This window comes from Mustela putorius, unplaced genomic scaffold, assembly GCF_011764305.1.
Source record: "Mustela putorius furo isolate JIRA1106 unplaced genomic scaffold, ASM1176430v1.1 tig00537350_pilon_pilon_pilon, whole genome shotgun sequence".
Taxonomy (NCBI): domain Eukaryota; kingdom Metazoa; phylum Chordata; class Mammalia; order Carnivora; family Mustelidae; genus Mustela; species Mustela putorius.
Genome location: NW_025422471.1, coordinates 26,506,500 through 26,794,857, shown reverse-complemented (window position 1 = coordinate 26,794,857; position 288,358 = coordinate 26,506,500). Strand labels below are relative to the sequence as shown.

The 288,358-nt window shown below is 40.9% G+C and overlaps 6 protein-coding genes across 13 annotated transcripts; 3 read left to right on the top strand and 3 right to left on the bottom strand.

The window, feature by feature from the left end:
* Positions 1-35,584: 35,584 nt before the first annotated feature.
* On the bottom strand, positions 35,585-48,524 carry ENC1 (ectodermal-neural cortex 1). The gene is made up of 3 exons (XM_004766864.2): positions 47,990-48,524; positions 42,324-44,139; positions 35,585-38,157 (listed from the first exon to the last, which is right to left on the bottom strand). The coding sequence occupies exon 2, from the start codon at positions 44,124-44,126 to the stop codon at positions 42,357-42,359; it is 1,770 nt and encodes a 589-aa protein (XP_004766921.1). The 5' UTR covers positions 44,127-44,139; positions 47,990-48,524; the 3' UTR covers positions 35,585-38,157; positions 42,324-42,356.
* A 40,699-nt stretch (positions 48,525-89,223) lies between these two features.
* HEXB (hexosaminidase subunit beta) lies at positions 89,224-114,955 on the top strand. Its single transcript, XM_004766861.2, has 14 exons — positions 89,224-89,547; positions 92,714-92,859; positions 97,847-97,912; positions 100,423-100,469; positions 100,702-100,812; positions 106,523-106,624; positions 108,619-108,748; positions 110,174-110,354; positions 110,846-110,932; positions 112,116-112,188; positions 113,153-113,327; positions 114,310-114,400; positions 114,518-114,622; positions 114,763-114,955. Exons 1-14 carry the CDS (start codon positions 89,327-89,329, stop codon positions 114,809-114,811), a joined length of 1,584 nt encoding a protein of 527 aa, XP_004766918.1. The 5' UTR covers positions 89,224-89,326; the 3' UTR covers positions 114,812-114,955.
* On the bottom strand, positions 103,445-189,489 carry GFM2 (GTP dependent ribosome recycling factor mitochondrial 2). 8 transcript variants are annotated; one of them, XR_006605025.1, is made up of 23 exons: positions 189,286-189,488; positions 183,063-183,149; positions 181,541-181,625; positions 179,131-179,188; positions 178,609-178,706; positions 155,099-155,224; positions 154,332-154,420; positions 149,846-149,934; positions 148,600-148,660; positions 147,977-148,156; positions 143,398-143,478; positions 139,302-139,450; positions 137,605-137,745; positions 137,422-137,521; positions 134,541-134,730; positions 130,580-130,656; positions 127,128-127,266; positions 121,185-121,364; positions 119,317-119,432; positions 115,879-116,061; positions 115,157-115,337; positions 107,310-107,435; positions 103,445-104,461 (listed from the first exon to the last, which is right to left on the bottom strand). XR_006605025.1 is itself a non-coding variant. In XM_045074501.1 (22 exons), the coding sequence occupies exons 2-21, from the start codon at positions 183,123-183,125 to the stop codon at positions 115,200-115,202; spliced, it is 2,343 nt and encodes a 780-aa protein (XP_044930436.1). In that variant the 5' UTR covers positions 183,126-183,149; positions 189,286-189,488; the 3' UTR covers positions 103,445-104,461; positions 115,157-115,199. The 8 variants fall into 8 exon arrangements, 6 of the variants coding, with proteins under 6 accessions (XP_044930436.1, XP_044930437.1, XP_044930438.1 ...); XR_006605026.1 differs by having other exon boundaries at positions 103,445-104,456; XM_045074501.1 differs by lacking the exon at positions 107,310-107,435.
* Positions 189,490-189,539: 50 nt separating this feature from the next.
* NSA2 (NSA2 ribosome biogenesis factor) lies at positions 189,540-197,890 on the top strand. Its single transcript, XM_004766863.3, has 6 exons — positions 189,540-189,696; positions 191,180-191,367; positions 191,459-191,609; positions 193,230-193,409; positions 195,690-195,882; positions 197,647-197,890. Exons 1-6 carry the CDS (start codon positions 189,694-189,696, stop codon positions 197,712-197,714), a joined length of 783 nt encoding a protein of 260 aa, XP_004766920.1. The 5' UTR covers positions 189,540-189,693; the 3' UTR covers positions 197,715-197,890.
* A 2,786-nt stretch (positions 197,891-200,676) lies between these two features.
* FAM169A (family with sequence similarity 169 member A) lies at positions 200,677-266,029 on the bottom strand. The gene is made up of 13 exons (XM_045074432.1): positions 265,481-266,029; positions 248,102-248,236; positions 246,427-246,526; positions 245,850-245,935; positions 243,650-243,821; positions 225,747-225,926; positions 214,882-215,010; positions 214,249-214,361; positions 211,183-211,222; positions 210,537-210,690; positions 206,963-207,119; positions 203,738-203,941; positions 200,677-202,840 (listed from the first exon to the last, which is right to left on the bottom strand). Exons 2-13 carry the CDS (start codon positions 248,231-248,233, stop codon positions 202,292-202,294), a joined length of 2,016 nt encoding a protein of 671 aa, XP_044930367.1. The 5' UTR covers positions 248,234-248,236; positions 265,481-266,029; the 3' UTR covers positions 200,677-202,291.
* LOC123390416 (small nuclear ribonucleoprotein G-like) lies at positions 247,405-247,593 on the top strand. The gene has a single exon (XM_045074431.1). It carries the CDS (start codon positions 247,405-247,407, stop codon positions 247,591-247,593), a length of 189 nt encoding a protein of 62 aa, XP_044930366.1.
* Positions 266,030-288,358: the final 22,329 nt, after the last annotated feature.

Below are 288,358 nucleotides of genomic sequence, written 5' to 3'. Positions count from 1 at the left end.
ACTCACAGAGCAATGGATTTGGTGGCCCACACGTTTTAGGAAAAGCAACATTATGATTACCCAACTCAGGCACCAGCCATCTGCGAGAATCTTCTCAGGGACCTGTGCTGAGGAGAGAAAGCCTTGACCATCCCCTTCTGGCCCTGCACAGATGGCTTAAACGACAGTCCTCGGAAACTTTCACTTTCATGCAATTGATCAAGTTCTTACAAAACACGTACTCTGTCTCCAGCATGTGCTAGGTACTATGAGAAATGGGGCATTTCCCAAAAATGTGTAAGGTGCGGTTCCTAACCTCAAATACATTAAAATCTCCTTAGAGACCACAAAACAAATACTTACCATTTTCTGAGAGAGAGAGAGAAGGAGAAGGAAGAAAGTAAAAGAGAAAGAGTGGGGCTGAGGCAGGGAGAGAGAGAAACCATGTGATCAAATGTTTGTCAGAGTCTAAGTGCAGAATATTTTATAAAGGGCAGTGTGCTCCCTGAACTAAGATCTCATAGGGCATAAAAACTCTTCCAGGAAAAAGTGGGGTTTCAACCAGATTTTTTTTATGTGTCCCTGTAACTACTGTTCTCCTCAAAATAGACTTTCTTCTACCCACCTCCACCTTAATTCACTAGAATCCACCTCTCAAATATTTTCTTAGCAACCAGCTTACTGATTAACACTAATAAACTCAATAGGCCAGCATAAATACTGACACTGAAACTTAGACCTCTGGCTCTGAGCTGTTTTTATACCATTACAGAATTCGAAGGGAAAAAAGGCACTGTAGAGGTCACCTAGTCCAAACTCTCTTCTGTTGCTTAGGAAAGACACATCTGGAGACACGTTCTCCAAACTTCACACAGAGTAAACCTGGTAGCTGTAGAAGTCTGGCCAAAAAAGTTACCCTTGTATCCATGAAGAAGCAGGAGATGTTCAGACACAAAGCACATCTGAACAACCTCACCAGCATGAGCAGAAAGCAATCACCTCCAAGATTCAGGCCACCATAGTTCGAAATTGTGTAAATATGGCCACGCATTGAATTAGCCCTTCAAACAACCAAAGGTCACCAGACCAGCTAGTCAGCAAGCCTAAATTTCAAAGTCAGTACAGAGTTCTGGTAGTTCGTACCCAAACTAGTTCTAGCCCAACTAAAAACTCTGTGAGGGTAAGGATTGAGACTCACTCATTTGGGCATGTCTAGGCCCAGTATAATGCCTCACCCTCAGTGGACAGCTCAGCATGGTTTTAGTGAACTGAACTGAAATGCACAAACTAAATCGTACGGAATAATACAGAAAGCGTTATCATGAGTAAGAGCAATATCACATGCAGAAAATGTGACCATGGGCCACCTGAATGGCTCAGTTGGTGGAGTGTGTGACTCTTGACTTGGGGTTTGTAAATTTGAGCCCCACGTTGGATACAGAGATTACTTAAACATAAAAAACATGTATTTTTAAAATAAATAAATAACATGACATTATTGCAAAGAAATCATGAGTAAATCACCTGCCCTCCTCAACTCCCCAAGCACCTTGGGATCTCTCAATCCAGAGAGAAATTTTCATTTCAAGTATGATGAGCTAGGGGTTCCTGGGTGGCTCAGTCATCAAGCGTCTGCCTTTGGCTCAGGTCATGATCTCAGGGTCCTGGGATCAAACCCCACTTTGGGCTCCCTGCTCAGCAGGAAGCTGCTTCTCCTTCTCCCACTCCCACTCCCCTTGCCTGAGTTCCCTCTCTTGCTGTCTCTCTCTCTCTGTCAAATAAATAAATAAAATTTTTAAAAATTTTTTTTAAAGTATGATGAACTAAAGATACTGGTTCCTTCTGGTAATAATATTAGAATAATAATATTAATAAAGAATAATAATAGAATAGGGGCACCGGATGGCTCAGCTCAGGTCATGATCCCAGGGTCCTGGAATCGAGTCCGGCATTAGGTTCCCTGTTCATCAGGGAACCTGCTTCTCCTTCTGCCTGCTGTTCCCCCTGCTTGTGTTCCCTATCTCTTTCTGTCTCTCTGGCAAATAAAAAAATAAAATCTTAATTATTCTATTCTTCTTTTTTTGATCAATGTATAGAATGATCGATAAGTATAGAAATTGGATTGGATTTACTTGGAAGAAGTAAAAATTGAGCTGGGTTTCAAAGGATAAGCAAGATTTTCTATCACTATTTGGGCAGAAAAAAAAAGAAATGTGAGAAGATACCATCCAGAGGGTATGAAGAGAACAAGGACAGAGTGATATCAAAGCAGCAAGGAGGATGTAGGGCTTCAGAGAGGGAATTAGAAGAGTTTTGATGGCAACAGATGCAGGCAATTAGACAAGGACTGACCTTTCCATTGAATGTAGCAATTAGGAGGCCAGAGTTGACCTTAGCAGGAGCAATAAGAACAGCGAGGATGGAAGCCAGATTGCAGCGACCAAAACAGCAATAACAGTCACAGGCCCGAAGAGGAGACCTGCTTTTAGGTCAGTTGGTGAAAGTAGCCCGAGTGGGCGCAGAGCAGAATTAAGGAGGGTTCTGTACAATAAGAGAAACTCCAGCTTCTTCATAGGTGAAGTGGCAGGAGCCCGGGAAGTGGGAGAGGTTGGGAATCCAAGAGAAAGAGGAACAGTATGGATGGAGGGGGATTTGCCTTAGAAAGAGGAAAGAATGGGGCACCTGGGTGGCTCAGTTGGTTAAACATCTGCCTTTGGTTTGGGCCATGATCCCAGGGTCCTGGGATCAAGCCCACATTGGGTTCTCTGCTCATTGAGGAGTCTGCCTCTCTCTGCTTGCTGCTCCCCCTGCTTGTGCTGTCTCTTTCTCTCTCTGTCAAACAAATAAATAAAATCTTAAAAAAAAAAAAAAAGGAAGGGGTGCCTGGGTGGCTCGGTAGGTTAAAGCCTCTGCCTCCGGCTCAGGTCATGATCTCGGGGTCCTGGGATCAAGTCCCACATCGGGCTCTCTGCTCAGCAGGGAGCCTGCTTCCTCCTCTCTCTCTCTCTGCCTGCCTCTCTGCCTGCTGGTGATCTCTGTTTGTCAAATAAATAAATAAAATCTTTTAAAAAAATAAAATTTAAAAAAAGGAAAAACATGTACACAAAACATCCTGCATGTTGACAACAACCCTCTTCCCATAGCCTATGCACAGATTTTTCAAGAAAAAATTAGTTTTGTATTTTTGCCTTTTAAAAAAAAATAGCAAGGCAACAAAACTCATAGTGAGAGAGTACATATTCTGTGTCAGACTTTGTGCTGGTTAATCTGACACTGGAAAGTCTCAGATGCTCAGATGGCTTTGGAGGTGAGATGCCAGCCGGGTGACATCTGGTCACAGTTCTGTGAGACTGGAGTTCAGAGCATTAAATGCTTGTGCGGCCGGGCCCTGGAAGAGCTGCCAGCCCTGGCCATCTGCACACTGACCATTCCAGGATGGCGAAGAAGAGAATGACGAAGTCCCTGGCATTCCCCCAGTGACCTCCTTCTCTGTAAGTCAACTTCCAAGTCGGCCAACTCAATCACAAAATATCATCTTCCTTTTTTTCATCTTGTGGAGGAGCCTAAAATACCCTCAGGTATTCACTGGACACTTACAAAGCACCTGTTACAGGCCAGGCTGCATCAGGTCGCTTTTGTCGTATAACAACAACCCCCAAAACAGCAAACATGTATTCTCCTGACCTGCATAGCCCAGGTAAAAATCGGGGACTCTGAGGAAGGGATAGTACTGTTACAAAGGTAAGAGTGGCAATTTCTGATCAGGGAGTTAAGGGAAGGCTCTGAGAAGAGAAGTACTCTGTGGAGGTCTCAGGCCTCAGACATAGGGTACAAGTTCATCTGGCAAAGAGGGAAATGGGGGGCACATTTGAAGGAGCAGAAACAGCTGGTAAAGTGCGAGCAATGGAAACACCAAGCAAGTTGGGGGAACTATCCAAAAATGTGTGAGAAACACGCAGGGTGATAGATGACGTAGAAGTTAGGGCAGTCCCATCTTGAGAGATGGTAAACAAAGCAAAAGTTGTCTTTGCTGAACTAAGGGAAAAATGGTGGAGAAGAGGAGACATTTGTGAGAACTGTTTTGAAGTAGACCTGATAGTTGGTTGCAGAAGGTGAGTGGGGGGAAGGGTAACGAATCCCAGGTTTTGGTCCGTGTTCATGGATGGACGGTAGTATTTAGTCAGGAGAGAAATACAGGAAGAGGAGAACAAGAGTAACAGTGATGAATTTGTGGTACCTCGGGGACGTCCTGGAACAGCTGTTCAGTGGGCAGTTGTGTACACAGGTTCAGAGTTCAGAAAGAAAGTTCTGGGCTGAGAATTTAATTTGCAAGCTGTCAGTATATGTAGTGCTTTAGAGCTGTTAAAAAGAATGGAGATCTTAATCGTGGATCACCCCAGCTGGCAAAAAATTTAAAAAAAGAAGAAGAAGAAGGAAGAAGGATAAGAAGAATAGGAGAAGAAGAAAGTAATTTCTTTTTTAAAAATGAACAATCATTTTCAAATTCTTTTCTCCCCCAACAAAGGACTTAGCCACGGGTCTGTTTCAAGACCAAACAAAAAAAGGGGAAGCGATCATCTTTCTCCTGAACGCAATGGGTAATTCATGAGGCTCTGAAAAATACAGCTGCAGTTTTGCCAATAATTTCCTGTGCCTGTGTAAACAGTACCATATTCTCTGAAGCTTTCTCCTCCCTCAAAAAGGTAAACTTTGCTCTGCCAGTAAGGAGAGGCGGAACAATGTACTGGGTCTCCAGATTCCTTTAGAAGAGTCTTCAGCTATTAAATGCGGTCCTACTTTGGTTACTTCTTCCCTGGAGAACAGGGTTAGGAACACGTTCAGTGAAAGTGGCCAGATGTCGTTGGCTGTCCTTCCTGGGTAGCTGATGACGAGTGAGAAGGGGGAGGAGGGTGAATCCCAACAGCACCCTCCTCCCCCCACCCCCCCAGCCTCCCACCTCCAAGCATTTCCCTGCCTTGTAGTAACTGTTTGCTACTGTTCGGGGAATATCTGCACCAAAAAGAAAAACAGAAACAGTTAAACAGTTTGCCATCAAGGACGTCTCGGGAATACTGGACACTAAATCCTCTCAGAAAATCACAAAAGTGAAGAAACTTGTTTAGCTTTAAGTCAGTGTTTCCCCACATTTAACTGACCCGGGAAACTTCATTTCGCCAAGCACTAATGAGGATGGTAGGGTCTTAACGAAACACCAACACACAGTTTGGGAAACCCTGTCTCCAGGGCATTCCGCCACGGGCTCTGGCCCGTCAGATACCCTCGCTTCCCGCCTGGCATTTCTGTCAGGCAGACCCGGGTTTGCAAAACGAGGCGCACATTTCCCTCATCTCCACAGACCTGGGGACTGTATCTCAGCTCTGGGCGGTCTCTCCCAATTTAAATTCTGAATCCGAAGGGCCAGCGCAGCTGCCTCCCCTCCCCCAAACCTGCCCTGCTCTGGGAGGGATTCCTATTGAAGAGGAAATCCACCATTTCCTGCCCCAGCCGCTCCTCTGCTCAAGTGGGCCTTTGACCTGCTGAATTGGGGGTCTGTCCCTGGGATTTTTCCAGGACAGAGGAAAAAAACTCCTCTTAGAAAAGATTCTTTGTCCTTGAGCAGCGCACCTCTAGGGGAAAATGAAAAACGAACACAGTCAGATTTTTGTAGCCTTATTTTCTATTTAATTCCATGTATTAGGTCCATTAGAAGTACTCTAAGGAAAAAAAAAAAAGCAAAATCCAGTTCAGGAAAAGTAAAAATGTTTATGACAGCTTTTCTTCCTTTTAGATATTCTATTCTATTTTACATCCGGAAATGCACCATCTCCATCTGTTCTTAAGGATTCTCTTTTTTTATGTCCCCATCACCACAGATTTTCTTTTTTGGCTAAAATGTCAGACACTATAAACTCGCATGTACCTCCTAACCAACTCTGCGTAAGAGGAGACCAATGGAGCTGAGGAAAAGTGCTTTTAAAAAAGTGGGAAGGTGGAAGGAACTGAGAAGGGGGGATGTAGATTGGTATCAAAGCTCAGCCACGAAGAATAAACACATAAATAAATAAGCAAAGCAGCCACTGCTCTGACTCCATTAGGGCACTCCAGGTGCTGGCAAAGTAGGAAGAGAAAAACGGAGTGAATCAGAGAACAGGCCTGTGGTGAGGGGAGTGGGGGGGCAGGGGGGACCTGCAAATAGGGTATGAAGCTCTGACTTTTCACTCTCACTCATGTCGTGCAAAATCACTAGAGTGCAGCCTTCTTTGTGCATCACTTCCCCATGTGTGTAGTGGAGGCTGGGAAGTCACCTTTAGTTGAAGGCTTGTTCCTTCAACCCACACTCTATCATCCACTCTGTACTCGGGCCCAAATGCTACCTTCCAAGCTCACACAGATGTTCCAACCCATAGGAGACTCCCATGCCACAGTAGAGGAGGGAAGGTTGACTGAGTCAATCAACTTAGGAAGAACCTTTCTCAAGTCACCTATAAGTGTATGTGTTTTATTTGGATTGGTTAGGATTGCACTCAGCTTTTTTTTTTTTTTCTTTAAAGATTATTTATTTATTTATTTGACAGACAGAGATCACAAGTAGGTAGAGAGAGAGGGGGAAGCAGGCTCCCTGCTGAGCAGAGAGCCCGATGCGGGGCTCCATCTCAGGACCCTGGGATCATGACCTGAACTGAAGGCAGAGGCTTAACCCACTGAGCCACCCAGGCGCCCCTGCACTCAGCTTTAAGTAAACAATTAAGTGGATTAAATACAAAGAAATCTAGAGGGAGGCAACTGCTGGTTTTGGTCCTGTATCTTAACAAAATCCATCTGATGTCTGTAATTCTTATAGATTTTCTCTTATGGTCACAAAATGATTACCTCCATTGTAGACATCACATCTGCATTCAGTCTTTTTGAGTCTAAGAAAGAAAAGGAAGTAGGTCCAGTAGGTCCTATCTTTCCCTTTTATTGGGAAAGAAAATTTCCCAGAAGCCCTCAGTAAGTTTTGACTTAGAGTTCATTGGCTAAAACCGTATGACATAGACATGCCTAGCTTCAGGGGGCTGGAAAAGAGGATTTTGAGTCTCCCCAGCCTCTACAGTAGGGACAAGAAGAAGATTGGGTGGGTCTGTTGGCTTAGTCAATTGTCCACTAATTTTACTACTGCTGGATGCTCATTCCTAAAATCAGATCAAGGGGCTCAGGCTGAAGCTAATAAGGCCACATAAGCACATCACTTCACTTGACCACTGATAGTGGAGCTATGATATGAGTGAGCTAATAACTTTGTTCCCATTTAAAATAAGAGCTTTTAAAGTGGTTTAATTTTTTTCAGGACCCCTCATGTCTTCCCAAAAGCCTCAAATGTCTTTGGTTTACATCAAAGTCCTATCTAATTTTCTCCCAAGAGGAAACTTCCCACAATAGTAAAGTTGTATATTTCCACAGGGATTTTCCCTAAACTGTTAATGAGTTGTGACTTCCTTATATGTACATGCAGACGAGACTGGTGCACTCCAAGCAGGTAGACAGAATTCGAACCAGATGGTTCAAGGAAAGGAAACTGGATTAGCAGATCATTTCAAACACCTCCATGTGTTGACTGAAATCCATAAGGGGAATGACAAAACATGTACCTTATTTTCTCAACAAACTGTGCACCATATTGAATGTTAAACATTATATTGAGGGAGGTGTGGAGCAAGCTCTGGGTTTTCTTTCCTTGTCACTGGAACCATAAGCCCAGTGTTGCCTAATTAACGTATATGGAGGGGAAAAAAGAAAAAAAAGAAACGCATGGCTGCTTCATGAACTCATACCACTGAGGGACCCTCTGGTAATCCTATAGCAATGGCATTTGACTAAATTGGAGCTGGCAAGGGTGTGTCTAATTTCCATGAGTTCCTGCATGGAAAGCAAATCCCATTTTACTTGATTTTCCAGTTTAAACAATAAACCATAAGAGTGTCTCATCCCTACCCTTAAACCAACTTCATTGAAACTGGGCCTGATGCAAATTAAGGCGATTTCCAGTATTCAGGCCTCCAATCCTTCCCTCTCCCCCAGTTTAATTAAAGCCCAATTTGGTTGAGGAGTAAACTGGTATTTACAAATCAGGAGAAAATCTGGTTCCAGTAATTAAAGGGATTTTCTAAATCTTGTCCTCCGTGTTAGAACACCCGTTTTAATAGTTAATTAAAGACTCCTTAACCATCCTTTGAAGGAAATTCGAAAAAGAACCATTAGGGACCTGCTACAAAGACATTACTGACAATGGGGACTGAAATTCTTTGTTAGGCCCTTTAGGGAAAACCAAGGTCTTCATTTACCTAAAACACTTTGGGTATGCAAACTTTTTTTTTTCTTTTAACAAAAAGAGATACTTATTTGCCTTTGTAAATAAGTATAATTTGAGAGTAGCCCTGCAAATTTTATAGCTCTTCCACAGATAGAAGCCTGCTTGCCATCCCCCTCCTCCACCACCATTACAATTAGGGTAGGACGAGAGCACAGATGTCTTGTTCCCTTGCTTTCCGAAGCTACAGCTGGTGTGTCAAAGTGTCAAACTCCTTAGGCCAGGGGACTCTCCAAGTACGGGGAAGAGCAGCATTCCTTCCTGGAGATTCTGTGTGCTTCTCTTATTCGAAATGGGCTTAAACTATGGAGGTTGATCATTTGACCAACACTGAGCCAGCCCTGTGCTAGGTGCTGGAAGGAATACAGTTGAGTACAGTCTGGTCCCGGCTGCGCAGGGTCTTGACCCTGCTTAAGAAGGCAAGCACTTGTCCAGGCAATGCTAATGCAAGACGTACAGACACAGAAGATACGGGGGAGACCCAAACAAAGGACAATGTGAGAATGGGGGAAGGGAGAGAAACTGAACCAGTGGCCCTCGCGAAGGCATGAGTTAAGCTCCTTTTAATTTTTTTTTTTTAAAAGATTTTATTTATTTATTTGTCAGAGAGAGAGCGAGCGAGAGCGAGCACAGGCAGACAGAGTGGAAGGCAGAGTCAGAGGGAGAAGCAGGCTCCCCGCGGAGCAAGGAGCCCGATGCGGGACTCAATCCCAGGACGCTGGGATCATGACCTGAGCTGAAGGCAGCTGCTTAACCAACTGAGCCACCCAGGCGTCCCTTAATTTTTTTTTTAACTCTTCATTTTCATTTTTATTTGTTTTATTTATTTTTCATTTCATTTTATTTTATTTCTCTTCAGTGTTCCAAGATTCATTGTTTATGCACCATACCCAGTGCTCTATGCAATACGTGCCTGCCACAATCCCCAGCACCAGGCTCATGCACCTCCCATCCCTCTCCCCTCCAAAACTCTCAGTTTGTTTCTCAGAGGAGCTATCTGGAGAATAACACTCCCTGACAAGGAGAACAAGGAAACAGAGGCAGGAGAGGGCGATGCACATTCCGGAAAGAGTCTGGAGGTCCCTGGGGTGGGATCTCGAGGTTCTTGGAGCCTGGGGCTGGGAGCAGGGAAAGAAAGCACGAGGTCAGCTCAGACCATATTGTGGAGGGGCTTTCCCGTCTGGCAAGAAATTTGTTTCATTCTGTGGACAAAAAAAGGTTTTGGGGGGAGGGAAGTAACTGGGGGGAGGAGGGGACATAAAGAGACAGGTAAGAGAACAGTTCAGGTGTTCTGCTCAATGCTGGGGGCAGCACCCAAAAGTGTGGGCTAAGGCAAGAGCTCTTCAATTAGTCGTACTGGTACCCTTGGGATCCACAGATTTTCCAGGGGGTACAGAAGCTAAAGAAAACATTTGAAGGGAATCACTTTCTAGATCCTCAAATCCTATATGTCCTATATGTATTCCATGTCCTTTTCTAAAACTGCCTGATAACCCAAATCACACTTGAAAAAGAAAGACCTGACCCTCTCCTAAGCCAAATCTTTCTGCATTGGGCTGATCATTCATCAAGGCCCCTGAGAAGTCTGGGCTCCCTGTCTTGCCCTGTCATCTCAGTTCCCTCTGTTAAGAAGGAAACTTGAGGGGCGCCTGGGTGGCTCAGTGGGTTAAGCCGCTGCCTTCGGCTCAGGTCATGATCTCAGGGTCCTGGGATCGAGTCCCGCATCGGGCTCTCTGCTCAGCAGGGAGCCTGCTTCCTCCTCTCTCTCTCTGTCCGCCTCTCTGCCTACTTGTGATCTCTGTCAAATAAATAAATAAAATCTTTAAAAAAAAAAAAAAGAAGGAAACTTGACCTTTGAGGGAGGTTCTGAATTCTGAATTCAGAATCTATACTTCAATACAGTATAGATTAGGGATGTTGATCATTCAAATGTTCTTAGAATGTTTCCTAGAATTACCAGCTTTTTAAAGACAAAGCCCGTAAGTAAAGATTCTATTCATATTCTTTCTGATTCAAACAGAATTTCAGGAAGTCACCCAAAAATCTATTTTATCAAATCTGTCAAAAAGTATTTCTTTTAATTAGAGTGAGTTCTCATCTTATTTCAAATTATAACTTGTTTCATGTTTTCTACCTCCTATTTACAGTGTACTTCTTTAAACCCAGGACGAAACATTTTCCGTGTTAATTAACCAAGGAGCACGTAGAATTTTTTTTCTTTTTTTTTTTTTGTTTTGTTTTATTTTAAGTAGGCATCACCCCTAGCACAGAACCCAGGGCAGGACTTGAACTCATGGCCGTAAGACTGAGACCTGAGCCCAGATCAAGAGTCAAACACTTAACCCACCAAGTCACCCAGGCGCCCCGAGAGTATGCAGTTTTTGAAAAAACTTAAGCCCAAGCAAATGAGTTTTTTAAAAACCAGTTTCTGTGAGATGTCGTTATGAGTTGGGAGGGCAAACAAAGTGAGGGGAGGTGGGTTTCTATGGTAAGTTAAGCTTCAGAAATGCTGACTTGGGGCTCCTGGGTGGCTCAATGGGTTAAGCCTCTGCCTTCAGCTCAGCTCATGATCTCAGGGTCCTGGGACCTAGCCCCACAATGGGCTCTCTGCTCAGTGGGGAGCCTGCTTCCGCTTCTCTCTCTCTGCCTGCCTCTCTGCCTACTTGTGTTCTCTATCTGTCAAATAAGTAAATAAAATCTTAAAATAAAAAAGAAAAGAAAAAGAAATGCTGACTTGAAGTGGAACAGGCCCCAGATCCTTCTAATTCGCTGATGAGGTTAGGGTTCTCTGAGAGCTATACTCTTCAATTTCTCCCAAGTTTGGATCAGAGGAGAGAGTCAGCCCCAGGGGGTAACTTGAGAGCACCTCAAGAATCTTGGTCTCTATAACCTCCCCCAGCCACCACGCCCGAAACATAAACCAAGTACACACTGTATGAGTGCTATGACCCTGAGCTTCAGGTAGCTGGAGCTAGGGCACGTACAAACGGGCTCCCACCAACGATTTAGGCATAACCAGCAAACACAATGTCCTCTGAGAAGAAGGTTCTGGAGCAGTACTTCAAATCAATCCTGATCACACTAATGTCATGCAGGAGAAGCCCACAATTAAAGCAAATGTGAGGAAAATGCTAGACCCCTAAAATACCTATGTATTTCCCTTATAATATCCAGAGGAGCAAATTGGATATTTTTCCTCTTGAGTTATCTGGAGTTGAGTTATCTTGAGTTCTTAAAATAATTTTGTATGAATTCTTGCAACTTCTGTTCATAGGTCACTTAGGTCATTCCTGATTTGGGCCTTATTCGTGACATAGTCTTCACCCCCTGAAGTGTGTAGAAAAAGTAAGTTAGCTAGAGACATGGACCAGAAGTAGAGACAAACTCCATGACAAAGAATTCCTTCATGTCTCATCACTTAGTACTACAGATCAGATCCTATCACCGATGTCTGTTTCACCCGGTATGGATTTCCAGCATAATCCAGAATGTGTACAAGTATTGTCTTCACCCCTCTTGAAGGAGATTCTAAAAGTTCACTTGGTTGTCTGAAAAATGCATCCAAACACCTCCAATTTAGTTAATTCTCTGAATAAGAAGATGTCTTTTCAATTCCAAAACTAACAAAATTTCTTGTTCGATATCAATTTAACAAGATAAACTATGGATTGACTGACTCTTTGACGTCTCAACGGAGTATTTTGTGTCTGATAATGACATACGTCACTGTGCAGAGCAGAAAAGCCATGTGGTGAAAGCTAGATAAGGAAGAATGCTGTCTTCTTACAGCTCTCTTGCTCAATACTGAGCTGGGCTGAATGCTGTAAAAATGAGTTTCCCCAATGAGAAATGTCCTTCAGATGCCAGCTTCGTATTTCCCTTTCCCACTTGTGGTGTCTCTGCAGCAGAGACGTGTGATTCTGACCTAGCCTACCCCTACCTCAGAGTCCAAAAGAGCAATGTGAAGGATTTGGCTAATTCTCAATGCAGGGTAAGCAACATATAATTTCAGAAATGAAATGGAAGCCCCTTTGTAAAGGACAGCATGATCATCTATGAACTTTCTTTTATTATAACACATCATCACATTATTTTGTAAATATGTGTTTTCCAAGCCATCTGTTTTGTCTGCTCAACCGAGAGCTCCTCAAGGACCTGGGTGGCATGGGTCTTATTTATCTTCATATCCTGAACAGCCAGCCCAGAGACTGACCCAAAGTGTACACTCGATAAATATTTGTTAAATGAACAAGTGGAAAATAGAATGAATGAATAATGAAGGAAGGAAGGAATTCAAGACTTGAGTCTCCTTCTTCTGGACAAAGCCGTCTGATAAATCTAAGAACCGTGTATGACCCTACGACCTTGTCTGCACCACAGCGGGGCAGGCAACCACCGACATTTCTAGGTCTTAGAAATGTGCAGTGCCCTATGTTCTCTGAACAGTGGGACTAACATTCGTAGCCCATTCAGTACTGAGCTATCTTGGGCATAGTTGCACTTTTTGTACTTTGATATTTAACCTCCTTTTTTCCTCCAGACACCATTTTATTTCTGATAACGAGGATCTTGCTTAAATGTGCATTTCTCCCCACTTACCTTCTTTGTCAACTTTTTTTTTTCTCTTTTCTCCCCCTTTTTTCCTCTGTCACGTTTAAGACATGCCAATATTTTCTATCTTTACTACCCATATATTCTGTATGTTGTCCTTTAGAAAAAAATACGTATCTCCTCTTTGTTTCTTTTCTTTCTTTTCTGTAATTCATTCCCAAGTCCTCGGGTCTAAAAGCTGAGCCCTGAACTTGCCCTGAGTTCCCACGACACTTCCTCAGCGAGGCTGCCTGACACTATCTCTAGGACATTCCTAGAATTGCTCCTTGCTGAGATCGAAGCTCATGTGCACACCTTAATCTCGATTTCTCTGGAGGGTTCTAATTCTTCCATATATGGCCCACATACCACCCTATTGTCTAAAGACCCTGCATCTCTTCCACCCCCAAGAAGTCCCCGTATCTCTTCCTCAGTTGTCCTCATCTTCCCTGACATTTGGGGACTTTGCTCGGCTAGCTTCCATCCTCAGACCTGATACTGTTCAAGTTATTTCATGACAGCCAAGGATCACATGTGGAGACTTGAATTTTGTTTTTCCCTGGTTCTGCTACTGACATGATAAAAAGCTGGAGACAAGGTATTGAACCTGACTCTCTCAGCGAGGATAAAGCAGGGATTTAAAAATACTTGGCAATCATCCTACTTAGGAGTGTAACTCTGAGGCTGAATGAGGCTATAAGCATAGTAAAGAATTTATTATTATGGATCTCTATTAGCAGGACTATAATTTTACTGGTGATTGTAATGGAGCTCATAATAATATAAAGAAATAAATTAGCAGTCATGGAAGCTTAGAAAAGCTCTATTGTCATTGTTTTAAAGAATTATCTAACCACTGTGCTCCCTTCCTTCTCTAAACCCTACTGGATTTTTTTTAGCAGGCATAAAACTGCCCCGCAATTAATTTTTACCTTACCTTATTCTGTTGGACGAGTTTTGTCCTGAAGAGATCACAAAACCTTTGGAAATCAGGCTTGTGCTTGATCCTGTCCTAAACCTCTGCTCTACCAGCTCCACAACAGGTCATGTATGTTCTCACTAATAGTTTTTTTTTTTAAGATTTATTTATTTATTTGAGAGAGAGAGAGAGCACGCATGCAAGCGGGGGATGGGGCAGAGGGAGAGCATCTCTAGCAGACTCAGTGCAGAGCTCAGTGCAGAGCCCCAACACAGGACAGGACTTGATCCCACGTCCCCGAGATTGTGACCTGAGCTGAAATCAAGAGTCGGGGGCTTAACCGACTGAGACACCCAGGTGCCCTCAATTCATACTTTTTTATTAGCAATATAACCTCATCCTAATGACTCCCTTTATCATAGTGAATAAAGGATGGCTTATGACTTCTAATGAGATCAAAAAGTTGAAAAATTACTAAGTGTGATACCTTTTTTTTTTTTCCTGTTTTGGGAAAAGATATTGCTGCAAACCCTCTCAAAGTCCCAAACAAGGTCCCGACAATCCCTGAGTACATAACAAATTCCCCCAAGAGATCTCCCTGCTCCCCCAGTTCCCCCAGGGGCTGAGGCTGAGGAGGAACTGTCTCCTTTGAACTCACCCCCATTTTCCTGGCCACATTCCTCTCCAGCCTCCTCGCTGTCATAGGTCAACCCCTGAAAACGCCACATTTACCAGAGACAAGAGAGCTGATTAGCATAACAACTTATACACACACACACATACACACACATCTCCGCATACTGCTGCACTGACTTCTGGTCTTACTCCTCTCATCTGCTGCTAAAGGGAGAGAGGGATTTGAACTGACTGAGCACCTGCTCTGGGTAAGGGACTCCTCTCCTGATTGCCTTACAATGTGTGTGTGTATGTGTGTGTGTGTGTGTGTGTGTGTGTGTGTCTCACCTCAAATCTATCACCTCCCTCTCTTCTCTCTCCCAGAGGTAGGTTTGGGAAAGTATTGGCTGATTAATGCATAGCAGCCAGTTTGATGGAGGGAGCCCTGGTTTGTAGCATTAGCAACCGTCATTGTGTAAGGAGCCGCCCCCCTAGCTGATCACACGTCATGAATGTGACCTGAACATGGAGGTGAAAATAGCTCACAAAGTCAGCTCCAGAGAGCAGGATGGAGCAGACCCTGGTTTGGGGTTAGAGTAGGTAGCTCTGCAACTCAGATCTCTCTTTTCCCAAGTTTCTTCAGAACCAGCTCAAAGATGGAGCATAAATTTGGCTCCCCCCCCCTTTTTTTTTGACATCTCACTTTTAAAATTTGACTCAGTTCCCATGTTATATACGAAGGTCCAACTATTTACCCCCAAGGGCAGCAGAAAGACTCTGCTACTACAAAATATGCCACCCTCTGCTTGAATTTCCTGATGGCATTAGGGCTGCCTTCACTTGCAAAAGGCATTTTTCTCTAGTTTCTTCAATACAGAACATGCAGGGCAGCTTTAATGAAAGGCACTTCATAAAAGAAAGACATACTACCTTAAGACCACTCATGCATATGACTTCCTGACATTGCCAGAAGTGCCAGCTAGCCCATGAGCTAATTATCCCGTAAATTTCCTTTTCTTTCCCAGTGTGGAGGTGAGATCTAATTTGAAAGATTAAAATCTTTGCGTGATTACAGTATATGGTAATTGTTAAGCTCTGTAGTTACATGCTCAGTAACTACTAAGTGCAAAGAATTACAGGTGATTTGGGCTTGTAAGGTAAATCCCAAGAATTCTGCTTCCACAAAAGGCAAGGAAGAAGTGGAGGTGGCCAATAACACAAGTGCTAAATGGAACAAATCCTCGTAAACTTCAGGAAAGAGGGGCTGAGGGGTCTCTGGATTCACAACACGTCTCCTCGTGCATGTCTTCAGTTGTGCTAAACTTGATTTACTTAAAAACGCTGCTCCAGTGGGTCAAGTTATTTAAGGAGGATGTAGCTTAACTTTTGGAGGAGTGCCAAATGTCTGCTCTTCTCACAGCAGAGGAACCAAGCAAACTGTCTCCACGGCTTTCAAAGCCAAAAAGCCAAGTCCGACTTTCTTGAATTCAATATTAGAGCCATGATACGGCATTATTTATATATACGTGTATATTTGCTTAAGAAAAAAATAAGAAGGCTTTCCGTATTTATGCTTCCAACTCCACCACTATTTGGCTTTGTGCCAACCATTCTTTCCCTACCTTCATAGACCACACCGGAAAGTGCCTTCATTAAACTAATATTTATTCAGCACCCAGTGCATACCAGGCTCCTGTTCTTGGCACTGGGGACATGATGATAAATAAAAGAGATAAGGTTTCTGCTCTCAGAGACTCAGAGTCCAGCAGGAAAGGAAGGTGACTAAGACTTGCAAGGACTACTTCTGAGTCCTAGGAAAGAGAAGAGTAGTGCTCTAGGGACAGTCCAGTGTCTGCCCCAGTTTAGGCACCAAGGAAAGCTTCTATGAAGAAATGATGCTTAATTTGAGACCTTAAGGATGAGGTAGTATGATTAGCTGAGAAGAAGGGGAAAGAGCAAAGCCAGTCTTTTTTTCCGGGCAAGCAATGCAAAAAGAGTTTCCAAAGCTATTAATGCTTTTCTTTTACTGTCTCTCTCACTCCAAACCATGAAGATCCCCAGAGCAGCTGGCCTGCTGTAACTAAGATACCTTTTATTTTTCTAGTTCTAACTCCTGGCGTTACTGGTAGCTCAGGCATAATTCTAAGAGAATGAGAAATATCAGACCTAATGAAACTGGGCCTTTATGTAGATGGGCAAGAATGACTCACTAGAAATTAGAACTCAGAATGGCCTAGGAGAGGCTTGTTCTAGCATCCATTCTGGGGAGGTGTCCGGGAGTCTGGCTTCCCTAGGAAAGAGAAGGGGACACAGGAGCAAGCCAAAGAAGGAGGGGCTGGTGGACAGGACAGAGTCAGACTGAGCTCACACAGCGCAGGATAAATGGGGGTTCCCAGAACCATTCCAGTTGACCATAAAGGGTAATTCGGAATGAACTCCTTCCTTGGAAGTTCATATATGCAAAGGATAACTAGATAATCATCACTCTCATGTATCATGTTTTATAGTAATGACACAGCTTAAACCTCGTCGACATCGAGAATTTTTGGAAAATTCACCCATCTGACACCAGAATAGGAGCCTCACCATTTCCTTATCTTAATGTGTGATTATAACATGCTTTAATAATTTTTATATTTGTAGTTTTTGAAGTAGGTTTTGTTTTATAAAGCAAATTAGAAAAGTAGGGGAAAAGGAAACACGTGACACATGGGTTGTCTCATCATCTAAATAAAACCAGAGTTTATATTTGGGGGTTTTTTTTTCAGCCATTTTTTCTTATTCATCATTTTTAGGTTTTATTTTTCTTCCTCCTCTTCCCCCTCCCCCTCCCCCTCTCCTTCCTCCTCCTCCTCCTCTCTCTCCTCCCCCCTTATTCTTCTGAGAGACAGAGAGGGCGCAAGGAACAGAGGGAGAGAGAAAATTTTAAGCAGGCTCCATGCCTAGTGTGGAGCCCAATGCGGGACTCCATCTCACGACCCTGAGATCATGACCAGAGCTGAAATTAAGTCAGATGCTTAACTGACTGAGCTGCCCAAGGCACCCCTTTTCTTCCTCTTAATATAACTAATCTAATACTCCATGTATGATTCTGAGAGCTGTTTTATTTTTGTTTCATTGAAGTGTAGTTGACACACAATGTTACATTAGTCTCAGGTATACAACGTAGTGCTTCCACATCTCTGTACCATGCCTTGCTCACCCTCGTGGAACCACCATCCATCACCACATATGATCATAGGACCAGTAACCATACTCCCTACGCTGTACCTCTCATCTCCAGGAGAGCTGTTTTATTTTTCTTTAACATTCTAACAGGAATCTTCTTCTGTTATGACATAACTTTTGGAAACACGACATTTAATGGCTACACAATGTTCCATCAAGTTGATACACCATGCTCACTGTCCACAAGTCTTTCACTGGACCATTAGGGCCTGATGAGCATTGATTTTAACGCAAATCTTTTATCACCAATGAGGATTACTTTTGAGGTGCCCAGATGTCTCAGTCGGTTGAGTGTCCCAACACTTGGTTTCTGCTCGGTTTGTGATCTTGGGGTTGTGGGATTGAACCCTGCATCAGGCTCCACACTTGGTATGGAGTCTACTTGACATTCTCTCTCTCCTTCCCTCTGCGCCTCCTCCTGCTCTTTCTCTTGCTAAAAGTGAATAAATAAATCTTTTTTAAAATGATAATGAGGATTACTTCCATAGTAAAGACTCTTAAATGTGACATAACTGGGTCAAAGGTATCAACATTTAAGGACTTGTAAAATTTGTAGTCTAGATTATGTCTTACATAAGTATTAGTTGTGTCAACTAATACTCCCATTGACAATGTATAAAAGCACTTGTCCTATCACACCTTTGTCAGTTCTATCTCGTTCCCTTTCTCTGTGTCTTACTTTTTACTAATTTGTTGGGGGGAGTAGAAAGATGTTTTAATTTGCATTCATGTGTGACTGATCTTCTTCCCATATTTTTTATTTGTTTTATTTTATCCTTGATATGCTGTCTATTCATGTTCTTTGTCCATTTTCAGGTAGTCCTCTTTTATGCTTTTGAGGAAAAAAATCACTCAATTTTTGCCCTAAAATTTTTTAACATATAAAATCGTCTCTTTTTTTTTTGCTGTTAATTCTATCCCATGACACATAATATAACTTCCATTTGAAATGGTATTTTTTTAAAGATTTTATTTATTTATTTATTTGACAGAGAGACACAGAGAGAGCAGGAACACAAGCAGGGGCAGTGGAAAAGGGAAAACAGGCTTCCCACTGAGCCCCCATGTGGGGCTCAATCCCAGGACCCTAGGATCATGACCTGGGCCAAAGGCAGCCATTTAATGACCAAGCCACCCAGCTGCCCTTGAGGTGTTGTTTAAATGCAGCTCCTTTTGGGGGATGTCTGGGTGGCTCAGTTGGTTAAGTGTCTGCCTTTAGCTCAGGTCATGATCCCAGGGTCCTTAGATTAACTCCCCGGCATCAGGCTGCTTTCTCAGCAAGGAGTCTGCTTCTCCCTCTGTCTGCTCTGCCTGTGGCTCCCCCTGCTTGTGCTCACTCGCTCTCTTTCCCTCCCTCTGACAAATAAATACTCTTTTTTAAAAAATAAATGCAGCTCCTTTATGTTTCAAATAAACTCAACTACTCTGAGACAGACTCTATGATGTCTCTTTCTTTTTTTTTTTTTTAAGATTTTATTTATTTATTTGACAGAGAGAAATCACAAGTAGATGGAGAGGCAGGCAGAGAGAGAGAGAGAGAGAGAAGCAGGCTCCCTGCTGAGCAGAGAGCCCAATGCAGGGCTCGATCCCAGGACCCTGAGATCATGACCTGAGCCGAAGGCAGTGGCTTAACCCACTGAACCACCCAGGCGCCCCTATGATGTCTCTTTCTACTAGACTTACATTTTTTCTTATATTCTTATAGCTTGCCTCCTTATCTTAAAAAGATACATATGGTGCTTGTGTGTTTGTATATTTTATACTCACATACAATGTGTGAGTGGAGACAAAAAGAGGCGATAAAAGTTCATTTTCTTTCTTTTGTTTTAGTCACCAATTCAATAAAATATCCGGTTAAGTTATGGGTATCAATTATGTATGATATCCTTGTCCTTAGAAGCAGAGGAAGCTGATAATTGAACATAAAATAACAATAGTAAGAAATGAGAATTTTTTTTAAAAAGGCAAGCACATAATTTTAAAAATATTTAGAAAGCTATGTGTTAATTTCACTGAAACTATCCTTTTAGAATCTTCATTTGTATTTGCCTTCAGAATTAGTTTGAGTCTCCTTCATTTTACCACAAATGGTATCACCCAGGCTGATTAAAATGCTTATTCAGCTGTTTTGATTTAACCTACTTTGCGAGGGTTCCAATGGTAAAGTTTCCATCATCTCAAGGACTAGAGGATTGTCATGGTGCATCTGTCCATTTCAGTCCATATTCCCAAGAATCTAAGTGCAAATCAAGGACCAAAATACAGAGGGGGTTTTGGGTAACAGAACATCCTTGTAACAAGCATGTGGCATCTGGACCAAGTCCAGGTTCATCTACAGATACCGGTTCCACTAGAGATCGCCATGAGCAGGGACTCGGTATGCAACCAGTACCACCATAGGTCATGGCCTTGCTTCTCGAATGGGCATTTGAATAGTCCATTTTGAGTCTAATGTGAAGCTCGGAAACTCAGAATTGCCTTTATTATGTTTTAAAAAACTACGAAAAGTTGCATAAAATCAAGATAAAACAGACTAGGCTGCATCATGTCAGTTTTAACAAGGTTTTGTTACAATTAACTGTGATCCATTCTGAGCACTACTTTTTCTAATGAAATGGAACAAGTCAAGTCCACAAAGGTGTAATGCCATCATTTCAAAAAATATCACACTGCAGTCCTTTGAGTAGAGAATGGCACTTAGGTCAAAATGCACTTGTTCAGAAATTCCTGAGATGCTCATATTTTGAGGTAGAATCCACAGTGTGATTGATTTTTCATTTAAAAAACACTCTTGGCCTCCCAGCAACAATGAACTAATGTCTTTAAGAAGATCAATAATTTTTCTCTCTAATCACAAAAAGAAACCTAGTGCATCAGAGAAGTTATTGGCAAAATTATAAAAAGATACATGCCAGCTGTTTCCGGCAGCCTGCAGAAGATGGGACAGAACAAAACAGCAAGAAATGTTTGCCATATGTTGAGAGATGAGTGGTAATGGAAAATATTCATAAACGAATGACTAACACTTGTCTGTATGTTATTCAGGTGCACAGATAAAACACGTCCGTCTCCTTCGCATCCACTCTCCCAGATACAAATTACTGTAAGGCTCCAGCAGTCATTTCCAGAGCCTTGTAATTCTTTATACAGGCTGAACCATCACTGGTATCAGCAGTTTTGCTGCATAAGCACTTTACAATTAAGTCTTAACATCTGAATTAGCATAAAGCAGTCTGCATAAAATAATTCATATTAAAGTTTTCCCTTTTCAATTTCCCAGTTGGTGCTGCTGTTGTCTTATATTTCAAATCAGCCTGGAAATCTTTCTTCTCTCTTTTTTTATTCCTTAGAGAGAGAGCGTACTGGTGTGTGAGCAGGGGGAGGGTCAGGGCAGAAGGAGAGAAGATCTCAAGCAGGCTCCGCACCCAGCGCAGAGCCCAACATGGGGCTGGCTCTCATGACCCTGAGATCAGGACTTGAGCTGAAATCAAGAGTCACTGATTAATTCACTGAGCCACACAGGCACCCCTCTCCTTATCTTTAATTCCATTCCCATGGTCCTTGTCCTGACATTCCTCATCCTTTCCCTTAGGCTACTTCGGTGAGTTTGCAAGGGGGCCAACTGTTTGATGTAGGAGGAAAGGAATACACAGAGCCTGCCCCACTAAGGGCCAAATCAGGCTTCTGAGAAAACAACCATTTCCCTTGCTTGTATAGAAGCAGGTATGACAGATTACTTACTCCCATGAATCCACTGTCTTCTCCTGAAATTCAGCTTTGCCAAGGCAAGAAGTGATGGAGGAACAAGGGGTGGGCAGTAAAAAATCCTCCTAAGTGAAGGAAACCCAAGAGGCCCACAATCCTTCCTGACTGCTATTAAGTCAGTCAGTTATAGATGAACTAGACTGTGGCTTTGACGATCTGGTTGGGGTTCAAACACTTGAGGGTGACATCCCAAGGCTGATGGGAGAGCTAGGGGGCAAGTACTCCAGGCTGTGGGATCCCAGGTGTGCCCAGAGCTGTACAATCTCTTTAATTTGGACTGCTTTGTGGAAATAGGGACTTAACAGAGTTCTCAGATCTCTTGCTTTAAAACACCTTGAGAAGGGAAAGCAGTTCTGTTTAGGCTAGAAGCAGAGGACTAATCAAGTTCCTCTGAGACTCCTTGGGGAAGCATGGAAATTTGCATTTTTGATTAGAAGCACTACTAGCATTTAGTGGGTGGGGCTAGACGTGGTACCCTAGAAAGTGTGGGGTATGGTCCCCATGACAAAGAATTTTCCCATATCCATCACTAAGTTCAAATAAATGTCTCATCAAACTTGATAAAATGATCTGAGCCTCATAGCTACTCCATTTAGCATATAAATACAAAATATATTTTTCATAGCTTTGATATACATTGAATTTTCCAAGAATGCAACCACTGTATATAAATACTTGTTTTGTTGGGAACTCTACCAAGAACTGATCACCTTTTCAGTCACCTTCCAAGGACAACATATCAGTCTGCATACGTAATTGTCACCATTCAAGTATAGATACATATATACTCACCTAGCCCTTATTTCCAAGTTCCAGATATAAAGAGAAAGTGCTGGCCGTATTCAGTTGAGTATGGTCTTCTCTTAAGCCCAAACAAATTCATTATAAACAGTTGCAATTATTGGAACACTTCACAACATCTTTTAGTTACCTCATGTGAGAAATACATATGCTTTTTTTTTTAAGATTTTATTTATTTATTTGACAGACAGAGATCACAAGTAGGCAGAGAGGCAGGCAGAGAAAGAGAGAGAGAGGGAAGCAGGCTTCCTGCGGAGCAGAGAGCCCAATGCGGGGCTCGATCCCAGGACCCTGAGATCATGACCCGAGCCGAAGGCAGCAGCCCAAACCACTGAGCCACCCAGGCACCCCGAAATACATATGCTTTTATTAGGAATTACTTTCCTATTGTTTTTCCTTTCTATTACAGTTTGTGCTAGACCCTGGGGGCTCCCTCTAGGTCTCTGCTTCAGGGCTTCCACAGCTCCTAGAATGTTGACTGCGGGCAGCCCATAGCTGAGTATCTCTACCCCTTCCCAGTGGCTCTGGTCTCCAGGGGGCTGACTCCTCTCTAGAAGCTACCTGCATCCATTGACCATCACTGGGGTGGGGGGGGACAGGGGTGTTAGGAAGGCTTTGGTTGGGCACAATTCATCAGGATCACCCCAAGTCCAGAGCTCCCTGTAGGATCTACTGTGTCATTTGTTAGATTGCCTTCAGGCACAGGCCCACCTCTCCCTCAGCCCCATCCTGCTTCTTTCTCTCTACTACATGTGTCGATCCTGGGAGTGTATGGCATATACTTCTCCTGCCTTCAGATGCCATCTCAGCTTCTGTTTCCTGGGGAAGCTGATACAGAGCATTACCATGGTTTTTGGACATTGGGCGCTATATTGGGTGGCAATTTTAATTTAGGGTAGTAAAGAGAAAAATTATAAAATATTTGTAGTGAGGGCCCCTGAGTGGCTCAGTTGGTTAAGCAACCGCTTTGGACTCAGGTTATGATCGTGGAGTCCTGGGATCAAGTCCCTCATCAGGCTCCCTGCTCAGCAGGGAGTCTGCTTCTCCCTCTGATCTCTCCCCTCTCATGCTCTCTTTCTCCCAAATAAATAAATAAAATCTTTAAAAAAAATATTTGGGGCACCTGGGTGGCTCAGTGGGTTAAGCCTCTGCCTTCAATTCAGGTCATGGTCTCAGGGTCTGGGGATCAAGCCCCGCGTCGGGCTCTCTGCTCAGCAGGGAGCCTGCTTCCTCCTCTCTCTCTCTCTGCCTGCCTCTCTGCCTACTTGTGATCTCTCTGTCAAATAAATAAATAAAATATTTTTAAAAAATAATAATAACTCTGTCTGATTGGCATGAGAACCTCTGGGCTAGGTGATCTCTTTAGGGTTTCTCCACCTTAAGACCCTGTCCTACCCGGCAGGAACACTGCCTGCCTGACCCAAAGAAACTGCAAGTACCAGACACTCAATGGGACATCTGACTGACTGCTTCTCATACATAATGAATAGAAGAGTGGTCCCATGTAGTATTATGGCACTTCAGTACTTTCTGCCATATTGTCCTCCCACCATACCACATGTCCCTCACTAAGTACCTGCTAAATATGAGACGCAGACACAACCCAGCAGGGCCTGACCTTCCGACTCTCCTGCTGCCTCCACATCCAGAGCCCATGTGCCTCTTGAGCTCTGAGAGATGTCGGCTGCCCAGGAAGAAAATAAGCTGGTTCAGTAGCACCAGGCACTCTGTCCTCTGAGGTGTTTGTTAGGTGAAATATGATTTTAATTTAATTCTTAATATCATAGAATTGTGGTCCTCCTTTAATTGTCAACTGAAAAAGACCCACACAGCCAGAGCAGAGCTGGAGGGTATGTGTGTGTGTGCCGGGGGGGGGGGGGGGGGGGGGAGGGAGAGCTCTCGAGTGAGGTTTTGCTGGCCTAAGGGACTACAGAGAACAGTTCAAAAGCAAGACCAGTGAGCAATCATTTGGTCTAACTTTCCGACCAAGCTTTCCCAAACCGGTGACTCCAAATCCACTGAAGCTACTTAGTGTTCCCTTGTACATGGAGAGTGTTCTTTTTGGGTCAGTAAAGCCAGAATGAGGATTATGTACCCAGTTCTTGACTCCATTCAAATCCATTGTTGATGTATTACCTCAGCATGCCTCAGGCTCATCAGCTATCTTACTCACTGGACAGTCAACACAGAAACACAGAGTAGGACCTATAAGTCTGAACCCAGCGCCTCCGAGTCGGCACGCTTGCTGCCTCCAGGCCTCAGAGGCTGTCTGTCTAGTCACTCGGTAGCCCTTCCTTTTAACTCCTTCCCCTGTAATACTGGGATGCTGGTCAGAGTTTCTACCTCTGGTTCCTCCTAGGGGTGTGGTGATAATTAAAGCAATAATGTTTCTCAAGTCCAGAGATATTCCGGATTAAAGACACTGCATAATTGAACCCATTCTGCAGCTAGTGACAGAGGTTGATGTAATTGCAAGCTAGGAAAATCAGATGAAGCCAGGTGTCCCTGTTATAGCACAGGGTTTGCTTGCCTTCCTCTCGTGACTTAGAGACTTCCTGTCACAATAAAAAAAAAAAAAAAAAAAAAAAAAAAGCCTTAGACCCCAAGAAAGACAGAAGTTTAAGAAAGAAATGCTTTTATCCACTCAACTTTCGTTCTATCAGGAAACAAATGGGTACATTTTTATTTAATTCAAAACTAAAAATAGAGTTAAAAAAAAACGGCTCATCTCTTTGTTCATCAGGTCATTTGTACTTCAGAGAAAACTTTTATAAAAATATCCGTGTTGCTGTTAAAAGCAGGAAGACTCCCCCCAGTCTACCAGTTAACCAAGGCAAAGACTCTGCACGTTGATTTCCTTCTGTCCTGGGTACCACTGGCATATATCTTACATCCACAGAGATCCTAGCACATCCCTGGGAGAGGCTGAGCGGCACTGAGGCTCCACACCACAATGGTGGCATCAAATGTGTTGCAAAGGTGTCAAGTAGAGTGGTTTGGAGGTCTGAGCACTTTACCAACAGACTCTTCTGTAAAATAAAGCTTATGAGAGTTTGTATTAAGAAGTTCTGTCTGGGGATGCCTGGGTGGTGCAGTCGATTTAGCGTCAGACTTTTGGTTTCAGCTCAGGTCCTCGGATAGAGCAGAGCCTCACGTCAGGCTCCTCGCTCGGCACAGAGTCTGCTTGGGATTCTTTCTCTCCCTCTCCCTCTGCCCCTCCCCGCTGTGTGCTCACTCACACGCTCTCTTTCTCTCTCAAATAAATAAATCTGTGTGTGTGTGTGTGTGTGTGTGTGTGTGTATAAAGTTCTGTCCATTGCCAAGCCACTGAGAATATATTTGCTGATTGCATCCATTCAAATATGTTTGGAACCTGGATCTAAACTGGCAAAGGATCCAATCGAGGCAGTTAGAAGTAAAGTGCAAGAGTTTACAAGGCAGCTGGGATTGAGGAGGCTTATTCCTAATGTCCCAACGTCCAATCCCCTTTCAAGAAGAGAGAACTAGATTCTGAATCAGAATGTCAGAGAATATCATCTGTGATATTCACAGGGAAAGAACCGAATGGCATATTAAGAGAAAAATGCAAGTTGCAGGTTAACAAGTGTAGTATGATCGACCCTGCACCACATTCATCAGAAGCCAAGCTTGTATGGGATTAGGATCAACTACATTTCCATCACACAGTTTTAGAGGCCAGCACAAAAACTGCACCCATCAAGGTGAACTCCCCCTCTAGGGTCTCAAATTTCAAACAATTCTAGCTTATCAGCTTTTAAATGTAAGTCATTCCTAAAGGCTTTCAAAAATTTGTAACATAATAAATGGTTTAAAGGAGGAATCTGGTTGTTCAAAAGCTGGGTGGTTACTTCCTAGTGACAACCTTCTTTTTTCCTCTGGGCCTTGAGTGTATTTCTGCAGACCCTCCCATCATGGGTGCCCCACAGAGACCTAAACCTCACCTCAAAAAATGATTCTTCAAATTCCCTGGAAAATATTCCCATCTGGAATTAGGATCAGCCAGTTAAATAACAATGGAGTGTTTATTACTACTTAAATAAATATAGTTTTATGCACTGTGGCATAAAGGGAATAGCCTGAGTTATTTAGATATTTTAATTTTGGTTTAAAAAAAAAAGTTTGGAAATATTTTTATCAAGTTGAAACATGAAAACTCTCCAGTCAACTTTTTCTGCATTTAAAAAACTTCTTCATCAGCTGTCATTTCTCCTTCAGTTCGATGCTAAGGATGAATTTGCAGCAAGGCCTGTGGCTGTCAGAGAATGGATTTTCGCTCCTCAGTAACACTTCAAGTGGGTGACGGACAGCACTCTGAGTAGGTTTAACTTGTCTCCTGCTGTTAACATTTCAACAGAAGGGGCTCTTAGTGGGATCATTTAATAACTCTCAAGTTACAAATAACTTTATGACATAAAAAGGGAGGCCCCCAAAAGTTTCTTCTATTTTTTTTCCTGTGACTAATTTGGTTTCTTCTCCTTCCTTCAGACATTAAAGTGAATCACAGAGATGAGCTCAAGGCTGAAAACGATGTGTCAGCTTTTTAATGAGCTTTCATTGTCACCACAGAAAATTTAAGCACAGGCCCAGAGTCAAGATTCAAGATCAACTACCAGTCCCAGACTGATGATCAGCTCTGATCCCATGATATTATGAGAGTTTTGTCTCAGCGTAAAGAACCAGTTCAGAGAAAACCAGCATAGAGTGCTAAGAAGGAACTTTTTAGCCAACTTTTTGGTTGGGCCCCAGCTCAGATGACTTTCCGTCACTTCCTGCCCTGTCGACTCTGGCCAAAGAACGCTAAAGCAGCCCGCCGTGAAGGCTAGCAGGGTCTTTTCTGTCCTGGCCAACAGTGCCAGGATAGTGGCATCAGTTGCTGTCTTCTCCAAGTCACTGTCCTTTGGTCCTCCTCTAAAACTGTATACTGGAAACAGAGAGCTGACCTTGAAGAAGGACATGTGGTGTGGGGTCAGGATACATAATAAACTGAAGATGACCAACCTGGGCTTCCTACCGCTTCTAAAGCAGGGAGATGCTCGCAGATGCATTCAAACAGCATACTTTTCCTGAGGAACATTATAGCCATCTGGAGGAAAATAGGAAGAAAAATAACTGTGGAGCTCAGTATACTTGGTACCTATTGAGTAACAGTCCTCAAAGGTCTCCATTGGAAAATCTTGAATAGATACAATAGTCATGCTTTTTAAAATGATCAGAGAGTGGGGCGCCTGGGTGGCTCGGTGGGTTAAGCCTCTGCCTTTGGCTCAGGTCATGATCTCAGGGTCCTAGGATGGAGCCCTGCATTGGGCTCTCTGCTCAGCGGGGAGCCTGTATTTCCCCCTGCCTCTGCCTGCCACTTTGCCAGCTTGTGCTCGCTGACAAAGAAACAAAAAAAGTTTTAAAAAATAATAAAAATGATAGAGAGTGCTAGGCTGGTACAGAACCACATTATTTTAAAATCCACATTAAATGGCTCCCAAATAATTTTGCTCAAAATTTCCAGATTAAAAAAAAAAAAGTTTCTACTAAGAAAACACTACTTCCTCCTCAGAGAATAAGCTTTTAGAGCTGGTAAGACACTACCAAATCACCCATCTGAGCTACGAAGAAAAATAATGGTTTTGTTTTGCTAGCACGGAGAAGTGCCATTAGCTTTAAGGCTTCGTTATAGATGGCTCAGGGACGATTGCTACTGCTACTAACCGGAGTGTTCTAATTGGGGATGAGCTCATTTACAGGCCAGAGTGAGGAAGTTTTTGCCCAGGTGACTTGTAACAAAATGAAATAAGCAGATGTTATGCAGCCTGAAATCACTGCCAAGTTTTCTCGAGCTGTTAAATGCTGAGATGCTCTGCAAATTCTGCCTAAAATTGCAGCTTAGTTGTGAACAGAGCAATCCTAGCACTATGCTCAGGCAGATCATTGCCAAATGCTGAGACATTTTCAAACACGTTTCATCATCTCCCCACATATAAAAAAGAAAGTGAAGAAACCGGCCCTTTGCAAGGAAGATGTTAAAAGCCGGGCCACTGGGGCCTTCGAATCTCTTCCAAAAAAATCTATCACTTGCCCTGAACGTGTCCTGTCCCCAGGAAATCACAGGGCCGACAGGCAGGGTGATAGGTGGGCAGCATTTTCCATCTTAGTCTTCAACTGTAAGCCTCTTGGATTGGTTTGGAAATCTAAGGGCTGATGTCAGGATAAGGATAGATCAGCAAGAGATGTCTAGAAAGACTGTGGCAAATAAGGAGAGGGCCAGAGAAGCCAGGGAGACAGCTCAGACCACACGGACCTGTGTGACGTGATGAAGGAAGGACACGGAGTGCTCTTCTGAATGCTGCCGTTGCCCCTTGGTGGTGGCGCTTCCATGCTGGGCACGTATGAGCTGCTCCATCTGTCCACTCTCTTACCTGCCTTGCGGGTTCTGTTCTGTCCCACAGCTTATAGATTCTAATGCTACGTCCATCATAGACTCCCTCATGCCTTTCTGTGCCCTGTGAACGGGACACAAACCAGGGCATAAACCAACCTGGAAAGAGCAGAGATGACTAGATCTCTCTCTCTCTCTCTCAATTTCTCTCGCTTTTGCTTCCCATTGAGGGCTAACGCCTGGCCCCAGGTTTCCAGGTACAACTGTAGCAGCCCCTCCCTGCCTCAAAGGTAGCTCCTTTCCTCCCTGTTTTGGAGAGCTCCTACACTCCCAATGATGAAGAGAAAGGAGGCATGCCCATCCCTTGTCCTCAGAGGTTAGACAAGATCTACTAATGAGGGGCACCTGGGTGGCTCAGTGGGTTAAAGCCTCTGCTTTCGGCTCAGGTCATGATCCCAGGGTCCTGGGATCGAGCCCCGCATCGGGCTCTCTGCTCAGCAGAGAGCCTGCTTCCTCCTCTCTCTCTCTGCCTGCCTCTCTGCCTACTTGTGATCTCTGTCTGTCAAATGAATAAATAAAATCTTAAAAAAAAAAAAAAAAAGATCTACTAATGACAGCTATCACCCTGAGGAACACACTGAATGCCACATGTCTGAGCACAAGCAAAGCCAACCAAGACACTTAGGACTCCATGGTTCTCTGCCTTTATCATGATACTTAGAGGGCAAGAGAAGCTATGAGTGCCTTTTGGTGATTGCAAAGACAGTCACTGTCTTACATAAATTCCTCCTCACAACCTTCTTTCCAGTTTGCAGGAAAAGAAGGACAGCCACCCCATCCACTGTGCCTACACAGCCCACCACACTTCTCTACCCTTAGGGATACTGAGGCCGAAAGGTGCCTCTTCACAGAATGTTCAGGGAGGTCTGCCCTAGCACTGGCCATCAAGGCCAACCTACTAACATCCAAGAGAAACATTCTGTTTCCCTCTGAACCATCTATAATCAGCTCTGGTAAAACTTTTTGAAACACCCATGTTTCTTCCTGAATAAGGTTTGGTTTATCTCTCTGAACATTTCCGCACTTCCACAAATGGAATTAATTTTTTTCCCAGCGAATAAACCAATGAATGAGGAAATGAATTTCTCATCAACACGTGGGCATCTGTACACCCATTCAGCCATTTCCAAAATTAGTTTTCTGCTCCAGACAAATACCTGAAAAGGGAAATTTAAAATATATTACAGTAATTAAATTTTGAACGCTAAGTATTGTGGAGGGAAAATGTTGGCAGAAATAGAGTCTCAGAGTCAGCATTTACACTGTGAGTACAGACATTCATGTATAGGTATTGGTCAAAACATAGACCGGCATTAAGTGATGAGTGAGTTGGCTCCGACAGTGTGAGTTGTAAGTTGGTAGTTCAGAGCAAGGGACACGTACCCTCGTGGCGATGTACATCCTGTGAGGTTTGACAAACATATAATGACAGGTACCCACCTTCATAGCATCATACAGAATAGTTCCACGGCCTTAAGATTTTTCTGTGCTCTTCTTATTCGTCCCCCCCAACCATAATATTTTGGGCATAAAATGTTGCCTCTCTCACTCTTCTCCCACCTACTTCTACTACACCTACAGGCTTCCTAACTCCTGAGGTTCTCCTGGGTGTGTCTCAGTGTCTGAGTCCCAGTCAGGCGAGGCCCCGCCCGGGGTTCCCTGACACAGTTTGTCAGCACTCCCGACCTACGCCCACCCTTCAGACTGGCCCTCTTCATATAAACCTGTAAATGACTAACAGCCCCCCAAAAGGGGCCGAGGTGTTTGCATATTGAAAGAGGGTGTTGGTTAACCCCCACCCGTGTGCTCAGCACGTGCACTCTCAGGAAGTCCCTGAAAGAGATGTGAAGTGGCCCACCGCCCACCAGACACGTCCCCCTGAGGGTGTCCTCCACCTTCTTCCTCTCTCTCCCTTCCTTTCCTTCACAGTGTACAAATGATTTCAAAATTCCAAGATTCATTCTTTCAAAATGGTTCTCCTGGCAGCGATGCCTCTGCCAGAATGTACGTGGGTGGCTGAGAGGGACAGGGGTATTTGGAATGTAGAGCTTGTGTATGGATTAGTTAGAACCTCAGAGACAGAGACAGAGTTTTTTGTTGTTGTTTCTTGTTTTGTTTTGAAGTAATCTCTGAGCCCAACATGGGGCTTGAACTCATAACCTGAGGATCAAACTTCACAGCCAGGTGCCCCAAGAGACATTTTAGTTCTCACTTTGCAGGTGCCTAGTTTGTGTCCACCAAGAGGCTGATTTCATCTTCTTTGTGGTTACAGTGTTACGTGGAAACACTCTCTCAGCCCTTCCAGGATATCCAGTAAACAACCCTCCAGTGCCATCTAAAAGGTGGGTGTAAAATAACTTCTTGTAACAAAACAAATCATTTGATAAGGCAGGAGAAAGATTAGTGAGAGGCTTTGCTGAAATTCCAACTGCCTTTCCTCGATGCAGACCCCCATCTTTCATCAGATAAAGATTAGGTTGCCAAGGAAACAGGACCAGAGAGGGAGAGAGAGATGAGAGAGAGAGAGAAACTTTGTCTCCTTTGGTTCCCCTGGAGTCACAAAGCAAGCTGGGCTGAAAACGGAGCTGGACAAGATTATGGTAGATTTATAATTTACTTAGTCAAATTACTTTTAATTCATAGTCATGCCTCGGCATACATTTTTTTCCCTCTGCAAGTTAGGTCTTAAACTTAGTAGTCCCATGTCTGACAAATAACAGAGTTTTAAAATTCATTGTCTATGATTAAACTCAAATGCAGGACAGATGGTTTGTCTGAATACGTGTCAGACAGGCGAAGCACTTAAGATTTGTGACAGGCACGACCAGGAATTAACTGCTAAATTTTTGCATTTATTCATACATCCATGTGCACCGTGAATATGGCTGTAAAAGTTACTTAAGTGTTCTCACTTTATTCAAAATATTCCCAAACAAAGCAACTGCTCTCCTTGTGGCAAACCAGATGCCCTAATCTCAACCCCATTAACTCAAAATTCCTCTTTCTCCTACTCTACGTATTGTGCACATTTCATTCTATTCCAACATTCAGGATAAAAACCGCTTGCCTCTGAACACCCAGTTTATCCAGAACCCACAGTATTGGTCCCCACTTCATTTTTATGAACCTTTTCATTGAAATATTTAATTATTTTACTGAACAAACACTTGTCTGTGGATGTAAACAAAGACCAGCCACATGAGAGCAGGCAAAGGCTATTTATTCAGAGCTCACTCTAGCAAGAGTCAGCCACTGGCAGTGTGTTTTGGCAGGTACTCAAAGGGCACACTAAGGAGTGGGGAGAAAAGGGAAGGCTTCAGAGATGCCCGGACTGGAGGCTGGTAGTGTGGGGAAGCTGTCGGTGGGCTACTTGAAAGTAGAGCATCCTATGTGATGGTTAGAGGGGCACACTGGATGGTCTCTGGATGGTCCTCGGTTGGAAGCAAGGACAAATATTAGGGAAGGTTTCCATTATCAGCCAAAATCCTGGCCATTTTGAGCCAATTATTACATGGATCGTTGTTTGGCTGAATCAGTTGCTAGAGAGAGCGGTCTGACTCCCACAGGTCTGACTAGTCATGGCAGGCCCGCCACCATAGATTTTGGTCTCCTGGACTGGTTGCTGCAGATCACGGTTCAGAGTTCTCTTCCTGTTACGCTCTGGCTATTGTCCATCGTATATTCAGTCTTTCAGTAAAGAAAAGCTGTACAAGTAGAAGAGTACACATAGCATAAGCCTGTGCAGTTCAGTGAACTATCAAATGTAATGACCACTGGGGGAGGCGGGGGCATTTATTTTTAAATTCTCCATAGTCTTATCTTCAGAACACATCGTCAAGGAACATTTTGAGTCACATGTAGAGTCCTTCCAATGTGCTTCTTTAGTTCTCAGGTCTGAGGGCAGGACTCTCCAGCTGCAGAGTCCTTGGCTCTTCTAAAGTCAAGGCTTCCTGGACATGGTGGACACAAAGAGCCCTGGGTTGGCCACAGCCAGCCTCAGCCCTGTGAGTCACTTCTCCTCCACATTCCTGGTTGGAGAGGAGCAGGTTGGAGAGCATGCCTTAAAACCCAGGCTCCACCACTCCCTTGGGCAAGTTAGATAATCTCTCAAAACCTGTTTCTTCATCTATAAAACGAGGGTAATAGCAGTGCCTACCATCAAGGTTGCTATGAAGACGGAATTACGTGATGGGCATCCAGACCTTGAACACAAACCCTTACATGGAACAGACACTCAGATTTAGCAGAGGTTATTTCTCCCAGTAGTATTGAAAAAACCGATGGCTGAAAACCAGTGAAAACCTACTATGTGCCAGGCACAGATCTTAGTGCTTTCTCTTAAATTTATGGTATTATTAAGTCTTCCTATTAGAGAATATGAATCTGGATTTTATAAATGAAGGAGCTGAGGCTTGGAGATATTAAGAAAGCTCTGCATTGGGGCACCTGGTGACTCAATTGGTTGAGCCCCTGCTTTCAGCTCAGGTCAAGATCCCAGGGTCCTGGGATCGAGCCCCGAGTGGGGCTCCCTGATCAGCAGGAAACCTGCTTCTCCCTCAGCCTCTGCCTGCTGCTCCCCCTGCTTGTGCAGGCTCTTCCTCTTGCTCTCTCGCTCTCTCTCCTGTGTCTGTGTGTCAAAAAACAAAACAAAACAAAACAAAACAAAAAACTCTGCATTTACCAACTTCTGTTGTGAGGACTAAGAAATGATTGTGAAGCATGTCCTTAGCATAGTCCCAGCACATCGTAATCACTCAATCTGATTATCCACCAGAACAGATGCTGTGCAGTTTCCAATCCATCCACCCTGCCTTTCATCCTCACTAACAAAATCACATTTCTGTGTGGGGTGACAATGTGTCCCAACGAAAATAGCCCTCTCCTCAGTATCCCTTAGTTCCATGGAAGGTCACATGACCCGGTCGTGGCCAACCATAGGTAAGTGTAAATCTCCTAGGTGGGCCTTTCAGGAGAACTATTACTGTCCCAAGAGAAGGGAAGAGCTTCATCTGACACATACTTATTCCCCTTTAAGTCTGTCCCCATTTCAGCTGTCCTGAGAGCCATGAAAGCAGACATGAGAACCAAAGACCATATCCAGGATGGCAAAGCGGGCACAGCCCCGGACCTCCATGGCCTCGTGGGGGAGCCGTGCCACCACTGACTGGCAGCTTCCCAGCAGTTTCATCATGGTGGTTAAACCCCTGTCGTTGCCAGATTCCCCTTACATGCAACCCAAGGCAATCCAAACCAATACCTCCATCATTTAGGGCAATTGGAATGTAGGAATGAAATGAAATTTCCAGATTAACGAAAATTAAGGATTTGAAGTAATTTCCTTACCCCAATCTGTCTCCATGTTCCAAGTGAGATGATAAAAAGAACTCCAGGGATTGAAAGGCAGATTTCCAATCATCTCTCTAGGAAATATTTCCAACCCTTCTTTTTTTTAAGAGTTTTGGTTGAAAGTCTTTTTTTTTTTTAAAGATTTTTTATTTTATTTATTTGACAGAGAGAGATCACAAGTAGGCAGAGAGGCAGGCAGAGAGAGAGAGGAGGAAAACAGGCTCCCTGCTGAGCAGAGAGCCCCATGTGGGACTCGATCCCAGGACCCTGAGATCATGACCTGAGCCGAAGGCAGTGGCTTAACCCACTGAGCCACCCAGGCGCCCGCCCTCCAACCCTTCTTAAGATTAGTATCAGGGCTTTTTTTTCTTTTTTTTTTTAAAGACTTTTATTTATTTATTTATTTGATAGACAGAGAGAGATCACAAGCAGGCAGAAGGCAGGCAGAGAGAGAGGGGGAAGCAGGCTCCCTGCCAAGCAGAGAGCCCGATGCGGGACTCGATCCCAGGACCCTGAGATCATGACCCGAGCCGAAGACAGAGGCTTAAACCACTGAGCCACCCAGGGCCCCAGTATCAGGGCTTTTTTGAACATCCGAATCCCATGTGTCAACTCTAACTTTCTAACTCTAACCTAGCTGCTAACTTTCCCTTCTTCCCGGTCCTATGGTGCTGTATACGGTGTCATCAGTGGGGTTTCCATGGGGCATCAGCACTGTGCCTATGGGATCTGAAGACTCCCAAGTGCTTGGCACTCAACCAGACTCACCCAGCACAGAACTGGATGATCTTTCTATAAAACCTGAGGCATCTGCTCTGGCATTTTGGTCAAAGTCCAAAGGCCCTAATTGCATTCTGTCTGCTTGTGGGCTCTCCTAGAGTTCTAATTAGGTTGTATTTATTTTCAATCCAAAAAAAAGACTACGCCTGACATTGCTCTACACATTAAAAAAGAGCAAGGGGCCCAACCCAAGCGATAAAGGAGCATCTTCTTGTGACAGGAAGTGATCATATTTACCCTGGGCCAGCCAGGACGGTGGCTTTCACCTTGGAAGGAGCTATGTGTATCAGAGGGGTTAAACTTGGGGTTTTCTATGCCGTGACAGGGAAAATATATGCATAGATTCCCACGTATTTCAATGATTGCTAAGGCATGTCAGATGAAAAGGGGATTGCACTCCTGCCCCTCCCCTCCTCTCGCAGCTTCCCTCTCAAAATATAACCCACACAAGGACGCTAAAAACTAAATTCCTTCCGTATACTACCTGTGCTGTCTTACCATCACATGGTAGGTGATTTTTTATATTCCAAGCTATGAATAACTCAGAACTAAGGTGTTCCACACTGCTTCAGGAAACCTCCTACACAGCCAAAAATTTTAATTATTCAACAGGCAAAACCGCTTTCCTGAATGTATGTGACTAGAAGGGGAGATAAACACGTTCAGAAAATATCTGCAATGATCCTCATGTTCATTAAACTACAGAAGGCACCAGTTTTCGGCAGATTAAATGATGTCGTATAAAAATAAAGACTCACACACACAATGAAGAGAAAATCTCTAATAATTTATTTGACCTTCAGTTTCACATTGTGAAAAAAAAAATAACAGTTTTACAAAACCTCAAAAATGTAGTAGTAGCAAACAAGCACATATGAACATGAACACTTTACTTCAACTTACACAGAGTTTTGTACGTGAACCACATATTCAATAGCCAAGAGAGGGATATTATTCAGCTCTAATCACTCTTATTCAGACAGGTGTCAAGCCCAGAGAAAAGGGGGCTACACAATTATACCAGAAGTGGAAGGCTGCCCTTTGTTATCGGTTTCCACAGCAACCAGCCCACAGAATAAGAAGAACCTTCTCTGTCTTATGCCAAGGTTTTTGTGTGCACTGTGCTGTGAATTGTATTTGCTTCAAAGTGGGGGACGTTTCACAGGGTGAGAATGGTCAAGTAGTGAGCCCAAATGCCTACATCAATTCAAAGAGCGGGAGTCCAGAAAGTTCCCTGCAGGCTGGGGGCCCACCCTGACCACGGCTCCCTCTGGCTCGCACACAATAATTAATAGAGGATCCAAGGACAGACCACAACTTTGAAACAGCTGCAGAAAATTCACCCTGCTTTCAGAAGTCACGCAGTGACACACACACACATCTCGGCAGATTTGCATTATAAACTAGAGAGCCATAGCTTTGCTACAATATAACGCCATCGCGATGCCGCCGGGGTACAATCAGACATTTGCATTGCTTAGAACACATCTAGGAGAGAGGGACTGACTGCTGGAAAAGTATTGTGATGCTATTATTCCAACGGCTCATTTATTTTGGTCCAGCTATAGCCCACTTACTCATGGCACGAATGGGTATGTACAATTAGTCTAAAGTATTCAGGTAAAGAGAAATGTTAAGGATTTATCTGTCACTAGACAATGCAAACACACTCACAATGTAAAAGGTTGTTATCGGTCTTAAGCTCTATTTTCTAAACTACGGTAATGTGAGAAACATCGATGAAAGCGGTGTTTGAGTTGCAAACTCTGGTCTTCCCCAGACACCTCTGAGCAAACAGATAACTGAGTCTAGCACTAATACCTATCACGGCACACGGTTAGGAAACAAGCGCTCAAACTAGCAAAGAATGTATTCACAACAGATTCCCAACGATCCCGGAACACCTCTCAACAGGGGCCACTGCTCATCATTCTTTGGTGTTTCCTGGCCAAATGGGCCACTTTGGCGCACCAAAGAGTTCTTTCTTAGAGACTTACCCAAGGGGGAGCACTGAAGGTATACACTGTCCCAACGTGAATATGGTCTTGGAGAACTCCTAATACTTGCTAAATCGTGCATCAAGAAGAGAGAACAATGAATCCACCGGGTTCAAGCAAATCTGGTGAGTGAATTCATTGACGTCTGTGACAACTCAGCTTTTTCCTGTTAGCTGCGGGTATGGCGAAGCATTCTCACAGGGTAATAAATAAATAAATAAACTTTGGACACTGCCTTTAACCTGTGCCCTATATACAGAACTATTCCATAGAATTTTCCAGGATTTCAGGATATTACACAAAGAAAAGAACTGCAAAGCGACTTGGTCCTTTCCAAATTTCAGTAGCTGAGATTGAAGCGTGTGACTCAGACAGGAACAGGGCAGTGAAGCTTTCCCTCACCCCATGAGCCATCAGCATACCAGACCCCATGAAACCCCATTACAAGTTAGTGAGTCCAAGAAAAGCGACCTCCACGCTTTCTCTACGTCTAGGATGTAATCTGTTTCTGTCTTGTACTCCCTTCCCAACCCACCCTCCAGTTATGCTCCAAATTGTAACACCCAAGTTTTCATTTTTGTGCAGCAAAGCACTTCACAACAGCCACAAAATTGTGCAAAACATACAACCATTCACACACCCATACAGGTGAAGACAATCGTAAGCATCGTTTCAGCATGCAGGCGTCAAACAATAAATAGCTAAATCTACGACAAATTTCTTAACAGCCAAGGGAAAGTTTAAAGTCACTTATAAATAGAAAAGAACATCTACCAAACGCCTACCAACAACGTCCCCATTGTTCAGAACCTTCCTGGGGAGCTCAACCCCTCAGAGATTAGCGGAGAGTCCAGCAGTCCTCACTCTGTGGCCAGCCAAGCCAGCTTCCCGCCTGGCCCCACAGTTGGGCTTTCAATCTCCAACAGCAGCTGGTGTGGAGGCTTCGGGCTTGCTCCTCAGAGAGGTGACAACCATTTCAAATTTTACACATAAATGGTGGAGCCCATGGAAATCAAATGCTGAATATGGTACAGCAAGGGAAAAGAGCCGGCTTTTCTCTCCCTTTGAGGGGCTGATTAACGCTGACATTAATCCACAATTACAAGACAAGGACTAGATCACAGGTTCGTTCATTCATATTTAAACCATGTGCTACTTGCACTGAAAATCCCGCCCCTCCCCCACCCCCTCCTTCATGTCCAGTTAGAGAATTTACAAGGTGCAATGCATTGTATCAGGAGTCTTGTAGCAACTTCTTTTCCTTCTTCTTTTCTCTCTCTTCATTAAATTCGGCCTCTCCAAAGTAGAAAGCTCATTTTGTCTCACCAAGTGATGGAGCGAGCTAAAACAGAAGGAAAAAAAAGACTCATTAATAGCCTTGAAATTTAAAAAAAGAAAATTAAAATCAGGACAGAGCTGGTCAATAATGCTTCTAAAAATCTTAATTACACGTTCAGTAGCAAGTGTGCAAAAATTAAGGGCATCCATGTGCGTGTACAGATAGAGAGGATTGGCTCCACAGAAATGGTGTCCAAAGAAAAAATCTTCATTGCTCTACTAAACCTTCAATCTCTCTCTCTCTTTATATATATATATATATACACATATATATACATATACATATATGCATGCAAATGCAAACTTCTACGTCTAGGTGCTGCTAGGAGTTGTCACCTTCTGCTGCCAACATTCATCCTTCATTGTGGTTAAACAACCACTGGGAAGCAATCACTGGAGGGTCAAAACAAGATTCCTGTGCAAAACCTCTTTGGCCCATTTACCATAAAGGACTCCAAAGTCAATTTATTCACCATATAGAAGGCAGACATATTAATCCTCTTATCGAAATGCATCTCTACTATTCATTATGGCAGAAATCAGTCTCGCTTCCTTTCACACGACAACATTGCAGGCCTCCACGGCCCAAGGCTGGAGAGTTTATTCTCCAAGTTCATCAGTCCGTACTTGGGAGACACCAGCTATGGTACGCAGTTATTATCTGCAGAATCCGCCGACACCACGCATGAATAGAAATTCAAGGTGCTCTAACCACAAAGCCTGCACATTTCACGAGAGTGGGTGTTTCCCCACGCGACCCACCTTTCTCTTCTGTGGGTCTATTTTTGATACAGGGAAATTCTGCAGAGAGCCTGTCTCTCCAGCATTCACCCTATCTGTTCCTAGAGCACATTTCCAGCCCTAGTGTAGGAATCTCATCCCTGCTGCTAACTCTAAGTGGAGACAAAGGGAATTCAGGAGGGGCCGCTTGTTACTTGCATTGAATTCTTCTCGCTTTTGTGTGTCCAGAAGTCTGATTCATTTCATTAGTTGTTTCTTTTGGCAGTTTCTGAACCGTGATTCAAGCTTGCAAGGCATTCCTTAGACTACAGTGTCACTCTCCCACCCCCAACCTCCCAGGAACCTATATATCAACATTAGGCCAAAAGAATGCATTTTGTAATTGTAAGAATATGAAATTTCGTGATGGTACATACACAAACAGGAAAAAGAAAGAAAGACAGACAGACTCTAGGGGAAGAAACAGGCACATCCAAGATCCAAATGCTGTCAAGTTGGGGCCACACAGCGCCATGAAAATGGGAGAGTAATCAAAAGTAATTTCCTTTCTGTCCTTCCCACCCACTGACAGAGCAGCAGGAGACAGTTAAAATCCCCCTGGTGAATGAGCTTTTAGAACTTAAGGAAACTTCTTGTTAACACCATATTAATTCGGTTAGCACCTACATTTCAGATCAAAGAGACATCCCCGGAAGGTTCCGCAGCTTAGGGCCAATACCCGCACAGCTCCTCTTTTAAAGTCACTCTATCCCGCTGAAGTGTTTTAACACTCTCTTGTGTGCAGAAAACTCTGGAAACTTAAACCAACACGCTCCCTATCAGAAACCGCAAGACAGGCTTTGGTCAGAACCACCCCACCCTTTGTGAAAGCGAACCGGCTGAATTCCGTTGCTCTGTGTTCCACTGGCTGGCAGCACCCAGGGCGGGGAGGTGGTGTTTCCCATGTGACCTAACACTTTATTTGCTCGGTTCCCAGGGACCGGAAGTGTGCGATTAGGTTCAAACACCCAGGACAGGGCGAATTCAAGTGTTTGCCAACATCCTCTGGCCTGCCAAAGGAGGCACCAACAATGAAGAACGAAGATAACAAGCAGATGATAATCAAAGAAGCCTCACTTTCCTGCCACACACAGAGCTAATTCCATGGCTGGCTGGGGTCTCCAATGGAGGAGGAAAGAAACCTCAGAGCAAGGTACTTTTCTCCCCCTTTCTCCCCTCATCTATCAATTCTCCCAAGTCCGAACCAGGACTGAGCTCGGAGAAGCCAGATTTAAATCAGTCATTGGACAAAGGACAGAGCTGAAGTCCAGGATGGTCCAGAGTCCAGTTTCGAACCCCGAACCAGAATGCACATGCGGTCGCTTCCTGCCTCTGCTTCCTTACCTTGCTCCAAAGGGGCCAGCCCATCTGCCAGTGACCATTCTGAGGTACCACCACCATCACTGGCAATTTTTCAGGCTCTCCTATGCAAATACAGTCAGTTCTGGGCTAAGACCGAATTCAGTGTGCTCTTAATTGATGCTTTTGCCCAGAAGGTTCTTTAAACCTGCTTTAGAGGTGAGTCACACATCATATCGCAGATGAAATAACAACGTTCAGAACATTTGTTTACTCAGGATTACTGAGATGCCAGCAAGGCTGCAAAAACCAGTTTGGTGTGGGACGCTGTCAGCCCGGTCGCTCCCCACAGGAGGTTTCTGACTGTTCCAGCATCTTTGAGGGAGTTTCATTCCAAGGTTACATTCTATTACCAAGAACCGTACTAACTGTTAGAGGCTAGAGGAGACAACTGAACCAATGAAAAAACCAGAAAGATGAATCATAACAGTGAGGCCAACTTTAGCGGTGTTTGAAAAGGAGCTGTAAGAAAGGTGGAAAGACAAGACAAATGTGTCAAAACCCCTCTTTGCTTAGTTCCCAAAGACCCCTAGATTTCCTTTTTTCCCCTCTGAAAATCCTCTCCCAGAATGTGAAATGTACTAAGTGAAATGTACTAAGTCAAAGTCTCCAGGTAATGAGCAAGTTTTCATATTACTTCCTCCAAAACCCAAGTTTTCATTTTATTCTCTTATTATTAGTAATAAGCCCATGCATTACCAACCAAAACAAACCAACACATTCCACGTCCCGTGTGCTACACTCAGAAATGCTTAAGTGGTTCCTGGGGCCAATACTAAAAATGCTTAAGGGCAGCAAAGCACCATTAGCTTCGCGAACACTGAACTGTGTGGGCCTATTAATTATTTGAGCCAAGAGTATTATATACTCGTAAGTACACAAGGCGACCATTATGGACTCAGATATATGACACAGAAAGACAACTTTTGTTAGCCCTGACAATAGGGTCAGCCTGTCTGATTAACTCTGAAAGGCTGCAGTGGAAGGCCGTCTAGAGGTCTCAGCATGCCACGCATCTGACAAATTTATACAATGCAGGTGCAACTTTTACAAGGAAAGACCTTGATTTCCCTCTGAGGTTGGTTAGTCAATGTCCGAAAAGGGGCCTACCCCCCCGCCCCAGGAAAAAAATCTTTAAATATGCAATAAAGAATCTGGGAAGGAACAAACCAGGGATAAACTTAAGCTTTCAGTTTTTGTTTTTGTTTTTTTAATTTGACAGGCAGAGATCACAAGTAGGCAGAGAGAGAGGAGGAAGAAGGCTCCCGTCGAGCAGAGAGCCCAATGCGGCGCTCGATCCCAGGACCCTGGGATCGTGACCTGAGGCGAAGGCAAGGCTTTAACCCACTGAGCCACCCAGGCACCCCAAGCTTTCAGTTTTTTACACCCTACTTCATTCCAGAAAGGGTTGGAGGGATCTAAATTTGAATATCAATAAATTATCTCCTGGGCTGAGATGGATATGAGGCTCTCTGGTTTCTTAAGGAGCAGTTCAACCCGAAGCTCCAGTGCCTAGGTTGATTTCTTGACCAACTCTTTCACCTCCAAAGCACCATGACTTGGGCAACTGACTTAACCTCTGTATGCATCAGTTGTTTTCATCTATAAAATGCTCTAGTAATGATATCTCACGAGGCTGTTGTCAGGATCACATGAAATGATCCGTGTGAGACATGTGGCCTGGCTCCAGGCAGGCAGGGAGGGCTCCGTCAACATTAGCTGGCATTATTAACCCCAGGTAGGGGTTCTCCACTCGGCTGTCCTATCTGAATCACTAGAAAGCTTCCTAAACATACTGATATGCCTGGGACCCACCTGGACCAAATGAAATCAAATCTCTGGGATGGGCCACCCTTTTCTGAGGGGTGGGGGGTTGCAGCTGTGGGCAACACAAGTGTGCTCAGTTCTGGGGTGCAAATTCTCTTAAAGATTCTGTGGACCTACTTCTATGGGCTGAGTTACAATGATCACATCTCGGTCTCCACAGGTAGCTTAATGACACGCCTATTTCCAGCCACACGGACTTCTTACCTCACACTCCTCTTCTCGACAAGGTACGGCCGTCTAAGAAGGCAGATGCTTCCAGGTGCTGACAAATGCGGTAGGAATCAGCGAGTATGGGACTGTGGTGATGCTGTTCCACACGTCTAATGTCGGGTCGTAACAGTCCAAAGTTTTGCAGCGCTGAATGCCGAAGTACCCGCCCACCACATAGAGCTTGTTTCCGGACGCCACAGCGTGACAGCTCATGCGCTTGGCTGTCACATCTCCCACCTTGGTCCACTGGTAAGTCTCACTGTTGAATTTGTAAGCAGAGCAGGCAGAGAACTCCGTGTCTCCCCCCATAATAAAAATCTGGTTCCCCAGCACCGCTGCCGCTGTGTAACGCCAGGGCTGGGGACAGGTGGCTGGGACTGTCCACCTGTTCTCGCACTGATCATAACACTGAACCTTAGGGAGCTTGTCATGACTGACGCTGGTACCTCCGAAAGCAAACAGCTTGAGCTTGGCGCTCACCACAGCCGCATTGCTAACGCCTTCTCTGAGGGGGGCCACCATGGTCCATTTGTTGGTCGTGGGGTCATAGTGTTCTACTTGCTTTAGGGAGACTGAGGGGGAGGCTGGGAGACAGCCCGTTGCAGCTGTGTGCCCCCCAACCACATACAGGCAGTGCTTCAGTTCAGCAGAGCCGTGGCCGAACCTGGCCACCAGCATGGGGGCAGCTTTGGACCACTCTTCATGCAGGGTATCATAAACCCAGACATCTTTTGAGACTCCGTTTTCAGACCCCCGCCCCCCGGTAATGTACACTTTGCAGCCAATTGCACATGCACTGAACTCTTTTCTTGGGCTGGGGATGTCAGCCTTGGGAATGATCTCTTTGGCCTTCTGGTCTACCAGATACAGCTTGTCGCACATGAAGGTCTGCCCACCCAAGAGGAAGAGAGCATGGCCAGTCTTCCGAGGCCGGGCACAGAGGCTGGTTACCACGCCGTCATTCTGCAGGATTTTTAGTTTGCACCTGATGGCCTCTTCCACGATCTCCTTGCTCTTTCTCTGCTTGGTAATGAGTTCCTCCATGGCCACGTTCTCCATGAGATAAATGGCTGGCAGGAGAGCCAGCCTCACTGTCTGCAACAGCTCTGGGAGGTAGCAATAGCGCTTCTTCAGGTCGTAGCTGATCCAGTTAATTGCAGACTCGTACACAAGCCTTTCATCTTCTGTCTCCAGCTCTTCACTGGACAAGAGTTGCACTACCATGTCCTGGGGCAGCTGGAGGAAATCTTCGTTCTTCCTGATGGTCTGGAAATTGCTGAGACACATTCTCCAGGACAGCTCGTACAGCTTCGTGCACTGGTGTGCGTCGGAGAGCAGCAGCATGCCCAGGCAGTTGGTGGGATGCAGATTCTTTTCCAGGAACTCAGCGCACGCATCCCGGATGTCCTGAAACTCCAGCATGTCGCCAGCTTCCAGAAGCGATTCTGCGTTTTCTTCATTGATGATGACCCGGGAGGAGTACGCATAGTCGAGCAGCAGCTCCAGAACTTCGGGGTGGATGGAGTTGTCGAAGTTGACCTCACTGTCCTGGCTCTCTTTCAGACCGCCGCTGAACATGGCTTCAAAGTAGCGGCTACATGCAGCCAACACTGCCCGGTGACAGGGGAAGGTCCTGTTCCCAGCATGGAGAAGGACATCCGTGAAGAGGCGCTGCTGGCGTAAAAGGTTCAAGTGTGTGAGGACACTGTCCGCGTAGGAAGACTTGTGAAACAGGTAGATGTTAATGGAGCCACTGCTGGCCCTGGACTTGCGGTTCTCATGCACACTGACTGACATTTTGTTTCCACTCCTGAAACAAAAACAAAACAAACCAAACCATTGAACTGATACTCCTGATGTTCAGAACGGCAGAACAAAGCCAAACAAATTTCTGTGAACAGAAAAAACAGAACACTTTGCCGCCTACCGCTCGGAATAATGGATAGCCGGGCCTGTACAAAGTCAGAGACAAGCACCTATAAGGAAAGGCATTCACTGTAACACTGCTGAGCTATTTGAACACGTTTTAAAAAAAAAAAAAAGAAAAGAAAAGAAATCGCTGCTTGCAAGCAGGTTCATCTTGGAAAACCTGACTGCCGACTTCCAGGATATTGAAGTCCTTGAGAATGTAAACCAGCATATCCCAAGAGGAGGGAGGTCTCACTCTCACAGCTCCCTGCCCTTGTCCAGCTGATTCACTGTGGGCCACTTAAAATGCTGGGCTTCCAGGTCTCGTAACGCCAGGCCGGGCACCAGCTTTTATGTCCCATGCAACATAAAGCCATGTGTAAAACAAATACCTACTAATTAATTCCATTAAGAATTCCTTTAGTAAGATCCACTCTCCCTGTGTATCACAGTAAATGGGCAATGGAACCTTAAAATCATAGGCTTAGGCCATCTTCTTCCATAATCAGGTCTTTACTGAAATGTCACAAATGACTTGTAACCAGAAAATTCTACCACGCCAGAGTCCTCAAAAGGCACTAGTATGAACATTACCATATATTGATCAGCAGGCTTTTATGGAAACACAGAACAGATTCTGGTCGTAGTCACCACCTATCTTTCTTGCTCTGGACAGCTTCCAAAACGAGGATTTGCACACATAAAAGGAAGACTATTTTGAGTAGCATAGTCATCACTGCTGTTTTTCTGTTCTTCCTGCTTTATATCAATTCTTGGAAAACTGGTTGCAAGAACAAAGGATCTATCCATCCCTCTCTTTCGCTTCTACAGTGCAGGACCAGGACCATTCTTGTGTACCTGCAAACACTGGCACGTGCATAGAAGGAGTTCAAAATGCAAACCCTGCTTTATGTAAATCAAAAGCACTCACACCTATGTGCATATGTGCGTGCGTGTGTGTGTGTGTGTGTGTGTGTGTGTGTTGCCAGCCACTGTAAATTTAGGGCCACCCTGGAATTTATTTGCTGACTAAAGTACTTTTGAAATTATAGCAAAATCTAATGCTGTCTTGGGCTTTCTTTGGTAAATAAACCACAGGTTAAAAACATAGGACATACCTATCACCTATCTTCAAAAACTGGATCACATGCTTTTCTTTTTTCTTTGTTAACCCTATCCTTCTGTTACTTCAAAAGACTAAAGCCTCTAAGAACCTGCCTGTCAAAGGATTCCTAAGGAAGCTGTTTAGGCCAGGAGGGTAAACAACTGTGTAAGTTACAGTATCTGTTTCAAAACACAGAACAGCTAGTTTTTACAGGCAGCTGAAACCTACCGCTGCCTTGTTTCCTTCCATCCTTCAGACATATATTTTTTTAGGTTATAGTGCAGTAATTGCTAATAGACTCAAAGGAGCGATTTTACATGGATTCCGGGGCTAGCTACCAAGCAGCCCTTCCTGACCAGCTGTGGCACAGCACAGCTCACAACAAAGGCAGGTGCCAACTGGGCCCCAGACACATGGGCCACAGAGCATTAGGTGATGCAACTTGTTTTTTTTCTTTTGGAATGTAACTTTTCACTAGCGTAAACAGGGCTTAGTGGAAGACCGTAACAATGTTCTAGGGCTCTAATGTTAGGAAGACAGCTTTAGTGTCCATAGCAACTTGAAGACAGGACAAACAGTAAGGTGCCCCCCCATCACCCTTACCTCAAGCAAAGCCAGTCTAGTCCACCTGAACCATGAACCATGCCCAGTGCTCCGGAGAACCACCAACTCCACCTATGTGAATGCACCAGGTCCCCAAATGCTTAGAACACAGATCAGCATCCCTGATGCTGAAGTATTTTGAGGAAGGTTTTAAGCTTAAACCTCAAAAGATGCTGTGAACACTGTGATACCTCATATAGAAACTTGCCAACATTCCAAATGAGTAGTTCTGCTTTCTTTTTTAAGCTAATGCTTCCAAAGCACCCTTAAAGGCTGCCTTGTCTCAGGCTAAGAGTGAACGCACCTCTAGCTGAAGAATGAGGCTCCCTGCACCAGGTACAGGACACCACAGTGCCTGCACACTGAATCACACTGGGACCCAGAACATGTTTCCCTGTGCCTTAGATGCCAGACAGGGTAAAACAACATTCACAACAAGGCTTACATGTAAGGAAACAGTTTTTTTTGAAGACCTGAGGATATAGGACCTGCATCCCTATGCCTCCTGTGTTTATGCTTCTTCGTTTTTCCAGCCTGGCCCACAAAACCAGAAGGAAGATGCTAGCCTGTCATCCTAGATACCACCCAGATGGAGAAGCGTGTCACAGGCAAAACCCAAATTCCTACAGCAGTACTTGCTTAAAATAAAAGGTAAACCTAAAGACCCAAGGGAAACGACTTGCTTTCTTGTTTAAAACTATGCAAACATCAAAATATCAGCAGAAGCTATTTATACAGTCACTAAACACACCTTCTAAAATGAATCACCCGGGGCACCTGGGTGGCTCAGTTGGTTAAGCAACTGCCTTCGGCTCAGGTCATGGTCCCAGAGTCCTGGGATCAAGTCCCACATTGGGCTCCCAGCTCCATGGGGAGTCTGCTTCACCCTCTGACCTCCCCTCTCATGCTCTCTCTCACTTTGTGTGTGTGTCTCTCTCTCAAAATAAATAAATAAAAATCTTAAAAAAAAATAAAATAAAATGAATCACCCTTCTGGCATTTTTTAAGCCCCCACAGAAATATCTGCATGCCAAGTAAGTAGCCAAAAAAGAAAAGAAAAGGAAAGAAAAAAAAAAGCACATGTATACTTAACCTGTGTGTATGAAGAGAAGAAGATGGAGAAAGGGCTGCTATTACCGTGAACATCAAACCGGCTTCTCGCTACAGTAACTTCAGTTCACTTAATGCTCCTTACTCAAGCCCTGCTGCCAATACTTTGCTTCCCGTCACATCTTAACGTTTTCAACCTGGTCTCAACGCACTCAACGGAGAAACGAGGCAGACTTTCTGGGGAACTTACCTTACTGATAACAATGTAAGGACATTAGAAAGGCACTGTTAACAAGAAAACCAACTAACCACACAGCCCTCTGTAACACTTGCAACGCTCTTCAACACGCTGGCTCTTCAACACGCTGGCCGTACGTGTGCGGGCAACACGAAATTACAAGCCCAACAAGTTTCAAGTTTCAAGGTTCGTCTCCACCACGCCCACCCATTCCTGTCCTTTGAAACTCATAGTGTCACACTAAAGGCCAAATACTTGCACGAGAAGAAACTGATTTTTCATAGTTTTCATTCATTCCCCACAGACATTCCGCCGTCGTGAACGTGCCCTCACGAAGCGTGTGTGCTCGGGGCTCCGGCGCGCCCCTGTGCCGGGTGGGGTGCAACGTGGGCCGACAATCCCGGGCGCCCGGCCTTGGGGGCTGCGAAGTGCGAGGCAGAGCGACAGCCACCCGCAGTGAAGCGCCGCTTTGGGCGGGGGACGGAGACTGATCCCTCCCCAGCTCGGCTCCCTGAATCCCCAAAGCCTGCCCGGGAGCCGGCAAGCCGGACGAGAGGGGATCCCTCTGGCGACCGCCAGCGTCTGCACGATGCGGGAGAGCAGCGGCGGCCACCGAGGTCTCCGCCCGGAGAACAGTTCTCCGACCTCCGCCCAAGTCGGAGTTCCGGACTCCGGGGCGAACACACCCCCGCAGGCCGAGCGGCCGGGGTAAGCCACGGCGGCCGCAACAGGTCCGGGGCAGCGGGGGAAACTTACTGCGGCGTCGACCGGCGTCAGGCACGACCAGCTGCGTTCTCGCCTAGGTCACCGCGCGGGAGGCGATAAGGCGGACGTCTCAGCCCCGGAGAGCGGCGGCGACTGCCTGGGCGAAAGGAGCGCGCATGGGGCGCCCGCCGGGGAGAGGACAGCGCCTCGCGACCCCCACGCCGCGGACTCCGCTCGCTACCCGAGGAGCGTCTCCCGGAACGCGTCTCGGGTAAAGAAAGCGAGCCTTTGGCCGCCGGCGCCGCGCAAGGAGGCGGGCCGGGCACTCCGGGGAGGGAGCTAGAAAGCGCTCGTGCGCGCCGGCGGCCGCCTGGCGTCTGGACTCGGTCTCCGCAGCGCCACCGCCGCGCCGCCTCCTCTTTGGCTGCCCAAGCAGTCTGCGCCCAGCGGCCGCGGGCCGGGCTATAAGCGGCGCGGCGCGGCGGGAGGGGAGGGGGGAGGAGACGGTGCGGATGCAGAGTGACACCCGGGGAAGGAGGGAGGAAGCGCATGAATGCCGCCCGCCGAGGAGGAGGAGGAGAAGGAGGAGGAGGAGGCGGCGACGGGGAAGAGCTGGAGAGGAGCGTGTCGGGGGAGTTAATCGAGAGAGGAAGCGGGGGAGGGGGGCTGCGGAGAGTGGAAAGAGACAAAGCGGACACCGTGCTTAAGCCACTAGCAGCTGCAGTCTTCAGGGACCGCGAGTAGAGCAAGTTTGACCAGGTCCGAGTGCCTGCGCCTCTCCGGCCCAGCACGGTTAAAGGACAGTCCCGGAGCTCAGAGACCCTCGGCACTGGAGGCGCCCGGCGCGCGCTACGCGGTACCGGAGTCCGCGAGATGCTTAGGATAGGGGAGCGAGGGGCGAGCTGGGGGTCCGCCGCACGCGCCCTGGGCGCAACACCTGGAGCGAGGAGAGGGGCAGGGGCACGAATTTGGTCACTGCGGGGACACTGCAGGTTGGGCAGAGCCAGGCCCTCGGTCTTCTCGCCGGCGGGGCAGAGAGACTCGAGCCCCTGACGTTTCCCCTGCGTCCTGCCTCCCCGCCCCAGCGGGTGCGGCACCCGCGGCCGGACTCTGCCCCACCGCGCGGGGAGCAAGCAGCCGCGCGGCGCTGTCCCGCGGGGCGCACACCACGTGCTTCGCAGCCAATCGCGGCCCGCGCTTGATTCAAAGCGAGCTCCTCAAAGGAGCGGCCCCGCCGCCCCCTCTCCCTAGCGACAGAGCTCAGTCATCCTCTGGACTGGGCCCTTCCTGTCTTTATCGCTCTGTCGTGTTAGTTTGGAGTTCAGCAAAGCAATGGCCCAGCACATGGGTCTGAAGCGTCGCGTGCCTGGGGAAAGGAGGGCGATCCGAAAAATCATCTTGCACGGCGATCACTCTTGACCAAAGCCATTTTTGATCTTTGCACTGAGAGCTGTATCTCTCCTGGGACCTAAAACGCCTGTTTGGTTTTTCTTAGATATTTGGAATAAAATCTATGAAGGAACGGTAGAGATGACACCCTCCCCCCGCTGCCATCTCCTTTTGCACGTTAGGAAACCGAGGCCCAGGGAGATGTGAATTGTCACACGGCCCCTTAGCAGAGGCTCTGTTCTGCAAGCACCTCAAGTAGGGATGCACCGAAGAGTTTTCTCCCTGCCCCAACACTCTCACCTCCTAGCTTTCCTCTAAACACTAGATGGATAAATGATTCAAACCGGCTGAGGAGCCTCCACCTAGCGCTCACCTTGTCCAGACACTGCCAAGACTCTTCTTTATTCTAAGCTCACTCCACACCACCCCCCCCGCCCCCGCCTTCCCTCCTGGTGTGCGCTGAGAAATTTCGCTCCTTGAAAGCAAAGAAAGACAGTGCCCTCTGAAGTCCTTTGTTAGCATTAACTCGTCCGCCTCACCGTGAGCCTTTACAAATCTGTTTCGTATTTTAATTTTTGATGCAAACTCTTGGCCCCAGACTGCTTAACAAGCCAGAGACAGTTGGATCGGTTCACGGTGAGAATCACGTGCAGCGAATCTGGGGATTGGCCAGGTGAAGAGAGGAGCTAGGCAAGTCCACCCCCTTCCTGAAGGAGGTGTGGATAAAAGGAGCCAAGAAGAGGAAAGGTAGAGCAAGCGCTGTAGATTCCAGAGATGGGTGCTGAAAAGAAGGGAGGTGGGAATGTGGAGCTAGGGCACATCTGTCTTTAAAAAAAAAAAGCCTGTTTCTGTAGCCTGTGGCAAGGTGGGGGAAGAAGCCCATCAGGGCAGGGCCTCCTAGAAGGGCTTTGTCTGTGTTGTGGGCTCAAACTAACCCAGGTGCTTTGGAAGACTAGATGCCAGGGTCTTCCTCTGGGGGAAATGCTCTGTTTAAACGAAGAGATCAACACGTTTTCTCACTAAGGAGAAGTAGTTCTCTCTTACTTCGTCACCTAGCAAATCGACGTGGAACTGTAGGTAGATGATGCTGAGAAATAAAACATGTACACAGCTCAGTTGGTTGGCTCGGGACTTTGTCATAGGAGGCCGCTGAGTTAGGAACAGGCAATCTGGTTCTGTTGCATCTTCACCACTTGGAAACTGCTGCGTCCTTAACTCTGGTGACAGTAACGTTTGTTTCTCCTTGCTGGGGACTCTGCTAAGGGATGGGGGGGGGGTTTCCTCTGGACATTGGCTTTTGCCATTTTCCTCCTCTGTTCTGTGCTTCAAGAAAGAGGAGGGGGAAAAAAGCTGTAGCTTTGGGAAATCTTGAATTGCATTCAGTGACCGCAGACATTGGCTTCATCTGCCTCAGGGAGATAAGCAACATGAGGCAGAGGGAAAAATGAGCTTCCGGAGGGTATAAAAGTGGAAAACATTTTCCTGCTGAGAGATAGAGGAACTAAACTTGCATTTTGGGGAAAATGTGTGTGCTTGCAGTGACCTTCTACAAACCGCACTGGTCCGCTTGAACCACAGGCCTGTGTGCGGTTTCTAATGTTTATTTCACAGCTGAAAGTGATTTGCAAGTTAGCCTATTTCTGATCCCAGTAACTCAAACTGCTATTACCCCAGCATCTCTCAGGCAAGCCTAAAGGTAATTCTTACACTCTCCTCACAGGATGAGAAGGTGAGCAAGTCATGGATGTGTATAGGGAGGCCTCTCTAGACAGACCTGTGACCCAGCTGGACAAGCATCCGTATAGTCGATGTCTCAGTCATAAACAAGTCAGGAAATGCTATGGGTCTGTGTGGGACAGTGACCACCACCGACTCAAGATGTTAACCCATTCCCATAGGCCCCCGGGAGCTGGTCTTTGCCTCTGCCTTGTGACACCAAACCAAGGTCTCATTTTTAATGCTATTAAGAAGCTGTGCCCAAGGCTTTGGCCTTGTTATCTCCCTTAACAACGTTATTTTGTTAGGCTGCAAAATAAGCAGCATGGGGTTAAATGTATTAGCTGCCTTCAAACCTAATTTATCTTCATTCCTTCCTAATTTACACTCGGGCTGAATTAATGAGAATGATTTAATTAACACAGTGCGACCATGGTACCAGGGACAGGACAGCTCAGGGGATTAGAACAAACAGTGGGCTAAGCAGCTGCCATCCTGCCTCCTGTGGTTCCCCCAAAGCCCTCCCCTGAATTTCAGACGTGTTCCCTGCCAGTCTTCCAAGTGTCTTCTTTGTTCTTTGATCCACTTCCTGAATCAGTGTGAGGAAAATGGCACTGCTTTCCTTCCTCGCCTCATTTCTAAGAGGGGCTTCAAGGCTGTGGTCTGTCGAGTCAGTGTGGCCAAGGGCCCCAATGCCCACGAAAGACGTATGCTCTTCCTCCCCCAGGGTCAAGTTTGTGCTGGGAAATGGACAGACACTGCACTTGTCTTGAGATCAACACCTGTGCCAGGAAACAGAGGGAAGCAGGATGGGCAAAGGGAGTTTAGCCGGGATGTGTTCTCAGCTGAGGACTTAGATGGCCCCATGGGAATCCTGGGAGTAGAAATGACCCTGCAGAGTTGTCCCCAGTCCAAGCAAGAAGGCCAGGTTTTATATGGCTGCATCAACTAGTTGCAACACCACCCAGGAAAGGGACCAGGCCTCAGTCAAGGCAGCACTCTTCCCCAGAGTTCTCAGTTCTAAGGAGGGGAGGTGGCAGAGCGCCTTCTGCAGCCAGCATCCCATCAGCTGGGAGAAGTCCTTCAGTCTCACGGGAGGAGTCAGGGGACTCAGCAGAGTGTCCACGTCCACACTTCCTCCTAACAGAGCTACAAACCTAGAGAAATGAGACCTCAGCTCCTACCAGCAAGCCACTTACTTTCAAAAAGAGAGGACTTTAAAGTCTGGCTACTTATTAAAAAGACAAGGAAAAATAAAGAGTAAGGTAGTCCGTATCAGAAGCTAACAGTTGTTTTTCTCTGGGAATGAACAAGAAGTCTGAGCTGATAGTTTCCTAAATTTTGATTTGCTGCCTCTGCATTTATGTCTTTTCAACCGTATTTGTGTTAAACATTTGTTATGATAAACCTTGAGAATATTAATAAAATTGTATCCAAATTGACAGGGTCATATCTTAAAATTTCAGTTGCTTCCTACATCCGGCATATGTGTGTTACACGTATTTTGTGAATTATGTTGGACTATAGTATTACTTTTTAATTTCAAATTCCAATTGTTCATGGTTGATCTATACAAATAGTGGACTTTTGTGTTATGCCTCTTTTATTTTTTAAAGATCTAATTATTTATTAGAGAGAGAGAGTGAGAGCAAGTGAGCATGGGTACACCTATGCAAGCACCTGCACGTTGGGGAGGTGCAGAGGGAGAGAGACGCTCTAGCAGCAGCCTCCACGCTGAGCTAGGCTCCATCCCACCACCCTGAGATCGTGACCTGAACCGAAACCAAGAGTCAGTCACTCAACCGACTGAGCCACCCAGAGGTGCCCCTGTATTATGACTTTTACTAGAAAGTCATGTGTGAACGTGAATTTGTGTCCATTCAAAGCTTTGCAGGGCATCCGGTTGAACTCCATTCGGAACTGTTACAGGGGGAAATTCACTCTTCCTTTGAGACACTGCCCATCCTCTCCCAGGGCCCCGGGTGACATTGCACGGAGTAGACCGATTGTTGACAGCTTACAGGACTGCAGAGGGATACATCTGAGTGACTTTTACTTGGTGTTACTTAGCGAAGGGAGCAACGAGGGATGTGTCTACTCCTGGGCCCTTCAGCATAGTGATCTTCAAGGTGATCGATTTGAGGGTCAGAATTTTAAAGCATCATTTATTATTTTTGCTCTCATTATAAAAACAATATGTGGTAGAAATTGGGGGGGAGGGCAGAAAGGTAAACGAAAATTAACTGTAAACCCACCATTTGGAGGTAATGCCATTTAGCATTCCGGGTCCAGTCTTTCTAGATCCACATAGTATCTGATTTTTAGCAGTTAAATGGTTAAGGGCAGAGACTAGAATCAAGCTGGAATTTCTGCTCCTCCGCGCCCTAGCTGGATGCTTGAGGGGCAAGTATTGTAGTATCTTGGTGCCTTAGTTTCCCAGTTTGCCTACTGAGGTCCTCTGAGCACCTAGCTCAAAGCATTGTTTTGCTGATTAAATAAACTAGCATATGTAAAGCACAGAGAACAGTGGCCGGCTTGTGGAGAAGGCTGCGTAATACCTGCTTTTCTGATTCCTTCCTAAGCTGTTTAAGGAGAATGGTATTCCTACAACCCCATAGTTTGTTCTCGTAACCCTTCCCAATAAAAGTGACTTGTATCAAGTGACTTGACTCTATCAAAGTTTCAGTTTCTACATTTCCCCAGTGGCAGTGGCTTAAGGGGCACTTTCTGTCTTGAATGAAATTACAGACTCTCTTTGAAGTCTGTATTTGAGGCTCTGCTCTTCTTGCACACCCAGGAACCTGACAGCTCGTGCACTAAAAGCTCTAGTTCATTGGATATGCCTTTGTGCCTCCTTGTATCTCTTACTGGTACACTCTTCATGTTTTATACGGGGTCTGTCAAATAACTCCTTACTCTCCACTACCTTAAGAAACGAAGCTGCTGCAAAGGGAAACGTATGGAAGAAGTCACTCATTATAAAAGGAAGCAGCTAGCTATATTTAGAAGATCACCTGGCCAACATCAAGCATGGATAGAACACAGGCTCCTACTTTTTCCTGCCCTGAAGATCTTGTGGGGTATACTTGGTAAACCCTCTCTCACATGTATCAGATCACACCAGGCTGTGTGGGGTGTGGCTTTTTACAACCCAGGAACACCTGAAACCATTCCCCACTCCCCTATTTTCCATAATCTTTGAGTGCCCCAAGGCTCCTGGATCTAAACTCTTAATTTGTACTAAGTAATTACATTCAAGAATTGACCCGTTGTTTCAAGCAGTGAAAATGAGGGTTTTGTTTGGCCTATATGCCTTGCTTCCAGGGCAGGAAGCCAAGTCCCTGAGCATGCCTGGGCATGAAGAAGGGACCAGAAGAAGGGACCTTTGTGGTCCAAGAGCTTGTACCTTCAAATGAATATTAAAAGGGTTTTATGGCCCTTTGTGAGCACAGAATTTACTCACTGCACAGAGTTCAGCTGGGACAGGAGTCTGGAAGAAAAAAAACAACAACAAAAAACAAGAAGCCGTAAGTTAACATTACCAGTACGAAGAAAACAGAGAACTGCTGTTGAGTGTGCTTTGAAAATACAGCTGAGCAAGAATATACACTCACATACACACATGTACACAAATTTCCTTTACCCTCATGAGTAATTTTGGAAAGCATTCACTATAAAATCCGAAGTAAAGTTGAAAGACTTGCTATTCCCTTATCTGAGGATACCTGAAAATATTTAAGTATCAGGTAGAAATGGTGACTCTTTTTAAAAAATCATGTACATTCAAATAGTTATAAATCAGTTGTCATACTCACAATTATCTTCAGAAGTCAGTGGTTTCATTGGGCCAATCAATCATTCACCCGGCAAATATTGATTTATAGGCATCATATTAATACTTGGTGCTGGGGATATTCTCCAGTTCCACTAGATTTTTTTTTTCAGCCTAAACTGTGATTTTACACTGTTGTAGGCTTGGCTTGCCATCAGCATACTTGAATTTGCATTTCAAATGTCTCTTGTTCCAACTCTGAAGCCATGGAAAGAAATCACATATACAGAAACATGAGAGGAGTAGGGGGAAAAGAACATAAACATAGGCCAAAGCAGAGCTCAATTTCTGTCACCCTTATTAGACTGCTAGTCTGGAAGAGAACCACGAGAATGCAGACCGCCTGGGTTGTGAAATGGTCTTCTTCAATTGCCATTTTTCACCCAAGGATTATAAATAAAGCCATTATTGCCTCATAAAAAACCGGCCTGTTAAAAATGGTAAAGTGGTTCATAATGGCATTATTCGCCAAGAAAGGAAAAGGCAGACTTCATAGGCAGAAGTAGGGGGTGAGTGTCAACACTGCGCCCTCCTTGCTCTTAACAAAGACTTCTATTTTCAGATTATGAATTTTGCCACAGTAGGAGGAAACATCCCAGAGTTTCCCAAAACTGTCAGTCAGTTTCTTCTGTCTTTTCCGGGTCCCTAATGACGCCAAAAATGAGCAGAAACACCAAATTGCACTCTAATTTTTCAGACAGTGGTTGCAGAAAGTTGAAACCTTAATCAGTTTCAAAGAACGCATTTTCTCAGTTGCACTTGTGCATTTTTTTAAATCCCATACACAATTTTGCATGATTTCAAAAATTATTAAAGTTCATCAAGTATCAAGTTTTTATATATGTCCAGCTACAGACAAGAGGTGGTTTTGTTTTGTTTTGTTTTGTTTTGTTTATTTCCCTGCTGGGCACCTATGAAATGAAATTCCACCCCCAACAAAGCCAGGAATGAGACACTGTAGCACAGGACACAGATGCAACTCCCTGCAGGCCACAGTGCAGAATTTGGGTAAAGCAACAGTGCCCTCTTCTGGCTACAATAAAGAACTAATTACAGAAGAGTGATGAAATTGAAGGTGAATAACTCCTGGAGACCTACTGTAGGCACAGTAGCCATAGTTAACACCACTGTATTGTGTTGTACCAAGAAGGTAGGTCTTATGTGAAGTGTTATCATTACAATAACAATAAATAAGGAAGGTGGGAGGAAACTTTTGGAGGTGATGGATATGTTAATGACCTAGGTGTGGTGATGATTCCACCGGTGTATATTTATCCCCAGACTGATGAAGTTGTTGTATGCATGAAGTACATACAGCTTTTGTATGTCAATCACACTTGAATAGAGCAGGTTTTGTTTTGTTTTTAAGTAGAGAAGTGTATTTTTTTTTAAGCCCCAACATATTGAAAAAGAAAAGGTGAACACAGGGGTGCCTGGGTGGCTTAGTCGTTAAGCATCTGCCTTCAGCTTGGGTCATGATCCCGGGGTCCTGGGACTGAGCCCCGCATCATCAGGCTCTCTGCTCAGCAGGAGTCTGCTTCTCCCTATCCCTCTGCCTGTTGTTCCCCCTGCTTATACTCTCTCTCTGTCAAATAAATAAATAACATATTAAATTTAAAAAGAAAGAAAAGGTGAACACGGTATGGAAACTCCTTGCAGAAACTGAGCAGCCGCATAGCCATAAAGGTTGTGCCTCAAATGAGCAATACCAAGTGTAATACGATGTCTAGCCAATCCAAAACAATGCAGCGCTACTCCGGCGCCCTACAAACTGGCAAGCCGAGGGCACCACTGTGCAATCTGTCTCCTCAGCACAGGCTAGGCAATCCCAGTGCCATTGCCCCTTCTGCATACGATCCTAACGGAAGTTGTACTCAAGGCTGCTGGGCAGGGACCCATACGTCCACCGGGCTGGTCTTGGAGCTAATACAAATGACTAGAAACCCTCACATTTATTTAGTCTTAGAGGATACTATGCGCTATATACCCATCTCATTTAATCCCCGTGGTAACCCTAAAGGACTGAAGGTCTTATGGTTGAAGCCAGAACCCAAAGTGGTTTTTACCCCACCTGAGTTGAGTTCATAACCACTGACTGACACTGCCTCCTCTATTTTCCTGATTAACTGGGGCCTCTGGACTGCCAGCCTCATACACCTGGCACATATGTGGTAAACTAACAAGAGAAGAAGAAATGAATTGTTCCGGTTGTTTTGCTTTGTGCTGACAGGACTGATAAAGGTGTGACAAATGAGAAGCTGAAATCAACTGATTAAAATTACGTGTTGTCGGGGTGCCTGGGTGGCTCAATGGGTTAAGCCATTGCCTTCGGCTCAGGTCATGATCTCCATCTGTCTCACCAGATCATTCTTTCATTTTGACACTCTATACCCACTCGAGTTTGCTACATCAACTCACAAGCAAAATAATGTCCTAATCAAGTTTTCTCTGTTAAATTCAGTTCAGACATCATTTCTTTTTTTTTTTTTTAAGATTTTATTTATTTATTTGACAGAGATCACAGTAGGCAGAGAGGCAGGCAGAGAGAGAGAGAGGAGGAAGCAGACACCCTGCTGAGCAGAGAGCCCGATGCGGGACTCCATCCCAGGACCCTGAGATCATGACCTGAGCCAAAGGCAGCGGCTTAACCCAGTGAGCCACCCAGGCGCCCAAGACATCATTTCTTAATTATGAAATGAAACACTGTTTCCCCAGCGATGATGAAACTCCAAATATTAACGGTCTCGTCTTCTACCCCCTGCAATGTCTGCAGCGCAAATGTCTGGGGAAGCTCTGAGCATCCTCCTGGAAGGATCTGGAGAAAATACAATGGAAAATAAAGGAAGCATTTCATCTCTCGGCTCTATCCACCAACTGTGACATTATGGTTAAAAACCCAAGATACACAGATTATGCTAAAGTTTGAAATCTTCATACAGCACAAGCGTTCACAGATGGGACAGGTATTGTCAATGGGCAGGCGTGGTGCCTCCTTGAGCATGGGATGGTGGTTTTCGGTCCTTTAAGAGGCTAGCGCAATAAAACCTCAGTTGTGTGGGAGCCAGCTCACTGGAATGATAAATAAAACATTTTCCTTATACTGAACTTTTAGAAGAAAGAGACTAACCACAAGAAAAGATGTCCCTGTTGGAGCTTTCTTTTAAAAGTAAATGGTGTCTGGGCTCCTGGATGGCTCAGTCGGTTAAGTGTCTTCCTTCAGCTCAGGTCATGATCCCGGGATCACAGGATCGAGCCCACAAATTAGGCCCTCTGCTCAGCGGGGAGCCTGCTTCTCCCTCTCCCACTCCCGCTTCTCTTGCTTGTATTCCCTCTCTCTCTGTCAAATAAATAAATAAAATCTTTAAAAATATATTTTTTAAAGTCAATGACAAAGATAAAAGAAAAACGTAAAAACCTTTTAAAGGGACACCCATGTAGGATCTCACTGTGGGTCCCCAGCAAAGAGTGGCTCAACGGGGTCCTCTGCTCAGGGCCTCCCAAAGCTGAAATCTGGGTTGGGCCAGCCTGGGGTCTTCCCTAGAGACTCTGCAGAAGATCCCATTTACAAGCTCATTTCAGGCTGTTGACGGAATTCAGTTCCTTGAGGTTAGAGCACGGTCATCCCCAGTTTCTTGACACCTGACCCCCTTTGTCTTCAAGCCGACGAGCGTACATGGGACTCTCTCGTGGTCGGCATCTTCCATCTTTGTCTTTTGCTGCATCTCTCTGATCTCCTCTTCTGGCTTCCTTTTCTGCTTTTCAGGGCTCATGTGATTACTTTCAGCCCACCTGGATAATATCAGATAATCTCCCTATCTTAAGGCCAGCTGCTTAGTGACCTTGACTGTATCTGCAACATCCCCTTTTCCAATTAATATAACAAGCATGACAAGCATGACATCAGAGGGCAGAGACAATGCGGGCCAAAATTCTTGCTGCCACATCAGCTCAAATAGGAAGAAAAAATCAACAGTTATTGGAAATGGATTGAAGGGACAGTGATTCTTCCTTGAAGACGGATTCAAGTGGAGAGAAGTTACAGCCCAATTTTAGTGGACAGGCTACTGTTACTGTCAGCTAGTGTCATCCTATGTAGGTAAGGGACACAATCTGAGCGATAAGACTTGGTCAGAGGAGCAGGACTGACTGAGCTCTAGTCCCAGCTCTCTGTGTTGTTAAAAACAAGACAGTGGGCCCAGAATGAAGGCGCTGATTCTAAACCCCAGGTCACTGAGTCCAGAGTTAACTTTCTTAGAGTTTCAACTCTCCCAGAAATGGAGTCTGATACCAGTCAGTCAGGAGTCTCCTGACGAGCCCTAGTTAGGTGATCTGCCTGAGGGACCCCTTCCATCCGCTAAAGGAAAATAACTAGACAGTAACCAACCTGCTTTTTGCTTAATATAATTCCCTTGTTCCTGCTCCCCTCAGTCTATAAAAGTCTTTCATTTTTCATTCAACGTCGTGCAGCTGGCTCTTTTCCTATCGGCTAGATTGGATGCTGCCCAATTTGAATCAACTTGCTCAAATAAACTCTCGAAATGTTTAATATGCCTCAGTTTATCTGTTAACAGAATCAGTTGAGCAGGTCAGCCCACCTCTCGAGGACTTGGTTTTCTAATTTGTGAAAGGAAGGAACTGAAGCAGATAGTCTTTGCCTCAAAATGTTATTATTAATACAATATAGAGTCCACATAGAAATGACTTCATCCCTTAAACTGATATAATGGTTTGGGCCATTTAGAATGATTTTCCTAAAGCAAGACAAGATTCTCAGTCATCAAATAACAGGACCATTCATAGAGAACTGCAGTTTTTAAGTGTTTTATGCTTTATAATCCTCAAATGTCGTTGGCAAGCTAAATATTAGAGATCTTGGGCCCCATTTTCCTGGTAAGAAATTGAGTCAGAGAGAAGGAAGACCTTGCCTGGGATCACATGGTTGTTCGGGGGCGGTATTGTGGTCTGAACACAGTTCTGTTGGCTTCCATTAGACCGTTAGACTACCCATCTTTTGACCGCCATGTGGTGGGCCCCCAGCCCAGAGCTCCCTATTAATGTAATAGGTATTTGTTAGAAAGAATAAATGCATAGTTTAACAAATGAATGAATGACTCTTTCAACTTTCTGACAAAGAAACAGCCAAAGTACACTCACTGCCCTATACTTGTGAAGACAAGAAAGTCCAAGAAAGCAATTAAAATAGATTGTCAACTTGGGCTAAACCCAGATGACTGCCTACCTTATCTGGAAAACCCTATTTCCACAATATTTTGCATAATCAAAGTTTCCCTGGATTCCTTAAGAAATAGGATCACATTCAGAGCGATGAATTGGAAGAAACTTCCCCTAAACCTCCGAACAGGAATGTCATCAATCTACAATGAATGCCTCTTTGCAATAACTTGGGTCTCCTTGGAAGCATGAACCATTTCCACTGTGAACCAACCAGCCCCACTGTGCTTTTCCTCTAGAGGTAAGACGTGCTAAATCACCCAAACAGCAAATCACCTAAAGGTGAGGTAATTTATTTTTACTCCTTGGTGATTAACTGGTCTGTATTCTTTGATGCTAGAAATGATAAGACTTGGATAATGGAAAACCAGAGCACACCTTCCAGTGCAAGAGCTTTGCGGCAAGTAGTGGGTTGTTGATTGGAATGTGCGCAAATCCTCTTGTGGGCCCTGTGGTCTGGTAGGTAGCTCTCCACCAGCTCTGTGTAACATTACCCTAAGTGACCACACTAAAGGACATGACAGAGGAGTCAGTCACATGCGAGCGCAGAATCATTGTGAGCTTGTGTCTCCAAATGTGAGCTGAAACCAGGAAGCCTGGGTGGTTCAGTAGGTTAAGCATCTGCTTCCAGCTCAGGTCCCAGACTTGTGTGGAGACAGAATTATTTCTGTTAAAGTGGTGGCATCGTACGCAGAGCTGACTGGAGAGGTGTGAGAAGGCACAACACAGTCACTGAAGCCCAAATCCAACCATAAACACTGACGGAGCACCCACCGTCCGTCTGGTTACAGCAGCCAATAGGACACCTTTAGGGAATGCAGAGACTCACAGGATGTGCTCTGGTCCAAGTCTGAACCAGCACGAGGCCACCTCATGCCAAACACCTCAATTTCCTATGCAAGAAAAGATGGAGCTGTCCTGCAGACACCAGCCCAGGGGACTGTGGGACTTCGGACTGGGACCGAAGCTGCCTTCGCTCTCCTTGCTCCCTTTGCGCCCCACCCCTTTCCCCAGGCCTCTGCTGGTAGAACCGGTGCCACTTCACGCCAGTGCCCGGAACTGAGTGCCAAGAAGCCAATCCCTTTCTAGAATCTAGTCCGTCTCAAGCACTGCTCCCCAGGAGCCACCAGGCATTTTATGCTTTCCATTTAAAGTATTGACCTGAATAATCCTTACACCAGTGCCTCTCAGACTTTTAGCGTGCAACCAAATTCCTTGGGGATCTTGTTTAACTACAGATTCTTATCCAGAAGGTCTGGAGTAGGAACAGAAAGGGCGCGGTTCTAACCAGCTCTCGAGAGATGTCCGTGTTGCTGGGCGGCAGGCCACACCCGAGGAGCGAAGTCTTACAAGACACGGTGTCCAGGCAGCCATCTGTCAACACGGGATTCCACAGTGACAGCCCCACGAGTCCGATGAATGGCTCTTCTGTCCCATAATACTGTGGGTCCTCGGAGATGAGGTTAGCTTCCTTCCTTAGTAAGGGGATCAGACATGTGGTATATTGCATAGCATGGAAGAGAATGACAGACTCCCTACAGAGGCCAGGGAAGGCTTCCAGAAGGAGGGGATTTCTGAGCTGGGCCTATAAAGACAGACAGAAATTCAGCGGGTGGAGAGGAAGAGCTAGCACAGAGGGGTGAGTCCCTACAAGGCACCCACCACTACACTGAAAGGTTAAACTGGAGGATGTGTGTTGTGATGTATTTTCGTGTCATCTAACATGTACTCTAGTGCACTCTGCGCGCTGGGCAGCCAGTCCGCCAGGGAAGAGGGAGGCGAGGACTACGGCGGCTAGCTCTAATGCGACAGACAGCAAGGGCCTGGACTAAGATGAAGAAAGCAGGGAAGCAGGATCCCAACAGCCAGCAGCTGTGGCACCTGGTGCCTTTGTGGGGTGGGCTGGGGAAGTGGGAAGACAGTGCGTGCAGCTGCCAGGAGGGGGGTTACAAGGACAGGAGGCGCATGGGGGCAAGCCGAAGCTGGCGTGTGACCTAGAGGATGGACCTTGATCCCACAGGCCCATGGGGGCAATGGCGGGGCGATGGGGAGGAGTCCTCCCAGGGAGGGCAGAGGTGTGCTGAGCACCCCCTCCTTCCAGGGGAAAGCTTCCCTAAGGGGTTCATCTGGCTGTGGGTGGCCTTTTCCATCAGCTGCAGCACTGACAACACCCATTAAGATAAGGGGAAGAACGGCATGACTGTTTCTGCCAGGCACTGAGACAGGCTGTGACAACATCAAGCTTTCAAGAATGTTCTAAGCAACATTCAGATAAGCACTGACATACTGTTACAGTGTTGAACTTCCTTTTTTTAACTTTGAATAGAGTCTCAGACTATTGACCATTGATCTCTCAGAGTCTACCAAACCCTGCGCTCATTACTGTGTGGCAAAACCAGTTAGAACTAGTCAGCAATCAGCCTTTGTGCTAATCCACACAATTATCTGCCCTGGTATTATTAAATGCAAATGACTTGAAGTGATGAGAAAAACTCAGAGTTCACTATTTTTAAGGGAGCCAGATCTCCTTTTTGTGACAAAGCCAGTTTTGTACTAATGATTATTCTTTTTTTTTTTTTAAGATTTTATTTATTTATTTGACAGAGAGAAATCACAAGTAGTCGGAGAGGCAGGCAGAGAGATAGAGAGAGGAGGAAGCAGGCTCCCTGCTGAGCAGAGAGCCCCATGCGGGACTCGATCCCAGGACCCTGAGATCATGACCTGAGCCAAAGGCAGTGGCTTAACCCACTGAGCCACCCAGGCACCCACTAATGATTATTCTTGCTGCTTTCTGTGTTATTTTCCAGAACTTCTACCTAATAGATCTATAGAATCTACAGATTCTATAATACATGTATATATATAACCGGTGTTTATTTCTAAGTTGCAATTTCAATAATCATTATAATCATTTTAAATCATTATAATGATTTATAAATTATAGTTATGTAAGTTATGTATAACTTATATATAAGTTATAGTTTGGGAGAATTATTTCTATTATTAGTAAGGGAAATTAATTCTCAGGATTGCATACTCTGAAATATAAAAGAGAAGCAACATTTGCTCTTTTTTGACTCATTTAGGATAAGAAAGAGATTCCAGCAATTCGATAAAACTCACTGCACTCTGATGGACACATTTTGTCTCCTCTGGTCAAATGAATCTATACATCCATTTTAATTATTAAATTTATTCCACAGGGTGCGCCTGGGTGGCTCAGTGGGTTAAGCCACTGCCTTCGGCTCAGGTCATGATCTCAGGGTCCTGGGATCGAGTCCCGCATCGGGCTCTCTGCTCTGCAGGGAGCCTGCTTCCTCCTCTCCCTCTCTCTGCCTGCCTGTCTGCCTGCTTGTGATCTCTGTCTGTCAAATAAATAAATAAAATCTTAAAAAAAAAATTTATTCCACATATATTTAGTGTGCACATGTTAATGTCCAAATTGGTCATTTAAAAATAGTAATCAGTTAAAATAGTGGCTGCCGTTTGCAAATGATACAGGCAGAATACCATTTCATTCTTGAGATTCTGTATAGAAATTTTTAAGAAATTACCTCCACTTACAGATAAGACTCCTGGAGCCTAAAAAGTCAGGTGACTTACCTGAGATAACACGGCTGTAAATAGGAGATTTGAGATCCAGCTGAGGTTACCTGCTGTGTAAAGACAGGTGAAATATTCTGAAGTGAAACAGAGGGGTTTTTTTGTTTTGTTTTTTTAATTGCTTAAGGGAAAAGAAAATATTTTGAGTTGATAAGAAAAGGCTATAAAACAGCTAGTCAATCACTTCAGGGGCACTGTCCATAGAAATGAAACCTGAGTAAAGCCGGGGCACCTCAGAGCTGGTCTCAACAGAATGTTGCATGTAGAAGAAACACAAATCCAACTCCAAAAAAAGCCTTGCAGCTTCATGTAAGAAATCTCTTAGAGAAGCTGCAAAGAGGGAACCATGGTGGACAACACACAGTAGAATATTCTGTGAATTTTCATTTCCCTCGTCATGGTAGCTGCTTCCCTTAAAATTGTGCTTCCCCGAAAGAATGCTCTCGGTAGCCCCCTCTCTGCCCCTTGCTACCCCTTTGTTGACCACTCAACCTTCCAGATTTCAAATCTTTCCATGGGCACTCCACATCCTTTCTAATACGCATCAGTTTAGCCTATCAGCTGCCTACAAGACTCTTCCACAGTTAGCCCTGCTCAAGATGATGATGGAACCAGGAGTCTGTACAGAACCCGGTCAGTGAGGTGGTTGTGTGTGTGCGTACCCAAACTTTTGTTGTCTCTGTCATATAAACTTACATGGACATCTTCCAGTTGCTTCCATCTCCTTTCTACAACCACATGGTGATGTTTATCTGGCTTTATCTCCACTCTAGCCATATTGGCTGCTTGTTCATCCCCAACCACGGCAAGCATTCCCCAACCTCAGGACCTTTGCACTTACTGACCTACCTAGAAAATTTTTCCGTAGATATCCACATGACCAGGTTCCTCCTTTTATTGAAATCTCTACTCCTATATCTCCCGGTGAGTGAAACTGTCCCTGAGCTCCTGGTCTAAGATAACATGCACCTCTCTCCCTCTCTCCATTCCTGCCTCCTGCTTATTTTTTCTTCAGCACACTTACCACCACCTCATACAGTATGTTTATTTATTATTTATATCTCCCATTAGGGGAGGGATTTTGTCAGTTTTGCTCTTTGCTTGAATCCTCAACACTTAGAACATTGCACAATACCTGGTAAATGTTCAATAAATATTTGCTAAACTGACATAATAATTCTTCAAATTTTTATTAGAAGGTTAATAATTCCTTCTCTTAGTGAAGAAGTATTTTCCTTTTGAAGCTTGACACGGAGTATTTGTGTAGTCATGTGTCTTCCAATGAATCTCCATGTTCTGTCTGCTCCATGGCTGCTTCTGTGACTCAGTCTGTAGGTCACACACAGTGGGGCGTCTCCCATCCTCAGCCTACCTTTCCTATCCGTTTCATATAAAGTTCAGGGTTTATTGCCCAGTTTCCAACTCCAGCTGCTCGATCTCTTTGAATCTGCTAAGTCTTTGCTTCCACAAATCTCCAGATCAGCTGTTCACAGACTCTGACCTAGTAGATGGCGGCGGCCTCGAGGATGGCCCCCATGCCTCTCTCACTGTGCACTTTCCTGGGTGCACAATTCGCATCCTGTAAGAACCCAAGCATCCTACACAGGAAAGACTTTGCCCCGAAAGAGGTCTGGCCCTTGGGCTCAGCTTCTGGGATGTAATCTGGGTCATTCCTGACAGAAGTGTCTGTTTAGGGCAGGCTAAACAGATCTTAGGGTGGGGTTAGTCACACCTGATCATTTTAGGGTGAGAACTGGCCATGCCGGAAAGACCAGCCACTTGACTTAGGCAGGGAATTTTGGCTGGAGGCTGCGATCAGCCAGTGGACGATCAGTCACTCAATCATATCAAGGTAATGAGACCCCAAAAACTTCTGAACATCAGGGCCTCAGGTGAGCTTCCCTGATGGGTAATATTTCATGTGTTTTGCCACACATCGATGCGAGGGTGGTCAGAAGCTTTGCACTGGGAACCCGCACACACTCTACTCCATGTGTCTCTTCCTTCGACTGATTTTATTCTGTATTCTTTTCCTGTGGTTCAGCATAGCTGTGGGTGTCATAGCTTTCAGCAGGTTCTGTAAGACTTCCCTCTAGTGAATTCTCAACACTGAGGGTGGTTTTGTGAGCTCACTTCCCCAGCCTTGCAGTGGTGTCAGAAGTGAAGACAGTCCCGGGAACTGTGCCTTCAAACCTTGTAGTCTGGCTGACCCTGGGGACATCCCCACACATGAGAAGACTAGGGCCTCTGATCTAAGGTCTGATACCGTATCCATGTTTCCTTTCTCCATTCATTCATACATTTAAAGATTTTATTTATTTATTTATTAGAGAGAGAGTGTGCACACTCAGAGGGAAGGTACGGAGGGAGAGGGAGAGAGAGAATCTCAAGCAGACTCCCTGCTGACCACAGACCCCGATGCAGGGTTCGATCTCACAGTCCCAGTTCACAACCTGAGCCAAAGAGTTGGACACTTAACCGACTGAGCCACCTAGGCGCCCCCCACCTTTCTCCCCTGAACTTTATCTTTTAATATTTCTCTGTGTAATATTTTAAAACTGTCAAAAAGGAAACAGACTTTTAAAACAGAAGAAAAATATGTCGTTGATAGCTATGTAATATTTGTGTCATTAAGTCCCAAGAGACTTTAAGAATATTGAATTTCAGGGGCGCCTGAGTGGCCCAGTGGGTTAAAGCCTCTACCTTTGGCTCAGATCATGATCCCAGAGTCCTGGGATCAAGCCCCACATTGGGCTCTCTGCTCAGTGGGGAGCCTGTTTCCCTTCCTCTCTCTCTGCCTGCCTCTCTGCCTACTTGTGATCTCTGTCAAATAAATAAAATCTTAAAAAAAAAAAAAAAGAATATTGAATTTCAAAATTATTTCCCGGCACAGTATTAATTTTGCAGCATAATTAAGTCACCTGCCTAAGACCTCACAAGGCTTATAGCAAATCTGAGAAAAGAACGCACTGTGCCTGACTTCTCCTTGCCTGACAGACCGTGGTCAGGGCTGGAGATGCGCTATTAACTTTAAAACACGGGAGAAAACGCAGGATAACCAGGAAGGAGCAGGTGAAGTGGCTGAGGCAGGAGGAGACAAGGGAACTTGTGTGCCGCAGGAAAATTACAGAAACAATGAAGGGGGAGCCACAGGCCGTGCTGACGTTTCACAGGGTGAAATATGAGGTCCCAGCCAGCAGGAGACAAGAAAACAAAAAGAAAGAAGGAGGAGTAAAGAAAGCCACAGAGGGGAGTGCGGATAGCCTAGAGAAGAGGGGGAAGCATGGCCAGCTGCGGTCCAAGTCCGGCTCTCCCCTCTCCAGGAAAAACCCAGAGTTCTGTTCAATTCCTTCCCTCTTATCTTGTCAGCGAGCCAGCACTTAACCCTAGGGGCCTTTAGCAAAAATCAGCCTTGCTTTGCTGTCAGCTGAGCAGGAGTGTTTCTCTCTCAACCCAGGAAATTGCAGTTGGGTGAGAATAAATGGAATTTGAACCTTGAAGGTTTGATAAACAGCTGGGATTTAGTGTTATAGCTCTGAAGTCAACTTAAAAATAATGACCTTTACCTCGAATGAATGGCCTTAGAAATAAAGACCTTTTCCACCCTGATGGTGGAGGTGGAGGGGGTAGTGACCGACACCAGTCTGTCCATCACTGATGGAGCGGAGAAGTAGGTGAGGATCTCAAAGGCAGGAGGAAATCACCACAGGAACAGAGCAAGAAGCAGAAGGAGAGGAAACAAGGAAACATAGGTCACTCCGGGAGGGAAGCAAGAGGGCAGGGCACGTGTGGGGCAGAGGCCCTCAAGCTGCGTGTCCCATGCCTCATGCCCAACAGCCACCCCAAACCGTGATCTTATTTCACAAACGGCGTCTAGCCCTCCCTACTGAGCGGCGACTGGTTCAAGCCCATCGTGGCAACCCTGTGCCCTTTCCCCGCCAGTGGATTTCTAGGCCCCACCTCTTAGCCAGGACAGCTGTGTGACTCATGTGGTGCTGGTGAAATGTAAAAGGAGGCCTGCTAGGAGGTTTCTGGAAAATGCTTCACTTTTCAGTTAGAAACGATCAATGAGGCCGATGCCTCCTCTCTCCCTCTTCATCCTGCCTCTGACACAGATCACGATGCCTGAAGCTGCAGCAACCAACTTGCAGCTCCAAGGGACCAGACAGGAGACGCGCAGCGACACCAGCCCTCACATCATTAAAGCCCTGAGCTCAGCCAGCAGCTAGCTGCCCGCTGCCAGACCTGGTGGTTGGTGAGCCGCCCTGGCCGTGTCTGCCCTTCCTTGCAGTGGCTGAGTGCAGCCACAGTACAAAAGTCTTATCCTAAGAAAATGTCTTTCAGTTTGGGATTATTGCCTTTATAACCGGTAAAGTGATATTTTAGATTATCACTAGAGAAACCCACTACATTTTCTTGAAGATTTATTTATTTATTTGAGACAGAGCAGGAGCAGGAGCCAGGGGACAGGGGGATGTTTAGAGCGGGGAGGGGCAGAGGGAAGAGGGAGAGAGAATCTTAAGCAGACTCTCCCCTCTGAGCGCAGAGCCTGACTTGAGGCTTGACCTCACAACCCTAAGACCATGACCTGAGCTGAAATCAAGAGTCAGACGCTCGACCAACTAAGCTACCCAGACTCCCCTAAATTTTTTTTTTTTTTTTTTTTTTTATATTTTTTTTTTTTTTTAAAGATTTTATTTATTTATTTGACAGAGAGAGATCACAAGTAGGCAGAGAGGCAGGCAGAGAGAGAGAGAGAGAGGGAAGCAGGCTTCCTGCCGAGCAGAGAGCCCGATGCGGGACTCGATCCCAGGATCCTGAGATCATGACCTGAGCCGAAGGCAGCGGCCTAACCCACTGAGCCACCCAGGCGCCCTTTTTTTATTTTTTTTTTTTATTTTTTTTTTTTTTTTAAAGATTTTCCAGACTCCCCTAAATTTTTAAAAATTGTCTTAGAACTCATGGATCCCATCAAAGACGTCTCTAATCCTCTGGCTCTACAAGCTTCATTTGAGAACGGAGCTCAGCCAGAGATAAAATTACACTGAAAGTAAGACAGATAAGGTGTTGAACTTGAGGGGAGGGACAGAGTAATTTAAGTAAGAATGTGGGGACTGGAACATGGGAACACCCAGCATCCCTCTGACAGAGGGAGAAGGGTGACAAGAAATTTGTTTCTGCTCAGCCTTCACCCTTGATGCCAGACCACAGCAGACTAAGCCCCAGGGAGCCATGTCTCTTGGTGCCGTGATGGGGGCATCACTCAGCCATTGGTCCCTCTCTGGCTCCCAGCGGGACCAGCCCAGGGCTTTAAAAGAGGCCAGTTACACTTGTAAGAAACACTCATTAGATCCCCACAGCATTCTGGAAGCTGAACATGAAGTCCACAGTCCTTGGCTGAATGAGAAGGAGGATAGCGGAAAATTAACAGGATGCCCAGAGGTTTAAAGCGATGTTGGTGGAAAAGGAGCCCGTGCCAGTCAAAGGAGTCATGTCTTCCTCCGCCTTAGGAAGTCTTTCCTCTTGCAGTTCCGGATTTTGAAACTGAGTTCTCCTTAAGGGGAATTCAACAAGTAAAAACCTGAACCTATAAAACACATTAGAAGACGATCACTCACATTCCGGATGGAGCGTTTATTTTACAAAGTGCAGGGTTTCTTCGTAAAATGAGCTATCCTGGGACCTGTACCTCAAGATGGGAATTCAGCAGAATTCTGTAGCAGTAGGTCCGTGTGTAATCCTAACCCCATGACATGCCTGCGAAGAGCTTCCAACTTCAGACATGTCCACACCCCGTTTGTCTTCATGACAACTCTATCTAACGCTTATGACAATGCAGTGATTCTGAGAGGAATAGGTACTACTTTCAAAATCACGTGTCTTTGTTCAAAGAGCCAATAATCATTTGAAAAATAGGCTTATTTTTAGCGAATTGTAAAATTTATCTGTGTTCACTGCAGAAAATAAGAGTACATAGAAGAGTAGAAAAAAAAGGGACAAAAATCCTCCACACCCTAAAGAAAACCACCATGATTTTAAGTTTTTAAAATAATTTTAATTGGAATGTAGTTGACATATAACATTATATTAGTTTCCAGTGTACAACATGATTTGATATTTGTATATATTGCAAAACACTCACTGTAGTAAATCTTGTTAACACCTGTCTCCACACATAGTTACACGTTTTTCTTTCTTGTGATGAACACTTTAAAGGTCTATTCTCAGCATCTTCCAAATATGCACTACAGTAGTCACCATGCTGGGCATTATGTCCCCATAAAGTTTCTTTTTCTTTTTTTAAGATTTTATTTATTTGTCGAGAGAGAGAGCCCAAGCAGACAGAGGGAGAAGCAGGGTCCCTGCTGAGCAAGTAGCCCCATGTGGGGCTCGATCTCAGGATCCTGGGATCACGACCTGAGGCCAAGGCAGACGCTTAATGGACTGAACTACCTAGGCATCCCATCACGTAAGTTTTTTTTTTTTAGTATTTGTACTGCCCAGGTTATTTTTACTCAGGCATTATACTGGTTAAACAATTTATTTTCTACTTTTTTTTTTTTTTAAGCCTAACACCATAACATGCCTATTTTCTCAGGATATTGTTACTCTTACTGTCATTTAAAGGTTGCACACTGTAATTGACTTAATTATTACCAATAGTGAAATACTTTACCCATTTTGTTTCGGATTACCTTGTGAGGGTCATTTAAGCAAAAATCTAAAAGAATTTTGCCATTATAAAATCTACCAGGCTAATTACTCTTCCTTCCATGAGTTTTCCTTGTATCATTCATTGTCTCAGGAACATCCTCACATATACATGTTTTTCTACATCTGTGGCAGACTTTTCCAGGCTAAATTATCAGAGGTGGAACTGCTGCTCCCAAAGAAAGAAATGTTTGAGGTGCTTGACCACAACATTGCCTCCCCAAGCGTGGTCCATCCTACATTCCCAAAGTGCCTGTGTAATCACACCCTCACAGCAGAGGGTTTTAAAAAATAGTGTGTGTTTTAAAAAATAGTTATTGGGGGGTGCCTGGGTGGCTCAGTTGGTTAAGTGTCTGCTTCGGCTCAGGTCATGATCCCAGGGGCATGGGATCGAGTCCCACATCAGGTTCCTTGCTCAGCGAGGAGTCTGCTTCTCCCTCTGCCTGCCGCTCTCACATGTGCTTTCTCTGACAAATTAATAAAATCTTTTAAAAAATAAAAAAATAAATATGTATATTTATTGGTAAAAAATTATGTCTCATTACTAGATTAATTGACATATCTTGGATGACCACTGAGGTTGGTGCACCTTTCCAAAAATGTATTAACCAGCTATATTTCATCTTTTATGAAGAATTCAGTCCTAGGCCTGAGGCAAACCTCATTTTACTGCTGAGGGGAAAAAAAGCCAGCAGAAGTGAAACTATTTCCCCAAGGCCACATGATTATTAAAATAGCTAAACTGAGGAACCCAGCTCAGGGTTTCTGAGGCCTACTTAAGTAATTTCCTACCTCCCCCCTCCTTTTTTCTTTTAATATTTTATTTATTTATCTGACAGAGATCACAAGTAGGCAGAGAGGCAGGTAGAGAGAGGGAGGGGGAAACAGGCTCCCCGCTGAGCAGAGAGCCTGGGGCCCTGAGATCATGACCTGAGCTGAAGGCAGAGGCTTTAACTCACTGAGCCACCCAGGTGCCCCACCCCCACCTATGGTTTTTAATTCCTCAATCCTACCTGTAAAATCTAACAAAAGAAGCACTTTTTAAAGGACATACAGCAAGCTCCTTGCTTCTCTGTCAGCTTACGAATGAGCGGACTGCAGCCCACAGACTGCTGTGGGCATCTGTAACAGACTTAGAATCAATCATCCAACCTCAGATGACCTGTTTCTGATTGTGTGCTATCTGGCTTCTCTTAAGGTTAAGGCTTTCGAGGCTCACAGCACAGAGGTAGTTTGTGTCGAAACTTCCTGGGCAACCTAAGAGACACACCGAGAAGACTCGTGTCCAAAGCTGTTGAGAGTGAAGGGTTTCAAAGTCAGGAGGAGTTGTGGTTTACAATCAGTGAAAATAGATAAATTCTACTTTCAGGGGAGACAGATTGACAAGGGGAAACTCAAACATCACTGAATCGTCTGTGAGAGCACACCCATTTTTAAAAGACTCAGAGAACTAACACAACCTCTGCTTTTCATTCTTAAAAGATGGATTATTTTACAATGGAATATTGAATGCAGGGTACTAATACAAGCCATTAACTTTTTGGAAAAGAATAAATCAGGTCCCTAACTTCAGGTGCTACACCAAAATCAGTTCTGTTTAGATTGGTGTGCAGTCTAAAAATGAAACCACTAAAGAACTAGAAAAGCACCAATTTAAGAAAAGCCTACATCCAGAATTTCATTTCAAGCTGGCAAAGTCCTAAAAGCCAAAAAAAGGGGAAGATTCCACAAAGAAAAAGATAGAAAAGAAGGAAATTTAAAGCATCTAAACAAGAGAGGAGCAAAGGAAGGGAACCTGGCCAAACAAAATTTTCCAGCTTATCATCCATGTTAAAAGACAAGTATCGAACCAGAAAATGCTGGCAACTCAAGGAGTGGGCAGAGATGGCCACAGTCACTGGGAAACCGTTACTAACGGGAGGACGTGGCATGCAAACTGGCCACTCGTGCCCCACGGCAGGCAGGTGTGGCAGACATCACTGCACCCTTTCTGCAGAACACTTGGAACAACAGGTATTAAAATACAGTTTGTTTTTTTAAGGATTTTATTTATTTATTTGACGGAGAGAAAGAGATCATAAGTAGGCAGAGAGGCAGGCAGAGAGAGAGAGAGGGGAAGCAGGCTCCCTGCTGAGCAGGGCTTGATCCCAGAACCCTGAGACCATGACCTGAGGTGAAGGCAGAGGCTTAACCCACTGAGCCACCCAGGTGCCCCTAAAATACAGTCTTAAAAAACTCCTACACTTTGCTCCAGTAATTCTACTTCCAGGAAAGAATCAGAGATCTGTAAAAAGATTTTTACCTCAAGGTGTTTATCACCAATTATTTATGGAAGTGAAAATTTCTGAAAAATATAAATGTCCCCAAATGAACTAAAAATGTTCTATTCAACAAGACTCATATTTTGAAGGGATATTTAATAAAAAAGGAAAATGTTTGTGGTGTTTAAAGTAACAAAACACTGGAGAGAGCATGATTATAATTCTATAGCATACATATATTAACAGTGGTAATCACTGGATATAGTTACAGATAGTTTTGTTTGTTTGTTTTCGTCTTGTACTTTTCTGTGTTTTCCAGACTTTCTCAAATAATAATAATGTAAGTATGTTTGGTGGTGTGGTGTCCATTTGGGGAGATTTGTGGAATAGTAGCCCAGGGGACAGCGTTCTAGATAGTTCCGTGCCCCTCCCACACCCACACACATGTTTAAAACATCTTGTTGGAACCCCACAAAGGACTCTAAAATTGAGACTACACAGGTGGGTTACCAGCTAAGCTATCTTAATCAGAAATTGGGCAGCGTGAATAGCAAATTTGATGAAATCATTTCTTCATAAAGCTGTAAATATTACAGAAGACACATAAGAACATAAGCGACTGCAAGATCAAAGACTCTGCAAAACAAACCCACTAGGAGTGAAGAAAAATTTATAGACCGGATTCTTTTTCTTCAGCCAGTTCCCTGTGAGTGTCCAGTTTAATGACTGCTTAAATTATATCTGCAATTTTCTGAGCCATTCCCTTACTTTTCAAGTTTGTAAACCAACACATCAACAATTCCCAATCAATGGGATAGCATTTCTCCAGGGAGCTATGAAAATATACCTTCCATTTTAAATGTAATAAAAAGCATGGCTAAACATGCCTCTGTTCTTCATAACATAGAAGTACAACATCTGGTCATTAAAAAAAAAATGCATTATACAGAGTTGTAAGGATGCCAGATCTTTATTACAGAGAACTGTTTTATCCATTTAGCCCAATTTTCCAGATGTTTTATTGCTTGGAGACAGGAGAATTGTTGAAACTAGTGATTGAAGCCCGTGTATTTCAGGGGGCTCGTCTGCAAGCCATAGGAAGCATTTCAGGGACAAGTAATTTATGACAGGCCACAAGGCAACTCTTGAGGATGGCTGTCATCTCATCTGTCACAAGTAATCCCAACAAAGGGCAAAAGACCCTATTTTGGAAACACCAGCTCCATTTGCAAAAATTGCCTCTTAGGCAAGCACTTAGTTGTCATTTCACATGCAAATGTTGTGCTCCTAATTGGAGCAATTTCCATAATAGTAGGTCCAGTTGGCAGTGACAATGAAAATGGCCCAGGTTGGCTGGGATCAGAGGCCCGGTTCTCATTGTCTACTAGCAGCAAAATTCTCACTTGGACCAGTAGGAAGTCTAGTCCTCATAAGGACAACAGGATCAGGCTCAGCAGGAGCAGGTGTCACTTCCCCCATCTTTTCAGCAACACGACTCCACCTCTTAAACACACACACACACACACACACACACACAAATTAAAGCTTGCAGAGCAGTAGCCTTGGGGCATTACTGGAGTTGGCCCTAGCAGCCATAGTCTTAACAGTTAATTAGAAGGTACCAAACTGTGGTCCAACCTCTCTACCTGTCAATCCACGTAGACCTAATGGGAAGTGGAATCTGTTTTATCTTCACATCTCTGAAGTTAGCATCCCTGCTTTTGCTTCACACTCAAAGGTGGGGAAAAGCTCTCGGGGCATCTTGGAGGTGTATTCTCAGGCTAAAAGGGCCACCACAGTTGCATACTGATCAATGTGTCTACAAGCGTCAGGTGATCTATTTGTTGTTGCTGTTGTTATTCTCCTAAATGCTGGGAGCCTCTGGTATTAGATACAGTGAGGCATATCCTCTCCCTGCCAACTTTGCTACCATGTGTTTTATTACTGTGAAAGAGTCTGAGACCACATTTGGCCCCAGGTGCCAGTGTTGATTACAGGCAGGTATAAAAGTGATCAGATGGTCCATTCTGGTGAGGTGGGGAACCATCCCATCTCTCCCCAGGCATTCCAGTGAGCTCTTTGCGTGAGAGGTTCACTCTGGGAAGGAACAATATTTTTATACCAGGATTAGCCAGATTTCTAGTTGGGCCAGGAAACGGAGGCCATGGCAACCCGGCAGAACGCAGTCAGGTGCTGCTGCGGAGGTTTCGGGCTGGGCTTGCTGGGGTGGACTGGACTTGCTTGGGTGAGGGCAATAGGGCAGGTACAGTCATTCTAGTGAGCCACGAATTTCAGTTCTGTATATGACCAGTGGGAAGCCATTCCAGTCATTCCTGAGGCTCATCAACCGAACTTCTGTTGTTCAATTTCAAAAACAATGATCCAGTGTGTAGTCATGGAGTGTGCCTTCTTGATCAGGGAGGGTCCTTCAGGGGCTCGCTTATCCTCCCTGAAGCATGGATTTCTGATTAGGGGTCCTCAAATGCTGATTCCACAGGCATCACCCTGTTTATACTCGGTAATATTAAACTTAATTATCCCCAGTTATATGACATCCTCTCTCCACAAAGGGCAGATTTTTAAAGGACAAAGGTTCTCAGAGGACAGACACACCTGTCATGTTGTTCCACAGAGGGGTGGAGCCTGGTTTTTGATATCCCACCATAAAATGGTGCTGGACCCAGCACCCCGGGCTTACCTAATGGAGACAAGGATCAGTTTGGGGGGGATCTGGGGAGGGGGTGAGTGGTCTCAAAAGAGAGAGCCTTGTGTCTCTCCCAGCAGCTACTTTGGTTTTGTCTTCTCTGCATACTTCTTGCACACTTTGTTCTTTGATTTTGAATTCTGCTTTTCAGTTCCCAGTCCTCATTTTGTTTCTTCTTCATAACTTCTTGTTCATCTTCCTTCCAGATTGGGGGTTACAGAGGCAGGGAGGAAGCAGTTCTTCTAGATACAGGCTTCAACTGCGGAACCGCTTCAATTGCCACCTTCTTTACTTGCTAAGAGCAACTTATTTTTTAAGTTTACTTATTTGTTTAAGTAATGTCTAAACTCAGTGTAGGGCTTGAACTCATGACTGATATCAGGAGTCACATGCTCTAATGACTGAGCCAGCCCTACTGTTGCCCTACTGGTTAAGAGCATTTTAGAGAGACAGCCTACCCCAGTGAGAAAAGACAGAGGGGGCACCTGGGTTAAAGCCTCCGCCTTTGGCTCAGGTCATGATCCCAGGGTCCTGGAGTCCGGCTCCAGAAAAAAGGAAGAAAAGACAGAGAATGTGTGGTTAGGCCAGATGGAGTTCAAATCCTAGCCCTCAAACTTCCTAGCAGTGACTCTCTGAGCCTCTCTTTCCAGATGTGAAAAATGAGCTTAACCCTCCGTACCTTGAAAGGTTGTCATAAGGGTTTGAGAGATGGTAGAAAGATTCCGGTAAAACAGGGCTTTTTTTTTTTTTTTTAAAGATTTTATTTATTTATTTGACAGACAGAGATCACAAGTAGGCAGAGAGGCAGGCAGACAGAGAGGAGGAAGCAGGCTCCCCGCCAAGCAGAAAGCCCGATGCGGGGCTCAATTCCAGGACCTGAGATCATGACCAGAGCTGAAGGCAGAGGCTTTAACCCACTGAGCCACCCAGGTGCCCTTAAAACAGGGCTTTTAAAACATTGGCTTCTTAGCCCCCAGGAGCCTCTAGCTGTGAGCACACAGAGACACAAATACACAAATTCACCCAGAGACACAGATACACAAGTCATGATGGGGCAGGGGTAACTGAAGCGTAATTCATTCAATATTCTAATTGTCTTTAATCTTGAGTAATTGAATCTACAAGGGATTGTACCTCCTTTCATTCTGTTTTGAATGGCACACATATTTGAGTACAGCAAATAAAGTTGAACATTTGTCCATATGTTCATTAACCAACAGCTTTTCCTTATTTGGACATATGTCCTCTGGCTATTTTCCTATAGAACAGGTATTGCTCTGTGTTGTGCCGTTAGAAGCTACATTTGCCACAATATCTTTTAAAATTCAAAGAGCACATTTTATTTTGGATTGCTTTTTCGACATGCAGAAGTTTAATAGATTTTTTAAACTACTGATTGTTTTTTCCTTCATGAGCATTGCCCTTATCTCCCATCCAAGTACGAACCAGGCCCGACCCTGCTTAGCTTCCGAGATCAGATGAGATCGCGCGCGTTCAGGGTGGTATGGCCGTAGACGTAGACGTATCGCCCTTATCTAAGCTAAGAGAAAGATAGTCCTCCCTCTCCAAAGATTTAATAAATATTCACTGTCAATTTCTTCTAGGTTTTTAAAAACTTACTTCATCAATATATCTGGAATTAATTTGGGGAAGGCTGAAATAATTACCTGAATTGATTTTTCCCCACAAGAAGCTCATCAATTGTTCCTATGCCATGTATTGACAACCTTTCTCCTGCTAATCTGTGATGCCTCTCCAGCATATTTTAAATTCTTACATCTAATATATCAAGGCCATCGATTCTGTGTTATCGACCTGTTTGCCTCTGCCTAGAGCAGCATGATGCTAACTGTGGAATGTTGATAAGCCGAGCTGGGGGTAGAGCGTACACCGAGTGGGTGGGCAGGGAAATGAGGGAAGAATTTCCAGGGTAGATGGCGCCATCTGGGCATAAATAGGGCAAAAGGGAAGGTCGAGTCCTCATCAAGGGATGAAAAATAAATATCCGAGTTTGGCTGGGGATGAGGGAAATAAGGGACTGGCGAGAAGAATGGGAAAGTAGCAGAGGATGCAAAGTGTGATAGACTGGAGCCCCAGGTCAACAAGAGATGACTTGACGCAGTGCTGTAGGGATGTGGAATCGTGGAAGACATCTAACCGCTGTGCTTAAGGACTAAGGCAGCACACAGTGACACTGATGACAAAATGGCAGCTGTAAGAAGGACCAACAGTGCCCCAAGAACATCCCCAACAAAGTGCTTCAAGGCCCGCAGAAAGATTGTCTTCTCATTCATTCTACCCAGATGTGACCGCCCCTCTGGAGCATGTCTGGAGGACTAGAAACCACCCAAATGTCGATCACCTGGTAAAGGGAAAAACCCAACTGTGGTATACTCCTACAAGGGAGTATGACTCAGCAGCGCATCGAAGTGAACATGGACACATGCTACATGAATCTCAGAATAATTCTGCAGAGCAAAACACAAGATCAAAGAAGAGAATATACAGTATGATTTTATTTCTATAGAATCCTAGACGATTCAAACGAATCTGTGGTGATAGAAAGCGACCAGCCAGTGTCTGGAAGGGAGATGAGGTCTGGGTGCAGAGTGGGGAGGGCAGGGGAGGAGGAAGGGACTGCAAAAGAGCCAGGGGAAATATTTATGGGGGTGATGGATGCACAATGCAATTGTGAACCCCTGGATATCTGAGCTCCTTCCTGGTTCTCAGACTCTGTTCTTCGGAATTGGTGGGGGGGGGGGGTTCCTTGGTGGAAACTAGGCAAGTATTTTCTTGCTTGTGTGGAGTCCGGTTCTTGGAAAGTCCAGGGAGCGGCCACTCCTTTACTGCTGGTAATCTGTGCCTGCCCTTCCCTGGCCCTTGGGGCTGATGAGGTCTGTGTGGTGTGCTCTTGGGGAGATTCTTATCTGATCTGTTTCTGCTGTCCCGGTGGATGGGATGCTTCCTCTCAGGCCATTTGCCCACCCTCACCCCCTCTGGCATCATGATGAGGTAAACTGTCAGCGGGGGTGGCCTTGTCTTCCTCATCTCTCTGCCTGAGGTATACCTGCCAGCCATTTAGGCTGCATGCCCCCTTGCAGCTCTCCAGGGCAGCCCACGGCTCCCTCATCTAAGCAGCGCATCTTTAACAGAAGGAAACACGTCCTGTTCACTGTTTGCCCTGGAGGCCCCTGGCTGAGCTTTCTGATCCTTCACGCACCAACCCCACACCGTGCTTCATGCCCACACTGCCCAGAGCACTTCTGTGAGTGCAGCTGCCTGCAAGTCCCAGTGAGAGGTGAACCCTCATTCTAGGCCCCTGGGTCGTCGGCCTCACACGTCCTGGGGGATTCTTCTGGGGCCGCCCAGCCTCTGAAGCAATAGACCAGAATGAATGCCGATCCCTAACCCTCAAGAACTTAGCTCTCCCCAGGAGGACAAACTCTGTCCCCCTCTCTCTGACCTCCTCACATTGGGAGGACAGGGAGGGTGGCCATGTGACCTCCCAGCGCAGCCTCACCTGGTAGCTACTGCCATGTCTTCTTCCCTAAGCCATTGTCCTCTCAGGCCACCAGCTCATTGACATGGAGCCGATGAGGTCCATTTCCCATTGCTCCATCATGACATCTCACATCCCATGACGAACTGTGGAGGCCGGGAGGAGGCAAAGCACGGGTGTTTTTAGGAAGACTGGGACACATGCCGGCAACCTGACCCTTGCCCTCCATCTGGAGGCTGGTTTTACAAGCCTTAGGTTAGCTTCTCACTAACCTAAGCGTTTTGTGGCATCACAGCAGCCTGTGGTCACCATGTGTTTCCAGATGGACTCGGGATTTTGTTTGTTTAGCGTCTTGGCAGTTGGTCTGCATCGACAGATTAAACGAACAGCCAATTTGTATAAACGTTGCTCATTGACAGAGGAAGGGGAAGGCGGAGTGCTGGAGGAGAGAGCGAGCGCGGGTTCCCACCAGGGGGCGCTGTGTCGAGGGCGGGGCGTGAGAGCCTGGATTCCGCCGCTCGGCTTAGCCCGACGGGAAGAAGTGCTGGCCAGTTGCAGACGGAACTCAAACAGCCTCCTGCCCTTCTGGGAGAGGCCGGCTTAACACTGCAGGCCCCATGGAGCTCAGTCTTGGTTTTCATGATTGCAGTGACGGAATTCCCACCTGTTTCAGGATGGTGTAAGGATGTGCCTTGAGAGCAGAGAACTGTAGTCAGAGGGGAGATCCCCGTCCAGCATCAGGAGCTTGCTCAACGCTTTGCCCACCTGGGTGCCCACGTCCTGGGCGGTCTGTCCCTCTCAATGAATTGTCTCACCTCCTATGAGGCCGCTTAATTCTCTCACCCAGCACCCATCTTTCAACCTCCTTCCATAACGCCATAGGTGTTTCCTGCTCTCCAAAAGTAGAGAATTCCTATGAAATGGCATCAAGAAGCAACGACCATTAACTTAAACGAAAAAAAGTCTGAGCTTTCCCAGGCCCCCAAAATAACCTCTTTTGGCTTTTCTGATGCCCTAGGACCCATTTTGCTAATGATGCTCAAAATAAAACGAAATCAAGCACAGATGCTCCCAGACACCGTTCAAAACTGTGGCGCCCCAAGCTCAGATGCTGAGTGCAATTGCCAGGGAAGGAGCTGGGGGGCGCCACTCTAGCTGCTGGGGGTGCTTTGGCGTCTCTGTAATGCTTGGGGCAAAACAACACTGAACGCTTTTTATTTATTTATTTTTTTAAGATTTTATTTATTTGACAAAGCGAGATCACAAGTAGGCAGAGAGGCAGGCAGAGAGTGGGGGAAGCAGGCTCCCTGCTGAGCAGAGAGCCTGACGTGGGGCTCGATCCCAGGACCCTGAGATCATGACCTGAGCCCAAGGCAGAGGCTTAAACCACTGAGCCACCCAAGCGCCCTGCACACTATTTTTGCTATTTGCCTTTTTTCATAAAAGTGAAAAATCCTCTTTGACTTTCTTCCAGTTAGTAAAAACAGGTCCTAATGTAACACTTTTATAACAGTGAGGTGTCCCAATGTGAACTTTCAAAAAGCGGGAACACCTGTATTATGGAAGCTGGAAACTCCTTTCTTTGGTTTCCATGTTCTTTAGTTTCTGCCAGCTCCATGCATTCACTGAGAGTTGAATTCAGAAGGGAGTTAACTGCAGACAGAGACAGTGCATGAAGTATCCCTTTTACTGGTGCAGATTGGAACTGAACTGGTATGATTCTAGAATTACAGCTGTAGTAAAGGCTTCTCCATCTAGCATTTGGCTTTCTAGTCACAAGGGAGCAGTTGCTCAAGGAATTCCAGCCAAGAGTCAAGTTACTGTGCTCTCACAAGATTCTATGAGCCACTGTACCTGCAGTTAATATCCTGTGCTCTGATAGCCTCTAGTTAATGAATTTCTGCTAAAACTAGCTGGAGTGGATTCTGTTCCCCACAAAATAATCCTTAACTGACTAATAAATTGTCCGCCCACAGGCCTGAGCTAGGAAGAGAAATTTCCTGAATGCCTCTTTCCCCCCTTATTCCCAATTGATCCACAAGTATGATCTAAATAAATTTTTTTATTTTTTTTAAAGATTTTATTTATTTATTTGACAGACAGAGATCACAAGTAGGCAGAGAGAGAGGAAAGGAAGCAGGCTCCCTGCCGAGCCCGATGTGGGACTCCATCCCAGGACCCTGGGATCATGACCTGAGCTGAAGGCAGAGGCTTTAACCCACTGAGCCACCCAGGTGCCCCAATAAGTTTGTTTTAAATAAAGAATTATTCTGGGGGCGCCTGGGTGGCTCAGTGGGTTAAGCTGCTGCCTTCGGCTCAGGTCATGATCTCAGGGTCCTGGGATCGAGTCCCACGTCGGGCTCTCTGCTCAGCAGGGAGCCTGCTTCCCTCTCTCTCTCTCTCCATCTACTTGTGATCTCTCTGTCAAATATATAAATAAATAAATAATTATTCTGGCCCTTGTTACAACAGTAAAGAAGACTTTATTTAAGACTATGTGATACGTGTCAAGACTACCAAGAGAGGGGCTCCTGGCTGGGTCAGTCAGTAGAGCATGCAACTCTTGATCTCATGGTGGTTGAGCTCAAGCCCCATATGGAGTCTACTTAAAAATTCAAAAAAAAAAAAAAGGAAAAGAAAGAAGAAGGGGAAGAGGAAGGAGAAGGAGGAGGAGGAGGAGGAGAAGGAGAAGAAGAAAAAGAAAAGACTACCAAGAGAGATTGGAATCAACTCTGAATACCACAAAATCACCTGGAGGTTTATGGCCAATGAGCGGAGTACAGGACAGGGGTGTCAGTGGATGGAAAATTACTAAAAGGAAACATCAGCAATAGGGTTGATTTTTGCTAAACTGACCTAAGAGGGTTGTTGCTGAAAGAGGCCAGGGTAATGGGATAGTGTAACTGGTGGGGATTCTTGATGAACAGACTTAAGATTGTTGCTACAACTGGGTTCTGTTTGTCAAGAAGAGAGGGTGCCTGGGTGGCTCAGTGGGTTAAAGCCTGTGTCTTTGGCTCAGGTCATGATCCCAGGGTCCTGGGATGGGCTCTCTGCTCAGCAGGGAACCTGCTTCCTCCTCTCTCTCTGCCTGCCTCTCTGCCTACTTGCGATCTTTGTCTGTCAAATAAATAAATAAAATCTTTTAAAAAATGTTAAATAGAATGAAGTCTTAACTTTAAAAAAGAAGAAGAAGAAGAAGAAGAGGGCTCAGAAAGGCCAGACCAAAGGTGAGTCAAAGAGCATCTTTTTGTCAGGCAATGGATGCAGACATGCTCAGAGCAGCACAAGAGGCCATGCCAGTTTCTCTTCCCCATTTTGCTAATGTCTTAGGTCAGGCTGGGAGGGAGGCGAAAGCTCAGGGACTGGAAGTACCCAAAGAGTGCCTGAAGCAGGGTCATCAAAGGAGGAAGTGCTGTGATCAGAATGCTGGTCAGAAAGATTCTGTGCCACTGTGTGAATCATGGGGAGGAACTTGTGTTTGATTCTATAGGTAGTGGGAAACAAGCCATTGAAATGTGTTGAGAAAGGAAGTGACATGACCTAGTTTACCTTTTATGAAAGAGATTTTGGCAACCATTTCCACTCTGGTTAAGGTAGGAATGAAGCTGGTGGAAACATCTTTCCAGGCCAATGCCTAAAGCTCTACTTCATTCTTTTGTCATTTCTGGGGTGGAGGAGGGGAAGGATTTCTAGTAACATAAGCAACAAAAGAATGAAAGGTCTAGGAGCATGGCTAAGAAATAAGAAAGCCCATGTAAAGTTGTCGATGACACTTCAGTGATAAGCATAAAACAATTTTATAAATTAAGAGAAATTATTTCTATGTAGGAAGACTCAGAGATGTGAGTTCTCTCCTAACTCATCTACAAAATCAATGCCATTGAAGTAATGTTTGACAACTTTTCTGAACATTGGCAATCGAGTCTTTATATGGAATGATATATGATTAAAATTGCCCAGAAATTTTTAGAAATAAGGACACTGTATTGTATGCCCTTCAAAGTAACAAAGTATAACTCAAAATTACAGTGATTTATATATAACATTGACAGCATAGCACTTAGCCCAGGAAAAGGTATTTAGACTAACAGAACAGGGATCCCCAAACAGAATTACGCATCTTTATGAAAATTTAGTATAAAGTATAGGAAGTGTTTTAAATCAGTGAAGAAAGAGTGGCCTAGTCAATAAGTGACATTTTGACAGCTGGCTATCCTTATGGGTGGGGAAAAAGTTAGAGCCTTACCTCAGCTATGCACCAAAGTAAACAACAGCTGGAGTACCTACTTCAAAATGAAAGCATTAAAAGAAAATAGGACAATTTTTATCATCTTTGAATTCTAATCAAGACAAGTCCTGAAGCCGTAAAAGGAAAACTGACAAATTAGAGCTCAAAAAAAGTTAAAAACATTTGGGGTGCCTGGGTGGCTCAGTGGGTTAGGCCACTGCCTTCGGCTCAGGTCATGATCTCAGCGTCCTGGGATCAAGCCCCGCATCGGGCTCTCTGCTCCGCAGGGAGCCTGCTTCCCTTTCTCTCTCTCTCTGCCTGCCTCTCTGCCTACTTGTGATCTCTGTCTGTCAAATAAATAAATAAAATCTTTAAAAAAAAAAAAAGTTAAAAACACTTGAAGATAAAATACCACATAAAGATAAAAGGAAATGGAGGGACTGGGAGAAAATATTTGCAATATACAGTAGAGTTTATTATCCATAATTTTTAAAAAACTCATCTACATCATTAAAGAAAACCCAAAGCGTATGAAAAAACTCTTATCAGAAGACTATATAGGGACATCTGGGTGGCTCGGGCGTTAAGTATCTGCCTTTGGCTCAGGTTGTGAACCCAGGGTCCTGGGATGGAGCCCTGCGTCAGGCTCCCCGCTCAGTGGGAAGCCTGCTTCTCACTGCTGTCTCTCTCCTGCTCTTGCTGTCTCTCTCCCTGTCAGATAAAATCTTAGTGTATATATATATATGTGTGTGTGTGTGTATGTGTGTGTGTGTGTGTGATTTTATTCAACCTCACAAGTAATCAAGGAAACAAACTAGAAGAGGTTTTAAAATTGAAAAAGATTTGTAATATTGTGATATGAGTTTGTGGGGAAATGGATATTCTCCTACACTGTTAATCTATTTTGAAGAGAAATTTTGTACCATCTATCAAAATTTTATTAGTACCCATCTTTTAAATGTTGTTCATTTGTCACACAGCAATAGATTACAAAAATCATTTTGATCCCTGGAAGTGGGGCACTGACATTTGAGTACCTAAAATGTGTACTTGCCTTTGGACTCAGGAAGTGGATAGAAGCTGGAATGATTTTGAAGATAGGGTTAGTGACAGCATAAAGGCTGTTAGAAGGATACAGACCTCAAGAAGCTCGCTTAAAGGAGAGCAAGGAAAATCTTGCGGAAGCTGGAGGAAATCTGATCCTTGTTACTACCTTGGCAGAAAGATCAGCAACACAATGAACTACAGGAAGTGGAAGATGGGCTTACTAATTATATCCTGTCTTTGAATCCTAATCAAGGAACTACCAAAAGTGGCCTGCCTGGATTTGGGGATTGCTTTACCCCTTGGTGCTTCTCATTTTCCCTCTTTTGAACAGAACTATTTATACTGGTTATCCTAGGTCTGTCTCACCATTATATTTTATGTATATACGGTGCAAATAACTGTCCAACTAGAATATTCAGGGTGCCTCCTAGCTTCATCTTTCTGCTGTACAAAATGTGAAAGAAGGTAAAGGAAAGGAAGGACTGTTAAACACAAAGCCACCAAGACTTAATTGTTGTTTTTTTTTAAATTTCTAAATTTTCTAGACAGCCAATGAAAATGAAGACTTGGCTTCCCAGCGAAGATCAAGCCCAGGTGCTCTCAGGGAAACAGGTCTAAACACAAAACCAAGGTTGTGAATATAAAATCCCTAAAGACCTCAGAAAGTCTCAGAGTATCTGTCATTGAGACAAAAGGTCATCTAAGGGGCGCCTGGGTGGCTCAGTGGGTTAAGCCGCTGCCTTCGGCTCAGGTCATGATCTCAGGGTCCTGGGATTGAGCCCCCCATCAAGCTCTCTGCTCAGCAGGGAGCCACCTCCTCTCTCTCTGCCTACTTGTGATCTCTTTCTGTCAAATAAATAAGTAAAATCTTTTTAAAAAAGGTCATCTAAATATTTTCAAGGGTATGCCTGACAGATCCTCTCAATCAGACATGAGAGTTTCCAATGATGCTGTTCCCAGTAGAAGCCCAAGGTAGGGAAGGGCATATCTTGAAGAGATTGGTGGGCATAGCTTTTATCTAATGGCATGAACCTCAGTGAGATTCACAGGGAATCAACAGTTTTTAACAGAAATGTATTACAGAAATGCCGCCCATTTAAACTGAGCAACAGGGACAGCAACAGAGAAATTTACTCAGCCTGAAACATGCTATTTTCCGTGAACAAGGAAACAGGACTCAGAAGGCAGAATCCAAAGCCAGAGAGTGGAGTCAAGAGTCACAGAGAATTATATCCTGTCTTTGAATCTTAATCAAGGAACTACCAAAAGTGGCCTGCCTGGATTTGGGGATTGCTTTACCCCTTGGTGCTTCTCATTTTCCCTCTTTCGAACAGAACTATTTATACTGGTTATCCTAGGTCTGTCTCACCATTATATTTTATGTATATACGGTGCAAATAACTTGTCTCTGGTTCACAGTTCTATAGATTAAGAGAAATTGTACTTAAGGACTTTAAGGATACATTTAGGAGCCTCATCCATACTTAGCACTAATAGATGCCAGCATTCTGGATTTCAAGCTAATTTTCTAAAAGGATGAGACTTTGGGAGTTCTTGGGAGTAAGGAAATATATTTTACATATTGGAGGAATATAAATAATTTGTGGTCAGAGAGTAGACCTCTCCCTTTTGTAAGGGCCTATTTAGCCTGAGTGATGCCATCTGGTTAAACAGTGATTTTGTTGTTTATGCAGTAAAACTTAAACTGTCCTTGTCCCCTTTCCCCCCAGGGGACTTACTTAAAAATAAGTCCGGGAAACCAGTCCCAGGTAACAAAGCCCAAATACAAGGGTGCGTCAGGCCAGGTGGAGGTATTCAATCAGTGGGGGGCACATACTGTCTCCCTAGCTACCAAGGAGTATGGGCCCTGCCCTTTGGGTGCCTTTTGGGTGCCAAATCTGACCAAGGTGATAGGCTAGTTCAGATATCTACTATAGGGTAAATTGTAATTCAATTGGTCACTTATGTGTGACCTAGCATGACTGTGCAGCTTTCTCTGTGTTACAATCTCATTGGCCACCTGTGCATGGCCAGGCCCAACCACTTGGCCTTTGCCCTTAAAAGCTAGTCTGTAAGGCAGAGAGAGGTCGCCTCTTTGCAAGAGACAGCCCTGGCCGGTCAGTTTGATTCTTGATGCTTGACGCGAAATAAAGCTTTGCTTGACCTTAGCTTTGTATCAGTCTCGCTCCTTTGACCATGGACCCAACACTTTAAAAGGTGTAGCCCAATTTCTCTCCCTGTAGATGTAACTACAGTTAATAACTCACTTTAAGGGCTATTGAATGTGATGGAAATGTCACTTACAAGATGAAGCCATGGTTGGTACACCTGGGTGGTTCAGTGAGTTAAGCCTCTGCTTTCGGCTCAGGTCATGATCTCAGGGTCCTGGGATCAAGCCGCGCATCAGGCTCTCTGCTTGGTGGGAGCCTGCTGCCCCCCACCCCCCGCCAGCCTCCTGCCTCTCTGCCTACTTGTGATCTCTGTCTGTCAAATAAATAAACAAAATCTTAAAAACAAAAACAAAAAGAAGATGAAGCCATGGAAAGGTGTCCTAGCCTTGTCTTTGCTTTTGCTGTCTCTTGGATCACTTGGTCTGGGGGAAGCCAGCTGCCATATTGTGAATATGCACATAAAACCCTAGGGAAACCCTCTTGTGGCAAGTAACTGAGGTGTTCAGCCAATAGCCAACAAGGAACTCAGGTCTCTTGCCAATAGCCATGCCAGCTAGCCCAGAATCACATCTTCCAGCAGTAGCAAAGCCTTTAGAAAAATGTCTTCAGATGACTGCAGCCTCATGAGAGACTCTGAAACAGTTACCCAGCAAAGAGTCCTGAATTCCTGAATCACAGAAACTGTGAGATATTATATTATCATTTACCGCTTGTTGTTTTAAGTTCCTGTGTTTTGCAGTAATTTGTTACACAGCAATAGATAACTAAGACACAAGGTGAAGTTGTCATTAAACTTGTGGTAATTTCAACAATATGAACTAGAGATGGAATCTTGGGAAAATTACACTGTTAGCCCTCAATTAACAGTGAAAAGTGGCAGTGAAGGTGGATACTGCAAATTACTCTTATATATTCATTATAAAATGGAAGAATAGTGTGGCATTGATGCTTGCTTTTATGGAAGAATTGTATTTTAAGCATGTCACATGAAATTTCTTTGAAGTCTTCTAGCTCTTCGCCTAAATTTTCAGAATACTTTCTGTAGTAGATAGGTGGTTTTGGTTTGCCTAGGATCCCTTTCTCCTTCTCCTGGCAACAGAACACCTTGTTAAAAAACAAAGTTCAACTGGATCGATTTTAAGATCTAACTAGCTTTATTAAGTGATTCATGAATCAGGCAGCATTCCCATCTAGCAAGTAGAAGGGAATGCTGCTGAGCTAAACAAGAGAAACATATTTAAAAGCAAGAGAGGGCAGGGGCATCTGGGTGGCTCAGTGGGTTAAGCCTCTGCCTTCAGCTCAGGTTGTGGTCTCAGGGTCTTGGGATGGAGCCCAATATCAGGCTCTCTGCTCAGTGGGGAGCCTATCCCCGCCCCCCCCCCCCCCCCCTGCCCATCTGCCTACCTGTGATCTCTGCGGGGGGTGGGACACTTAAAAAAAAAAAAAAAAGCTAGAGAGGGCATTTATAAAAAAGGATAGAATGTATTAGCAAGGAATACATTGTTTAGGCAGGGTTGCCCTCCTTAGGAGAGTGCATAGGGTCCATCAGTAAATTTCCTAGTACTGACCAGGAGTATTCCATGTTGACTGGCTATAGGTTATATTCCTGGGGGGTTGGAATTATATTTACATTGGGTATTAAGTCTTGGTTTGGTGACTTGGGGCTCTAACCTAAGTGATGCCATTTTGGGGCTGTAGTTTTATTTTCGATAACCTATTCTTGGAGGAACATCAGCATCTTCCATTCCACATTGGTCATTTAACTTAACTCGATTTCCCTTAGGGGTGGGTGTGAAATCAAGCTTTTTCAATTGGAATCCTTTATCAGGACTGCTAGGAAGGAATGAGTGGGGGACCTAAGCTACCTTGAGGCATTGTTCTTGCCACCCAAGATCTAGAGAGCTATCATGAAGAGCCTGTCTGAGAATGAAGCCAATGCGGAGAAAAACTGAGTTGGAAAATAGAGGAGAGGGGGAAGAGGAGGGCTAAGGTGGGGGAGAAGGAGAGAGAGGACATTTGAATTCCCACCACATAGATTTTAATGACATTGTGTCTGCTTGCTTCTAGATCCGCTTTTTAATCTCCAAATATATAGAGAGGCCTGCCACAATGAATATTTAAGTTGCTCTTAGCAGTTCATTATAAATGGAATTTCCTTCTTTCTTTTTTTTTTTTTTTTTTTTTTTAATGAGGATGGGAGTTTCCAGGTTACTTTGGGCTGAGTCATTGATTGCAGCACATTTCCCAATTTTAAAACTATCAATCTTCTTCTAACGCTGCTTTATTAAATTGTCTTTCAACCAGACTTATTTAATCATGGCGAATAAGGTATTTGACACATTTGTATTCTATTTTGTAATTGTCATGTTTGTAGTTTTTTCGAAAATTATAGTCTGGCAATATTAACCCCTCGCTAAAATACATTGCCTCTTTGTATCATCTGCCTACTTAACTGGGTCCACGGTGTCCTTCCGAAGTGTCCAGGAGTCCTGCGCCGAGACACTCTCTCTGCAGAATCTGCAGAATCTCTAACCTCCCACCTGTTCCAAACCCTGCCCCGGGGATTTCTGACGCGAGGCTTCAGTTCAAGCTGAACTACCGTCCGAGGACGGCCTGGGCTTGGGAGTAAGCCAACAAAATCCCCGCGTCAGGCGCCCTCGCCGGCGGCTCCCTGAGCTGTGTTTCCAGCGTTTCCCCCGGCCTCCCCTCGGGTCGCCGCCGTATGGGGTCTCCGCGGAGGGCTCGCAGCGGCCAGAGTGGGGCGTGGCGTGGCCTGGCGTGAAGGGTAGCGGGGGCGTGGCTTGGAGGGTGGCGGGGGCGTGGCGTGGAGGCGACGCGGGCGGGCCCAGCAGCCCCGAGGCGGGCTCGGGCGGGGCGCGCGGTCAGCTGACACCCCACCCCCGCGCTCCGCACTTCCTCCTCCCAGTCTGCGGGGAGGCCAGGTGGGCATCCTCCCGCTCGCGCACACCCGGGCGGAGCGAACAACCGGGCGGCCATGGAGCAGCGCGGGCTGGGGCTCCCGGCGCTGCTGGCGCTGCTGGCAGCGCTGGCCCCACGCTCCTTCGCCGCGCCGGGCCCGACCCTGTGGCCTATGCCGCTCTCGGTGAAGCTGTCTCCGCGCCTGCTGGTCGTCTCCCGCGAGAACTTCTCCTTCTCCTACGACCCCTCGTCCACCGCCGGCCCCTCTTGCTCCCTCCTGCAGGAAGCGTTCCGGCGGTAAGCGCTCCCCGCGCGCGGCCGGGTGGAGCCCCGGGGGGCTGTGCGGGCGCAGGGGGCGAAGTCGGGGGCGCGCTCTTATCCTGGTTTCCCCGATGAGGAGACAGCCCCGACCGGCCAAGGACCTGACCAGAGTGGCAGGTCTAGAAGGTGGGAGAGCCGGCTCGGACACAGGTGCTGAAACCCAAGCTCTTCCCCTCCCCCTCCTGCCTCCCAAGGGAGGTTCTGGGCGCTCGAGAGCCCTGTTTGCGTGCGGGGTACTGAGGGGAGAGGGTAGGTTGTTCGGAATCCGTGGCCGTGTTCGCCTTGGAGCGGGGAGGACTGCGGATGGAGAGGGTTGGTGGTGGCAGTTTCCTTTTTGAAGGAAATTCCAGGGAAGGGCTGAGTGCTTTAAGCTTGGGACCAGGATTCCCGGGTGGGTTGCCATTTAAAGGCCACCTCCCCACCGCACTCGCCAAATCTGGTAACATTTCAGAAGGTGCTCAGGCTGGAGCGTTGCCTAAACTCCCCCCATCTGTTTCATACGAAGTGTTCGCCGTTTTCATGTAATTACTTAGATGTGATCCCTGTGCCGCAGTATCTGCTTTGCATTTCGCGGCGGGCAGGTCACGTGCTGGCCCCGGCAGCTTCCCGTTTAGTCCCGGAGCACCCCACATTTCCACGTCTGGAAAGCCTTTGGCCACAGACAGGGTGAATTCCGTAACGCGGAGGCAGCCCACAGCCTGGCTTTGCTGACCACACCAAATATGAGGCAGATTGTTCTTGGGAAGGTGTTTCGGCTTGCCTGTGGCGTCGCCGCTCTGTGAGACCCCTGTCTGCTGGACTCTCCTGAAGGCCTGTAGTGCTGGAGACCAGTGTCGTTTGGTGCTGGCTGCACTGCCGTTTTATTCCCCCAGATGTTTGTCTGTCTGTGTCCGGTGGGCGTCATAGCTTAATTTTGCCTGCAGAACAGCAGACACCTGGTGGTGGGGGGGATGTCTGTGTGCAAAACGAGCTTAACACCTACTGGCCCCAGATGGACCTGGAGCATAAGCTAAAGAGTCCCAGGGGTGGCTTCTTTCTCTCCTTCACTTTCCTGCAACTGAGTGGATAGCATTACCCTCATTTTAGATGTATACTCTACTCAGCCTTTGGTACTGAATCTGCTAAACTGGTCAGAATGGCTAGAGTCAGTGTGAGGGAATAAAGCCAAGGTGGTTGGTTGCTTTGGGATATTGAGGAGGAAGAAGTACATGAAGGTCATCTTAAAGGAAAATCATGGCTAGGAAATCTTTGCTTTGGGACTCCGTTGGTAAAACTATTTTTCTTCTGTGCCATACTGTTAGTAGAAAAGGACTTGGTAATAGGCTTGAAAGGACTGATAAGAGTATGGCAAGCAAGCAGGGAAGATGAGTTGGTGGTAGTTGGATAACCAGGACTTGAGCCAGGTGTGAGATGGTTTCAAAACAAGGCTAGGCATTTTGAGACAGTGCAGGTGATTATCTGGAGTTGGCCTAACCAATTCATGCCTGGTATGTGAGGCAGCTGTTGTTAATTATACCCTACCTTGTTAGGAAGCAGGTTATAAAACATTAGCCCTATGGCTAAGACTTGAAGGCATGCAGGTGAGCGTTCTAGGAACCTGCAAGGGTATTTATTTCAGAGTAAAAGTGCAGTGTGGTTGGCAGAACGTAGAGATGATGGGGATGTTCCAAAGGTGCTAGGTGGTCGGGAGCACACACAGTGTAGGCCCTAGGTTGTTGAGAACCACCGGTCCTGTCTTTGAAGTGCCCAGCTTATATGGTAAACCTTGCGTTGAAATAGTATGCATTTTGGAAGCAGAGAGCTTGGTCAGGTGTGACGACTTCCTCAACTTGTAGAATGAGGTCCATCATGTGCTAGTCACTCATTTGTTTTCTCTGAACAAAAAGCTGCATGCTCTTGGTTCCTGAAAGGCAAAATTAACCCTTGGACACCACTGCTTTAGAACCCTTTGAGTTTTCTGTTGGAGTTTCAGTGTCCAGAACCAAGTTTTTCCGTATTTGTGGCAAGCCAGCACCTAACTCAGATCTCAGAGCTGCTGGCAATTTTAATTTCCTTTTAAAAAATTTATTTAAGAGTGGTAAAATACACATAAAATTAAATTGGCCATCTTAACCATTTCTAAGTTTACAATTCATTGATCTTAATTTGCTTCTGAATCTACTGAGGTTTTCCCATGGAGGGGGCTCTCAGCACCTTCATCCATTCCACTCTCTGACTCGTTAACTTCCACATGCTTCCAAACTTACCGGATCTTAACTAGCTCTCCTTAATTTTCTGGAAGCACACCAGATGTTCTTACACTTAAGTAGCATACACAACCTCTGGCTTACCAAACTCTAAAATATTAACTGCTTTGAAGTCTGCCTGTTCCTTGAACACCTTTAAATGTTGTTTTAATATCCCATTTCTCTGGTACTTGGGTATCAGCAGAAGGTAAATTTTCAAGGCCCTGTCAAGAATTCAGTGACCCTTTTTTCTGGGAGGGGAGTGTGCAATAGCTAGGATACTCTTGTTGGATGAGGAACTCTGACTCAGTCAAGCTCAAGCAATAATAACACCTATTATCTCACACTTGAGGAAGTCCAAAATCAGGGAGGATTCTAGTTGACTAAGGCAGTCAACAGTATCATTAGGGAATCCCTACTCTTTCTATTTCTGCCACCTTTAGTGGCTGCATCTAGAGTGCAACTAGTCCAGGTGTCCCATACTGAGAAATGGGACTCTTGTCGCATACTTAGTGTCAGAAACTTCCTGCTACCACCACCCCTGATGCCCACCTCCATTGCTGGTTCTAATTAATTGGCTTGCATACGGAAGAGTGATGGGATTACCATTATTGGTTTGATTACTAGTTCTTAACAGCAATTTCCTATGAGGCACTTGGAAGTTGGGGGTCATAACTTCCAAAGTTTCTGTGCCTGTATCCTACTCACAGAGATTCTAATTCTGATGGTCTGGACATCAGTATTTCCAAAACGCTCCCCCAGAAATTGTAATGTGCAGCTTGGGGTGAGAGCCTCTCGTTGGACCAGTCCTGGGTAGCATGGATGGGAGGAGTCAGCTGCGATGTCCATGGCCACATGCGTATCTAAAACTTGGCTGCAGTGCTTTAAAAATTTGTTTGCATTTATTTCTCACACAGATACCATGACTATATTTTTGATCTCAAAACGTCACAGCTCGGACCTCCTAAACGTAATAGTGCAGTGGAGTTAAAGCAACTTCTCATCTCAGTTGTCCTGGAATCGGAGTGTGATCTTTACCCCAATATCACTTCAGATGAGTCCTGTGAGTACCTGTGTAATGTGAGTGTATCATGTTCTAAGCTGCTCGTGAGGGGCTTATGTACCACAAATAGGTTCCATGCCATGAACTATTTTGAGTTCTTGGTGAGTTTATAAGTTTGATTTTTAAAATTATCACTAAAGACTGATGATTAAAGTAATACATAACGTGCCTGGGTGGCTCAGTGGGTTAAGCCTCTGCCTTCGGCTCAGGTCATGGTCTCAGGGTCCTGGGATCAAGCCCCACATCCGGCTCTCTGCTCAGTGGGGAGCCTGCTTCCCCCTCTCTCTCTGCCTGCCTCTCTGCCTAGTTGTGATCTTTTGCTCTCTGTCAAATAAATAAAACCTTAAATAATTCATAGTCATTCTGGAAAATCTATACATACAGTAAGTGAAGAGGAGGAAAGAAATCATCTTAACCCCAGCACTCAGTCAATCACTATTATTTCGGATGTGTTGTATTTTTAGAGTTAAACATTGAAATATACATGGATATAAGTATAAACATATAAAAATGACATGAAAATGGTGTAATACTGTCCATATGGCTTTTGTAGTCTGCTTTTTGGCCCCACATTATAAACATGTATTAAGTACTTTCTGGAGCAATAATGTACTTTGCTAATGTACAACATTATAAACATGTATTAAGTACTTTCTGGAGCAATAATGTACTTTGCTAATGTACTTTTTTTTTTGGACATCTTGGTAATTTCTTAACTTTTATTTTGAGACTTAATCTCTCCTTATATTCATGATCTCTATTTATAATCTAGTTTGACACGGAGATACTGCAGAACTGGGAGTGGGGTGGAGTTGTTTCATTTTACAGTGCAGTCACTATTTAGCTATATATTTTTGTTGCCTAAAATGTTTGGGCTTTCCCCCGATTGTTTTGGAAGGAAGCAATTGGGCAGGCTGTTTTCATAGGGCATAATGACTGGGAAGATTGTGGAATTACAGCAAGGAACCAAGGGGAGCAATGTGAGGACGTAGATGCTAGGGTAGGTGCAGACAGAGCAGACGGGGAGTGGAGTGTAAGGATAGAGGGGCTACCCCATATCTAAGAGAAGAGTGACCCTTTTGTCCTCAGACGGCTTTATAGTCAGGTTCATCGCTTCATTCTCTGAGTGTAGATCAGATTCCTTCCTTTCTTTCCTCCCTTCCTTCTTTCCTTTCTTCGACAGAGGGAGACACAGCAAGAGAGGGAACACAAGCAGGGGAAGCAGGAGAGGGAGAAGCAGGCTTCCTGTCGAGCAGGGAGCCTGATGTGGGGCTTGATCCCAGGACCCTGGGATCATGACCCGAGCCGAAGGTAGATGCTTATCTAATGAGCCACCCGGGTGTCCCTAGATCAGATAGATCTCTTCTGCATCTCTGGGAAGTAAGTTCATTTCTCTTCAGTTCTCTAGCTGTTCTTAGAAGATAAACAGGATTATCTGTGACTGTCAGACATGTGATTTCAGTCAACAGCACTTATACACTTCATGAATTAGGTTTTGCAATATGAATTGAGATGGAAGTGGTCGTTAACTTGCCAAGGAATCTTTGCTGTCTGTTAGCAATACTGATGACATATCGTAAATTCCAGAAAATGGCTGTGTTTTGAGACTGGAGAGGTATAGTTTGTCATCCATTCAGCTTTGCAAACCTTTATTCTGAAGGGGAGGCTTCTTAGGACAAGCTGACTGTGAAATTTTCTGGTTGAAGGAGAAACTAGTCTTCAGTTTTGAATTTGTTGAAGATGATGATGAGAAAATGAATCAGCTGTTGTAATGATGGAAATGATATCGACTGTTGTCCTGGAGTGTGAGAAAATGTTGAAGTGACAAGTGCCACAGTATTATGTATTAAAAGGGAAAATATATATGCCCTTGAACTGGAAGTGAACTAGTGTCTACTGTAGAGAATTAATTACATATAACAAGGCTGTTTGATGCAGCTTGCCTGTCTTAGTGAAGAGTTATAAACAAAACCACATGTTCATCAGTACAAGAATGACTGCGTGTATCTTGTCCGTGGGCACTGAAGAATGCTGTACTAGAGGGAAGAATAAAGAGGCCGAGTGAGCGAACAGCCTGGAGAGCTTGCTGAGATAAACTGTGGAGATGGGCATAGGGCATATGAGAAGTAGGGTAATGTTTGTGTATCAGGACATACGCAGGAACACATATATGGCAGGACAACATTTGTTATACATACGTGTATGTAAATGCCCAGGAGAAGGTCTGGTAAGTGTGTTTTTTCTGACCAAAATAGAGGGAATTGAATGGGCATCTCAAAAGTGAGATTTTATTTATTTATTTGTCAGAGAGAGAGATAGAGGAGGGGGGAGCACACTAGTAGGCAGAGAGAGAAGCAGGCTCCCCGCTGAGCAAGGAGCCGGATTCGAGACTTGATCCCAGAACCTTGGGACCATGACCTGAGCCAAAGGTAGTGGCCCAACCGACTGAGCCCCCCAAGCATCCCCCAATCTGTTTTATTTTTTAAAGAATCATTTATTGATGTTATCTGTATGTACACTCTTGAAGACAAAGTAGTTACAGTGCAAAAAGCAGAAAGGGATAACTGAGAAGTGCAAGATGCCACTCTGATGCCACATCAGGGAGGGTAATTGCTGTTAACACCAGTAGTTCCGTTTGGAATTAAAAATTGGAATTCTGGGGCACCTGGGTGGCTCAGTGGGGTAAGCCTCTGCCTTCAGCTCAGGTCATGATCCCAGGGTCTATGGATCGAGCACTGCATCGGGCTCCCTGCTCTACGAGGAGCCTGCTTCTCCCTCTCTCTCTGCCCGGCCCTCCCCTCGCTTGTGCTTTCCCTCTCTCTGTTAAATCAATTAAAAAAAAAAATCCTTAAAAAAAAAAATTTGAAAAAACCATAAGTGACTCTTAATCTCACAAAACAAACTAAGGGTTGCCGGGGGGAGGGGGTTTGGGAGAAGGGGTTGGGATTATGGACATTGGGGAGGGCATGTGATTTGGTGAGTGCTGTGAAGTGTGTAAACCTGGTGATTCACAGACCTGTACCCCTGGGGATAAAAATATATGTTTATAAAAAATAAAAAAATTAAAAAAAAAAATTGAAATTCTACAGCTTAGGAGTCCATACGTTTAGAAACAAAATCTCCTTTTAACTGCTTTCTTTTCATGGGTTTTGCATTGAGTGGAGTCTAAGTCCTTCTTAAGATCAGCAGCTCCTGGAAAATAATGAGTGTTGAGTCCATGCAATGTATTGATGTGTTTAGGTGACTTTTTTGTGTTTAAAACTATTTACTGGAGCTCTGAAAACTATGATGCATTAAAAAATGTTTTTAGCATGCCTGGGTGGCTCAACAGCTTAAGCATCTGCCTTAGGCTCAGGTCATGATCCGAGGGTCCTTGGGATGTACATACAGATAACATCAATAACTGATTCTTTAAAAAATAAAACAGATTGGGGGATGCTTGGGGGGCTCAGTCGGTTGGGCCACTACCTTTGGCTCAGGTCATGGTCCCAAGGTTCTGGGATCAAGTCTCGAATCCGGCTCCCTGCTCAGCAGGGAGTCCGCTTTTCACTCTGCCTCTAGCTCCCCCTGCTTCTGTGCTTGTGTGCGTGCACTCCGTCAAATTGGTGAATAAAATCTTAAAAAAAAAAAAGTTTTAAACAGCAGCCAGTGAGTCTGGTGGCTAAGAACTTAATAGAGCTGAAGAGGAAACACGATTAGATTGTACTCAAAACAGTAGTCTCTGGCTTAGCCTGGCCTTTTGCTAACTCAGCACTGCAGTCTTCTTGTGGAAAGGGCTGCCTAGTCAGAAGACTGTCACCTGAGAAGGTTACGTGATTCTTGGCTATTGCTAGAGCTCCTTCCCCTACCTGCAGCCTGCTCTTGGGTGCCAGTGTGGGCAATGGTGGTGGAGGGCGATGGTGTGGTCCAGATAGGCCACGGGCCATTAACCTGCCCCCTGAGTGTCTGTACTGCAGCAGAGCCCAGGTCTGGCATGCCCTTTAGCTTCCAGTCTCTGTAATGTCTGGTGCTTTACTTTATCTGTGGTTGTCTCCACTCTAAACCTCTCCAAAAGTCTACAAGGACTGTTGGTGCAGCCTTAGGGAGAGTATGATTTAGAAGATTGAAAAATCAGTGTCCCCCCTTGGCCCAGAAGCAGCCACCTGGAGCTGGGTATGAACCTTTTAATGAGTGGGGTACAGCTCAGTTTAGCTAAAGTGAGTTAGGAGGTGAGTCTTTTTTTTTTTTTTTAATATTTTTATTTATTTATTTGACAGAGATCACAAGTAGGCAGAGAGGCAGGCAGAGAGAGAGGAGGAAGCAGGCTCCCCGCTAAGCAGGGAGCCCGACGGGGGCTCAATCCCAGGACTCCGGGATCATGACCTGAGCTGAAGGCAGAGACTTTAACCCACTGAGCCACCCAGGTGCCCAGTAGGTGAATCTTAAGGGAGATTTAGGAGAATAGTGGGGAAAGGTGGGTATAAGGCAAGTAGAGGAGCGTAGAAGTAGAAGATAAAGAGTAGAAATAACACTTGGCCTTAGGTGGAGTGGAAGATTTAAATGCTCCTTGAGGCTTCACAAGGAATTACAGAACTGAGGAATTTAAAATTTAAAATCATTGCCGAAGTAGGAACTTATTCTGTTGAGGGGGCAGTGGAGACAATAATGCATCTGAAGGAAAATGAGGAATTGTGGAGATGACACCCAGATTCTTGACTTGAGCATCTTTCCTGGTGGGAGGGCACTGCTGTACCCCACAGAGATGAGGCACAGTGGGGACAGGCAGGGACAGCGGGCAGCAGGAAGGAGGGCTTCCTGGCTTTGGGCTTGTGGGGTTGTAGGAATCCACAGGATATCTCTGTGAAAATGTACAGGAGGAGTTGGAGAAATAAGCCTGGAGCTCAGGAGAAAGGAATGCTCCAGAAATATCAATTATATGTTTAAGGAATACTTTGTTGTGTGACCGAGGGATTAACAAACTTCTCTCCCCCTCCTCCCCCCAATGCAGATACGTTAGCTGTGGCAGGACCAGTGGCTTTTCTCAAGGCCAACAGAGTTTGGGGAGTATTACGAGGTAAGTTATATGTAGTTTGATTGTTATTTTCTAATAAAGAAATATCTCCATTTGGTGCTTTGGGAAATCAAGCACAGCAAAAGTTTGTTTCCTTGGGCCCTTCACAGATGGTTTGTCAGGTATTTCCAAAATTATTTCTATCACACATGTACACTTAAAGCATGCGAGAAAGATCGTTTGACTTTTGGAAAAATGCTTGAACGTTACCATATGTATGCATGAATGTAATTCGTTCATGCTCTTGGGACTGTAATGTGGATGGAGCTATAAATGCCTCGGCCTGCTCGAAGAAGGGCATTTCTTCCCAGTCTGTTTCACTGTCATTTCTTGTCACCTTCAGTAGCAAGTATCTCTCTCCCCTTGTTTAATAAATGTATTTACTTACAAGCAAAATGTCTCAGATTTATTGCTAAACCTGATAATGCAGAAGCATAGAAACAAAGAGAAAAATAACTTTCTCAATAAAACATATCCTCCAGCTAGTGGTGAAGTTTTCAGCTTAATACAGTGAGACCCTAGTGATCTCCATACAGTGTAAATAACTGGGCCATCTCATCTCCTGTGTGACTCTTGGTTCTTTTCCGGTGTCTCCTTTTGGGATTGTTTCTGATTTTATTACCAGTTTTCATCTGAACCCACTAGGGAGAACGGGGTGATTCTGCTTTTGTTTTTTGGCCAGGAATCACTTGATCATGAAAGTCTTGGTGGGGCACAGTCAACCACATACACGCTAACAGTGGGAAGAGGGAGCGGGCCCTTCTACCATTTTAAATTTCTGTAGATTCAGAAACATAACCACGTTTACAGGAACAGTGTTAAATAAATACATACCTAGAGGGGTTAGAGGCGATAGGCAGAGAGAAACTCTAAAAGCTTTTTCTGAATTTCAGAGTTGGAACAAAGTTTGGGTATTGGGACATTTATTTTTCCCGTTCAGAAGCTTCTTTTACTTCCTCTAATTTGATGAGATACTGTTCTACTGACTTCCAAATAGTAGGGTTTTTAAAAAATTATTTTTTAAGTGTGAGCTAACTGGTTACAGTAATTAAAAATAAAGAAGGCCTTGGATTTGATTCAGGTTGAGTGTTAACCCAGGTGCCCTGCCATCTTTGTTGAGGATTTTTGTATTCATGTTCATCAGGGATATTGGGCAGTAATTTTCTTACCTGTTTCTGGTATTGGGGTAATGCCAGCCTTGTAAAATGAGTTTGAAAGTATTGCCTCCTCTTTTTTTTTTTTTTTTAAAGTTTGAGAAGAATTGGTGTTAATTTTTCTTTGAATGTTTAGTAGAATTCAACTCTGAAGCCTGGTCCTGGACTTTTGTCTGTCAAAATTTGTCTGTCTGGATTAATGATTCAGTCTCCTTACTAGTAAGCAGTCTTTTCAGTTTTTTTTATTTCTTTGTGATTCAGTTTTAGTAGGATATATGTTTCTTGGAATTAACCCATTTCTTCTAGGTTGTCAAATCTTCTGGCTTACAATTTTACATGGTTGTTTCTGATGATCCTTTTTACTTTCATGGCATCAGTTGTGTCTCCTTTTTTCCTTTCTGGCTTTGGACTATTAGGTTGAAATTTTCACTGTCATCTAGAATGATGAATTAGGGTAAAGTCGTGTGCCTGGCTGGCTCAGTCAGTGGAGCATGTGACTCTTGATTTTTGGGGTTGTGGGTTTGAGATCCATGTTGGGTGTAGAGATCCATTAAAAATTAAAAGCTTTTAAGAAAAAAATTAATGGTAAAGTCAAGGGCAGCTAAAGGAATTCGCTTTTAATATAGTATATTAAGGAAACAGTCCATTTCAGTGAAAATGTTCAGGAGATAGTCTTTACAGCTATGAGTAAAATTATTTTAAGTTTTAACTTGGGCCCTTACTTAATATAGGTTAATGGTGGTTTCGAACCTTTTCCCCTCTCTGTTAACTTTATGTACCTTCTAAAGTTACTATATTTTATCATAAAAATTCTTCTTTATTTTGCTATTAATTTATTAAGTGACTAGTATTATGTTGTATTAAACCACCATTCATTTTTGTGTTCTTGTTCAGACAAAACTCAGTGTGTGGGTACAGTGAAGTAAAGCTTTGAATGAGATGGCAACAGGGATTTTTTTTTTTTAACTGAGTTTTGGGGGTGCCTGGATGGCTCAGTTGGTTAAGCATCTGCCATCAGCTAAGCTCATGATCCCAGGGTCCTGAGATCAAGTCCTACATTAGGCTTCCTGGTCAGCAGGGAATCTGCTTCTCCCTCTCCCTCTGCCTGCCACTCTCCCTGTTTGTACTCTCTCTTTCTCTCTGTCAAATAAGTAAATAAAATCTTTTTAAAAAAACAATTAAAAATAATAAAAACTGAGCTTTGATTTTAGAAAATATGTTAGAGGGTATAGGTGTGACATTGTATTTAGTTTTATTTGCCTTTTCTGGTTATGGGTGTACGTTTGCATAATATGACTTTTATTCACTCAATCTGTTACATAAATTAATGCAATAAATTATAAATTTTATTCTTCCTAGGTTTAGAGACTTTTAGCCAATTAATTTATCAAGATTCTTATGGGACTGTAAGTATGATTATTATGTTACTAAAAATTGTTGGATTACTACAAGAAAAATATAAAGTTTTTAGCTACTTACTTGGTTCTTGAATGTTCTTTCCAAATGTTTAGCTTCTCTGGTAAAAATTTCACACTTTTTTCTAAATCTTTTATGCAGTACTTGCATAGATACAGTCTTCACTTATCTCAAGTCAAGAGAAAATTTCTAAAAATAAAGCACTTCTATTTTGTTTTCTAGTTCACCATCAATGAGGCTAATATTATTGATTCTCCACGGTTTCCACACAGAGGAATTTTAATTGATACAGCTAGACACTTCCTGCCCATTAAGAGTATACTTAAAACTCTGGTAGGTAATTATTTTGTTTTCCCCATTGTCTCTGCTGAAGCTGTGTCCTTTTATGGTGTTACTTTACACGGGTTCTTGGCTCCATTTTATAAGTTGGAACATGGCGGGGAGGGGTGGTTTTGTCATATAGTAAAGCACTGAGCATTCTTTTCCTGCCTCCCTTGGAAAATCTCTTCCATAGTCGAGAAAGTTAGTTTCTTTTAACATTGTGATCTCCATTTAATTTGCTTAAAATGGCATAGAAAGGAGGCTGGAAGCTGCTTTATCCCTAGGGAGATGTTTCAAAGGAATATATGACTTCAGATGGTGGGAGCTGGGGTAGAGGTTGATAGGAACCGTTTTTTCCTGTCCACTTATTGGTTCATCCCCACAGTGACCACCAGTTTGTAGGGGAATGGAGGTTTTCCTCCTATGTTTTTCTGCACCTTCACTTGATCATTATGCAGTGTCTTATTAAAAAGTAGTTTTTGCATTTGCACTAATACCCTGAATTTTTTTCTTCAAAAGACATTATTATCACTTTCATGAAAGAAAGGAATGCTTAGTGTAAGAAGTTGGAATGTAGCTGTGCAGAGGTGGTAATCCCATATTTGTGTTTACCAAAGGTTGATATCAATTTCTATGTCCCATTTATCTCATTTTACTCTTAAAAATGAAAGTATTAACACATATGACATAACACACATGGAGGGCACCTGGGTAGCCCAGTTGGTTAAGCAACTGCCTTTGGCTCAGGTCATTATCTCAGGGTCCTGGGATCAAGCCCCATGTTGCTCAGTGGGAAGTCTCCTCCCTCTCCCTCTGTCCAGTCCAGCTTCCCCTCTCCCTCTCCCCTACTTAGGCCCTCTCTCTCTCTAATAAATAAATAAAATCTTTTTTAAAAAACTTATATAGAATTGCACTTTTGCTACCTCAGAAAATCTTGTGGACATCTTTTTAATGAAGGAATTATAAGGTCTGGGGGTGCCTGGGTGGCTCAGCCATTTAGCCTCTGCCTTCAGCTGAGGTCATGTACTCAGGGTCCTGGGATCGAGCCCAACATCAGGCTCCCTGCTTATCGGGGATCCTGCTTCTTCCCCTGCTTGTGCACTTTCTGTCAAATAAGTAAAGTCATTAAAAAAAAAAGAAAAAAGAATTATGAGGTCCATACCATCTTTTTAAGGAGTTGAATATTACATACTATATACCATGATGCATGATGTGAGTCTGTTCTCATGCTGATGGACATCTAGGTTAACTTAACCACAAACAGTACTGTAGAGTAAGTTGGTTTTTTTTTTTTTTTTTTTAAAGATTTTATTTATTTGACAGAGATCACAAGTAGGCAGAGAGGCAGGCAGAGAGAGAGGGGCGGAAGCAGGTTCCTTGCTGAGCAAAGAGGCCAATGTGGGGCTCAATCCCAGGACCCTGAGATCATGACCGGACCCGAAGGCAGAGGCTTGACCCACTGAGCCACCCAGGTGTCCCTGAAGTAAGTATTCTTATATTTGTACACTCGTCAGGATTATTTCCTGAGTATAAATTCTTGCAAGTCATTTTCTGGGCTTAAAGGATACATTTTATCTTGGCAGATATCGTAAGTTAGTTCTTAGTGTCAGATGGCCTTTTAGAGGGGACATATGAGTGAATGTGTGGCCACCAGCAGGGAACTTCTGTGATTTTTTTAGTGAATAGAAGCCTCTTTTACTGGGCGCCTGGGTGGCTCAGTGGGTTAAGCCGCTGCCTTCGGCTCAGGTCATGATCTCAGGGTCCTGGGATCGAGTCCCGCGTCGGTCTCTCTGCTCAGCAGGGAGCCTGCTTCCTCCTCTCTCTCTCTGCCTGCCTCTCTGCCTAATTGTGATCTGTCTCTGTCAAATAAATAAATAAAATCTTTAAAAAAAAAAAAAAAGCCTCTTTTACTTATTAGCTATTTGTATTTTTTATATTGCAAGCGGCAAGTTTATTTTCAGTGTCTGTTTTATCTTCGGAATATAGATTCCTTGTTGACTTAAGAGCTCTTCGGTGTTAATTTGTTTGTATGTGTGTCAGTGGTACTTTGGTATTTGCTTGTTTTTATATGCTTACCCATTCTGTATTGTAGTGAAGTTTTCTAGATGTGTTTTTTAAACTAGTATCTTTTTCTGTAGAAGTATAAAGTTTTATATGTAGTATAATATTTTTCTATCTAATCCTTTATTATTTTTTGGCCTTGGAAAGTGAGCTGAGAAGACTCCAGAACAATGATTTAAATATGAAAATCACCTATCAGATTTTCTCTTAATATACTCTTTCAGGGCATCTGGCTGGCTCATTTGGTAGAGCGTGTGACTTTTATCTCAGGGTTGTGGGTTCAAGCTCTATGTTGGCTATAGAGATTACTTTAAAAAATAAAATGTTTAAAAGATATACTCTAGGTGTGCCTCAGTGGCTCAGTGGGTTAGGCATCTGCCTTCTGCTTAGGTCAGGATCCCAGTGTCCTGGCATTGAGCCCTGAATTGGACTCCCTGCTCGGTCAAAAGCCTATTTCTCCTTCTGCCTCTGCTGCTTTCCCTGGTTGTGTGCTTGCGTGGTTTTTCTCTAACAAATAAATAAAATTGTAAAAAAATTTCTACCTTTTCCTACAAAATTCTTGATTCAGTTAGAATTTACTTCATTGTGTTCTGGATGATACTTTATTTTCCAAATGGTTAGCCTGTAGTCTCAGCATCATTTTTGAGCGATCTGTAATTTCTCCACTGCTCCCAGTGCCATGAGTAGCAAAAACTAACTCCCTGCAAATACATGAGTCCCTTTCTGAATTCTCAGTCTATCAATTTGTCTTCTCGGGCCAATACAGATGGTTTTCATTTCTCTAACATTAGAAGTTTTTTAATTTTATTTTGAAGTAATTTCCAACCTAAAGAAAAGCTCTTGAGTCCCGAGAACTCCCATAGACTGTTTACCCAGACATCCCAGTTTCAAAATTGAACATTTGCCTTATTCTCCCCCTCTATTTTTAAGGATGTGTTCCTTAAACATAAGCAAGTTGCATGTATGACGCCTCACACCCCTTGAGATTTCCCTTTTCACTTCCTACAACTGCTTACGTCAGTAACCACAGTACAGCCATCAAAACTCAGGAAATCGACATCATGTGAACACCTGCTCTGCAGACCTCATTCATCTTACATCAGTTGTTTCCATCAGCATCCAGTCCGGGATCAGGTGTGGGATTTATTGGTCATGTCTCTTTAGCCACCTTTAATTTCATACCAATTTTTTTTCTTTGTCAAAACCATGACATTTTGGAAGAGTATGGCTCCATTACTTTGTAGAATACATCTCTGCCTGTTTTCTACATGATTGGATTTCAGGTCACGAGCTTTGGGCAGGAATAGGATAGAAGGGAGCCCATGTTCTTCTCCATGCTTGTCAGGTGGCACGGTTGTTCTTCTCCATGCTTGTCAGGTGGCACGGTGACTCACTCCAGTACTGGTAATGTTAACTGCCAGGATGTTGACAGACGTTGTCTGCTAGATTTCTGCATTGCAGGTGTGCTGGTAGATGGAGTTCTCCCCCTCTCCACATAGGAGTCACTTTGGAGGGACACTTGCCAAGTCCAGTGGGTTAAATGGGGCAGGGTTTGTGGTCTAGCAAGATGGGTGAAGTGTTAGGTGTTCAGGGATCTGGGCTGGGGGAAAAGAGAAATAAGAGAAATAAATGGTGACTGCCAGCGTTTTGATTCTTAGGAAGCCTCCTAAAGATCTCTCCCCTTCTAGTGCAAGTTCTGAGATTAGGAAATAAATCTTTTGTATACCCTAGGCTTTTTTCAAACTGCTGCTTTGTTGGTGTGTCTTTTGGTTTATTATGCTTGCTTCTTAAGAGCAAACTTCGTTTCCTGTTGCCCTCTGGGCCCGGGGTGGGGGGTGGGGCTGGTGTAGAGGAGTGCCTGGTGGCTCAGTGGGCTAAAAGTCCAACTGGTTTTCAAAGCCAGATGTTAATAGACTCATCCTCCCTGTGCAGGTCCCCTGTACCTGGGGTGCCTGGTGTGGGGTCTCACTTCTCTGTGCAGCTGAGTCCCTCCTTCTTGGATTAGGTCTCGTCACGGCTTTAGTTCCCAACCGTATCTCCACTGTTGTTTCCGTGGTCATCTCTCTGTGATGGACCTTGGAAGGTCTATGCTGCCTTAAGTGTTAGTTGTCTACATGTAACTATTACCTTGGTGTGTCAGTGGGACAAGATGAACCTGCAATTTTCCTACCCTATCTTCTTCATGACCCTCACATCATTATCTAATTCTGTATCTTATCAGTATTAAAGGTGCTCGCTTTGGCAGCACATATACTAAAATTATCAGTATCAAGGTTTGGGGAAATTAGAGCCCGAGGGCCAAATCCACTTTGTCATCTGTCTTTGCTAATGAAGTTCTCCTGGACTACAGCCATGTCCATTTGTTTCCATTTTGTGTGGCTCTGTGACAACAGGATCAATGGTGATAGAAACTGTGGAACTCATGAAACCAAGATATTTACTTTTGGGCCCTTTATGAAAAAAGTTTGCAAGCCCCTGGTCTCTACTGAGAAACTCCTTCCTCTGATGGTAAAAATCTTGCCATTATCCACTAAAAAACTTGGACCTCTTTGCATAATTCCCATGTTAGGTAAGCTGTTTCCCAAATGCATCAGCAAATCTTTTCAGTCCTGATGGAGAAGGGAAGCTTCTTTAAGTTTTAGTTATCTGGTATGGCAAATCAGTCTCCCTCTCTTACTGTTTTTTTAATCTTTGTCAAATAGTCAGCTTATGTTTTGTGTATTACATTGTTTATTCCTCCAGAATGTACATAAAATTGATACCAATTTCCCCTAGAATTTGAGAGTGCTGTACTCTTATCAGGTTTCTTTCATTTCTAAAGGAAGGGATGGCACTCAAATCTCAGAATTGTGGTTTTTTTTTTTTTTTTTTTTTTGGAGATTTTATTTTTTGACTGCGAAAAGAGGAAACACAAGCAGGGGGAGCAGGCTTCTTGCTGAGCAAAGACCCCGATGTGGGGCTCAATCCCAGGACCCTGGGATCATGACCTGAGCTGAAAGCAGATGCCCAATGACTGAGCCACACACGTACCCCTCAGATCTCAGAATTGTGTTAAATTCTGTAAATGACTTTTTCTCTGGGGATTATAAATCCTGGTACTTATATACCCCCATTGTTTCTAAGAACTCTTTTCCATTCTTGCCCAACTATGTTTATAAATACTTGGAATTTAGAAGATTGTTACATTCTCAGAGAACAAAGTTCTAGCTCTTTGTTTAGAATAAACACAAACGCCGAATAGGGCTTTTTGAAAAGTGACATGCCAAATGAAGTGTGATTTTTATTTATTTATTTATTTATTTAAGATTTTTTAAATTTGACAAAGACAGGGAGAGAGGGAAAACAAGCAGGAGGAGTGGGAGAGGGAGAAGCAGGCTGCCTGCTGTGCAAGGAGCCCCACCCAGGGTTTGATCACAGAACCCTGGGATCATAACCTGAGCCAAAGACAGACGTTAAACAACTGAGCCTTCCAGGTGCCACCCACATGAAGTATATAAGATAAATGATTTATACTTCTTCTGCATTCCTGCTTTGCTGAAAAAAAATTTAAAAGGAAGTAGACATGTTGGAAAAGATCCTGAATATAGCTAATTGGATTGTGTATGTATTGTATCTGTATATCTGTATATTACATGTAATGTTTTAACATGTTTGCTTGCAGGATGCCATGGCTTTTAATAAGTTTAATGTTCTCCACTGGCACATTGTTGATGACCAGTCTTTCCCTTACCAGAGTGTTGCTTTTCCTGAGTTAAGCAACAAAGTGAGTAATTAATATTACTGTAGTCTGTCTTCAAATATGTGTGTATGGTTTCATCATAAGTTTTCAGCTTAAATGTTTCTTACGGATAGAATTAAAGTATAAAAGTTAGATGTTCATGGTTTAAAAACTTTAATAGGCTGTAGCTTAGCAACGTAGGTCCATAAAACTGTTCTTATAATTGTTATTGTAAATGTAAATAATCTCTAGTAGTTACACAAAATTTAAGAAGCTTAATATAGGAGACCTGTAGCACTCACAACTAATAAAACGTTGAGTATTTTTATCATGTAGCCTAGAATTGTATTGGATTCTGTAAATGACTTTTTCTCTGAAAAACTATATAGAGAATTTTATAGATGAGAGCTCCTTAAAAAATAAATGGTTGTCTCAGCAGTGTTCAGATTAACTGTATTATGAAACAGTGGAGGTGGGAGCAAGCCTCATGTCATCTTTTTTAATCCCCCTATAAATACAGAGGCAGTTACTGACCTCATTCCAAATTGGAGTTAAGAAGGGACAAAACCAGGACTCTAAATGTTTTCCTTTGTCCACACTCTCAAGCTTTATCCAATGTTATGATGTAGTGCAGGTTGAAATGTTAGTGGCACTCCGTTTTTGCTTGCTTTTGCTTTACTTTTTACTATATAAAATCTCAAACACATGCAGAAGTAGAATAATGACTTACATGTCCTTGTCATCCGGCTTCAGTAATCAGTACTTGGCCAGTCTTGAATCACCTGCGCTCACCCACCCTTGGCACCATTATTTCTTATGAAAATCCCGGACAGCATTATCTTATTGGTAAAAAGTTCTGTTTTTGTTAAAACAAAACAAAAAGCCCATAATATATTATTGCAGCTGAAAAATTAACCATCCAGCTAGCCAGTCATTACATTTTCCCAAGTGCCTTTACCTTTTCTTAAAGAAAAAAATCTTACCTGCAATGAGATTCATATGAGTTCCATACGTAGTGGTCAGTTAGTGTGTCCATTCCTTGTCTTTTGATATATAGGTGGCCATCACAGGCCATTTACTTTTTTCTTTTTTTTGTAATTTCTTTGTTAAAACTAAGTCATTTTAATAGTTCCCAAAGTCTGGGTTTTGCTGTTTGCATCCTCCTACTATCAATTAGTATGTTCTTTTGTCTTCTAAATTATAATTGAGTAGTTAGATCTGATCTTGCGTATAAATTTGATGGGGATCATGGGATCAGACATTTTAGGTTATATTTACATACAAAATTAGATACAGCTTATAATTTCCATGTAATATTTATCTATTTATACCTTAAGAAATATGCTACAGTAACACCTTTAACTGACACCTTTGTCTGTAGTTACAACCCATACTTTTTAAGTGACCTATAAAGGGATTGAGGGTAATCTTTAAAAAAAAAATTACCACAGCATGTCTGGGGATATTTTTAAAGCTGATAGTAATTAAAATGACTTTGAAAGGTGACAGCTCAGCTTTGTAATAGTATTTTAATTTTTATTCTAAAACTGACAAGAAGCGTATACTCAAGAGTTTCCACAAGTTTGACTTTGGAGTCAAACATTTTATTTCTGTTTTGTTGTATGGTTACCTGATGGTAGATGTTCCTGAAACAAGAGGAGCTAGTTGAGATAGAGCTAGTCATAAATCTGGAATTAATGCACAGTGTGCTGAGGGTTTACTGATAAGATACAGTAAATAAGTAATTGAAATGAGTCCTCCAGGGGCGCCTAGTTGGCTCAGTCAGTAGAGCATGCAACTCTTGATGTTGGGGTTGTGAGTTCAGGCCCCACATAGGCTGCGGAGTTTACTAAGGAATGAATGAAAAATAAAATGGGATCAAAGAAAAATTTTAAAAAGTCCTCCAGGATCACACAGGACTATTTAATACATTGTGGTACTAGAAAAATTAGCTATCCAATACCAGTGTACAAACAGAACTGTTAAAAGTGTCATAGACAAATACATTCCATACATTTTATTAAATATGGCTCTTATAGGGAAGCTATTCTTTGTCTCACGTGTATACACCAAATGATGTCCGTGCGGTGATAGAATATGCCCGATTACGAGGCATTCGAGTCCTACCAGAATTTGATAGTCCTGGACATACACAGTCTTGGGGAAAAGGTAAGGAGTGTCTTTTTTTTAAGTTGCAGAGAGTGAGTACCTGAGTTCCTCCATCTTTTATGACCTGGTGTTAATTCATTTTGTTCTTAACTGTGGTTTGCACAAAGGTAACACTGTTGACAGATGGTATTGAGTAATTGTTGTGAGCAAGATACTATGCCAGGCGCTGCCCAAAGTATGAAAACAAGGGCTAAAAAAAAATTACAAGTAGAGCATGCTAAATCAATTTAAGAAATGGTTTCTTGGATGAGAAGAACACTGAAAGTACTTTTGAGAGCTCAAAAAATATATTCCTGTTTCTGATAAAGGGAATAACATGAAGGGCATTAGGTGACCGAGTATAGTGCAGCCAAGAGCAGTAAGCACTATAGGGTGGGTAAGAACTGGCCGTGGAGCCACACTACTTGGGTTTGCATCCTCTTTTTGACTTTTTTAAACTGAGTGACCTTGAACGAGTCTAGAGTGTCTCATCTTAGGTTCCCCATCTCTAAAATGTAACTATCATGTAATTTTGTTGAGGGTTAAATAATGAATATAGAACACAAAGCACAGCAGCTCGCATTTAGAATTGTTCAGTATTACCAGGGAGGACTCGGAGAATATTGGGAAATCTGGTGAAGTACAATGTAGGGGGCCTTGGATGAGGATTGTGGGCTCCATCAGGACACATGGAAACCACTGAAAGTTACAGGAAAGAAGCATCACATGAGGAGGACCACACTTCAGGGAAACCTGAAGAAGTGACAGACTGGAAGGAGAAAGGAACAAGTCCTATGCCAGAATGGTAACAATGAGAATGGAAAATAATGTAGAGAGCTGAGACACGTTCTGGGTATACGATCCATAGACCTTGTCAACTGATCAACTCTGAAGAAGGAAAAGTTATAGAGGGGAAGAGTAGTAGTGCCCTTCCTGGAAATTGTGTTGAACAGGAAATTTGAAATACAGACCGAAGATCAAGAAAAAGGGTCTGGGTGAGCCAAAGATTTGGGAGTTACTAATATTTGAAATATCTGAAATAGAATAGTGGAAAGGGAAAAAAGAGGTACAGGGAATAGGATTCAAGAAAAGAATTCCTGGGCGCCTGGATGGCTCAGTGGGTTAAGCTGCTGCCTTCCGCTCAGGTCATGATCTCAGGGTCCTGGGATCGAGTCCCACATCGGGCTCTCTGCTCAGTAGGGAGCCTGCTTCCCTCTCTCTCTCTCTGCCTGCCTCTCTGTCTACTTGTGATCTCTGTCTGTCAAATAAACAAATAAAATCTTAAAAAAAAAAAAAAAAGAAAAGAAAAGAATTCCTCATCTTATTTGGAAGGAGTTGCCATTGTAACTCTTAGCAGATGTGCTTACCTTTTTTAGAGCTTCAACAAAAGTAGTATAATCACCTCCAAACCCATGTCTGTCTTTGTGATTAAAATACTTCTTCCAGGTCAGAAAAACCTCCTGACTCCATGTTACAATGGACCTGAGCAGTCTGGGACCTTTGGACCTATAAACCCTATTCTGAATTCAACTTACTGCTTCCTGGCTCAGTTTTTCAAAGAAGTTGGTACAGTGTTTCCAGATCACTTCGTTCACTTGGGAGGAGATGAAGTGGACTTTACATGTTGGTATGACCATTCTTTAAAATCCTTTTTTAGAGGTCTCCATGTGAAAAGGGAAGATTGGGGGACAGATCTCTGTTTGTAGGGTTTTAAGTCAGCAACATAACTCAAGAGTGGCAGCCTTGAGGAAGGAGAATCAAGATGTGCAAGACAGTGGAGATTGAAAAGACTATGGTGAAGAAGAACAGCTTTGGGGAAAGGCCAACAATTAAGTGAGGGAGATTTTTTTCCAAGTAAAAATCCTCTGTGCCAATAGCCTTAGAGGGGAGAGGCATGAGACTGGGAAAGCCATTTCCACCAGAAACTGGCTTCCGGAAAAAAAATGATCTGCAGTGGAAAACTAGGATAACTCATGATAAAGTTTTTTTGGCTCATTTTATCCCTACAAAGTTTAATAGCTTTAAATCTGCACAAATGAAGTTAGGGCTATAAGCTGCTTTAAAGACCTTGGGTTTATCAAACTTTCAATGCAATTTTAATTATTGTTTCTGTTTAAGGGAGTCCAACCCAGAAGTCCTAGATTTCATGAAGCGGAAGGGCTTTGGCAGAGATTTTCAAAGACTGGAATCTTTCTATATTCAAAAGTAAGTTACCTGTAAGCCTACTTCATTTGTACCTTTTGTAAAAGGTTTAGCTATTTAGTACTTTTAGTTTTCTCTCCACTCCATGTCAAATGCAGATATTGTATACTTTATCGTTCAAAGTGTCAGAAGGAAGCCATATCTGCTGCTTTCCTTAAAGCAATGAAGTGATGACTAAGACTTGTAACAAATGTTGAAGGTCAGCATTCACCTGCTCAAAGGATTCAGTTCAAAGCGCCTGGCTTCCCTGTGAAGCTTTTATTACTGTCCAGCCTGTGAATTTCACTTCCTTTGGTCAACTCCAGGAACATTTACTTGGTTTCTGTGATGTCCAGTATGATAGCCACAGCTGCATGTGGATGTATTTGAATTAAAAGGAAGAAAACTGTAAATTCAGTTCCTTAGTCACATCAGCCATGTTTCAAGTATTCAATACCAGGATGAGGATAGTGGCTACCATTTGGAAAACACATAGATAGGCTGTTTCCATCACTGCAGAAACTTGGAAATGAATGGTACTGTTGTATACAAGTAAGCTATTTTTTTTAAATGGCCAGATATTAAATATTTTAGGTTTCATGGGACCCATGGTTGCATAGTACTGTTTTTTAAACAATATTTACAAGTGTGAAAACCATTCTTAGCTAATGAGCCATACAAAAACAGGCTGTAGGCTATAGTTTGCCAACTCCTGAATTAGGGAAGGTCAGATTCTAGCCTTTTCCTGTTTTCCTTTTGTGTGGTACATTCTAATTTTCTAAACCTGCAGCATACCTGGCATTGTCTAAATACAAGGAAATATTTGTGGACTATGTATTAGCAATTGTTGAACACTATGTAGTTGATAACACAGGCTAAATTACAGTTTATTCTAAGCTAGCCATGCCACCACCAGAGATTGTGGTTTGTATTCTACCCTGTGAATTGCCATGTCTTCCCCACTTTGGGGAACACACTTAGCATGTTCATTCAGGAAATGACTTTTAACCCATGTGACATGCTGAAGCATGTGCTGGAAAGAAGGAACCACACTGGGTCGGACCCGACTGTATCAAGTTCTGCTATAAAGCTGTGCTGTAGTGAAAAGCAGCTCCCAACACTGCAGTCCTTTATAGAAAACTGTTAATGCTTTAAACACATGTTAAGCTTATGCTCTGAAATAACTTTTTCTTCCCCCTAACGGTAGGCTTTTGTATATTGTTTCAACTATAAACAAGGGAGCCATAGTCTGGCAAGAGGTTTTTGATGATCATGTTAAGGTAAGTATGAGGACTGCATCTGATTCTGTTAATATGAGACTTACTATTATAACATGTTGGAAGGAAGGAACCCTCATAATGTTGTTGCCAACATGACAGGGAAATAAGCTTACCTCCGAATTTAAACTTTGGGCAGAAACTGTAGACTGAGACTAGTACCACCTTTCCATCTCTCCCTCCCACCCGCCACTACCCCATTATTTGTCACATATTAGAGTACTCTGAAGTTCTTTTTTCATAAGAGCAGAACAAACAAGAATGAATGAGTCTTTATTGGTATAAAGGTAGTTTTAAATTGTCAATTTAGGGGGCGCCTGGGTGGCTCAGTGGGTTAAGCCTCTGCCTTCAGCTCAGGTCATGATCCCAGGGTCCTGGGATCGAGCCCCACATTGGGCTCTCTGCTCGGCAGGGAGCCTGCTTCCTCCTCTCTCTCTGCCTGCCTCTCTGCGTACTTGTGATCTCTCTCCCTCTGTCAAATAAATAAATAAAATCTTTTAAAAAAATAAATAAATAAATAAATAAATAAATTGTCAATTTAGGGTGCCTGGGTGGCTCAGTTGGTTGAACGACTGCCTTCGGCTCAGGTCATGATCCCGACTTCCAGGATCGAGTCCCTCATCAGGCTCCAGCTCCTTGGGGAGTCTGCTTCTCCCTCTGACCTTCTCCTCTCTCATGTCCTCTTTCACTCATTCTCCCTCAAATAAATAAAAAGCATATAAATTGACAATTACAATTTTTTTTTAAAAGATTTTATTTTCCATCAGTTAAATGACAATTTCAAATCCAGTATTATCTTTCCAGAAGGGCTAGTAACCAGTAACATTTAGTACTAAATCTGAAGAGGAAAAATGTGTGTTTTTTGAAGAATCTTAGGGAATTGTTTTCCTAACTATAATGGCTTCAACTTTTAATGTCATTTTTAATTGTTGGATCTCATTATACATACTGTTTTTAACTTTAATAGCTTAAGCCAGGCACAGTTGTTCAAGTATGGAAACAGGAAATGTATCCTGAAAAACAAGCTCAAGTCACAGCAGCTGGCTTCCCTATGATCCTTTCTGCTCCTTGGTACTTAGATTGGATTAGTTACGGACAAGATTGGAGAAAGTTCTATAAAGTGGACCCTCTTGATTTTGATGGTAAGTGAAGCACCTGTCATTACCTTGGTTTGTTCCTTTTCTTGTCTAATCTCCCACCAGGATATTACTGATTCACTATCCTCACTTTTGTTTACTTAAAAAGAAAGGCCCCAGTACATTTTAAACTTCATGAAAGAAACCACAACTTCAAAAGTAGATTTCTTTGGGTTTTTTCTGTTTCCACTGGTGATGAGCACTGTTCCTCACCCTACATTTTAAAGACTCTTGATTGCATTAACTTTATTTTATTATTTTTTTTTTTTAAGATTTTATTTATTTGACAGAGAAAGAGATCACAAGTAGGCAGAGAGAGGGGGAAGCAGGCTCACTGCTGAGCAGAGAGCCTGATGCAGGGCCCGATCCCAGGACCCTGAGATCATGACCTGAGCCAAAGGCAGAGGCTTAACCCACTGAGCCACCCAGGCGCCCCATCCTTGTTTCCTCTTTTGATGGGCCTTTCCATTGTAAGGCACAAGGAAAACTATAGTCCAGTTGGTCCTTGGGTCTGCATCCATGGGGTGGGGGTGGTAGGAGGAATGGTCGAGCTTTAGGCTCTCAGACCTTCTTCCTGAAGAATAGTTCTTCTTTTTCCAGCTTTATTATATACCAGATTTTACAAAATTTCCTTTAAGACAAAGGATGTTAGTGTTAAAAAGTATTTCAAAACTGGAGGTCTATTGGGAAGGGACAGTCACTAGTATTCCAACTTGTATTCCCCTGGCACACTGTTCACTGGCAAGCAGAGGGAAAAGTGGTTCTGGAACCCAAGTAAGTTTTTGTAAAACTAAAAGTCAAAATAGGCGAACAAGCACCTTGGGAATAAAGTTGGCACTTTGGTGCCAAAAGCAAGAGTATCTCCCAAGGCTCTGCTGACCACAACAGAAATGTTGCCCCACAGTAAAGGTGGAATGAGAAACCAGTCATTGCCTCTGTGTAAAAGTTTTGAGCAACTACTTCATTTACATCAATGATTTTAATGTAGGTTCTCAAGAACAGAAAGAACTGGTCATTGGTGGAGAAGCTTGTCTATGGGGAGAATTTGTGGATGCAACTAACCTCACTCCAAGATTATGGTATGGAATTTAAGTGGTAACATTTGAATTTTTTTAGAAATTTTCCCAAGTATAAACTTTAGATACAAGAAAATGTGAATTTAAACCACATGTTCACCAGAGCAATTTAATTTTCAGGCCTCGGGCAAGTGCCATTGGTGAGAGACTCTGGAGTCCAAAGAACATCAAAGATCTAGAAGATGCCTACAACAGACTAACCGTTCACCGCTGCCGGATGACCAGGTAAGAGCTTTTTAAAGCTAGGACACTAAGTCCAAGTGACCTTTAACAGTTTCCAATTAAGTCACTGATTTTTATAGGAAAGGTGTATATAAAAATGCACCAAATTTTGATCTAACTTTTAAATCCACTTTGTTCTATAGACGGGGAATAGCTGCAGAACCTCTTTTTACTGGATATTGTGAATACTGAGTACAAAACCAAAAATGAGCTTAAAGAAGAAAACAGGAGGAGACAAAGCCCACAGCAATCTGTTCCACACTCAACTTGATTTTGAAATCATGGAAATTGAGATTTCATATTGTTTTTAAATAAAGTATCTTTTTGAAGACTGAACCTCTACTTTATAGAATACTTGCTTGTGTAAGAAGCTCAAAAAACCCAGAAAACCTTATGATAACACAGTGTATCCCACAGCAGTAACTTTACAGGTCCACAATACAGTTCACATACATAACTTCATATAGAGCAGAACAGGCCGCTCCAGGGCCACTGTCCGTTTATCTAGTTCAGTAAAACAATAAAAATTCTTCTTACTGAAAATGCAGTTGTAGGTGCCCATGAGGTTGTCTCCAAAGACCTACAGCACTTGGTTCAAGCCACTTCTCCGGCCCAGCAGTGTCGCCTGGTCTTGAGGGTTCATGGCTTGATAGTTACAGAGTTCTAAGGCAAAAGTAGCTGAGCCAGAGGTAAGCGTTCGAAGCACAGTTGAATAACCCTAATCAAAATAATTCACATTAGCAAATTTAAGCCTCCCGTTCCTGTTGCTTATCATTTCACCATTTTCAGGATATGTAATCAGATACAGTCCCTGGACTCCACATTCAGTAAGTGCTTGGAAGGGAAAAAACTGGCCATTAAGGCTGGTGCCGCAGTGTGGTACGGCACCTCAGCCTTTGTGAAGGATGGACGTGATCCACATCCCCTAGATATCTGTAAGTTTAAATCCGAAGACCTAACAGCTCAAACTTAACATGCGTCCTCTAAAAATCAAAGCCCTGATTGTCTGCTTTGCTTCAGCATAAATATCCCCAGTATTTAAAAAAAATAGATTACTTTTCAGGGCATCTAGCTGGCTCAGTCTGTTAAGCACCTGCTTTCAGCTCAGGTCATGATCTCAGGTCCTGGGATCCCACCCTACATTGGGGTCTCTGCTCAGTGGAGAATCTGCTTCCCCCTCCCCAGCCAGCTCCTGTTCACTTGCTCTCAAATAAATAATCTTATTAAAGAAAGGTACTTTTCAGTTAGTAAGTACCTACCATAATTTCTGCTAAAGGAACAAATCCAATAACAATTTTGTTTTCCTGACGAGTCTGGATTTCCTGAATGGTTCCTCTTCTTTGTGCCAGATCTGCCAGGACAGGGCTGAGGTAATCTCCCATCACTGTCACCTCGAGATTCATCAGGGGCTCTAAAACTTGCTTATCAGCTTTCTTCAGAGCCTAAAGAAATTAAATAATGTTAACCCCCTTCCTTAAATTAGAAATAAAATTTCCATTAAAAATTCATAAAAAATATTCCCTGTCCTTGTAAGCCTAGAGCTCTAGCAAAAAAAGATATAACAAGGCTGCTTTAATGGTCTATAAAGCTAAAATAAGAACTCAGGTACACAGTACGGGGGTACTTAGTAAAGCTTGGTTACAGAGAGGACCTAGATACAATGAAATAGACAGAGATACAATGAAATAAAATAAATAGTTTTCTCCTTTCAATCAAAGTTTCTTCCTTGCTGAAACAATGTGTTTTGTGCCTACTATAGATAGAGTCCACATGAGGGCAAATCAAGGAATGTACTACAATAAGGTAGCACAAGCACAACAAAAGGCAAGAAGACCAAGCACATAAACAACATGCAAACTGAAAAAAGCCAGTGCAGCACCTGGGGCAAGTGAATAGGGGACGAAGTGAACTGGAGTCGCCATCAGACACAGTGTTTCAGACCATCACTACATCAGACAAATAGGTTAATGGGTTTTAGAGGGCATATGCAAACACTCTAAGCACCAGTGGGTTTGATTTTAAAAGCTATCTTGCTGGAGCCCTGTCAGAGTTTTAAAGTAACAAAACCATTTCCTATAAATGTTAATAAGCCTCTGGTTATTAGGTGGGATTTACTAAACAGACCTAGCAATGGAAACCACCAAAGTAAGAGAGCTGGGGCTCCGGAATGTGCCCTCACCCTTACTGTGAGTTGTTCATTGTTCTGTTCCCACTCTATCACCACTCACTTCTCATTATTACTGAGGCCTTAGAAAGTGGGCATTATAACTGTCTGTATTTGGTAAAAGTTCTGGACCCTAAATCCTTTTGTCCTTGATCAGTCACTACCTCCCCTACCTCTTCTCTTGCCCCTCACCAGCACAATCATGAAAAATGGCCACATTTCTAAAACCAAGAGTATATTCTCATTATCATTAAAATTTCAAAATACAGCACACATACATAGTAAACAATCAGTTCTTCATAGCTTTAAAATCTAACTGAAATGACTCACCTACAGAAAATACATCTAACAGTCCTTTAATTAAGATACTACTAAAAATAATGACCATCAGTAGCGAACAACTATGTATCTTTTTTTCCAATTCTTATGCAGAGTTCACATAATGTCTTTCAGGACAAAATAAATGAGTGGGAGAAGATAAAAATTAAAAAGAAAAACGCTATAAGCAAAGAAAGGACTGAATGCTATATATAACTAAGATACACAGCATCTGTCCTCAGTGTTCTTTCCACCTAATTCAGAGTTTCAAAAACAACGATGTAGTTTCCTCAAACTTCTATACTTCACACAGACTATGGTCTGAGTGTTGCAGCCTATACCCTACTAGCCTGCTTTAAGACAGTGTCCAAATACCCAGCAATCCCAGATGATCTCATCATTTCCTTTCACAAATATTCCTGTGTGCTTACTCTTATATCTGTTGATGGCTTCATAATCTTTCTTAGACATATATTTAATCGTCTTATAAATCTTAAGGTCCTCTGGGTTAAGACAAACATCCCATTTTTGTCTATGTCAGTGCACTGTAAGCTCCACAAAGATGGCTCAATAAATACAGGAAGCATCATTTTAATAAGCAGAGAGTAGCTTCTCTACTAGGTGAAACTGAACAAGGGCTGCAGTCTGTCTATTGGGAGTACTTCATTTAATGTATTAAAACTAAAGAGTAAATGTCAGCCCCCAAGAAGTTAATGATCTCAATAAATATACTACCCAATTAAGATACACTTACAGATTTTGCTTTTAGAAGGCATATGAAGCTTTGAAGGACTCATCAGTATAATGGGGCTTGGGGTTATTTTAGAAATATGACATCTTTCAGGTTACTGTTACTGACTAAAACCATTTTCAGGAGAAACTTTAAAAATTTTTATAAAGATTCTCAACATTTTAATCATGATTAATTTATAGGTATTATTTCTAACTATAGGTTAAGCAAACAGTATTTACAGAATGTTTTTTGATGTATAGCTTTTTTAAAATAAAAAAAACTAAGAAGTATGAACCTGAGGGATGCCTGGGTGGCTCACTCAGTTAAGTGTTAGACTGGGTCTCAGCTCAGATCTTGATCCCAGGGTCATGAGTTCAAGCACTGCAGTAGGCTCCCAACTGGCAGAGAGCTACTTTAAGAAAAAAAGTATGAACTTGAACTCACATAAACAAGACATTGAGTTCCACTTGCCTAAGTCAGGGACTTAGGTATTCACATTAACTTCATAATTTTGGATTTAAAGGAGCTGTAGAAAATCAAGTCTCAAACACAGTCCCAAATGTTAGAAAATTGTTTTAAACAGTAAGGTTTTTTTTTTTTTTTTTTTAAGATTTTATTTATTTGTCAGAGAGAGAGAGAGAAAGCACAGGCAGACAGAATGGCAGGCAGAGGCAGAGGGAGAAGCAGGCTCCCCGCTGAGCAAGGAGCCCGATGTGGGACTTGATCCCAGGACGCTGGGATCATGACCTGAGCTGAAGGCAGCTGCTTAACCAACTGAGCCACCCAGGTGTCCCTAAACAGTAAGTGTTTTAATGCAAATCAGTCAGCTACAAAAACTACACTGAGAGGAATGCACATAGTCAGCATTTAGCACACTAAAATCCCATGAGTTAATTCAACTCTAGTAGCTTACTGAGGCAAGACACTCAGGGATATCCAGAGAGGTAACCATGCCAAGAAAATCAGATTGCTTAATACTTTTTGTAAGGTTAGGTGCTTATCTTGAAACTTTTTCTCAGTGTGACTTCTCTGATTTCAATGATCTTTGATTAAGTAATCTTACTCAGATAAACAGGAACTCCAAAATTGGAACTAATAAGATAATAGTCCATCTTGGGCCCAGGTGACCCTCAAAATGTCCCCTACTCAAACTACCAAGCTTCCCGCTAATAGTTATGTGTCTGGGATGGGGAACTCAGAAATGCCAGTTAAGGAAACCTACCTCCCTGCCAAAAATCAAAGAATATTTCCTGGTCATCATGCTGAACAATAATTTCCTAGGTCCTCTATCAAATATAACTGTGGTGATTAAGAACACACAGATTCTCCAAGGTAAAAACCCTTCCTGACTATAAGGCTGAGAAGGCAACATTAACAGTCTGAGGCACTCGCTGCCAAGCACAGCTGCCTATAGAGCAACGGTACACTACTGTCAGGAGAGTCACCTTAAAGCAAAAAGGGTAACACAGGATAGTTCTATACCTTTTGGATACATCTCGAGACACAGGCAGAAATCATCGTTGTGGAGGTACCAGGATGAATTATCAGGGAATGTAAAGTAATCGCCACATCCTGAATTGGGGATCCAAGCAATGGTCCTAGGCAAGGGGAAGAAAACAACTGTGTTAGCACTCAATATATACAATGAGGAGTACATACAGGGAGAGGACTTCTAATTCCAATTCAGGTAGGCAGCTTATAAATTGTCACTCTGTCCCAGCAAGTAAAAAGCAGAACAGAATGAAAAATCAGCAGCTCTTCTCGGATCCTTAAGAAAGAAGACAAAGAACAAAACCACTGGCCCCAAACCTCGGGAGACAGTGAATACTGGGAGTCACAGCTTCCTAGAGCAGAGGTTCACCAGCCCAGGAACCACTGCCAGGGTAGGAAAAGTCAACTTTAATTGATGAACTGCTGGAGGCTCAGTGTGGGCAAGTCTGGGAGTTAAGAAACTCCAGAGGGATCCAGTCATAAATCATAAGGAAGACACCCCCCGCCCCCACCGCCACCGGCCAATTTTGTGAGGTTTACCTCTAGGAGCTCAAGCAGATTCTTACCATACATATCAGAGAAAATTTTCCTTATGCTTCTGACAGAAGGGTAAAGAAACCATTCTGTAATATTCCAGAACACACTGATCTTACAAAGGCCTGCTGTCAGGGGAAACTAGCTAACTAGAGCCTAACCCACAGGGGCATTAGCAGGACCTAACCAACTTGGGTGAAGTATCAAACCCCAGTCTACTCTAACCATCCTGTCCAACCAACCTGAGGCCAGTGGGGGGGAAAAAAAAAAAAAGAAACATGGGTACAGTTCCTGGTCCAGAGGCATGGGCTCACCTAAGCCTGAGTCCTAATCCTAGGATTAGAGAATACTTCCTTTGCCCTCTCACCTGACCTCCACATACTAAAGATGCGTTTATAGTCGTTCCTTTTACCAGCACACTGTGTTTGGCCATCAAGAAAAAATTACAAGGCATATCAAAAAACGAAAGCACAATCTGAATACAGAACAAGCACAGAACCAGACATGGTAAGGATGTTGTAATAATCCAATCACATAATTGATACACTAAGGACTCTGATAAAGTAGACCACATGCAAGAAGAGGCAGATGGACAATTAAAGCAGAGAGAAGTCAAAAAAAAAAAAAATCCCCCAAACAAATGCCAGAAATCAAAACCACAGTAAAGGGGTGCCTGGGTGGCTCAGTGGTTTAAAGCCTCTGCCTTTGGCTCAGGTCATGATCCCAGGGTCCTGGGATCGAGCCCCGCATCAAGCTCTCCCCTTGGCAGGGAGCCTGCTTCCTCTTCTCTCTCTGCCTGCCTTTCCACCTACTTGTGATCTCTGTCAAATAAATAAATAAAATCTTAAAAAAAAAAAAAACACACACAGTAGAATAAATGAAGAATGTCTTTGATGGGCTTGTAGGTACACTGGACATGGCTGAAGAAAGTGCCGAGTTAGAAATTGTATCCATTGCCCCATACTGGGCTCCTTGCTCAGAAAGAAGCCTGCTTCTCCCTCTGCCTGCTGCTGCTTGTGCTCTCTTTCTCTCTGACAAATAAAATTAAAAAAAAAAAAAAAAAAAGACAGAAATTGTATCCATAGAGACCTCTAAAACTGTGAAAAGCAAAGTGAAGACTGGGGGATAAAAACAACAAAAAAACCCACCTAGAACAGAATATCCAAGGACTGTGGGACAATGCAAAAAGGTATAACATACACATAATCAGAAGACACAGTAAGAAAACACTACCAAAGCTAGAAAAAAAGATGGAAATAATCCATGATATTAGGAGTGATTAAGTGGGTCATTGTGATACTAAAGCTTACTCTTGAGTACCTTACCTTGGAGGCATGCACTGTGAATTCCATTTTCAATGGCCTCTTGAGAGACCTTTGGAAGGTCCTCACTAACACTTGGAGCATACTTGATAATTGGCGTAACAGAGGGTGTTTCAGTTGGTTTTACTTCCAGATCTACAGTCACAAGATGCCGTTTGTCTCCTAAAGTTCTATCTAAGGTATCTATAAACAAATTGATAACAATATCTCAGAGATTTGTTCCAGAAAGATGTCAAGATGCCGCAAATACAATATTACAGTCAACAAGTTCGAAGTCTCATAGAAGATAAAGTGGGAAAAAAGATTACAATGACACTAAATACAATATAAACACGACGGAGTAAAAAGTTCTACAAAGAAAGCATCTGCTTCTGCGTTTACTGATGTTACAAGCCAGGTGTGAATCACTGATTAATACTGCTTCAGTGCTGAGATGTGTTAAGGCAGATGATGCTATAAGTTTTGACATACAGATGACACATTTAAACTTTTCAAAATACCTTATGTGACTAAAATTCTAATTGCAAAACTTTTATTTGACTGTAAACATCTGGAGTATAAAAGGTTATCTAATGAAAATTAAAAGGCTTTTTAAATTCTGTTTACCCAAGCTGCTAAATTCTACATTCTTCCCGTGATGTTTTACATATTTATGATTTTTCTCAAACTTGTGACTTAAAGATTGAAAACAGTATCTCTCATTTTCTGACAACCTACATCTGTCATCAATCTCCAGTATTTTACTAAAACAAAACAATGCTATATTTACCTGAGTGGACCATGTAACAGAGTAACATACAGCTCAAACTAAATCTAAGAATTATAGCCTACAATTCCTCTTTATGATTCCTTTTTAAAAAAAATTTTTAATGATTCCTTTTTAAGCTAATTTTTATATTATGAAATATGTTTTATTTAAGGGAGCATTTATGAGACCTAAAACTACTTAGAAATAAACCATTACCAGTTACCTACAAGCCTTCCGAAGTAACCACTACCATGATATATTCAGTCATTCCTGCGATTTTCCTTAGTCATATTACATATGCATGTATCCCTAAACAACACAGTTCACTCTACTGTGTTTTGAATTTGTTATTCTATTATGTACCCTGCTATTTGTTTCTTTTGCTTCACATTTTTTCTAAGATTTTTAAAATTTATTTGAGGGAGAGAGAATGAGCAGGGGAGAGGGGTAGAGGGAGAGGAAGAAGCAGGCTCCCTGCTGAGGAGGGAGCCTGATGTGGAGCTCAATCCCAGGACACTGGGATCACAACCTTAGCTCAAGGCAGATGCTCAACCGACTGAGCCACTCAGATGCCTCCTGCTTCACATCTGTAGGTCCTCTGGATGATGCATATTGAAGCAGCTCACTCTTTTTCACAAGTGTATAATATGCTATGGTATGACCACAGTACAACTTATACATTCCTCGTCCATAAATAGTTGGACTTTTTTTTCCACGTACAGGTTTTTTATTACAGTGCTACTATGAAAATTCTTCAATCTATCTCTGAGTGCACATGTGTTAAGAGTTTCCCTAGACATCTACCCAAGAGAAGAACTGCTGAGTGGTAAAGTCTGTACACAGTTAACTTCATTAGGAAGTGGCTATATAATTTACAATCCCACCAGAAGTTTTTAGGACTTTCCATTGCTCAACATTTCACCAACACCTGTCACTGTCTGATTTAATTCCTGCCAACTGTACTGGTGTAAAATAGTATGTCATATATTGCATCATCCTAATCCTTACTGATACTAAGAATCTCTTAATATGTTCATCAGCCTTCTGGGTATCTTTTGTGTGAAACACCTGTTGAATCTTTTTTGCTCACATTTCTACTTGGTTGTCATGTTTTTAGGGATCTTTAAACTTTGTTTATATATTCTGGATATTAATGTTTTGTCACTTTTTATATGATGCACATGTCTTTCCTCAACTTTTTTTTTTTTTAAAGATTTTATTTATTTATTTGACAGAGAGAAATCACAAGTAGATGGAGAGGCAGGCAGAGAGAGAGAGAGAGGGAAGCAGGCTCCCTTGCTGAGCAGAGAGCCCGATGCGGGACTCGATCCCAGGACCCTGAGATCATGACCTGAGCCGAAGGCAGCGGCTTAACCCACTGAGCCACCCAGGCGCGCTTTCCTCAACTTTTGATGTATCTTTTTGCTTTCTTTATAGTGTATTCTAGCAAAGAAATTCTTCATTTTAATAACATCAAATTTATCAATATTTTAGTTTATACTTTCAACTTTTGGTATTCTGTAAGTCCTACCCTATCTGTCCTGGTTAGTAAGATAATTCTGAATTTTCTTTCAAAATCTGAAGGTTTGCCTTTCATAAAGTTTTGGGGTTGTTTTCATATCCTAGCATTTATTTTCTTTATACTTCTATACTACAAGGAAAATTTTGCATCTCTTCTTTCATGTATAGGGTTTTTTTTTTTTTTTTTAAAGTTTTTGGGTGTTTTTTTTTTTTTCATTTGACAGAGAGAGAGATCACAAGCAGGCAGAAAGGCAGGAAGAGAGAGGGGGAAGCAGGCTCCCCGCTGAGCAGAGAGCCTGACTTGGGGCTTGATCCCAGGACTCCGAGACCATGACCTGAGCCAAAGGCAGAGGCTTAACCCACTGAGTCACCCAGGCGTCTCCCCCCACCCTTTTCTTTTAAAGATTCTGTCTTTTATTATTTATTTTTTATTTTTTTTAAAGATTTTATTTATTTATTTGACAGAGAGAAATCACAAGCAGATGGAGAGGCAGGCAGAGAGAGAGAGAGAGAGAGGGAAGCAGGCTCCCTGCTGAGCAGAGAGCCCGACGCGGGGCTCGATCCCAGGACCCTGAGATCAAGACCTGAGCCGAAGGCAGCGGCTTAACCCACTGAGCCACCCAGGCGTCCCAAAGATTCTGTCTTTTAAGTAGTCCCTACACCCAATGCAGGGCTTGAACTCAATTCTGAGATCAAGAGTCACATGCTTTACAGGCAGAGACAGCCAGGCACCCCCATGTTTAAGTTTTCTGGTTCAGTTGGAAGTGATTTTTGTGTATGGCATGAGTCAGGAATCTAACTAAATCTCTTTCCACATGGATAATTATCACAGGCCCATTTATAGAATAGTCGATCCATCCTTGGCCACTGAACTTCAATAATACTGATATAAATCGAATTTCCATATATGTACAAGTCTGCTTCTAGGTTTTCTGGTTTGTTCTACTGGTCGGTCTGTTTCGAGCTTCATTAGTATCAGAACCACAATGTGGCTTTATAATACATATTCAAGTCTGATACACTTCTTTGGGTTATTCCTCATATTATTACAGCTCCTACTTACTTACTAGTTTTTTACCTTGCAACTTATAAGCAGTCTGTGCAGAAAGCCTTTAAAGACTATGCAAATATGCTGTTCCTTAAGATACCCAATATTTAGCAATCACAATAGTTGCAAAATGACTATTTTCCTACTGAAACCCTTCTCCTCAGCATCTAACAGTCAACAGTTGGCATTCCACTCTAAGGAAGAATTTCCTCTTCTTCCCCATCTGTTTAGTAAAGACTCGTGAATCCCTACTTTGTCTCAATGGCCTATAATTCCTAGACTTAAGAGCTATTCCAGTTCATTCAGATATGGCCAATAGAGCCTCTTCAAGTTAGTTCCTGTGTCCTTATGATAGTCCCCCATAAACATAAAGACTGAACATTTCCTTCCTTTCTAATATACCATAATGTTCTACTGCCTGCTTATTCTGTTTTTTTTTTTTCTTAAGATTTTATTAATTTGACAGAGAGAGAGAGATCACAAGTAGGCAGAGAGGCAGACAGAGAGAGAGGGAGGAGGAAGTGGAGGAGGAAGCAGGTTCCCTGCCCCAGCAGAGAGCTCGATGTGGGGCTCGATCCCAGAGCCCTGTGATCACGACCTGAGCTGAAGGCAGAGGCTTAACCCACCGAGCCACCCAGGTGCCCCTGCCTGCTTATTCTTAATGGTCTCTTGGTCCTTACTAATACTTTGTATGTCCTTTTATTCTTTAGAAATAAATATACTTCTTTAATATTCTGCATCCAGTAATTCCAGTGTCAGAAGTCTTTGCTGTTCTGACTGATACTGTTTAAACTGCCTCTTTCCTCATTGTGCCTTTCTTATCTCACGATTTTGTAACTTGAAAATATTTTTTGAACTCTGATTTAACACTCCCTTATCTATAGGATTTTCTTTGAGGAATGGGTTAAAGACACATTTTATCTAGAGTCCCTGTTTGTTTTTTTCCAGGATCCTTGGAATATTATCAATTCATGAGCATGTTATACTAAATTCTTTTTTGTTTGGAGTTTTTTCTCCAAAAAAAGTGGCTCTTATGAATTTAGGCTAAAAACCCTATCAGAAGCCAATGGTTACAAATTCTTACAAATTTTGCCCCAAGTTTCCTTGTCTTTTTATGGAGAAGACTTTCCAGTTAATTATTCCCATGAGCATGTGACCCTCAAGTACTAGGTTAGAGATAACTACTACAGATTTTTCCTCCAGAATAGCTAGCAGTTTTGGTGCTGACTTTTTCCCCGAGATTCCTGCTCCAGTTTCCTTTCGTGTTCTAAGCAGCTCAGACATTAATTTAAAAGATACTATTTAGGGGTGCCTACGTGTCTCAGCAGGTTAAGCCTCTGACTCTTGATTTCAAGTCAGGTTGTGATCTCAGGGTCATGAGATCGAGTCCCATGTTGGCTTTTGCATGGAGTCTGGAACCTGCTTAAGATTCTTTCCCTCTCCCATGCCCAAACCCCGGCTTGCACAGTCTCTCTAAAAACATAAAAATAAAAATAAAAATAAAGACTTATATTTTCCCAGCATTTTCCAGATAAAAAGTCCAAGAATAAAAATCGTCATATCACTTGCTCCTACATTCTCCTTGTATAATTTTTCAAGTTTTACTGAAAAGTAACTACCTGGCCTTTTCATAAATTACTGAGTTACATCTGGTTATCCTTAACATGTTTTCTCTGTGACTCTTTTCAGAAATCATTCCATGTTTTTACTTCTTGTGGAAGAGCAGTGATTATCATAGTCCTATACTTAAGAAAAGCAAACTGAAACTATAAAACAAACAACATGAATTCTTAAATTTGGGGACAGAAATATAAAAACCTGTACTTTCTCAAGAACATCATCAGCATAGCATTACCATATTATTAAACAAATGAAATTATTTTCCACTCACTTTGTAGAGTAAAAATAATACATTGGAGCACCTGGGTGGCTCAGTGGGTTAAAGCCTCTCCCTTCAGCTCAGGTCATGATCTCAGGGTCCTGGGATGGAGCCCCATATAGGGCTCTGCTCAGCAGGGAGCCTGCTTTCCTTCCTCTCTCTCTGCCTGCCTCTCTGCCTACTTGTGATCTCTGTCAAATAAATAAATAAAATCTTTAAAAAAAAAAAAAGCATGAACTTCAAATTCTTACACTCATTCTGGTAGTGAGGATGAGTGTAAGCCACCCTACACCAAGGGCTTATTCTACCCCATGAACACCACTGAAAAGCATACTTGTTTGATGTAATGAGTGGTAAAATAAGAGATGGGTTAAAACTAAACAGAACAAAATTCTAAAAAAACCCAAGAAAACCCACACATAAAGCCTATGCGTGGGGTGCCTGAATGGCTCAGTCAGTTTAGCATCTGCCTTTGGCTTAGGTCAAGATCCCAGAGTCCTAGGATGGAGCCCGAGGGCCACCCACTGCCCTCCAGTTAGGTTCCCTGCTCAGTGGGGAGCCTGCTTCTCCCTCTCCTTCTGTGATTCCCTCCCTGCTTGTGCTTGCTCTGTCAAATAAATAAATAAAATCTTTAAAAATAAAAACACCCTATGCCCACTGATGTAAGATACTAGTGACTATCAACCCTGCTTTCAGAAAACAGATCCTAGAGAAACAAAAATAGCAAATTTAAAATGTTTTATGTTTTACCTGTGGCACGAACTGCATTTAGGATGGTCTCTCGGTATGCCACCTGGAGAGGCCCTAGGTAGGTTTCCAGTCCATATTCCCTCTTGATTCGGTCATGAATAATCTCAATATGTAACTCCCCCATACCACAGAGAACAGTCTGGTTAAAAGAAGAATAAAATAAAAACAAGATCAAAGGAAAAAGTTATATTTATCACAAAATACTATATAAATGTATGTTATCAATGTTATGTTTCATTCATAACAAACCAAGTTTTTGGCAAATTTTTTTTTTTTTTTGTACTTCCTCAAAACAGTTTTTAACTTTTCTGAGTGGATAAGTCAATTAAAAGTGAATTGCTGGGGGGCGCCTGGGTGGCTCAGTGGGTTAATCCGCTGCCTTCGGCTCAGGTCATGATCCCAGCGTCCTGGGATCAAGTCCCACATCGGGCTCCTTGCTCAGCAGGGAGCCTGCTTCTCCCTCTGTCTCTGCCTGTCATTCTGTCTGCCTGTGCTCTCTCTCGCTCCCTCTCTCTCTCTGACAAATAAATAATATCTTAAAAAAAAAAAAAAAAAAAGTGAATTGCTGGATGTGCTATGGTGAGTGCTGTGAAGTGCGTAAACTTGGCGATTCACAGACCTGTACCCCTGGGGATAAAAAATAAAAAAATTTAAAAATTTAATTAATTTTTTTAAAAAAGTGAATTGCTGGGGCATCTGGGTGGCTTAGGTTTAGGTCACGATCTCAGGATCTCAGGATCCTGAGACCAAGACCTGTATCAGGCTCACAGCCTGAGGGAGTCTGCTTCTCCCTCTCCCTACCCCCTATTTGAGCACTCTTTTTCTCTCTCTCAAATGAATATATTAAAAAAAATAAAATAAATTTTTAAAAAATCAGGAAAAAAAAAGTGAATTGCTGGGGCTCATGGCTGCCTTAGTAGAGCATGCAACTCTTGATCTCAGTGTTGTGAGTTCAAGCCCTACACTGTACATAAAGCTCAATTAAAAAAAAATTTAATTTACAAAATGATTGCTAGGCTACTGTGCTTTTTACAAGACAGTTTAATCAGGCAGGCAGCATCTAGAAGTACCATACTTCCCAGCCATACAGTTTAGTTCTGGTCAATGCAACAGGGTTGTAAATGATGCTGGCAACTTCTAGGTTATACCTTTAAAGAAAGGATAAAGCCCTTCTCTTACTGAAGATGCAGGAAACTGTCTTGAAACATGCAGATGAGAACAACATCTTGTTAACTAGGGGAATGAAGAGGATAACCTTTCCCCCCAAACATTCCCAACCACATTGGTATCTACCAATCATCCTGGGCACCACCTTACAGTTTTTTGAGTAGTCAAATCTTTCAGACTGGTTTGGGTCTTTGTTTAATAAATAAACGGACGTTTATCTTTCATGAACCAGTGTTACTTAGAGCTTTTGTTAGAACAAGCCAAATTTGTATCAAAACTAAGCCAGACAGGCTTTTTATTTTCATTTTTTAAAGCATTTTATTTATTTGAGAGAGAGAACATGAGGAGAGGGAAGAGGCAGAAGCAGAGGGAGGATAATACAAGGGCAGGGGGCCCTCAATCCCAGGACCCTGGGATCATGACCTGAGCTGAAGGCAGATATTAACTAACTGAGGCACCCAAGGCATGCCTTTTAGAAAATTTCTGTAAAACAATGGTTATTCCTTAAGAAGGTCTTTGTGTATGAGAAAGTATAATGCAAGCAAACCATATTTGCTCAATCTTATTCATATGCCATCTATATAGTGAAGAATTAACCTCACCCAAAGAGAGATACGGCCCTTGCCCTCAGCTACTGGTATGTTATCTTTACGGCAGGATGCTGCCTGGCAGAAGTGTCTGCTTGTCTGGGGGCTTTGTCCACCAGATTGTGTAATGATGTGATTTATGATGTGGGCTTTGGAATAGCCTTATCAGTTCCAACCTGGAGAGTAAAGGTGGTAACCTCAACTTATAGGAGGTACTAGAAACTAAAGGTCAACCACAAAAGCAGAATCTGATCCAGTCTTAATAAAAACTCTGAACTGGGTGAGCCTCCTTGGTTGGTAGTACTCTTGATGAAGGAAGATATGCATTCAGAACTCTCCCAGATTCTGCCTCTTTGACTCTTCCTTTGGTTGGCTCAAATTTTATCTTTTCACTATAACAGAACTACAAATATAAGGAACAACAACAACAAAAAGGATTATTTTGTGTACAATTTAATATAATTTAATTGTATACAATTAAATATAACAAGTGGATTATTTGGGAAAAACAAGCTGTAGAATAATACAACTAGGATGACTTGTTATAATCTATATCTGTACATATATATATGGATAATATCCATATATATATATATGGAAAAAATATACTGTGCTTTATTTATAACATAACACAGCAGAAGATATTTGGTAGTATGAAACATTATTCACCATTTCAATTGTTACCTGTGTAAAATAGAATGAACAAAAGGGGAAACTTTAATTTTGTACTTTGTGGGGCGCCTGGGTGGCTCAGTAGGTTAAGCGTCTGCCTTCGGCTCAGGTCATGATCCCAGCGTCCTGGGACTGAGCCCCGCATCCTCCTTTCTCACCCACCCCACTCATGCTCACTCTCTTGGATTCTGTCTCTCAAATAAATACATAAAATCTTGAAAAAAAATTTTTTTTGTACTTTGTACCCTTGTGTGTTATTTGCTATTTAAAAAAGAAAAACATGTATTGTCATTTTTTAAAATAAGGTTTTTTTCAAGAAAGTTTAACTGCTTGTTGTATCCTCCAGCATTAATTAAATAATTAAATTAATTACTACCTCATTTAGCTAGTGTTTGGGAAATAAAATACTCCCTGTTTTAAAGATTAACTAAATCAGTTTATCCTTAAAAACAACTTTATAATCTTTTAAAGCAACTTTTTCTAAAATCTTGGATAAACTTTACCTGTTTTCCTAAAAGGAAGACAAAGACTGGAACACGTGTTCTTCTACTGTAATGTAATATACACAAACTTCTTACGCCTACTTTAGCTCTACTTCCTCCCACTGTGTTAGGATGTTAAGCAGTCACTTCTCCCCCATCTTAGGTGAGTTAGTGACATTAAAAGAACCTTTACACCCTCCCTTTAGTATGCTGTTTATAAAACTTAGCTTTAGAGGGTTAAGACCTTGTCAGGGTTGAACCTGATTTCAAAACTGTACAAAAGACTGTCTTCTGGAAAGCTGAAATGATAAACAGTGGTTTAGGTATGCGAGGTATAATTAATTATACGGAGAAACTAACAGCTTGATAGTCAACACAAAAATCAGAAATTTCTATTACGAGAGAACCAAAAGAGAAAGTTTTTTCTTTCAGGGACCATGAGCCAATCATATTTTAGATATATCCATTTAAATCACACACACACACACACACACACAAATGCTATTATTGAAAGATTTCTGGAATATATTAATATAATGCATACCTGTCCAGAATCAGGATCCTGCTTTACTTTCAAACTGGGATCTTCACGCTGAAGGCATTTCAGTGCATAATCCAAATCTAAGGGATAAACAGTAACTGTTATCTTTATATTTCATAATGTGACTTATGTTAAAGTGGGGGAGAAAATGAACAAGCAAACAAATTTTGAAAAAGAACATTTCATCGGGAGGGAGACAAACCATAAGAGGCTCTTAATCTCACAAAACAAACTGAGGGTTGCTGGGGGTAGGGGGGTAGGGAGAGGGTGGTGGGGCTATGGACTTTGGGGAAGGTATGTGCTATGTGGTGAGTGCTGTGAAGCGTGTAAACCTGGCGATTCACAGACCTGTACCCCTGGGGCAAATAATACATTATATGTTAATAAAAATAATTAAAAAAAAAGAGAACATTTCAAACTGCTATAAATAGTTTGCAGAGAATAAAAGAAGATGGTAAGACAGTGATAGGAGGTTATCTGAGACTGAATGATTTGGAAAGGCCTCTCCAAGATAATTTAGAGGAAGACACAGAAAAGAATGGCCATGTATGCAAAATCCTGAAGAAAAGGAATTCCAGAAACAGCAAATGGCGGTGCAAGGAACGGTTTTGCCAGTGGAAAAGTAACAATATGGCCAGGGTAGCTGGATATTAGTGGGTAAAAGGGAAAGTAGCATTAGATTATGAGGGGAAGGTTATGGCAGAAATCACATCATGTGAAGTTTTTTTAAGCCAGGGTGAAGCGTTTGGATCTCCACTGGGAAGCCAATAAAGGGTTTTAACTGGGACAGCTAACCACCTGATTATTTCGCAAAGATCAATCTAGGAGCTGACAAAAAAAGCAAAATGCCTTCAGAAACAGAAGCGATAATGAAAAACTTGCCAAAGGAAACTAAATGACATCTTGAATAAAGAGATGCTAAAATGGTCACTCTAGGATGTATTATCACACACAAAGAGGAAGAATCTATTCCTTATGTTAAATATGGCATCTTAAGACAAGTGATACTTTAATACAATCAATTAACTGTCAAGTATATTCTCCCTCTCTACAAAAGATGTTAGAAGTTTCACAGACATAGGCCGCCTGGGTGGCTCAGTCATTGTGTCTGCCTTCGGCTCAGGTGGTGACTCCAGGGTCCTGGGATTGAGCCCCACAATGGGCTCCCTCAATGGGCAGGAGAAGCCTGCCTTTCCCTCTGCCTCTCCCCTTGCTTGTGTTCCTGCTCTTGCTGTCTCTCTCCATCAAATAAATTAATTAAAAAAAAGTTTCATAGACATTAAGTATGGCTCAAGAAAAGAGCTGAGCAACGGATTAATGAACCAACCTTATCAGTTACACATTTAAAGTGGTCTTCAGGGGCGCCTGGGTGGCTCAGTGGGTTAAGCCGCTGCCTTCAGCTCAGGTCATGATCTCAGGGTCCTGGGATGGAGCCCCGCATTGGGCTCTCTGCTCGGTGGGGAGTCTGCTTCCCCCTCTCTATCTGCCTGCCTCTCTGCCTAATTGTGAATCCCCCTCCTCTGTCAAATAAATAAATAAAAATCTTAAAAAAAAGTAAAGTGGTCTTCAGGATATAAACTTCTAGACATGCACGATCCAGGTAGTAGTCATGAGCCATCTTATTAGAATATTACTAGTCTCAACGGACATGTGCTCTAAGTATAAAATACATACTAGGTTCCAAAAACTTAATATGAAAAAAAAGTATCTCATTAATTTTTTTATATTAATTATACACTGAAATGGTACTGTTTTTGATAAACTGGGTTAAGTAAAACGTACCGTTAAAATTAATTTTGCCAGTTTATTTATTTTTTTTAACGTGGCTCTAATTTTAGGTTTAAAAAGGTAGTAAAGGGGCGCCTGGGTAACTCAGTGGGTTAAAGCCTCTGCCTTCGGCTCGGGTCACGATCTCAGAGTCCTGGGATCGAACCCCGCATCGGGCTCTCTGCTCAGCAGGGAGCCTGCTTCCTCCTTTCTCTCTCTCTCTCTGCCTCTCTGCCTCCTTGTGATCTCTCTCTGTCAAGTAAATAAATAAAATCTTAAAAAAAAAAAAAAAAAAAAAGGTAGTAAAGTAGATATTGTATTTCTATTGCACAGTGCTCTTCTAGACTCCTGACATCCCAAAGTCGGGTTCAAGGATAAGCAACACTGGCAACAACTAGAGCCTGTTAGAGAAAGTCTTACGTTCCAGACTGAATCAGAGTTGCACTTAACAAGAATTCCAAGAGATGTATTATATACACTGAGGTTATTTAGATAATATCTTATCTTCAGATTTTCAAAGAAAGAAATAATACTTATGACACTGGGGCTTTTGGAATGAAAACACAGTAATGTTACTGTAAATAAACAAATTCATTCAAAAACATTTATAAAGTATATTTATAAATCTGGGGTGCCTGGATGGCTTAGTTGTTGAGCGTCTACCTTTGGCTCAGGTCATGGTCCCAAGGTCCTGGGATTGAGCCCCGTGTTGGGATCCCTGCTCAGCAGGAAGCTTGCTTCTCTCTCTCCTGCTCCCCCTGCTTGTGTTCCCTCTCTTGCTGTCTCTCTCTGTCAAACATGTAAGTAAAATCTTCCAAAAAAAAAAAAAAAACATTATTAAAAGAAACAGCATTGCAAAAAGAGCATGGTATCTTCAGGAAATTGGAACTAGTTTATTGTGTAAGTATAAGATGAGAGTATTCCGGGGCACCTGGGTGGCTCAGTGGGTTAAAGCCTCTGCCTTCGGCTCAGGTCATGATCCCAGGGTCCTGGGATCGAGCCCCACATAGAGCTCTCTGCTCATCAGGGAGCCTGCTTCCTCCTCTCTCTCTGCCTATTTCTCTGCCTACTTGTGATCTCCATCTGTCAAATAAATAAATAAAAAATCTTCGGAAAAAAAAAAAAAAGGTGAGAGTATTCTATTTTTGTTTAGTGAAAGAAGAGGGTTCAGAATGAAGGAGGAAGTTTCAAGAAATGAGGCCAGGCAAGAAGACTGGTATGAGAGGCTGCTAGTAGTCTTCCACTCTATTCTGCTGCTGTCCAGCTAAAAGACTGCATTTACCAGATTCCCTTGCAACTGAGCGGCCATATGTCTAAGTGACAGCCCATGACATAGAAGAAATCTTTAAAAGGAAAAGGACACATCTTCTTCCTCCTTACTCCATTCCTCTGTCAGGAACTCTACTGTGATGCCAAAGGCCCTAGCAGCCATCATGATATAACTAAGGATAGAAACTATGCATTCAGAGAATCAGGGCAGAACAGCTGGAGGCTGGGTGCCTGATGACATTGTAGAGCCAACCTCTAAACCCTGGACCACCAACTCAAGGCACATTTTACAAGGGAGAGAAATAAACTTTTGTCATTAAAGGAACTGTTATTTGAGGGGGTTTCTGTAATATGTAACCAAAGCTAAATGGAGAAAATACACTTGAAATCATGATATTTATACAGCATATTAAGGAGTGGGTTTGTGCTCTAAGTAATGAGAAGCCACTACCGATTTCTGAGTAAACAGGCTAGAGAACGAAGCACAGAACAGTCAAAAAGGTCAAATAACATTAACTATAGTATATAAATATCTTCACGGAGTTCTAAAGTTTGAGCTAGAAAACAAGGAGCATTTTATAAATGGTGATGAGAAAATGAATGAGTTAGGAATCGGTAACTGTCTAATCAATTACTGTAACTGGAAGGGCAGTCCTGATGCCAGTTACTCAGAATGCCACAGAAAGCACCACAAGTAAGGAAGACTATGATATGCAAAAAGTGGCCAACATCTAAGAAAAGAGTAAGTAAAAGGAATTTGTAAAAACCAAAACACCTTATATAAAAAACTAGACTAACCACAAGTAATACCCATAAATTCTGGTAAAACTGATCTCAGATCACATAAATCTTTTGAGAATGTAACATAACTATTTCTATTTACATTATCGGAGCACTAATTAGTTAATACACTCAAAACTATCTGTACCTGGCTGCCTAGCCACTGAAGGGGGCTCTATGGTACAGAAGAAAACAGGTTCTGGAATCTCCACTCCAGCCAGTAAAAGTCTCTCTGCTTCATTGTTTTGTCTGTGCTGCTTTTCCCCCTCCCTTCCGGCTCGACGAGCTGCAGCTAATGCACTGGACTTGGACGAGGCAATGGTGTCCCCAGTGGCCGTCTGTAAGCAAAAAAGATACTTGGGAACAAAACAAGCTCTTGGCAAGCACTCAGCTTCTACCAAGATTCACGAATAGGAAAAAATTTCATGAGACACTTCCAAAAGAACTTAAAACAGAGACAAATGCATAAAGCTCATTATAACTTTGCAGAGGTAAATCTAACTTGTGTAAGACTCTATCCAGGGGCACCTGGGTGGCTCAGTGGGTTAAAGTCTCTGCCTTCGGCTCAGGTCATGATCTCAGAGTCCTGGGATCGAGCCCCTGCTTCCTCCTCTCTCTCTGCCTGCCTCTCTGCCTACTTGTAATCTCTGTCAAATAAATAAATAAAATCTTAAAAAAAAAATTCTATCCAAAATACTGCTATAAAATCCTAACAATATACACACACACACACTCTCTCTCTCTCTCTCTCACACACACTACACATCCAAAATTCATGTGGTGAAACAAATGTACCTTCCTACATTTCATTTATTTATTTTTTTAAAGATTTTTATTTATTTGACAGAGATCACAAGTAGGCAGAGAGGCAGGCAGAGAGAGAGGGAAGCAGGCTCCCCGCTGAGCAGAGAGCCCAATGTGGGGCTCGATCCCAGGACTCTGAGACCATGACCTGAGCTGAAGGCTAAGGCTTAACCCTCTGAGCCACCCAGGTGCCCCTAAATTTTTTTAAAAGACTTTATGTATTTATTTGACAGAAAGAGCAAGAGAGCACAAGCAGAGGGAACAGCAGAAGAGGGAGAAGCAGGCTCCCCTCCAAGCAGGGAGCCCCATGGGGTCTTGATCCCACTGGGATCATGACTGAGCCAAAGGCAGACGCCTAACCATCTGAGCCACTCAGGTGACCCAGTACCTTCCTAAATTTTCAATCATGTCAAAATAGGTTAGTTCTAGAAGTCCTTATAGAGTTTTACCACCAGTGGAAATTTATTACTGTTTTACAAAAAAATCCTCTATTAACAGGTGCCTGGGTGGTTCAGTGGGTTAAGCCGCTGCCTTCGGCTCAGGTCATGATCTCAGGGTCCTGGGATCGAGTCCTGTATCAGGCTCTCTGCTCAGCAGAGAGCCTGCTTCCTCCTCTCTCTCTCTGCCTGCCTCTCTGCCTACTTGTGATCTCTCTCTCTGTCAAATAAATAAATAAAATCTTTAAAAGAAAATCCTCTATTAACTAAAATAAGCAATTAACTAGCATTCTCCAGACTATGTAAAATTGATAGCTTCCTTATAGACTCTAATTAATAACTACAGTATCACTTTTGAACTTCAATACTACAAAGTTCTGTGCTAGCTTCCTTCTCTGTAAAGATATTCCTACGGAAGCAGTATTTCAAACATATTTCTGTAACTCCCTCAAATATGTATGTGGAGCTCCTGCCTTAGGGTAGACAGAGGACATTTTCAATGCTAGAAGTCCGCTATTTGGACTGTGGAAATTTTTATTATTTTTAAAAACGATTTCATTTATTTGAGAATGAGAGAGAGAGCATGAGTAGTGAGGAGAGGCAGAGGGAGAAGCAGACTCCCCGCTGAGGAGGGAGTCCAATGTGGAGGTCGATCCCAGACCAGAACCAAAGGCAGACACTTAACCAAATGAGCCACTCAGGTGCTCTGGACTGTGGAAATTTTATACTAACGGATCCTGAATCCTGCAATTATCCATAAAGACATTTAAAAATGTTCAAAATAACAATGATTATCCTAAATGCCAAATATACCAAAGTTTAATGAGAAAATGTATTCAATTTAATCTATATGTAAATGAAATGTCCTTACAGTTTTAACCTAGCAAAAACACATACAGAAGGGTGCCTGGGTGGCTCAGTGGGTTAAGTCTCTGTCTTCGGCTCAGGTCATCATCCCCCGGGGTCCTGGGATCAAGCCCCACATCGGGCTCTCTGCTCAGCGGTAAGCCTGCTTCCCCCTCTCTTTGCCTGCCTCTCTGCCTACCTGTGATCTCTCTCTGACAAATAAAAAAGCAAAAAACAAGAAACAAAAATACATACAACATCAACTATTTTCTTCCATTCAACTGACAAAGGTTATGAATTGCCTACTATGTGTGATACACTGATCTAGGGACTAAAGAGAGAACAAAAGAAACAAAATCCTTGGAGACTTCGCTGGCAAAATATCTTCAGTTACTATCTGGATTAGTTATAAGGTTAAACTGTCAGCAGCGATCAAGACAGGAAGAAAACTCAGTAAAAAAATATTTATTAAACCTTGGGGTGCCTCGGTGGTTCAGTGGGTTAAGCCGTTGCCTTCGGCTCAGGTCATGATCTCAAGGTCCTGGGATCGAGCCCCGCATTGGGCTCTCTGCTTACCGGGGAGCCTGCTTCCTCCTCTCTCTCTCTGCCTGCCTCTCTGCCTACTTGTGATCTTTGTCAAATAAATAAATAAAATCTTAAAAAAAATATTTACTAAACTTAAAACACAAGTGTGTATCCAGGAATAGTGTATTTTTTTACTTGAATTTGAACTTTATACAAATATAATCCATACCGCTCACCGTCTTCTGTAATTTTCTTTCTATTATGAGATTCAACCATGTTGATGAATATGCTACAAAATTCTTTATCCTGCTATTTATAGCTATTTGGATTGTTTGTGGGTTTTTGCTACTGCAAATCACCTGCTTTTAAATAAACTTTTAAACTATCATTTCCTAGAGAAACCATCTGGTCACTTACATGTTTAAGGCCGACAGTCAAAGCAATGTTACCAGCAGTCAGTGAAGGGATTTCTATATGTTGGTCAGCAAATGGCAGAAGAAGACGACTTACTCTCTCCCTGTGAAAATCATGATTTGTATTAGTAAAAGAATTTCTAAAGAAATGAGTGCAGTTTTGAAAATAACCTAAGCTTCTACTTACGTGCAGTTTCCATTAATATTATAGATGGCTGACTGGGGTTTTATCATGCCTGAGTAAATGCGCATAAACACCAGTGGTCCCCGCTGCTTGTCATGAAGAACTTTAAATGCCAGGGCACATAAGTCACCCTTATACCACTGCCTACAAAATGAGACATTCCAGAAAATCCTTTAAGATACACTTCCCATGTATCTATGCAGATCAGATCAGTGTACAAACTTAACCTTAATGTACTCCCTTATTATCTTCTAGTTAAGCTACTCAGACTAATTAAATCATTTCAGTACTAATTACCTCCCTTCCTCCACTTGGCTGAACTATTTAATGGAGATCTTATCATTAATTCTTCAAAACTAAAAATAATGGATTCTCTCCCAAATATTACTTCTACTTGCAAGTAATTCTACTGCATGAAGTTCATTCCTCAGAAATACACGTAAGGACATCTTACCAGTTCTCACAAAACCCTGTACAGGGTATACATACAGGGAGATGCTTTCCAATTATTACTTTTAACTCCCTCCCACTTTCTCTCCAATTGCATAATCATAGAAACCTACACTATAAACTTGAACTTGTTTACAAAGCCAACATTCTTACAGACTGATGTCCTTAGTGTGCACTGTTAAGTTTCAGAAAGCCTGAATCCCTCTGAAATTGCCAAGCTTTATATGTAGGCACATATACATAAGTAGGCACAAACTTTATATGTAGGCACACCATGTTCTCATTAATTTCAAAGGAGCCCATGACTCAAAGCAGGTAAGCCACTCTATTATAGAACTTCTCCAATCTTATCCCTATTCTCTCCAACTTTTAACTTTAGTAAGTACGTAGAGTCTACCATACAATAGACACTGTTCCATATGCTTTAGGTCCTATTCTCTGCATTTTACAGGTGAGAGAATACTAACTTGGAAGAGCTGGGATTTAAATCTAGGCAGTACACAATCCATGTTCATAATCATTTCACCATTAATGCATCTCCAATTGAGAGATACAAAAAGTAATTAATGTCCTACTTAAAGGATTCAAGTCCATTCCTGCCTGCCATTTTACACAATGCTCACTGGTATTTTAGAGGATTTATTATTAAGTACAAAGTTGGTAGTGCCAAGAGAAGTAAAATGATGACCTTTCTTTACAGCCATAAAGTATTTTTGAGCTTATTAAAAATCTTAAAATCTAGGGCGCCTGGATGGCTCAGTGTGTTAAGCCGCTGCCTTTGGCTCAGGTCATGATCGCGGGGTCCTGGGATCAAGTCCTGCATTGGGCTCTCTGCTCAGCAGGGAGCTTGCTTCCCTCTCTCTCTCTCTGCCTACCTATCTACTTGTGATCTCTGTCAAATAAATAAACAAAATCTTTAAAAAAAAATGGTAAAATCTAGTATAAACATATTTACAGAAAATTTATCAAACATCCCCACTATACTGCCTTTTTTTTTTAAACTAAGACAACATGTTAAACACTTATACTTTCATACAGCAAAAAAGACACACTGTTCTACCTTCATCTGTAAATACAGCACGTCACAAAAATAATAACAAATGCCCCTTTCAAATAAAACTCTATATTGTTTACAAATATATTCGTCAATGTTATTTTAAAAATGGTGATTTAACTACTTTTTTGAAACAAGACCTCTCTGCCTGTTTTCTCAAGGCTGTAAGATTTTAATTTATTACTTGCATACTCACAGAAATTCATACTTGCGCTCTTCAGGTGAAGGCAAGTACATAGTAATAGCATCTAACAAGGGCTGAACCCCTTTGTTTTTCAGGGCACTTCCACAAAGCACAGGAACTGCTGTCTGAGCCAGTGTTACTCTGTGTATTGCAGCCTGTAGCTATAAAGCAGAGATATTAAGTACTCCGTGTGCAGTATACTGGCCACCATTTTTTTTAAAATTTTTTGTTTTTTTTATAAACATATAATGTGTTTTTATCCCCAGGGGTACAGGTCTGTGAATCGCCAGGTTTACACACTTCACAGCACTCACCATAGCACATACCCTCCCCAATGTCCATAACCCCACCACCCTTTCCAGACCCCCCTTCCCCCAGCAACCCTCAGTTTGTTTGGTGAGATTAAGAGTCACTTATGGTTTGTCTCCCTCCCAATCCCATCTTGTTTCATTTATTCTTCTCCTACCCCCTAAACCCCCCATGTTGCATCTCCACTTCCTCATATCAGGGAGATCGTATGATAGTGGTCTTTCTCTGATTGACTTATGATACCCTCTAGTTCCATCCCCATCGTCGCAAATGGCAAGATTTCATTTCTTTTGATGGCTGCATAGTATTCCATTGTGTATATATACCACATCTTCTTTATCCATTTATCTGTTGATGGACATCTAGGTTCTTTCCATAGTTTGGCTATTGTAGACATTGCTGCTATAAACATTCGGGTGTGGGACGCCTGGGTGGCTCAGTTGGTTGAGGGGCTGCCTTCGGCTCAGGTCATGATCCCAGCGTCCTGGGATCGAGTCCCACATCGGGCTCCTTGCTCGGCAGGGAGCCTGCTTCTCCCTCTGCCTCTAGCCTGCCACTCTTTCTGCCTGTGCTTGCACTCTGTATCTCTAACAAATAAATAAAAATCTTTAAAAAAATAAAAAATTAAAAAAATAAACATTCGGGTGCACGTGCCCCTTCGGATCACTACGTTTGTATCTTTAGGGTAAATACCCAGTAGGGCAATCGCTGGGTCATAGCGTAGTTCTATTTTCAACTTTTTGAGGAATCTCCATGCTGTTTTCCAGAGTGGTTGCACCAGCTTTCACTCCCACCAACAGTGTAGGAGGGTTCCCCTTTCTCCGCATCCTTGCCAGCATCTGTCATTTCCTGACTTGTTAATTTTAGCCATTCTGACTGGTGTGAAGTGGTATCTCATTGTGGTTTTGATTTGTATTTCCCTGATGCCAAGTGATGTGGAGTACTTTTTCATGTATCTGTTGGCCATCTGGATGTCTTCTTTGCAGAAATGTCTGCTCATGTCCTCTGCCCATTTCTTGATTGGATTATTTGTTCTTTGGGTGTTGAGTTTGCTAAGTTCTTTACAGATTTTGGACACTAGTCCTTTATCTGATATGTCGTTTGCAAATATGTTCTCCCATTCTGTCAGTTGTCTTTTGGTTTTGTTGACTGTTTCCTTTGCTGTGCAAAAGCTTTTGATCTTGATGAAATCCCAATAGTTCATTTTTGCCCTTGCTTCCCTTGCCTTTGGCGATGTCAAACTATCATTCTTTGCAGATAATATGATACTATATGTGGAAAACCCAAAAGACCCACTCCAAAACTGCTAGAACTTGTACAGGAATTTAGTAAAGTGTCAGGATATAAAATCAATGCACAGAAATCAGTTGCATTTCTCTACACCAACAACAAGACAGAAGAAAGAGAAATTAAGGAGTCAATCCCATTTACAATTACACCCAAAACTATAAGATACCTAGCAATAAACCTAACCAAAGAGGCTAAGAATCTATACTCAGAAAACTATAAAGTACTCATGAAAGAAATTGAGGAAGACACAAAGAAATGGAAAAATGTTCCATGCTCCTAGATTGGAAGAACAAATATTGTGAAAATGTCTATGCTACCTAAAGCAATCTACACATTTAATGCAAACCCTATCAAAATCCCACCCATTTTTTTCAAAGAAATGGAACAAAGAATCCTAAAATTTATATGGAACCAGAAAAGACCTCAAATAGCCAAAGGAATATTGAAAAATAAAGCCAAAGTAGGTGGCATCACGATTCCAGACTTCAAGCTCTATTACAAAGCTGTCATCATCAAGACAGTATGCTACTGGCACAAAAACAGACACATAGATCAATGGAACAGAATAGAGAGCCCAGAAAGAGACCCTCAACTCTATGGTCAACTAATCTTCGACAAAGCGGGAAAGAATGTCCAATGGAAAAAAGACAGCCTCTTCAATAAATGGTGTTGGGAAAATTTGACAGCCACATGCAGAAAAATGAAATTGGACCATTTCCTTACATCACACACGAAAACAGACTCAAAATGGATGAAGGACCTCAATGTGAGAAAGGAATCCATCAAAATCCTTGAGGAGAACACAGGCAGCAACCTCTTCAACCTCAGCCATAGCAACTTCTTCCTGGCCATCATTTTTTAAGGCCTTCTCATTCTTTTTTTTTTTTAAATAACATTAATCACTACTTAGTATCTTGCATATATATTTAATGGTTTATTGTCTGTCTCTCCACCCACCAGAATACAAAATCCATATAAGCATTATAACAAATCCCATAAAAACACTGCTGGATCCCCAGAAACTTGAAATGTCCTTAAAATTAGGTATCTTAAAAATAAGTCTTGGGGCACCTGGGTGGCTTAGTGGGTTAGGCCTCTGCCTTCGGCTCGGGTCATGATCTCAGAATCCTGGGATCGAGCCCCACATCGGGCTCTCGGCTCAGCAGGGAGCCTGCTTCCTCCTCTCTCTCTGCCTGCCTCTCTGCCTACTTGTGATCTTTGTCAAATAAATAAATAAAATCTTAAAAAAAAAAGACTATAAAAATAAGTCTTGAATAAATGAATATACTTCTAATTTAACCTTAACAGAGGAACTGACCAGAAATTAAAAACATAAATATAAATTATAATTTTTCAAAGAAATTAGACCCACATCAAATCAAATCCAAAGAAAATCAGAAATCAAAGTAGAAATCAAATTTGAAAGAACTCAAAAGCCAGGAAAAGGTTGGATGTGCTTGTAAGCTACTGAAAAAGACATGATGGGTCAATTTTAACTCAGATTATAAGCTCTTTGAAAACAGAAATCATGTGACTATAAGGCACAATAAACATCACATCTAACTTTCAAATGTTAAACAAAAATTTTCAGTAATAAGGACATTTCATTCAAAATAAAAATACCTTTTTCCATTTCTAACCCCAAAGGTTTCCAAATTAATCCAACCCCAAATTAATCTAGAGACTCGTGTTTTTCCTACTTTTTTTGTGAAAAATAACTAGGTAAATTTGCTGGGCTCATTCTGGATCCCATTATACATACTTCCATCTAAAAACACTTTACTTGGGGTGGCAGGGGGCAGGCTCCTGGGTGGCTCAACTGGTGGAGCATTCAACTCCTGACCTCAGGTTCCTAAATTCAAGCCCTATGTTGGGCATAGAGCTTACTTAAAAACAAATAAACAAAAAAACAGCTTTACTTGGTAACTCTTGTTTCATAAAGAAAACTAAAGATGGGAGAAGGTCTCTGGTAGAAAATAATGGAAATGCTTTGAAGAAATCTGTCCTAATTCAATTACTATCACCATTTAAAACATGCCTATTCTCTGGCTTAATGTATTTGAAAAGAAAACAAAAAAATAAACACCTATAATGAGCTTCTGAGAAAAATTAAATCACATTCAGAAAAAATGTGAGAAAAATAATCATTGCAGCAGTCTACAAAACCAATAAATTTTCAATACAAAATTTCTATATATAATTTCCCTAAACTGCTGAGAAAAATGATCACAATGAAAATGCTGCAAAGAAGGAATAATTAACTTATGCTGATTCAAAGTAGTAAAAAGGATACAATCTCTGATTTTACAAAGCCCATTGCGACAACAGTAAATCAATACCATTATTTAAGTACTTGTATTAATAGTGACTTTACCCTACTGTTCTCCCAATTAAGTCAGCCTTTTCTAATGCTATGCAAAGTTGAAAAAAATAAAACGCCGGAGACAGAAAAATCAAACCATATCCAATTAATAAAACTTTATCAAAGTAAGTGAATAATAAAATTTACCTTTTCAGTTGGAAGCAAATCAAAATTTTCACTGAATTCTCCTAAAACCAAGTCAGCAAATTCATCATCCAAATCTGCAATCTATAAAGAAAGATTTTAGTTCTATAACTTGCTTTTATTATCACGGCTGTTAAGTCCAAATACCATAAATGTACATTATTCAGATGTTTCAAGACAGCTACATGATCTATCTTATTCAGGTCAAGGAACTCTCCACATCTTCTCAAGAGATAAATAGTGTTTCTTTCAAAGGAAAGGAGAAGGGATTGAAAACTGAAGATTGGCAATTATGAGTTCTTATAGTCATGGGAAGCAATAGCCAGATAAAGTATCTCAATGAAGTGCTATCTACTCAGAGTGCTCAAAAGAAGTAAGATACACAATTTAGAGCCACTGACAATATATATAAGGGATTACTATTTTCAGATAAATTTGTAAGTCTTAGTTCATAAAAAAAAAAAGCTTCCCTTGGTATTCCTTGAACATTATGAATGTTTACCAGATCTCCTAAGACACTCCAACTAAAGTAACTCATCTTACAGTAATCCTGCACTGAGGGAACAGAACTTAAGATTTAAGTTCAGCAATAAAAATGCAATTATCTAATTCACATTCTTTTCTTAATCATCTGCCTGTATGAAACAATTCAGCTGACAATAAATTTAACAAATATTTCAAAAGCGGGCACCTGGGTGGCTCAATTGGTTAAGTGTCTCCTTCGGCTCAGGTCATGATCCCACGGTCCTGGGATCGAGTCCCAAGTCAAGCTCCCTGCTGAATGGGGAGTCTGCTTCTCCCTCTTTCCCCTACCCCCACTCATGATCTCTCGCTAATAAATAAATTAAAAAAAATGTTTTTAAAAGGTTTCAAAAGTTTATGACAGTACAACAGAGCAAAACATTCCAACCAACCTGGGAAGAAAAATACACTCCTACCCGCTAACTATTATAGAAACATACCTAACCATTCCTCTGAAAAGAAGTATATATGACTCCATCTTCTGGAGCCAAACTGCCTGGAAATTGCTCCACTACTAACTAACTTGTTCAAAATTTTAGGTCAAGTTACATCACCTCTTTTACCTTGGTTACTCATGGAGATAATAATATTACCTACTTCACAGGGGGAGGATTAAATAACCAATTCAAAACATGCTTCTAGGGGCACCTGGGTGGCTCAGTGGGTCAAGCCTCTGCCTTCGGCTCAGGTCGATCCCAGGGTCCTGGGATCGAGCCCCACATCAGGCTCTTTGCTCTGCGGAGAGCCTGCTTCCTCCTCTCTCTCTGCCTGCCTCTCTGCCTACTTGTGATCTGTCAAATAAAATATTTAAAAAAAAAAAAAAAAACATGCTTCTAGGACATACAGTAAGTACACAGTAAGTGTAATGATCACTATTCACCTCAGAACACAGGAAGTTGATTCTAGTCCACACTAATCTTATTCTCTTAAAAAAAATTTAATTGTGGGGCGCCTGGGTGGCTCAGTGGGTTAAGCCGCTGCCTTTGGCTCAGGTCATGATCTCAGGGTCCTGGGATCGAGTCCCGCATCGGGCTCTCTGCTCGGCTCTCTGCTTCCCTCTCTCTCTCTCTCTCTGCCTGCCTCTATGCCTACTTGTGATCTCTCTCTGTCAAATAAATAAATAAAATCTTTTAAAAAAAATTTAATTGTGATAAAATATAACATAAACATAACATTTACCATCTTTACCATTTCTAACTGAACAACTGGGTAGTGTTAAGTATTTTCATACTGTTGTAAAACTAATCTCCAGAACTTTCCCAATCTCACAAAACCAAAAATCTATACCATGGAACAAACCTCCTCACTCTCCACTCTCTCAGCCTTTGGCAACTATGATTCTTTCTATCCCTACAAACGTGACTACTCTAAATACCTCATGTAAGTGGAATCAGTAAAGTATTTGTTTTTGTGACTGGCTTATTTCAATTAGCATGTCCTCAAGTTTCATCCACATTGTAGCATGTGTCAGATGTCCTTCCTTTTTAAGGCTCAATTGTATGTATACACCATATTTTATTTACTTATCTTATAGATGAACACTTGGGTAGCTCCCACCTTTCGGCCATTATGGATAATGCTGCTAGAATAAGGATATGCAATTATCTCTCAATACCCTGCTTTCAGTTCTTTTGGATATACATCCAGAAGCAGAATTGCTAGATGATATGGTAATTCTATTTTCAGTTTTCTGAGGAACCACCACACTGTTTCCCATAGTGGCTGCATCATTTTCATTCCTACCAATAGTATACAATGGTTGCAGTTTCTCCACATCTCTGTCAATACTTGTTTTTTGGTTGGCGGCGGGGTGGGGGTGTTGTGGGGTTTTGTTTGATAGTAGTTATCCTAACGGGTATGATGTGATCTTATTCTCTAATGAAAATAAAGAAAATGTGAGACCATCTGGACAAAATAATAAACTGTTAATTATAAGGAATATATATTCCTTGAGGAATATTCCTTATAATTATATATATTCCTTATAAATATATATATTCTTTGTAATTGGCACTTAATATTTTATACATATAGTCTCAAATTTTCTTAATTTTCATTATAGACCATTATGTCCTAAGACATGCATAAGACAACCTAAAAACCTCAAAGGGGAACCAAATATTTACCCAATTATTGATTAATAAATGTCAATTCCACTTATATTCTGCTTAGGGCCTCCCAAATTAGAGAAGCGGTATAGTGAAGTGGTTAAGAGCTCTACCTCCAAATGAAGACAGACCTGGGTTCAGATTCCAGCTCTACTACTTATTAGCTATGTAACAACTTATTTAAGAATTCTAAGCTTCAGGGCGACTGGGTGGCTCAGTGGGTTAAAGCCTCTGCCTTCGGCTCAGGTCATGATCCCAGGGTTCCGGGATGGAGCCTCGAGTCAGGTTCTCTGCTCAGCGGGGAGCCTGCTTCCCCCGCCCCCTCCCTCTCTGCCTGCATGTGATCTCTGTCAAACAAATAAATAAAATAAAAAAAAAAAAAAAAAAAAAAAAAAAAAAAAGAATTCTAAGCTGTTGTTTCCCCCCTAGTGAAACAAGGATACAAGGATAATATAAGTTGTGATGATCGAATAATATACGTAAAGCACTTAAACCAGATCATTGTAGGTCCTCAGTAACTGTTACCCAATAATAAAAATAATCATCAACATTCTGGTAATGATAAAGATGATTGGTATGGGGGCGTCTGGTGGCTCAGTGGGTTAAGCCTCTGCCTTCAGCTCAGGTCATGATCCCAGCATCCTGGATTGAGCCCCGTATCAGGCTCCCTGCTCAGCGGGAAGCCTGTTTCTCCCTCTCCTTATTCCCCCTGCTTATATTCCCTCTCTCGCTGTGTCTCTCTCTGTCAAATTAAAAAAAAAAAAAAAAAGATTAGTATGTGATATAATGGGAAATAATTACTTCAAAAATAAATTCAAAGATGAATGAAAAAAATTAATGATTAGAGGATCTATTTTGAATAGTTTAATTTAGAAGAAAAAAAGTCAAAGGGTTTGGAAGCAAATGTTTCTCTCTACCATAAGATTCAGAGGTTATTTAAGGCATTACTTATTAGTCTATATATGAACAGTACTACGTAAGTATTATAAATATTAACAATCTTACTATTTTCCATTAAAAGTTTGGGGGTGGGGATGCCTGGGTGGCTCAGTTCGTTAAGCATTTGCCTTTGGCTCAGGTCATGATCCCAGGGTCTGGGATCAAGACCCAAGACAGATAACCTGCTCAGCAGGAAGTCTGCTTCTCCCTCTCCCTTCTGCCACCTCCCCCTCCTCAGACTCACTCTCTCTCTGTTTCTTTCTCTCTCTCTCATAAATAAAATCTTAAAAAAAAAAAAAAAACCCACCAACTTTGAGGATGGAAGAGGTCCAGAGTTCTCTTTTAACTATAAAATTAATGGTTTTAAAATTTCTAAGTTAATGTGTCATTTGATCAGTAAAAGATGGACATATCCTTTGACCCAGCAATTTCATTTCCAAGTGTAACCCTAAACAAATTCTTACACATACACACAAGGAGATACAAACAAAGATGTTCACATCAACACTGTTCCTAACAACAAAAAAGATTAAAACCTCAAAGTGCATCCACAGAAAAAGAGACAATAAATCGTGGTATAATACAGAAATACTAAAAATGAAGCATAACCACACGTAACAGGGTGAATCTGCAATAAAATGTTATAAAATACAATTATCATTCCACTTAGGTAAAGTGCAAAAACATGGGAAATGAAGTCCTTCATGAATCCATACATTTGCAACAAACTATAAAGCAAAGCAAATGCAAGAAAAACACTACAGTCAGGATAATGGTGATGGGAGGTATAAATGATCAGTGGAAAAGAGAGATATAAACAGTAAATGGCACACAGATTCAAGAGATTTGCTAATATTCTAGTTCTTAATGTGAGTGATGCAAACATTAGTGTTCATTCTATTATTTATTACACTTTACATATTCCATAATTTTATAAAAATTTCATAATATATAAAATATTTTTAAAGTTTCTAAATACTTATGCAAATGTAAACTCCAAGTATTTAGTTTACCTGTTCAATTAAGTCATTCCTTGCTTCAGTTGTCTCCTTCAGCAACTCAGCATCACTCGTTTCCAAAAGGGATTTCCTCTCAAAGTCTTTTCCATCCTCTGATGGACGATTCCAAAGAAGTTTTTCTTTACTTACAACATCCACAACTCCTTTGAAAGCTTTGCCTTCACCAAGTGGTAACTTCAAGTCAGAGTGAAATTAACTTTGTTACATGACCACTCAGTTACAATCGATTTGGTGATAAAGTTTATCTTCCCCTACTTTCCCCCAAATGTATATTATTATTATTACCACAGTCTGTATTTATATTTATATGCCAACTTTTTCAAAAAAGATTTGAGATAGTTTTAGAAAAATACAAGTCACAATAAAATAAACTGATGAGGAAATCTGAAGTTGTTGCCTTTTTTTTTTTTTAAACAGAGCTAGAAATAGAGCAAGTGAACACAGGCATATGCCAGCACAGAGCAAGGGGCAGAAGGAGAGGGAGAGAATCTTCAGCAGGGTCCCCCACAATCCCACAACCCTAAGATCACGACCCGACCCAACATCAAGAGTCGCACTGACTAAACCACCCAGGTTCCCTGGAGTTGTTGCTATTAATCAACCAAGTATCAACCAACCTGTAGAAGCAAAGGCTTTGCCTTCAATTTCTCTCTGATGCTTTCAACTGCATATTTAAAACTGCAGAAAGCAAAATAGCTAGAGTTAAAAATGTTAAGATTCTTAAAACAGGTTTAAGAATTAAAATTACATCCCTTTTTACTGTCTCCAATGTTCACCATTTAACAGTTTTCCTTAGGACAATATGTTGATTAAACTTTCAATGTCAATTTCAGATAACAGTGCTGGACTATCTACCATAATCTGCTGCACAGGTATCTAGGGTATTATTATAAACTTCACTTACCTACAGTTTGAAATTAAGATTAGATAAACTGATCAAGGTCACTGATAATAAATTACAGTTATGAGATTAAAATGCATGCTTTGTGATTATGAGTCAAGGATTCTTTCTTCTATCAATTATATTTGCTATTACACATAATTCCCACTCTTCCCCAAAAGGCAGCCTTAATTTTTCTGTATCTTTATCACACGCATTCTTAGTATCCTGTTATCAGCTTTAGAATTACTGCAGAAAATTACATAAACAGAAATAATACTGTGTTTTAGGAGAGGGACAGTTTAGGTTTTGTTTTTGTCATTCTCACACCACATACCAGGATCTCTCTATCACATTACCCCAAAATCCTTTATATTCTTGATTCTCTGAATTTTGTTCTCAAATCCATGTATTTATTTTGGATTATCATTCTGTGAGTCTTTGAGCATTACCACCACATCTTAGTATTAACTTTTTTGCCCTCTATGCAGGTCTTAAAACATCTACATTCTCTCCCAGTTCCCTTTTAGTGAGAGCATATTAGCCAGTAGCTAAAGAAAATCAGGGGACAGAAAATAATCATCTACCTTCTACCGTTAGTAATGATGGGGAGCACCACAGTCTTTAGCAATACAGGGATTATTTCACACTGCTCTAGACAGAACCAGTGGAATCATTCAGACATCACTCTGTCAAGATTCTAGAAAACAGAATATAGCCTCTCTGCATTAGAATCATGATGATTCAACACCTATCACTTCTCTATTAATCCCACATTGTTATTCAACCTATGAACTACCTGCTATGAAACCTTTTAATGGAGGGAAAAAAAAGAAATTTTTTAATGGGACTGAATTGAGATTCCATAGAATATTTATACTCTATGGGGAACAGTTGTTTGTAAATTTAAGTTATAGTCCATTAAAATCTCAAACTGTATTTCTACTTTAACATGTGAAAAAAAAAAAAAACCTTAAAAATACCTTGCTCCAGTTTTGTCCATTTTGTTTAAAAAGCAGATTCGAGGTATCTTGTGTTTATCAGCTTGCCTCCATACTGTGAGAGTTTGTGCCTAAGGCAAAGACAAAGGGAAAAAAAAACTCATATTAAACAAAAATAACTATGTTACTACATACAGAACAAACAGATCTAAGAAGCTATTATAATGGAATTGGGCCCTGTTCTAGCACAGAATTAGCACTGCAGCATTGACACTTCCAGAGTCACTTTTCTGCTAGTAGGTTAACACAGTTAAGACGTAATTAAGGGTGATGAACAGTGTGCTTCAAACTGAGACTACTACTTTGGGTGATTTACGTTGCCACACAAAGAGAACAAACACCTGGAAGGTAACTGAGAGTCATGTAAAAAAGACTTCACTGGGGCACCTGGGTGGCTCAGTTGTTTGGGCAACTGCCTTTGGTCATGATCCTGGAGTTCCACATTGGGCTCCCTGTTCAGCAGGGAGTCTGCTTCTCCCTCTGATCCTCTCCTCTTCTCATACTCTCTCTCATTCTCTCTCTCTCTCTCACATAAATAAAATAAAATTAAATTTAAAAAAAGACTTCATCAAGAATTAGAAGACGTGGGACACCTGAGTGGCTCAGATGGTTAAGCATCTGCCTTCGGCTCAGGTCACGATCCTAGAGTCCTGGGATCAAGCCCCACATCAGGCTCCCACCTCAGTGGGGAGCCTCCTTCTCCCTCTTCCTCTGCCCTTCACCCCGCTCATGTTCTCTCTTTTTTTTTTTTAAGATTTTATTTATTTATTTGACAGAGATCACAAGTAGGCAGAAAGGCAGGCAGAGAGAGCAGGCTGAGCAGAGAGCCCGATTCGGGGCTCAATCCAGGACCCTGGGATCATGACCTGAGCTGAAGGCAGAGGCTTAACCCACTGAGCCACCCAGCCGCCCCTCTTGCTTTCTTTCAAATAAATAAAATCTCTTAAAAAAAAAAGTTTTAAAAAGAGAAAGAATTAGAAGATGTAACTTTTTGTCAAGTTTCACTTTACCTAATACAGTTTACACAATACTGAACTCCTAAGTTTGCTGACCTGTGAAATATGGACTTTGGCCTTAATTCATATAGTTATTGTGATGTTAAAAAACCAAACAGGACTGCACTATCGAAATGCTACTGTGATAAAAATTTTTATTATGAATATTTAGATGCTGATGTAAAATGAAAAAATGATTAAAAGGAGAAAAAAAAGCCAGCAGCTGTATTTCTAAGTAGCAACTCTCATGTGCTTTTCTATTTGATTTCTTTTAATTCTACTTTTTATACATATTTCGATAGTTCCACTCTGTTATAGTATCTGTGCCTACTGGAGTTCCGAAGCCCTGAAGAAGAACATAAAAAGTCTAATGTAATGGCATTACCTAAAACAGAAGCCACTTTATAATTCTATTAAGTAAAATTTATATAGAATAAAAAACACTCAAGTGTACAGTGAGTCTGATAAGTACATACACTTGCATATATCCCCCATCCTCCAAAAAAACCTGTTCTCATATCTGTCACCAAAGATTCATTCTGCTTATTTTTGAATCTCATATTAATAGCATGGCTTCTTTCACTCAGTGTAAAGTTTCTGACATTCATTCGTGTTGTTAGGTATACTGGTTCTTCCTCTCCTCCCTCCGTCCCTTCCTCTCGCTCTCTTTCTTTCTTTTGCTAAGCTCCTTTGTATAAATGTGCCAGCTGGCTTTTCTACCCACCTGTGGATGAACACTTCAATTATTTCTAGTTTAGGTCTATTATGAATTTAGCTGCTATAAACAAGTCTTGTTCAAATAGTTGCTCCACATTCACAAACAATATTTCCATCATTCTTCTTTAGCCATTCTTGTGGGTATGAAACAGTCTCTCTTTGTAATTTTAATCTGCATTTCCCTGATAACCAGTGAGACTGGCCATCTTTTCATGTGCTCATTGGGCCATTCATATATCTTAGTGAAGTATCCACTCAAGTCCTTCGTCCACTTTTTTACTGGGTTGTTAGTTTTTATTATTGATTTGTAGTTCCTTAGATATTCTGGATATAAGTCCTTGATCATACACATGTACTGTGAAAATTTCAGCACATACTTCCTAAAACAATGTTATTTTCCTGCATTATCAATAGTGTTTAATGCACTCTGGAAACTTAACATTCATGCAATATCTTATCTAATGTAACAAATTATATATATATATGTTATCCTCCCCCAACAACTTGTCATTCAGAAAAATCTCGAATCTATTAAAAAACAAAAAAGGCTGACGAATAGTACAATGAAAATCTATGTACCCTTCACCTAGATTCACCAAATATGAACACTTTGCCACACTTGCCTTTTTTTCTTCAACATGTGCATATGCACACATTATACGTGTGGCTCTGCAAACGTGCCATTGGGATCTACTATTTAGAGAATAATTAACTGACAGCCCCAACTACTGTTCGTCTTGTCTACCGCCATAGTCTCTCAAGGCCAAGCTAATGGCTGAATACAGCAGGAATACTAATGTAGGTTGTTCTTCTAAGACCTGTGGAACTTCTCCAACAGGTGAATTTGGACTCCCCCATCAGCTTCGTTGAACCTCTTTCAGAACTATGCTGTAGTCTGAGACTCTTCCTACCCAATCCTCCTTCTTTTACCCTCTCTCTGATAGTTATCAGACCTACCCTGTGGTTTAACTGTACTCTCCCACTGCTCTCTTTTCTTCTCTGTTCTTCACAGGCATTTCTCCCATCTTGGCATCTACTCGTCAAAGTACGCAAACTAACAACATATGTTTATGTGTGGGTAGAATATGAAGCACTAGAGCAAGATGTACATATCATGACACTTCAACCCTAAATACTTCAGCCTGTATTTCCTAAACATACAAACATTTTCCTACATAACTATTTTCAATCATCATTCAGAAAAATTTAAGCTGACACATACTTTTTCCTAATATAGTCTGTATTAAAAATTTTCTGTTTTTCAAAAATATATATATATGTATTTTTTCTGTTTTTCCTGAAGATGTTCTTTGTAACTGTTTTTAGATCCAGAACCCTGAAGATCATATTAAATTTTCTTGTATCTTTGGAATTGTTTAAACTAAAATAGTACCTCAATTTTTTACTTGTAATCACTCATTTCCCTTACATTTACATTTTTTTTTCAACTTCTGAAAGCCCCAGGCAGTTGTTTTGCAGTATGTCTTTCAAATTACATTCATCTGACTGTCTTCTCATTATTAGATTGGGGCCAAACATTCTGTCAGGAATAAAACATTGATAATGTTGTGTCTTTCTTAATGCATCATATCAGGAAGCCCATGCTGTCATTTGTACCATTTGAAGCATGTTAATTTTGATCACTTAATTAAGGTATCACTTTTAGTAAAATTTTAAGATTAGAAGAACTGAAGATGATTCTTTATTCAATACAGCCCATCTTGAGATTATAAGACAAATGGGGATATCAATTAAGGAATGCATAACTATAATTTATTATAAATCCATTTTAAAAATTTATTCAAGAACTCAGGGGCACCTGGGTGGCTCAGTGGGTTAAAGCCTCTGCCTTCAGCTCGGGTCATGATATCAGAGTCCTGGGATCGAGCCCCGCGACGGGCTCTCTGCTCAGCAGAGAGCCTGGTCCTCCTCTCTCTCTGCCTGCCTCTCTGCCTACTTGTGATCTCTGTCTGTCAAATAAATAAATAAATCTTTAAAAAAAAAATATTTATTCAAGAATTCAATATATATTAGCTGTTGGAAGATAATTCCTCATGGGTCCTTTACCTCTCTACATATTTTGTTAGGAGAGGCAGTGACTGCATTTGTTCTGGACTATGTTTTCAAAGATGCTGATATAATCATCAGCTTGGAAAGACAGAGACAGTGTCTCCCTCTGGATCAAAAGATAGGTAGGTTTGCCTATAACCCTGAAAGATAGTAACTCTCTTCAGAGCAAACAGCAAGCATGTCTACTGCCCATTATAAAACATATGCGTTTTCTAAGCAGCAGATGGTACCCCTGCATGGGCAGCTGTCACCTGCCTCCCTTTAGGTTGTCCTGTGAGAACTGGGTCTTGAGGAAACAACGCAAGATAATACTAACACCCTGGCTTTTGCTGTTTCTGTGACTATAAAGTTCTTTGTCCCTGACTCAAGAGTCTTGTGTCTTCTGCCAGCATGCCATAAAGCTGTGGCAGACTAACCAGTTAGCTTGAAAGTAAGGTAGAATCTCAAGGCCTTCATAGTTCTCAAACACCAACTTCCATATTTCCTACAGAAAAGCAAACTACTTTCCTTTTACAATGAAATATCTGGTATCACATATAGATCACACAGCAATATCAAATCTAATTTCCTTTCATAATTTGACTTATATGAATTTATATATGGTTATAGGTAACTAAAGGTGATACATTCTACTTTAAAAAAAAAATCGTGCTATTGTAGCTTGTTCACTGTGGCAGTATTTTTACCTCTACACCAGCAGAGGCATCAAACACAGCTACTGCACCATCCAACACTCTAAGGCAGCGCTCAACCTCCAACGTAAAGTCCACATGACCTAAGAAAAAGATAAGAAACATAACAATCTTTTAAAAAAAAAAAGGAGCCAGCATAGCCAGCATATACCTACTTTTGGGTATATATTCACAAGAACTGAAAGAAGAGTCAAGACATATCTGCAGGCCATGTTCATAGCAACACTCTTCACAGTAGCCAAGAGGTGGAAACAACTCAAATGGCCATCAATGGATGAATGGCATATAAAGTTCTGCATATATACAAAATATGCCATATATGTACAATGGAATATTTTACAGCCTTAAAAATGAAGGAAATCTTGTCACATTATTACAATATAGATGAAGTCTGAAGGACTTTATGCTCAGCAAAATAAGCCAGTCACAAAAGGACAAATACATTAGGATTCTACTTCTAGGAAGTATCTAAAGTAGTTAATCTCCTAGATAAACAAGGTAGAATGGTAGTTATTGGTGATAGGAGGAGGGCACAAGGTTGAGTAGTTGTATAATAGATATGTAGTTTCAGTTCTGAAAGATGAGGTACTTCTGGAGAATCTCACAACAATGTAAATATACTTAACTCCTGGTTAGAATGGTAAATTTTATAATGCATATATATATATATATACTTTTTACTACAATTTAAAAGAAAACACATCCACAAACTAAAACCTCCAATGATGCAGCATCTCTGCAGTGCTAGAATAGTACCATACCTGGCGTATCAATTAGATTGACTCTATATCCCTTCCAGTCGAATGTAACAGCAGCAGACTGAATAGTAATGCCTCTTTCTCGCTCTTGAGCCATGAAATCTGTCACCGTGTCTCCATCATCAACATCTAACAAAGAAAAGAATACATAGTTAGGTTGATACCAAGCACACTTCATTGTGATAGGGTGTTTACTTGACAGTTTATTTTTTAGAAAAAGAGTGTGTGCACATGCAAGTGGGGGTAAGGGGAGAGGCAGAGGGAGAGAGAGAATCCCAAGCAGGCTCTGCACTGAGTGAAGCTCAATCCCAGGAACCTGAGATCATGACCTGAGCAGAAATCAAGAGTGGTTTGCTTAACCAACTGAGCCTCCCAGGCGACCCCTCTACTCGACAGCTTACTTTGCTTCAAAACTGTTTGTAAAATATTTTGTTTAATATTCAGAGCCCTTAATCTTTCTCTAAATAAGCCCTTGTTCTAGAAAAAGCTTTTCCAGCAAAATTAGTAATTTTTCCATACAAATAATTTTCTGTAACAACTAAGATAGAATTGGTTCAAATATTTTATTTTTATTGAACTTGATATTCCTTTCATTTTTTTCCCCAAGTTTAACTTTCATTATCTCTTCTTTACTTACATTCCTCATGCCTGATCCCTGGACAGGAGGCAGGGTACTGCAATGAATGAGCCCAGACAGACCTAGATTTAAGTACCACCTTTACCATGACTATTCTGTTAACTTTAAGCGAGTTACCTAACCTAGTCTGTAAAATAAGGTTAATAAAGGCAATCCTATGGGGTTGTTAAAAGAATGAAATGAGACTATATAAAGTACCTAGCTCAGTAAATGTTAAGTAAACGGTAGCTACATAAAACAAGGTAGAGAAAAAATTCCTCCAAAGTTAAATTCTCCTTTCCAAACCTTTTTCATTACTAAATTTTTCCCAAAAAGGGCATTTATTTGTACTAATGAAAATGAACTCTTGGTAGAATTTCTACAGTACAAAGTCATGGATAGAGTTCATCCTGACAGCCAAAAAGGTCAAATTATTCTGCATTAAAATTCTTGAATTATGCACTGAATTCTGATTAAATTTACTATTCAAAATTCAAAAACACAGGTTATTATGACCTTATACTACCACTACTTAGGTCAGCATTGAATCTCTGAATTGCTAGCCAGGTTCCCCACTGTTTGTATATGTATACGTGTGTATATGTGGGTATATGTATATGTGGGTATATGTTTATTTGTGTATATATACATAACCAATAGAAGGAGAAATAGCAAGAAAATATATTTGTCAGGAACTCCAAATATCTGTGTTATAGAATTAGTGTTGTTATTTGCAACATAAACATTAATGAGACAATAACCAAAGAGCTAACCAAAAGTTCCAAATGAAGCCATTTGTAAAACATGTCTTAGGCGGGGGAGGGGTGCAAGACAATGGAGTAGGAAGACCCTAACCTCACTCTGTCCCACATTTACAACTAGGTATCACTCACATCTGAGTCAATAAATTGTAGTGCATTCTGAAGACTGGCAGAACAAACTCCATAGCCAAATGCAGAGAAGCAGCCAGCACTGGAGAGGTTAGGAAAGGCAGAAAGGTGGTGGAGAGTCGCCAGTAGGAGGAAGGGAGCTATGGTGCACAAAAGGGAAAGTACCAAGGAGTCCACATAGGTAAAGTAAATCCCTGTAACATCTAGTCTTGAAAACCAGAAGCGTTGAGTTCCATGAGTTTGTATAACCACAGACTTGGGAGTCTAGAGCTTTGACAGTCAGCTAACTCAGCAGTAGAGGAGCCAGGAGGGTGTGTGATAGCCAGGTCCCCGCCCTTAAAGAGTTAACAGCCTGAGTTAAGAAGCAACCTAAAAGCAACAGTTTGCACTAGAGGAAGGAGATCTGTTTGTATAGATTTCAGAGCAAGCTGAGGAACTTCCCTGGGAACAGAGGAACTGGCTGCATAAATAGAGAGACACCTGCTGGATGCAGTACTGCACGGACACTTGCTACTAACCTGCTAGCAGTGCACCAAGCCTGAGGACTCATGAACTCCAAGACTGCTGGTGCTGAGCTCAGGGCAAATTTTGTTAACACTGTGCATGCCCCACCCAGCCAATACCTCTGTCCGCTGTGCTGCTGTGGCCACTGCACTTTGGGGGATGTGACCAAGTCTAGCTGCTCAGTGCAGATTTTGCTAAGTCATGTGTGTGCCCTGCCCAGCTGCTATAGGCCCCCAGGCACTGTGTACACAAACTTACGCACCCCTTGTTGCTACCTCAGACCACATGCCTTGCACTAGGCTGCAAAGAGATGCTGTGTGACTGGCTACCACCACCTCAGTTTAGGAGATCTGACCTATTCCTAATAACCCTACAAATTTTGCAAACACTCCTGCATCACCTCTGAGCCTTCCTATGGTCACGTCCCCTCAGGGAAAGCAGCCTGGGTCTCATTAATACCACAGAGAGCAAGCACAGCTCACAACAGGCAGAGTCTATGCATGAGATGGGACTGATAGGGAAAGCACAATAACAGGACACAAGAAACACACATAGGAAACTCTGCTCAGGACACTACAAAACCTCTTCACAAGGCTACTACTTTCTTTTCTTTTCTTTCTTTTTTTTTTTTTTTAAAGATTAATTTTTTATTTATTTGACAGAGAGAGAGAGAGAGATCAGAAGTAGGCAGAGAGGCAGGCAGAGAGAGAGAGAGAGGCGGAAGCAGGCTCCCTGCTGAGCAGAAAGCCCGATGTGGGGCTCGATCCCAGGACCCTGAGATCATGACCTGAACCGAAGGCAGAGGCTTAACCCACTGAGCCACTCAGGTGCCCCAAGGCTACTACTTTCAAGAGCAGAAGACAGAGCTGACTTTCCTAAGACACAGAAACAGACAAAGAGAAGTAAACCAAAAAAAACAAAAGCAAAAGAAGAAGAATGAGGAGACAAAGGAGGAACTTGACGAAACCACAACTGGAGAGCTATGTGAAACAGAAATTAGTATACGTGACAAAGAATTTTAAGTAATGATAACTAAAAAAAATAAATAATAAAGTAATGATCATAAAGATATTCACTGAACTGGAGAAAAAAGTGGACATTATCAGTGTGACCCTTAGCAAAGAGAGAAAAAAATAACATTACCAGACATGAAGAACTTAATAAATGAAATTAAAAATACGACAGAATATTAACAGTAGGCTACAAAAAGCAGAGAAACATATCAGTGACCTGGAGGACAAAGTAATGTAAAGCAAACAAGCTGAAGAGATCCAAGACAAATACACCGTAATAGGAAAATAGACTTAGAGATCTCAGTGACTCAATCAAGTATTAACATTCGCATTATAGCGATCCAAGAAAAAGGGAGAAAAAGGAGGGCAGAAAAATGTATCTGAAGGAAAAACAGCTGAAAATATCCTAAATTCAAGGAGGGAAAACAAAGATCCAGATTTAGGAGACACAGAGATCCCCAACAAATTCAACCCAAGGAGGTTCTCACCAAGACAGAGAATTAGAATGGAAAAAATAGTGATAAAGAATTTTAAAGGCTGCAAGAGAAAAGAAGACAGTTACCTACAAAGAAAATCCCACGAGGCTATCAGTGGCTTTTTCAGCAGAAACTCTGCAGGCCAGCAGAAAGTGGCATATTATATTTAAAGTGCTAAAATGAAAAAAATCCTGCACCCAAGAATACTCTGCCCAGCAAGGCTATCATTTGGAAGGAGAGAGAAAGAGTTTCTCAGCCTAAAAAAATTAAAGGAGCTCAGGACCATTAAACCAGCCCTAAAAGAAATATTAAAGGGGACTCTTTGAGTGAAAAGCAAAGACCATAAATAAAAGTATAAAAGGTAAAAAAAAAAAATTAAGTATTTCTGTAAAAATCAGTCAAAAGATTCATAAAATATAAGGATATAAAGTATAACATCATATACCTAAGACATGGAGGGGAAAGGAGTAAAGAATGGGCTTACACTTATGCAATCATCAACTTAATATAGACTACTCTATGCAGAAGATGTTATATATACATATATAGTAACCAAAATTAAATATATATGCATATATATGTACCATATATATACACCATATGTGTGTGTACCATATATATACATATATACACACATATATACCATATATAACACATATATACATATATACCATATGTATACACATATATATACACCATATATATATATAGTAACCAAAATTAAAATTAAAAAACCAGTAATACACATGCAAAGAATAGAGTAAGGAACCCAAGTAGATCACTAAAAAAAGCCAACAAACCATGAAAAGAAGGATGAGAAAAAAGCTACAAAAACCACAAAACAAGTAACAAAATGGCAATAAACACATCTACCAATAATTACTTTGAATGTAAATGGACTAAGCACTCCAATAAAAAAACAGATGACAGTGAATAAAAAACAAGACCCATCTAAATGCTACCTACAAGAAACTCATTTCAGACCCAAAGACATCTGCAGACTGAACGTGATGAGATGGAGAAACATTTATCAAGCAAATGGATGTCAAAAGATAGCTGGAGTAGCAAAAGATAGCTGGAGTAGCAATACTTGTATTAGACAAAACAAACTTTAAAACAAAATGTTTAACAAGAAACAAAGAACAACACTATATAATAATGAGTACATGCCAGCAAGAGAATATAACAACTCTAAGTATTTATGCACCCAATATGGGAGCATCCAAAATACATAAAACCCTTAACAACAAAATTAAAGGAACTAACTTATAATAACACAGTAATAACAGAGGTTTGTAATACTCCATTTGCATCAACAGATCATCCAAACAGAAAATAAAGAAACAATGGCTTTGAATGACACACTGGACCAGATGGATTTAACAAATATGTTCAGAACATTCCATCCTAAAGTAGCAGAATACATTCTTTGCAAGGGCACACAAAACACTGTTCAGAGAAGATCACATATTAGGCCACAAAACAAGTCTCAACAAATTATAAAAATCAAAGTCATACCATGAATCTTTCCTGACCATACTATGAACTAGAAATTAACTATAAGAAAAAATCTGGAGAGACCACAGATACATAAAGGTTAAATAACATGCTACTAAACAGTGAGTGGGTCAACCAAGAAATCAAAGAAATAAAAAATTACATGGAAACAAATGAAAATGAAAACATAACAGCCCCAAATCTTTGGGATGCATCAAAAGTGGTTCTAAGCATAAAGTTTCAAAAATACACGTCTACCTTAACAAGCAAGAAAAATCTCAGGGTGCCTGAGTGGCTCAGTCAGTTAAGTGTCTACCTTCGGCTCAGGTCATGATCCTGAAGTTCTGAGATCAAACCCCACATCAGATTCCCTGCTTGGCAGGGAGTCTGCTTCTCCCTCTGCCTGCTGCTCCCCATGCTTGTGCGCACACTCTCTCTCTCACTCTCATTCTATCTCAAATAAATAAATAAAATCTTAAAAAAGAAAGAAGCAAGAAAATTCTCAAATAAACAACCTAACCTTACACATAAAGGAGTTAGAAAAAAAACAAATAAAACCCAAACCCAGCAAAAGGAAGGAAACAACACAGATTAGAGCAAAAAATAAATGATATGTAAACTAAAAAAACAATAGAACAGACCAATGAAACCAGGAGCTGGTTCTCTGAAAAGTTCAACAAAATTGAAAAACCTCTAGCAAGACTCATTTATACAACAACAACAACAAAAGAGGACCCAAATAAAATCACTAATGAAAGAGAAGAAATAACAACCAATACCACAGAAACATGAACAACTATTACAGAACATTATGAAAACCTATACACCAACAAATTGGACAACTTAAAAGAAATGGATGGATTCCTAGTAACATCCCAAAACTAGAGCAGGAAGGAATAGAAAATTTGAACAGACCAAATACCCACAATGACATTGAATCAATCACCAAAAACTAGGACTAGATAGCTTGACAGGTAAACTCCAACAAATGCTGAGAAAATTAATACATAACATATTCTTCTCAAACTATTCCAAAAAAATACAAGAGGAAGAAAAACTTCCTATTTATTCTACAAAGCCAGTGCCACCCTGACCAAAATCAGTAAAGGACACTACCAAAAAAAGAGAACTATAGGCCATTACCTCTCATGAACATAAATGCAAAATCCTCAACAAAATACTAGCAAGCCAAATCCAACAGTACATTAAAAAAATCATATACCACAATCAAGTCAGATTTATTCCAGGGATGCACAGGTGACTCACTATCCACAAAGCAATCAACAGGATACATCTTATCAGTAAGATAAACAATAAAAACTAAAATGCAGAAAAAGCATTTGACAAAGTACAGCATCCATTCATTATAAAAACCCTCAACAACGTAGGTCTAGAGGAAACATAGCTCAAATAATAAAGGCCTTATATGAAAAACCCACAGCCAACATCTTGGTGGAAAAACTTGGGAGCTTTCCCCCTAAGGTCAGGAATGAGACTATCACCCCTTTTATTGAACATAGTACTAGAACTCCTAGTCACAGGAATCAGACAACATAAAAAAACAAAATGTATCCAAACTGGTATGGAGAAGTAAAACTCTCATTATTTGCAGATGAGATGACACTATATACAGAAAACCCTGAAGAGTCTACTATAAAACTACTACAAACTGATTAATGAAGTGAGTAAAATCGTAGGATAAAAAAAATCAATGTTCAAGTTGCATTCCTATATGCTAATAGTAAACAAGCAGAAATCAAGAAAATAATCCCAGGGGCGCCTGGGTGGCTCAGTGGATTAAGCCGCTGCCTTCGGCTCAGGTCATGATCTCAGTGTCCTGGGATCGAGCCCCACATCGGGCTCTTTGCTCAACGGGAGCCTGCTTCCTCCAATTTCTCTGCCTGACTCTCCGCCTACTTGTGATCTTTCTCTCTGTCAAATAAATTAATAAAATCTTTAAAAAAAAAAAAAGAAAGAAAGAAAATAATCCCATTCACAACTGCATCAAAACCAGTAAAATACCTTGGAATAAACTTAGCCAAAGACATGAAAGACCAGTACTCTAAAAACACTAAAACACTGATAAAATTCAAGACAACACAAAGAAATGGAAAGACATCCCATGCCTAAGAATAAATATTGTTAAAATGTCCAAACCGCCTAAAGCAATTTATATATTTAATGCAGTTCCTATCAAAATATCAACAGCATTTTCCACAGAACTAGAACAAATTAGCCTTATATTTGTATGGGACCACAAAAGACCCTAAACAGCCAAAGCAATCTTGATGAAGAAAAACAAAACTGGAGGGATCACACAATTCCAGATTTTTTTTCTTTTTAAGACTTTCTTTGACAGACAGAGAGAGCGAGCCTGCATGAGCACAAGTGGGGGAAGGGCAGTAGGAAGGGGAGAGGGAGAAGCAGACTCCCTGCTGAGCAGGGAGCCTGATGTGGGGCTTGATCCTGGGAATCCAGGATCAAGACTTGAGCAGAAAGAAGATGCTTAACTGACTGAGCCCCCCAGTCACCCCCAGATTTCAAGTTTTATTACAATGCTGCAGTAATTTTAAAAATATATATGGTACTTGACATAAAAATGGACACATAGATCAATGGACTAGGAAAAAAACCCACAATACCTGGCCAATTAGTATTCCACAAAGGAGAAATGAATATCCAATAGGAAAAAGTCTCTTCAATGAATGGTGTTGGAAAAACTGGGCAACCACACACAAAGAAGGAAACTGAACCACTTTCTATCACCATACACAAAAATAATCTTACATGGAATAAAGACCTACATGTTGAGAACTGAAACCATAAAAATCCTAAAAGAGAACATAGGAGGAAATTTCTCTTACATCAGTTTTAGCAACATGGTTCTAGATATGTCTTCTGAGGAAAGGAAAATAAAAGCAGTTAAGAAACTACTGGGACTACACTGAAATAAGTTTCTGTGCAGCAAAGGAAACAACAAAACTAAAAGACATCCTACTGAATGGCAGAAGATATTTGCAAATGATATACCTGATAAAGGGTTAATATCACTGCAGCATTAACAACTGCCAAGATATGGAAGCAATCTAAGAGTCCATCTACAAGAATGGATAAAGAAGAGGTGATAAACACACACACACACACACACACACACACACACACACACACACACACAAAATACCACTCAGCTACAAAGAATAATGAGATCTTGCCACATGAACAACACAGATGGAAGTAGAGGGTAGCAAGCTAAGTGAAATATAAAACAAACAAAAAGCAGAAGCAGACCCATAAATACAATGAGAATGGACGGTTGCCAGAGGGAAGGAAGATGGGGGGATGGGTGTATGAGTAAAGGGGAGAGGGAGACTTCTAGTTATGGGATGAATAAGTGACAATGATAAAAGGAACAGTATAGGGAACACAGTTGATGACATTGTAATAACAGTCACTGTCTGATGTCAGATGGTAGCTATACTAGTGGTGAGCACAGTGTAATTTATAGAGTAGTCAGAGAGAGAGTTGTAGAGACAAATCTTGAGGACATGTGGCTATGTATTAAATAAGCCGCAAAAAGATAAATACTCTATGATCCCACTTACATGAGGTATCAAAGGTGTAGAAAAAGTGGAATGGCACTTTCCAAAAGCTAGGCAGCGGGGAAAAAGGTGGTTATTACTAATGGGTTTAGTGGGTGTTATACAAGATTAAAAAGTGCTAAAGATTGGTTACCATCAGCATAAATATACACAAAACAACCCAAATGTGCACTTGGAAATGGTTAATATGGTAAATGTAACATTATGTCTTTTTTACCACAATTTAAAAAAAGGTAACTTGAACATTGCTTCTGTCACCTCACCTGGGCCCTTGCATCAGGGATACAAACTGGGGATGTGAGAGAAGAATTAAGAACATATTTGTAGGAGGACCAAGATGATGTAGGAGTAGGAGACCTAAATTTTGTCTCGTCCCAGGAATTCAGCTAGATAGTTATCAAACCATTCTGAATACCTCCAAACTCAACAGGAGATTGAAGAAAACAACAGCACAATTCTATGAACAAAAAAGTGACCACATGTGGAGAAATGAATCCAAGGCAGAATTTGGGAAGACAGACCACAGCGGGTGGGGGCCTCCATCACCCAGCTACTGGCAAGTGAAAGGAGCAGAACACAAAATCAGAACTTTTAGGAGTCTGCTCCATGGAGGGACATCGCTCCAGTGGCTAAGCAGGGGGTGAAATTCTCACTGGGACAGTGTGGTCTCAGGCTCCTTGGAGTCACAGAAAGACTGGGGGTGCCTAAGTGTGGGAAAGCTCCCAGGTATCAGAGTAGGGAAGCCGGCTGCAAAGACAGGGCCGAGTGGGCTCTCAGCTCAGGGCTGCCATAAACTGTGACCCGCAGCATAGTCAGACCACTATGCTTTGAGCAGAGACACCACAACTGGCAGATCCAGGGAGACCCTCCCCCACTTCCTCCAACAAGAGGTGTGGCGTGGGAGTGCGCCACAGGAATCTGCTAGGTTTGGAGACTCCAAACGGGGTCATGCACCGGAGACAATAATGCTCAGTCAAAGGACCAGTGAGCACAGAGCGCGGCCAGAGACCAGGGAGACCAGAATGATTGACTGCTTTTCTCTGAGGGCCCACTGAGGAGTGGGCCCTGAGCTCCCAGCTCCTCTGAGGCCGGAGACTGGGAGGCCACCATTTTCATTCTTGTTCTCCAAAACTGTCTAGAAAGCATTCAGGGAACAAAAGCTACCAAACAAACCCAAGCAGATTACTTAGCCTGGCCCCTGGCCAGGGCGGTGCAATTCTACCTCAGGCAAAGACATTTGAGACTCACTGCAGAAGGCCCCTTTCCCATAAGACTAGCAAGAACATGCAGCCAAGACCAAGTTTAATGATGAACGAGAACTGCAAAACACCAGTGCTAGGGGAATACAGAAAATAGAATTCATGGCTTTTTCCCCATGATTCCTTAGTCTTTCAAAGTTAAATTTTTTTTAATTTTATTTTTGTTTTTTAAAAATTTTTCCTCTTTCCTATTTTATCTTATCAACACCTTGTAAAAAATCTACTTTAATTTTCATTTTTACAGTCCTATTCTGCCCTTCATTGTATTAAACCTTATTTTTGGATATATAGGCTTTCCTTTGAAATTTTGGGATACAGTATCTTCTAAGAGACCAAAATATACCCTAAATCTAGTGTATGGCTTTGTTCTAATCTCCCACCTGATCACGGTTCTCTCCCTTTTTTCTTTATTTTTTTCCCTTTTTTCAACCAACTTATCAATTCCTTTTTTAAAACTTTTGATTTTCATCTTACAATTATATTCCATCCCATCCCCTCACTGTATTTACCCTTATTTTTGTGTATGTAAGTTTTTCATTCTTTAAAATTCTGGGAGGCAGATTCTCGTAACAGAATAAAATACACCCAAAATCAAGTGCGTGGCTTTGTTCTATTCACTAACCTGATCATATATATGTTTTTTTCTTCCTTTCTTTTCCTCCCAATTTGTTTAGTGTCTCTTCTGATTTGTTTAGTGTATATTTTCCTGGGGTGGTTGTTAACCACTCCAGCATTTTGTTCTCTCATTCATCTATTCTTCTCTGGACAAAATGATGAATCGAAAAAACCCACCTCAAAAAAAAAAAAACAAGAGGCAGTACTGACTGCTAGGAACCTAATCAATACAGATATTAGTAAGACATCAGAACTAGAGTTTACAAAGTTACTAGCTGGGCTTGAAAAAAGCATAGAAGATAGTAGAGAATCCTTTTCTGGAGAAATAAAAGAACTAAAATCTAACCAAGTTGAAATTTAAAAAGCTATTAATGAGGTACAATAAAAAATGGAGTTTCTTACTGCTAGGATAAATGAGGCAGAAGAGAGAATTGGTGATACAAAAGATCAAATGATACATAATAAAGAAGCTGAGAAAAAGAGAGATAAAGAACTACTTGATCAAGAGGGGAGAATTTGAGAGATAAGTGATACCATAAGACAAAACAGTATTAGAGTAATTGGGATCCCAGAAGAAGAGTTGGGGGCAGAAGGTATATTGGAGCAAGTTAAAGCAGAGAACTTCCCTAATTTGGGGAAGGAAACAGCATCAAAATCCAGGAAGCACAGAGAATCTCTCCCTCAAAATCAATAAAAATAGGTCAACACTCCTTCATCTAACAGTAAAACTTACAAGTCTCAGAGACAAAGCAAAAATCCTGCAGCGCAGGACAGTCTGTAACCTACTATGGTAGAAATATTAGATTGGCAGCAGACCTATTCACAGAGACCTGGCAGGTCAGGAAGGGCTGGCATGATATATTCAGAGCACTTAACAACAAAAATATGCAGCCAAAAATACTATATCCAGCTAGGCTGTCACTGAAAATAGGTGGAAAAAAAAAGCTTCAGGAGAAACAAAAACTTAAAGAATTTGTAAACCCCAAACTAGCCATACAGGAAATATTGAAAGGGGTACCCTAGGCAGAGAGAGAACCTAAAACTAACATGGAACAGAGACAATATACAGTAACAGTCACCTCACAGGCAATATAATGGCACTAAATTCATATCTTTCAGTAGTTACCCTGAATGTAAATGGGCTAAATTCCCCAATCAAAAGACACAGGGTCTATCAGAATAGATTAAAAAACAACAACAACAAAAAACAAGGCCCATCAATATAGTGTCTGCAAGAGACCATTTTAGATTCAAAGACACCTCCAGATTTAAAGTGAGAGGGTGGAAAACAATTTACTGTGCTAACGGACATCAAAAGAAACCTGGGGTTGTAATCTTTATAACAGATAAAATAGATTTCAAACCAAAGACTATAATAAGAGATGAGGAAGGACACTATAACATACTTCAAGGGTCTATACAACAAGAAGATCTAACAATTTTAAATATCTATGCCCCTAACATGGGAGTAGCCAATTATATAAACCAATTAATAACAAAATCAAAGAAACATATCAACAATAATACAATAATAGTAGTGGACTGTAACACCCTCCTCACAGAAATGGACAGATCATCTAAGCTAAAGATCAACAAGGAAATAAAGGCTTTAAATGACACACTGGAACAAACAGACATCACAGATAGATTCAGAACATTCCATCCCAAAACAGAATACACATTCTTCTCTAGTGCACATGGAACATTCTCCAGAATAGATCACATCCCTGGTCACAAATTAGACACAAAAGATTGGGATCATTCCCTGCATATTTTCAGATCACAATGCTTTGAAACTAGAGCTCAACCACAAGAGGAAAGTAGGAAAGTACTCAAATACATGGAGCCTAAATAGCATCCTACTGAAGAATGAATGGGTCAACCAGGAAATTAAAGAAGAATTTAAAAAATTCATGGAAGCAAATGGAAATGAAAACGTGACTATTCAAAACCTTTGGGATGCAGCAAAGGTGGTCCTAAGAGGAAAGTATATAGCAATACAAGACTTTCTCAAGAAAAAAGAAAGGTCTCAAATATACAACCTAACTCTACACCTAAAGAAGTTGGAGAAAGAACAGCAAATAAACCCTAAACCCAGTAGAAGAGAAATAATAAAAATTAGAGCAGAAATCAATGAAACAGAAACCAAAAGAACAGCAGAACAGCTCAATGAAACTAGGAGCTGGTTCTTTGAAAGAATAAGACTGATAAACCCTTGGCCAGACTTATCAAAAGAAAAGAGAAAGGACCCAAATTAATAAAATCATGAATGAAAGAGGAGAGATCACAACCAACACCAAAGAAACACAAACAATTATAGGAACATATTATGACCAACTATACACCAGCAAATCAGACAATCTGGAAGAAATGGATACATTCCTAGAGACATATAAACTACCACAACTGAACCAGAAGAAATAGAAAACCTGAATGGACCCATAACCGGTAAGGAAATAGAAGCAGTAATAAAAAAAATCTCCCACAAACAGGAGTCCAGGGCCAGATGGCTTTTCAGGGGATTCTACCAAACATTTAATGAAGAATTAATACCTATTTTCCTGAAACTCTTCCAAAAAATAGAAGTGGAAAGAAAACTTCCAAACTCATTTTATGAGGCCAGCATTACCCTCATCCTAAAACCAGAAGACCCCATCAAAAAGGAGAATTATCCTCAAAAGGGAGAATAATATCAGATGATATCTGATTTGATAATATCAGACCAATATCCCTGATGAACATGGATGCAAAAACTATCACCAAAATACTAGTCAATAGGATCCAACAGTACATTAAAAGGATGATTCACGATATCGAGGGAGGAGTCAAGATGGCGGAGAAGTAGCAAGCTGAGACTGCTTCAGCTAGCCGGAGATCAGCTAGATAGCTTATCTAAAGATTGCAAACACCTGAAAATCCATCGGCAGATCGAAGAGAAGAAGAACAGCAATTCTGGAAACAGAAAATCAGCCACTTTCTGAAAGGTAGGACCGGCGGAGAAGTGAATCCAAAGCGACGGGAAGATAGACCCCGGGGGGAGGGGCCGGCTCCCGGCAAGCGGCGGAGCAACCGCGCACAAAATCAGGACTTTTAAAAGTCTGTTCCGCTGAGGGACATCGCTCCAGAGGCTAAACCGGGGCGAAGCCCACGCGGGGTCAGCGTGGCCTCAGGTCCCGCAGGGTCACAGAAGGATCGGGGGTGTCTGAGTGTCGCAGAGCTTGCGGGTATTGGAACGGGAAAGCCGGCTACAGAGACAGAGCCGACAGTAATCTCGCAGCTCGGTGTTACCTTGAACCGGTCGCAGGCTCGGTGAGCTCGGAGCGCGCGGCCGGAGGACAGGCAGACGGGAGTAACTGGGCGCTGTTCTCTGAGGGCGCACTGAGGAGTGGGGCCCTGGGCTCTCGGCTCCTCCGGGCCGGAGACCAGGAGGCCGCCATTTGTATTCCCGTCCTCTGGAACTCTACGGAAAGCGCTCAGGGAACAAAAGCTCCTGAAAGCAAACCCGAGCGGATTACTCACCCCGGCCCCGGGTAAGGGCGGTGTAATTCCGCCTGGGGCAAAGACACTTGAGAATCACTACAACAGGCCCCTCCCCCAGAAGATCAACAAGAAATCCAGCCGAGACCAAGTTCACCTACCAAGGAGTGCGGTTTCAATACCAAGGAGAGCAGCAGAATTCCAGAGGAGGAGAAAGCCAAGCACGGAACTCATGACTTTTTTCCTGTGATTTTTTTTAGTCTTGCAGTTAATTTAATTTTTTCTTTTTCATTTTTTTTTTTTCTCGCCTTCGGGTAAAATTTTTTTTTTTTTTTTTAACTGTTACCTTTTTCTTTTTTAACGATTTTTTACTAGTTTATCTAATATATATATATATATTTTTTACATTTTTCTTAGGTGTTTTCTTTTTTAAAAATTCTTTTCTTTTCTTTTCTTTTTTTTTTTTTTTTTTTCTTTTTCTTTTTTCTCTCTTCCTTTTTGAACCTCTTTTTATCCCCTTTCTCCCCACTCACGATTTTGGATCTCTTCTAATTTGGTTAAAGCATATTTTCCTGGGGTTGTTGCCACCCTTTTAGTATTTTACTTGCCCCTTCATTTACTCTTATCTGGACAAAAATGACAAGACGTAAAAATTCAACACAAAAAAAAAGAACAAGAGGCAGTACCGAAGGCTAGGGACCTAATCAATACAGACATCGGTAATATGTCAGATCTAGAGTTCAGAATGACAATTCTCAAGGTTCTAGCCGGGCTCGAAAAAGGCATGGAAGATATTAGAGAAACCCTCTCGAGAGATATAAAAGCCCTCTCTGGAGAAATAAAAGAACTAAAATCTAACCAAGTTGAAATCAAAAAAGCTATTAATGAGGTGCAATCAAAAATGGAGGCTCTCGCTGCTAGGATAAATGAGGCAGAAGAAAGAATTAGTGATATAGAAGACCAAATGACAGAGAATAAAGAAGCTGATCAAAAGAGGGACAAACAGCTACTGGACCACGAGGGGAGAATTCGAGAGATAAGTGACACCATAAGACGAAACAACATTAGAATAATTGGGATTCCAGAAGAAGAAGAAAGTGAGAGGGGAGCAGAAGGTATACTGGAGAGAATTATTGGGGAGAATTTCCCCAATATGGCAAAGGGAACGAGCATCAAAATTCAGGAGGTTCAGAGAATGCCCCTCAAAATCAATAAGAATAGGCCCACACCCCGTCACCTAATAGTAAAATTTACAAGTCTCAATGACAAAGAGAAAATCCTGAAAGCAGCCCGGGAAAAGAAGTCTGTAACATACAATGGTAAAAATATTAGATTGGCAGCTGACTTATCCACAGAGACCTGGCAGGCCAGAAAGAGCTGGCATGATATTTTCAGAGCACTAAACGAGAAAAACATGCAGCCAAGAATACTATATCCAGCTAGGCTATCATTGAAAATAGAAGGAGAGATTAAAAGCTTCCAGGACAAACAACAACTGAAAGAATTTGCAAATACCAAACCAGCTCTACAGGAAATCTTGAAAGGGGTCCTCTAAGCAAAGAGAGAGCCTACAAGTGGTAGATCAGAAAGGAACAGAGACCATATACAGTAACAGTCACCTTACAGGCAATACAATGGCACTAAATTCATATCTCTCAATAGTTACCCTGAATGTGAATGGGCTAAATGCCCCTGTCAAAAGACACAGGGTATCAGAATGGATAAAAAAACAAAACCCATCTATATGTTGCCTCTAAGAAACACATTTTAAGCCCGAAGACACCTCCAGATTTAAAGTGAGGGGGTGGAAAAGAATTTACCATGCTAATGGACATCAGAAGAAAGCAGGAGTGGCAATCCTTATATCAGATCAATTAGATTTTAAGCCAAAGACTATAATAAGAGATGAGGAAGGACACTATATCATACTCAAAGGGTCTGTCCAACAAGAATATTTAACAATTTTAAATATCTATGCCCCCAATGTGGGAGCAGCCAACTATATAAACCAATTAATAACAAAATCAAAGAAACACATCAACAATAATACAATGATAGTAGGGGACTTTAACACTCCCCTCACTGAAATGGACAGGTCATCCAAGCAAAAGATCAGCAAGGATATAAAGGCCTTAAATGACACACTGGACCAGATGGACATCACAGATATATTCAGAATATTTCATCCCAAAGCAACAGAATACACATTCTTCTCTAGTGCACATGGAACATTCTCCAGAATAGATCACATCCTCGGTCCTAAATCAGGACTCAACCGGTATCAAAAGATTGGGATCATTCCCTGCATATTTTCAGACCACAATGCTCTAAAGCTAGAACTCAACCACAAAAGGAAGTTTGGAAAGAACCCAAATACATGGAGACTAAACAGTATCCTTCTAAAGAATGAATGGGTCAAAACGGGAAATTAAAGAAGAATTGAAAAAAATCATGGAAACAAATGATAATGAAAATACAACGGTTCAAAATCTGTGGGACACAACAAAGGCAGTCCTGAGAGGAAAATATATAGCGGTACAAGCCTTTCTCAAGAAACAAGAAAGGTCTCAGGTACACAACCTAACCCTACACCTAAAGGAGCTGGAGAAAGAACAAGAAAGAAACCCTAAGCCCAGCAGGAGAAGAGAAATCATAAAGATCAGAGCAGAAATCAATGAAATAGAAACCAAAAAAACAATAGAACAAATCAACGAAACTAGGAGCTGGTTCTTTGAAAGAATTAATAAAATTGATAAACCCCTGGCCCGACTTATCAAAAAGAAAAGAGAAAGGACCCAAATAAATAAAATCATGAATGAAAGAGGAGAGATCACAACTAACACCAAAGAAATACAAACTATTATAAGAACATACTATGAGCAACTCTACGGCAATAAATTTGACAATCTGGAAGAAATGGATGCATTCCTAGAAACATATAAACTACCACAACTGAACCAGGAAGAAATAGAAAGCCTGAACAGACCCATAACCAGTAAGGAGATTGAAACAGTCATTAAAAAATCTCCAAACAAACAAAAGCCCAGGGCCAGACGGCTTCCCGTGGGAATTCTACCAAACATTTAAAGAAGAACTAATTCCTATTCTCCTGAAACTGTTCCAAAAAATAGAAATGGAAGGAAAACTTCCAAACTCATTTTATGAGGCCAGCATCACCTTGATCCCAAAACCAGACAAGGATCCCACCAAAAAAGAGAGCTATAGACCGATATCCTTGATGAACACAGATGCGAAAATACTCAACAAAATACTAGCCAATAGGATTCAACAGTACATTAAAAAGATTATTCACCACGACCAAGTGGGATTTATTCCAGGGCTGCAAGGTTGGTTCAACATCCGCAAATCAGTCAATGTGATACAACACATCAATAAAAGTAAGAACAAGAACCATATGATACTCTCAATAGATGCTGAAAAAGCATTTGACAAAGTACAACATCCCTTCCTGATCAAAACTCTTCAAAGTGTAGGGATAGAGGGCACATACCTCAATATCATCAAAGCCATCTATGAAAAACCCACCGCAAATATCATTCTCAATGGAGAAAAACTGAAAGCTTTTCCGCTAAGGTCAGGAACACGGCAGGGATGTCCATTATCACCACTGCTATTCAACATCGTACTAGAGGTCCTAGCCTCAGCAATCAGACAACAAAAGGAAATTAAAGGCATCCAAATCGGCAAAGAAGAAGTCAAATTATCACTCTTCGCAGATGATATGATACTATATGTGGAAAACCCAAAAGAATGCACTCCAAAACTGCTAGAACTTATACAGGAATTCAGTAAAGTGTCAGGATATAAAATCAATGCACAGAAATCAGTTGCATTTCTCTACACCAACAGCAAGACAGAAGAAAGAGATATTAAGGAGTCAATCCCATTTACAATTGCATCCAAAACCATAAGATACCTAGGAATAAACCTAACCAAAGAGACACAGAAATCTATACTCAGAAAACTATAAAGTACTCATGAAAGAAATTGAGGAAGACACAAAGAAATGGAAAAATGTTCCATGCTCCTGGATTGGAAGAATAAATATTGTGAAAATGTCTATGCTACCTAAAGCAATCTACACATTTAATGCAATTCCTATCAAAGTACCATCCATCTTTTTCAAAGAAATGGAACAAATAATTCTAAAATTTATATGGAACCAGAAAAGACCTCGAATAGCCAAAGGGATATTGAAAAAGAAAGCCAACGTTGGTGGCATCACAATTCCGGACTTCAAGCTCTATTACAAAGCTGTCATCATCAAGACAGCATGGTACTGGCACAAAAACAGACACATAGATCAATGGAACAGAATAGAGAGCCCAGAAATAGACCCTCAAATCTATGGTCAACTAATCTTCGACAAAGCAGGAAAGAATGTCCAATGGAAAAAAGACAGCCTTTTCAATAAATGGTGCTGGGAAAATTGGACAGCCACATGCAGAAAAATGAAATTGGACCATTTCCTTACACCACACACAAAAATAGACTCAAAATGGATGAAGGACCTCAATGTACGAAAGGAATCCATCAAAATCCTTGAGGAGAACACGGGCAGCAACCTCTTCGACCTCTGCCGCAGCAACATCTTCCTAGGAACAACGCAAAAGGCAAGGGAAGCAAGGGAAAAAATGAACTACTGGGATTTCATCAAGATCAAAAGCTTTTGCACAGCAAAGGAAACAGTTAACAAAATCAAAAGACAACTGACAGAATGGGAGAAGATATTTGCAAACGACATATCAGATAAAGGACTAGTGTCCAGAATCTATAAAGAACTTAGCAAACTCAACACCCAAAGAACAAATAATCCAATCAAGAAATGGGCAGAAGACATGAACAGACATTTCTGCAAAGAAGACATCCAGATGGCCAACAGACACATGAAAAAGTGCTCCATATCACTCGGCATCAGGGAAATACAAATCAAAACCACAATGAGATATCACCTCACACCAGTCAGAATGGCTAAAATCAACAAGTCAGGAAATGACAGATGCTGGCGAGGATGCGGAGAAAGGGGAACCCTCCTACACTGTTGGTGGGAATGCAAGCTGGTGCAGCCACTCTGGAAAACAGCATGGAGGTTCCTCAAAATGTTGAAAATAGAACTGCCCTATGACCCAGCAATTGCACTACTGGGTATTTACCCTAAAGATACAAATGTAGTGATCCAAAGGGACACATGCACCCGAATGTTTATAGCAGCAATGTCCACAATAGCCAAACTATGGAAAGAACCTAGATGTCCATCAACAGATGAATGGATCAAGAAGATGTGGTATATATACACAATGGAATACTATGCAGCCATCAAAAGAAATGAAATCTTGCCATTTGCAACAACATGGATGGAACTAGAGCGTATCATGCTTAGCGAAATAAGTCAAGCAGAGAAAGACAACTATCATATGATCTCCCTGATATGAGGAAGTGGTGATGCAACATGGAGGCTTAAGTGGGTAGAAGAAGAATAAATGAAACAAGATGGGATTGGGAGGGAGACAAACCATAAGTGACTCTTAATCTCACAAAACAAACTGAGGGTTGCCGGGGGGAGGGGGTTTGGGAGAAGGGGGTGGGATTATGGACATTGGGGAGGGTATGTGATTTGGTGAGTGCTGTGAAGTGTGTAAACCTGGTGATTCACAGACCTGTACCCCTGGGGATAAAAATATATGTTTATAAAAATAAAAAATTATAAAAAAAAAAAAAAAAAAAAAAAAAAAAAAGGATGATTCACCACGACCAAGTGGAATTTATTCCTGGGCTGCAAGTTTGGTCCAACATCCGCAAATCAATCAATGTGATACAATACATTAATAAAAGAAAGAACAAGAACCATATGATATATTCAATAGATGCTGATAAAGCATTTGACAAAGAACAACATCCCTTCTTGATCAAAACTCTTCACAGTGTAGGGATAGAGGGTACATACCTTAATATCATAAAAGCCATCTATGAAAAACCCACATCGAATATCATTCTCAATGGGGAAAAACTGAGAGCTTTTCCGCTAAGGTCAGGAACATGGCAGGGATGTCCATGATCACCACTACTATTCAACAAAGTACTAGAAGTCCTAGCCTCAGCAATCACACAACAAAAAGAAATAAAAGGCATCTGAATTGGCAAAAAAGTCAAACTTTCACTCTTTGCAGATAATATGATACTGCATGTGGAAAACCCAAAAGACTCCACCCCAAAACTGCTAGAACTCATACTGCAATTCAGTAAAGTGTCAAGATATAAAATCAGTGCACAGAAATCAGTTGTATTCTATACACCACCACCAAGACAGAAGAAAGAGAAATTAAGGAGTTGATCCCATTGACAACTGCACCCAAAACCCTAAGATACCTAGGAATAAATCTAACCAAAGAGGCAAAGAATTTTTACTCAGAAAACTATAGAATACTCATGAAAGAAATTGAGGAAGACATAAAGAAATGGAAAAACGTTCCACGCTCATGGATCGGAAGAACAAATACTGCGAAAATGTCTATGCTACCTAGAGCAATCTACACACTTAATGCAATCCTTATCAAGATACCACCAACTTTTTTCAAAGAAATGGAACAAAGAATCTTAAAATTTATATGAAAATAGAAAAGTCCCCAATAGCCAGAGAAATGTTGAAAAAGAAAACCATAGCTGGTGGCATCACAATTCCGGACTTCAAGCTCGATTACAAAGCTGTCATCATCAAGACAGTACGACACTGGCACAAAAACAGACACAGAGATCAACGGAACAGAATAGAGAGCCCAGAAATGGGCCCTCAACTCTATGGTCAACTAATCTTTAACAAAGCAGGGAAGACTGTCCAATGAAAAAAAGACAAGTCTCTTCAACAAATGGTGTTGGGAAAATTAACCACATGCAGAAAAATGAAACTGGACCATTTCCTTACACCATACACAAAAACAGACTCAAAATGGATGAAAGACTTCAATGTGAGACAGGAATCCATCAAAATCCTTAAGGAGAACACATGCAGCAACGTCTTGGACCTCAGCCGCAGTAACTTCTTCCTAGAAACATCACTGAAAGCTAGTGAGGCAAGGGCAAAAATGAATTACTGGGACTTCATCAAGATCAAAAGCTTTTGCACAGCAAAGGAAACAGTCAACAAAACCAAAAGACAACTGACAGAATGGGAGAAGATATTTGCAAATGACATAACAGATAAAGGGCTAGTATCTAAAGTCTATAAGGAACTTACCAAACTCAACATCCAAGGAACAAATAAATCCAATCAAGAAATGAGCAGAAGACATGAACAGACATTTTGGCAAAGAAGGCACCCAAATGGCGAAGAGAGACATGAAAAAGTGTTCAACATCACTCGGCATCAGGGAAATACAAATCTAAACCACAGTGAAATACCACCTCACACCAGTCAGAATGGCTAAAATTAACAAATCAAAAAATGAAAGGTGTTGGTGAGGATGCGGAGATAGGAGAACCCTCCTACACTGTTGGTGGGAATGCAAGCTAGTGAAGCCATTCTAGAAAACAGTATGAAGGTTCCTCAAAAAGTTGAAAATAGAACCACCCTATGACCCACCAATTGCAGAACTGGGTATTTACCCCAAGGATACAAATGTGATCCAAAGGGGCACATGCATCCCAATGCTTATAGCATCAATGTCCACAATAGCCAAGTTATGGAAAGAGCCTAGATGTCCATCAACACATAAATGGATAAAGAAGATGTGGTGTGTGTGTATACACACACACAATGGAATACTATGCAGCCATCAAAAAACAAAATCTTGCCATTTGCAAGGATGTGGATGAACTAGAGGCAATTATGCTAAGCAACATAAGTCAATCAGAGAAAGACAATTATCATATGATCTCACTGATACAAGGAATTTGAGAAACAAGACAGAGGATGATAGGGGAAGGGAGGAAAAAATGAAACAACATGAAACCAGAGAGGGAGACAAACCATAACAGACTCTTAATCTCAAGAAACAAACTGAGGATTGCCGGAGGGGAGCCGGGAGCGGGGGGGGGGGGGGGGGGAGGACAGGGTGACTGGGTGATGGACACTGGGGAGGGTATGTGCTATGGTGAGCACTGTGTATTGTGTTAAGACTGATGAATTACAGACCTGTACCCCTAAGACAAATAATCCATTATATGTTAACTTTAAAAAAAAAAAAAAAAAAGGAACATATTTGTGTCACAATAGAAGAAGCCTAATAATGTTCCATGTTTTGGGGTCATAGCCCCCGTTTACACAGCAATAGTTCTATGAGAAACACATGTGTTCAAACATTTTGGAAACTGTCACCATGAATATTCTAATCCTGGGTGTTCTTTTCCTCTATAAATACTATTAAGTCTCAACCAGTTTGAAGGGTCTAGAGAAATGGTTGTCAATATAACGCATTTCAAAATTTCTGTGGAGCTTCTGAAAAAATTACTCATTTCCACTTCTGGTCATAAGGACCTCTTGACCTTGAAATCTCAAATTTCAAAACAAACTATTTCACCAGAGATAAAGGCACTTCTTAATGATTAAAAAAAGTGGATTCATCAGAGAAACACAACAATCATAAATGTGTATGAGATAAATGTAGACTTTTAAAATACATGATACAAAAATATGACAACTAGCCATATATATACTTTCTAAATCTTAATTTCCAGAGTAGAGCTATGGCACTGTCAATTAAAAACCAAACCAAACCAAAAAACTACATGGGGATTCAAATGTGCACAACTGGTCAAGAGTAACAGTTTTTGACATATTATAATTTAAAAATCAAAACTGAGGTAAACAGTACTACTACTGTGACTGGGATTAACAAAATCCCTCCTTCTTCTGCCTGAAAACTTTACCTTTGGTTAACTTTCTTGTTCTTTTCTTCTAGAAGCCAGAGAACACAAGTATGTCAACTATGGTGCTAGGCAACATGTATTATAGAAAAAATAATTTGTAATTTGTAAGCTACATCTGAACTGAGAAGAGCTTTATGAAACTGTAAATACCTGAAGAGATAAACAGCTTTAGGCCTTCCTGAGTGGGCTATGGCATGTCTTTTATGGTAAACCTGGAAGACTGCCCATGGAGCTATACACCTGGAAGACTGTCCATGTGGAAGAGGTACATATTCCTAAGGGACATGAAGATTGTAAGCCAGCGTGGCTCCTGTGAATCTTGTTAAAGGAAACTATCACTTTTGGGTACCTAAAGAAGGTAGCTCCCAGACACTTAGGTGGACTGCTTTAAGAAATGAAGAAACAAACTACCATTGTGCTGGGAAGCTTTGCTTCCTGTTCTAACAGCCTTCTGAACAGACCAGGGTGAATTGTGGCCCAAGATAGTCCTATGAATCTAAATGTTTACTTGAACCTACAAAGACTCTTAAGTGGGTGTTCAAACTACCTTATCTTTGTGTTGCGGTTTAGACATCAGTGCTTCCATGCCATACATAAGATCTCTAGGTTGACTTCTTAATCAAAATATTTTCCAATGATGCTTTTTGCTAATGGGGGTTGGGGAGAGGAGGAATCCATTCTAACCTCCCAGTGATCTTGTGTATCCAGAATAGTACAATATTCTTTCTGTGGTGGTAGTTTTGCCTGCATCAATATGAGCCATAATTCCAATATTACGGATTCTGTTTAAAAAGTAGGGGGAAAAAAAGATGGACATTAATAAAAGTGTAAAACTAAAACAGGTATGCTACACAAATTTCAAAACTGGTATTTCAGTAATTTTTATAATGGTAGAAAAACTAGAAAAAGAGAAAACATAAAACACATTATTCTGACAAAACAGCTAACAAAAGAGCAAACTACAATCTTATGAATCTTTTACTTATTTCTATGTGCTGTTGCTACATTAAAAACATTTAGTATTAAATTCAGGAAAAAATAGCATTTAGATACGTACCCATACCTCTTTTAAGATACATACCAACATCTACTTATACTTAGCTAGGGCAGAAAGCTAAATTAACAATGCTAAATTAAGTCCATGACAGAACCTCTTGGCTTTTTACAGCAGCGTATGGAAAAGATTGTATCAGTGATAGTACTTACTTAGCTATGGGAGGACTGATGACGGAATGAAGCGATTTGATATCATTTCCAACTAAACCTAATGGAAAGAGGGTTACAATTTAAAACTTTAAGAAATCCCCCTTTAATTTGCAAATCAAGAAAGTTAAAACAATTTTAAGCAAATATTGTAATTCCAATTAAAGTAAAATTCAAGCTAAATAGAACTCTGATTTACTTAAAAATTATTTTCCTGCAATCTGTAGAGAAAAGGCAACAGATGATGTAAGTTGTTTTTTTGTTTTTTTGTTTTTTTTTTTAAGACTTTACTTATTTGTTTGACAGAGAAAGCACAAGTAGGCAGAGCAGCAGGCACAGGGAAGAGGAGGCTCCCCACTGAGAGTCCATTGCCGGACTTGATCCCAGGACTCCCCCCATGTCATGACCTCACTTGGAGGCAGACGCTCAACCAACTGAACCACCCAGGCACCCCTAAGATAAAGTTTTGAAACATCAACTTCTAGATCACAGACTTAGAAAAATAAAAATTTACCCCAGTCTTTGCCACTTTCTATAATTCTGTAATAGACATAATAGAATTGTAGAATTAGAATGTTCTAACAATAATCTTAAAAACAAAACAAAACAATAATCTTATGGCCACAGCATTTAAATTAAAGAAAAATAAAATACACAGCCCTGTAAATGTGCATTGTCAAGGCTTGAAAAGTGAAGAGTGATCCTCGTATCAGATAATAATGAATTCTCATACAATTTGAAATCTATCTTCCCTCAGTAATCCCAAGCACAAAGTACCTTTAAAAATGGATTAGGAGGTATAACTGAACAGGAGCTAGAACAACCTAATACTTTCTAAAAGGCCAAGTAGTACTTCTGGAGTACAAAGAGCCCATAATAATTTACTCCGTGCTTATATTTTATTAATAATATTAAAGCAAAAATGCAGTTACATTTATTTTTTTTTTTAAGATTTTATTTTATTTATTTATTTGACAGAGAGAAATCACAAGTAGATGGAGAAGCAGGCAGAGAGAGAGAGAGGGAAGCAGGCTCCGTGCTGAGCAGAGAGCCCGATGCGGGACTCGATCCCAGGACCCTGAGATCACGACCCGAGCCGAAGGCAGCGGCTTAACCCACTGAGCCACCCAGGCGCCCTGCAGTTACATTTATAATTTTAACCTATACCTTCCTATTATTTAAATCAACTTTGCAAAATTTCTCTAATAAATCAAGAACAGTTCTACTGTATTTTGAAAACCTGATGGCAGTTTTAAGACTTACAGATCACCTGTATGGCTACAGATTAATTTGCATGACAATATATAGAAATACAGATACAAATCAATAATGCAGGGCATTAAATTCACACGTCATTACAAGTCACACATCCTATCAGTATTTTTACTCCATAATTCTCACAGGACAAAGATGGTAATGAAAACAGCCACATAATGAAACTAGTTTCAAAGAGTCTCCCATATGCTTGCTTGCTTCAAACACAGGAAGAACATTCAGAATTTGTCAGTTCTTCAAGCATTGAGTTTTTGTTTTTGTTTTTTTAAAGATTTTATTTATTTATTGGTAGAGAGAGAAGGAGATAGCACAAGCAAGGGGAGCAACAGGCAGAAGAAGAGGGAGAAGCAGGGTCTCCACTGAGCAAGGAGCCTGATGCCAGGCCTCAATCCCAGGACCCTAACCAGAGCTGAAGGCAGATGCTCAACTGACTGAGCCACCCAGGCGCTCCAAGCATCAAGTTTTAATAGCCATTTTACCTAATGCAAATTACCCCAGATAAATATTTAATCAACTAATTTTTTTTTTGAAGATTTTATTTATTTATTTGAGAAAGAGCATGAGAGGCGAGAAGGTCAGAGGGAGAAGCAGACTCACCGTGGAGCTGGGAGCCTGATGCGGAACTCAATCCCGGGACTCCAGGACTATGACCTGAGCCAAAGGCAGTCGCTTAACCAACTGAGCCACCCAGGCGCCCTTAACTAACTAATCTTAAGTATCTCCACAATAAATTACTTGGGCAAACCTCCATTGAGAAAATACTTCCGTGTAAAAATCAGAAACGTACTAGAAAAACAGTATTTTATAGCAAGAGCACTCTACAGGTACAGACCTCTTAACTTCTGAGCCAGCTACTAAAGCCAGCAACCTTTCTCTTTGTTTAGTTCATTTGGAGAGCCAGCAGATGAGGAATACAGGCTTACTGATACTCCCTCCTGGCTTCTATCACAATACTTCCAACTCCTAATCAACTCAAGGAAAGGGCCAAGAAGTAAAACTACCCCACTACTTCCAAAATGGAAGTAATGACGTCGTGAATTTAATGCCCTGCATTTAATGCCCTTAATAAAGGCATGTTTGCCAATGAGAGAAAGCAAACAAGCAGTTTAAGTACAATGAGAAGAATAAAAATTTGTACCTGGTAGAGAACTGTAGCTTCTTCCAAGAGGCACATATGGCTTTAATCTTTTTAAACTTGCTTTTATTTTACAGCAACACATATTCTAGTGAGAAGAAAAGAAACCTGATATTAATTTTATTTTAGCATGACTTATTAGAATACTTTTAACATCATAACTGTTTTGTCAGAGAAAATACTTTGAATCTCCTTAAAATAGTTTCCATTTATTAACTCCAGTTTCTTTAAAAAGTGACAACCCAAAATTATACAATAGGAAAAAACAAAAATAAGACTATTTTGAGCTGATCTTAGAAGATGGTTCTCTAAGATCTGCAGCATTAGCAACAGAGGGTACACAAATTCTCTGGACCTATTCCAGACAAGAGAATCAGAAACTCTGAGGAGAGATAAACAATCTATGGGGGGAGGGGGTTTAAACTGAAGTATAATTAATATAGTGTTATATGAGTTTCAACAAGCACTCCAGGTGATTCTAAAGATTTATTTATTTGAGAGACAGCCGCTCTTGAGTGGAGGTGGGGGTTGAAGGGGGAAGGGAGAGTCCTAAGCAGATAGCACAGAGTGTAGAGCCTGACATAGGCCTCAATCTCACAACCCTGAGATCAGGACTAGAGTCTGATGCTCAACCAAGTAAGCCACCCAGGTGCCCCAACCTCCAGGTGACTCTGACAGCTATAGTTTGAAACTCAGGACCTGAAATTCCCAGAAAGCCAGAAAAGTTAAATAAGGTCTCTCACACTGGCTATTCTTTGATTTTCTACAGGTGCTAAGAACTGCGTAGGGGTCATGAAACTCAGAATTTATTGAAGTGGCTACACATCAGAATCACCTGGAAAATTTTAAAAACATCTGAGGGGAAGTTGGGAGAACTAGGACTGGCATTCTTAAAAATTTCTGAGGTAACTTCTCCCAGTGTTTCCACTAAGAGGTTGAATATTCCTCATCCCCAGACCACTAGATACACATTATTGACTGTCAATACATTTAGAATTGTGACATTTAGTGTATTTAGTAATAACTCTGGGCTGCCACATCTACCTTTTACGGTATCTTGGAACATATGCCTATATATTCTATATTCCCTATGCATTACTTACCCAGTTTTTGGCAATACAACACTATGATCCTAATAAAATATTTCAAGAGTAGAGTCTCAAAACTATTTAAATTTCCACTGCATAATGAAGAGGGAAAGACAGTGCTACCTGCCACAGGTGTGCAGTCAGAAAGCATCAGCAATGAAAAGACCAAAGAAAACCTGTGTAACTCCTTGGGGTGCTAAGGACCTCAAAATGGAATATACAAATGGATAGTCTTCAAAACACTGCACAGGGCATTTTGAAGTAGCAAAATGCACTTCAGACTAGGGATAAAGCCTTCTGCTTCTTGGTTACAGTTTCTCCCACACTCTCTGTTAAGAAAAACTGAAGAAGATAAAGATATAATAGTTTAAGAGTATAAGAGGCCTTTCAGGAAATAAAGTTGCTGAAGTATATTTAATTTTACAAGAAAAGCTTACATTAACATGCAGGATGGATATCTTCTTATGATTTACTCCAAACTTCCTCAAGTTGGAGAACATGCTGACCCTCTAAACTGTTATTCTCTGAAAAGGAAAAATACAAAATTTTAAAACTAAGTTTATGTAGTATGTATCAGTAAGACATATTTAGATTTTTTTTTTTTTTTTTTTTTTTTGACAGAGAGACATCACAAGTAGGCAGAGAGGCAGGCAGAGAGATAGAGGAGGAAGCAGGCTCCCCGCTGAGCAGAGAGCCCGATGCGGGACTCGATCCCAGGACCCTGAGATCATGACCCGAGCAGAAGGCAGCGGCTTAACCCACTGAGCCACCCAGGCGCCCAGTAAGACATATTTAAAATAAGGCATTTGTAATACATATCGTAAAAATGTATTACATTAAAAAAAAATGTATTACATTTTAGAAGTACAGTATTTTTAGCTACCAAAAAATTCAACACATCAATCAGAAAATGAAAATTCTGACAAAATGAGAAACATGGTTCTCAAGCTAAAATGTTCTTTATTTTTTCAACATGTTTTAATTCTTAAAGATATGGACATATTGTGGGAAAAGACTAACATGACAAAAATGTATCACAGCAATTACAATGTTATTTATGTAATTATACAGAATTTAGTACAGAAAGGTAAGCAACTACATGTTAACTTGGTAATTTCTCATTGATAGTGTAATTTAGTGGTTTATCTGTACATACTGATTTTTCTACCATAAATATGTAAAAAAAAAATACACAAAAGCAAGTCCTCTTCTATGATTATAAAAATTAAGTAATTTTGGTTTAAAAACATTAACTGAATATGAACCATGTTTCAAGTACAATATTAAAGCTAAGAGAAGTTCATGGAAGCATCTGAGACTAGGTAGAGAGCAAGGAAATATTGTGTGCCATTTTATATAAGAAGCCATGTCAAAACTCATTATTTTGGGGAATCTGGCTGGCTCAGTCAATGGAGTGTGCAACTCTTGATCTCAAAGTTGTGAGTTTGAGCTCCACACTGGGTGAGGAGATTATATAAAAAATAAGATCTTTTTTAAAAAAATCCATTATTTTCCCCTCCTAAATCTGTGTTTTAAAACAGCCACATTCACTAACCCTCATTTATTTTTTAATTTTCTTTTTTTAGAGACAGCACAGGGGCAGGGATGGGGGTACATGATGGTAGGAGAGGGGGAGGCAGAATCTTATGCAGGCTCCATGCTCAGTGAGGAGCCTGATGTGGGGGAGGGAATCTCATAAACCTGAGATCATGACCTGAGCAGAAATCAAGAGCAGACTGATTCACTGACAAGCCACCCAGGCACACCTCACTAACCCTCATTTAGAAAGTCACCAAATCCTTGTGATTTTATTTCCTAAATTTATCTTGAATCCATTCCCTCTTTTTCACTTCCAGTGTCAAAGTTCAGGAAGTTTACAATATCGTGCATGTTTGATCCACTCTAAAATAGAACAAAACATTTTAACCAATGAAATACAAAAAACCCTAATACGTTTTGATTCCACATTGCAACTAAGAAACTACCACTTGTCACCCTGGTAGAGCATCTAAGATCATCCACAATTTTCTGTAAAGACTATTAAAATACTCAATACCTTTCCCAACTACCTATATGACCTATGTGTATGAGGCTGGATTTTCTTCAGAGAGTTCAACCAAAAATAAAGATCATACATACATAGTAACAAATACAGAAGGTGATAGCAGATGCCTTTATGCCTTTAGCTAGCTGTTTTCTTTATGCCCAACATTAAAGACACTTGCAAAATTCTAAGGCAAGGTAAAATATTCTTCAAACTAAATTACTTTTGTAAAATAAAAGGTATTTCTCATAACACTATATTATGTACACTAAGATTCAGTGGATTTAAGTGAACTATTAAAGTATTTTAAAGTTTTAATTTCTAATAATTGAGTATGTATTATAACCTACATTAAAAAAAAAAACCTCTTTGGAGTTCTAAATCATTTTTAAGAGTGTGAAGGGATGCTATAGACTAAATTTTGAAAACATATTCCAACATCCTGTTTCCCCAAGTGGATGACCACGATTATTTAAGTTACAGAAAGAAATTTACTAAATAAATATCAGAAAAACTAACCAAGAGAATCCATCTTGTATATACTAATACTTAAGAAGTCAAATTTTACATTAAAATGTGAATTTGAGGAAAATTAAGTAAATAATAACATAGGTGACATTCAGATATAACCAGTCTTAAAAAGTACTCAAATCACTGAAGGGAATGTATTGCTTTAATCCATTATTTACATATATCCTTCAAATAAAGAGCCTCCTCTAATACTCATCTACTCAAAAACATTTAAAGGTTCTTAATAAAACAAAATCTGTCCACAATTATAGTCACAGCCTGTACTCTCCTAATCCCCACTCCATACCAGGGAGCTCCAGCCAAAATTCCCCAGAAAAATCATAGTCTGGTACCCTCACACTTTCGTATATAATGTTGCCACTGCCTGAAAGCAATCCTAGAATCCCCAAGACTCCATTCTTGGTCAATTTCCATTAATCTTCATGCCCCACCTTGAAAGCTTTTCCTAATTTCCGAGAAAGTGTTAATACTATCTTCCCCAGGTTTCCATAACATTTGGAACTTGTATTTACTCATGACAAATACGGTATTTACAAGCTCTCTCCATTACTGTGAGCTCTCCAAAATGAGGGATCTTCTACCAGCACTGCCCGGCACAATGAGTCATTTTTTGACCTATTAAGTTGACTAGGATTCTCCAGGGATAAAGGATTTTCTTCTTTCCCATGGATCAATGACTTTCAACAAAAATAGCTGCCTACTATAGGTGCTATAAGGCAATTTATTCTTCAAGGCCCAAACCTCCTTAAGGCCTTTGGAGAATAAAGTGTTCACTAAATGTTTTAACACCTAATTGATACAAAAGCAATAATGGGGAAGAAAAACAGGTAACATTCTACATTACTGGCAACAGGTTACATTACCAATAAACAAAAAGAATCCATGATTATTTTTTTGTGAATCAGTAGAGTATCATGTTTGTAAGGCCTAATATACAAAAAGAGAAATCATGGGAGTGCCTGGGTGGCTCAGTCTGTCAAGCATCTGCCTCTGGCTCAGGGCATGATCTCGGGGGTCCTGGAATAAAGCCCTTCACGGGGCTCCCTGCTCAGCAGGGAGTCTGCTTCTCTCTCTTCCTCTGCTCCTCCTCCTGCCCCTGCTCTCACTCACTCTCTCTCAAATAAATAAAATCTTAAAAGAGAGAGAGAGAGAGAGAAATCATGGACCACTAATCAAAAATCACGGGAGGTCTGGGTGGATCAGTCACTTAGGCTTCTACTTTCATGATCCCAGGGTCCTGGGATCTACCCCCCACATGGGCTCTCTGCTCAGAGGGGAGCCTACTTCTCCCTCTGCCTGCCACTCCCCCTGCTTGTTCTCTCATTCTTTGTCAAATAAATAAAATCTTTAAAAAAATCATAAAATACATCAGTATGCAAGCAAAATTGAAGGTGATGTTGCTGAGAATCAAGTAATATATGAAAGGAGATCCTAAAGCATCAAGTTGTTCTGTGTTTCCAGATGGTTTTTGTTACAGTTAGTAATTTCTCCCAAATCAGAACTCCTTTTCACATTTTTGTCAAATCCAGTGTTTTTCAGGAAAATATCACATATAAATTAGGCCAATATGTTTATTACTGTCGAATCTTAAAATCATCTTTGATTTTTTCCTATGTTCAACAGATCTCATGTTATCAATCTAAACACTTGTTTTTACTACAAATTTATTTCTAGCACAAGTTCTAAAACAAACCAATTGAAGTTATATAAATTATATCTCAATTTAAAAAATCAGTTTCACCTGTTTTTTAAAAGTTTCACCTGATTTTTTAAACCAGAAAAAAGTTTACCAAATTAACTTTTACTTGCTAAAAAACAGCCTAAGTAGATAAAGATACTTTTAAATTTAGGTCAACTGTACCGATAAAGCACAATTCCCTTGTTCATTTAACATTTATTGGAGCAACAGCTGGTTATCAGAAATATAAAAATGAGTAGCACATGATCTCCAATCTGGAGGAAAATGTTAGCTTTAAAAATTCTAGCCCGAGGGCACCTGGGTGGCTCAGTGGGTTAAACCTCTGCCTTCGGCTCGGGTCATGATCTTGGGGTCCTCCGATAGAGCCCTGTATCAGGCTCTCTGCTCAGCGGGGAGCCTGCTTCCCCCTCTTTCTCTCTGCCTGCCTCTCGGCCCACTTGTGATCTCTGTCTGTCAAATAAATAAAAAAAAAATCTTTAAAAAAACAATTCTAGCCTGTCTCCTGCATATTACAATAGCAAACATTTCAATCATAATACTTTTTACAAAGCTCTTACTATACCTCTTCCTCTTCTTCAATGTAAATAAGCTTGACTTTTTAACCATACACAATCAACTATTAAATCAGCTCTCACATCCTCCTGACTTTTCACTTATAGTTTCTCCTATAGCAATAAATACTATCTAAATTTAAATCCAATCAAAGAAATGCATTTTCATGCTTCTGACTGCCAAAATGCAAAAAGTGGGTATCTACTATAACCTTTTGGTAGATAAAACAAGGAAGTGATGATATCCTACTTGGCTACTGCCAGGTATATAGGAAGTAAATTTTTCTCAGAAAGTTTTGCTGACATTGATCTGCTCAGGCCATTTTTAGCCTGCAATCACAGAAGGTAAGAATAAATGATAAACAGCCAACCACTTGTCTCCTCTATTTTACACAAATCAAAATGTGACCACTACTTAACCTTTACTTTCTATTCCTGGTCCAGAAGGCAAAAAGGGCATGAGTGGCTTTGAGAGTCATAAATTAAAAAAAAAAAACAACAACATTGACGAGTTCACAACTTAGCCTACAAAAAATTCCCATAAGCTGAAAGAACTACAACAGGAAACAATAAGGATAAACCTCACAATGTTAAGCAAAAGAAACCAACACAAGAGTTCATACTGTATGATTCCAATTATTTAGAGTTTAAAATGGGTAAAACTATTCCATTTTGTTACAAGTCAGGATGGTATTTCCACTTGGAGTAACTGGAAAGAGGCCTAAGGAAGGATTCTGGGGTGCAGGTTTATGTAATTTCTTGATTCACGTACTGCTTATAGGGTGTCAGAGTTTGAAAACCCCCTGAAGCATCTATTTTATATATGCATTGTTTGCATGTATCTTACACTTCAGTAAAAAGTCTTTTAAAAAAAATTTTTTTTAAGATTTTATTTATTTATTTGACAGAGAGAGAGAGATCACAAGTAGGCAGAGAGGCAGGCAGAGAGAGAGGAAGAAGCAGGCTGCCCGCTGAGCAGACAGCCTGATGCAGGGCTCCATCCCAGGACCCTGAGATCATGACCTGAGTTGAAGGGAGAGGCTTTAACCAACTGAGCCACCCAGGCGCCCCTTTTTAAAACTTTCCATAAACTTCTCAATGTCAAGTGGGCAAAGACCTGAGTAGTTTACAGAAGACTTGCTGTAGTCCCAAGTCTTCTGCGATCTTGGATAAATAACTTAAAATCTCTGAACCTTCCTTTCCATCTATCTCATTGCCGGACCAGTATGAGAATTAAGTTCATTTACTCAACAAGAATTTATTGTTATTGTGTCTACCACTGACTCTTAGCAAATGGTTTAAAAGTAATGAGCAAAAGACATCCTTGTACTCACACTGTCTATATCCTAGTCACTAGATAATAAAAAGGAATAAATAAAATACTTACCATCTCCTACGGTGACACGTGCTGTAGAAAAGAATTATGCAGGAACTGGGAACTCGTTAGTAACCATAAGCCAAGTCACTTAAGCAAGTGACATTTAAATGACATTTAAGCAAAAACGTCAAGAAGGTGTAGGAAGCAAACCCTGGCGGAAACGTGTTGTAGGAAAAAAGAGATTACGTAATTTACTGCACCTGAAAACGCTGGTTAGAAATAGAGTTTTAAAGAAAATATACCACATTAGAAGATGGAGCCTAGAAAACCCTCAAAACCAAACCCACCTTACTGCCTGAATTCTACGAACTAAGACTTAGGAAGATGATTAAGGCCTTCGGGAGACCCTCTCCTCCTTGTCTGTGGCTGGCTGTTGCCTCCCTGGAGGGGGCACGGTGCCCAGCGCCCCGCAGGATAACAGGCACCCGGGAGTCGGACCGCGCGGTCCCATACCCACCTAGCACTAGGTCGCATACTGGAGGCCGGCTTTTTCCCGCCGGGTGTTAACCGCAGGTGCAGGCTGCGCCAAAGTCCGCAAAGGCCTCGTGCCACTACCTCGGCGAACGTCCTGATCACTCCAGAAGAGAACTTAACACCTTCACACCCGCCTCCTCCGGCCACCGCACTCCCCCAGTTCCGGCGGTGCAACACTCAAATGCCGCCTGCGAGCAACTTCCGCCCTTCCAGCTAAACGCGAAGAACAGAGGTCCGGAACCGATGTGTCGCGCTTTCTCCGGAGTCCATGGTTTTACGACTCTTTCCCGTCGCGGCTTGCGTGGTGTTAGCTCGTGGGTCTGGGAGATCCGAAAACTGAGATCTTCTTTGCGCCCCGACAGCTGCACCCTACAGCTCTGCAGCCGTCACCATGGTGAGGAGGTGGTTTGGGGGCACTCGTATCGCAGGGCTTCAGAGTTGGTGGGGCCTGGAGGCCCTGGGGCGGGGGGCGAGGGGTGGTAGGCGGAAGGGAGGTACTGCCGAAGGGAATGAGGGTGAGGGGGAAAAAATTGCATCTGGTGTACACAGATTGGGGTATTTGCTAGAGTACACGCTTTAGAGCGAGATCGGGTTCACTCTGTTAAATTCCTGGCTTAGCCACGTTTGTGTATTGTCAGTGCCAAACCCCAGCGATAACCCTATACTGTAGACAAAATTCCGCCGTCACTTAGTTTTATTGCTGAGGAAATTTAAGACAGGCCCGGCCACGAGCCAAGCAACTAATGAATTAATTAATTAATCTCGGCTTAAAGCACAGATCTGACTGCCACATCCGTTCTCTTTCTACTATGTCTCTCATTTGTATCTGCGGAATGGCATTCCACATGCTTTTCCTCATGATTTCTGCAAAGTTTGTGCTAGCAGTTGAAAACACCACACCAGATACATAGTAGCTGGTTGTTATTTGGAGTTATCTGTGCTAGAGTTGAGGTTGCATCATTGTTTTTGTTTTCAGTCTTAAAGTACAAATGGACTGTGGCCACATGTTTAAGATAAAACAAAAGTGGCCTATAAAATAAAAACGGGCACTGAAAAAGCAAAAAGGGATCTCATACATTGCTGGTGCAATGCAAAGTAGTCCAGCCCCTTGTGAAAACAGTTTGGCATGTGGCCACACAAAAGACTTCTGTGCCAGTGTTTATTTGCTAAAAACGGGAAACACCCCAGATATCCATGAACCAATCAAAGGATGAATGAGGGTATACCCATACATGGAATACTACTTGGCAATAACAAGGATTGACGTACTGACACATGTAACAACATGAACAAATCTCAAAAGCCCTAAGTGAAAGAAGCTAGATGCAAAAGGCTACATACTGTAGGTACTATAAGCTTCTTCACAATGATAAAGGGAAAACTAGAGTGAGAGATAATAGATTGGAGGTGGAAAAAGGACTGTCTTCAAAGCAATGCAAGGGAATTTTCTGAGGTGATGGAAATAGTCTCTATTTTTATTGCGGTGGTTACAAAACTCTGTAGTCTGTATTTTTTTTTTTAATAAAAAGTATGAAGAATAATGATGTTATTGAAAAACCAGATTAGTCATGCTCAGGAAAAGAGAGATCCTGGAATGATGTCATCCTTTTTGTGGTCCAGTGGATTTTGGACAATTCCCTTCAACGAACACTAACTTTCACTGAGATTATTACAGATGTAAATCCTGATGCCTTATACCATTCAGTATCAACATATATTTAACTCATATAATGTAAATAGGCTTAAGAGCGCAAGAGTTACTTAAGCAAGTGAACATTCAGATGGCATAAGGCCTTCTGTACTTGATATGGTATTCAGAGTGTTATTTAGCATAATTCTGTCAACATTCTTTAAAATTAATGTTTCTTACACTACAGCCACAAAATGAATATATTGAGTTACACCGGAAGCGCTATGGCTATCGTTTGGACTACCATGAGAAAAAGAGAAAGAAAGAAGGTCGAGAGGCTCATGAACGTTCAAAAAAGGCAAAAAAGATGATTGGTCTGAAAGCTAAGCTCTACCATAAACAGCGCCATGCTGAGAAAATACAGATGAAAAAGACGTAAGTGATGAGTTCTTCATTGTAACCAGTTAACATCTTTTGAGTAGTAATCTTTAAAACTGAAATCTTGAATCTTCTTCCTTCTCGGTAGTATCAAGATGCATGAAAAGAGAAACACCAAACAAAAGAATGATGAAAAGACTCCACAAGGAGCAGTACCTGCATATCTACTGGACAGGGAGGGACAGTCTCGAGCTAAAGTACTTTCTAATATGATTAAACAAAAACGAAAAGAGAAAGCGGTAAGAAAAATTGAAATCTTCATTTTTGTTTAGGAGAATTACTTAATATTAGTCTTTTTCTTCAGTGTAATTGGAAATATGGTGTCCAGCTATTATTCCCGTTATTTAGATATCAAAGTCTTTGTAAATTTCATTTTGTATTAAATATTTCAGTAATAAAACATTTACTTTCTCATCATGAGAACATTCGCATTTAACAGGTTTTTAAAAAGTTACTAGAATACCACACATCTTTAGTGTAAAAAAAGTATCTAAAAAGTTAGTAAGGCATGAATCTCAAATTCAGTATTTTAACAGCTTTCTATACTTGACACCTCCTAATGCTGTGCTCTCGTGGAAAAAGATACAGCTGCTTGTTTTTGCTGCCCTATATTACTAAAATTAGTTAAAAAGTAGAATGGTGGGAAAACCCTCGAACTGATTTGACTTAAACAAAAATTTAACATTTTTTTAATATTACTAGATTACACTTGGTATCAAATTAGGTTAAAGCCTGCTAAAAACAGATAAAGGCATACATACTACTTTTAAACATCTGTGGATAAATTGACAGAAATCCAGATAGCATCAGAAATGTTCAGTCTCCAATTTTGATTTAAAAAAACAACTGTTTGAGGCATCTAGGTGGCTCAGTCAGTTAAGTGTCTGCCGTAGGCTCAGGTCATGTCCCAGAGTCCCTGGCTTAAGCCCCACATCGGGCTCCCTGCTCAGTGGGGAATCTGCTTCTTTCTTCCCCACTCACTCTGTCTCAAATAAATAAATAAAATATTTAACAAAAAAAACAGGCTGCTTATATTTTGGTGTATGCTATCTAAAATTAGAATGGTGTAACTTGAGCACCCGAAGAAACTTTAGAGGTTATCTGCTTAACCCCTTCTTGTTTTACAGATAAAAGACTTAAGTCCAGGAGGTTGTAAATCATTCTTCATAGTCATTATCTGTAGAGTGGTAGAATTGCTTCTAAAATCTGTCTTAATAAAATCATTCTTTTTTTCTACCTTGTGCTGCTTCAATTTTTCATAGAATTTTCATTCTGCAGAACTTAAAAATGTGACAGTGATTTTTGTCCTTCTAGTGATAAAATCTAAAAGTCCACTTGAGATAAGAGGTGGAGACAGTCTTCCACTTTTATACTATTCACTCTTTAGTAGTAAGCACATACACTGTTTTGAGAAATCAGTGCCCTACTACAGGTGGCATTTTTCATTCATAAAAAGGCATTGAGATTTTTAGCATCAGCAAACGATTTATTTATGTATTTTAGAGTTTATTTGTCCCACAAGCAAGGGGAAGGGCAGACCGAGAGGGAGAAGCAGGCTCCTGGCTGAGCAGGGAGCCTGATGTGGGGCTCAATCCCAGGACCCTGGGATCATGACCTGAGCCACCCAGGCACCCCACAAACCATTTTATTTAATGTATCTGTGATAAGAAACTTAATAGTTCCAATTAATTTGGGGTTTTTGAGGAGACAGTGCAGACTTCTAGAAAACATTGGAGCCAAAATCTTGCTGGTTTAGGAAAAAAGTGAATCTACTACTTTGTACAACTAAAACATGCTTAAATTTTTATTCTCATTGCTTTTTACTAACATGATAAATTTTAACTATGGTCTATTTTTAGGGAAAATGGGAAGTTCCTTTACCCAAAGTTCGAGCCCAGGGAGAAACAGAAGTATTAAAAGTTATTCGAACAGGAAAGAGAAAGAAGAAAGCATGGAAAAGAATGGTCACTAAAGTCTGCTTTGTTGGAGATGGCTTTACTCGAAAACCACCTAAATATGAAAGATTCATTAGGCCAATGGTAAGAGTGGAATGGATTAAATATTAGTTGCTGTGTTAAATTGAATAAAGTATAATTACCTGAAATTCCTAAAATTGGTGTGAAAAGAGATTGAAAAACCCTTTTAGGCTTTTTTTTTTTTTTAAGTTATTGATAAGGATACTGTTAAGTTATTGATAAGGATTCTACTACTATCAAGAATCTTGTCTTTGGCTTTGAGAGACAGGAAATGAAAACTAATTCTTACTGCAGTGTCAGTGAATCCTGATTTTTATATATATGTCATATTAGAACCTTTGTTTTCCACGTGAAGTCACCTTACTCATTCAGTAAGTAATCTACTGACACTTGTTCTCTTTGAGAACAGTTAGAAAACTTGAGTAGGACTGTTTTTTTCAAGAAGCAGTTTGCATTTAGTAAGAAAATTATCTTAATGCTTTTGAAAACATTCAGTATATAGTCACTGAAAAAAGAATGTAATGTAAAAGTAGAACTTTAATTTCTGTAGACAACCATGACAGTCAAAACCATTCTCCTCCCCTTTCTCAAATGTAACTGAACATTTGGTTAACCATTCATCAACTCAAATTGGGGGTGCTCACCCCCTGCACAGCCCAAAATCCACACAGAACTTCTGATTCCCCAAAAGCTAAACTAATAGCTTACTAATGCCTGGAAGCCCTACTGATAATATAAAGTCAATAAATACATATTTTGTATGTTATATGTATTATAATTCTTAAAGCGAGAGAAAAGAAAATGTTAAGGAAATCCTGAAATAAAATAATTTTATAGTACTGTACTGTATTGAAAAAAATTGCCTCTAAGTGGACCTATGCAGTTCAAACCTGTGTTCAACGGTCAGCTATGTATTTTTTGCAGAATCCCTTTAAAACACACTAAATTGCTCTCTTTACTGGAAATCCATTCTGCTTAGAAAAACAGAGGAAAGTTGACAGTGTTACCCTAGCCCTCAACCTGAATAATTTTTGATGGATTAAAATGTTGTCGAGCAGCCTGTTTCTGTAAATTCTGTTGGAATACAGCCATGCTCTTTTATTTACATATTGTGTATGGCTGTTTTTTTTTCTGTAGACATTGAGTAGTTGAAGGTGAGACAGTATGGCCTGTACAACCTAAAGTGTTTGCTGTTCATTTACAGAACCTTCACCTATCCCTGGATTGTATTATGGACTCCTTGTTTTGATTTCATATTTCCTAATTTTCTAAATATAGTTTCTTAACTATCAGTTCTGTAGGGAGAGAATATAGTCATCATACTGTTCTAGGGTTTTTGTAGCTTGGCAGATAAATCTCATTGTGCATTAGTCAGATGGCATTCCTAGCTATGTAAGTTTATTACAAAATTCATTAATGAGTCCATTAGTAAGAACTTTTGTATCGCTCCCCTCTACCCTCTTACAGGCAAATATCAAACTTAAGAGACTGTAGAGTGTTGCGGCTTCTGAAGTGCTGCCCCCCAAAGGCCGTATCTGGGTGACGAGATGACTCCAGTCTCTGTAACAGACCTCTCTGGGCTTGAGTCTCCAGTTTATAACCAGTATTACCATCAATGAAAAGCTAACAATCCACCCTCTTTTTTCATCATGTTAAAAATAGCAGAGATCTGGGTGCCTGGGTGGCTCAGTGGGTTAAGCCGCTGCCTTCGGCTCAGGTCATGATCTCAGAGTCCTGGGATCGAGTCCCGCATCGGGCTCTCTGCTCAGCAGGGAGCCTGCTTCCTCCTCTCTCTCTCTGCCTGCCTCTCTGCCTACTTGTGATCTCTCTCTGTCAAATAAATAAATAAAATCTTAAAAAAAAAAAAATAGCAGAGATCTGCAGAGACTTGGAATCAGGAGAGTTAAGTTTAATTCCATCCACACACCATTCAACCTGGGAACAAGTCATTTCACCTATCAATCTTTATCATGCAAAAAAAAAATAGGGGAGTTGTTGTTAAGGTTATCCTGCTTAAATAAGCTATTTGTATGCTCCATCATAGTGCCTGGCATGCTTGCAAATCCTCAGAAAATGTAGATAATAGGAAAATCTGAGTATGATGCTAGGTAACACTCCATGCTGAAACATCAGTGTTGTGTGTTTGGGGTTTCTCCCTCACACATTTATCAGGTTTTTGGTCTATATAATTAGAAGTTTTTAAATTGATGCCTTAAGATTTGAAATTGTTCATCCCTGGGATATTTTTTATTTCGAATACAACTAGAAAAGCAAAAAGGGATCATCATTGCTCATTGTTGTTAACAATTTAGACTCATAACATTTTTGTGTTTGACTTACTAGGGCTTACGTTTCAAAAAGGCCCATGTAACACATCCTGAATTGAAAGCCACCTTTTGCCTGCCAATACTTGGTGTAAAAAAAAATCCTTCATCCCCACTATATACAACTTTGGGTGTTATTACCAAAGGTACTGTAATTGAGGTGAACGTGAGCGAGTTGGGCCTTGTGACACAAGGAGGCAAAGTTATTTGGGGTAAGTAAATTTCTGAATATGGGGCTGCTGCTACACAATGCTAAAATTGAAATTTGCAAGTTGAAAGGACACAGCAGATTTCAGTGCAGAGTTAAAATGGTGTGAAATCAGATTTAAATCTTTAGGAAGAATATTTTTTGTAGACAAAGTTGTGAATGTGATTCTTTTTAAGTTAGATAACTAGTTTCAGTTACAAGTGTACTATATTGTTAGAATTTAAGACTGCTTTAAAAGGCATTAGGAGGGGGCACCTGGGTGGCTCAGTGTGTTAGAGCCTCTGCTTTCGGCTCAGGTCATGATCCCAGGATCCTGGGATCCAGCCCCGCATTGGGCTCTCACTCAGCAGGGAGCCTGCTTCCCTTTCTCTCTGCCTGCCTGCCTCTCTGCCTACTTGTGACCTCTCTCTGTCAAATAAATAAAAAAAATTAAATCAAAAAAAAAAAAAAAAAAGGCATCAGGAGGAAAGCAGATGCAGAGTTACAGTTATAACCAAAAAATACTTAAAGATTATAATAGAGTAAGTTAACCATGAGCTAAGGAAGAGAGACATAGCATACACACAGCCACATTATTTCAGTAGTAATTAAAAATAAAAGGTGTCATGTAGCAATTTTAATTCTTCTTCCCTCATTCTCATTTTCTTAGTTTTCTGCTTTTTGGGTCCAGGGATTTCTAAACTTTAATGTTCTCTGAAATTGAAGAATACACTAATTTCTTGAATCTTCATATGAATCACTAACTCATACTTCCTATTGCCAGATCTCAGTTTTAAAATAGGTTAAATTGGGTGCCTTGGTGGCTCAGTGGGTTAAGCATCTGCCTTTGACTCAGGTCATGATCTCAGGATCCTGAGACCAAGCCCCACATCAGGCTCTCTGCTCAGTGGGGGGCCTGCTTCCCCTTCTGCCTGCCTGCCTATTTGTGATCTCTGTCAAATAAATAAAATCTCTTTTTTTTAAGATTTTATTTTTTTATTTGACAGAGATCTTAAAAAAAAAATCTTAAAAAAAAAGATTTTATTTATTTGACAGAGATCACAAGTGGGCAGAGAGGCAGGCAGAGAGAGAGAGGAAGGGAAGCAGGCTACCTGCTGAGCAGAGAGCCCATATGGGGCTCCATCCCAGAACCCTGGGATCATAACCCAAGCCGAAGGCAGAAGCTTAATCCACTGAGCCACCCAGGTGCCCCTAAATAAAACCTTTAAAAACTTTTTTTAAAAATAAAATAGGTTGAATTGATTTGAAAATTAAAATTTGTTGCATTTTCCAGTAAGAAAAGTATGTGGAAAAGTAACAATGTTCAGGTCAATCCACAAGGGCTTGTTAATAACAACTTACTAACAGAATGGAACTGAACACCACTTGTAAAAAAAAATATAAAAACAGTATATAAGAATTGTTTTCAGAACCATTTGATTTTGAGTGATTTGTAAAATCTCATTGATCTTACTGTAATTTTTTTTCTTTCTTCAAAGTGGTGTTTAAGAATATTTTGGGCTGGGACACCTGGGTGGCTCAGTTGGTTGAGCAGCTACCTTCGGCTCAGGTCATGATCCCAGCCTCCTGGGATCGAGTCCCACATAGGGCTCCTTGCTCAGCAGGGAGCCTGCTTCTCCCTCTGCCTCTGCCTGTCACTCTGTCTGCCTGTGCTCACTCTCTCTGTCAAATAAATAAATAAAATCTTAAAAAAAAAAAAAAAGAATATTTTGGGAAAAGTTAGTTTTTATCAACATTAACATCCCCCCTTTTCCCATTTTTTCCTCAGGAAAATATGCCCAGGTTACCAACAATCCTGAAAATGATGGATGCATAAATGCAGTCCTGCTGGTTTGACAGCAGTTCGAAACAAGTAATTCCTTTTAATTACTGAAGACTACACACCAATCAGGAAAACAACTGTTCCTGTGGTGGTTCTGGATACTACCGAACAGCCTTATGTATCTGCAGTCATCAAGAGAAGCATTTATTCTATTGTGAAAAACATTAAAATAGACATTTATTAAAATAAATGGTCTTTATTTTTGTCTTTTTAGCATTTGGATGTTCATAAATTTGAATAATTTTAAAAAGCAATTATAGAAATATCTTGGTCCATAATCTGCATTAAGTAGTGGATACTCAGCAATGCAGACCTATTGTTACTGGAAAAACCAGTGTAGTTGAAAATAGGTTTTATTATAAAGGTTCGTGCACACTGAAATATAGACCCTAAACTACAGAACGGTCATTTCTGAGACCTTCAAGTTTCTTTCACCCCATTTTCATTAATCCTAAGAAATGCAGCATTAATACTTGGTAGCATTTGTTTGTATATACTCTACTAGAAGTACAGGAGAGAAAAGGCACACTACGCTAAATGGAGTTCAGAAGGATTTAGGTAACTTTTTACCTGTCTTCACACTGTAAGTTGGTGAATTCATATTTTAAACATTTTCTTCCTCTCAATCATGTATAGTAATACTTCGAACTGTATTTTTCCTCCAAGTATATAGAAAAAAATGCACCAAAATGTTTATGCTTTCCCATTTTTAAAATGGTTAAAAATTTAAGTGATTCCAGGTAACTGTTTAAAGAGAAAAAGACTGCACTAATGCCTTTAAGAGAAATTTGTTTGCAGTTACCTGGATAATATAAAAAAGGTCATCTTTTAGGTTTTTAACTTGGTCAAAGCACTTTTGTGATCTGAATTATGTTTGTAGCTTTGAGCTTTAAGTTGTCCGTAATATTACATTAATCTATGATCACATTAATGGTTTTAAATTGTTTATTTTTAAAGTCTGTCTGCAAAGTACAACCAATGTGATTAATTGTGCCTTTAACAAAATCATTTAATGTCCAAACAAATTCAATATCTAAACACATCACTGCCAATTAAAGTAGGGAAAAGGGAAAGAATATCAAAACACAGGCCAAGAAACAATCACAGAACAGACTACTTTTAAACTAAAAAACAAAAACAAAAACAAAACCAAGAAAAACTTGAGTACCTCAGTAAGACTTGCTCTTCTGAAAAACATAACATCTTTTCTAAATTCTATAAACATAGAAGTTTTAGAACACACACACATACTTAAAAACAAAGTTAGTTCCTTGGGAATGACTATCCAGTATGATACAATTATTTCAGGATGACAGAAGCTGAACCTTTCTTACAATTATATTTTAACAACTGATTTTGCCACTAATAGAAATGAATGTGTGAATAACTTTTAAGATTTGGAAGGTGAAAAAAAAAAACAGACTAAAGGCAAAGGTAAGCATAATCCCACAGAACTCACTCTGCTTATTTTTTAGAACCCAAAATAAGCAAATTGTCTTATACAAAGAAAGCTTTATATTAAGTATGCCAACAGAAGCATAACATTTGTAACTAATCACATCCATGAAAGACCGGTAACACTTTAAACACCAGATCAGCTACTAGTGGACATACAAAGCAGAAATTTCTAAAATGCTGTTACACAGATGAGTAATGTTAGTATAAATTCTATATTTACATTAAGATCTGTATCAGTTTGCTGGTGTGACCAAACCTTAGAAGGTAATCCCTAAGGGTGAAGCAGTACATAGGAGCATATATTTAGATACTAGATAAAGATTCAATTTAATGTAATCATAAACCTTCAAGATATTTTCTAAAGTCACTGAAACAATTTTAGGTAGTGTTCTCATCAGCTAAAAGTGAACCATTAATCACTATTAAGTGTTATCCTTGCCGTATTTATTCTCTGCAGTGAATGGAAACACCATGAATATAGACATTTTAAGTAGAAGACATTCTGTCATGCTATTTGATTTTATAAAAAATCATAATAGATCCTCTCACTTTTAAAAGTTGTAGAGGAGCTTTATAATAAATTCTTAAATATATTTCTGTGATGTCTAGCAATTGGATAATTTAAGCTTGAAAGTAGAACTAAAATTCTGATATCTATGTTTTATATTACACAAGGAAATATACACGTATTTACACAAACTGAAGAGAAATCCTTTTCCAGAAATAAAACTTCTAAACAGAAAAAAGCAGTTCACAAAGGACTAGAATGTGACTAGACAACAACTAGATTAGCTGGCTGTAATCAGATTTCAGTCCTCTATAATTCTCAAGTTTTTCTAATGCCTTGCAAAAAACTAAATATCTGATTAGTTTTATTTAGATTCCTTATTGAGGATAAATTTTGTTATAAATTCTATACTCATTGAGTACAGAACTCATTTACTGAACCGTGAATGTGTTACTGAACACGAAAGTTAGGTTTTTCTATGTTATCTAGCTTTCTCTACCATCCGTAAACCCCCTGAAAACATTATCAGTCAGAGATAATACATAATAAAAGTCTTCTTGTATGCTAAGCAAAAAGTTTTGAAACTGCTTAAAATGCTCTTGCTGTTTAAGAATAAACCAAACAAGTTTAACAAGTATGAGTTTAGACTGTTAGTCCCATTATATATCAATAACTAAACATGTTTTTGTGAACTCAGCAACTATATTCACATATCACGAGTTGTCAGTGAGCTCAATCTTAAACTACCCCCTTTTAAAGAAACTATTCTCAAAAGAACAATGAGCAATCGAAGTAAAAAAGTAAAATATCTAAGTGTTAGGTTTTTAAATCTATTTTACGAAATTAAAAATGGAAAGGTTAAGAATTTACTAAATCTCGAATCTTTATATCCCTAATTGTGGTAGTAAAGTTTCTCACAAAAATCTATAAAACAGCATAAATGTGATAGATGTACTAGTACCAGTCATACTTATTTTTTTTCAATTAGTCAGCATTTGTTGAGAAAAACAAATGGCCAAAGTGCTTTAATTTTCATTTGGAGTGCAATCATTTGGCTTGCTCTGACCAATAATTAAGGAAAATGTAGAGGATAACTCAAAATTTTACATGAACAGGAGGGTTTGCTATTTTGCCTCCCTAAACATTTTAACCTAGCTTATTAGACCTAAAATGTCAACATTCCAAAATAAAATTTAATGATATCACCTGACTGTAAACTGGATAAACCTTGGACATCAATCCTTAGCACCTCAAATAACGTCATAACATGGTTATGGTTTTTTCACAAGGACCAAGCTGTTTCAAAAACAACCTAAATGGTTTCAAAGCATTTTCCAAATTAACTGCAAATCTGAGTACACACAGTACTTCCAAAGAGTAAGACTGTTTTAAGATTCTCTTTGGATTCTAAGAATAACCATTTTGTTCATTTTTAAATAAATTACTATATAAAAATTAGCAAGAGGATTTGTTTTTTAAGTTCTCCTACGCAAAGGCTTTGCTGTAGTACCACAATGTATACACTTAGGCTAGTTTGTAACCTGTACTCAAACAAATTAAGAGTGAGCAAGACCAGAGCAACAACCAAAGCCTCCAGTTCGATCTAAGCTCTTTTAGCTATAGCTCCTTAGGCAGATCCATTCCTGCCATCTAGATCTAAAATTGTGGGGCACAGTCCAAACTTACCCAGATACGGATGCCAAGGGCATAAGCTGGCAGACAGGCAGGCAGATCTTTTGGCAGGAATCACTCTGAGTTAGGGAAGTGGATAAAAGCTGAGGAGAATGTACGATTCTAGAATAAAGGCAGTGGTAGGGTTAAGGAGAAGCCTCAGAAGGGCCCTCACATTTCTGAAGTATATATGCTAATTGAATGAGGACAAAAGTTAATAGTCCCCAGCTTCGAATATTTTATATAATTATATTAGTGTCTACATGCCAGAGTTAAATCCCTAGCAGTACTGTATATATTGGATGTCATAAAGACTGAGGTGGAAACATTTAATACCTTTCCTCAGACACTGAAGTCAAAGGAAGAAACTGCACCTACGCAACTAAGAATTAAGAGGCCAAAATACCACCTTCACAAACCTTTCACCATAAATTTCTATTTGTGCTCTCATTTAGTTGAAGTATATTTTCATTTACTGACATTTTTGTTTAGACATGCCTACATTTTTAAAAAATGATTAGTTTTGATTATTAAGATAAAACTACTAGAACGCTCACCAAGTTTACTATTAAAATCCATAGTATAAAAGATTTCTGTGATCCTTACAAGTAATGTAAAGCCTACTACTTTCACTGTAATTTAGATTTTCTGAAATATTAATGGTCAGACATCCCCAATTGCTAAAGAAAATATAGTATGATCTGGTTTCTCAAAGTTGAAACATGGTTAATAAAAATAAAAAAATTGTATTTACACAAAATAGCCTGAAAAATCAAAAAGAAGGGTGAATCCTAGGTCCTAAGGGGGACGGAAAACCGGCATCATAAATAAGTTCAAAGTGAAATTTTGGAATTTTTGCCCTGTGCCCCATGCCATTTATTAATTACCATATTTTAAAAACAACAATTACGTTACAAAGAAGAGGGAAGATGATAATCTGCATATCTTCTTCATTCATGTCAGCTTGGCTTTCTTCTTCGCAGGTCCTTTATGCCCTTTGGCCTTTCTTCTTAAATTCCGCCTGTCTACCACAGGCACTTCCACTTCTATTTCCTCTGAGCTGCTATCCACAGTTTTTTCTGCTGACTGTGCAAACTGATCCAGCTGCTCAGAAGACGCTTCGGACTGCTCCTCTGACTGGTTTTTCTGTCCTGCACTCTGTGAAAATGGCACATCTTCAAGTTCAACCTCTATCAAAGAGCTCTGAGTAAGAGCTGTAGACGTTTCCTGGGGCTCAGGCACCCCTTCGTCACCCTGGTCTTCCAATGAAGAAGTAGTGTTGGGTGATAAATTTTCAGAGATTGATTCCTCAGAAAATTCAGCTATCACAGAGTTTGGAAAACCACTGTCAGATCGTTCTTCATTTGGGATGGTAGCCACATTGTCTGAACTCCCAAAATGTGCTTTCTTTCTTGAAACTAGGGGCAGTTTCTCTTCAGTGTGTCCCTTTTCATCAGATGGGCCTTCGTCCAGCAACATTTCTGTGTCAGTTATATGCGAGATCTAAAAATAAAAGACTCAGCGAGCAAAATTTTGCAGTGTAGCTCTTATATAAATTACACACTAATATGCAATGATAACTGCATTTTCAAGAATTCAAGACTCATTACTTTCATTCATCAGGTGTACATATTCTGAATACAAGTCTATTATTTCAAAACTGTCACAGGATAGCCTGGTTCTTGCTTTAAAGATATAATAAAAGTATTTCTTTTACCTCAAAATGTATTAGAACATTTTAAACTTATCAAAGTTCTTTAAACCATGAATCAACTAAAACTTTTTAGTTTCTTGTATTACTGGAGCCAGAACCAAGAGTCCTCTGGGGCTTGACACTGTGCCACCACACGAAGTTTGACTACAGTTTCATTAGATGACAGGGAAGGGCAATGGAGATTTTATTCATTTATTTATTTGAGACACTAATAAAATAATGCTATGCAATAGTTTTTTCCCTTAAATTGGAATATCTGAAAGTAAAAATGAAGTTCCTTTAAAAATATTCTATTGGGTTTTTCCCACTAATCTAATCTGTCTCCGTTTAAAACAAATTAAAATGACTATTCGTCATGGACTATGTAAGCAATAGGTATTCTAGTATTTGGTAAATAATGTTTTATCTATTTGCCTAAGCATTTCTCTAAATCTACAAAATAAAATTTGTTTTGTTACCAGAAGTCAGGTACGTATTTTAAGGTTACAAAGATGTGAATTTGTGGAATATTACTGATTGTATTTTCTTAAAATACCTAATCTAGCATAAAAATTAATATAGAATTTATTTTCCTGAAAGACTATATATATTAAGGGAGAGGAAAATATATATATTATTATGCCCCTTCCATGTCACCAACAATGGAACAGTTTGACTATAAAAAATTAAATTATTTCCCTTCTTACCTTATCCTGTGCAACAGTATCAGGGGGTTTTGAAGATTCTACCACCAGTGGAACAAGAGCAGTAGAGTCTTCACTGGAGTTAAGAGACTGCAATTTTATTTCTTCATCTAAAACTTCACTAGTGGAGTCTTCCTCTTCAGTTATAAGTGAGGTTTTAAGAGTATCATCCATTATCTCACCATTCATAGGCTCTAATTCAGATTCCTACATCATTGGGGGGAAAAGTAAGTCAGGACACAATTACAGGCTAATTTATTTGTCATGTAAAGTGAGTCCATTCTCGGTCTCCACCAGGACTCAAGGTAAAGTCTACCACATTGCAGGGCATGAGTTAAGGAACAGTCTTACTGAGAAAAGATTAAATTTTTCAGGCAGGGTCAGTAAAAGAGAAGGCACAAGTAACCCAAACTCCCTCTGTTCTTATGGAGACAGCAGACCGTGATGCTCTGTAGACACAGGATAGGTCTGAGATGCAGTGAAGACACCCTGTCCCCTTCTTGTTGTTCTTTATAGGACCATCAGGAATGAAATCTTTTCAGTAAGAAGGCACCAGAGACTCTAGATTTGATGCCAGCTCTTTACAGAACACCAGTTGATGAGCACTTGGAATCTCTGGGGCCTGTGGGAAGTTAACAGGTTATGCTGCCAGAGGGAGGAAGCACTACCAGTCTTGTGGGAAGCTGAGTTTGGATATAGCTTCTTGCTGGAAGAAGAAAACTCTGCCTCAGTTTCCTCATTGTCCAGTCAATTTTGGGTCATTTTTTTGAACAATCCTACTCTTTGTATCACATTGAATATGTAAGTATCAGTGAGGAAGTAAAACAAACCTCCCAATTCTGAAACTCTTCTGCCAATGTTTATCAATATAAAATAATTATATTTAATGTTTAATAGTTCTAATGAATCTTAGTGACATTCTAATAGAGGGCATTTTATTACTATTGTAAAAATTAGAAAATGATTAAAATTAGAAAATGATGCACTCAAGGGCTCAGAAATAGGTTTGTCTGGTTTATATAAGATCTCTAAAGTCATAGGGATGCTGAAAACAGGGATTAGAAAAATTTATCTGGCCAGACAGTATAAAAAAAATAGACTACATACAGAAGGTAATTATAATAAAGCTCATAAAAGGATCAGGGTAGTAAAAAATGCTGAAGAAAATGAGAAAAACACAGCAAAAGCTTAAAAAACCCCGAATACTGAAAGTGAGAAGCAACAGAAGAGAAAAACCTGTCTTTCAAGTTTTAGGTTTGGGAATAGAAGGAAAGATTAAACACACACACACACACACACACACAGAAGGTCCAATATAGGAGTGGTAAGAACAGAGATTATGTTGAATTTAAGATGATCAAAGACATCTGTCTACATAGAATATTCAAAAGATAAGTAATATCATAGCATTACAGTCTCAATTAATATTCAAAGTCTAGAGTTGCTGGTCATCCCACAGAAATGAGAGTTCAACCATTAGATTGGATGCATTTTCATGTAGAGAACATGAACCAAGAGCAGAAAGCCAAAAACTGAGTTCTAGACTTCTAGACTTCTAGAATGTCCACGAATAAAGGGAAAAAAGCGTAACAGTCAAATAATAAACAAAACCAAAACAAAACTTCAGGTAGGAAAACCAAGAAACCAAAGTACAGTGAGTGGTGTTATAAAACTTACCTTATGGGGGCCTAGAGAATATTAAGGAAGACACAGTAGTCAATCTAGGTGAGGAAAACCGATGGAAGTGAATGCAAGTGTCACTGGTGTCCTACAAGAGTATGTGCTCAACATACAGCTAGACAAATGAAACCCATTACATGAAGTATATACAGCATAATCTTAAGTTTTTACAAGAAAAATAACAATATATTCCCATAAATGTCTGGATGCACATTTTTAAACATGTGCTTTACTGTTCAAATTTTTCACAAGAAAAAAATGTCACTTAAAAACACAGTTTCATGGGGGCACCTGGGGGGCTCAGTGGGTTAAGCCTCTGCCTTCAGCTCAGGTCATGATCCCAGGATCCTAGGATGGAGTCCCGCATCGGGCTCTCTGCTCAGCAAGCAGCTTGCTCCCCTCCCTCTCTCTCTCTGCCTAACTCTCTGCCTACTTGTGATCTCTCTCAAAAAAATAAATAAATAAAATCTTTAAAAAAAAATACAGTTTCATGAAACAGAGAAAGCGAGAGCTAAACTGGAATATGCTAAGGAAATAAAATTGGTAACATAGTGATACTTCTTTGGATGCTGGCTGGACTTGGCAAACAGATAAAAGACTTTTAAAGAATCTTAAGCACCTAGGAAAGAAGAAATAAGAAATCTCTACAGAGCCCAAGATGGAAGATACTAAAGATAAAGAGGAGAAGAAGAGGAATGAACAGAGAAGAGGAAAAAAAAAAAAAGTTAAGGGCAAATACTAGAAGAGCTGCAAAAATCAGGCCAAAAAAAGAATTTACTCGGTCACAAAGGATTTTTCCATTTGTTTTCCACTGTTTAAAAAAAAATGAATTCAGTTATCAATTGTAGTCAAATTATCAATTAGAGTCACATATATATATATATATATATATATATATATATATATATTTAATGTATGTTTGTTTTAACCTTCTAACCAAGATACAGGTGCAACTGTGGCCTTAACGACCTTACTTCTAACTGGTTCTACAAAGTGTATCTTATGATCATATATAATTTCTGTCACTTCTTAAGTATGTTTAATCTCTCAAATTAATTTGTATTTTAAATATACAGAGGGATCTTACTACCTAAAATGTTCAATTTTACCTTTGCTGTAAGTCACACTTAAAAATTCAGATTGAGGGGTGCCTGGGTGGCTCACTGGGTTAAAGCCTCTGCCTTCAGCTCGGGTCATGGTCTCGAGGTCCTGGGATCCAGCCCCTCGTCAGGCTCCCTGCTCAGCCTGCCTCCCCCTCTTTCTCTGCCTGCCTCTCTGCCTACTTGTGATCTCTCTGTCAAATAAATAAATAAAATCTTTAAAAAAAATCTTCAGTGAAACACGCAACAATACTTTTAACTTTATCCTCTCCCCAACTCCAGTACCTGACCTTGCTTAGGACAGAGCTATGCTTTTAAGCATCAAGCACAATTTCTACTAGGACTCTAAAATAGATCACATTTTCCTAACAATATATGATTAAGAAAAGTTTAAATTTAGTTTACTAAATTTACTTTACTTTATTTAGTAATAAGCAGGATCTCATACCTTTTCACCATCTTGCTTTTCCAGGCGTGGTTGGGTTTCTGGTGCAGGCCGAGCATCCTTATCACTGTTTTCATCCTCAAATTCAATCACACTTTGTTCAGCTTCTTCTTCCAGGAATTCTTCTGAGCTCTCTGATGTGCGTGCAGTAGATTCCAATCTAGGAAAGAAAACCACTCTTACTTGTTTTATTAAGGATGAATATAAAATTTCAGGAGTCTGTTAATACAGTAACACTTTAAAACAATCAACCAAGTGTCGTTCAATGAACAACTTCCCATATTAAATGTCCAAAACCAATCTCCTCTTCTTATAAACTTGTCCTCTTTGCTACCTTGTTCTCTAGTTTGAACAGTAACACCACAATCTCCACAATCATGTAAGCTAGATTCTTCTTTTACTCTAACTGTATCTCACTGATTCTCCTTCTACTAGAATGAAAACACATTCCCAATTTACCTGAGATAGTGCAGTTCACAGCTTTTGTCCCAGCATCGGCATAATCACTAATAACACCCCTTTCAGTCTCAAAGATACCAGTTTGGACAATAAATGATATGGTTTTGTTCTACTTCCAAAATGCCTTTCAAACATATCCCTACTTTTCTGTTTTCGTTTTCATGATCCTCCTTTAGGCCCTCCCTGGACCACCACAATTTTGTCCCAACTCATCTCCGAACTTGCTGTACATACAATCTTTAGTGAAGCTATAAGAGCTATTATATTATAACCCATCCATACCTGTGACAGTCCAGGTCAGAAAACTCTGATGGTTCTCTACAGCTTAGAGAATAAAGTGTATTTCCTTACAAAGGCTAACATGACCCAACCCTCATATGTATCTATACATTAGCCTCTGAAATCATCGAACATTTATTATCTTGTTTCTGGGGGTTAGGAATCCAGGTGTGGCTTAGCTGAGTACCTCTGTCTCACAGTCTCATGGAGTCACAATCAACCCAGCAACTGGGGATGCAGTCTCATCTGAAAATCTGACTGGCAGTACTCCCCGCAACCACCCTGAGCTCACACTCATGTGGATGCTGGTAGCATTCAGTTCATCATGCAGGCCAACAGACTGAGGGCCCAGTTCCTTGGGGACTATTGCCACATGGTCCCTCCTCACAGGGCTGCTCAAAGTATGGCTACTTGCTTCCCCTGCATGAATTATCTTACCGGGCCTCATCCACCAGGCAAAGGTGGTCTTCTTGCTCATCCTATTACTAAATACTTCATTGAGTCACTTCGCTCATGCTGCTACAACACCCAGCTGGCCTGGGACCTAGATTCTCATATTTTTATTTCCTACTAGATGGTAACATTTACATCATACATCAGTTATCCTTATTAATATTACTCTTAGCTTTTTGTCTTTGCTCATGCTATATCTGCATGGTACAATATGGTAGCCACAACACATGTCATGATTTACATTAATCAAAATTAAATGAAATTTAAAATTCAGTTTCTAAGTTCCATGCACTGGCCATACTTGAAGTGCTCAATGGGCATACTAAAGTAGGGCTGCCATTTTGGACAGGGCAGATAAAGCACATTTTTTCATCATCATAGTAAGTTCTCTGGACAACCCTGGTATACAGCAGGGGTCAACCAACTTTTCCATTAAGTTTTATGGGCGATTCGGTCGCCGAACAACTATTCAACTCTGCCATTGTAATACAAAAGCAACCATACAAACATGTAAGTTAATGAACATGGAACTGTTACAACAAAGTTTTATTTACAACAGTCAGTAGGTCAAATTTGAGCTACAGACCATAATTTGTGGAACCCTGGACTAGAACACCTTCTCTCTCAACTCTGCTTGTTGAGTTTCAACTTATTTTTGAAGACCTGGTCCAAATGCCAAATCTCTCTATCCTCTCACATTTAATCAAATCTCTCCTGTGCATCTACACCGTTTTGTACTTCTGTTACTGTACCATCATAATCTACCTTGCAGTTTCTTTTTTTTTTTCTTAAGATTTTATTTATTGATTTGATAGAGAGAGATCACAAGTAGGCAGAGAGGCAGGCAGAGGAGGGTGGGGAAGCAGGCTCCCCGTTGAGCAGAGAGCCCGATGCGGCGCTCCATCCCAGGACCCTGAGATCATGACCTGAGCCGAAGGCAGAGGCTTTAACCCACTGAGCCACCCAGGCACCCCATACCTTGCAGCTTCTTAACCCATGTCACAGGTATAGCTTGAAATTTTGTTCTTCATAACAGCTGAGCAAGCATTCAACCATTTAGTCTTATGTTACTATTCTACTTATGAAAAACAAACAAAATTCCACAATAATTTGGGATGTTCAATATAAAATGCACGGTTACATTCCCTTCTAAAAAGGATATTACAGGGCACCTGGGTGGCTCAGTGAGTTTAGGCCTCTGCCTTCAGCTCAGGTCATGATCCCAGGATCCTGAGATGGAGCCCCTCATCCCGCTCTCCACTCAGTGGGGAGCCTGCTTCCCCCTGCCCCTCTCTGCCTGCCTCTCTTGTCTACTTGTGATCTCTGTCTGTCAAATAAACAAATAAAATCTTTTAAATAAATAAATAAAATAAAAAGGATATTACATCAAAATGTTATACAGGAAGAAAACTAATTATCTAACCTCTTTTCACAAATTATTGGATTTAAATAGTTATATTTGCCTTTATCACTAAAACATTTACATAATTACCCAATTATCCAAATTTTAAATTATTTACATAATGAAATTAGCATACCTACAGAATTTTCTACTTGAGGAAAATAATTTCACAGATAAAATGCCAAAGTTATGAATGGTTAACTCAGGAACAACTGGTAGGACTATTAGGACAAAAAAGTCAAGTTTTATTATAAAATATGAAGTCTTGCTTTCTTTAAGGTTCCAAGGAAGATAGAGGATAAAGTTCTGATCTGAGTTTTCTCTTGTCTCAGCTGGCTATTAAGTTCCTAGAGAAGGGGACCAAACAGGCTTATGGTTATCACTAATTTGTGTTATATCCAGTAACCCAGTAAAATGAATCCATTATAAAATAGAACTTAGGGTTTTTTAAAAAATTGACTAATCCTCAACAATACTAAAATCTATAGCTACTATAAAAGTTGGGATAATATAATTACTAGAATATTCTCTTGGATTTTCAGACATGAGAGATTAAATTGTGGATTTATTTTACTCTCTCACTAGCAACTTCTCCCTGTAATACATCAAAGTGAGTACAATCAGCAATCCTGTACAAGAATTCAAATACAAACTCTTACACCAAGGTTATGTGCTACACAAATAATACAATAATAACTTCTACCTCAAACTACTAAATACTAATACTAATATGAAAATAAGGGGCACAGGGGTGGCTCGGTTGGTTAAGCATCTAACTTTGGCTCAGGTCATGATCCCAGGGTCCTAAGATGGAGCACTGCATGAGGTTGGGGGGTGTTCCTGCTCAGTGGGGAGCCTGGTTCTCCCTCTCCCTCTACCTCTGCCTCTCCCTCTCCTTGTGCTCTCTCTCTCAAATAAAAACCTTTAAAAAATTATGAAAATAAGAATAATGAAATAATGACAGTAAAATAACCAATACTTTACTTGTTTATTGAAGCTGTAGGTGAAGTCTGGGGTGTCTTTTCATCTTCTCCTTGAGAACTACTAAATTCAGTATCCTGAAACCGCTTCCCAATCTTTGGTCGCTTCAGATGACTACCTCGAGAACGAGTGGAAACCGGTGTTTTTTCATCATGACCTGAGAAAAAAAATAACAAAAACTACAATTAATTCAGTATGTCCTGAAAGGATTATGTTACAATACACAGAAATGTAAGAACTAGGACAGCTTACATATATTCCCACAATTACACATTTCTTTCTCTCACTTGTATCAGGCCAAGATACAATGGCAGTTTTTTTTCTAACTTATGAAATAACTTCGCATTATTCTATTCCTCACATTTCCATATTGCCCTGAGCTCTGCAATGTATTTTTGCATTTTTACTTATATTGTCTCCCAAAAATCCTGGAACATAAACAAGGCAGATATAACTCTATTTTACAGGTAAGAAAATTAGGAAAAAAGAGGTAAGGTAGCTTTGTTCACATAGCAAGACCAGTGGTAGTGGTGGCATTAGAACTCAGCTCTAGATCTTAGTGGAATAAGTCTTCACTTACTCTATGGGACATCTCCCACCCCTAAATTCTAATCATCTCAAATACTGGTAGATTAGCTCAATTTCTCACCTTCAGAAGTACTTGCAAAGGCATCTTTTAGAGAGTCAATCTAAAATAGAAATACAGATTAAAACCAAACATTTTAGTTCATTTTTTTCTCCCTATGAATCTATTTTAGTCAGTGCCAAAGAAAATCTTATGAAACATTTTTCAAACATTTTTGCATTCACTATTCACCATTCACCTGAAGAAATTAAAAGATAATGTTACAGCCTCAGTTTATCCTGATGTTGAGCCCATACCAAGCCATCTAATACGTTACAGTGCAACTCACTGAAGTTTCCTAGTGTCCTGTCCTCAGCTACCTCCTCTTCTCTGTCTACATGCTTTCCCTGTGTAATTTTATCTACTACCTTTACTTCAACATCTATTTGCTGATGAATCCAGGTATGTAATTAATCTCCCTAACTTCTTACCTGATTTCCAAAGAAATATGGATGCTCCATCCAATTTCACAACCAACCAACCTGTTCCAAATTAAACTATTTTCCCAATATTATTCCCTATCTTGGTTAATGGCAATAACAGTTCAGTCAGCCATTCTGGCCAAAAACCTGTGAGTCAGTAATGACTTCTTCTTAACCGTCCTTAAGTGAACTGCAAAGCCTTCAATTCTGACTCTGAAGACTCTCTCACAACTGCCCCCTCCTTTGTATTACCGATTCTCTAGTTTAGGCCTTTATCATCTTTAATGTGATTATTCCAAGAGCCTCATCCCTGGTATCCCTCACTCTAATCGCATGCTCTGTAATCCCTTCCAACCCCATGGCAAAGATGCTTCCAAATCACAAACTGCGCTACTCTTTTGCTTTAAAAAAACAAAAACAAAAAACATTTAATGGTTTATTACTGCCTAGAATATAAACTCTCAACCTCTCTCAACTCTGAAAACCAATTTACACTTGTTTGGTTTTTGGTTTTTCTTTAAAACACACTAGCCTTTGGAAAACCTTAGCCTTTGTCACAAAACTCACACCTGTCCCTTGAAAGTCAGAATGATTGCTGCTTCACCTACTCCACTCCTTGCGCAGAGTTACTCACTGTGCTATGTACCTTCATCATTTGCTATTTGCCCTATTAAGGCAATTATAATCCTGTAGTTTGTTTATGTAATCTGGTTCCAATAATGGACCATCTACTTCTCCCATGCTTGTAAGAACCACATCTTTGTATATCTAGCACTTGCCAAAGTATCTACTTCATTATATAAACTACTATTCATTCGTTCATCACACACTTACTGACTGAAACCCTATGACACAGCAGGCACTGAGACTTTTAAGAAGATCTACTGACAGGACACAAACAAGGATAAAACTGGGACAGATAAGACAAAAATCCTGTCTTCAAGAAGCCTACAGTTGAACTAGATAAGGTTAACACACATATAAAAATCATTTTAAAAATGGTACAAAGAGTATAAGTACATGTAATGTTTTATGTCACAAAATAGGAAAAAGCAAGTAGAAATACCATCACCGCCTGAAGAATAAATCATATAGTGACTGTTTCACAGTGTATCTCAAAACATCGAGTTGTACACCTTAAATATGTACAATCTTTGTCAATTATACCTCAGCAAAGCTAAAAGCAATGTGGTTAAAATAAACAAGACCACTTCCCCATTTGGTTAGCAATAAAAGAGAGAAAATATTTTTTTGAGAGATAAAATATTTTAATGTGAGAAATATTTCCCTTGAACTAATTAAAATCTTAAAGTAATTTGAAGAATATGAATTTCTAAAATGAAAGAAAACTGAATTTATGCTGCCACCCTTGTGACATGGTTTAATATATATTCTCATGTACACAACCCATTTAAAATTATATGGTTTAATATATATTCTCATTTACACATCCCATTTAAAATTATTTGGTAAATCACTGTTCTCACCATATATTTTGGGGAAAGATTTTTTTCTACCTTCCCTGATTTTATGATGTCTGACCAATACTAATTAAGTTTAAGAGTATCTGAGGAATTTGAACCTCAATATAATCAAACCTGGGGTTATCATTTAGCTTGAATTTCCAAATGTAGATAAAAACAAAAAATCTAACTCCTTACATGTGATTGTATGATTTACATTATCCTTTTTTTTTTTTAAGATTTTATTTATTTATTTGACAGACAGAGATCACAAGTAGGCAAAGAGGCAGGCAGAGAGAGAGGAGGAAGCAGGCTCCCTGCTGAGCAGAGAGCCTGATGCGGGGCTCGATCCCAGGACCCTGAGATCATGACCTGAGCCGAAGGCAGCGGCTTAACTAACCACTGAGCCACCCAGGCGCCTCCTGATTTACATTATCCTTAAAAAACGTTTCCAAAAAAGTTTAGTCAACACTCACACGGATCAAGGAAGAAATAAGAGGCACAAATAATTCCCCAAAGCACTTGTCCCTGGAAGATTTACCTAGTACTTTCAAAATGCATTACATTCTACAAAGACCTAGCATACAGAGACTCAAACTTTCCACAGTAACTTCATAACTTTTGACCTACTACTAATTTCACTTCTAGAAATTTATGAGTGCAAGGAAAGAATTACATAGGCAAAAAGATGTATATATGAATGTGTTCACTGCTGAGCCACTTACGCAAAAAAACTTAAGTAATATGTTAAAAGAACTAAACAATGGTATTTACACAGAATAGTATGCTGCTATTTAATAATCGTGTTTTGAAACCATAATGCCATGGAAATGCTTATAATATTATGTTAGTGGAGGAAAAACAGAAGCAGCATTACAGAAAACAAAAATATACAATGTTCTATAATATATATTAAATACAAATAGAAAACTGTTAACAGTTGCTGTATCTGGGGTAGTGGGATTAGAGATTTTTTTTTATTTTCTTCTATTTCTTCTATATTATTTTGTGTGATTCCAAATTATTTTTCAAGGAAAATTAAGTCCTTAGTAAGCCATTAACAGGAGATTCCAAGAAAACTAACACAGTAAAAAATTAAAATTACATAACTTGATGAACACTAACATTTACAAAATTAAATATTAGCTGAATCTAGTTTAAAGAAACAAAAATTATTTCCTACAATAAATACACAGTGTACCTACAGTTAGCTGCATCTCACTAGACTGATTGTCTTCAGTTCCTGCTTCATATTCTGGAACAGATGCAAGACCATATTCTCCAGACATAGGTCTTTTAGCTTCATTTTGAGAAACTGCTGTGTATAGAAGAATTTTAAAAATTTGTAACCCAATCAGTATTTGGTTTTAACTACAACATGGTTTGTACTGATTTTTCACAAAAGCCCTGAATAGCAGCCTGAACAGAAGGGTGTTGAAAACCTAAGTGTGGAATATCTCCTTCACCAATATCTTATAATGAAAACTTGCAATTACAAAATTATTAGTTATCTATATTTCGTGACTTTGAGGAAAGACCAGGGACTACTCTCTGATTCCTTGATGCCTAGTCTATGCTGCTTTAGTATCTGTGTTTCCTTCTTACCCACCAATTCCTAGAATGTCAGACTCTGCTGGGCTATTATAATTCTAAATCCTCTTATTATTAGTGACTCAAATGTTAATACATAACAAAAATTCAAAGTTTAGAAAAGAGGATCTGTTACTAGAGAGGTCACATTACAATATACCATAACTCCAGACTAAGAGCCACAAACATTAAAAGGCTCTGCTCTTTAACCCTGACATGTGTTTCAATTTGAAACCTGTAATTCTTACCTGTAATTTTAAGTGTTTCTCTCTGTAATGCTCTGGTGACTGGTATCCGCTGGTACCAGTGTCCAACACCTTCAACCTCCCAAAGGAGTTCATGATCTCCTGGATACTTTTCAAAGTACTGCTTGCAAGCTGATGAAAAATACATTTAGAATTTTCTAGAAACCCCAAATTATCAGTTATTTTAGAAAACAGAAAGAAGACACAAAGTAAGCTGCCCAACTCACTTAATGGGGCTAGCATAACACAAATGCAACTCAATTACACATCAGTCTCATTTATGCAAATTTTAACCTGAACAGACAATAAAAATCCTATTAGAAGATGTGTTGCACCATTAAGGAGGAAATTACTCAATATTACTGAGGGGCATAAAATTACAATGATTATTAGACTCAATAGTATAAAAACACCAATTCTCACCAATCATTTGGTAAATTCCATGCAAATATAAACAAATTCCCAACAAGTTTGTTTTTTAAGAGAACTTGTCAAAACTTGACCCCAAATTCAAAATGAAAGAAGAAAGGGTTAAGAAAAAGGATATGGGAAAAAAAGATGAAGAAAAGGAAAAAAAAAAAAACTGAAATACCAGGGGGAAAAAGCCCATGAGGAAAGGACACACCAAGAACCTGGCAAATGACAGAGGTAGCATTACATCTCCTGGCAGAGCAGACTATCAAAATAATAATGCAGGGTGGCTCAGTGGGTTAAGCCGCTGCCTTCGACTCGGGTCATGATCTCAGGGTCCTGGGATCGAGTCCCGCATCGGGCTCTCTGCTCAGCAAGGACACTGCTTCCCCCGCCCTCTCTCTCTGCCTGCCTCTCTGCCTGCTTGTAATCTCTGTCAAATAAATAAATTCTTTAAAAAAAATGCTAATGCTAGAACAAGAATCTATATAGAAAAGGCAGATCCTGACCTCACATCATAAAATTAAATTTTAGATGGAGTCTAATACTTACTAAGAGAAGCAAATTATTTAAAAGAAAACTAAGAGAATACCTCCTAAACATAATGGTGCTGAAAGATTTCTCATAAAAGATATGAAAACCACAATCCGTAATGAAATATTATGATAAACCCATTACAGTTTAAAACTTTCTATGAGGAACTAGGCAACAGAAATTTCTTTTTTTTTTTTTAAGATTTTATTTATTTATTTGACAGACAGAGATCACAAGTAGACAGAGAGGCAGGCAGAGAGAGAGGAGGAAGCAGGCTCCCTGCTGAGTGGAGAGCTGGATGCCGGGCTCGATCCCAGGACCCTGAGATTATGACCTGAGCCGAAGGCAGAGGCCTTAACCCACTGAGCCACCCAAGTCTCCCTGCAACAGAAATTTCTAATGATAGAAATGTCCTATATCAGCAATGTCCAGTAGAGTAGCCACTAGCCACATGTGGCTAATGGAGAAATGAATGCATAATTTAATTTTAATTAAACTGAAATTAAATCTAATTTATATTAGTGACTGCCAAACGGGACTGGACTGCACAGTATTACATTAAAAAGATATCATAAAAACACAAATTAGGAGATTTTCAGAATAAGACAAAGAATTAGTACTCTCAGCATATAAAAAAAATCCTAAATTTTAATTAGAGAGATAAAATGACCCCAAAAAGAACTGGTAGATGTTATGAAAAGGATATTTACACATAACAAAACTGACAGGTCACTTAACAAAGGCAAAGACGGCAAAACCTCACTAGGTGCCAGGGAAATGCAAGATGAAACAACAAACTAGATACCATTTTCTTTTTTTTTTTTTTTTTTTTTTAAAGATTTTATTTATTTATTTGACAGAGAGAAATCACAAGTAGATGGAGAGGCAGGCAGAGAGAGAGAGGGGAAGCAGGCTCTCTGCTGAGCAGAGAGCCCGATGCGGGACTCGATCCCAGGACTCTGAGATCATGACCTGAGCCGAAGGCAGCGGCTTAACCCACTGAGCCACCCAGGCGCCCCTAGATACCATTTTCACACCCATCAGATAACCTAAGCATTCAAAGAATAAGGAAAACAGAAACTCCCACATTCTCTGTGTGAGAATAATTTTGCAACAGTTAGTAGAGTTGTAAAAACATATTGTATGCTTCCATTCTACTACTGGGTATATACCCTAATGACTTACACATATGCACAAGAAGATTTCTGTAATATTCACTACAGAGCTGTTTTTAAGTAGAGGTGGGGAGTTCAACCTAAGAGCCCACCATTAAGGGATACCTGATTAAATTACAAAATGTATACAATAAAATACTATACAGAAACTACAACAAATTACAGCTACATATTAACAATGATAAATCTAAAAGATCAGTAAAAAACAAATTAGTATATATACAAATGATGTCATTTATATAAAGTTTGAAAACACATTAAACAAATTAATGTGTAAAAACACATTAACAAGTAAACATGTTAAATGTGTTTAAACACATTAAAATATGGCAATTCCTCAAAAAGCTCAACACAGAATTACTGTATAACTCAAGCAATTCCACTCTCAGCCAGAAAGCAGGGACTCAAACAGACATCTACGTACCAATGTCCACGGCAACATTTTTCACAATAGCAAAAAGGTAGAAAGAACCCAATTGTCCATCCATCAGAAGATGATTAGATTTATGAATGAAATGTGACATATATACACAATAAAAAAAAATACTCAGCCATAAAAAGGAATGGAATTTTTTTTGAAGATTTGAGAAGAGAATGTGTGTGAGCAGAGGGAGGGGCAAACAGAGAGGGAAAGAGAATTCTCAAGCAGACTCCCCACTGAGCAAGGCTCCAGACACATGGCTCAATCCCATGATCCTTAGACTGTGACCAGAGCCAAAATCAAGAGTTGGATGTGGGGTGCCTGGGTGGCTCAGTCAGTTGAGTGTCTCTTGGTTCTGGCACAGGTGGCATGAAATCAAGTCCCGCATAGGACTCCATGCTCAGCGCATTAATCTGCTTGGGTTTCTTTCTTCCTCTGCTCTCCCCGGCCTTTCTATGCATGCACACACACTCTCTCTCAAATAAATAGATCTTCAAAAAAAAAATTTTTTTTGATATATGCTATAACATGGATGGTCCTTAAATACTATGCCAAGTGAAATAAAGCACACATAGAACAACATATATTGTCTGATTCCACTTCTAGGAGGTACCTAGAAGAGGCAAATTCATAGAGAATGAATGTGACGAATGCAACTGAATTCCACAACTACAAATAGTTCAAATGATAAATATGTTATATATATTACAGCCCGCCCAAAACTTGAAAATTTTTAAAATAAAAAAGCAAACTAGGGGTACCCGGCTGGCTTAATCAGTAGAGCATGCAACTCCTGATATTGGGGTTGTGTGTTTGAGCCCCACACTGGGTGTGGAGATAACTTAAAAATAAAATCTTTAAAAATTGGGACACCTGGGTGGCTCAGCCATTAAGCTTCTGCCTTTGGTGCAGGTCATGATCCCAGGGTCCTGGAATCAAGCCTCACATCAGGCTCCCTATTCAGTGCTTCCTCCTCTGCCTGCTGTTCCCCCCGCTTGAGCATGCATGCACTCTGACAAATAAAAAAAAGTCTTTATAAAAATAAAATAAATATAGAACTACCCTACAACCTAGTAAATGCACTAATGGGTATTTACCCCAAAGAATATGAAAACATTAAATTTAAAAGGATATAGGTGGGATGGGAGGCCTGGGTGGCTCAGTCAGTTAAGCATCTGCCTTTGGCTCAGGTCATGATCCCAGGGTCCTGGGATCAAGTTCCACATCAGGCTCGGAGCCTGCTTCTCTCTGGGCCTGCCACTCCCCCAGCTTGTACGCGTTCTCCTTCTTTTCACAGATAAATAAAATATTTAAACATAAATAAAAGAATATAAGTACCCCTATGTTTACTGCAGCACTATTTACATATAATAGTCAAGATATGGAAGAAGCCCAAGTGTCCACAGGACAGATGAATGGATAAAGATGTGACATGTATATACCATGTCATATTATGCAGCCATCAAAAAGAATGAAACTTTGCCATTTGCCAACAACATGGATGGATCTAGAAGGTATAATGCTAAGCAAAGTAAGTTAGAGAAGACAAATGCCATATATGCTCTCACACATATATGGAATTTAAGGAAACAAAGGGGAAAAAAAAAAAAAAAAATAGACCCTTAAGTATAAAGATCAGACAGATGGTTACCAGAGGGGAAGTGGGTGGGTGGGGGGGGAATGGGCAAAATAGGTGAAGGAGATTAAGAGCACAGTTATCGGGGCACCTGGGTGGCTCAGTGGGTTAAGCCGCTGCCTTCGGCTCAGGTCATGATCTCAGGGTCCTGGGATCGAGTCCCACATCGGGCTCTCTGCTCAGAAGGGAAACACTTCCCTCTCTCTCTCTCTGCCTGCCTCTCCATCTACTTGTGATTTCTCTCTGTCAAATAAATAAATAAAATCTTAAAAAAAACAAGAGCACAGTTATCTTGGAACACCTGGCTAGCTCAGTCAGTAGAGCATGTGACTGTTCGTCTCAGGGTTTCAGTTCAAACCCCACACTGTACATGGAGATCACATAAAAATAAAATCTTTAAAAATAAAAATGATTTAAAAAAAGAGTATACTTATGTTCATGATCACTAATATATGCAACTGCTGAATCACTAGATTGTACACCTAAAATAGCTATACTAGAAAGTTTTTAAAAATGTAAAAAAAAAAAAACTCTCACAAATTAGCTTACAGAAAATTGACATTATCTTTTTTCTGTCCAACAATATTATAACTGTTTAATATGTACAGCTGTATGAATCTGTTGAAATCAGTTAGCATTTACATATTCTCCATAGAGTTCTTAGAATTAACATAGGAAAAATATATACATTTAAGAACTTTATCTTTTGTTACCATAATTAATACTGTGTTCTCTTAAACATTATTTCTTCTAACTAGTGGTCATATACAAGAAAGATACTTATTTACTTATGTATTCATTTTGTCTAGGATTAATTTTCTTGAGTTTTCGACAATCTGCTTCTTTCTTAGGGCCAAGACTGAAAGCCTTTCGTGATCTCTACCAACAAAAGTACAGCTGTCCTCCTTTAAATCCTGTGGTGCTTTACCTGTAGTGCTCTTAAGCTCCTTAAAGTATGTTCTACTTTACAATCTATTTCTTTAGGTTTTCATTTTAATACCAGTTTAGATTGCGAGTTTCTTGTGCATAGAGTCCATGAATATCTCTTCTTTTGTGACAGCATTCTGTCTAGTTCTTTGCACGGAATGAATGTGCTCAATAAATGGCTTTTTCAGATTGTTTTAGTCCTGTGAAAAATGCTGTTGATATTTTGATAGGAATTGCATTTAAATCTATAGATTACTTTAGGTAGTATGGACATTTTTAACATATTTGTTCTTCCAGTCCATGAGCATCAAATGTCTTTTCCATTTCTCTGTGTCATCTTCAATTTCTTTCAATCAGTGTGTCTTACAGTTTTCAGAGGATGGATCTTTTTCACCTCTTTGGTCAGGTTTATTCCTAGGTATTTTATTATTTGTGGTGTGATTGTATATGGAATTGGTTTTTTTAACTGCTCTTTGTGCTGCCTCATTGTTAGTGTACAGACATGAAATGGATATCTGAATATTGATTCTGCATCCTACAACTTTACTGAAACCATATCAGTTCTTTTTTTTTTTAATCTATTTTAATTTGAGAGAGAGACACAGAGTGAGAGAGAGAGAAAGAGAGAACAAGCAGGAGGAAGCGCAGAAGACAAGACTCCTCGAAAGTAAGGAGCTCAATGTGGGACTCCATCCCAGGACCCTGAGATCATGACCTGGGCCAAAGGCACACACTTAACCAACTGAGCCACCCAGGCATCCCTGAATCCATTTATCAGTTCTAAAAGATTTTTTTTTTTTGAGATTTTATTTTTAAATTGTCTCTAGACCCAATATGGGGCCCAAACTTTCAACGCTGATATCAAGAGTCACATACTTCACTGACTGAAGCACTCCTACTTGTTCTAATAGTTTTTTGGTGGGTCTTACATTTTACTAGGGGCTAATATGTAAGTTTAAAAGTAATCCCAATAAAATTCCAACAAAATTTTTTTTTTAATCTAGTAAGTGGGTTCTGAAGTCTATACAGGAAAACAAGTAAGGTCAAAAATATGAAATGGGGGAGAAGACTAGTCCTTTTAAATAACCAAATGCTAAAATAAATAGAAGAGCAAAGTACTGGAACTTAAAAGATTAATAGAAAAAATAAGGAGATAAGAAATATACAGAAACAGGGGTGTCTGGATGGCTCAGTTGATTAAACATCTGCCTTCGACTCAGGTCATGATCCCGGGGTCCTGAGACAAGCCCTGCATTGGGCTCCATGCTCAGTAGGGAGTCTGCTTCTCCCTCCCCGCCCCCCCCATCACCAGCGCCCCCAAGTTGCTCCTGAGCTTGCATGCTCACTTTCTCTCCCTCTCGAATTAATAAAATCTTAAAAAAAAAAAAATATATATATATATACACACACAAACATATACATATACAAATTTAACATATGATCTAGATTAAGAGTTAGGATACTTTTCCTTAAAGGGGCAGACAATAAGTACTTTAGACTTACAGACCATATAGGCACTGTCATAGCTAATCAACTCTAACATTTTAGCACAAAAGAAGCCATAGACAACATGTAAATGAATGAACACAAGCTGTGTTCCAATAAAACTTATTTTTTTACAAAAAGAGTTAGCACATCAGTGACGACTGTCTGCTGAACTGATATAGATATTAATGCAAATCAGTGCAGAAGATAAATTATTCAACAAATAATACTAGAGCAATCTTATACCTGTCAGGTAAAATAAAACTGGAACCGCACCTCATATGGGACACCAGGATAAATGCCAAATGGGTAAGATTCATGAGACCTTATTCATCCCATGTGTTTAGGTATGGGTATGCGATAGTACTGTGTAAATCAACTTTTCATAGGTACCTAATCATCTACTCAACCCTGAGGCCAACCCCATCCATACTTAGCATGCACTACCTATTTGTGGAATAAACAAATTCTCTTTCGAAAGCTTACAACATACAACACTATAATCTTTCCTGGATCATTAAAAATATTCATGGAAACAAGCAAAGGTCATCAAAGAATACTAAGCATCTAGCAGCCATAAGGAACTACTAATTAAGTTGTAAGAGAAAATCAAATGGAAATCCAAGTTCTTCAAATATAATAAGTATTGTACAAGACAGAAAGAAGAGCACGAAACAGAAAATAGAGATGCCAGATAGTCTAAAATTTTCTATTTTCAGTATATTCCTTTATTTTCACACTACATTCATAAACATTATACAAATGAAATCAATAGAACATTATCAGGCAACCTCCTGCCTAAACAGAAGGATAAATTGAGCTAAAACCCACTTAGACTATGTAAAAATAGATATACACCTGTAATTCACTTGGTATTCAATTTGTCATTAGAATTAGAAAAGAAGGGGTGCCTGCGTGGCTCAGTGGGTTAAGCCTCTGCCTTTGGCTCGGGTCATGATCTCAGGGTCCTGGTATTGAGCCCCACATCGGGCTCTCTGTTAGGCAGGGAGCCTGCTTCCCCCTCTCCTCTCTCTCTGCCTGCCTCTGCCTACTTGTGATCTCTTTCTGTCAAATAAATAAAATCTTTTTTAAAAAAAAGAATTAGAAAAGAGTTTTTTTTTTTAAGATTTTATTTATTTATTTGGGAGAGAGAGCCCACACAAGCAGAGGGAGAAATAGACTCCCCACTGAGCAGGGAGCCTGACATGGGGCTCAATCCCAGCACCCTGGGATCCTGATCAAACCAAAGGCAGCTGACCAACCGACTGAGCCATCCAGGCACCCCAGAAAACAGTAAGTATTGAGATCTGCCTACAGTGGGTGTGTTACATTCCTTCCCAAATTCAGTAAAACTATAATCAGATTTTAAGGGGAAATCTATTTTCAGATTATCCAGTTGTATAAAGGATTCATTCCATTCTCATGTATGGGTCTACACAGAAACTATGATTCAAGATGGGCATGCAACACTTGGTTCTTGTTTGCTGGATTTCTGATATTAAAAAGGGGGAGCAAACTAAGAACAAAACCATATTTTCAGTGGAAATAAAGATCTCTAGTTAGATGAAAATCAATGGTAAATTATGTTTTAATAAAGCTTCCAAGTAAATTACCTTCTAGGACTAAATCTCACTTCATTAAGAGAAAAGCAGTGGTTTGGGAGTTACATTTATAAGTACAAATATAAATCCACCAATAGTTTTTTTTAAATATTTTATTTATTTATTTGACAAGCAAAGATCACAAGTAGGCAGAGAGGCAGGCAGCGGGGGGTTGGGGGGGAGCAGGCTCCCTGCTGAGCAGAGAGCCCGATGTGGGACTCGATGATCCCAGGACCCTGGGATCATGACCTGAGCTGAAGGCAGAGGCTTTAACCCACTAAGCCACCCAGGCGCCCCACCACCAATAGTTTTTAAATATCACCACAGTGTATATTCATACAATGGAATACTAAACAGCACTGAAAATGAATAAATAGAGCTATGTGAATCCACAAGAATGAATTCATAAATATAAAAATCGAACTGCAGGAGAATTCATACATTATGTATCATTTATATAAAATTCTTTGTAATATTTTATTTATTTATTTGAGAGAGAGAGCACACAAGCAGGGAGGGGTTGCAGAAGGAGAGGGAAAAGCAGGCTCCACAGAGCAGGAAGCCTGACACAGGGCTCCATCCCAGGATGCTGGGATTATGAATGAGCCAAAGGCAGACACTTAACCAACTGAGCCACCCAAAGCCCCAGTTTTTAAATATGTTAAACAATAGGACATACTGATGGAGGATACATAAATAAGCTTTGTAAGTCTAAGAGGGACACCTGGGTGGCTCAGTAGGTTAAGTGACCAACTCTTGGTTTTGGCTCAGGTCATGATCTCAGGGTAGTGAGATCAGCCCCGCATCAGCATCTGCACTGGGCATGGAGTCTGCTTAAGGTTCTCTCTCTCCTCTCAGCCCCAATCCCTCATGCACGTGCTTGTGTATACACTTTCTTTCTCTCCTTTTTCTCTCTCTCTCACCCTCTCTCGAAAACAAAAAGTCGAAGAAATATATGGGGTAAATAATGCCAAAATGAGGTGGTGCCTATTTCAGGGAAGGAAGTGAGTTAATTGGGTAGGTGTACAAATGGACTAGCAATGATCCATTTCTCATGGATGGCACATGCTGAATGGTACATGAGTTTTTGTTGTCTTATTCTTTACATCTTTTTATACGCCTGAAATTATTTAATTTTTTAAAAAGATTTTATTTATTCATTTGACAGAGATGACAAGTAGGCAGAGAGGCAGGCAGAGAGAGAGGAAGGGAAACAGGCTCCCTGCTGAGCAGAGAGCCCGATGTAGAGCTCGATCCCAGGACCCTGGGATCATGACCTGAGCTAAAGGCAGAGGCTTTAACCCACTGAGCCACCCAGGCACCCCTTTTATTTCATTTTAAAAGCTACCACAACAGAGAACCCAAAAAAGAAATGGTCAAAGGACGTAAATATACATTTCCCCCAAAATACAGAAATGGCCAACTACCATATGAAAAGATGCTCAACATGAAATGCAAATCAAACCTATATAATAAGATGCCACTTTACACCCACAAGAATGGCTATAATCAAAAAGATAGTAACTGTACCCCTGAAAGAAATAATACATTATATATCAATAAAAATAAATAAAATGAAAATAAAATAAAAATTTTAAAAACAGAAAGAGAGTAACAAGTGTTGGTGACAATATAAATGGTAACTTTCATCCACTACTTATGGGAATGTAAAATGGTAAATGTGCTTTAGAAAATAGTTTGGAGTTTTTCATAATGTTAAATATAGAGTCACCATATGACCCAGCAATTCCATCCACAACTAACTGCAGAGAAATAGCCATACAAAAACTATACAAATGTTTACAGCAGCATTATTCGTTAACAGCTAGAAAGTGGAAACAACCCCAAAAGTCCATCAACTGATGATGGATAAACAAAATGCGGCATATCCATAAAAGAGAATATTATTCATCCATAAAAAGGAATGAAGCAGGGCGCCTGAGTGGTTCAGTGGGTTAAGCCTCTGCTTAGGCAGAGGTCATGATCCCAGGGTTCCGGGATTGAGCCCCACATCAGGCTCTCTGCTCCGCAGGGAGCCTGCTTCCTCCTCTCTCTCTGCCTGCCTCTCTGCCTACTTGTGAGCTCTGTCTGTCAAATAAATAAATAAAATCTTTTTTAAAAAAAATAAATAGGAATGAAGCACTGATTCATGCTACAACGCAGATGAACTTTAACAAAATTTATGCAAAATAAAAGAAGCTAGATACAAAGGGCTTATAATATAATCATATCACATGATTATATTTATATGAAATATCGAGGACAGGTAAATCCATACAGAAGAAAATAGACTGGTGGTTGCTAGGGGATGAAGGAGTAGGGGAATGAAGAGTGACTCCTAGTTGGTGCAGGGATTCTTTTTGGGGTAATGAGCATGTTCTGGAATTAGATACTGGTTATGGGTACACGGCTATGAATATAATAAAAATCACTGAACTGTACACTTTAAGAGGGTGAATTTGATGGTGTATGAATTATATGTCAACTTTTTAAAAAAGCCATCACACCTCAAAAAACTGCCATATACATGAGACTAGGGACACATCTGCAAAATGAAGCCCTAGGGACCCAAAGAATCCAAATTTAGTTAATAGTGATATATGCACATTTACAGTATTCCTCAGAAACAACTTAAAAGGAACAATGAAACAAGTTTAACATTTTTAAACTTAATTTACCTGTGTACATGAGAGAGGAGAGTGGATACCGCAAGCCAAGAGCATCCTCTGTAAAGGAATCAACAAAGTCCTCCAGCATATGAAGCCCAAAATCTTTGCCTCTGTATTTCTTTCTTACAAACATTGTATCAAGGACTGGCAGTTGGTAGCTTTGAGTAAGAAATGAGGCACATATGCTTCCTGCAGTCATGAAAAAAGAAACCCAGTAATTTTTCACATTAAAAGGCCATACATGTATATATGTTTAAAGAACATACATTAACAATCTAGTTAAGTTTTTCTTACCTTAAGAGTGTTAAAGAAATGTATCAATTTCATAATATAAAATGCTTCCAAGCTGCTGTTACACATAACTTCACAATGTATACATGTGATGATGATAGAACTATCTATGTATTTTGTCACAGGATCATCTAATAGAAGTCACTATTACCATTTTTAAGTATATACTAGAATATGCATTGCTATCTACAGACTTGCACAACTTCAAAACTCATCACCTATTACATTTTAAAACTAAAAAAGTGTATGGGATGACTGTTTTTAGTGTATGTGATGACTGTATATAGTGTAAAATGCGTGAAGTACCTCATCACAACTTCAGTACCTAAATAACCATCTATCCATTTTTCTCTAGTGAGTAGTCTCATTTTTATCTACTCCATAATGGCAAAGAAAGAAGTCAGTCTTCCAGATTTTTAAGGACTACAGAATGGAACTAAATGGAAACAGAGGCACTTGGGCAGCTCAGCCAGTTAAGCATCTGCCTTTGGCTCAGGTAATGATGACAGGATCCTGGGATCCAGCCCCAACAACCTGCTCTCTGCTCAGAAGGGGGTCCTTTTCTCTCTCTTCCTCTGCCCAATCCCTACCTCATGCTTGCTCCCTCTTGCTCTTTTTCTCTACCTCAAATAAATAAATAAAAATTTTTAGAAAAGTGACTAAATGGAAACATTTCTTAGAAATGGTTAAGTTAACAATCTTTTTGCTGTACATGTATTTTTTTAAAAATATCTTGAATACTTAGAAGAAATAACTTACAGTCACTAAATATGCCTCTTCTATTACACAGCTATGTTGATTTGTCTTTTTAAGAATGCTGATTTATGTTCTGACCCTCCAATTAGATGTGCTAGCTCCTTTAACACATTATAAGACAGTATATAAGTTGTGGGCATCATGATGGGGCATCCCACTCACTATTAACTTTAGAAATAGTTCATAGTTCATCAGTCAATATTCTCAAATTTAAAAAAACCTATTTATTGTTCTTCAATTATTCATATGATTTCAGATAATTCTAATAATGCAGTTCAAGGAAGACATAAAATTTCAGCTAACAAACATCTCACAAATGGACTTTTACCAATCATACCATTTGATGACTTGGTCAATATAACAAGATCTTTTTTAGCTGAACCAAATAATTTGGACTATCCATGACTAAATTGGGAGAATTGCAGTAACTTTCTGCAATAGTCTCCAAGACTCTCAACTAATTTAAGCTTAGAATAGGTAATTCTCATTGCTTAGATCTTAAATGCTGACATTCAGCTAGGATATTTCTACGGTTTAAAACATCTTATAGAATGGCTATTCTACAATGTTAACAATGTTATATACTTGAGGGGCGCCTGGGTGGCTCAGTGGGTTAAAGCCTCTGCCGTCAGCTCAGGTCATGATCCCAGGGTCCTGGGATCATGCCCCACACTGGGCTCTCTGCTCAGCAGGGAGCCTGCTTCCCCCTCTCCTCTGTCTGGCTGCCTCTGTGCCTACTTGTGATCTCTGTCTGTCAAATAAATAAATAAAATCTTTTTTAAAAAATGTTATATACTTGAAGTTTACTAAGAAAGTAAATATTCAGTGTTATCTCTACAAAAAAAAAAAAAGAAAGAAAATGGTAACTGTGCAGCAGTCTCTTTTAATTAGCTTGATTTTGGTGAATATTTCACAATGTATACATATATCAAATTATCAAGCCATACACTTGAATTATGTATCATTTTAATTGTCAATTTTACTGAATAAAGCTGAAATATATAAACAAGTTACTTGTAAGAGTATAACAGGTAGTCTCACCAACAACTACTATGACCATAATTAATTTTTAATACCTTGAAATCAGAGCTTTTTCATAGTAACTGCTAGTAGTGATTACAAAACCAAGAGACATTACTTTAGGGGCACCGGGTGGCTCTGTGGGTTAAAGCCTCTGCCTTCGGCTCAGGTCCTGATCCCAGGGTCCTGGGATCGAGCCCCGAATCGGGCTCTCTGCTCAGCAGGGAGCCTGCTTCCCTTCTTCTCCTGCCTGCCTCTCTGCCTACTTGTGATCTGTCAAATAAGTAAAAACTCTTTAAAAAAAAAAAAAAAAGAACAAAAAAGAGGGGCACCTGGGTGGCTCATTGGTTTAAAGCCTCTGCCTTTGGCTCAGGTCATGATCTCAGGGTCCTAGGATAGAGCCCCGCATTTGGTTTTCTGCCCTGCAGGAAACCTGCTTCCCTTCCTCTCCCTCTGCCTGCCTCTCTACTTACTTGTCATCTCTTTCTGTCAAATAAATAAATAAAATCTTTAAAAAAAAAAAAAAAGAGAGAGAGAGGGAGAGAGAGACACTACCTTATAAGCACTAGTAGTTCAAAGGACAAAGCAAAAATGAAAAGTGAAAGCACTATCTAGTTCTAATTCTCAATTCAGAGTCTGAGGATTTATGGCTGTTTCCTATTGTACATGCTCCAGGTTCCCTACAAAAGTATAATAATTACATGATGGAAATAATCCACAATTTGATTTTTTTCCACACAAACATTTCTTCTACCAGAGAGGAGGTAAATTCCAGCATCTTATATTGTTAAAATGATAAATTTATGAAACTACAGTATTCACAAAGTTTCAAGTTTTTCTACATTTATTTGTCATGTATATATTCACTGCAAAATAAGATGCTGATTCTCTTCCTTTATTTAAAAACTTATACAGTTGACCATTGAACAACTTGGGAGTTAGGAGCACTGACCTCCTGAGCAGCTGAAAATCCCCATATAACTTAACCCCCCAAAACTTAACTACTAACACCCTACTGCTGACTGGAAGCCTTACTGATAACAGTCAATTAACATATATTTTGTATGTTATATCTATCATATACTATAGTCTCCCAATACAGCAGGCTAGAGAGAATAAAATGTTATTAAGAAAGTCCTAAGAGGGGCGCCTGAGTAGCTCATTTGGTTAAGCATCTGACTCTTGCTTTCAGCTCAGGCCATGATCTCAGGATCCTGGAATTGAGTCTTGTGTCAGCCTCCATACTCAGTGCAGAATCTGCTTGTCCCTGTTCGTTCCTCCTCCTCTGCTCCTCTCTCCACTCATGCTCTCTCTCTCTAATAAATAAATGAAATCTTAAAAAAGTCTTAAGAGATAATATTTGTAGTACTGCACTGTATTTATTGAAAAAAAAAAAACCACATATAGTAGACCCATGGAGTTCAAACATGGGTTGTTCAAGAGGCAACTGTACTTTAAGTGTTCTATCAGTACACAGAAAACCAAATAAAGAGCACAAAAACTTCCCATGTTACCAGACATGCTTCAGACCCATCAATAGCTGTAGACAATAGCACAATTAACTAGTAAAGCAAAACCACAACCTAACTTAGATGGAAGTTCTCATTAAATTAAATTTACTAACTGTAATTAATTACATTAAGCACTGCACATGGTATATTGAATACTTATTTATAATCCTCTAATTTTCCTCTTTGACCACCTTCTTCTATATACTCTCTCTGGGAAATCTCACTTACTCTCAAGGGTTGTTACCATGTATCCAAATGTTGATAATCACTAGTCTTTAATTTCTATAATGCATGAGACTTTTCCAAAATCAAGAATAGAAGAGCACACATAAATGTGAATGTAACAAAAATCACACAATTAGCTCAACAGAGAAAAAAACATTTGACAAAATCCAATACCTTTCATGATAAAAAATACTCAATGTCCTAACCCGATAAAGGTACTTAGGAAAAACTCACAGCTAACATCACACTCAATGGTAAAAGACTGCATGGTTCTTCCTAAGATCAGGAACAAAAATAACTGCTCATGCTCACTGCTTCTATTCAACACTATATTAGAGGTTTTAATTTGGCAAGAAAAGGAAATAAAAGGCAGCCAGACTAAAAAGAAAGAAGCAAAGCTACATTTATAGATACATACTTTTGTATATACAAAATCTTAAGGAACCCACTAAAAAATTACTAAAACTTAAAGGCAGTTTAGCAAGGTTGCCAAGATCAATATACAAAAATCAATTGTATTTCTATACACCAGCAATGAACAATCTGAAAATGAAATTCAAGAAAACAATTCCAGGGGTACCTGAATGGCTCAGTTGAGCATATAACTCTTGATTTGGGCTCAAGTCATGGTCTCAGGGTCATGAGATCAAGCCCCGCTGCATCAGGTTCTACAGTCAGCACAGAGTCTGCTAAAGATCCTCTCTTTCCTTCTACCCTTTCCCCCATTCATGCACGCTCTCTCTCCCTAAAAGGAAATCTTTCATTAAAAAAGGAAAACAAGGGGGCGCCTGGGTGGCTCAGTTGTTGAATGTCTGCCTTTGGCTCAGGTCGTGATCCCGGAGTCCTGGGTCGAGCCCTGCACCGGGTTCCCTGCTCAGCGGGGAGCCTGCTTCTCCCTCTCCTACTCCCCCTGCTTGTGTTCCCTCTCTTGCTGTGTCTGTCAAATGAATAAAATCTTAAAAAAAAGAAAAAAAAGGAAAACAAGGAACACCTGGGTGGTTCAGTGGGTTAAGCCTCTGCCTTCAGCTCAGGTCATGATCTCAGGGTACTGGGATTCAGCCCCATATCAGGCTCTCTGCTGAGAAGGGGGCCTGCTTCCCCCACCTCTCTGCCTGCCTGTCGACTTGTAATCTCTCTGTCTCTGTCAAATAAATAAATAAAATCTATTAAAAAAAAAAAAAGGAAAACAATTCCATTTATCACAGCATTAATAATAAAATTCTTACAACTTAACAAGATAGTATAAAACTTATATGCATATGAAAAACTACAAACATTGTTAAAAGAAATAAAAGAACTTCTAAATAAATGGAAAGATATCCACATTCATGGATCAAAAGATTTAACACTATTAGACATTAATATATTCCCCAAATTAGGGACACTGGGTGACTCAGTTATTAAGCATCTGCCGTCAGCTCAGGTCATGATTCCTGGGATCGAGCCCTACACCTGGGCTCCCTGTTCAATGGAAAGCCTGCTTCTTGCTCTCCCACTCTTCCTGCTTGTGTTCCCTCTCCTGCTGTCACTCTGTCAAATAAATAAAATCTTTAAAATTTTTTTTTTAAGATTTTATTTATTTGACAGAGATTACAAGTAGGCAGGGAAGCAGGCAGGGAGAGAGGAGGAAGCAGGCTCCCTGCTGAGCAAAGAGCCCATGCAGGGCTGGAACCCAGCACCCTGGGATCATGACCTGAGCTGAAGGCAGAGACTTTAACCCACTAAGCCACCCAAGCACCCCTAAAATCTTAAAAAAAAAAAAAAAAAAGATGTGTGTATGTGTGTGTGTGTGTGTATAGATATTTCCCAAATTGACTTAAAGATTCAAAATTCTCGGGGCGCCTGGGTGGCTCGGTGGGTTGGGCTGCTGCCTTCGGCTCAGGTCATGATCTCAGAGTCCTGGGATCGAGTCCCGCATCGGGCTCTCTGCTCGGCAGAGAGCCTGCTTCCCTCTCTCTCTCTGCCTGCTTCTCCATCTACTTGTGATTTCTCTCTGTCAAATAAATAAATAAAATCTTTAAAAAAAAAAAAAAAAAAAAAGATTCAAAATTCTCAACTAAATCTTTTTACAGAAACTGGCAAGGTGATCCTAAAATTCTTACACAAATGCAAAAGACTGCAAAAAAGCCAAAACAATCGTAAAGAAAAAGTTTAAGGACTCACATTTGCCACTTTAAAACTTACGAAGCTACAGTCATCAAAACATTACAGTACTGGCATACCATACTTCCATACATATTGGAACAGTTACAAAGATCAACGGCATACAACTGAGGGTCCAAAAACAAAACCTCTTATTTATGGTTAACTGATTTCTGACAGGGGTTCCAAGGCAATTCTACAGAAAAACAATAGTCTTTTCACTGAATAGCTCTCAGACAAGATAGTCACCTAGAGGGAAAAAACAATGCTGGACTCCCTTCCTCACACCATATACAAAGATTAACTGCAAGTGGTTGTCAACCTAAATATAAGACCTAACACTATAAAACTCTTAGACGAAAACACAGCAGTAAATCTTTATCACCTTGGATTAGACAAAGCTTTCTCAGATAAATATCAAAAGCAATAAAGAAAATAAATTGGATTTCATCAAAATTTTAAAATTCTGTGCTTCAAAGGACACGATCAAGATAGTGAAAAAACAACCTATAAAATGGAAGAAAATAGGAATATGCCTGGGTGGCTCAATTAGTTAAATGTCTGCCTTCAGCTCGGGTCATGATCCCAGGGTTCTGGGATTGAGCCCCACATCGGGGTCCCTGCTTACTCGGGAGCCTGTTTCTTCTTCTCCCTCTGCTGCTCCCCTGGCCTGTGTGTGCACACTCTCTCTCTGTCAAATAAATAAAATCCTAAAAATAGGGTGCCTAGGTGGCTCAGTCGTTAAGTGTCTGCCTTCTGCTCAGGTCATGCTCTGAGGGTCCTGAGATCAAGGCCCACATCAGGCTCCATGCTCAGCAGGAATCCTGCTTCTCCCTCTCCCACTCCCCCTGCTTATGTTCCCTGTGTGTGTGTGTCTGTCAATCAAATAAATAAATCTTTAAAAAAAGATTTTGAAAATCTTTAAAAATACATAAATAAAAATACATAGGATAAAGTATTTCCAAATTATATCTCCAAGATACTTGTACCTAAAATATACAAAGAATGCTTATAACTCAATAATAAAAAGACAAGACCCAATTTTAAATACGTATTTCTCCAAAAACAACATACAAATGGCTGACAGGTATATTAAAAAATGTTCAATGTCACCAACCAATGGGGATATGCAAATCAAAACAACAAAATATCACTTCACACCTATCAGGATGACTATTACTAAAACAAAACAAAACAAAGATAACAAGTGTTCATGAGGATATGGAAAACTGGAACCCTTGTACACTGTTGATGGAAATACAAAATGGTAGAGCCACTATGGAAAACAGTATGGAAGTTCCTCAAAAAATCAAAAATAGGGGCGCCTGGGTGGCTCAGTGGGTTAAAGCCTCTGCCTTCGGCTCAAGTCATGATCCCTGGGATCATGTGGGATCAAGCCCTGCATTGGGCTCTTTGCTCAGCTAGGAGCCTGCTTCCTCCTCTCTCTCTGCCTGCCTCTCCACCTACTTGTGATCTCTGCCTGTCAAATAAATAAATAAAATCTTTAAAAAAATAAATCAAAAACAGAACTACCATATCATATAGCAATCCCACTTTTGGGTATTATCCAAGAACTGAAATCAGGTCCCAGATATCAGCAATCCCATGTTCACTGCAGCATTATTCACAATAGCCAAGATGTTATGACAACCTAAATATCCCACTGATGGATGAATGAATGAAGACAATGTGGTACACACATACAATGGAATAATATTCAGTCATTTAAAAAATAAATCTTGCAATACGTGACAAAATGGATGAACCCTGAGGACATTATGCTAAGTTAAATAAGCCAGCCACAGAAGTACAAATACTGTACGACTCCAACCATGTAAGGTATCTAAATTAGTGAAACTCAAAGAAGCAGAAAATAGAACTGTGTTCACCAAGGGCAAGGGAGATGGAAATCGGAAGTTGCCAATCAATGGGTTTAAAGCTTCATTAATGCAAGATTAGTAAATTCTATGTAATCTGCTGTATAATATTATTTCCATAGTTTGTCAACTGTTATTCTATATTGTATTCTACACTTAAAAATCTGTTAAGAGTAGATCTTTGGTGTGTTTTTGTTTTTGTTGAAGATTTTATTTATTTATTTGACAGACAGATCACAAGTACGCAGAGAGGCAGGCAGGGAGAGAGGAGGAAGCAGGCTCCCTGCTGAGCAGAGAGTCCCATGCAGGGCTCTATCCTAGGACCCTGGGATCATAACCTCAGAGGCTTTAACCCACTGAGCCACCCAGGTGCCCCAATGTTAAGTGTTCTTAAACCAATAAAGTAAAAATTAATCTGTAACAGAGTGAATTTTATTTTATGATATGTGACTCTTGAAATAATTGAGGTGAGTGAGAACCCAGGCTAAAACAAACAAAAATGTATATACTGTAATGATCACATCTTATAAAATTCCAGAAAAACAAGCTATTCAGACGGCAGAAAAGTGTTTGCTTGGGGATTCATAGTGGGAGGAGGAATGGTTACAGGAAGCAAGAGAAACTTTCGGGGATAATGGTTATTTCATTATCTTGATTGTGGTAATAGTTTCACAGCTGTAAACCTATGCCAAAACACAACAAACTAAATTTTAAATATGGGCAATTTTTTTTTTTTTAATGTCAGTTATACCACAATAAAGGTAGGGGGAGAAAAGTGGTGGGAAAAAAAAGTCCAAATTAAAAATGAGCAAAGGATCAAACAGACATTTTCCCAAAGAAGACATATGAGTGGCCAATACACACATGAAAAGATGCTGGACATCCTTAGCCATTAAAGAAATACAACTGAAAATGTCAATGCCATGACACTTCATACACACAGCCTAAAATAAAAAAGATAAGTCCAGGGACGCCTGGGTGGCTCAGTTGGTTAAGCAGCTGCCTTCGGCTCAGGTCATGATCCCAGCATCCTAGGATCAAGTCCATCAGGCTCCTTGCTTGGCGGGGAGCCTGCTTCTCCCTCTGCCTCCGCCTGCCATTCCGTCTGCCTGTGCTCGCTCTCTCTCCCTCTCTCTCTGATAAATAAATAAAATCTTCAAAAATAAAAAAATAAAAAAAAAAAAAGGTATGTCCAAACAAGTGTTGGTGAGGATGTGGAGAAAATGCAATCCTGGTACATTGCTGAAAGGAATGCAAAATGGTGTGGTCACTTTGGAAAACCATTTGGCAACTCTTCAAAAGACTAAACTTAAAAGTTACCATATGACCATGCAATTCCATTCTTTGGTATATACCCAAGAGAAATAAAAAGACATCCACACAAAAACCTGTACACAAATATTCATAGAAATATTATTTAAAACAGCCAGAAAGCAGAAACAATTCAAAAGCCCCCAAAATGATGAAAGACAATATTGGTACATCCATACAACAGGGCATATTATTTGGCCATTAAAAAGGAATGAAGTCGGGACGCCTGGGTGGCTCAGTTGGTTAAGCGGCTGCCTTCGGCTCAGGTCATGATCCCAGCGTCCTGGGATCAAGTCCCACATCGGGGCTCCTTGCTCAGCGGGGAGCCTGCTTCTCCCTCTGCCTCTGCCTGCCATTCTGTCTGCCTGTGCTCGCTCGCTCTCTCTCCCTCTATCACTGACAAATAAATAAATAAATAATCTTTAAAAAAAAGGAATGAAGTGGTGGTAACATGCTGTAACATGGATGATATCTGGAAAGAGTATTCTAAGTCAAAGAAGCCAGGCACAAAAAACTACTTTGTCTGATTGAATTACTGTATAATCCCATTTATATGCCCAGAACAGACAAATCTATAGAGACAGAAATCTAGAGAGACAAGCTACTGGTCGCCCAAGGCCAGTGCCAAGAGAGCAGTGCCAGTGAGTACAAGATTTCCTTTTGGGGTTGATGAAAGTTATCTAAAATTGATAATGATGACAGTTAAACAATTCGGTGAATCTACTAAAAAAAAAAAAAAAAAGGAATTGTATAATTTACATGGATGAATTGTATGGAATGTGAGTACTACCTCAATAAAACTTTTAAAAATTTAAAAAGAACAGAGGCATCTGGATGGCTCAGTCAGTTAAGTAGCCAGCTCTTGGCTTCAGCTCAGGTCATGATGTCAGAGTAGTGAGATTACCCTACATGGGGCTCCGTGCTAAATAGGGAGTCTGCTTGAGATTCTCTCTCTCCCTCTCTTTGCCTTTCCCCACACACATGCTCACTCTCTCAAAACATTCTAAATCTTGGGACGCCTGGGTGGCTCAATTGGTTAAGCGGCTGCCTTCGGCTCAGGTCATGATCCCAGCGTCCTGGGATCAAGTCCCACATCGGGCTCCTTGCTTGGCAGGGAGCCAGCTTCTCCCTCTGCCTCTGCCTGCCACTCTGTCTGCCTGTGCTTGCTCTCGCTTCTCTCTCTATGACAAATAAATAAATAAAATCTTAAAAAAAAAAAAGTTCTAAGTCTTCAAAATATTTTTAAAAATTAAAAAAAAAACCAAGAAAGTAATTTATGTGTCATTCCAATAAGCCATTTATAATCAGATTTTTCAGATACTCCCCAAATCTGATCTTCCCTTAGTTGACGAATTTTTCAGGAAATCTCATCACCCCCCAGTGATGAGCAGCTGCTTATAGCAAAAAGTCAAGAATTCATCCTTAACTCATTTCTTTCATATCCCATGTACAATCCATCAGAAATCCTGCATCATTAGCTTCATAATCTATCTCAAATATGATGACTTCTACCCTATCTCCCTTGTCCAAGCCACCATCACCTCTTCCCAGGGCAACAGCCTCTTAACTAATAATTGAACTCAATTCCAGTATCCCCTCTCCTGTTTGTTCACACAACAGTGTTAGTTACCTGTTTTGAAGGCAAATCAGATTGTGTTATGTCCATGTTCAAAACCCAATGAATTCTCATTACCCACAGAATAAATTCAAACCCTTTCCTTGGCCTATAGGACTATTCAGGATATAGCCCTGCCTTTCTCCATCCCTGTATCACACACTCCCTCTACTTTAGCCCCTGGCCCTCTTGCTAGTTCTCAAACACCCTGAACTCAATTCTGCCTCAGGGCTTCTCCATTTCAGTTCTTTGCCTCGAAACCTCTTCTCCTGAAACTTCATTTATCTCATCATCCCCTTACTTCCTACAGAGTTGGTTACCCTGACCTTTCCATTTAAAACAATACTCACACACACATACTCTCCCTTATCTACTTCAGTTTTCTTCATAGCATTGTCTACTTGCCTATTCACCACCAACTCCTCCTCTAGAATCTAAGTTCTATGAAGGGAGTCTACACAATTTTTATTACTCTCTCAATTTCTCCCTCTTGCTCTTTCTCCTACTCACCTTCTTTCCCTTTTCTTTCCTTCCCTATCTATATAGCATCTTCCAAAACAGCTTCTGAAAGATGAATAAATTTTCATACAACTATTCAGGATCTATTCAAATTCAAGCATAGATATTCTACCACACTTGAGTGACTTTTTCTCTTCATGAAATCACTATTTCCTCTTTGTCCACTGGGAGTATGTCTTCCCTCACCTTCATAAATACTGGTTTAATGCCTCGCAAAGTCATCGGTAGGTGACTATCTCCACAGAGCACATGCATAATGTGAATTCTAAACAAATAATGTGATTATACCTACATGAGAGACTTTGTCATTTACCACTAGACAAGTATTCTCATCACAGTCTTGATGCTTTATAAATTAGTTATAGCAACATCAGCTGTTGTAACAAACCAATATGGAAAGCTTAATGTAAGACTCAGTTTTACTTAGATAACAGTCCCACACAGGTGCTACTGCAGAATGGATGTCTTTCTGAGGCACCATCATCCAAGAACAGTTTGTTACCTATTGTGGCCCAAATCATCCCAGATGTACTGGCTGAAAACAAAAATTTTCATTATTTATCACAACTTTCATATGTATATGGGAAACTGAAACAGCTAAAAGTCCAAACGGCTTCACTGCCACGAGATACAGATTGTATCAGCTGCTGACTGGAAGCACAGCTTCAGTTCTCTTTATTGCAGCTGTTTGGGCTTCCTCACCACATGAGAGTCTTGAAGTAGTCATACTTCTTACATGGTGATTTAGCTTCTAACAGTACCAAAATGCAAACACTCAGGCCTTCTTAAAGTTTAGCACAGTGTCACTTGTGCTGCCTTCTACTGGTAAACCATGTCACAGGGACAGCCCAGATTCGAGCAGAGGGCACAAGCATCAACATAATGGAAACATGGTTCACTGGGGCCCACCAAAATGACAGAACTCAGGTTCCTTCTGTCTCATGGCTTCTCCACAGACCAGGTGTTTACAATCCACTGCATTCAGCAGATGGGAGGAAAAGAATCTTAACCACTTTGACCCAACACCATACATACTATTTCTCATTACTTTAGGAAGAACTAGTCACACAGCCCCACTAAGCTGTGAAAATGAGAGGAAAACATAATCCCTGACTGGACAGCTACTGGCCAATGACTAGAATACAGAAGAGAAAGCACAAATCTCTGGTCAATAGTCCGCAGCCTCAACTAACTTTCCCCTTTCTCTTATCTTCTGGTAGATTAACACTTCCTTTTTAACTGTCAGGAAATCAATGAGCACATCTCAGCAGATAGTACCTTTTGCTGGCAGACTCCCTCCACAGGTACATTTGGTTATCTCAGGCTGTTTCCAGTAACTTATATCCTTACTGTCCCTTAGGGTCATAGAACTCTGCATGTCAAAACTGAACTCCAGTATTACCAAATCCACTCCTCCTCCTGTATTCCCAATCTTAACACCCTCCCACTTACGCACTCAAGCCAAAATCCCCAGGAGTCACCACTGGTTACCCTCCCTCCCTTTGGACATACAGACATTAGAGTCAGGGCACTTTGTCCACCCAAAAATCTCCCTCAAATCTTTCCTTCTCTGTCCCTATTGCTACATTCCTAGTGTAAGTCCTTCTTTCACCTGGACTACTAAAATAGCTCCCAAATAACAGACTTCCCTGATTTCAGAACACAGTTTCCCTACCTAATCACAAAGCCCTACAAAAAATTATCTCACTGGGGAGCCTGGGTGGCTCAGTAGGTTAAGCATCTGCCTTTGGCTCAAGTTATGATCTCAGGGTCTGGGGACTGAGCTCTGCGGTGGGCTCCCTGCTCAGTGGGGAGCCTGCTTCTCCCTTTCCCTCTGCCACTCCACATGCTGTGCACTCTCTCTCTCTCTCAAATAAGTAAATGTTTAAAAAATTACTTCACTAAAATATTTAATTATCTCTACATAAAATTCACTGATAGCTCCTTTGCCAGTGAAATTCCAAACTTACTTCTTTATGGCATTTAAGACCCTTCATAAGAAGACCCTCCGGGACGCCTGGTTGGCTCAGTCATTAAGTGTCTTCCTTCAGCTCAGGTCATGATCCCAGTGTTCTGGGATCAAGCCCCACATCCGGGTCCGTGCTCCACAGGAAGCCTGCCTCTCCCTCTCCCACCCCCACCCCTTGTGTTCCCTCTCTCAATAAAATAAAAATAAAATAAGATTTTATTTTAAATAAATAAAATCTTTAAAAAAATAAAATAAAATAAGAGGACCCTCCATCTTTACCTCTTCCCACTCTATCGCTATCCTTTAGTCCTTTAGCTTATCCTAAAAGTCCTTTAGCTTACCTAAGGTGGCATTCCAACTACACCTTGAACTTTCATGACTCTGCCTTCTTTCTATTCCATTTATATGTTCACCAAGACTGTTCTTTCCCTTCCCTCTTCTCTGCCTACTGACATTCTCCTTCCCCTTCAAAGCCACTTTTATTTATTTAAGATTTTATTTATTTATTTGACAGACAGAGAGAGATCACAATAGGCAGAGAGGTAGGCAGAGAGAGAGGAGGAAGCAGGCTCCCCACTGAGCAGAGAGCCCAACGTGGGGCTTGATCCCAGGACCCTGAGATCATGACCTGAACCGAAGGCTGAGGCTTAACCCACTGAGCCACCCAGGCGCCACCCCCCCCCCCGCTTTTTTAAAAAGATTTTATTTATTTATTTGACAGACAGAGAGAGATCACAATAGGCAGAGAGGCAGGCAGAGAGAGAGAAGAGGCAAAGCCACTTTTAAATAGCACTTTCTCAGTGACACCTTCCTCTAGGCAAAACTTGCTGTTCCATTTTTCAATGACTACTATTATTGATACCTCAAATACAGCATTTATCAAACTGAATTATAAGTAGTTATTTAATGACTGTAATTTCCTGTTTCATCCTCAAAATTTTTGGTGCTTTGAAGGCACAGGAACGCAAGACCAGCTATCTTTGTGTCTACACTGACAATGCAATCAGCCCTAAGAGATGCAATCACCCTCATAAGAGAATGCTTATCGGAAAGCAAGTGGCCCTTCAGGTGGCTAGAAATTCACATGCAAACAAAGTAACCATTTCCAAATGACACATTTCAGGTAGCCAACGAGTTGCTGGGACTTTCCATGTCTTTGCTCATTTCCTTCAAAAAAAAGGATTACACCTAGACAGACTCAAGACCCTACAATATAACCTCATTCTTCCAACACAAACTTCTAATGTTTTGCCTTTAGCTGTACTACTAGTCTTTATCATTTTATATCAGTTTTGATATTCCTTTTAAAAAAATCTTTAAACAGAAGGGCTAGAGAGCTGAATTTCAGTGAATAGGACATGAGCGATTTGTCCAAAAGGAGGGAAGATCACAGACACAGTTCTGTTAAAAAGTCTAAAAATCACAAGGAAAGCTGACTAGCAAATGATGAGAGGGAAAAACACTTTCATTATGAATTACTTCAAATGAGGATTACAAAAACCAAAAACGTGTCTCTCAGCAGTGACTGTAAATCCCTTGTGACTCAACAATATGATTTACTGTACCTGTTTATTAGACTGTACTTCCTTCGTACGGTTCTTTGGTTGGGCTTTCACAAAATACAGGTTTTCGAATTGATCAAGATGGTTCATACTTGAAGCCAGATAATAATGGACAATTCTAAAACAGCAGCCAGTGGGTGTCCTCAATTTTGTTCCCTCCAGCTCATCTATATTAAATGTGGTACTTGATCTACACAAATTTTCACCTTCTCTATTTCTTGACATAGGGCAAAGAGTTATAAAATTTCCACTGAATTAACAAAGGGGCTACCCGCTTTTCAGCTGCATGTGATATTTCTCATTAGCAATTCCATACTTAGCACAGCCCTTTTATCATTACAGATCCTGTGAGGACTTAAAAAGTTCAGCCAGTTTTGCAGTGGACACTGATAAGATTCTAGATATAGTTCCACTTTTCTAAATGTTCTCTTTTAGGTGTTTTTTGTTTTTGTTTTTGTTTTTTAAGATTTTACCCATTTATTTGACAAACAGAAATCACAAGTAGGAAGAGAGGCAGGCAGAGAGAGAGGGGGAAGCACGCTCCCCACTGAGTAGAGAGCCTGATGCAGGGCTTGATCCCAGGACCCTGAGATCACCACCTGAGCTGAAGGCAGAGGCTTTAACCCACGGAGCCACTCAGGTGCCCCCCTACTTTTAGTTTTTAATCAAAGTTTAATGTGTACATTGTTTAGAGCACAATAGCCCTTAGACTGCAAAGAAAAAAAGCAGTCCTGTGACTTGCCTCCATGATCCACTTTTAAGAAACTATCTTAAAATTTTAGAGTCATAAAACAGTCGCAAAAATACAGAGTCCCATATACCCTCATCCAGCTTCCCTAATGTTAACATCTTACACAACCAAAGTACTATTATCAAAACAGGAAAATGAATATTGACAAAGTACTACTGACTACAGACCTTATTCAAAATTCACCAATTTTGCCACTAACGCTTTTTTTCTGTTTCAGAATCCAATCAGGATTCCACACTTGATTTAGTTTAGTATCTTTGTTTCTTTTTTAAGATTTTATTTTATTCATTTGATAGAGAGAGATCACGTAGGCAGAGAGGCAGAGAGAGAGAGGAGGAAGCAGGCTCCCCGCTGAGCAGAGAGCCCCATGCGGGACTCGATCCCAGGACCCTGAGATCATGACCCGAGCCGAAGGCAGCGGCTTAACCCACTGAGCCACCCAGGTGCCCCAAGAATAAATGAGAGGAGAACCAAAGTATTTATTAAATCAGCAAATCAGCTAGAGTAACTGGGTGCTCTGTTGTCTGAGCCTTCAGCTCTTGATTTCCACTGAGGTCATGATCTTAGGGCTGTGAATTGAGCCCCAAGTCAGGCTCTGTACTCATCAGGGAGTCTGCTTGAGATTCTCTCTCTCCCTCTCCCTCTCCCTCTGCCCCCAGGTGTGCAATCTCTCTCCCTCTACACTAAATAAATGAATCTTGGAAAAAAATAAAACAGCAAACCAGTTTAAAGTATAAAGATCTCAGTTTTTTATTTTTGAGAAAAAGTGACCTCACCAACTGCATGCACTAATTCTTTTTTTTTTAATTTACTAATTCTTATCTTAAGTGTGTACTAATTTTGTGATTAAGGCATCAGTCACAACTGTTCTGTATACCAACAGTGAATTCAGTATTATCTTTAGACTTGATCTGACCAAAAGGGCTGAATATGGAAGGTGTAAAATGTGAGAAAGGCTGAAAATAATGTGAGTGTTCTCTATGAAAGGTCTTCTGGTCAAGGTACAGGAAAGGCCAACTTTGTTTTGTGGTGGTTATAAGGTGTAGGGTGTATGTGTACATGGATCAAAGCAAGTTAAATCTTTCTGGCTCCAGTACCTCTAGGGAGCAGAAATGGCAGGAAAATAGGTAACGCAGAATGAACCACCCATCTTTTAGGAATAGGGTATAGTTGGGTCTTAGGATCAAAAATCCAAACTTTAATGTGGTGTATATATACAATGGAATACTATGCAGCCATCAAAAGGAATGAAATCTTGCCATTTGCAACGATGTGGATGGAACTAGAGGGTATCATGCTTAGTGAAATAAGTCAATCGGAGAAAGACAACTATCATATGATCTCCCTGATAGGAGGAAGTGGAGATGCAACATGGGGGGATAGGGGGAGTAGGAGAAGAATAAATGAAACAAGATGGGATTGGGAGGGAGACAAACCATAAGTGACTCTTAAATCTCACAAAACAAACTGAGAGTTGCTGGGGGAGGGGGGTCAGGAGAGGTGGGTGGGGTTATGGACATTGGGGAGGGTATGTGCTAAGGTGAGTGCTGTGAAGTGTGTAAACCTGGCGATTCACAGACCTGTACCCCTGGAGATAAAAATACATTATTTGTTTATAAAAAAAAAAAAAAGAATAAAAAAAAATCCAAACTTCATAGATTAACAGTTTCAAAGCTATTCGAATTCTCTAAATATATTATTTTGTTTTTCATGGTAATCAGCAAAGCTGCCCTTAATAAGCCAGGCTGAATCAGCTATGTGAGGGAGACAAAGGCTACGCATTTGGTCCACGGGTAGACAACTATTTTAAAAGCAGCCCAGAACTGTGACAACAGCAGGAATCAAACACTTTAAATAAAGGGAAGGATGTGGTAGGGTGTCAAGACTGTCAAACAGGAGGCTCAATGCACAACTTTCTTTGTACATACATGGAGATCTGACCCTCTGTCAAACATTTATTTTTGTTTTGTTCTTCAAGACTTTCCTAACAACCCTCATTTACAGAGAAAGGTAGAAATACTCCCATGAAATATTAAGTAAAATCACCTCAATTTAAACTCTAAAGAGTCACTCAAAAAGATACCAATATGGTATGGGGTCTAAAAAGGAGGTTTCCAGGGCGCCTGGGTGGCTCAGTGGGTTAAGCCGCTGCCTTCGGCTCAGGTCATGATCTCAGGGTCCTGGGATCGAGTCCCGCATCGGGCTCCCTGCTCGGCGGGGGGCCTGCTTCCCTTCCTCTCTCTGTGATCTCTTCCCTTCCTCTCTCCTACTGTGATCTCTCTCTGTCAAATAAATAAATAAAATCTTAAAAAAAAAAAAAAGGTTTCCATAATAAATAGTTTAAATAACTTTTAAAGACTCACCTGTAGGCTTAACTGAATAAAACCCAATGGCCTCTCCTTTCTTCCAAAGAATCTTGGCGTAATCAGTACTGCTGTGACACAGGAATGGTATCTCATTTCTCTCCATTTCCTGTTTTCTATAAATAATTCGATTCAGAACATACAGAACCACTCTCTCCCCAAGAGTTCTCACCTGGAAAGAGAGTCAGACACCAGGCACAACAGTTATGATATATATCCATTCAGAATGCGACCTACCTTGCTCCCTGCTTCCACACCTCAGACTAGTATTCAAAGCACTTTGAATACACTCAAAATGATTTCTTAAACCCTTCATCACACAGATGAGACCCATCATTCATAAGAGTAATAATCCATTTCTACAAACACATATTATGTGAAATACTGTCTCAGCAAAATTCTAGAACAGGTAAAACGAGATTCTAATGGACCAATGCCCTGCATCTCTTCCTCAGTGTTCAAGTGTGTTCTTTTTTCTTCCAGTTGCCCAGATCTGGGGTCTCCCCCCAAGCTAACTGCTGCCCCACCACCTCTATTGCTTCAACTTTTTCACTCCTTTAGCCTCAATAGTAAATAAAAAGCAGGAGCGGAGGGGGGAGCTTCATGTAATCCTCTAAGACTTTAAGAATAATTACCTTATTTGGTGAGCAAGGCCTTTCTCATCTTTTCCAGGTAAAATTTTCATTTAACAGTCATGTCCTAGTTGTGTAACTATAAGGAATTGCCAGTTCACTGCACACACAAACCCACAGACCCTTCTTGCTAGATCATATAAGTGATGACAGTGGCACAAGCAAATCTGATAAAAACAAACTTGGGGCAATCACAGAATGGAAGCAGAGCCTCAATTCCTACATGAAAGGCCACATGGTCACTGGGACCCCCTCACCAACTTTCTCACATCAAATGATAGGGTTTTCCCCATAGACATCTTTCATCACTAAAAACAAGAATTCTATCCATAAAGTTTATTTGTCCAAGTCTCCTTAAAGAAGCACAAGAGTGCCCTCTAATTAGGTGAGTGAAGGGGAAAAAAGCATTAACTATACATACTCTACTCTCACCATAACCATACTACACACTACAGGATGTCAGATACCAAACAACATAGGAAATGACAAAGTTCACTAGTTTTCAGGACAACCCATTCCTTCCCTGAACAGCTCTGACCAGTATAAAATTCTTCTTCATCCTGAGCTGACCACAGCCAAAGACTAGACTTTGATACCCTGGAGCCACATAGCCTAAAAAAAAAAAAATTGAAGAAAGCCATGGCATTCCCCTAAATTTCATACCACAGGAACAACTAAAGGAAAAGACTGATCTAATGCAATTTTGGGCACTCTGGCCATTCTAGTCCTCTCCCTTGAAACTGCCCCACATCCTTAATCTCTCCACTGGGACTTGCAGATATTACAGAACTCAATGAAGTGAAGTTGTTGCTAAGACTGTGGGTGCTTTGCCTATATAAGCTTAAGTGTTTTTATTAGCTTTTTTGCTTACCTTGGTTTTACTGCTAATTAACTAAAGCCCAATCATCTTCCTATATGCTCTTTTAGCTTGTTTTTCATGGTATACATGTGCAGTTAATTGTTTGAACACTTGGGTACTACTTTTCATCATGTTTGCTCATAATGCTCTTTGCTTCTTAATTCTGCCTTTCACAGACTGTTCTCCCATTCAGAACTGTGGCAGGCAGAAATGATCAGCATGCCACTGTGTCTTTCTCTAAGTAAACGATAAAATGATGACTGGGGCAGAAAAAAGGAGAAAGTCTGGCAGTATACTACTAAGGTTCTCCCTTCTGGTTCACTGATTAGACCACCTGACATGGCCCTACTGACAGGGAAGTTTTCTGGTCAGTCTCTCCTAGAGACAGAGAACCTTGGCAAATATACAGACAGAAAAACTTTTTCTCTACCCTGTGAGAAAATCAGAAGCTAACGTCAATACAGGTCACTCCAGTTCAAGTGACCCATAGGTATCACCCAATTCTCTGATACTTTTAGAAGCACGTAATATCGAGGAAGCCCAATCAGACTACTAGTTTCATCACAACAATGAAACTCAGATGGTTTAATACAACCTGGTTATACTAAAATAGGGAAGTACTCAATAATTTCAACAACTTTCAGTGTCTCTGGGAAACACTGTGAAATGATCTCAGAAAAAACACTTTTAAATTATAGGATCTTGTTACCTGCTTAAGCCCCTCTCTAGAAGGGACCGATGTTTTCACAATATCATCAATAGCCCACCACTGATCAGCAAGATAAAGTGCCACAGCTAAAAGAGAATAAATGATTATTAACACTTAAGCTTTACCGTATATATTATTATTTGAAAAAGTTTATACAGGTAACTTTAAATATACCCACTTTATTATACAATGTGGCCCCATTTTATACCACTTTATCTTATTTCACACATTAAACATTTAATTATAAGCAAGTGAAAATTTTATTTTCCAAAATTTAGTTTGAAACAGTTTTTTAAATTCTTTCATGCAGCTACTTTTTTTTTTAAGATATTATTTACTTATTTGACAAAGGTCACAAGTAGGCAGAGAGGCAGTCAGTGAGTAAGGAGGAAGCAGGCCCGCTGCTGAGCAGAGAGCCACTAAGCAGGAGTTCCATCCCAGGACTCTGGGATCATGACCTGAGCCGAATGCAGAGCTTTAACCCACTGAGCCACCCAGGCACCCCTCATACAGCTACTTTTTAATAACTGTTTGGAGAAAAGTTTCTCAATTGATAAAGATTAAGCAGAAAAGAGACCTGTGAGTGAGTCCTCAGGTGCAAAAAGAGCAAGAATTTTCTCAGTCTGATCTCCACCATAAAGAGGTACAAAGCCTACATTTGACAGGCTAATAGGAATCTGAAATGACAATTGATTAGAGATTAGTGAAGTCCGTTAAGAAAATATTGGACAAAAAACCATGCTTCTACCAAAATATTAAACTTTCTCTACATTAATGCTAATTATGTAACTTAATTTCATAGAAGATATTTCTACTATCAAAAAAAAGTAAATCAGACTTCCTTTTTGTAGGAATTTTACTATCTTGGGGGAAAATTTTAAGTTTAAGTTTATTTAAACTTTATTATAAAAAATTTAAGTTTATTTCAACAAATATTACCACTGTGCTCTAGCCACACACTTTAACAAAAACAAAGGCATGATATGGTACATAAACTCATTAAAAAACAACTATAGTTTATCATCTGTTATTCAGACAACTTCGGGGGGATTCCATTTTATAGTAAAAGACATCAGAAAGGTACCTTTGTTTTTACACTGAGATAAATAAGATTTTAAGATTTAAGATTTTTCTACCTTCATTAATCTGACCATACTTCCCCATTTACAGATATTACAATTCAGATAATTATAAAATATGGTGCCTTTAGAAGAACAGACTTTAAAGAAGTCTTTAAACATCATTTTCTAAAAATAAATAAATAAATAGATAGATAAAAATAAACATCATTTTCTAGGAGAAAACTCTGAGGCCTAGAGAGGCTAAAGAACTATCTGGTTCACAGTGGAATGCTAACAATCCTTCTATCACAATATATCATGCTTACTAATTAGGAAGTTTGATAGAAAAAGGAAGATTTGTGACATGAAAATGTGTTATTCAATGTTTTGATTATTTTTTTATTAAAAAATTTCTAGGCCGGGCCCACCACAGGAGCCCAAGGGATGCCACGAAATCTGTTTGGAGGCATCTTTGAGCTCCCCAAGTAGACCCCATGAGCAAAGCTCACTCTCCCGAGTTGAAAAAATTTATGGACAAGAAATTATCAATGAAATTAAATGGTGGCAAACATGTCCAAGGAATATTGCGGGAGTTCAATCCATTTATGAATCTTGTGATAGATGAATGTGTGGACATGACAACCAGTGGGCAACAGAACAATATCAGAATGGTGGTAATATGAGGAAATAGTTTCATCATGTTAGAAGCCTTAGAACGAGTATATACAATGGATGTGTTCATCAGAAGAATCAACTGCTTCCACATGTCCCCTCTCCACAGTACCTGTTCTACTACAATATAAAAATCAGGTCCGTGTGCATTTTCATATTGAACTTTTCTGTTAAATAAACTTTTATAATAGTAAAAATAAATTTCTAAAATCACAAATTCCAAATCTAAAGTAAATTTAATTTAGGTATGTCAAATACAGTAACGCATCTCAGCAAAACTTATATGTAATTTTAAAGGCAAAATATAAATATTAAGCAATAACCTATAGAGTGTCTTTTTAAGACTTGATCATGCTGCTGTACTAACCAATCAGTACTTAACCATTTTACTGAACAGTCTTCTGATGCAAATTTCCAAAGTGATCAGTTAACATTTTTAAATGATTAAAAAATAAGATACTGATTTCATGTGTAAACTCAACTGAAAAGGTTGACAAAAACCATTTTTGCACACCTTACCGTAATATTGAGAAGAGAAAAACATTCAGGGTTTTCGGGGTCCCCACACCTTAGATCTGACATATAATCTTCAGCAGAATTTTCCAATTCCTCATGACTGCAATTATCCAGCATATCCACAGGGAATGCCATCCTCTACAACAACCAACACAGGACAAATGTTTCAGCATATGAAATGTTATCTTTCTTTACTCATAGAAAAAACTTATTTTAACACCGCACTTTAAGGAAACTTCACTTACACTATGCCAAGACAGACAACAATTTGAGCCTGCTGATTGAAAATGGACATCAAAAGAAAACTTTATGGTGAGCCTGGGTGGCTCAGTTGGTTGAGCATCTGCCTTTGTTCTGGTGGTGATCTGGGGTCCTAGGATCAAGACCCATCAGGTTCCTGCAGGAATGTGCTTCTCCTCTCTATCTGCCTTGCCTCTCTCCCTCTTCATGCTGTCTCTCTCTCTCTCTCTCACTGTTTCTCAAATAAATAAATAAAATCTTTAAAAATAAGAAAACTTTGAAACATTCATTTATATTAAAAATAAGCAATGAAATAGAAAATAATGAGTAATTCCTTAAATTCAGCTCAGGTCAGGATCTCTAGATCCTAGGATGGAGCCCTGCATGGGGCTCTGAGCTCAGCAGAGAATCTGCTTCAGCATTCTTCTTCCCTCTGTCCCGTCCCCCTGCTCTCAAGCTCTAAAATAAAGAAATAAATTTTTAAAAATTTTTAGGTAAAACTAAAAACACAAACCAAATAGTAGTAGATGGAAGAAGCATAATTAGGATGCTAGTTAAGAGAATGTATTGTTTTTACTCTCTTACAGACAAAATCCCAGCTTAAATTCAAGTAAAATATTGAGACATTTAACATACCAGACCACTGACTAGATGAAGCTCAAGAAAGATTACTATTACACCATTTCCCGTAAACCAACTCAAAAGACTCTCTTGAAAATTAGCTACCAGAACAAGCTATGAATGAAATATATTTGAAAATTTCATTTGCTGGGTGCTGGGTGGCTCAGTCAGTTCTAACTCTTGATCTCAGCTCAGTTCTTGATCTCAGGGTTGTGAATTCAAGACCCACGCTGGAGCCCAAACTGGGCATCAAGCTTACCTTAAAAAAATTTTGTTTTTCATTTGCTCGGACACCTGACTGGCTCAGTAGGTGGCGCATGTGACTCTTGATCTTAGGGTTGTGAGTTCAAGCCCTACCTTGGTTGAAGGGATTACCTAAAAATCTTTCAATTTTTTTTTTAAAGATTTGTTCATTTCAGAGAAAGAGAGAGAGTGAGCAGGGGAGGAGCAGAGGAGAGGAACAAGCAGAGGCCAGGCTGATCTCACCACCCTCAGATCATGACCTGAGTCAAAACCAAGAGTTGGACACCCAACTGACTCACCCACCCAGGTGCCCCTAAAAATCTTTAAAAAAAATTTTTTTTAAGTAATAAAAATAAAAATTTCATTTGCTAACAGTAATCATAATCTAAAGGATAAAATTTAATGTTTGAAGTCTGTCAAAAACTTAGCCTACAAAAGCACAGTGATTATAATCACACAAAAATAATATGGCATTCTAGATAAAGAATACAATGGATGTAGAAGGAAAAAACTGGACTGAACAGCAAGTTTTTGATGATTTTCTTTCTTTTTCATCTACTGTTACTATGATAATAATGGTTCTTAAAAGATTTTAACTGCTAATGTCACGTTTTAAGTGCATGTTTTTGGTTCCATTATTGCAAGATAAGTCTAATAAATAGGCAAAGTAGGTGATCTGAATAAAGAGCCCAATGACACAGCCCAGAATAAGACAATTTAAAAGCAGTAAACAGTCTAGGAAGTCCTCTTCGCTTCAGGGAAGAGTCATGTGTGGACCCACCCACTAGTCCACAGCAGAGTGAGTCAGATACAAGAGGAGGCCTCCCTAAGCCATTGATCTGTCCTCCATCCTAAAGCTGTCCTACCTTCAATAATTTACATACCACCATTAACATTTTTCCTAGGGTGTTAAATGCCTCTATCACTATTTAACTAATGTATTTCTCAAATCACTTCTGTTAATTTTCTTTATTAAGTAAGCTCTACACCCGAAGTGGGGCTTGAACTCACAACTCCAAGATCAAGAGTCAAATATTCTACCAACTGAACCAGTCAAGCGCCCCTCAATTCACTTCTTTGAAAATATCCACACAGCTCTCTCCATCTTTCCTCCCCTCCTCTTTTTTAATATGGTAAATATGCATAGGACACAGCATTTTAACTATTCCTAGATTTATAATTCTGTGGCAGTAAGAATACCCCCACTGTTGTACAACCATCACCACTCAATGGTTTCCAGAACTTTTTCACCATCCAAAATAGAAACTCTGTATCCACTGAACAATCACCGCTCCAACCCCTCTTCCCTCACCCACTACTAACCACCATTCTATTCTTTGTCTCTATGAATTTGCCTAATCCAGGAACTTTGTAAGTGGAATCACACAATAGCTGTCCCCTTGTGGATGGCTTATTTCACTTAGCACAGTGGTTTTAAGGTGATCCGTGTTGTAGCACATAGGAGAACCTTAGTTCACTTTTTCTTTTTTTTTTTAAGATTTTATTTATTTATTTGATAGAGAGAGAGAGACAGTGAGAAAGGGAACAGAAGCAGGGGGAGTGGGAGAGGGAGAAGCAGGCTTCCCACTGAGGAGGGAGCCAGACTAGGGCTGGATCCCAGGACCCTGGGATCATGACCTGAGTGGAAGGCAGAAGCTTAAGAACTGAGCCACCCAGGCGCCCTCTCAGTTCACTTTTTTTTTTTTTTTTAAAGATTTTATTTATTTGACAGAGAGAGAGAAATCACAAGTAGGCAGAGAGGCAGGCAGAGAGAGAGAGGGGAGGAAGCAGGCTCCCTGCGGAGCAGAGAGCCCCAACTGGATCCCGGGACCCTGGGATCACAACCTGAGCCAAAGGCAGAGGCTTTAACCCACTGAGCCACCCAGGCGCCCCTCAGTTCACTTTTTAAGAAACATTTTATTCATCCTTAACTATAAAACCACCAATGTGATATATTAGATTATACATTTTCCTAAACAGCATTAAAATTTCTAATTATCATCATTTAAACGTTCACCTGAGTACCACTTAGAAAATATCCTAAATCATCAGTATGTCAGCACATTTTAGAAAACATTTCACCATAGGTATAGCAGTGCTTACCATAAGAAAATACTATTATAAATCAAAGGCAAGTAAAACATGACTAAATTAAATAAAGTGTAAAAACAGAAATTCATTATCTTTCATTCTTAAACCTCTTTAGGTGGCTATTTTTTTTTTAATTTTTATTTATTTATTTGACAGACAGAGATCACAAGTAGGCAGAGAGGCAGGCAGAGAGAGAGAGGAGGAAGCAGGCTCCCTGCAGAGCAGAGAGCCCTATCCGGGGCTAGATTCCAAGACCCTGGGATCATGACCTGAGCTGAAGGCAGAGGCTTTAACCCACTGAGCCACCCAGGTGCCCCTAGATGGCCATTTTTAAACAGAAAAATAATTGTCTCTGGGCTTATATTATTAAATAACTATTTTGTATATAAAATAATTATTTTTTAAATTTTTAAATATTAAATTATTAAATAATATATTATTAAATATTCACATACTTACACAAAATGAAATAATTGTTTCCCCACAGTCCAACAATTTAAAAGCTTTGAAATTTGCATAAAGAGCATTAATGAGGAGAGAAACGCCACTAAGTAGTTGTGACCCCTGAATTCAGTTTAAAAAACTATAGCATCATAGTTTTTAAAATGAAAAGAATTAGAGGGGCGCGTGGGTGGCTCAGTGGGTTAAGTCTCTGCCTTCGGCTCAGGTCATGATCCCAGGGTCCTGGGATCGAGCCCCACATTACAAAGGGCTCTCTGCTCATTGGGAAGCCTGCTTCCCTCTCCCCCTTTGTCTGCCTCTCTGACGACTCGTGATCTCTCTCTCTCTGTCAAATAAATAAATAAAAGCTTTAAAAATAAAATAGGGACGCCTGGACGTCCAACCCTCAGTTGGTTGGACGACTGCCTTCGTCTCAGGTCATGATCCTGGAGTCCAGGGATCAAGACCCGCATCGGACTCCCAGCTCCATGGGGAGTCTGCTTCTCTCTCTGACCTTCTCCTCGTTCATGCTCTCTCTCACTGTCTCTCTCTCAAGTAAATAAATAAAATCTTTTTAAAAATAAATAAATAAATAAATAAAATAAAAATAAGAAAATATTTCTCAATTCCAAAGCCTCCCCCTCAACATACACGCCTACTAAAATGTTTTTGGGGGCGCCCTCAACATACACTCCTACTAAAATGTTTTTGGGAGCGCCTGGGTGGCTCAGTGGGTTAAAGCCTCTGCCTTCGGCTCAGGTCCTGATCCCAGGGTCCTGGGATGGAGCCCCGAATCTGGCTCTCTGCTCTGCAGGGAGCCTGCTGCTTCCTCCTCTCTCTCTCTCTGCCTCTCTGCCTGCTTGTGATCTCTGTCAAATAAATAAATAAATAAAATCTTTAAAAAAAATAAAATAAAATGTTTTGGGGTTGCAAGTCTGTCCTTAAATCCATTACTTTTATTACCAGTTGCTCTCAATGCACACTTTAAAGAGAGAGCCACATTGAAAAGACAATGAGATATTTCTATTAGCCCCAATCTACAGATGAAGAAACAATGTCATACCACTAGTAGGGTTAAAAGAACAGGAATCCAAACAATTGAATATACCTTCCAATATTATCATTTTTACTCGATATGCAAAATCTTACTTGTCATGGTTATATGAAATATTTCATAAAATATTATAATAATGCCCTTGTTATTAAATATTCTATTCACATATTACAAAAGAAAAGAGCAATTGGAATTGGAATTCTATGTATGACCCTAGTTCTTCAGTCAGCTCTGCCACTAGCTAAATCAGTGATCCTGGGCGAGTTACTTACCCTCTTTAAGCTTCTGTATTCTCATTGGTAATGTGATGCAACTGGACAAGATAATCCTAAGGACCTTTTCACCTCTAAATGTTTGTAATTGTTTATAAAAAAATATTGGTTAACTTATGACTGTAAATTACTAGCCTTATGGTGGGTCTACTATAGTTTAAAGGCAAGAGAAAAATGGTTAGGGTCTGAAGAGAAACATAGGTTGCTATAATAAATCACTCACTTCTCCCTCTTTTTTGTTGTTTTTAAGCTTCTGTTCTGTGTTACATAACTGTAAAACTGTCGGATCAAATTTTGTCAAGTACTTTATGCTCTACCCATGAGATAAACCAAAGGGCTAACTAGATTCTCCATGAATGAGAAAGCTTAGTGTTGCCTTAAGCAAACTAACTCATCAAAAAATTTACACAGAATGGATAATGAAGTGTAAAAAGTGTCCAAATTAATTTATAAATGAAGCAAGTGTTATGCTCATTAATCCTGGCTAAGTTGTATAAAAACACAATACTAATATCTCTTATGTAAGAATTTTAAGATGCCCATCAGCTATTTCACAATCATCTTTTAATAATTCCACCCCTTTTCCCTGAAAAGTTATATAACTATTTGAAAGAATAAATGCTCCTAGGAAGAGAATATGAAAAAGAGAAAACAGTTTTATTCTTACTAATTTTTTTTTTGCCCTATTTAAGGTTAATTATTAGAAGTTAACTATACTCTTAAAAGGAGGAATGTATTTTATAAATTTGGTTCCTAATTTTTCAAGATTCTTATAGATTATCATCATTTGGAGGCTTTATGGGGGAGAGGAATATAAATAAAAATACAGACATTTTAGAGCTAGAAGAGTTCTTAGAAAAAAAAGGAATTATCTTAACCAATCCAAGTCATGATCCTACCTCTCCTGATGTTTCCCCAACATTGAAAATAGGTTAGGTATCCAGGCAACATATCGGTAATGCTCTCAAGCTTTTCACAAAAAGCCTGTTTCTGAATCTTATTTTGATTCTTCTCTTGATTCTTCCCTTTTCACTTTTCTCCCTAACATCATTTTTTCCCTAACAAACCTAGGCCCTGTACTACATTAGCACAAGGGATCTCTTTATCTTTACCCTTTATTCTTGTATGCCTCCTGCCCTACACAGGCCCTAAATCCTACATTAAATCCTTCTCCATTACTAGAGCTGAGATTCTGAATATGACAAAGTGAAACGAGGGAAAAAGCCACTTCAACTATCAAATCTCAGGTGGGCTCAATGCTGCTCACAAATCCTCTTCTGTCTTCTGAGAAATGAAAACGCTGACTACTTATGGATGAGGACTGCCTGTAAGTTTATGGCTAATGGGGCAGGAAGTTGGAAAGATTTCATATTTGTTGCTTATTTTTATTTTACATAGGAAGCAAAATCATCTTTTCAAGTAATAATCACTGAACCAATAATGGACTATGTGCCTGGTTTTTATCACTAACACACTAAGTGAGGAATTTAATGATCTTCACTTGCCAGCAGAGAAAACTAAGACACAAAGCAGTTGAGAAACTTGTTCAAGGACACACTCTAGTTAAAGTGGCAGAACTAGTACGTGAACCCAGGCAGTCTGGCTCTGATGCCTAACTACTACTCTTTATCACAACTCCAGGTCTAAAAGTAGAGTATTTTAGGAGTCCCAAGATGGTTAAAGACTGCTTACAACCTATCAGGAGAAGTCTTAACAAATTTTCCTTCTAGGAACATTAATTCTCTCTTCATATTCAGGAAGATGGTCTTAGATCTAAGAAATCCTTCAAACATGAACATGCAGTCTCTCTTGGATGCATCTGACACCAAACTGAGTTTACGTGTCTGCATCCCAAATGCACGGGAGAGAGAATGTGACTTGGGGAGTAGTGGGCTCCATCTTGGAGAGGCAAAACAGGGCTTACTTACATGGCTGAAATTTTCCTCTAGAACATGCCAGCTACTCTAGTACTTCATGACCTGGACTACCGAACACTGTTTATAAACTCACAGAAGCAGTTTCCAAACTCAAGGAAAAAACAAAATAAACAAAAACAAAACAACTATTTAAATGAATATGCCAGGGGCACCTGGGGGGCTCGCTGGATTAAGCCTCTGCCTTCAGCTCGGGTCATGGTCTCAGGGTCCTGGGATCGAGGCCCGAATCAGGCTCTCTGCTCAGCAGGGAGCCTGCTTCCCCCTCTCTCTCTCTGCCTGTCTCTCTGCCTACTTGTGAAATAAATAAATAAAATACTAATAAATAAATATGCCATAAAATTTTGTCTTTCAACATCAGAGCAACAACTAAAATCCTTTCACCTGGCTTCTTTGCCCCATAACAGATCTAATTTTATAGTGTTCATCAAAGTTAACAGGAGTTTGGCACAGTAAAACTCAAGGACACAGGCAATAGTTAAGAACAAGAGTCTCAACAATGTGCAAAATGTTGTAGATATCTTCAACATAAAGTATCACAGAAGCTTATCTCATTTCGAACCACAAAGACTGATGCTTTCAATTTGAAAGAAAAACATCTAAGAGCCCAAGACAAAAGCAAAAACAAAACAAAACGTGGTGCTTAATTTTAGCATACAATTTATGAACTATTCTACTGAGTCCCAATCATCACCACCACCACCTAATATTTTCAGTAGGCAACTAAGAAATGTAACCAAAGGTTGCCACTACGCACAGAGTACAATACCAACTTGGAAAAAGCAGATTCAGAACCACAGGCTCCCCACACCTCTTTTTCCCCTTCAGGCTTCTCCGACTCTGCATTTCAATCCATGGCACCACACACCTGTCCCTGCAAACCTCTTGCAACCTCAGATGGGTCTGCTCACCCAGATTGAGAAAACTTGTTTTCTTACCTCTCACAGTCAGTAAGCCTAGGAGAGAATGAGGTAAGTGACAGTAGTAGCTTTCCTATCTGACTTCAATACAGATTTACTGAATAAATGAACAAATGAGTTAATGAACAAAAGTTTGTAAAACCAAATCACAATGGTGCTAGGAGGAGGAACCGCCACAAATGAGACAGGTTAAGGTTCTGCAACTGGATGAAAAGCAATATATGGAGCTTCAACGGGTAGAGAAAGCACAGAAAACCCTCTGAAAAGATGGGAACACACTAAGTGGAAGCCAGGAAGCATGCTGAAAATTGTAAGCAGTTGGATTTACCAGAAGACTTAAGATGTATTAGGATTAGTGGAAGGAACACATGGAAAACCAACTGAGGACAGAACATAAAAGGCAAAGAACACCAGACTAAAGCATTGGACTTTATTTGGGACACAGGAGGCAATTTAAGGGATCTTGAGCAGGAAAGAGACATTCAAGGCTATACTTTTTTTTTTTTAAGATTATTTATTTATTTATTTGACAGAGAGAGAGATCACAAGTAGGCAGAGAGGCAGGCAGAGAGAGAGAGGAGGAAGCAGGCTCCCTGCTGAGCAGAGATCCCGATGTGGGATTCGATCCCAGGACCCTGAGATCATGACCTGAGCCGAAGGCAGCGGCTTAACCCACTGAGCCACCCAGGCGCCCTCAAGGCTATACTTTTAGACAATCTATCCCACAGCTGTACATAACGGATTTATAGGTATAACTTAAGGGGGACAAGTTGAGGAACTCTGATTAAGTATATTGTGTGTATTTCATTTTAACATACTTATCACCTATTAATGTGACTTCTTTTTCTTCATCTGTCTATACTACCAGACTCAGAACTTCAAGGAAGCATAATCCATTTGGGTCAAATTACCTGATGTGCCTTGTAACTAATAACTTAATGTGTCTTGGGGCACCTGGGTGGCTCAGTTGGTTAAGCAACTGCCTTTGGCTCAGGTCATGATCCCAGACTTCCGGGATCGAGTCCCGCTTCAGGCTCCCAGCTCCGTCGGCGAGTCTGCTTCTCCCTCTGACTTTCTCCCCTCTCATGCTCTCTCTCACTCTCTCTCAAATAAATAAATAAAATCTTAAAAAAAAAAAGCTTATGTGTCTATACTTGATTACTTGAAGAAAAAAGATGGGGAAAAAAGGTCTTAATTATAAAGGGGTAGTATCATCAAAAATTCATTTATAATTATTTTTTAAAACTCAAATGTGTTTTCCAATGATGATGACAGCACAATCATTTCTGGCTTGTTTGCCTTGCACCAGGCATGATGCACTACACATTATCTCACTGATTCCTCCAAATGACTCTACGAGGCTGGTATTCTTAACACAGTTTCCCAATGAGGAGCTTCAAGTGTGGGGAGGTTGAGTAAGTTGCCCAAAATCACACAGCTAGTAAGCAGCAATCAAGCTCTAAACTTGGGCAATCTGTCTCCAAAGGATTTAACCTGGTGCCCAGACTCCCAGGTCAAGACAAAAGGCCAGTATAAGCCAGGATATTTCTGATCACAAAAATACCATATACTACATCAAACATATTGTTTACGGGACGCCTGGGTGGCTCAGTTGGTTAAGCGGCTGCCTTCGGCTCAGGTCATGATCCCAGCGTCCTGGGATCGAGTCCCACATCAGGCTCCTTGCTCCGCAGGGAGCCTGCTTCTCCCTCTGACTCTTCCTTCCACTCTGTCTGCCTGTGCTCGCTCTCATTCACTCTCTCTCTGACAAATAAATAAATAAAATCTTTAAAAAAAAAAAAAAAAAAACATGTTTAGTCACTCCTCAGGAGTTAAGATTTTTTTAAATCTTGCAATATTCTGTCCTCAAACTTTAATGCCTGTTCCAATAACTATGATCCACTGTCTTGAGAATTTTTAAATGGTTATTACACAACACAAAGCCAACTTCTTTTTTAAGAGATTCTCTGCTTTATTCATAATCAAGAAAATGTAAATTGGAACCACAATTAAATACCATTTTGCACCCACTAGATGAGCAAAAATTAAGAAATCTATCAAGTGTTGGAGAGGTGGTGAATCAACAGGACCACTTAGACATGCTGGTAAGAATGTAAATGGATTCAAACACTTGAGAAATAACAATGGTTCGTGTATTATGTTGCTCATGTACACAACTACACATATTCTAGGTGCATGCATGAAAATATTCTGAGCAACACTCTGCAGTATCAAAACTTGAGAGTAATATTTCAGGCTGGTGGGTAACTCATGCAGTCAGTGCCGCCACACCTCACAATGGGCACATGGAAGAAATGAGGAGTAAAAACTTCAGGCCTCAGAGAATATAAATGCTATGAAATAGCTTCTAAAAATTCCAAAAATAAGGGGCGCCTAGGTGGCTCAGTGGGTAAAGCCTCTGCCTTCGGCTCAGGTCATGGTCTCAGGGTCCTGGGATCGAGCCCTGCATTGGGCTCTCTGTCCAGTGGGGAGCCTGCTTCCCCCTCTCTCTGCCTGTCTCTCTGCCTGCTTGTGATCTCTCTCTCTCTGTCAAATACATAAATAAAATATTAAATAAATAAATAAATAAAAATTTAAAAATAAGAAACAAAGCCAACTGTTTTAAAGTTAAAAAATAAAAGGGGGAAACATAAAAACTCATGAAAGTAAAATGCCTATCAAATATTCTTTAATTACAACAAAACAGAGCTAAAGAAAAAATGAAATTCACTAGTTACATTGTAGTTTTTAAATTATTCATTGCTGAAGGACAGAGACAAAATAAGACCTTGAGCTTTAGACAACAATAGATTCAACATGAACCACGAGCAAGGTTTTCTTTTTTTAAGTTTGTTTTTTTTTTAAGAGTTATTAATTTATTTGAGAGGGAGAGAGTGTGTGTGAGTAAAAGAGAGCAGAAGTCAGGGAGAGAGGCAGAGGGAGAAGCAGACTTCGCGCTGAGCAGAGCCTGATGCCAGCTTGATCCCCGCACCCTGGGATCATGACCTGAGCTGAAGGTAGATGCTTAACTTACTGAACCACCCAGGCACCCCAAGAGCAACTTTTTCTAAAGTGAAAGCAAAATAACCGTAAAACAGAGCTTCTTTATTACAGTTGTGACTGTCTAGATCCAGAGATGGAAAAGTTTCCCTGCACTCTTCATGGGTCAGACAGCGACAGTCTTTGATTCCATTCGGATTATCACATTTTAAGAAAAATCACACTGAAAAACCGGAGTGCCTCCAATGGAAAACAGCCAGGATGGCAAAGGATATAGATACCACGGTAAAATAGATGAGAAACAGGAATTGGGAGAAATTAGTAAAGGAAAGTCTTGGGGAAGAGAGGCAAGAAAATGTTGCCCTTCAAATATGTGAAGAGTCAATATGCAGATGAAAACGTAGAACGTTCTTCTGCATGTATCTCTAGGGTAAAAAGAAGGAGCCATTCCAAAATAAATGCTACCCACAAATGAATTACACCCAACTAGCCAACTAGCTAATCAAAAACTACTGTTAGTTACAGCTGGTATACTCAACCTCAGGATAGGCTAGAGAAACCTCTCCCCACCCCTCTGTTAAGTGCATGCACAAGAACATCTGTCCCTTGTCTCCATCCAAGCCAGTGTCAGAGTTCTAGAAAGGACAGCCAAGAGAGCACAGACCCCAACTGAGCGGTCATTTGTACATCGAACTGTAAAACTATATGAATCATTTTATAAAAACTATGCTCTTTTTTTGGCCATTCTGAGAAGCAGCTCAGATACAAAAAGTATTCTCTGGACAAAATTTATTCAGAATCACTTCAATTTCTTTTTTATAGCTTAAAAAACATTATCAATAAACCTCCCCAGGGGTGCCTGGGTGGCTCAGTGGGTTAAGCCGCTGCCTTCGGCTCGGGTCATGATCTCAGGGTCCTGGGATCGAGTCCCACATCGGGCTCTCTGCGCAGCAGAGAGCCTGCTTCCCTCTCTCTCTCTCTGCCTGCCTCTCCAACTACTTGTGATTTCTCTCTGTCAAATAAATAAATAAAATCTTTAAAAAAAAAATAAATAAATAAACCTCCCCAGCCTTAAAATTAATTTCAAGTACTTTTAGATATACATTATATCCCAAAGCCAAATATCGAGACTCCAAACGTGCTTGCTTTTTGCTAAATTTAGCTGTATTTTTCATTAGAGCACAAATAATAGAAAACAGACCAGATTTAAAATTAGAAGATAGGTTCTGGGGCACCTGGCTGGCTCAGTAAGAAGAGCAGGCAATTCTTGATCTCAGGATCATGAGTTCAAGCCCCACTTTGGGTATAGTGATTACTAAAAAAATAAATAAACAAAAAAACAAGACAGCTTCTTAGTCTAGAATCCACAAAAGCTACAAAGGGTTTAAAGGGTTTATACTTTATGCAGTGCCAAAGCTCTGACCAGTGGCAGATCACAATTAATTTTAAAGGTAAAAAAGTAAATTGTTGCTTCGAAATATACCTCAACAAAGTACTGTGTTATACACAGGGTGGGTATGAGAAGATAGCAAAAGGGAGAAAAAAATGAGGAACCCTGAACTTGGTACTGAAAACTATCCTAATTTCCTTGATGATAATAATACTAATAGCTCACCTTTAGAGACATGATCATACTTATTTCTGCCTACACTTTAAGACAGGCTCTGTTATAACTACTCTTTTGCAGATGAGGAACCTGAGGCCCAGAGAGATTAAGTATCTTTTAAAAAGGTGGCTAGAAACACCAAAGCCAGGTTTCAAGCCCTTGAATTCTGATTATACTGCCTCTGAATAACAACTACTGTTAAGTGAAGAATAAGAGTAAGTTCATCAGGTATTAATAACTTGAAAGCACTGGTATTTATGTGTAAAAGATTTTACACTATAAAATTATTTAATAATAGTCTTTCTTTACCAATCATTGTATAATAAAATGTCAAGCTCTCTGACCTTTTCAACACTCCTATTCATTCCTCAATTGGCTCCTCCCCTCATCATGACACTGAGAGCACTTTTTTCTTTTAAAAATTTTATTTACTTTTTGGGCACCTGGGTGGTTCGGTCATTGGGCATCTGCCTTTGGCTTGGGTCATGATCCTAGGGTACTGGGATCGAGCCCTGAGTCAGACTCCCTGCTGAGCGGGAAGCCTGCTTCTCCCTCTCTCACTCCCCCCACTTGTGTTCCTCTCTCACCGTGTCTCACTCTGTCAAATAAATAAATAAAATCTTAAAAAAAAAAAAAAGATTTTATTTATAATTTGACAGAGCGAGAGACAGTGAGAGCAGAACACAAGCAGAGTACTGGGAGGAGGAGAAGCAGGCTTCCCGCCCAGCAAGGAGCCTGATGAGGGGGGCTCGATTCCAGGACCCTGGGATCATGACCCAAGCCGAAGGCAGACACTTAACTGAGCCACCCAGGTGCCCTGACAATACTCCTCGTAAGGCTTCCAGTACCTGAACACCCAGATTTAGTGGATTATTGTCACCCCCACCCCTCCTGACCTTGTGACAGACCAAAGTCAACCAACGATCTGATGCATCAATATTCCTCTCCTTCCCCGGACACGCACTCTCTCAGTTCTACTTCTTAGTTCCTTCCCTCTTTAGTTTCTTTCAGCAAATAAACCCTCTCCACTGCACAACCCATAGTTGCAAAACTCTGTACATATTTAAATGTTAAGGACTTTTAACATTTTAATCCACAATACTTAACTATAAACTCCATGAAAGTGAGGTCTATTTGTTTTTGTGTTCCTTTAACTATAAAATAGACACTTGGTGTTTACTGAATAAAATGAAAGCTACCTCTGGTGTAGCGTAAAACTAACATTCACTGGAGCAGGTAGTACCTAAAAATGATACATATTTTTAAAAATATGTGATAAATCATAAACTTTCTAGACAAAGAATAGGTGGAGCTAAACGAGTAATTCCCCCCCACAGAGTAGATAACCCTTAAGGTCTCACATACCAGCTCTGAAACTGAATGACTAACTATTTTAGGATGTCCTTAGTAAATTATCAGCTTTTCCCTAATTGTTTTTAAGCCATGACACCTTTTTCTTAATAAATTAAACTTTGAGTAACTTTGCTGTCGTAGTTGCTGGAAAGAATTGTGAAATATACTACTACCCATGAGGCATACTAAATTTAGAACTTTTAACTGCAGGGTTAAATATACAATGAATCAAAAGGCTAAGATGTATGAAGAGAAAATCATCTTGAACACAGTAATCACACAATTCCTTTTACATGTTATAATCACAAAATCTTAGAAATGGGAAGAAACATGAAGGTTTTGTTTCAATTCCTGTTCAACCAACAATCCTTTCAACAGAATCCTTCATAAGTTATTTTTGGAACCTGTGCCTGAATACTCAATCCTCTTATATTCTAATTACCTTTAAAAAGCACATCTCTGCATTTTTAGGCACGTAACTGAACATAACACACTTAAGGTTTTAAAAGGGTTAGACTGGGGGCTAGTAGGTTAAGTGGGAGATTCTTGATTTTTGGCTCAGGTCAAGAACTCAGGATGGTGAGATGAGCCCTTCCTCCAGCACCCCACTCAGCAGGGACTCAGGTTGAGACCATCTGCCCTCTCACTCTGACCCTCCCCCTCAACCCCACAAAGTTAAAGTTCCCTAAGACAAGACTCATCTATGTCCAAGGTCCTTTTTACCTCCATAATTCTTCTCCTAGGGGGGCCAGCCAGCACCTGGTGTGGCTCAGTAAGGCTAAACATCTGCCTTTGGATCAAGTTAGGATCCCAGGGTCCTGGGATAGAGTCCCTCTCTGGAGTCCCTGCTCAGTGGGGAGTCTGCTTCTCCCTCTGCCCCTCCCCATGCTCATGCTTGCTCCCTCTCTCTCAACCCACCCCCCACTCTCTTTAAAATCTTTTTAAAAGGGGGGGGCAGTGGGAGCTAATCACAGATTTTTTTTTCCTTTTTAATCTCTCAAACATTGGTAAATTGATGCTCAAAAATCTCAAACCACATTAATCCAAGTTGGAGTTAATAAAATACAACAGTACCGATTCAGTGAACCTCTGTAATCCATGTATTAACAGAATCAATGCAAAGGTGTGGGAACTGTGTATGGCTCAAATATGAAGTTTCTGGGAGGATCAATCACGTTCCCCGGAACCTAAGACGTATCCAATCAAGGCACCTACAACCCCCTAGCAGACAATCTGTGCTTGCTTAAGTTCCCTAAAACAAGACTCATCTCTCCATGTCCAAGGTACCTTTCACCTCCATAATTCTCCTCCTGGAACATGCCATTAATGAGAGGCACATTTCTGCTAGGAATGGCACATGAAAAGAAATTACTTGTTTGTCACAAGAATTATTGGAAGAGTCTTCAACTATTCGGGAAAAAAAAGTTAAGAGTGGGGGCGCCTGGGTGGCTCGGAGGGTTAAGCCTCTGCCTTCGGCTCAGGTCATGATCTCAGGGTCCTGGGAATCGAGCCCTGCATCAAGCTCTCTGCTCAGCGGTGAGCCTGCTTCCCCCCTCTCTCTCTGCCTGCCTCTCTGCCTACTTGTGATCTCTGTCTGTCAAATAAATAAAATCTTTAAAAAAAAAAAAAAAAAAAAGGGGCGCCTGGATGGCTCGGTGGGTTAAGCCTCTGCCTTCGGCCCAGGTCATGATCCCAGGGTCCTGGGATCGAGCCCCACATCGGGCTCTCTCCTTGGCGGGGAGCCTGCTTCTCCCTCTCTCTCTCTCTCTCTCTGCCTGCCTCTCTGCCTACGTGTGACCTCTCTGTCTCTCTCTGTCAAATAAACAAATAAAATCTTTAAAAAAAAAAAAAAAAAGTTAAGAGTGATTTCCTAAGAAGGGTAACAAAATTTTACTCTCAAAAGCTTATTATAAAATACCTTGTTTTATCCAAATAAGAGTTAAGCCCTCTGTTTGGCATATATTGTACCTTTATTAGAAAATACCACTTGTAATGATTCCAATACTCTTTTGGACTAATTTCAGGTCAAACTAATATGAGAACTTAAATCCACAGGTAAAGCATCTTGGGTTATCAAAATCACTCATGCAGCAAGCTAATATTGCTACTCATAATCTATTTCTAAGTTCCCTAAACCAATCATCATCATAAATTCAAAGAGAAGAAGTGACTATGACACCTAGAAGCTTTCACTGAAAGACTCCCGTTTTATCTTTGTTTGTACTAGAAGTCTTATCACAAATGGTCATTTCCCAGGCTCCTCTCACTATTTCACTCCCTGTCCTCCTCCTCCTCCCCACAACATGAAAACTTAGCCAGGTCCATACTGACACTAAAACCTCTCCTCCGGAAGGAGAAAAACAAGCTATCCAGTCTGCAAACAAAGTCAGTACACCTCAGGTGCTATCAATCCATCAACGTAAGCAGATGATACACGACACATCAGCCCGAATCCAGCCTGGTGAATTCCCTCCAAGGCCCAAACGTGTGTATTATGCAACAGCCACCATGCCAGATTTTAATCCCTGTGATGCAGTGATAAAATACAAATGGCTCAAGTATAATCCACTAGGTACTTAGGTACATTCGTGAGAAGACAAATCAAAACCCAACTACCAATTTCTCAGGAACCTTGAAAATGACAAATTGTGTGACAGTTCTGAATCACAACTTCTCCTTCTGGTAGTCTTCCCGTAACCTGTTCCGCCAGCCCCAAACCCCTCTAAAATCCTCACAAGGGAGCATTTTCACTGACGTTTCGAAATAATCTCTCAAAGAGGGAAGGGGGCCTGCATCAGGTGGTTATCTTGGAATCTACCCTAATAATCTAAAATAATTTTAAGATACCCACACGAATCTCCAGGAGACGAAAATGGAGTAAGAGGTCTCATCATTTCTCCCAAAGGACAATAATGGGAGTAAATGTAAACCAGGTCCCTGAAGCATAAACAACCCAGGGCACTGTGCTTCACCCATCGGTCTCCTGGGGCACAGGCCTCGAAAAACTGCACAATGGGCCACTAAGAATTAGAACTAAATTGTAACGACCAGCATTCTAGAAGAGAACCTATACGATATCTATTCCTAGAGAGGCTGAAGGTAAGGGAGGTGGTCAGAGCATCTCTGGAGGCCACCTGCGTGGCTGAACCCGAGTCTAAACGCCTCGGCGCGCCGCCTCACCAGGTCGGCTTTTCACCCAGCCAGGGCCACCGGCGAGCGCAGACAGGCTCCAGGTGGGGCGCAGTGGGAGGGGAGGGGGCTCGGCACGCAGCAGCTGGGGAGCCGAACGCGATCCGAGGCCAGCCAGGGAAGAAGGCGGCATTCCCTCACACAAAATGGTGGCGCTGACGACGAGGCCGGCGCACCTGGGGGCGCGCCCCACGCCCCTCGGGAGATCCGGCCAGCCGCCGGCAGCTGGACGCGCGCCCCGGGCCCGGGAGGCCGGCGTGGGCCTGCGCCTCGGCCGAGTCCTCAGGGCGGCCCGCGGCCGGCGGCTCCCGTCGCCGCCCGCGGGGGCGCGGGTCCGGAGTCGGCGGGGCGCGGGGTCGGGCGCGGCAGCCTCCGCCTCAGCCCGAGGCCCCCGGCCCGGGACAGGCTGCGCACTCACCTCGGACGCGCCTCCGGAGCTACCGGAGCCAGGGAAAGGAGGCGGAGCCGCGGGAATGAATGGAGCCGGCGGCTGCTCGCTGGCGACCCCCGGCCGGTCCCGGGCCGCGCCGCTCCCGGCTGCCAGGGCGGGTGCGGCGGCCTCCCCCTCGCCCGGGACGCCTGGCTCCTCGTTGGCGGGTCGGCCGCAGCCCACCGTGTCCTCCGCCGGCGTGACGCACTCGCGCCGCAGCGCCTCCAGCCTTTGCAGCCGCGCTGCGCCCGCGCCCACCGCGAATCCCCCCGCCCGCGCCGCGCGGCCCCTCCTCGGCGCCGGGGACGCCGCCCTGCTTCCCTCCCGCCCGGGCTTCAGGCGGCGCCGGGCAGGTGCGGTCTCGGACAGCAGGGCGGGGTGGGGGGCGCCGCACTGCCCCCGCCTCGCCCCCGGAGCCCGCTCTCTGCCCGGGCAGCCGTCACTAGGCAGAGCGCGACGCCCCACCTCAGGGCTGTGGCCCGGTATTAAGGAGTGACCTTGGCTTAGATATAAAAATAGGTGCGGGTAAGCTGCGGGGACTGCGACGTGGAATTTGCGTATTCCTTTAATGTCAACATTTGCACAGCCCGGCGGAGCTCTCCTCCAGTGGGCCCTCCCAGAATTTACAATAGGGTGAGCTGAACCGTCCCGGCCTCGCGACTCGATTGCGGGGGGCGCGGGCGAGGACCGTGGGCCTGCGGGCCTGCGCCCTGCCACTTCCTTCCTAAACCCACTGCCACCTAGGAGGACGCCAGGGAGAAGGAAATCGAGCTCTCCACTCATAACCTGGACAAGCCCAAGAGCCCCGACTTCCATCTTGAGATAATAAGGAATCACTACATTCCTGGGCTGACCTTTTCTCTTTCGGAATCTAGCACGGGCAAACGAACCGTGACCCAGAAGGAAGGCGGCCCCATCCTCCTTTCCTCCCCTTCCCCTCCCACCTCACTTAAGGGCTTTTTTGTTAATTACCCTCCCACGGAAGAAAGATACACTCTCGCATTTAAAGCATGGTAGATTTCTTAAAAGTAATGCATGCCATGGTTTAAGTATGTTTATACTTAAGTATGTTTATATTGAGATACAGTATTGTATGTAATTTTAAGACTTCCTTTTATACATAAACTTTTTGGAAAATAAACTCATCCTCCTGGAGCCATAGCGTTCTTTCCACCTCATCCAGTAAATTTGAAATTATTCAACTTTTTGTAAATATTTAGTAATCACAAGACTAATCTTTAACAAATTTAATAGTGATCAACAAGATCAATAAATACTTCAAAGAATACTTGTTGAAAGAAACATATTGGACTCAGATTTTTTAAATCAAATAGGTTTTGCTGCCTCAAGTTTCTCTTAACCTCACATCTACTCTGTTTAATTTGTAAAATTTAGCAGAAATCTTAAATGTTACACATCAAACATTTACCATTTGTAGTGGGCCTTAATAGACTAGAGCTACTTGAGCAGGAATTTTGAAGAGTTGGGTTTTATGCACAGCAAATATTGAATGACTGAACTCACAAAACTTTTGAATTTATATTTCTAGAGCTGTGTGTAAGTAGGAGTTCCCATGATAATCCCAAACAATTGTCACCTTGGGAAGATGTTCTTTTTTTTTCTTTGTTTTTTTTTCTTTTCTTTGTGCTACCAGAGGCTACAACTGTTGAAGCCATAGGTCTCAGTGTAAAGCTACCAGAGCAACCTGTTCATGTTTGAAATGCATGGGAGTGACTGACTTTTAGCTATAATTTTTATAGGTGAATACTTGCACCTGGAAGGCCTGTCATGTCTGGCCACTGTGGTGGGAATCAGAACTACATTAACCCAACCCATTCAAGCAGATAAACCCAGCTCTCTTCCTATGGCAAGGATCCTACCTTCTAAGACCCACTGAAGAACTGCTGTCTCCTACTTATGTGAGGAGTGTCTGATGAGGACACTCTGACTGCCTTCTCTTTTCTCTACTTGCAACATTATGTGGCCTAGAGTGTTTAAGGGGAAAAAACAAAAAACCACCATTTTGGCAGAGATTCATTAAATCTTGGTAGTCTGTTTACTCATACTTTTGAGGATCTATGAGCCCTTACTGGGCAGAGCCATAAAAAAGGGAGTCTTTATCAGATTAATACCTGCTGTAAACCACTATCAAAACATTCTGAAATATGTTTGAGGCTTTTGTCTGAAAAGTTTTGTAGAGTGTAAAAGGATTATTATTTTGTTTTTTGTTTTGTGTATGCTTGCTTTAATTATTTTAAGTTATAAGTAGAAAAAAACACAGTAAGAGTTTCCATTGTATTTTCAGTATATGTTAAAAGGGGAATGGAACCGTGTTAAGAGAAACTTGCCGCAACTGGATTTTGGAGGTTCTGACACAAATGACCCAGAGAAGCATCCTTAAATTGTGCTGGAAAACAAATCTCTGTAATGGCTAACATAACAACTAATGTTTTTCACTGCTAACAAATGGTCAGGCACTGTACTAACTTCTTTGTGGAAATTAACTCATGATCATCCTTTGAAGTACATCTAATGTTATCCCCCTTTGACTGATAGAGATTGAGGGGCACGGAGAAGCTAAGTAAACAGCCCATGATCCCACAGCTGCTAATCCTGGCAGTTTAGCCCAAGAGCATACTCCCTTAACCAGGACCCTATCCCACCCTTCATGTGCACAGAATCCTTATGCCATATGACCATATGATTGGATTTTGCTTTTGAATCCCTAAAACAGAGCAAATACTCAATGCCTTCACAGTTGAATTATTTCTTAGATCTACTAGTATATTCCTGGACGTGAAGAGAGAAGTTAAACCCTTAGAAAGAAAACCTGTAAGACTTCATATATGTTAAGAAAAATCATATTATCTGTTGGCTTTTGAAAGGGGGGGGGGAGCGGGGCGCCTGGGTGGCTCAGTGGGTTAAATCGCTGCCTTCGGCTCTGGTCAGGATCTCAGGGTCCTGGGATCGAGTCCCCCATCGGGCTCTCTGCTCAGCAGGGAGCCTGCTTCCCTCTCTCTCTCTGCCTGCCTCTCCATCTACTTGTGATTTATCTCTGTCAAATAAATAAATAAAATTAAAAAAAAAAAAAAGAAAAGAAAGGGGGGAAGCTTTTCACATTTTTAAAAAAGATTTTATTTGTTCATCTGAGAAAGCGAGCACCAGCAGAGGGAGGGGCAGAGGGAGAGGGAGAAGCAGGCTCTCAGCTGAACTTAACCAACTGAGCTACCCAAGTGCCCCACTTTTCACATCTTTTAAGGGTAATTGCTCTCCAAATTCTTTTTAGGTTCCAGAGCACAATTATAAGTTTTATTTATATTTATTTAGTGTATGAAAGAAACACGATTCCCCAGAAGAGATTTGTTACCATGTTTAACCCTCTATTAGATTATGATGGGTAGATGGGGCACCTGGAAGGCTCTGTCAGTTAAGCATCTGCCTTCTCCTCAGGTCATGATCTCAGGGTCCTGGGATGGAGCCCCACATGGAGCTTCCTGCTCAGTGGGGAGTCTGCTTTTCCCTCTCCCTCTCTGTATTGTCTCTCTCAAAAAATTTACATGAGTAGAGTTAGGATCTAATATATAGAATACATGTGTTTTAAATTCATAAAAATTACAGTGAGAAGTTTTTGGGTTTTTTTTTTTTAAGATTTATTTATTTGACAGAGATCACAAGTAGGCAGTGAGGCAGGCAGAGAGAGGAAGGGAAGCAGGCTCCCTGCTGAGCAGAGAGCCCAATGCGGGACTCAATCCCAGGACCCTGAGACCATGACCTGAGCTGAAGGCAGAGACTTTAACCCACTGAGCCACCCAGGCGCCCCTACAGTGAGAAGTTTTAACGATTGAGGCAGCCCAGGGACTTATAGATCCAAAATATTAGCCAATTAGTTAACTAGTTAGCTCATAATGTCAGCCATGGCAAAGGAGAAACGAGAATGCAATCTTTCCTCCTTACACTAGAAGAAAGACTCCATATCCTACAATGCTTTAGTTTCTTTCTCCAGTGTATAAAGTATGCCACAGGAATGCTTTCAGGATTAAATGCAGCAGTTTGGTGGGGTTTTCTTTGTCAGGCACTACAACTATCTACAGATTTCAAATTCCTGAGTAATACTCTGCACACGGTGGGTTGGAGGAATGTAGAAGGAACCTGAAGAACAAGAAAAGTAACAGGTTTGAGAATCTAGGTTACACTTATTTCTTCTTTTGGTTTGTTCTAATATGAAATAGAAGTTTAATCACAGAGCATTTGATTAGGTTTAAGAGAAAAAACATGGTATTTTTTCATATTACTAATGAAAATACATATTTACATCTCTGGCAGATACTACAAAGTTGCCTAGTCAATATCCGTTCTCCTCTTTATTCTGACAGGCCCAATTTTGTTCAGGGTGACAATGTACCCAACTAAAACTATTTTCCTCTCCAGACTCCTCTTGCAACTGGGATAGCTATATGATCATTTTTGGCCCATGGAATGTAAGCAAAAGATCATAGGTAAGGCTTCCAAGAAAGATTTGATTTCTGATTACAAAAAAAAAAAAAAAAAAAAGACGGATTCCCTTTGCCTTTTGCCTTTTGCCATTTATACTTTTTTCTTCTTCCTGCTTGGAAGGAGGACTTAAGTCTGGGATTGGAGCAGCCATCTTGAAGCCATGAGCTGACTATGGGAATGAAATCCATGTATAGAGCCAAGAGATAGGAACCCGGTACAATGATGACATTACAGAGCTGCCCACATCAGTTGCACACTGCCTACCTCCAAGTCTTCTCTGTTACTTGCCAACAAATGCAGTCCTGACAAGAAGTCACAGTTAAACACTATCTTCTTGATATATCTAAAAATACAATAAATAAAAATAAGCATTCTTCTATAGTATATATACTATACCATAACACTCTTCTTTGATTTTTTGCTCCTGTATTAAGTAACTGCATTTTGCTGAAATGAGTGCTCTTTGTGACTTACCTAATAGTTAGTGGGAAAGAAAGAACACCAATTTTTGACTATGAAAAGAATATCTTATTTTTTAATTATTTCTCTTAGAAATGGGGGAGGGGAAGAGAGCAGGCAGCGTAGAGCCTGATGCAGGGCTCAATCTCACGATCCCCGTATCATGACCTGAGCTGAAATCAAGAGTCGGACACTCAACGGACTGAGCCACCCAAGTGCCCCAAGAGTATCTTTTTTTTTTTTTTTTTTAAGATTTTATTTATTTATTTGACAGAGAGATCACAAGTCGGCGGAGAGTCAGGCAGAGAGAGAGAGAAGCAGGCTCCCGCTGAGCAAAGAGCCCGATGCGGGGCTTGATCCCAGGACACTGAGATCATGACCTGAGCCGAAGGCAGCGGCTTAATCCACTGAGCCACCCAGGCGCCCCAACCCCAAGAGTATCTTATATTTAATCATCTATAGTGCATTTGATTTTAACACATTTCACACATTTCAGTAAGTCTCTACTATCACTGTGAGAAAGGATGACAAGGGACTATAATCATCTAGAAACAAAGTTATTGGCCAAAGTGATCACCACACAATATACATAAAAAATACACAGGAAAGGGCACCTGGGCTTCTCAAGTCGGTTAATCGTCTGCTTCGGCTCAGGTGGTGGTCCCGGGGTCCTGGGAGGGAGCCCCTTGTCAGGCTCTCTGCTCAGTGGGGAGTCTGCATCTCCTCCTCCCTCTACTTCTCCCTCTTCCTCTGCCGCTCCCCCTCACTCATGCTCTCTCTCTCGATAACAAATAATATATTTAAAAAAAAACAAGGGAAAGTAAAATCATGGTTTTCATTTTTAATTAAAAGCAAGTAGAAAAATCAGGATTTAGAGAAGGCTCCTAAAATTAGAATGAGGAGTCTGTACTTCACAGAAAGCAAACTAGTGATGCATATCACAAGTTCTGAAAATGTGAATGTGTTACCACAATACTACTCCCGGAAATCTTTCTGAAGAAATCCTTTTAGGAAGAGGAAAAAAGTTATGTTTATGAAGATGTCACTGAAGCACTTTTTTTAACATTTTTTTTAAAAAGTTTATTTCTTTTAGTAATTTCTGCATCCAACATGGGGCTCAAACTTGTGACTCCGAAATCAAGAGTCACATGTTCCTCCAACTGAACCAGGAAGGCGCCCCCAAAGTATTTTCTTTTTAAGAAAGCCAAAATGTATAAATACCATGAACGTCTAGTAATAGGTATTTAAGTATAGGTATTTAAGAAATGTGAAATGTTCACCTATCTTATTGCAAGCAATAAGAGGAATTATTTAATAGCATCTAATAATCTAATAGCAACTGGGAAGGCTTACTGAAACAGCTGAACAGTGTAATAGTCTGGCATTCAAAATGTAACAACCATCCAGAGGCAATGCATCATAATCTCCATTGTCATTACTGCTGGATTACATTTATTATGCACTTCTATGCCAGATCTTGTACTGATGGAGCTCAGAGCAGAACACCCTAGAATGTGCCACTTTAGCATGCAGATTATTCGGAGTTAAAGACAATCAAGGCTGAACAGACACAAAAAGAGCTTTTTACCACCACTTTAACTGCCCTAAAGAAATTGAGCTAGATAGAGAGCCTGTATCAGAAAGAGAGCTATTACCAAAACCAATTTTTTTAGCGTAAGAAAGACTTCTCTTAATGGCATGGCAAATATTTGTTTACCAAATATTAGCTCTTCCCACCTTCTTATGAACTATCTTTCTCCCCAGTGAAATCCTGGATCTTTACCCTCTTCTCTTTAGCTCAGGATGGCATATGAACTTCAATTTCCTGACTGGTAGAGAGCTTCTCTGGTCTTGGTGGGGCTTTAGAAGCTTGTAATTAAGTTTTTCTCCTGTTAATGTGTTATGTCTATTTTTTTTTTTAAGTTTAAAAAATTTTTTTAGTAATCTCTACGCCTAACGTGGGGCTAGAACTCATAACCCCAAGATCAATAGCATTATGCTCTATAACTGAGCCTGTCTTACGTTAATTTAATTATTGGACTAACCAAAGAACTTAAAAGGGAAGAAAGGAAAAGTTTTCCTCCCCTGAAGTACTGAACATTTTACCTTAATTGTCTTGCTTAATTCTCATAATATTTGAGATAGACACTAATGTTTTGAAACAAGTTTGGAGAGGTATGGAAACTGACCCAAGTTATCAGAGCAGGAAATTGATCTAAGGTGTACAGCTAGAACTTGACCATTGCTCTGAATTACTCTAGACTTAGACTTTAGGTTATAGATTTTACCATACCTCTTCTCAATTAGTATATATCCAGCTACTAGAAAATATTTGTATTAACATCCTCTCACCCAGGGCGCCTGGGTGGCTCAGTGGGTTGAGCCGCTGCCTTCGGCTCAGGTCATGATCTCAGGGTCCTGGGATCGAGTCCCGCATGGGGCTCTCTGCTCAGCGGGGAGCCTGCTTCCCTCTCTCTCTCTGCCTGCCTCTTAGTGTACTGTGATCTCTCTCTGTCAAATAAATAAATAAATAAATAAATCTTTAAAAAAAAAAAGTAGTAACATCCTCTCACCCAATATTTATACATCTATTAAATCAGCACATGTCTTTTAAAATGTCAAATACGTTAGGCACTGTGCTAAATGGACTCTGTGATGCAGTCATGTGATGAGCACAGACAACAAGAAATGTGAATATGGAGTGCAGAACAATGGTTTACTGGCACAAGTGAGAAGACAACCAAGGCTTTTAGCAGAGTGTAAAGAAACAAGGCTGGACAAACAGGGGGACCAGTTACTCTTTTAAAAAGTCCTGGCCACTCATGATAAAGAGTACAGACACAATCCCACAGGCAATGAGAGAGTCACTTAAAAGAGTTTAAATTTAAGAGTGACATGACTATACTTGCATCTTAGCAAACTTTCTTGGGCTGCAATGTGGAAAATGCATTGAAGAAACTAAGACTGGAGGCAAGGAGCCCGTTACGGAAGTGACACAGACTGGTGACATTCCCGTCTAGAGGTCACAATGAGGATGAAAAGAAGTAAATGAATTCTAGCACTCAAAGGTAGGAAGTAAAGTCAATGGGATATGGGAAAATGTGCAATGTACAAGGGAGACCACCAGGTTTTTGGCTTGAAGCATTGGGTGGATGATGGGGCTGCTCACTAAAATAGGAATCACTGGAGAATGAGGATTTTGGAGGTAAAATCATGAATTCCACTTTGGCTACACTGAGTTTCATGTGCTGTGAGACATCCAAGTGGAGACATGAAACAGGTCTTCAGGGACCGGAGCTCTAATGACGTATCTAGACTACAGGTATAGACGGGAAGTCATCAACCCAGGTATGGTCTCTGAAGCCGTGGGATGAGGGAACCTGCTGAGGAAGAGTGGGAGAAAAAAGCACATGCCCAGCCAAAACTGAATAGGATTTAAATTTTGAAGATCTAAGTCTTTGTAAAAAGATCCTACATGGGAAGCAGAGATGTCCAGAGAGGAACGGAGATTTATGGTCATAGAAGCCAAAAGAGAGAGGGTGCTGAGTCTTCAGTGGAGTTAAATGCTCCCTTCAGAATTTATCCAAAGGTACTAATTAAGGATAAGCACAAAATTTGCCTATAAGACTATTCCAATATTGTTTATAATAAGGAAATACTGGTGGTGGGGAAAAGGCTGGAAAGTCCATCAAGAAGGTGCTAAATAAGTGATGGGACATCCAGTGTACCAACAATGGAATGTTGTGTCATTTTTAAAATGGCATTTCTTAACAGTATTTAATTACTTACAAAATATTAAGTAGGAAAGACATCTATTTAAAAAGTGCAATTCCCACTTTTGCTCTTAGAATTATGCTTAATCAGGGGCGCCTGGGTGGCTCAGTGGGTTAAGCCACTGCCTTCGGCTCAGGTCATGATCTCAGGGTCCTGGGATTGAGTCCCACATCGGGCTCTCTGCTCAGCAGGGAGCCTGCTTCCCTCTCTCTCTCTCTCTGCCTGCCTCTTTGCCTACTTGTGATCTCTCTCTGTCAAATAAATAAATAAAATCTTAAAAAAAAAAAGAAAGGTTAATAGCAAAGTTTGGAAAATGGATTAGAAGAAGGAAAAACAGGGTAGTGGGATTACTGGATAGGTGATTTCTATTTGCTGGTGGTATTTTCTCATTTTGCATGATGAACATAGTGTCCTTTTATAATCAAAAAACTGAATGGGTTTTTGGTTAAGAAATTTATAATACAAAACCCATACTGGGCAGTAATTAGGGATTATCTTTACAGGGGGTGGGGCCTGGCTGGCCCAGTTGGAAGAGCATGTAACTCTTGATCTTGAGGTCATGAATTCAAGCACCATGTTGGATGCAGAGATTAATAAATAAAACTTTTTAAAATATGTTTATGGAAACTAAATAGCAATGGGAAAACGACTGATGAAGGATAGTTGGAAGGCAGGCAGCGGGACAAGGCTCCCTCCCTTGCCCCCAGCCAAAGAGGAAACCACCCTTAGGAGGATTTTACACCACCCTGGAAGGAGTCCTCCACCCTTTCCCACGATAGATCCTTCCATAGATGGATGACAAAAATCTGACGGGATGACAGACACAGGGAGGGTTAATCAGACCAAAACAGCCTGCCAACAAGCCCATAAAAACCCTTTGACTTAGCAACTCCCGCAGCAACCCCTTCAGGTCCCCTCCCTCCTTGGAAGCTTTGAACTATCACTTTGCTGTCACTCCATAAACCTTGCTTTTCTGCCCACCCCTTTGCCTGGTTTACCTCTTGAGTCTTCGAAGTGGCGTGGCGTGGCCAAGAATCACGGGCAGTGACGGAGAAAAAAATCCTGCAGCACTATGAGTGCTAGAACATTAAGTTACAGCAAGTTACATTACTTTCTTAGAAAGAACTAGGATTAAGGATCAGTAGAGCTATCAAAGATAAAATTGCAAAAAAAAAAAAAAAAGATAAAACTGCACACTGGTTGAACAGGGTAAAGACAGATTTTACTCAGTAACTAGTACAGGAGGGGAAAGGCAGGAAGGGAAAGAGCTGAGCTCTGTTCTGATGCGCACAGAGGTGACTGGACGTTTTGTTTTTAAAATTTTACTTATTAGAGAGCACAAGCAGGGGAAGCTGAAGGCAGAGGGAGAGGGAGACTTCTCACTGAGCAGGGAGCCCGATGAGGAGCTCGATCCCAGGACCCCAGGATCATGACCTGAGCTGAAGGCAGAAGCTTAATCGACTGAGCCACCCAGGTGGCCCTGACTGGACCTTTTTTTCTTTTTAAAGGGAGAGAAACTTTTTTTTTTCCTAAGATTTTATTTATTTGACAGAAAGAGAGAGAGGTCACAGTAGGCAGAGAGGCATACAGAGAAAGAGGGGGAAGCAGGCTCCCTGCCAAGCAGAGAGCTCAATGTGGGGCTGGATCCCAGGACCCTGAGATCATGACCTGAGCCGAAGGCAGAGACTTAACCACTGAGTCACCCAGGTGCCCTGACTAGATGTTTTAAAAAGAGAACTGTACGCAGAAAGAGTTAATGGTCTCTGGATAAAGAAAAACAAAACCAACAAAAAGACCAGGCATAGATTTTGTGGCACAAGACAAATCATTTTAGGCCCCCAGCTATTTTCCAGATGACTTACAGGCTCTTCTCACCCTAGAACATCACTTGCAGAACTAGGAAGTTCTAGGAGGTATCAGAATTACAAAGAAATGCAAAACCATCACTAGTTAGGATTTCAAGGGAACAAAGGGAATGCAAAAATTAACAGTCTCTACAAGGTCAGGAAATAGCCTAACCACATCAGACACTATAAATCGATGGTAAAACTCCTAGTGCTTTTTCAAAAGTAAGCAACGCCCTGCATTCCTTACTGTAGATAAGGAGCCCAAGACCCCATCCAGTTTCTACCAGCTCTCAGAGTGTGCCCACAGCCCCTTCCCCTGGCTGGACAGTTACCTCAGCTTCACCAGAATGTTGAAGTCTCCACCCTAGGAGGAGTAAAACCTTCATTAACATAATAAAGGATTTGCGTGTAAGCATGTTTTCTTTTTTCTCAATGAATCCTGATAGTGGTCATTCTTTTGGGGAGGGGTGGAAATAACATGATTATTATTTTGAATTCGGGTTTTGTGGCGAGTTCAAGGATGAGAGTAATGAAGCCATCCCAAATCTCACTACCCAGATATAAGCATCATAAACACTAACTGAATATTATCCCAGTATCTTTCCATCATATGTATGGATAGAAGAATAGAGAGAAGTACTTTCATAAAATTGCGACCCTACTGTAGATGAACCACAAATAATCTTTTTCTTAGAAAAAATTTTAAACCCAAAGGAAATGAAAGGAATTATTAACCCGTGTACTCCTCGCTGAGCTTCAACAACCATAAATACAGAGTCCATCTGATTTCATCTATACCTGTACCTACTCACCTTGACAGAGTATTCTGAAATAAATCTCAAACATCACATCACTTCATCTGTAAGCATTTCAGCACCTGTCTGTCAAGCCTGAGGTCTCTTTCTGTGAACTATTAACCATACACATGCAATTAACAATTTCTCTGCTGATAGTAGTCATTTTTATTTATTTTTAAGTACATTTTTGTTTTTGTTTTTAAGATTTTATTCATTTATTTGAGAGAGAGGAGTGAGGGACAGAGGGGGAAGCAGATCCCTGCTGAGCAGGAAGCCGGATGAGGGGCTCACGGGACCCTGAGATCTTGACCTGAGCTGAAGGCCGACCATTCCGAGCCACCCACACGCCGCCATGCATGTTTTCTAAGTACGCCTGAACAGCCTTATGCCTACCTTTCCATGCAACGACAAAGTTCCCCTTTCTGAATACTCATCCTAAACCCTAAATAAAAGGTACCCACCCATCCCTGCTTAGGAAGTCATGACTTTGGAAGTTATTCCCCAAGATAATTTGCTGCAAGTAAAGAACTCACCATTTAATTACAGAATGAGGGAGTAGGAAGGAGGACTAAGGATGTTTTGATCAGAGCTAGAGAAGTGGAAAGTTACAAAAAGTGGGCAAGAGTGTGCTTAATGTCAATGTGATTCAGCCATCTATGTCTGCTAACTGGAATTTATCCAAGTTAGGCTTCTACTTCCCGTGGACTGGGAGACGGAGGCCTTATTAACCAGATTATTACATTTCAAATAAATGGCTTTCAAGTCTTTGATAAAGACACTCCTGGGTTACAGGAGATATACAGACATCTCACAGAGGAAGGATTTATAGCCGGAAGCTTTTGTTTTTTTCAAGTTTATTTCTTTTGTTTTAGCCATCTGTATAGCCAACGTGGGCCTCAAACTCATGATCCCGTGATTAAGAGTCTCATCCTCTTCTGACGGAATCAGCGAGGTACCTGGAAATTTTTTTGTTTTGTTTTGTTTTAAATAAATGATCTAAGAAACAGAGGTCAAGGGTCTTTGGTCAGGTATTGGCTGGAACAAACAGTTGTTCTCTTGGCAGCTGTGAGCCTTCCCAGACAGCCAGGCCAGATCATCCCAGGGCCTTGGGCTGCTAGAAGGCATGCTAGAGTTTGGTCAGTTCTAATGCAGGGGTCTGGATGGAGTCATTCATGCCCAGAAATTTTGTAGTTCTCAGGACCAACGTGTCCAAAATAAAAAAGTGGGAACAGATTTAGAAGAGGCTGAAGAGAAAGTTCTCTTCATGCACAAGTGGGTAAAGATCTGTGACCCATTAGTATCATAATAAGTGAATTCCTGCACTTTAGTTCTTGCCCTAGCAGAATCAGTATATGGATAAAGAGAGTCTCTGGGAACACATGCCATGTTGTCATCGTTCCATTGGCTCCATACACAGCCAGGCCTTGCACAAGGCCACACACTGGAGAGGGCACAGGAAAAAAGCTGACCTCCTGCTGGGGTTTTGTGTGCCAGACCAAGCCCCCTAACTCTAAACTCTAAGCTTCCTGGGCCCCAAAGCAGGGTGCCTTCTTCTAATTTGTATATCCTGAAGGAGTACTTTTTTTGAACAACACGAAGTATTTTTCTACACTGAGGTGATCCTAACTATATTAGGTGAAGAATTGTGAACACAGGAAAGGAGAGTCAAGATAATTTGGGATCCTCCCTTATGGGGCCCCACAAGAAGGTGTAAGTCATTTAATTAATTAATTATTTATTTATTTAAAAGATTTTATTTATTTATCTGACAGACAGAGATCACAAGTAGGCAGAGCAGCAGGCAGAGAGAGAGAGAGAGAAGCAGGCTCCCTGCTGAGCAGAGAGACCGATTCGGGGCTCAATGCAGGGCTCCATCCCAGGACCCTGAGATCATGACCTGAGCCAAAGGCAGAGGCTTTAACCCACTGAGCCACCCAGGCACCCTGGTGTAACTCATTTTATTTATTTATTTATTTATTTACTTTAAAGATTTTTATTTATTTATTTGACAGATCACAAGTAGGCAGAGAGGTAGGCAGAGAGAGAAGAGGAAGCAGGGTCCCCACTGAGCAGAGAGCCCGATGCGGGGCTTGATTCCAGGACCCTGGGATCATGATCTAAGCAGAAGGCAGAGGCTTTAACCCACTGAGCCACCCAGGTGCCCCGGTGTAACTCATTTTAAATGAAAATAAGTTTCTAGCACTTTATTCTGGGTTTTGGTGGCACATTGCACACTCCAAGAACACTGAAATGCAAACACTCCACTATCTAAAACAGATACGGTACTTACACTTGTGTTTACTAAAGATACAGGCATTCTAATCTCACCCACCCCCATTTACCTTCCTACGCACCTGTTCAACACATCACCAGCTTCATTTAGGGATTTAGAAAAATACAGCAAAATAGAAAGTGGCAACGTTACTGATTGGCTTTCCTCAAGTCAGTTACCCACACAAGGGACTCGATTAATGACTACATTCTGTCCTGCAGATAACGCTAGAACTAATAAAATGCTTTCCAAGCAAAGGTTTACATAAGGAAGTCACAGATACTGTAATTAAGAAAAACATAAGGCAAAGCTTCAAAGCTCAAAATTAAAGAAACAAAAACCTATGAAACTCTGACTACTCCAGCTCAACTAGGACGATGAGGCAGAAAAACAAAAACAAGCACAATACTTGAACTCCTTTATGCTGGAAAGGAGCAAAAGGGATGGAACTTTCAACCCTAACAAAGACACATCCGACAGAGAAAGGCTTGGCCTGCCAAGGCTTAGAAGAGGGACAGTCTTCTGCTTCCTCCGCAGATACAATACACAATACACAATGTCACTCAATTTTTCTGCCTGGTGTTGGTTTGAAAAATGCTGCAGTGGAGCTGATTCTAGCTGGGCGGGGGATGGGGTGGACTAGGCCTTCTGTGTCCCAAAGGCCACACCACCCTCCCCGCCCCACCCCCACCCTGCCCCGCTCTCCCTGGGCTAAAAATGCAGAATCCTCCAAGGCTCTTCCCTAAAGATTTCAATCCAGGATCAAAATGGGACCAAATAATCCACATTTTATTTTTATTTTTTACTTTTTTTTTTTTTTAAGATTTTATTGATTCATGAGAGACACAGAAAGAGAGAGAGAAAAAAGAAAGGCAGAGAAGAAGGCTCCTGATGCAGGACTCAATCCCAGTACCATGAGATCTTGACTTGAGCCAAAGGCAGACACCCAACTGACTGAGCCACCCAGGCACCCTTTAATTTTTATTATTATTTTTAAAGATTTATTTATTTATTTCAGAGAGAGAAAGAGAAAGCACAAGCAGAGGGAGGCACAGAGAGAGAGGGAAAGGGGAGAATCTCAAGCAGACTCTGTGCTGAGTACAGAGCCAGAAGCAGGGCTCGATCTCATGACCCTGAATTCATGACCTGAGCTCTGAAATCAAGCTCTGAGATCTTGATCTGAAATCAAGAGTCAGATGCTTAACTTACTGAGCCACCCAGTTCCCCAAGAATCCACATTTTATTTTTTTAAATAAAGATTTCATTTATTTATTTGTCAGAGAGAGAGAGAGAGAGAGCAAGCAGGGGGAGTGGCAGACAGAGGGAGAAGCCCGTGTGGGACTCAATGGATCCCTCAGTTCCTTAGGACAGACGCGTAACCGACTGAGCCACCCAGGTGTCCCAAGATTCCACATTTTGAATAAGTACCATAGCTATGATCTTCATCAAAACTCTTTACAGATGGTGAGATTAACCGACACAATAAAGAAAATGAGATGAGACGGAGGGTCATACATGTAGGGCAGAGTGAAGGACTTTAAAATTCTGTTTTTTTCTTTTGTATTAAGGTCTAACATTTAGAGTATAGTACATATGGTCTTTATCACTAAATGTCTAGTTTAATGAATTTTTAATACGTAGACAGATAACTACCAGACAAATCACGATATGAGACATTTCCAACATGTCAGCAGGCTCCCTCATTCCCCCTTCCAGTCAATATCTCTCCCTAAAGTAACCCTTCTTCTGACATCTGACATCATAGATTTGCCTGTTTTTGAACTTTATGTAAACAGAACTTAGTGATTTATATTATGAACTTTTTGGTCTGGCTACGTTGCTCAACCTCATGTGTAAGAATCAACTGTGTTGTTGAATGTTGAAGAATTTTTTTAAAATTTCTGTGTAGTATCCCATTGTATAAAAACGCCATGATTTGGAGCACCTGGGTAGGTCAGTCATTAAGTGTCTGCCTTCCACTCGGGTCATGATCCCGGGGTCCTGGGATTGAGGCCCACATTGGGCTCCCTGCTTGGCGGGAAGCCTGCTTCTTTCTCTCTCACTCCCCCTCATTGTGTTCCCTCTCTGTCTCTCTTTCTCTGTCAAATAAATAAATAAATAAATAAACTTTCAAAAAGGTTACTAAAAAAATGCCATGATTTATTCTCCCCTTCTCATACAGATGGACATTAATCACTTCAAAATCGTTTGGCATTTCTGTATGAATTTTAGGATCGGCTTGTCTGTTTCTGCAAAAAAGGCAGTTGGATTCCTGTACTGATCCCATTAAATCCATAGTTCAATTCGAGAAGTACTGTCATCTTAAAAATATCATGTCTTCTGATATATAAACACTGGATGTCTTCTCATTTATTTATTTATTTATTTTTAACGATTTTATTTATTTATTTGACAGACAGAGATCACAGGTAGGCAGAGAGGCAGGAAAGAGGAGGAAGCAGGCTCCCCGCTGAGCAGAGAGCCCAACGGGGCTCAATCCCAGGACCCTGGGATCAGGACCGGAGCCGAAGGCAGAGGCTTTAACCCACTGAGCCACCCAGGCACCCCTCTTTTCATTTATTTAGATCTTCCTTGTTTTGTTTTGTTTTTTTCATAATGTGTTGTTTGCAGTATCCAAGTCTTGCACTTCCTTAGTTACATTTATTCCTATTTTATTCTTTCTTTCTTTTTTTTTTTTTTTTTTAAAGATTTTATTTATTTATTTGACAGAGAGAGATCACAAGCAGGCAGAGAGGCAGGCAGAGAGAGAGAGAGGAGGAAGCAGGCTCCTGCTGAGCAGAGAGCCCGATGCGGGACTCGATCCCAGGACCCCGAGATCATGACCTGAGCTGAAGGCAGCGGCTTAACCCACTGAGCCACCCAGGCGCCCCGCTATTTTATTCTTTCTGATGCTACCATTCGTGAAATTGTTTTCTTAATTTTCAGATTGTTTGTTGCCAGTATATAGAAATGCAACGGACTCTCCATACTGATCTTGTATCCTGCTACTTGAATTAACTTGTTTATCAGCTTTAACAGTTTTTTTTGTGGATTCTTAAGGGTTTTCTACATATGCGATCATATCATCTGCAGATAGAAGTGTAACAGCATTCCAGCTGGTCTTAAGGATGAACCTGCTTCAGGCTAATGCATTCTTTACATGCTGACCTAAGTCCCTGGATCCATAGCAGACAGACCATGGGTCTTGAGGATGTTCCCATCCAAAGCTGCCTTGGCTTTCTTATTAGCCTGGCAATTTTCTAGCAAAATGTTTTTCTTTTTTAGGTCACACAAATGATCAGACTAACCTCCCTTTCTGTATCTGTAGACCTTGCCCTCCTTTGTGGAGACAACAAAAGACTCCTACACATCACAGAACAGGAACTGCACCTCCTGGCACATCCCCCCAGTACTGAGGTAACGTCTGTCGCTGGCACCATGCAGTCCGCACGTGATCAAGACACACTGCAGGCCACTGTGCTCCCTTTGCTAATTAACCACCCCTAACCCCCTTACAAACCAACCCCTGGGCAGAAAGCTTGGAATTGGTTTGGGGACAACAGTCTGCCCTCTCCCCAGGTGGCTGGCCTCCCAAAAAAGCTCAAATTCCTTTCCAGTCAAAACCTGCTTCTTGAGGGACACCTGGGTGGATCTGATGGTTAAGCATCTGCCTTTGGCTCAGGTCATGATCTTGGGGTCATGGGACTGAGTCCTGCATTGGGCTCCCTGCTGAGCGGGGAGCCTGCTTCTCCTTCTCCCTCTACTGTTCCCACTGCTTGCACAGTCTCACTGTCAAATAAATAAATACAGTCTTTAAAAAACAAAACAAAATAAAAAAAACTTGTCTCTTGAGTACTGGTCTTTTGAGTGACGGGCAAACTTTGGAACAAAAGTAGTTTCATTTTCTCTTTTCCCATCTTGATTCTTTCTTCTGCTTGTTTTTACCTAATTGCTTGGCCTGAAACTCCAGTACAATGCTAAACAGAAGCAATGAGAACAGACATCTCTGTCTTGTTTCTGATCTTAGGGAAAGTTTTCAGTATTTTACCAGTTAAGTATGATTTTAGCTATGGGTTTCTCATGCATGATCTTTATCAGGCTGAGGAAGTTTCCTTTTTGCTATTTTGTTGATTGTTTTCATTATGAAAGGGTGTTGGATTTTGTCAAATGTTTTTTCTCTGTTTAGAAGATCATATGTTTTTTCTTTATTCTAGAATATGCTGTATTCCATTGACTCTTTCATATATTGGGCCAACCCTGCCACTCTTGAGAATAAATCCCACTTCATCATGGTGTATAATCCTTTTTATATGATGTGAGATTTAGTTTTCCAGTATTTGCAGAGGATTTTTGCACCTGTGTTCATAAGTGATATTGGTCTGTGGTTTTCTTTTTTTGTGACGTCTGTCTTTATTATCACATTATTCTGAACTCATAGAATGGGTTAGGAAGTACTCCTGTTTTTTGGTAGACTTTGAGAAGAATTTGTTTCCTTCCTTCCTTCCTTCTTTCCTTTCATGGCTTGATCCCATGACCATAAGATCATGACTGGAGCTAAAACCAAGAGTCGGCCACTTAATCACCCAAGTGCCCCCTATTTTTTTCTTGAATCAGTTCTGAGTATTTGTGTGTTTTTAGGAATTTGTCCTTTCCATGTAGATTATTTAATTTGTTGACATGCATTTGTTCATAGTATTCCCTGATACTGTTTTTGATTTCTATAAGATGGATAGTAGTGACCCCCCCTTTTTAAAAAAGATTTTATTTATTTCTTTGACATAGATCACAAATAGGCAGAGAGGCAGGCAGAGAGGGGTAAGCAGGCTCCCTGCGGAGCAGAGAACCCGATGCAGGGCTCAATGCAGGGCTCTATGTGGGGCTCCATCCCAGGACCCTGGGATCATGGCCTGAGCCAAAGGCAGAGGCGTTAACCCACTGAGCCACCCAGGCGCCCCTAGTGACCCCCTTTTACTTCTGATTTTAGTAATTTGGGTCTTCTGTTTTTGTCATAGTCAGTCTATCTAAAACCTTTTCAATTTTGTCAGTTTTTTCAAAGAATCAATTTTTGGCTTTGTAGAACTTCTCCCTTTGTTCCTCTCTTCTCTGTTTCCACTCTGATATTAATTATTAACTTCATTTGTTCATGCTTTGCATTTAGTATGCTCTTTTTTTTTTCTAGTCTCTTTAAGTGGGAAGTTAGGTTATTGATTTGAGATCTTTCTTCTTTGTTGATCTGTTTACAGGTATATATTTCCCTCTTGGCACTATTTTTGTTGCTTCCCGTAAGTTTTGCTATGTTGTATCTTTGTTTTCATTCACTTTGAAGTACTTTTTAAATTCTGTTGGTGTTTCTTCTTGGACTCCATTTGTTATTCAGGGCATGTCATTTAATTTTCACGTACTTGTAAATATTCCAAATTTCTGTTATTAATTTCTAATTTCACTTCACTGTTATCAGAGAACATATCTTGCATGATTTTAATCTTCTAAAATTTGCTGCAATTTGTTTTATGGTCTACAACAAAGTCCATCCTGGAGAATATTTCATGTGTACTTAAGAAAATGTGTATTCTGCCATTGTGGGGAGGACTGTTCTTTGCATGTCCATGAGGTCAATGAGTTGGTGAGTAGTCTTTAAGAGTCTTTGGGGCGCCTGGGTGGCTCAGTGGGTTAGGCCGCTGCCTTCGGCTCGGGTCATGATCTCAGGGTCCTGGGATCGAGTCCCGCATCGGGCTCTCTGCTCAGCAGGAAGCCTGCTTCCCTCTCTCTCTCTCTGCCTGCCTCTCCATCTACTTGTAATTTCTCTCTGTCAAATAAATAAATAAAATCTTTAAAAAAAAAAAAAAAAGAGTCTTCTATTTCTGGGGCCCCAGAGTCCTGGGATCAAGCCCTGGGATCAAGCCCTGCATCAGGCTTTCTGCTCAGCAGGGAGCCTGATTCCTCTCTCTCTCTCTCTCTCTGCCTACTTGTGATCTCTATCGAATAAATAAAATCTTAAAAAAAAAAAAAGAGTCTTCTATTTCCTTGCTGCCTGCCTGCCTTCCTTCCCTTCTAACATTTTATTTATTTGTTTATTTGAAAGAGAACGGAAAAGAGAGCATGAGCAGAAGGAGAGGTAGAGGGAGGAGCAGACTCCCCACTGAGTAGTGAGCCTAACATGTGGCTTTATCCCAGGACCCCAGGATAATGACCTGAGCCCAAGGCAGATACTTAACAGACTGACCCACTAGGGCACTTCCCTTGCTGCCTTTCTCTCTAGTTGCTCTATCCATTATTAGAAGCTGCGTATTCAAGTCCAACTATTATCACTGAATTGCCCATTTCTCTACTCAAGTCTGTGAAGTTTTCCTTCATGTCTTTTGGGGCTCAGTTGTAGGTAAATTATTATAGCTTCCTGATCCTTTTATCATTATAAAATATCCCCGTTTATCTTTGCTAACTTTTGTATTGATGTTTACTTTGATATTAGTGGAGGCACTCGAGTTCTCCTTTATTATTTGTATGGTGTATCTTTTCCCATTTTTTTACTTTCAACCTATTTATGAACAACATCCTTTCATATGCTTATTGGTCTCTTGACTATCCTCTTTTGTGACTGTTTAAATCTTTGCCTATCTTTAATTTTAATTTTTTGTCTTATTCTTATTGACCTGTAGTTCTTTATATGCTCTAGATACAAGTCCTTTGTGGAACATATTACAGCAAATGCCTTTTCCTAGTCTGTAGATTCTCTTTTCATTCTTTTAATAGTGCTAATGAGGAGTTAATGGAGTTTAATTTAGCACAGTTTTCTTTCACTTACTTTTTCATTTTCTGTCCTACTTAAGTCATCTTTTTTTTTTTTTAAAGATTTCATTTATTTATTTGACAGAGAGAGATTACAAGTAGACAGAGAGGCAGGCAGAGAGAGAGAGAGAGAGAGAGAGAGAGGCAAGCAGGCTCCCCGCTGAGCAGAGAGCCCGACGCGGGACTCGATCCCAGGACGCTGAGATCATGACCTGAGCCGAAGGCAGCGGCTTAACCCACTGAGCCACCCAGGCGCCCCGTACTTAAGTCATCTTTGCTGGGGTGCTTGGGTGGCTCAGTCAGCTAGGTGTCCAAGTCCTGGTTTCAGCTCAGGTCATGGTCTCAGGGTCTTGAGATCGAATCCCTCCCTCATCAGGCTCTGAGCTAAGTGCAGAGTCTGCTTCCCCTTGCTTCTTCTTGCTCTCTCTCTCAAATAAATAAAGGAAAAAATTCTTTTAAAAAATCTTTGCTGACTTGGAAAGGTGGTTTCCTCCCCCTCCCCGGCAGCATTATTATGGCAATGGCTGACGAATACATTGGATACTGCCAACTTGTTGTCCAAAGTAGTTGTACTCACTTATACTCAAATCAACAGTATTTGGGGATTCCATTGCTTCACAGCTCTTCTTGTCAGACTTCTAAAGTTTTAGGCTGATTGATGTAAAATGCATTCTGACTCTAGTTTGAACATGCAGTTTCCTAATTAGTAATGAGATTGAGAGTATTTTCATACATTTACTGGTCATTTTAATGTATAGTTCTGTTTATTAACTGTTCCTTTCTTATATACTCATCTATATGTTTGAAAAACCTCAAAACAAGTTTTAAAAAAGCATAGCAAGGTGCAGAATAATACAGGGCTAGACAGAGACACACATATGTGTATATGTGTGTTTGCCTGTATACAGTACACGTGTATCTGCCCAGTACACGTTTTAATATGCCCAGTATACTTTTTTTTTAAAGATGTTATTTATTTATTTGAGAGAGAGACAGTGAGAGAGAACATGAGTGAGGAGAAGGTCAGAGAGAGAAGCAGACTCCCCATGGAGCTGGGAGACCGATGCGGGACTCGATCCCGGGACTCCGGGATCATGACCTGAGCCGAAGGCAGTCGTCCAACCAACTGAGCCACCCAGGCGTCCCATGCCCAGTATACTTTTGAAAAAACATGAAACAATAAAGTTGGAAGAATTATAGGGTACCTGGGTGGCTCAGTTGGTTAAGCAATTGCCTTCGGCTCATGTCATGATCCTGGAGGACCAGGATCAAGTCCCATGCATCAGGCTCTCAGCTCCACGGGGAGTCTGCTTCTCCCTCTGACCTTCTGTTCTCTCTCACTGTCTCTCTCTCAAATAAATAAATAAAATATTTAAAAAAAAAAATAAAAGACATTTATAGTGAACTACAAAAGCAAAAAGACAAAATTCATTATAATTTGTTAAATTATGAGGGAAGTTTAAAAAAAGTATAAAAAGTGAAGTGAGAATAAAGTTACAGACCTATGCTCACCGACCTATAAATAAAGCATACCGACCTATGCTGTGGGGGCAGGGAAGGGCAGTTTAAACCTTGCTAGAATTTTGGTGAAAGAGGAGGATCCAGAGAAGCAGCCAGAAGGCCAAGTGAGATTGATCTCAAGTGAATCTAAGTCAAATCTTTGATCTCTCTGTGGTAGAGGATTTCAAAAGAAATGCCCTTGGGTCATAAATCAATCCACTAAAGCAGTAAAACTTCATGAGACTACAAGATAGCATCATCTGAGGAACTTAAAATTAAGGGCCACCTCAGACCAATGGAACCAAAATACCTGAAAGCAGCTCCAGGGGAGAGAGAGAGAGAGAGAGAGAGAAAGAGAGAGAGTGTATGTGTGTGTGTGTGTGTGTGTATAGACTCCCTCCCTAGGTGATTTTTATGGGCCAAGAGTTTGAAATCCCACAGAGTTGATGCTGATATGTATAACATTGAAGTACAGTGTTTGGGAAAACAGGCTTTTGTTTTGGGATATGGTTATTATGATCAGTTTCTTTTTAATTGAAGTGTAATAAAATTAGGAACAAAGGAATATGGTAAGTGACATCAATAGAGAAAAAATGAAATTATAGCTTTAAAAAGGTTTCTATCTCAATACATGGGGTTTTTTTTTAGATTTTTTAAAAATCTATTTATCTGACAGAGAGAGAGAGAGAGCAAGCCAGCACAAGCAGGCACAGCAGCAGAAAGAGATGGGGCGCCTGGGTGGCTCAGTGGGTTAAGCCACTGCCTTCGGCTCAGGTCATGATCTCAGGGTCCTGGGATCGAGTCCCGCATCGGGCTCTCTGCTCAGCCTGCTTCCTCCTTCTCTCTGCCTGCCTCTCCACCTACTTGTAATCCCTGTCAAATAAATAAATCTTAAAAAAAAAAAAAAAGAAAGAAAGAAAGAGAAGCAGACTCCCCG

Coding starts and splice junctions, on each gene's coding strand:
- ENC1 (XM_004766864.2), bottom strand. CDS start 44,126: ATGTCAGTCAGTGTGCATGAGAACCGCAAGTCCAGGGCCAGCAGTGGC.
- HEXB (XM_004766861.2), top strand. CDS start 89,327: ATGGAGCAGCGCGGGCTGGGGCTCCCGGCGCTGCTGGCGCTGCTGGCA. Junction 108,749..110,173: donor TACACAGTCTTGGGGAAAAG/GTAAGGAGTGTC, acceptor TACTTCTTCCAG/GTCAGAAAAACCTCCTGACT. Junction 110,933..112,115: donor GAATCTTTCTATATTCAAAA/GTAAGTTACCTG, acceptor CCCTAACGGTAG/GCTTTTGTATATTGTTTCAA.
- GFM2 (XM_045074503.1), bottom strand. CDS start 183,125: ATGTTCTCCAACTTGAGGAAGTTTGGAGTAAATCATAAGAAGATATCC. Junction 178,707..179,130: donor ATCAGTCCTCCCATAGCTAA/GTAAGTACTATC, acceptor CTTTTTAAACAG/AATCCGTAATATTGGAATTA. Junction 119,433..121,184: donor TCACAGTGCATGCCTCCAAG/GTAAGGTACTCA, acceptor CCCCTTGCCTAG/GACCATTGCTTGGATCCCCA.
- NSA2 (XM_004766863.3), top strand. Junction 191,610..193,229: donor AAAAACGAAAAGAGAAAGCG/GTAAGAAAAATT, acceptor GTCTATTTTTAG/GGAAAATGGGAAGTTCCTTT. Junction 195,883..197,646: donor AGGAGGCAAAGTTATTTGGG/GTAAGTAAATTT, acceptor TTTTTTCCTCAG/GAAAATATGCCCAGGTTACC.
- LOC123390416 (XM_045074431.1), top strand. CDS start 247,405: ATGAGCAAAGCTCACTCTCCCGAGTTGAAAAAATTTATGGACAAGAAA.
- FAM169A (XM_045074432.1), bottom strand. CDS start 248,233: ATGGCATTCCCTGTGGATATGCTGGATAATTGCAGTCATGAGGAATTG. Junction 210,691..211,182: donor CTTTGCAAGTACTTCTGAAG/GTGAGAAATTGA, acceptor TTTTTTTCTCAG/GTCATGATGAAAAAACACCG. Junction 207,120..210,536: donor CCTACAGCTTCAATAAACAA/GTAAAGTATTGG, acceptor TTTCTTTCCTAG/ATTGGAATCTACTGCACGCA.